This window comes from Mustela erminea, chromosome 11, assembly GCF_009829155.1.
Source record: "Mustela erminea isolate mMusErm1 chromosome 11, mMusErm1.Pri, whole genome shotgun sequence".
Lineage (NCBI taxonomy): Eukaryota > Metazoa > Chordata > Mammalia > Carnivora > Mustelidae > Mustela > Mustela erminea.
Genome location: NC_045624.1, coordinates 17,186,174 through 17,438,432, shown reverse-complemented (window position 1 = coordinate 17,438,432; position 252,259 = coordinate 17,186,174). Strand labels below are relative to the sequence as shown.

The following is a 252,259-nucleotide window of genomic DNA, read 5'->3' as shown; positions in this document are numbered from 1 at the left end:
CGTCTGGGACAAGTGAGCCCTAAGTCCTTTCTCGTGATTGCACATTTCGGAGCCACCACCCTGGAGCCCCTCCTCATCGTGAATCTCCAGTGAAGAAGTATCCCGCATTATCCTGTACAGATGCACGAAAGAACCAAAGACCCGTGCACTTAGAAAAACTGGTTTCTGACGGTACAAATTTGAGATTACGTGGACTTCGCTGCAGATTAGTTCGGTGTTGTACCTGTACAGCTCTGCGCATGCAGTTCACAAACCACCACACATCAGCACATCCTAAAGAAGGTAAGAAGGTACTCGCAATCTGTATGAGAGCCGAGGCATCCTCAATCACAAAAATCAAGTTCCTGGTGACTCCCGCTTGTCTCCTAGAACTCTGGTGAAAGAGGCGCTCGAAGCACTCAGTTTTGATTATTGCGTGTATTCTGCACCCATTCATACGGTAAATATTCACTGAGCTCCTCCTGTGTGCCTGTCATGTTCTATACACGGGAAGAGGGTGGTGAGTAAAACACAAAATTCCCTGTTTGTATTCTAAGAATGCCTGTATCTGTTCTACCTGTCTTAGGGTGAAGGAAAAGGGATAGGAGGCAATCAGTGTTTAAAATATATGATTAAAATGCGTAGTATATCATAACAGATGAAAATTTAAAACAGAGAATGGGAATAAGAGGAGAGGTTGCAATTTTAAAATCTGCGAGCCTAATCTCATAGTGAGAAGCCTTTGTTTCTTTTGTTTGTTTTTGTTTTTAATACATTGGTTCATTATGTTTCAGTTTCATCACTATCAAGCCTAGAGGCAACACTTACATGGTGAAAATTTAAAACGTAGGATAAACTCACAGCTATAAATTTGAAATTTTAGAATCACGAAATTATTATCTAGCAGGGAAACCTGAGAAATCATTTGGACTCACCTTTATGTAACCCTCTAAAAGCATTCAGTGTAGGGACGCCTGGATGACTCAGTTGGTTAAGTGTCTGACTTCCAGGGGCGCCTGGGTGGCTCAGTCTTTAAGCGTCTGCCTTTGGCTCAGGTCATGATCCCAGAGTCCTGGGATCCAGAACCACATTGGTCTCTCTGCTGTGCGGAATCCTGCTTCTCCCTCTCCCACACCCCCTGCTTGCATTCCCTCTCTCACTCTTTCTTTCTGTCAAAAAAATAAATAAAATCTTAAAAAAAAAAAAAGTATCTGACTTCTGACTCAGGTCATGATCACAGGGTCCTGGGATCAAGTCCCACATTGGGCTTCTTGATCTGCGGGGAGCCTGCTTCTCCCTCTGCCTACCACTCCCCCTGCTTGTGTGTGTGTGTGTGTGTGTACACGCGCGCCTGCATGCGTGCGCGCTCCCCCCCCTCTGATAAATAAAAGCTTTAAAAAATAAATAAATAAAAACATTCGTGTAGGAGACCTTTCTTAAGTGTGTGTTTATTTTTTATATTACTAGTTTTATAGTGGGACATAAGCGAAGTAATGAACAAAATAAAAGGAATCCTTTCCATTATTAAAGATGAGAACCCATTGCATTAAAAACTAAAAGGGATCTTAGTCCTCATCTATTTAATCCGATGTTTCACAACCTTGTTTTAACCCAACACACCTTTTTTAAATGACAAATACTTTCATAATGTCTCGTTTATTAGTCTAAAATGAAATTCATAGATAATATAACCTGCATATATGCATGGTTTTGGTTTAAATCAAATATAAAAATAAAAAGTACAAAGAAAGTAATTTATAATGCAGTGATTTCTGTTCCATTATAAATGCTCAGGCATAACCATTCTAGAAAACATAAGTCATAAATCAAGTGGCTACCCTTATGTGTAAAATCCCTATGAATGTGAAAGCTACAGCCGACACAGGTATGGTGTTTCAACCACCTCTGGTGGACAACACTAATCCTCAGTGTCCACTTTAGATAAATTTCTAAAATGTTCACTTTTAGAATTATGTAAAAATAAAAAACAGCTCTGTGTTCATATGTAAAAATAGGTCAGATTTTAGGTACAGATAGTTATACACAGGTTTTTCATCTACACTGGGGCCTTTCAAAGTCATGAGGGACACAAAATAATTTTTCATTGAGGAACGTTTTGCTAGAGTCTCTGTTCCCAGGCTCTGCTCTCTAAAGGCCAATAATACCTGCTAGAGTATCCAACACTAGGGGGCAATACCACACCTGCTGAGGGTCGTTCACTCCTGGAGACCTAACAGCGAAGGAATGCCATTTCCTAGGTCACTAACTATTTAGTACCCTCTAATGCCAGTGCTCCTTTTACTGCTTTGTATTACCAAGTTTTCATATATATGTATGTATACATGCATATCATTTCACTTAGATTCTCATACCATTTTAAAAGTTAATTTACATTAAATTCTATTACCTGACTTTCAGGGTGCCTGAGTGGCTCAGTCAGTTGAGTGTCTGCCTTTATCTTGGGTGATGATCCCAGGGTCCTGGGATGGAGCCCCACATCGGGCTCCTTGCTCAGTGGGGAGCCTGCTTCTCCCTCTCCCTCTGCCCTTCCCCATCCACTCATGCTCTGTCTCTCACTTTCCTTCTCTCTCAAATAAATAAATAAAATCTTTCAAAAAATAAAATAAAAAAGAGAAAAGGAAAGAACTCTATATTGGCCTGAAAGAATGTCCATGATATATTGTTTGGTAAAGAATGAGTAAGCTGTAATGAATACTGTTATGCTGAAAACAAATATATTAATTTAAAAAAAAAAAAAAGAATGAGTAAGCTGGGACACCTGGGTGGCTCAATCACTTAAGCCTCCAACTCGATCTCAGCTCAGGTCATGATCTCAGGGTCATGGAATCAAAGCCCTGTGTTCAGGGCTCTGGGCGGGCCTGGAGAGTGCCTAGGTTCTCTCTTTCCCTTTCCCTTTATCCCCCTCCCCTGCCACTGCTCGTGAGCATGCATGTACTCTGGCTCTCTCTCTCTAAAATAAATCTTTAAAAAAATAAGTAAATTACAATTTATATAATGTATATAATGTATATATATAATGTTATATAATGTAATTCATTTTTTAGAAATAAAAAAGTATCCAAAAATATGTGAATACATTTTCATCCAGCACAGAAAAAGAATGGGAAGATATGTACACATCAAATATTTGCTGTGTGGTTGGTTACATTGAGGAATTGCAACTGGAAAGAGGTGGGGGTAGAATACAACGTTTTCTTTATAAATTGCTATATTCCTTGATTGTTACACACACACACACGTATATGAATTATTTTTAAGCATTTTTTTAAAAATAGAAGAACACTCCACTATGTGGAGAATGGATAGGAGAAAAGCAGGAATGAAAATAGAGCAAGTAATTTAAAGAACATTTTCATTATCAAGGTGGTGGTTCTGGTTGGGGTGACAATGAAGTTAGCAAAACCTCCTTTGTGGGTGTTTGGGCGGTGCAGTTCGACTCTTGGTTTCAGCTCAGGCCTGATCTTGGGATTGTGTGATTGAGCCCCACTGGGCTCTGTGCTCTCACTCAGCTGACACCCCTCCCCGGCTTGTGCGCACGTGTGCGTGAGCTTGCACTCTCTCTTTCTCTCTCTCTCTCTTGCATAAATAAATAAATGCATCTTTGGAGGAGGGGAGATATCTTTGGCCTTGGTGATGAACTGGGTAAGGGAAGTGTGCTTATAAATGGCTCTTGGATTTTCTGATCTAAATGGCCTTGCAGATGGTGACTCCTTTGATAAGAACGGTGAATATCCAAACAGCATCTGGAGAGAATGAAAACAACTTAATTGGAGGAACTACAGGATTGCAGGAAGTAAGGATTGCATGTTTGAAATTAGAGAACTTGAAAATGATGGCAATTGTATTTTGTTCAGCTTAGTGATTTTTCTCTAACAGAGGTTATGTACTTGGGTTTTACCACAGCAGCCGTGGATAGATGGGCTTATCTAGGCTGAAGAGAATGCAAACAGGGAAGGGTTAATGGGCAACCAGCACTATGGGTTGTTTCCAATTTTGTCAACCTTCATAAATTATTAACATATGGATATTTTAAATAAATAAAATTTCCAAGTTACTCTTGGGGTATAGTTTCAAATGTAAACCTACTGGGCTAAAGGAAATGATCAGTTTTATGACCCTTGTCATGGCCAGGTTGCTTTAATATTAATGGATATCAATACCACTTTGTTTGGGGGGCCTTTTTTTTCCAAAAACCCATTTACTCTGAGTTTTATCTTTCCTCCTTCATTTTAATTATTTAGTGAATAGTGGAGTGCTAAATATTGAGTGTTGGTAGGGAGGAAAGCACTAAACACCTCAAAGATGTTGGGCTTAAAAAGGGAAGATAGAAAACAATAAATGAAGTTAATAGCAAAAAAAAAAAAAAAAAAAAAAAACTCTACTTCTGTGTTGGCAAAGTATTAGGAAAGACAAAGAACAGAGTAATGGAACTATCAGGAGGAGATTTACTTTAGATTGGAAAGCCTCTCTAAAGAGAGAACTTAATCTAAAATTAAAAGGTTTAGAAAGGATCACCCATTTAAAAAATGGCTTGTGCCAGGCCAGGAGGCAGGAATGAGTTAGCATGTTCCAGAAATGGAAAGTTAGCCTGTGAGGCTACGGCATTTCAGAGACAGAGTGGTAGAAGATGAGGTTAGGGAAGAAAGCAAAAATCCAGATTATCTGGGGTTCTACATGGAATTTGGACTCCATTCTAAGTAGAATAAGAGACATTTGAACAGTTTGGAGCAGAGGAGTAATGTAAATCAATTCAAAAGATCAGAGTGGCTACCCTGTAGAGAATGCATCGAAGATAAGTCGCAAATGTGTAAGTGGAGAGACCAGTTAGGATGTTAATACAGAAGTATAGCCTGGAGATGATAAATGACTTAGACTAGGGCAGGGCTGGGGCTAGGGTCAGGCGAGGGAAGTCTTCACCCTGGGCACAACATTCAAGCAAGCACCAAAACATGTAGGAACCAAGGTAAATAATATTTTGAGATAACATTTTTAAAAATCAAAATTAATGCAAAAAACTCCACGACAAGCAAAATGTTAAAATCAAAAGTAGAAGATCCAACCCTAAATTTAGAAAACGCTGCCTCACTTCTTTCCCCCTAACCCTAACCCTGGTTCCAATGAAATTTTATTTACCAAAATAGGTAGCTAGCCCACAGGCTATAGTTTGCTGGCTTAATTTTTTTTTTAATCATTCATTTAAGAGGAAGAACAAATGGCTCATTGATATATTACCCTACAACCAAACAGTTTCACTCCTGGGCAGGAGCGGTATATGTACAAATGAGTGTGTATAAATCTGACACCTGTATGCCAGGAGACTCAAAGGCAACATTAGTTTCAGTAGCAAAAGCCCTAGAAACAACCCAAACGTCAATCAAAGTGGAATGCATAAGAGTAGTTTAATATGGTGTAAATCTATACAGAAAAAAAAAAGGAAAAGAAAAAGAAATAAAAAGAACTATAGCTACACATTTCAATTTCAGAGAATGATATTCTCTCTTTTTTAAAAAAATATTTTATTAATTTATTGAACAGACAGAGATCACAAGTAGGAAGAGAGGAAGGCAGAGAAAGATGTGGAGGAGGGAAGCAGGCTCCTTGCTGAGCAGAGAGCCTGATGCGAGGCTCCATCCCAGAACCCTGGGATCATGACCTGAGCCAAAGGCAGAGGGTTTAACTCACTGAGCCACCCAGTACCCCTATCTCTCTCTCTCACTTTTTGAAATTTTATTGATTTATTTGACAGAGAATGAGAGAGAGAGAGCACAAGCAGGGGGAAGCAGCATAAGGAGAAGGAGAAGCAGGCTTCTCAATGAGCAGGGAGTCTGACTCAGGGCTCTATCCCAGGACCCTGGGATCTGCCCTGAGTGGAAGGCAGATGCCCAAACAACTGAACCATTAGGCACCCCTGATTTTCTTTTTAAATGGGCTCCATGCCTACTGTGGGGCTTGAACTCATAACCCTGAGATTAACAGTCACATACTTTCCTGACTGAGCCAGCCAGGTGCCCCTCAAAGAATGATTTTCAAAAGAAAATATAGGGCAAAGGAAGAAAGTCACAGAGGAATACATATAACGGTTAACAATGTGATACATTTTATACAGAGTTCAAAAATAGGCAGAACTAAATAATATTGCCCAGTGATACATAGAGTTAAAATTACAAAGAAAAACAAGGAAACGTTTTACACAGAATTCATCACTCAGTTATCTCTATGGGGACAAAAAGACCATGATCTGGGAAGGTTATGCAGAGAACTTGGTGTGGTGTGTTTCTTGATGGATCCTGTAGGCACACTGGTGTTCATTTAAGTATTATTTTTAAGAGATGCAAATACATTTTGTACTTCTTTGTGTGATATGTTTCACAATGAAAACAATTATATTATTCAAGGACATACTTATCAAAGAATTGAATTAGTAGTCAGGTTTCCCATCCTAAAAGACACTAATATTTTGTAGACATGAATACTTTGCATTCATTCAAGATATAGATAATATCTCTCCTATTCAACTTTCCTTATTCAACTTTTAAACTTATGGAGATAAATACAGTATAATTTACCAAATCCATGGATTAAAATAGAAAGTACATATGATCATTCTAATAGATGCAGAAAAAGCTTTCAGTAAAAGTCAATGCTCAATGATTAAAATTTACATTTTTGCAAACTAGGAATAAAAGGGAACTTCTTTAATCCACTAGAAACCTAGAGCAAAAATTACACTTAATGGGGGAATTTCAAAAGCATTTTCTTTAAAACATGACAAGAACGTTCACTATTACCATAGTAATGGAGGGTGTAGCCGATGTAAAAAGACATAAAAAGGAAACAAGAACAACAACTAGGAAGAAAGAAAAAAACTCTCATTATATATAGATAGTATGATTGTCAATGGAGCAATTCCAGAGAATATATGAACAAACAATGAAAACCAAAGAGATTTCAGCAAGGTTGTTGGTTTCATCATCACCCTACAAAAATCAATAGCAGTTATATACATATCAGCAATTATAATCAGAAACAATTTAAAAATGCACATGACAAAAAATAGTAAAATTTGTTAAGTTTGGGGAATGGGGTTTTAACCCTGTGGGATTTCTGGCTTTCCATAATAGCATGAAAGATGATTCTGACCAGCCTTTCCTTGCACACATACCACGTAGTGTTGGATAGTGTACATGCAAAATAAATTGGGTGGGGAGAACACACTAGAGATGCAACAAAGCATCATTCCTCATTATCCGACATAGACATATGCTGAATTTAAGCCTGGCATAGACTGGTATACCCTTACAAAAAAGGGAGGAGGGAAAGGGTGGCCCCAGGACCACACGCCTGTGATGTGGTAAGTATATACAGAGAATGGGATCAGGAGACATCTAGGCAATTATGTATAACAAGAACCTCTTGGTTGGGAAATGACTGTCAGCAAAGAAAAGCTTCTGGAGCTCAGGTTCTGATAATGGCTCTTTTTTGTGTTGCGATAATGCCGATCTGGTGAGCCAGCTTCTTGCTAGTCGACTTGCATGATCAGCTATTGCCACAAAAGTGCTGTGTAACAAATGACCCCAGAAATGCAGTGTCTTAAAAGAATTATCATTTGTTTTCTCTCAGGCAACTGCAGGTCAGCCTGAAGTTCAGCGTATCTAAACTGGGCTTATCGGAGTGGCTCTGCTTCAAGCTGCAGATCCAGCTGGGGTTGTCTCCTCCGCGGGTTCAGCTCAGGATTGCTTTCATTCGTGTTCATTCTGGGGCCCAGGCAGAAGGGCGGCAGCTTCCCGAGCAAAGTTCTTCTTAGGATACTGCAGAGATGCGGGGGGGCCGGCCCAAATACGCAAGCACGTGGAAAGGACCTCCTTTTACCACTTGGTCAGCATCTCAGTAGTCAAAGCAAATCACATGACCAAGTTCCAATCAAAAGAACCAGGAGGTAGATTCCACTCATGGAGGTTGAGTGGAGTGAATACTTGCTGAACCATCCTCCAATTTACTGTGATACTGAAAGAGGGACCATCTAGAATTCTCTCTCTTCACTCTACACTCTACTTTCTGGTTCTTGGGGGCTCTTTAATAGAAATCATTTTTTTCCTCTCACTAAAGACCATGAAAAAGAATCTTGATAGGGGCACCTGGGCGCCAAATGACAGGGCTCACTTGGTTGAGCATCTGCCTTCAGCTCAGGTCATGATCCCTGGGGATATCATGTCATGAACAAGTCCCACACTGATCTCATGCTCTCTCTCACAATTTCTCTCTCTCAAATAAATAAATAAAATCTTCATTTTATTTTAAAGATTTTTTTTTAATTTATTTGTCAGAGAGAGAGCAAACAGGAGTGACAGGCAGAGAGAGAGAAGCAGGCTCCCTGTTGATCAAGGAGCCTGATGCTGGCTTTGGTCCCTGGACTCCAGGATCATGACCTGAGTGGAAGGCAGATGTTTAACCAACAGAGCCACCCAAGCATCCCTAAATAAAAATCTTAAAAAAAAAAAAAAAAAAAAAAAAAGAGGGTGCCTGGGTGGCTTAGTGGGTTAAAGCCTCTGCTTTCGGCTCAGGTCATGATCCCGGGGTCCTGGGATCGAGCCCCACATCGGGCTCTCTGCTCAGCAGGGAGCCTGCTTCTCTCTCTCGCTCTCTCTCTCTCTGCCTGCCTCTCTGCTTACTTGCAGTCTCTGTCTGTCAAGTAAATAAATAAAATCTTAAAAAAAAAAAAAAGAATTTGGATAAATGCCAGAGTGTTTACTAAAAAGCACTGAAGTCCTGATAATATAGTGGGCTTTGACCTGGGAAGGAGTTGGAGCTTAAACTCCTTTGAGTTGAGACCATTTCTGTCCAAGGGGCCTTTGCTTATGCAAAAGAAAAAGAATTTAATTTATTTTTTAAAAGATTTTATGTATTTATTTGACAAAGATCACAAGTAGCCCAAGAGGCAGGCAGAGAGAGAGGAAAGGAAGCAGGCTCCCTGCTGGGCAGAGAATCCAATGTGGGGCAGGATCCCAGGACCCTGGGATCATGACCTGAGCTGAAGGCAGAGGCTTTAACCCACTGAGCCACCCAAGTGCCCCGAAAAAGAATTTAAGAGACAAGCCTGCCCTTGGTCAATGGTCAAAGGTAAGTCTTTTGGGTGCCAAAGATAAAGATCCCCTTCTTGTTAAATATGCTGAAGGAATATTGCTTTTACCCTAGGGCCATTAGTTTACTTAAGGGGAATGGCTGAAAAGTGGGGCAGCTTCATGGAACCTGGAGCTAGAGGAATAGGGGTTAGAATTTAACCTTCTGCACTTGACTGGGAACCTGGAATGCCGCAGTTCAGAAGGTAAGGGCAGATACTCTCCGGCAGGTCATGGAGGTCACTTGATCCTGCCCTTGACTGCTAGTCCCATCAAGTTCTTGGTAGAAGGAAACAAAAGTTCTCTGGAGAAACCCTACATTATCGTAACTTTTAAAATATTCTTATAAATAGTGTTTAAAATAAAATGTCGAAGAGGGGCACCTAGCTGGCCTGGTTGGTGGAGCATGTGACTCTTGAGTTGTGAGTTCGAGTCTCAGGTTGGGGGTGGAGACTACTTGAATTACAAATAAATAAATAAATTAATTAATTAATTAAAATGTCTAAGAAACAATAAGAAATTATGGAATACATTTCAGGACAAGATAATGCAGGATTGAGGGGCTCCTGGGTGGTTCAGTGGGTTAAAGCCTCTGCCTTCGGCTCAGGTCATGATCCCAGGGTCCTGGGATCAAGCCCCGCATCTGGCTCTCTGCTCAGCAGGGAGCCTGCTTTACTCCTCTCTGTATGTCTGCTTCTCTGCCTACTTGTGATCTCTCTGTCAAATAAATAAATAAAATCTTAAAAAAAAAAAAAAAAAGATAATGCAGGATTGAAACCCAGGTGCTCACCACAATGAGCTGATCATTAAAGAGCCCTTTTTCCTCTCTTCTACCTATGGGTCTCACTACCCATGCTCCCTCACATCCTATTACTTCTTTGAATCTCCCATGTAACTACTTTCACCCAAGTCGGCTTCTGAAGGATTGCAAACTAGTACAACAGAGGGGCCCCTGGGTGGCTCAGTAGGTTAAATGTCCAACTCTTAATTTTGGCTCAGGTCATGAACTCAGGATCGTGAGATTGAGCCCTGCGTCAGGCTTAAGATTCTCTCTTTCCTTCTTCTCCCCCATTTTGCATGCACATTCTCTCATTCTCTCTATAAAATAAGTAAACTTAAAAAACAAACAAACAAACAAAAAATATTGGGGCACCTAGGTGGCTCTGTCGGCTAAGCGTCTGCCTTCAGCTTGGGTCTTCATCCTGTGATCCTGGCGTCCAACGCTACATCGGGCTCCCTGTTTAAGGGGGAGCCTGCTTCTCCATCTAGCCACTCTTCTTGCTTTCTCTTTCTCTCTCTCACTGTTTATCTCTCTCTCTCAAATAAATAAATAAAATCTTAAAAAAAACCCCTAGTACAATTACACAATCACATAACCCCCACCACAATCAAGATAAAAAACTGCCCTCACCCTAATAAGTTTCTTTGTGCCTGTTTGCAGTCAATTCTCTCTCCCTACCCTCAACCTCATGCCGCCACTGACCTGCTTCTATTACTACCTATTTGCTTTTTACATATTTTCATATAAAATGGAAAATTTAATTGATTTTTTCCATCTTGTTGATTTTATTGCATGGAAGTTAAAGGAAATTTCTTTTATCTGCTTGAAACTGTTGACTTCATCCAAGAAGTATCCTAGAGAGACTCCCATTTGTGTCTGCCTCTGGGATTCAAGGAAGTCTGACACCTCTGGGAGACAGGGACGGCCACAAGAAGTCTATCTTAAGAAGATCTTAAGAAATTTCCTGAGAGGGGCGCCTGGGTGGCTCAGTGGATTAAGCCACTGCCTTCAGCTCAGGTCATGATCTCAGGGTCCTGGGATCGAGCCCCGCATCGGGCTCTTTGCTCAGCAGGGAGCCTGCTTCTCTCTCTCTCTGCCTGACTCTCTGCCTACTTGTGATCTCCCTCTCTGTCAAATAAATAAATAAAATCTTTAAAAAAAAAAAAAAAAGAAAGAAAGAAAAAAAAAAGAAATTGCCTGAGAAATGAGTCTTTGGGGAAGAACCTGGCATATAAGGTTGTAACAAAACCTTTGTCACTGGAGGGCCAGAGGATTTTACTGAGTCAGTCATGTTTGTTACTCAGATCTGTGTCCCAGTTCGGCCCTCTCTATAAACTCATATCTGAGTAATGTGGGAACCCAAGTGCAGGTGTGTGTGCTGGGAAGAAGAGGAAATGTGAACTATGAGTCAAATATAAAAGAGCAATTTCCCTAAAATCTCTGTGTGACATTGGTATACAAGCATCATGTTTACTACTCATTCATAAAGTGGAATATCCAAAGCACACTCACCCAGAATTCAGAGGACCTTTGGCAAATCCAGCAACCCTGCCACAGTGATCTTTATTGAGGAAGGAGGTGGAAACAAGAGCAAATGACAGCTTGGCAAGCACCAGCAGCGTGATGGGCACATGCACGTGGTTTGGCAGGAAGCCAAATCCTCAGCTCTTACTGCCACGGGGGGATGGGGGTGGTGTCTCAGAAGTAGACCAGATAGCCCAATGATTCAGAATTTGGACTTCTGGGCACAAGGGTGGCTCAGTTGGTTAAGTGTCTAACTCCTTATCTCAGCTCAGGTCCCTCACTGGGCACCTCGCTGGGAGTAGAGCCTACTTGATTTAAAAAAAAAAAAAAAAAAAAGCATTTGGACTTCAGAGGCTGGGTCCGTACTGAAAACCCCATGTCATTCTATGCTACCAACATGGGGTGCCCTGATATGCCAACTATTGGTAGATGTCTGAGCTTTAACAATTCTTTTATTCCCTCAAGAAATTCTTATTGAGGATCTGCCATGTATCAGGCATCCATGAGGATGTGGCTATGAGCAAAGCAAACCACTAATGGAGAGAAGTGCCAAGGCTCAAGTCATTCTGTGCTGGGAGCATGGAGACTCATTCAGCCTGCTCGTGGTGTCTTACTATTTCCAAGTTACAGACTCCTTGCCACCTGCCACCAAGCTCTCCCTTTGAACAATTGAGTTTGGAATCTGCAGCTCTGACCTGAACAGTTCCATAAGTTTCCTCTTGAGTCTCTACCCTTCCCATCTCCTGCTCCCCTTCTCTGAGAGAAGGGTGTTCAGACATTTATCCTCCTACAGCCCAGATAACTTCATCAGAAGGGATGGGAGAGAGAGAGAGAATCCCCAGGAGATCCGTGTAACCCTAAGTACCTTTGCTCTGCTTTTGTCTTTTCTGATCTTACAGGAAGAGACCAAGGCTGTAGTTCAGTGTTAGAGGTTATCCCATGTAGGACCCTGGTTCTGGGGCTCTCTGCCCTGTTCTTGTTTCTGTGAGAGACTGGCTCCAGCTCAGGTTGTTTTTGTCATTTGCACTGTATAGGGTTCCTGAGTGCCAAGAACACCCCTGGACCCTGGCTAACATAAGTGGGAAATAAATTTATTAGAAGGATATTGGATGACTCAGAACTGGCTGGGAAATGGAGAACCAGGCTTAGAAAACACACAGGAACCAGGGGGCAGGCAGCTGGAGCAGTCTGGTTAAAAGGACAAACATGGGGGCACCTGGGTGGCTTAGTGGGTTAAAGCCTCTGCCTTCGGCCCAGGTCATGATCCCAGGGTCCTGGGATCGAGCCCCTCATCGGGCTCTCTGCTCAGCGGGGAGCCTGCTTCCCTCTCTCTCTGCCTGCCTTTCTGCCTACTTGTGATCTCTGTCTGTCAAATAAATAAATATAATCTTTAAAAAAAAAAAAAAAGGACAAACATGGCAGGCATCATATCATCACCATTGTTCTGCATGGCTCCAATGGTACCATTGTATCTGTTGCATACTGCTGCAGGTAGAATCTGACTAATTTCTCCTCCTTGCATCATTCATTGAGTCCCAGAAAGAGCATCTCCTTGCAGGACCTAGGTCACATGCCTGAGCTTTAGCAGTCCAGAAACTCAGGCAAAACCGATGGCGTATTATTCATTGGTTGCCCTCAGCTTCCCCTGGCTGATGCTCCCCCAAGTGGGAGAAGAAGGACTGGTCATAGGTCAAGATGTAAAATCATATTTGGCAAGAGGCTTCCATGGGTTTTGTGCTGACCCTGTTTGAGCCCATCATTGTATAGCCATCCTTCAAATATCATTTCTTTTTAATTCGGTAACTGTTTTTAGTTCCATGTGGCTCCCTTGCCCTCGTTCCCACCTCTCACTTTGCCCCATCTCTCTGCAACCATATTTGAACCTATTTATTCTGCTCTTTTCATGACTAAGACCCTTCCCGTAGCCTTCATAATTTCAAATTTGTAGTCTTGTATTCTGTACTTTTTCTAGCTTTAAGGCCATTGTACACTGGAAAAATCTGTGCACTTGGAGCTCAGGTTATCTCTTTTCAACCATCCTGTTCTGCTATCTAAACACTTCGCTTAATTTGCAAACCATTCTACTGATAGAGTAACTCATTCCAAAAAATCCAGTTTTCCTTTGCATGTTACAAACCTCTAATTTCTGTTATAGTTCATTATTCTCAACTACTAGAAATTTATTTTTTCCCTTTTTAAAAAACTTTGGAAATAACTACTCTAAAAAAGGTTTCAAAGAATCTTCTTGGGGTACCTGGGTGGCTCAGTCAGTTAAGCATTTCCCTTCAGCTCAGATCATGATCTCAGGGTCCTGGGATCGAGACCCGCACAAGGTTCCCTGCTCGGCGGGAAGCGCGCTTCTCCCTCTCTCACTCCCCCTGCTTATGCTGTCTCTGTCTCTCTCAAATAAATAAGATCTTAAAAAAAAAAAAAAGAGCAGCTTTATTTCAAAAAAAAAAAAAAAAAAGAACCTTCGTTTTCAGTGTTTACCTAATGTTATTTTCCCTATAAAAAGAAACACCTGTGGTCTATATGTTTAAGTATATTCTTTTCAGTATTGTTTGTAACAGCAAATTATAAGTTCTAACTGTCCAAAGGTAGTGGACAGGCTAAAGGTATTATGACATATTAATATTGGAAGTCTACAGAGTCACATAAATGAATGCTTCAGATCTGTATATATAATGGTATGGAGCCCTGCCCATCATGTCGTGGTATAAAAAAAAAAAAGCAAGGAACAGAAGTTTATGTATGGTATGTTATAATTTGTGAAAAAAAATATGTATGCAAAGAATATCTCCAGATGGATATACAAGAAACTAGTAATAGTGATTCCCTCTGGAGAAGGAATCTGTTGGCTCAGGAGGTAAGATGAGAGGGAGAGATTCTTTGCACAGTACACTCAATGTGGTACCAAAATAAAATAAATTCCTTCTACTGGGAGAAAATCCAGACACAGAGACAAAGACTATAATAATTTATAATTCATCTGGAAGACTTTGAAAAACTACTCCATTTAAAGACTTTTGGTTTGTGGTTTAAATATTTTCTGATCTCTCCTTTGGGTTTGATTGCCACAAAAACTTTGGGAAAACGGGATTTTTGGTTTCACTTTATTTTTTTGGAGGAGGCTGATCTGCATTTTTGAAGAGCCATTCTAGAACAGAGGGGATGGATATTGGAACTGCATCTTCCCTTCTCTGTTACTCTCTCTTCAACAAGTATTTATGGAGCACTAGCAGGCCCATGAGGCCCAGTGGCACACATTCAAGTGGCCTGTATGTCTCATACCCGGATGAGAATAAAGTGGGAGAAAATATACACTTGATTGATCATGATTAATTCTCGTTCCATTGTTCAGGGTACATTTCTGGGTGATTTTTCTCATTCCAAGTCCTTGAAATACCAATAAAGAGATGTAAGAGTAAAACGAAAAATCCTTATATGTTCAGGCACATTTGCTTCCCAACTGTGCATTATATTTTTTCTCCTGGTATTCCAGTAGGCAGCAAACAGTATTTAAAAAATGAGGATCCTGGGGCGCTTGGGTGGCTCAGTGGGTTAAATCTCTGCCTTTGGCTCAAGTCATGATCCATGATCTAGATCAAGCCCCTCATCGGGCTCTCTGCTCAGCAGGGAGCCTGCTTCCCCCCCTCTCTCTGCCTGTCTCTCTGCCTACTTGTGTTCTCTGTCAAATAAATAAATAAATAAATAAATCTTTTTTAAAAAATGAGGATCCTATTTTCATGGCATAAGCTTTTATAGAACAAACCAAGTATATAATAAGCTATAATAATGTCATAGTAGAAGTTTCCATTTAAATATTTAAATACGTATGTTTAATTGTATTTCAATCGTTTTCACAATTTGCTTGGAATCTGAAGAGATCAGCAAAATAATGCTGCATGATTGGAAATAAAATAAATCTTTTAACCTTTTTTCCCCCCACATGGCATCTACTGACATCTTGCAATGCTGTGAAAATTCAGTTCTCTAATTCTTTTCCAAAGATTTAGACAGCTATTTCCACCTTGAGACATTTGTAGAGACTAAATAAAAAGCAGAGTATCTGAGACAGAAATATCTGATACTTCACACACCCGTGTTGCAATTGTAATGCAAAGGTTAATGAAAAGTAACAAATCCAAGCCATAAAGAATGCCATGAAGAAACCACTAGGAAAACTACTTGACCACAAAAGTCTAAGGAACAGCAATCCCAGATTCCATAGTACATTCAGATAGATAGTTCATGCATTCATTCATACATTAAAGAACATGGGCTCCAAAGTCAGACAGCCTCAGTTATAATCTTGACTTTGTCACTTATTGCTAATGTGACCTTGTTCAAATTACTCAACTTCTCTGTGTCTCAGTCTCCTTATGTGTAAAATCATGCATACCTCCTAGGACTTTTAAATATCGGCTCTTTGCACAGTACCTGGCACAAGGTCAACATGATAGAAGATCTTGTGAGATTAATAATTATTTGAACAAGTCTGCATTGAGCAACTACTATGGTCCAGGCCCATTTACAGTGATAAATGAGGGAGTCACAGCCTCTGCCTCCATACCTTTGAGGCTATGGAGAAAAACAACTAAATACGTGATTAGAGAAAATGTGAGGAGTGTTTGGACAAGAATGTATAAAGTGTTACACTTTACATCTCTAGCTTAGGTCAAAGCAGAGTCCGGCTGGAAGAGGCAGTACAATATAGGGGTTAAGTGGCTCTGGGAAGTCCAGCTCTCTGGCTTTGTATCATGGTTCCAGCACTTCCTGCTTGTGTGACTTTGAACAACTTACTTAACCTCTCTGTACCTCAGATTTCTCACCTATAAAATGGAAATCACAATTGTACCTACCTCTTAGAGGCAGGATTAAATGAGTTTTATTTAAAATACTTCAACAGTACCTAAAATATGGTAAGCACTCTAAGTGCTTATAGAAGTGTATTAATAGGGGCACCTGGTGGCTCAGTGGGTTAAAGCCTCTGCCTTCGGCTCAGGTCATGATCTCAGGGTCCTGGGATAGGGCCCCACATCGGGCTCTCTGCTCATCGGGGAGCCTGCTTCTCCCCCTGCCCCTGCCTACTTGTGATCTCTGTCAAATAAATAAATAAAATCTTTTTTTAAAAAGTGTATTAATAATAAATAGTACTTGAGTGTTAGGTATTATTACTTAATAATTATCACATCATGAAAATAGGATAATAATATGATACTCCTATAGTTCATCTTGTCTAGCTCTTTTCTTTAGTTTTACCTCCCTTTTTATGAGACATGCAAAGATTTTAGAGCATTATGTTTTACCTGCATCTTTTGCCTAAATCAATTGTATAACTAAAAGCGTCCTCCGTGCTTCCTCTCCTTTTAGGTCTGGCTTTGAGTACAGGTTGAAAGGGACATTTAAGCTGGAGAGGTGCTTGGCTGACTCGGTCAGTAGAACATGTGACTCTTGACCTTGGGGTCATGAGGCCCCACATTGGATGTAGAGTTTACTTAAAACTCTAGAATCTGAAACCATTGCATGTACAGATAATACCAGCATGCCTTATAATATAATTTGGGCATTCCTCTTCTGGAAAGAGCACTGAACTGGTAGTCAGAAGACTTGGGTTTTATGCCGAGCTGTGTCACTCTCTGGATGCTCTTGGGCAAGTCACTTAACTTGTCTGAGCTTCAGTTTTCTCATCTGATAAAATTGGAGAATAATAATTCCTCATTTACCTAGGTGGTATAAAGACACATGAGATAATGTATGAAGGAAGGAAGACTTCATAACCTGCAAAGGTCCGTGCAGTTAGATACACGGTTAATCTCATATGTGAAATGTCAAACAGTCAAACTCATAGAAGCAGAGAGTAGAAGTGGTTGCTGAAGGGTTGAGGTGTACAAAGTTTTAATTATGCAAGATAAATAAGTTCTGAAGATCTGCTCTACAGTATAGTGCCTCTAGCTAACAATTTGCTAAGAGGGTAGTTCTTAAGTGTTCTTAACACACAAGTAACAATATAATAATGATAATGGAGGAAGGAGGAAACTTTGGGAGGAGATGAATATATTTATGACCTTGATGGTTTCACAGATACATACCTATCCCCAACCTCATCAAGTCGTATACACTAAACATGTACAGCTTTTTGCATGTGAGTCATACCTCAATAAAGTGGTAAAAAAAAAAAATTAGAAATGCAGCACATGCATTTGCTTTTTATAATATCTGATCTAGTTTGTTGGGTTTTTTTTTTTTTTTAAGATTATTTATCTACTTATTTGAGAGAGAGAAATAAGGAAAGAGAGAGAGCAGGCAGTGGGGAGAGGGAGAAACAGGCTCCCCACTGAGCCAGGGACCCGATGCAGGGCTTAATCCTAGGACCCCGGGGATCATGACCAGAGCAGAAAGCAGAGGCTTAAACCACTGAGCTACCCCGGTGCCCCCTGATCTAGTTTTCAACACATCTGACCACTCTCATGGCCCACTTCCTGTTGCCCAATAAATCTGCAGACATCTGCCCCAAAACTTGGGCTGCTTACCTCAATTCCAGATCAATCTAGGAGCCCACCTAGGGCTTAAATTGCAAGAGGGATAGGTTTGTAGGTATGGGAAAGAAACTAAACTTGCTTTCTTCTTTTTTCTCCTCTATATCCTGAAAAATCCTTGATCTACCCATTCAACAAAAGGAGTGGAGGTAAGAGGAGTTTTTCTTCCTGTCCCTTCTCTGTATTTTTAGGGTCTTTTATATCCATCTGTATCACATGGAGGGTCACGGAGCATTACCGTTATGTGTTGATTTCCCTGTTATTCCTACAGACCTCTTTTTAAAAAATTATTTGTTTTTCATGGTGGGTTCTCCATAATTGTTTGTGGGATTGAATTTACCTGAATGGAATGTAACACAATCGAAGCTCTTCAGGGCTCAGAACATATTTCACACACACAGATCAAGTGATTAATTCAAAAAGAGTTTCAAGGGGGTTAAAAATAGAAAGCTGGATCCAGGCAGTTTTGTTCAGAGACTGTTGGAGGGGGTAAAACAGCTCTGGCTGCAGGCTAGGGTCTTTGTTATGAGAAAAATGCAAATACGAAGAATTGCAAAACACCGCTAGGGAAATGTCTGGGTATTTTTGAACCTTTGGCAAAGATGAATTTCTGTCTGGAATACACGTCCTTCCGGTCCCTCATCTCTCTAATCTTAGTCATGGCTTAACCCAGGAGCACATAATAAATCATCACAATTTACAGAAATCTTTTTCTAAGCCCTGTTTGTCTTGAAATGATGACCTAGCAGTTTCTTCCCTCACCAATAATTCTGAAATTGACATGGTATATCAACATGTAAGCAGCACGTCTTGGCTTTGCTACCGCAGTTTTGCTTTAAAATATTGCCTCTCACTATTAGACTTGAGTCATTTTGGTTCATATTCACGGAGGTCCTCTAATAAATAGTTTGTCCGTGTGAGAAAACTACTATATAACATTATTTTAAAGGCATAATGCTTTGTTTAATTTTATTTTTAAAATAGGATAGGGAGACTATTTGGATTCTTAAAGAAATTTTTTGGAACCATTTCCTGAACTTCCCCAGCAATAAAAAAAAGTAAGTAAAAATACGATACCATTTAAAAAGAAAATCTTCCTAATAATATATGTTTTAAAATAGTAATAGTTGGGTTGGAGAGTCAGGTACATTCTGTGGCAGAAATGTAAAGTCTTTAAAACAATTTTACTCTATCTATTGAGAGTATTTTAAAAATTCATGCAGGGTTGCCTGGGTGGCTCAGTCAGTTAAGCATCCATCTGCCTTCAGCTCAGGTCATGATCCCAGGATCCTGGGATCAAGCCCCGCAACAGTATATATTTCTTATATTTTTATATACATTTTGTATACTAAATATGTATTTGTATATTTAAATATGTTCATATATTTAAATATATTTATATACATATTTATGTTTTATATATTTAAATATATATTTTATGTTTTGTATTTTATATATATTTACATATAAATATATTTTATTATAGTATATAATATATTATATAAAATATATTTTAATATATGAATAATATATTTTTGCATATCTTAAATCTATATTAATATCTATGTGTACAAATTAAATTTGTCCAAATGAATTTGTCCAAATAAAATTTATCCAAATAAAATTAAATCAAGGTGTTGGCTCTAGGATTGTGGCAAATCTCAGTTTTTATTCTTTGCACCATTCTGTCTTTTCTAAATGCTCTTTTATGAGCATGGGTTATTGTTCTCATCAGAAAAAGATCATTGAAAATTATGGAGTCTCAGTGAACCTCAGCATAGGGATGAAATATTACACATGGTTAGATGGGGTGAGTGACAGAGTCAGAAGTTTGTCTAAGAAATTTTTGCTTGGAAAGAGCATCTCAGAGGATCCAGGGATCAGAGTTCACCTTTGCTAGTTGTAATCTAGAAAATATTTAAGTGCTATAAACCAAACTCATAGAAGAATCAGGTATGAGCATGTTTAAAAGAATTGGGAACTTGGCTACTAGCAGGAGAGATGGTCATAGAAGAGATCACTGAATATCGAAGGAGGGTGTTAAAAACAGCTATTGGCTCTGAAGCCGCACAGAGAGGCAGAACACCATCTTCTACAAAGATTGGCCAGGCACCCAGACAAGTCCTATACCTCTGTGCAGGAAGATAGAAATTAAGTAATTAATTATTCTTTTCTTTAATTAACATATGTATTATTTGCTTCAGGGGTACAGGTCTGCGAATCATCAGTCTTACACAATTCACAGCACTCAGCATAGCACTCACCTTAGCACATACCCTCTCCAATATCCATCACCCAGCCACCCCATCCCTCCTGCCCCCTCCCCTCCAGCAACCCTCAGTTTGTTTCCTGAGATTAAGAGACTCTTATGGTTTATCTAGTAATTAATTATTCTTATTCTCATTCATCTATTTGTTTATCCAAGATATTAAGCACTTCTCAAGTGGCGGGCACTGTGCAAGTCTCAGGGGATATACTGGTGAAGAGTATACCGAGAACCACACTGGAGGCTGAACAATTTGGATTTATTAATTCTTTGCTGTGCAGGAGAACACCATGGGGAGCCATGGGGCATTTCAGTAAGAGGGTATTAGAGGATTTGGGATTAGGTTAGGTAATTTTGGGAAAGGTCTCAGGAAACAGAGCTTTAGTCTGTATTGGTGCTTACAGGAAGTAGAGGTGATTCTATGACTGGCATATCAGTATATCTTATTTATAGGGAGGCTACAGCTGTAATTAGGAAAGAAGTAGCAGTCACTTATATTAGCTGAAGGGAAAATATTTGGTATTTTGTACCTTGGAGACTGTTAATATTTCCTCTGTTCAGATATGATTATGAGTGGTTTGTTTTTTTTTTTTTTAAAGATTTTATTTATTTGACAGAGAGAGATCACAAGTAGGCAGAGAGGCAGGCAGAGAGAGGAGGAAGCAGGCTCCCCGTTGAGCAGAGAGCCCGATGCGGGGCTCGATCCATGGCCCGAGCCAAAGGCAGAGGCTTTAACCCACTGAGCCACCCAGGCGCCCCATGAGTGGTTTGGTTTTGATCTTGATTCATCACAGTCACAAAGTGCCCTTGTCTCATGTTGATGTTGTGTGTTATTGTGCTATTGTTTATGCTCACTGGGAATATATCAAGACCTGGCTGCGAGGGCCCGGCCTGCTGCTCATAGCAACACCAAGTCCTAAGTGATAACATCAGGTCAGTTCCTGGATATCAGGGGACTGTTTTTCTCTTTCTCACAAATAAATAAATAAATAAATGTAGAACTTCAGATTATGCTTCGCACCATTAAAAAATGAATGGGATGCAATGGTAGAGAATCAAGGTTGAGATGGGACCCATCCACACAGGTTGGTTGAAGAAAACTTCTCTTAGGAAGTTATACATCAGTCAAGATCTGAAGCATGTTATGTTTGCTTGTGTATATGTAGACTCTGGATCACAGTGTAAAGTGTATTTCTTTTTTTTTTTTTTTTTTTTAAGTGGATACCACACCCAATGTGGAGCTCAACACGGGGCTTGAACTCATGATCCTGAGATCAAGACCTGAGCTGAAATCAAGAGTTGGATGCTTGGGACGCCTGGGTGACTCAGTTGGTTGGATGACTGCCTTTGGCTCAGGTCATGATCCTGGAGTCCTGGGATCGAGTCCCACATCGGGCTCCCAGCTCCACGAGGAGTCTGCTTCTCTCTCTGACCTTCTCCTCGCTCATGCTCTCTCTCACTAATAAATAAATAAATAAACAAATCTTTAAAAAAAAAAAAAAGAGTTGGATGCTTAACCGGCTGAACCATCCAGCCTCGCCTATAATATATTTCTTGTATTTTTTATTATGGATTGCCATTAAAAAAAAAAATGGAAGCCATTGCATGATGAAGGTAACATGGGTAAAAGAGGGAAGAGATTAGGTCCCGTTCATACACATCCTTATACACAAGGAGCTCCTGTTTTAGTATTAGGTTGATCAATGTAAAATCATTGATTTTCTTTTTTTTTTATTTTTTAAAGATTTATTTATTTATTTGACAGACAGAGATCACAAGTAGGCAGAGAGGCAGACAGAGAGAGAGGAGGAAGCAGGCTCCCCGCTGAGCAGAGAGCCCGATGTGGGGCTCGATCCCAGGACCCTGGGATCATGACCCGAGCCGAAAGCAGAGGCTTCAACCCACTGAGCCACCCAGGTGCCCCAAATCATTGATTTTCATTTTGACCAGTAATTTCACTTGGTTCAACTTAATACAGTGACGCACTTAATGTTAAAGGTTTTAGGCAGGGGAGTGCCAAGACCATTTATGCTATAAAAAGACCACCTCAGCTGCTGCATGGAGGGTAGCTGGGAGGCAGGTGAATACAGTAAGGAAAAGATCAGTAAAGATGTCATTGTTTTGAAACAATCCTGTTCTGATACTCAGTCTTCAGACTGGCTGGCTTGGAAATATGTTTTGTTAATTACCCATTAGAGTGTGGGCAGTAGGGAATTGACTGATGCTTAAAAATAATTCATAAAGGGGTGCCTGGGTGGCTCAGTCAGCATCTGAGTCTTGGTTTCAGCTCAGGTCATGATCTCAGGGTTGTGAGATCAAGCCCCATGGTGGGCTCTGCGCTTGGTCTGGAGTCAGCTTGAGATTCCCTCCCTTTGCCCCTCCCCAGCTTATATGCACCCCTTCCGTCTCTAATAAATAAATAAATAAAACTTAAAAAAAAAGAATTTATAAGAGATTGATAATAGTAAAATCAGAATGTTAATTTATTAATCCACGGTGAGAAATAAAACTATCAAAAACCTGAATACTTGGGAAGCCTGGGTGGCTCAGTTGGTTAAGCAGCTGCCTTCGGCTCAGGTCATGATCCCAGCGTCCTGGGATCGAGTCCCACATCGGGCTCCTTGCTCCGCAGGGAGCCTGCTTCTCCCTCTGCCTCTGCCTTCCACTCTGTCTGCCTGTGCTTGCTCTCACTCTCTCTCTCTCTGACAAATAAATAAATAAAATCTTTAAAAAAAAAAAAAACCTGAATACTTATAATCATTGATTAATGCCATCTCCTTTATGTGAGGAACTAAATTCAAATCAGTAGATTGTTTGATAAGATTGCAAGGAATCAGAGCAAGCGGAATCAGAGCCACTGGTAATGAACTTTGTTTACATGACCTCTAGTTGGAAATACATTTGCCTGAAGACCTAGTTTACACTACACAAAATAAGCTGAAACAAAATTTTTACAAATCAGAACAGACCCTTTTTACTTGTAAGACCCTGATATGTTCTGTTATATATATTTTTTTAAATTAAAAAAGTTGAGGTGTAGGCCCAATACATTTAATTTAGGATCTACTAATGGGTCACAAGTTGCAAGTTCAAAATCACTCTTTTTTTTTTTTAATATCTTATTTATTTATTACAGAGAGAGAGAAAACACAAGTGTGGGGAAGGACAGAGGGAGAGGGAGAGACAGGCTCCCCACGGAGCAGGCAACACACTTAGGGCTCCGTCCCAGGAACCTGAGATCATGACCTGAGCTGAAAGCGGATGCTTAACCAACTGAGTCACCCAGGAGCTCCTGAGTTGGCTCATCTTTTTTTTTTTTTTTTTAAGATTTTATTTATTTATTTGACAGAGATCACAAGCAGGCAGAGAGGTAGAGAGAGAGAGAGAGTGGGAGGCAGGCTCCCTGAAGATCAGCAAGCCCCATGTGGGGCTCTATTCCAAGGACACTGGGATCATGACCTGAACCGAAGACAGAGGCTTTAACCCACTGAGCCACCCAGGTGCCCTGAGTCGGTTCATCTTAATGCTAGCTGGCATCACACTGTGATCATCTAGGTTGGGATGGTGCCTTAACAGTTGTACCCCTAGACTCAGGGTGAACCTGTACGCTGCCCTCCACATCAATCTGGCTTTCATGACTCACAGCCTTAGGCCATCTCCCAAGGCTCTATTCCCTGTTGTCCTCTATCTCAGCCCCCTTGTCAGCTCAAAGTCGATTTCCAGGTCTCTGTCCAGCTCCTGGGTAATGAGCAGTATCTGCATGAAATGCCTCCATTCTTAACCTTGTCTTCTCTTTACCCTTCTGAGTCAAGCTGGAGGAAAGGGCATTGAGGAATTGGAATCTCCTGCAGGTTCCAGGAAGGTACAGCTTCAGTGGAAAGGAGTGGGCCTGGCCACGCATGCTTGTACCTCAGCAACTGGTACCTCGGACCAACCAGGCTACCTTTGGGACAGAACATGGCTGCTGTAAGATCAACGTCCCCGGCACAAAGCTGCCCAGCTGCGAGGGCTGCGTGTTCTCCCAGAGCGCTCCCTGTGCCTGGTGAGCCACGGTGTTCTAGAACTTCTCCATGGCATCCAAGATCACTTTGAATTGTGTTTGGTCCAATGCAGGAACTCATCCTGGAGCATGTAGGACGAAGACACCTATAGGGTGTTCTCCACCGCCAAGTCTTGCTATAGAGAGAGCCCTCCCGAGCTGGCTTTTCCCTGAATGATGGCAGGGGAGCCAGGTGCCACTGAAGAACCTGTGGCCTGAAGCCACACCCCAGCATTCTCCAGTTTGCTTGGAAGAAGACAGATACTGCGTTGAAGACTTGGCTTTGGCCAGTTCTTGTGTTGCATTCTTTGACCTCAGGCTCTGCTGGGATTTCCCAAGTACAATTGTTCTGTAAAGTGGCTTAGAAAGGTTCAAGAACAAGTTTAACAGGCGAGCTTGTGGTGTTGGCACTCCCGGGCGTCTCTATCATTGAGGATTCATCGAACCCAATAAGTAAAGTATTGACTGGATTTCGTTGGAGCAGTGTGAAAGTAATATTTTATATAGGAAGATGTCGTGCCTTGATAGTCAAATATATTCAAAGACACTGATCTTCCTAAAGCAGTTTGTCTCCCTAAATAAGCTTTCTCAGAGGGTGAAGTCTCTGGCAATTGTTTTTTAACATTTGATCAAAAACCTATTTAGTTCGCAATGGACATTTTGGATTCTGTGTGCATTTGCAATGCTAAATAGAACTTAATAAGTGAAAGAAATGTGCATGTCAGGATGTTTTACTATCTCATTCTTTTGGGGACTCAGTCTAGTGGATGAGTCTGTCTTATGTGGGTTGTCACTGGTATCAGACTTTCTTTGGAGCTTATTTGAACTCTTGAGCAATGTAACAGAGATTTAATGTGAAAACAGCTTATAAAAAAAGTTTTCCTTGCAAATTCACAATTCATTCATTCAGCTGTCCTTTGAACCAGATGGTTCAGGAAGTTGCTGAAAGTTAGCTGGAAAGGAAGTTGGTCTCTTCTCCCTTACTCCTTAACGAGTTTCATTAAACAGTTAATTTTCCAAATAATTAATCTGAGAGCAAAATTAATCATGATTATAAAACTAAAATAGTGATTGCATGGAATGGTCATTTGCAAGAAATCCTGTCTCAGTCCGTTCAGGTTGTTACAGCGAAATACACAATAGATTGAGTGATGCACAAACAGCCAAAATTTGTTTCTCAGTTCTGGAGGCTCGAAGTTCAAGGTCAGCATCCAGCATGGTCAGGTGAGGGTCCTCTTCCAAGTTGCACATTTTTCATTGCATCCTCATCTCCCGGAAAGGGTGAGCTAGCTCTCTGGAGCCTCTTTTATAAGGCTATTAATTCTGTTCACCTCCTAATACATTACATTGGGAATTAGGACTTAAATACATGAATTTGAGGGAAAACAAACATTAAGACCACAGGAAATCCTAAGACACAGAGAACAAATGTGTTCTAGAAATTGGAAGACCGAGTCTAATCCAGAGACAAGAGTCTGTCCCAATCTCATCAAGAGGTTGCTGCTTGAATTAATTCTGGGGGAAACAAATGAACAATAAAACAAAGCAAAAATTTGTTAACAGAAACAGAGTGATCTGTCTTCTTGGGAAAAGAAGAGCAAAAGACTTAGATTTGTGACTGTCAGTGTCCTGTGGAGAGAGCACCCGGTCTAGCTTATCCAAAGATTTGGCTCATTATTACAAGCTCGATTTCATTAACAGATACAAAGCTACGTGGGTTTTCTATTTTGGAAATTTGTCTGTTAGGGAAAACTGACTATTTCATTTATGCTGTCAGATGTATTGGCATGAAGTAATTCATAGCATTTCCTCACTGTCACTATCTTTTGTTTTTAAAATTTATATAATTAATTAATTTTTTCAGAGTGTGTGAGTATATGCACGAGCGCACAAGTAAAGGGGAAGGGACAGAGGGAGTGGGAGAGATTCTTTTTTTTTTTGTAATTTTATTTATTTATTTATTTTTTCAGTGTTCCAAGATTCATTGTTTATGCACCACACCCAGTGCTCCATGCAATACGGGGCCCTCCTTAATACCTACCATCAGGTTCACCCAACCCCCCACCGCCCTCCCTTCCAGAGCCCTCAGTTTGTTTCTCAGAGTCTACAGTCTCTCATGGTTCGTCTCCTCCTCTGATTTCTCCCAATTCACTTCTCTCCAACTCCCAGTGTCCTCTGTGTTATTCCTTATGCTCCACAAGTGAAACCATATGGAAAGAGAGAATCTTAAACAGGCTCCATGCCCAGCGCAGAGTCCAACCTGGGGCTTGGTCTCAGAACCCTGAGATCATAACCTAAACAAAATCAAGAATTGAATGTTTAACCGACTGAGCCACCCAGGCACCCCGACATTGCTATCGTTTAAATGCATGTGGCATCTGACGTGACACTTCCTCCTTCTTGATACTGTGTTTGATTTGTGTTTTTCTCCCTTTTTTCTTGATCAACCAAGTTAAAGATTTATCAGTTTTATTTTTTTTCTCCAAAATACAAATGGTTGATTTCATTGGCTTTCTCTTTCTTTTTCTATTTGATTGATTTCCACTTGTTTATTGTTTTCTCCTTCCCCATATGTTTAATTAGCTTTGCTTTTCCAAGAGACAAAATTTTTATTCAATTTGAAATACTTTTTATATTGTTTGTGATTTTTTTTTTCCTAGCTACTTCTCGATATTCTTTCTCTCTCAGTCTAACTCTGCCTTGTATGCTGACTTTTTTCTCCTATACAATGAGTCATTAAACAAATATTTGTTGATCACCTGCCATGGGGTATTACATATGGTTCTAGGTACTTAATGATATAGAACTGTCTACTTAAAAGGGTTAATTTTAAGTTATGTATATTTTATCACAATAAAAAATAATGAGGGACACCTGGGTGGCTCAGTCGGTTAGGTGTCTGCCTTTGGCTCCGGTTGTGATTCTGGGGTCCTGGGATCAAGTCCTGCATCAGGCTCCTTGGGAGCCTGCTTCTCCCTCTGCCTGCTGCTCCCCCTGTTTGTGTGCTCTCCTTCTCTCTAGCAAACAAATAAAAATCTTTAAAAAAAAAAAAAATGAGTACCCAGCCTCGTTCTAGGTACTATAAAGATGTAACTTTAGAGAAACCAAGATGCAAAAATATTTCAATGCTGGACAGTAACATTTTTTTCATAAATTACCTTTAAAAAAATGATTACTTTGCTTTGCAGTTGCCACACTTGTGGCTGGGAATTGAAATCTTAGAATTACAGTAAATTCAACTCTGATTTCCTGCAGCCACATCAATTTTCTATCTAATTTTGAAAGCGTTTAGCTTATTACTACTTATGTGCTTATTAAATGTGCAATTTAATATGTATAGAGTTGCGTAACATGGTTGAGTGAATACTACTGTGGGAGCCTCATTAATAGAATTCATTGATGCTTAACTACTATTAGTACGACATTCATACATCTTTATCAGACACTCTTATTCCGTGGTTCCTTTTTCTTTTCTTTAATCCCCATACCTTACCCTCATTACTCTGTAGTCTGATTGTCCTTATTCCAGCAGAATGTCTTTTAAGTGTTTTATGTTAAATATCCACGTTATTTCACTGAATCTTCACAGCTTTCATTTTTTTTATTTTTAAAGATTTTATTTATTTATTTGACAGAGCAAGAGAGAACACAAGCAGTCAGAGCGGCAGGCAGAGGCAGAAGGAAAAGGAGTAGGTTCTCCACCAAGCAGGGAGCCCGATGTAGGGCTTGATCCCAGGACCCTGGGACCAGGACCTGAGCCGAAGGCAGACGCCCAGCGACTGAGCCACCCAGGTGCCCCTCTTCACAGCATTCTAAGGAAAGTATTTCTATTTTATTAGATGAGGAATCTCAGACTGAAGGGGTTGAATAACTTGGTCACTCTCCTACAGGAAGTCACAGGCAGAGCTGAAATCCAGATTCCAGGCAAGCTGTCTTAAAAAAGTCTCTCCTCTACTCCGCCAACACACTGTACTTACATAGTGTTTCAGTCTCTTCATGCATCTCAAGGGTTCCTGGAAGTGGGAAGAAAGTCCCTAAGCCAAATGCAAGCAGAGAAATGACCCCAAATGACCCCACACGACAGCTTCATGTTCATCTGGAATTTTTCTTCAAGTCTCTTTTCTCTCATTTATCTAGTTTGCATTTGTCTGCACTAGGGAATGTTTCCTATTATCCTTTGTTTCTGAGTTTACATCATGTCTTGAACAGTGCAGTAATTTATTTCAATTAATAGTTTCTTGTTCCGTGTACAGTTTCTCTTGGAGCGTTCTTTTGATGGGATAAATGCTGTGTTCTGTCATTAGTCTCAGACTGAATTCTGCTTTCCTCAGTAACTCCCCACTATTCTTCACACACTCGTGCCCTACAAATTCTCAGAGTCCAACCCAGACTCCCGATCAGGTTAAAAACAAAAACAAAAACAAAACAAACAGACAGACAAACAAAAAACAAAACTTCGCCACCAGTGTTTATCCACTACTCTTCGTTTTCCTGTTCTGTGTCAGGCACCTTCTGTCATGACCAACTTCCCACACATACCGGTATACAAACCTCTCAAGGGGATTAGCTGGAGCTAATTAGTTTCTTAGCTGGAGCCCTGGCGTTCTTCACAAGAAGAAATGTGGAGTACCCCATCCCCTCAGGTCCTTGCTGGTAGTCCAGACATCCGAGAAAGATGGTCCTGGCTTTCTTATCCAGGAGTATTCAGGGGGTTGTGAGAGAGGTGGTGGTTTATGAATCCATCTTCAAGGAGTCCACAATACAGCCTGGCAGTGAGTAGAAGACAGTGGCGTGACCCTTCTTCACCCTTAGTCATTCAGCAAACATTTATTGTGTACCTATTGATACCACTACTCCTCTGTGTGAAACTTTTAGCGGAGGGGTAGACAGAAAGAGAGAAAGTGAGTGCACACAAGTAGGGGGAGGGGCGGAGGGAGAGGGAGGAGGAGAGAGACAAGCAGACTCCCTGCTGCTGGTCTTGATCCCAGGACCCCAAGATCACGACTTGAGCAGAAGTCATGTACGTCAGCTTAACCGACGGAGCCCCCCAAGTGCTCCTGCAGGAGGGTATTTAATCTAGCCTCAGGTAAGGGTGCTGTGGGGAAAGGTGACTTCCTGAGAGAACCAACCAGATGAAGGGGCTAAAGAAGAGAGTGCCAGCAAAGATTGGGGGGAAGGAAGATGTGGTCAAGTAGCTGGAGGGAATATCCTGTGAAGAAAGGGCCTGCACCGACGAAGGGTCTTGGGGAGCTGGAGGGGCTGAGAATGTGTGTCTTAGTACCTGCAGTAGTCGTGGAAGCCCAAGTGAGCAGATGTGAGATTCAACTGAAGAGGCCTAGAGGAGCCAGCTCCTGAACAGCCTTGTAGGCCACTCTAAGAAATGCATTTCGCCTCAGGCCGGTGACAAGAGTGTGAAGGGTGTTGTGGAGAGGACAAAGTGATCCCTCTGGTTATGGGGTGGAGTGGGAGTTGGAAAGAAGAGACCAGAAGCAGGAAGACCAGGTAAGAGGCTATTGGGATGAGGCAGCCTGTGAAGGGGAAGCTGTTCTACAGAACCCACTCGATACATTGTGGTTGTGGATCTCTAGGGTAAAATCTAGGGCCAATTAGTTTCCTGTTCCACCAGAGGCCACTTGTAATCCAAGGCCAGTGGTTCTGCAACTACAAACTTAACTGGCCACTGGCTGGAGTCAACACATACAGGTAGCGACGAATCTGTCATGTCTGGGGTCCTCCATTGGGTGGGATAGGGAAAATCATAGAACAGGAAACACCACACTTGAATTTCATTTCTTCTTTCTTTCTTTCTTCCTTTCCTTTCTTTTCATTTCCTTCCCTTCCCTTCCCTTTCTTTTCTTTTCTTTTTTAAGATTTTACTTATTTATTTGACAGAAAGAGAGAGAGCACAAGCAGGGGGAATGGCCGGCAGAGGTAGAGGGAGAAGCAGACTCCCCACCGAGCAGGGAGCCCAATGTGGGGCTCAATCCCAGGACCCTGGAATTCTGACGCAAGCCAAAGACAGACACTCAACCTACTGAGCCACCCAGGTGCCCTTACCTGAATTTCTAAGCCTTGTCCAGAGAAGGTGCTGCAGCTCTATAAATACTCAACCTTGGACTTTTCATCACTTCTTTTTCACTGGTCTATTCTCCCATTTCCTGTTCCCATCCACTTTCAAGACCCTGTAAAATCCCACCATCTGACCATCCAAGTGCTACCTCCATTGTGTACCTTTACCTAATTTTCATTTCCTAAACTCCAGATAAGAAATGACTGCCATTATTTTAAGATCTCAAAGCACTTTGTGTATACATTTAAAACTCACCTAATAGGGGCAGAGAGGGAAATTACAAATAATGAATCAGTTTGATTGGGGCAGAATCCTATCCCAATCCCAGAGAAACCACACATTGTTTAATTGCTGCATGCTTCCACATTTGCTGTACACTTTTTTAAAGAAGATTTTATTTATTTATTTATTTCAGAGACTTGGGAGGGGCAGATGGAGAGGGAGGAGCAGATTCGCTGCTGGGCAGGGAGCCTGAAATAGGGCTCAATCCCAGGACCTGGGGATCATGACCTGAGCTAAAGGCAGATGCTTAAGCAATTGAGCCATCCAGGTGCCCCTGCAGTACACTTTTCTTTTTTTTTAAGATTTTATTTTTTTAAGTAATCTCTACACCCAACATGAGGGTCAAACTCACAACCCCGAGATCAAGAGTTGCATGTTCTCCCAACCAAGCCAGCCAGGTACCCCTGCAGTGCACTTTTGGTTTTAAGTAATTTACTATTCTTCCACTTGACACTTATTTTGCCTTAGAAATAATTGATTTTTATTTAACGAACACTCATATGGCACATTCTAAACACTTTACAAAAGCTTCTTAAAAATTCTTCCACGAGGGTACTAATATTATCATCCCTATTTAGAGATGTGGAAATTGATTCGCCAAGGAATGTTTCATAGCTAAAAGAATTTGAGCCCAGGAAGCTGGGCTCTGGGTCTGAACTGTCAGTCATAATGACATGTTCCATCTCTCTTTCTTTCAGGTATCAAGCACCAAGTTCTGCAAATGGTTTTTTCTGAATTGTACCTGCAAGCCAGGGATGTGGCAGGAGCAGGAAACAGGCTCCATGCCCAGTGTGGAGCCCAACACGGGTTTTGATCTCACAACCTTGAGATCATGACCTGAGCCTCAATGAAGAAGAGTCAGACGCTTAACCGACTGAGCCACCCCGGTGCCCCAAAGCAGTTGTTTATTGAACATAACAGACCACAAAACTGTAGCTTAAAACAATAGCTGTTCACTTGATCACAATTTTGGAATCTGGGCTGGGCTCACATACCCCACTGCCGTCAACCCGTGGCTCAGCGAGGACTGGAGTATCCAAGATGGCCTTGTTCATATCTGACACCTCATCGAGGAGAGTAGGAACAGCTAGAGGCTGGCTAGGCTTCTCTCCGCATGGTGCTTCATCTTCAAGGAGGTAAGCTCAGATGTCCTCATGTGATGTTCAGGGCACCAAAAGAGGAAAAGTGGCAGCAGCAATGTCTCTTCAGTCCTTGGAATTTGCCCATCGTCATTTACACTGCATTTTTTTGGGCCAAGCAAGTCATAAGGCCCGCCCAGATTCAGCGTGGCAGACGATGACACACTAGAATTCAGGGGTGTGTGATTCTTTGGGGGCCTTTTAATAACAGTCTACCACAGGAAGCTAACAGTTTCGATGGAGAGATAGTCATCATAGCACATAGGGACGTAACGGAGTGGCTAATAGTACAATAGGGATGTGGGGAAAGTAACCCTTGAATTTGTGTCCCAAGTTGGAGTAATCATCAGGGAGGCAGCATTAACACAGGTCCTCAGACTTGGAAGATGGGTTATATTTGGGTGGTTAATTTAGTGGGGGGTCAACAGGATAGAGAAGGGATGGAAGGACATTCCAGGCGTATAGAACAACAGGTGCAAAGACATTCATTCATACACGGTACAAGAAAGCAAGTTGTAGTTGGGGAATAGAGACTAGTTGAGAAGGATCACCAAAAAGAGAACTTGAGAAGAGTGAGGGTGAGGAGGTTAAAGAAGGAGGCGGAACCAGATCAGGAAGTGGCATGATTTCCTTGCTAAGAAGTTTTCAGATATTATTTTGGGTAATAGTTCATTGATGAATTTTGATCAGGGCAAGTATAGGATCTGATTTGTGTATTTAAAAATCACTTTGGTGGGGGTAAGGGAGTGCCTAGGTGACTCAGTCTGGTAAGCCTCCTATTTTTGTGATTTTGGCTCCGTTCCTGATTTCATGGGATGGGACCCTGCATAGGGAGTCTGCTTGAGAGTCTCTCCCTCTGCTTCTCCCCCAACACCCGTGCTCTTTTGCTCTCTCTCAAATAAATAAATGAATCTTAAAAAAAAAGAAAAAAGAAAAAAGAAAAAAAAATCACTTTGGAGTCCGTGAGAGGAGGATAAAATGGAAATCAGGAAAACCTGTGAGAGGTTATTGCAAAATACAAGTTAAAAGAAGTTTGACCTGAAGAAAACAAGGGCATAGGGCACAGAACAAAGAAAAAGGGTTCCAGAAACATCTATGAGATAGACTGAGTAAGATTTGGCCATTGAAGGAAGCATGTAGAATGACTCCCAGATTTCTGACTTTGGCAACTGAGTGGATACAGGTCACAGAATTTTAGGAGGAAAATGCTAATTTAAGTTTAGATTTAATTGGTTAAGTGATTCTGAGATGACAATGTGTGACAATCAATAGATATGTGGATATGCAAACCTGAAGCGCAGGAGGAAGACTAGACTAGAGATTTATTTATTTATTTATTTATTTATTTATTTATTTAAAAGATTTTATTTATTTGACAGAGAGAAATCACAAGTAGACGGAAAGGCAGGCAGAGAGAGAGGGAAGCAGGCTCCCTGCTGAGCAGAGAACCCGATGCGGGACTCGATCCCAGGACCCTGAGATCATGACCTGAGCTGAAGGCAGCGGCTTAACCCACTGAGCCACCCAGGCGCCCCTAGACTAGAGATTTAAACACAGAATTCATCAGCAAACAGGGGGGTAGTACGAAGCAATAAGATTTCCTAGAGAAAGCATGTAGAATGAGGAAATAGACACCCAAAGGAAAGACCTACATTTAATGGGCAAGAGGAGGAAGAGAAGTCCATACAGGAAACTTCAGAACTAGAAAACTAACAGGGATGGTGTGTCACATGCCAAGGGGGAAATAATTTCTAAGAAATTCAGAAAAGTGGGGTGCCTGGGTAGCTCAATCATTAAGCATCTGCCTTCGGTTCAGGTCATGATCCCGGGGTCTTGGAATCGAGCCCTGCATCATGCTCCCTGCTCAGCAGGAAGCTTCCTTCTCCCTCTCCCACTCCCCCTGCTTCTGTTGCTCCTCTTACTATCTCTGTCAAATAAATAAAGATTAAAAAAAAAATTCAGAAACGTGCCAATGGGGTTGACCATTTGTCATTAGTGACCATACTGAAAGTTTTAGGGGAGTTATGATGGCAATATCTCAATTGCTATGGATTGAGGAACCTGTGAAAGAATCCTTGTAAATGTGATGGTGGGTAAGGAGGAGTGGCAGGAAGTTGAAGTGTTCCTTCACAGAAAGCAAAGTGATCTGTTGAGAGGGAAGTGTGTGGGCCTGTGGGGGTGGAGGGAAGGAGGGCTTGTAAGAATTGTTCTCAGAAAGAAAATCTTTAAATGCCCCCCTCTGCCAAGTTTCTGCTGAATATTTTTCTCCCTTTCATGCTAAACTTCAGGAAATATCGCTTTGCCTTTTCATTTTCTCTTCCCCTTCACTCCTTAAAACCACTTTCATGGTAGTCTGGCATTTGTGTCTGTATAGCAATGACTTTCAAAAAAAAAAATCGCCAGTGACTTTTGTGTTCCACTGAATGTACATTGTGTCACTCAATACTATTTGTTCAAAAGAATGAACATGCCTGCTCTGATTGTGTCTAAATTATTTAATTCTGATTTCCAACAATGAAGTAGAAATATAAACTCTTATCTCCTCCCAGCCTCAGTGGAATGTTGGAATTGATAAATTGAGATTGTAAGGCCCAGGTAACGTTTCTGAGATAAATAATTATAATTAACATCATTTTGCTAATAGAGTTGTTTTGGTGATTAAATGAGATAACATAATAATTATTACATTGTTCAATAATGTCAGATTTGTAATCAAAGTCTGGCATAGATAGTAAATGGTAATCTTTATATTTTAGTTTGAAAAATAGAAAACTAAAATTTAGTAACTAAAAGAAAAGGCCCAGCTATCTGGGGGCCCTGGGTGGCTCAGTCAGTTCAGCATGAGCCTTTAGCTCTGCTCATGATCTCCAGGTCTTGGGATCAAGTCCCATGTCAGTTCGCTGCTCAGCCAGAGTCTGCTTCCCTTTCTCCCTCTGCTCCCCTCCCCTGCTCCTGCTTTCTCTCTCTCTTTCAATGAAAAATCTTTTTTTAAAAGGTTTTATTTATTTAGGACAGAGATCACAAGTAAGCAGAGAGGGAAGCAGAGAGAGAGGGGGAAGCAGGCTCCCTGCGGAGCAGAGAGCCCCATGCGGTGCTTGATTCCAGGACTCTGAGATCATGACCTGAGCCAAAGCCAGAGGCTCAACCCTCTGAGCCAACCAGGAGCCTAATAAATGAAAAATCTTAAAAAAAAAAAAAAAAAAAAACAAAAACCCAGCTCTTTGGGGTGTTTAGGTAGGAAAAATATTTGGTATTTATGAGAGGATATGTCTGGAAATTTCTTCAAAATAATCTCCCCTGTTAGGGGTGGAGGCCATGTGATTGAAGCTGAGCATTCATTATTTTACTTTTGCATACGTTTGAAAATGTCACAATAAAAAGTTATGATTTGTTTCACTGTGATTTGTTTCAGTCTATGCAACTATGTTGACACAATACACTTGGTATATTGGAATGTAACAAAAACTTAGTTTATAACTGATAAATAAATGGTTTTTGAGATTTATACACCTTACACTCCACTCCTCAAAGAAAGAAACGCAAGGAAGTTTTGATTTGACATGGAGATAATGACCTAGGCTTACGGCTTTTAAAATATCATAAATAGTCTTAATTTCAATAATTAGTCTCGTTTTCTTATTGTTACACTTAAACTTCAATCATCATTAAAAAGAAACTACAAGGCCCAGAATGCACCGTACGACTAACGTCATATCGAAGACCTCGTATTTCCGAGCTGGTTGCCCTCGCCTAATTTGAATAAGAATATCGCGGCCAAAATTTACGTCTGCGACCTACAGCAGCTTTCCAAGTTGTTGTCCGCTCGAGTCCGTCGAGACTGCCATTCCGAGACAGGGTGATACCTTCCTGTTCAGGCATGATTTCGGGCAGCCTCGCCCTTTTCTGGGGCTTTCGTGCGGCAGGAGGGCTCCGTTAGTGCGCCTCCAAGATGGCGACGCTGTTGGCGGTAAATTCGGGTAAGGGCGGCCGGGGCAGAAAGGAATCAGTCGGGCCGGGCGACGGTTGGTTCTTTAGGGAAAGACCCGGACTCTGAGGTTCCTCGCAATCAGGCCTTCACTTGAGTATTGTGCTTGCTTTTCCCTAGCTCTGGGCCTAGAGTCCCACCCCTCCCCAGTTTGAATGGCGCGCGTCCGCGCTGCGGCTCCAGCCCTCGAGTTGGGGTTTAGTGTGCAGGCACCGAGGCTTGGTCCACTGGAACCCCGCGTGCAGTCTCTTGCAGCCCGGGGCTGAGTTTGGTCCCTTCAACTCCCCACCCCATTGTGTGTCTTTGGCTCGGATTTCGCCAAGATAGACAAGTCTCTGGCAGTGAGGCCAGAGGACCCGAGATGATTTTTAGCCACGAGCGCGGGCCGAAAGCTCCCACATCAGAGTAGCCAGCACAGCCCCTTATGAATGGATGTTGGGCGGTCTTGTAGGAAGCGAGGGTCTTTGATTATGAAGCCTGCAACCTGGAAGGTGGCTGGGGAGGGGGTGCCACTGCCTTAGCAGAGGATTCTGAGCTCTGCCTTTGTGGCGCGTCCCTCTTTGCTTATGGAGAGGTAGCAAGGTAGAACCAAGAAGGTAGTAGAAGGACACTGGAGGATTTGGGGTGGGTTCTCTTTTGCTGATGCTCATCCTTGGGCAGTACCGTTCCCAGAGGCTTTTGAAAGAGTGGGTGCATTTTGATTGTCACAATTCCTGGCGCCTAATGGGCGGGGCAAGGATGCCAAAAGTCTTGCTCAGGGTAGAATGGTCTTGAAAACGGAGAATTTCCTGCTCAGAATGAGGTGCAGTTAGCTTCTTAGATTCAATTATAAGAGCATGTCTGAGTGGTAAATGCTGGTAGAGAATCTCACTCAAGAGTAATATTTAAGGGGCGCTCCAACCCATACCCCTCCCACCCCATGTGATCTTTTTCTGGAGGGGTGAAAGTGCTGGTTCTACTTTGCACAGGACCGATATTCTTGTAAAGTTGTCTAAATCTGAATTTTGCAAATCAAGCCATTTCAGAAACACTGTAATAAATTATTTTATGACAATGAAGGATTATGTTATTGAGCATCTGGTATGTCCCAGGCATTGGACTAAGTGTCCTGTTTGCATCATCTCATTTAATCCCCTTTGTACACCGATGGAGTAGCTGTTGTTTAAATACCCCAGTCTACAGATGGGGAAGTAAAAGCTTAAGGTAGTTAAGTAACGTCCCCAGGGTTATTTATACACCTAATGACTGTAAACCAGTCTTAGGTGCTTAAACTACTTAAATGCATTTTATTACATCGAGTTTTCATATATATGAATGCTGGTCATGAAGTTAGGTTCTAAATATTTCTGTCCTTTCTCATACCCAGATGTAATCTTAAAAACAAGACTTCGATCTTATATGGGTCGCTATATACTGTTCTTTAGTGCACATTCCAAGGTATTATCATTAAACATAAATCACTGAAGGACAGAGAAAAGCGAGTTACCAACAACTGCAAGGAGTATACATTGTATAATAAGGCCTTGTGCCAGGAGTGTTTAATTGATAACATAGAAAGGAAACATTTTTTGCATCTGAGTCAGGAGAATATATTTGTATTTAGTTAAACATCCTAGGGTAGCAGCCTGAATGTGCATGGATGAGTGGCTAAGCAAAATGTAGTATATACATACAGTGGGATATTATTTGGCCTTCAAAGGGAAATCCTGTCATATACTACAACTTAGGTAAATCTTGAGGACATTGTGTTAAGTGAAGTAAGCCAGTCACAAAAAGATAAATACTGAATGATTCCACTCATTAAAAAAAATTTTTTTTAAAGATTTTATTTATTTATTTGACACACAGAGAGAGATCACAAATAGGCAGAGAGAGAGGGGGAAGCAGGCTCCCTGCTGAGCAGAGAGTCGATGTGGGGCTCCAACCCAGGACTCTGAGATCATGTCCTGAGCTGAAGGCAGAGCCTTAACCCACTGAGCCATCCAGGCACCCCATTCCACTTATTTTGATACCTAAAGTAGTCAAACTCATAGAAACAAAGAATGTTCGTTGCCTGAGGGAAGGGAGAAATGGGCAATGTTCCCTCTTACTATGGGAACCCACATGCTGTCCTCTCTTCCTAGATGTATGTTCTTTCTTCCTCCCTTCATTTAACTCTATTCTTGATCCTTCAGATTTCAACTAATGAGCACTTCCTCAAGGAATCCTTCCCTTTTCTGACCTCCTTGAGTTGATCATATTCCCTGATTCTGTAATCTCTTGCCCTGAGTATCTCTCCTTCATAGCATTTGTCAAACTAGATATTACCTTCACGTCTGGCTGTATGATTACAGCTTACCAGTAACTAGTATATGGTAAATGAGTGAATGAATGTGATTTGTTGGAGGTATTCCTAAACATTAAAGATTTATTTCTCAAATGAACTAATCACTTATGTTAAAAATACATCAATACATATTTAGTAATTTGGAAGAATTTATAGCTTCTTTACATTTGTAATCACAGAAAGGTGTTTATGAAAATTAGCCAGCCAAAGACAAGCCAATGAAAACTCTCTGTTGCAATTACCTTCTGTGATGTGTTGATGTTAATGATAGACTAAGGATGCCAGGATACATGGGGTTTTTGGTAGTTTTTGACCAGTTACTGGATGCCTCTTGGTTTCATAAAAGGGGGGAGGTTAGAATTTTTCTCTGTAACTCAGCTTATAATGCTAAGTATGTTTAATACAAAGAAATTTATTAGTTCTTCAGAGGTTCTGTTGTATATTGTTACTTTAATTTATTATTTTAATGATTTATTTATTTATTTTTAAATATTTATTTAATTTTATTAGAGAGAGAGAGAGAGCGCGCCTGTGTGCCCTGTGCGTGCCCTGGTTGGTGGGAGGTGGGTGGGAAGGGGCAGAGAGAGAAAGAGAAAGGCAGTCCCAAGCAGACTCCCTGGTGAGTGCGGAGCTGCACTCTGGGCTCAGTCTCTCCACTCTGGGCTCAGTCCCTCCACTCTGAGATCATGACCTGAGCTGAAATCAAGAGTCAGACAAATGAATAACCAACCGAGCCACCCAGGTGTCTCAATATATTGTTATTGTTAAAAAAGAGAATTTACTTTTATCAGCTCAGAATTTTTAAATACCTGTGATAAGACAAGTTTCAAATTTGCCCCAAAGTTTTTTTTTTTTTTTTAAAGATTTCATTTATTTATTTGACAGACAGAGATCACAAGTAGGCAGAGAGGCAGGCAGAGAGAGAGAGAAGAGGAAGCAGGCTCCCTGCAGAGCAGACAGCCTGATGTGGGGCTCGATCCCAGGAACCTGGGATCATGACCCGAGCCGAAGGCAGAGGCTTTAACCCACTGAGCCACCCAGGCGCCCCTAGAAGTTGTTTTTGATGCCTTTCTTTCTTTCTTTTTTAAGATTTTATTTTTAAATAATCTCTACACCCAGTATCTGGCTCGAACTGACAACCCTGAGATCAGGAGTCACATGCTTTACGAGCTAAGCCATCCAGACTCTCCTTAATACTTTGTTTTGTACCCTGTGCCGATCAGTTGCTAGTTCTGGCTCTTTTCTACTAACAGGCCTTTTCTTGTGCTTTTATTGCCCTCATCCTACTTTAGGTTCTGTCACCTTATTAGCAGCTTACTTACCTGTCATCCTTGGTTCCTGACACTTCTGTGATTCTATTTAGTCCAGAAACCACACCATTGCCCTATAGTACCCATTTCATTTTTTCATCTACTACTTGGAACTTTCCTATTTACTAATAGGAAAAATTGCCTCTTGGACTCAAACCTACTCTATTTTTGCCGTTAGAGAGGGCCAAGAAAATGACCTCTAGGGAAGTTAACTGGTTACCATCCAACTAGTTAGTATGTCACTGGATGTCAGTAGGATTCAGGGGTTAGGTTCTCATTTTGGCAGGCCTGAACTCTTAGTGTATCCAGAGTGCTGGATCCTAGCAATTGATTTTCTTTAGTAAGATTCAGAAAAGATAGATATGTAAAGTAGTATTTCAATTTATTGATCTTTAATGGGAAGTGTATCTGCACTGGTACTCTTGTTGGTTCGTTAGCACATTTTTTACTCTAGAAATTTATATGACAAGGTATATTTTTTTAATCAGAAGATTGGCAAAAATGGAAGCAAAGCAGGGAGTAGATTGCTGTTGATATGAAGTCTGGACCTGCTGATTCTCATCCCCCAGGTCCCCGAACCAATGACCTATGGCTTCCTGCCCTGATCTTCAGATTAGGTTTGGCTAGGTTCTCCCTTTTATACATTCTCCTAGCACTCTGTACTTCATCATCTTTTATTATACTGGTAATTGTTTTCTGAATTCTATGTTTAACGTCTTTCTCTGTGTCAATCTCAAAGTTCCATGAGGACTGGGATCCTGTTTGTCTTGCTTGGTTGATAGTCCCTGGCACACGGAAAGCCCTCAGTAAATACTTGTTGAGTGAATGAATGATCTGGTTTGACTAGTCTGTCCTCTCCCAGCACATTCCCCCTGAAAAAAAATTTTCCCCAACGCATTGCCTTTTTCTGATAACACTGTTCATAGGACAATGAACATTTAACATATTTAATTAGGTTACATTATTATGCCATCTTACTGCCCTGGTCGGTTTTTTAATTTATTCTTTTCTTTTCTCTTTCTTCCTTTCTTTTTTTTTTTGAGAGAGTGTGTGTGCACGTGAGGTGGGGGCAGTTGGGGGGAGGGCCAGGGAGAGGGAGAGAGAGAATCTCAAGTAGACTCTGTGCTCAGCAGAGTCTGCCCTACCTGCCCTGGTAGGTTTATTTGGATTTGTGTTTTTCTCAGACAGCAGTTAAGCATGTTTACAGACGACCCTTAATAGTTTAGGCTATAGATAAGTTCCACGTTTTTGGAGTGACTGATTGGTTTTGACTAGTTTCCCTTTCAGAGTCTTTATAAACACATATAGGTACCATATTTGATTGTTTGCAAACAGAAACTTGGGTCTTCAGGGAGTGTTATTCAAACAGTGGGTCTAAAATAAATATAGTGATTTTAGATTTTTTAAAAAATTTATTTATTTGACAGAGATCACAAGTAAGCAGAGAGGCAAGTAGAGAGAGAGGAAGCAAAGCAGGCTCCCTGCCAAGCAGAGAGCCTGACGTGGGTCTCCATCCCAGGACCCCAGGATCATGACCTGAGCTGAAGGCAGAGGCTTTAACCTACTGAGCCACCCAGGCGCCCCAAATATAGTGATTTTATATAGTGAATAAAATAGTGAACAGGATAAAAAATTTGGAATGCACTGATACAGTGAGTGAATATTAGTATTTTATATACAACTTTTCGTTTTGCCCATAAGTGTGTACTGGATTGAGATATAGAATATTTCTTACCATGGGTTATAGTGGAAATAGTTTGAAAGTCACCAGTCTGTAATGTCACTATGGCTCTGTGAATTCTCTTTTACACTTTCACATCTGTCTTTGAGCCTTAGCTCCTACTTTCCCTTGGCTACTCTTTGTCACCCAGATTTTCCCCAAATTGCTGCACAAGTGTAGCCATCCCTTAAAAACTTTTGACCATTGTTTTGATCTTTTGATCTTTTGTGGCAACAACCATATTCACTTTTTTGTATTGTTATTGAAATTTTTCACTTAAGTATGCTTTGTCTGTAAAACTTAATTGTGAGTTTTTAAAGATCAAATTGTTTCTCTTTTTCTCTGTAATATTTTATTATTTAAGGGCTTAGATAAGTGAATTTGGCTGAGTTTAGTTGAATTCACCTAGGTATGTCTAGATGTTGTGATCTTAATTTCTTCGCTTACTGGATGTTTCAGAAATACCTGTATTATCCCCAATCTTTTCATTTTCCAAGTGTTATGTATAGAGACAGTATAATTCAGCAGTTAAGGCACATTTTGACGATAAACTGCCTGGGTTCATGACCCACCTATCCAGTGTGGCCTTGGGTGAGTTTCTTGACCTCTCTGCCTCAATTTCTGTATCTATAAAGTGGAGGAAAACGTAGTGCTGTCCTCACAGTGTTCTGAAATAAAATAATATGTGTGACAAACTTAGAACCATGCTCGGTAGCACCTAGCAGAAGCTCAGTATTGCTTCCTATTATTACCTTTACAAATCAAAATGTGATCCTTTTTATATAAATTTATAGAAGTGTTTCATATTTCTATGTTGATTTTTTTTTTTTAAATTTTGTTTATTTATTTGACAGAAATCACAAGGAGGCAGAGAGGCAGGCAGAGAGAGAGGAAGAAGCAGGCTCCCTGCTAAGCAGAGAGCCCGATGCGGGGCTCGATCCCAGGACCCTGGGATCATGACCTGAGCTGAAGGCAGAGGCTTTACCCCACTGAGCCGCCCAAGTGCCCCTCTATGTTGATTTTTAATAGCTAGTATTCCTACCAAAATAAAGTGCTTTTTTTCAGCTGCTAAGTTTTACAAAATCTAATCTTTTTTGCCTCTACTCCTGCTTTTATTTGAATGATAGGGAGGCTAGAAACACTGTATTTATTGAGTGCCTACAGTATGCCAGGCACTGTGTTGTGTGTTTCATCTAGTTTATATCATTTGATCTGTTCAACCCTATGATGTAGGTAATAGCTGTATTATTTATGTACAGAAACTGAAGTTCAAAGAGATTGTTTCCTTGCTCCCTGTCACACAGCTGATAAAGTGGCAGAACCATAGCAGATACTCCAGTTTAAAGTCAGGATTTACTTTATGTTATATTAAGTTAAGTAGAATGATGTTTTTATTGTCGCTTGAGAAGGCTGATATGTATGCTTTTATATTCATGTTTGATTTGTATGTATAACTCTGTATATTTTAAAGTAGGTATGGTGACCAAATTGAAATGTATGGACAGTAACTTTGCTATTTTCCACATGTATGTTTTATTTGATGCTTGTTTCATTTATTTTTTCCTGAAGCTGCCAGTCTCTGGGGTCCTTACAAAGACATTTGGCAAACAGTGGGAAATGCTCTTTGGAGAAGACAACCTGAAGCCGTCCACCTTCTTGACATGATTTTGAAGAAACACAAACCTGACTTCATCTCACTGTTCAGAAACCCAGTAGGAAATTTTCTTTTTTACTTCTTGGATATGCTTTTTTTAAAAATGTGACAAGGAAGTAAATTCTTAATGCATGTGAATGAAATACATAACTTGTATAGTCCTTGGCTCAAGTTTTCTCTATGAATGTAATTTTTCCTAGAAGCAGCTGTTCTCTTCTTTTTGTTCTCCACAGATGTTATACTGTACTTATCTCTAGCGGGGAGATAGCTTAGCAATATTTGAATGCAATTTAGAAGGTTTAGTGTATTCCAGAAATATGAGCATCCTTGGAATTTCTGACCTATAGTTAATATACCTAAGCTCAGTAAGATTGATTATTTTGTTTGTTTCCAGGTACACTTTCAACATTTTAACTCTTCATAATGTTATGTAAGTTGTATTAGGGGAACTAATTAATTCTCGCGTGTCATTAATCACTGCATCTTGAAATCCTTTTCAACCAGGAATGGAGTACTTCAGTGGAGGGAATTTATATTTGGAAATTCTTTTCCTTACTGTTTGATAATTTTCTTTTATAGACTAACAAGACTATCTAAGAACTGTTTGTCTTACCAGAAATGGCCTTTTGCTTTTTAGCTTTTTTTTTTCCCCCTTTCTTGATGTCTTTAGTAGAAAGAGCTCTAGCCGGGGTCCATGTGAGCTGAGTTCTAGTCTTGGCTCTACTACTAGAGCTGTATGTGCACCAGATGTCACCTGACTTATCTTGGCATCAGCTTTTCCATCTGTCTGTTTTTTTTTTTTTTCTTTCAAGATTTATTTCATTTTTTAAGGAGAGAGAAAGAGAGAGAGAGAGCGCGCGCGCGAGTGAACATGAGCAGGAGGGGCAGAAGGAGGGGAGAGAGAATCTGAGGTAGACTCTGCACTGAGGGTACACGGAGGCTGGAGCACAGTATAGGGCTTGATCTCATGATCCTGAGATTGTGGCCTGAGCCAAAACTAAGGAGTTGGACGCTTAACTGACTGCATCACCCAGGTGCCCGCTTTTCCATCTGTTAGTAGAGGAGTTGGATTAAATGACTGATATGGCCTTTTATAAGATGTACATTTCTAAAATTTTATGATCCATCAAGTAATTCTATACCATATGTCATTTGTTAATTATTTGAACCTAGTAAGACCTTTGGGACTAAGATTACATTTTACGTAATATATTAATAAACTATCCTTAGCCTTCCTAATTGATTCAACAATTCATGTATCTATTTGTTATTTCTCACGTGAAGACCATATTGTTTTTATTTATGAAATATATAATCAGAAATGTTCTTTACAAATTTGAAAAATAGTGTATTATTTGGTTTGCTTTCTCAACATTTTGTATTTCAGAGTTTAGCAGAAGCAGTTTTTAAGAAGATAGTAACAGCATAAGTGTTGAAGGTAATAGGAAGTGTCACGTCTTAAAGGTCTAATGGTAGATTGTCTGATAAGCAGTACTTCTTCCATCATGTTACCTGTCACGAATTACCTTCTTTAGGTAATAATTTAAGACCTTGTCTCCAGTATACGATTTTCATTCCATGATTTTATTTATTTTTACCATTGTAGCCAAAAAATGTCCAACAACACGAAAAGGTTCAGAAGGCCAGTACAGAGGGAGTCGCCATCCAGGGTCAACAGGGAACCCGACTTCTTCCTGAACAGCTCATTAAAGAGGCCTTTATCCTTAGTGACCTTTTTGATATTGGAGAATTGGCAGCTGTTGAGCTTCTCCTTGCCGGTAGGTTGACATTTAACTGAATCTGTTGTAAGGTAGTACAAAATTATAAAATCATCCACTCAGGGTTTCAAGTGTTGTATCATTTAGATTCCAAAGTAGTTTAGTTGAAAAACCATATTCAAAATGTCTCCTTCTGTTTATCTTTGACTAATGGGAGGGCTTTAATGATTGGAATTGTTAAAGGTAATTTAACTGTTTTAAAATAGGCTTTTCCATGGTAATTTATTAGCAAAGTATTGTTGACTGCATCTCACAAATTTTATGGCACAAAGAATTTATTGTCCTGTAATGAGTAAGAAAGTAAGTTCACTGCTTTTTTGGAGTTCTTTTTGAGAAGGTGATTCAGATAATGAATAGGTTAGAAATAAGATAATTTTAGTAATACTGTGCGCTAGGAAGAAAATTTAAAAAGGTGGTGATATAGAGATATGGGAGCTTCTGGGGGGGCATCTCTAAATAGGATACTTAGAGAAGTCTTCTCTGGGACACTTAACCTGAGACCTGAATGATGACAAGGTACCAGAGTTGTTGGGGAAGGTGACCCAGGCAGAGCAAACAGCAGGTGCTTGAGGTTACACCAAAGGCACACTAAAGAATAAAGAGACCGTGGGTAAAAAGACGAAGGAGCCTCATAAAGACAGGGGAGAGCGAAGGAAGTTAAGGAAGAGAGCAGGAATCCGATTATATTCAGTCTTGTAGGCAAGGCGAATTACTAGGATTTTATTCTAATTGCAGTGGGAAGTTGCTGACAGGGACTTTAAGCAGAATAGTTACATGTAAAGAGGGAGTGTGTGTGCATGTCAGTGGGGGGAGGGGCAGAGGGAGAGAATCTCAAGCAGATTCTACACTGAGCATGGAGCCCCACGAGAGGCTCAGTCGCACAACCCATGAGATCATGACCTGAGCTGAAACCTGAGTTGGGCACTTAACCGACTGAGCCACACAGGTGCCCCAAGAAAGTCTCATGTTTAAAGTTATCATGTGACTTCCAAAATCCTTTTTGACCTAAGGCTGCATTAAAAGAAGTATGTTATTGAGAAGAAGGAAGGTAATTTACTGCTGCATTATAGAAATGTTAACTGGATAGGCTTCAGTTTTGAGTTTAACTCAGAACTTTCATTAACAAACATTTATTTTATGTTTATCATGGGCTTGGCACTGCATTAAGACTCCAGGGATAGAAACACAAATGGAACTTCAACTAGTGTAAAGGAGCTCATAGTCTAGTAATTGAGAAAAACATGGAGACGAGTAATTATACACTAAAGTGCCTTGATGCCAGTTTATGCAAGATTTAGTATCCAGAGGCATACTGTCCAGAGGCAGAGGGATTAAATTGACCTCAGGATGTACAGAGAAGTCTTCACAAAGTTCATGAGGACTGAACTAGATGTTGAAATCTGAGTAGACACATGTCACATGGAATATGTATGTGCTCAGGAGGACGAAAGGCATCCAGGCACAAAATGGCCTGTACAGAGGTGTGAGCCATGAGATGAATTTGGGGACAGGAGAAAGTGGAGTGATTGGGTTTTGGGGAGAAGACAACCAGGCTCAGGAAATGAAACCAAAACTAAAAAAGACAACAGTGGAACTTATTCAAAGGCGAACAGTTAAAAGGGTGAGTGAACTAGAAACGTAGGAATAGATTATTTACTTTTCAGAGAAAACTCAGGGGAAGAACCTTCCAAACATTTGAAAGATCTCGTGTGAAAGAGGGGAAATGGGCATTAAATATCATTAGATTCAGTGGACCAAGTGAGACCAGCATGTGGAAATCGTAGATGAAGGTGAAGCTGAGTTTGGGAAGCAGGGAGTTCCGTGTGAGTGCTGGTGTTCCAGCACAGATTGGACGGCTTCGTGAAGATGTGGGAGGTGTGGGAGGAGGAAGACAGTGTTTGAAGTAGAGGAGTCCTACCGTCCTCTAGAACCCTGCAATTCTGTGATTTCTCTGAACTGAACATGGGTATGGTAATTTTTGTCTCCTCTTAAACACATACTTACCAAATTATTTCTCAACTCCCTTTTCTAGGAGAGCACCAACAGCCACATTTTCCTGGTCTCACCAGAGGATTAGTAGCTGTTCTTTTATACTGGGATGGAAAACGGTGCATCGCAAACTCCCTGAAAGCCTTGGTACAGTCTAGACGAGGCAAAACATGGACCCTCGAACTCAGGTCTGTTCGTTTCTTAGGATTTCAGAGCTTTTTTGGAAATTACTTGACAGATTATTATTTTAATTATTAGAAATAACAAAAATTTCTCCTTTTAGTGTGTATAATTTAAATAAAATCAGTAATATAACTGAGTATTCCATAAAGATTGACAGATTAAAGCTGCTTTATTTTGTTTACAAATAAAAAATAATTTATGGTTAGAAGTTTATTGACACCTAATTATATAGCAAGGGTGGAAAGAGCTGAGTTATAATTCATTCTGTTTCTTTTCCAGTAATGAAACATTATTGTCAAGAACAACTGCTGTATCTGTATGATGAAGCATAGACGTGACTATTCCTTGTAACTTTCTCCATTGATTTCTTTTCATTACAGTCCAGAGCTGGTTTCCATGACAACACGCTTCACAGAGGAGCTGATGGAGCAAGGATTGACTTACAAAGTCCTTACTCTGGTGTCACAGATTGATGTGAACAATGAGTTTGAGAAACTACAGCGAGAGAGAGGTTTGGGCAGTGAAAAACACCGAAAAGAGGCAAGGGTTCAATATCATCAGTTCATGGTCATCTGTGTCGGATCTCAGGCAGAAATGTCATAGCATTTAGAACATTCTAACACAGGCATAGGAAAATTGCTAATGCCCATTGAAATGTGTGGGTATCTGTATCCAAAATTGACTTAGAACTGTTTCCACTTCTTTCTAGTCTCTTATGTGCTATTGTAGCTCTTTCTGGAATGAACTCTTGAAGGAACTGGTCATTGCATAAAAGAGGTTGGAATATAAAATAAGGGATTGATAATAGGGTTTGTTTAGAATTCTAGATGTGAGATTTTAGAGTTACTTGTGGATTCAGATAGATTTATTTAGTTAGCTTTGTAAAAGGTAGTTTACTTTTTTTTTTGGTAGTTTACTTTTTGAAATAAGACCAGGCTTCACTGTTATTTATGTATACTGATAATCGTACATTTTTATCTCTAGGTTTCTGATCTCATCAAGGAATGCAGGCAGTCTCTGGCAGAAAGCCTTTTTGCCTGGGCTTGTCAGTCACCTTTAGGCAAAGATGACACTCTACTTCTTATTGGACATTTGGAAAAAGTGACAGTTGAGGCTAATGGCTCGTTGGATGCAGTGAATCTGGCTCTTCTTATGGCGCTTCTGTACTGCTTTGATATCAGTTTTATAGAACAAAGCACAGAGGAACGAGACGGTATTGAATTCTGTACTACTATTGTCTTTGTTTTTTTAAAAAATCAGATTAAATTGTGGAGGTAACGTTTAAGTAGGGCATTATTTTAACTATTTTAACTACTAAAATAAAAAATTATGTATTTTATTCCTGTATTCCTGTGTGTGTAATTCATCGGTATTTGAATATTTAGATATAAGATCACATTTTATAAATATGCACCCTGTTAGATACCTCTATTGTCCTTTCAGTTTTGGAATAGGGGAGTGGTAAAAGTTAGGTAATATATGTCATGAGTTCTGCATTCCTAATTAATTGCTTGTTCCTTTCTATATTATTCACATTTCAAATCTTTCATGAAAACATTCTAACGGAGGATAATTATCATTTTTAGTAATATATCCTCTTTAATTTATATTGTCACTTGGTGACATTATAGTTACTGCTTAGAAATGAGGATCTTAAAAATGATTCTCCAAGATTATTGGAAGATTATTGCCTTTTAACATCATAGATACTCGTACTTATTTGAACAGTTATCCCCTGTCCACTTTTGATTGTATCATCAGCATGTTCTCTCAGTAGGTATATAAGGAGAATAGACATTTTCCACTCATATTTGGTGACCATCCTTAGGCATTGGGAAAGGCTTATGGAAAACATAAGTACCCCTTTCCTCCAGTCACACTGTCACACAATGCTTTGCCTATCACAGACTAGTGGTACCTTTGCTCATCTAGGAATGCTGCCAGTTATTGCATTTGTCAGATATCCTGTCTTGAATGAAATGAAGCACAGAATTAAGTAGGGGTAGACTGCGTTAATGGAAGCTGGTAACTGGGACTTTCAAAAGCAAAATGAAATGCCTAGAAGGTCTCATAGGCTAAAATGGAAGGTTTTGTATTAGGTTGCAATTTTAATCAATTTAGAATGCTAATATTATCTCATTTTAATTGTAATTTCTTGCTGTTTTTTTGTGTATATGTTTGATTAATAAATGGGAGAAGTGAATTATTAGTACATGTATAGTTGTAGATGAAGACTTAAAATACAGGAAATTAAATAATGAATGTGTTCTTGGTTAAAGGTTGGGAACCACTGACAACAGAAGGAAATACAAGAAAATAATGAAGTAAAATAAATGAATTCTTAGGTGTTAGTGGTGTTTCCCATTCTAGTATTTTTTCAGAATCCTGTGCTTGTTTGAAGTACCCTAGTATAATTGAACTGTAAATTGAAAATTATTATTATTTAGCATTTTCATTTGTTATAATCAGAATAGATACTTGTTTGCAATTTGGATCTTTGTTTTGGCCAGTTTTTGCTTGATATTTTAAATTGAGACATTTATTTATCTAGTAAAAAAATTTTTTTTTTTTTAAGATTTTATTTTTAAGTAACCCCTGTACCCAACATGGGGCTCAGGCTCACAACCCTGAGATCAAGAGTCATATACTCCAACTGAGCCAGCCAAGTGCCCCAAATTATATCTTTCTTAATCTTTAAATGACATTGATTTATATTTTATTATTTATTGATTTAAAGATTTTATGTTTTATTTTTTTAGAAAGAATGCATAAGCCGTGGTGGGGACAGAAGGAGAGGAAAAGAAGGGACTTTTTTTTTTTTAAGATTTTCTTTATTTATTTGACAAGAGAGGAAACACAAGCGGGGGGTGGGGGGTGGGAGAGGAAGAAGCAGGCTTCCACTAAGCAGGGAGCCCGATGTGGGGCTTGATCCCAGGACCCTGGGATCATGACCTGAGCTGAAGGCAGACCCTTAACAACTGAGCCACCCAGGTGCCCCAAGAGAAGGGACTCTTAAGCAGGCTCCATCTTCAGCACAGAGTGGCTTGATCTCATGACTCTGAGATTGTGACCTGAGCCAAAATGAAGAGCCGGGTGCTTAACACACTAAGCCACCCAGGTGGTTCTGGAGGCTGGAGAGTCAAAGATCAAGATGCCAAAGGTCAGGTCCTGATGAAGGCTGTCTTCCTGGCTTGCAGATGGCCATGCTGTATCCTCACATGGCAGAGAGAGAGAGAGAGAGAGCAAGCTAAAGCCTGTATTTATTTATTTTAAAAAATATTTTATTTATTTGACAGAACGAGAGATCACAAGTAGGCAGAGAGGCAGGCAGAGAGAGCTGGGAATCGGACCCTGAGATCATGACCTGAACCAAAGGCAGGGGCTTAACCTTCATAGCCACCCAGGCATCCCTAAAGTCTTATTTTTAAGTAATCTCTACACCAAATGTAGAGCTCGAACTTAGAATTCCAAGATCAAGAGACTGAGCCAGCCAGTTGCCCCAATATGTTTTAGAATTTAAATACAGAAGAAATGAGTGGCTCTTTAACTGTTTTTTAAAAGTTTTGTAGTATACTTATTAAAAAAAATGGAAAAAAAATAGAACTAAGATTTAGAAATATTGTCAATTGCCACTTTGAGTTTGCATATGATTTTTGCTGTGGAATTTTTTTTTTGGTTTGTCAAACATTAATGTTAATTAGTCACAGTTATTTGATAAGAGTACTCTGATTTTCTGATTTTTAGACATTATTCCTGTCTATCAAAAGTGAGAATTTCTCTGGCACCTGGGTGGCTCAGTGGGTTAAGCCACTGCCTTCGGCTCAGGTCATGATCTCAGGGTCCTGGGATTGAGTCCCGCATTGGGCTCTTTGCTCAGCAGGGAGCCTGCTTCCCTCTCTCTCTCTCTGCCTACCTCTCTGTCTATTTGTGATCTCTTTCTGTCAAATAAATAAATAAAATCTTTAAAAAAAAAGTGAGAATTTCTCCACTTTTCAGTATAGTGGTTGATTTTTGTGTTTTCAGATATGATTCATCAGCTTCCTTTGCTGACAGAAAGACAGTACATTGCAACAATTCACTCCCGCCTTCAGGACTCACAGCTTTGGAAACTGCCTGGGCTGCAAGCCACTGTTAGACTTGCCTGGGCACTGGCATTGAGAGGAATATCTCAGCTACCTGATGTGACAGGTAAATTGACTGTGGGTAATTTAGTTACGAGAAAGAACGTATCAACGTTAATGGTATTTTGAAAGAGGTATTATCTTTGATATATATAAGCATGAGCACAGGACGGTATCTAGAGTTGTGTTAAATGAAGCTTTGGAATGTGGTGAAATACACAGTTTTTCCCTGTCTCCCAGAAGAACTTTTATGAAATATTTCCCTTAGAGCCTGTGATTCTTTTGGCTTCTTTTTTTTTCCTTGAGTGTAAAGTTTGAAATAGTGGTATCTCAAAAAAATAATTTTGAAGATTTTATTTATTTATTTATTTGACACAGAAAGAGAAAGAGGGAACACAAGCAAGGGGAGGGGGAGAGGGAGAAGCAGGCTCTCTGCTGAACAAGGAGCAGGACTGGTGAGGGGTCCATCCCATGATACTGGGCATGAGCGGAAGGCAGATGCTTACCCCACAGCCACCCAGGCACCCCCAGACAAATTTTAATAAAATAGGAATTTTGAAGAATTAGTTACTACTGTCTTCATAGACTTCTGAAGAATTTAGCAAACGTTCACTAATTTATAGTGTTTGAAACTTTATTAAACTTCGACATTTCAAAAAACTTTTTAGGCATTAACACTTAATTTACATTAATATATTAATGCTGCTTTATTTAAATAGTCTTCAAGTAATAGACATTAGATAGAATTGATCTAGATTGAAATAAAATTGATCATCATGTGATTTCAATTCCAGTATTTCTGAGTTCAAGTGAAGGTTTGTAATGAGTCATTGTTACTAGTATTTAATTAGTAATTTTAATAATAAGTATTAGTCATAAAGAATTAAACTATTTCATTCTCAAGGGGTAGGTATGGTATCCATAGATAAGAAGCCTTTATTTCAAAATGCAAAATAAAACATAAAAACGCATCTGTTTTCCTCTGGTTGAAACTCTTGGCTTGTATCTTTTCCTGACCCTTTTCAAGGCAATGAAAGTGTACTTTGAGTAGCACACTCTGTATTTGGTCTTAATGACGCTCAAGTAGAAAGAACTACATAGTAATTCTTTTCCAAAGCCAGATTACCTCAAAGTAACTAGCAGTTTTATGTTTTAAAAGAAGCAAGCAACAATGTATTTCTTGATGGAAGGACACAGTAGCACCTGTGACATACTTTTACCAACAAAATTGAATGTAAGTCAAATCAAGTCTTTAAATCAAACTACCAATTTTTTAGTGTAACCAGACAGAGGAGTATGTTAACTATACCACTGGGATGGGTATCAAACCACACTGTGGAAACTATAGCATAAAAGTCCAGTGTCTATAGTGAATAAAGGGCAGTGTCAAAAAGATAAAGGAGGAGTCTAGAGGTTTATCACTCAAACATAATCTGTAGATCTTATTTGAATCCTGATTTAAGCAAATTGCTCAAAAAGGCAAAAAGCAAAAAACCAAACTGAAATCTTTTATAACGTTTATGGGATAGTTTTAAATTTGATTCCTGTGTGGGTATTTGATACTGAGAAATTGTTTTTTTAAGATATAATGGTATTAAGGTATAATGTTATTGGTATGTAATGGTTTCTTTTTCTTTTTCTTTTTTTAAAGATTTTATTTATTTATTAGAGAGAGCACAAACAGGGGAAGTGGCAGAGGGAAAGGGAGAAGCAGGCTTCCTGCTGAGCGGGGACCCTGATGCGGTGCTGGATCCCAGGACCCTGGGATCATGACCTGAGCTGAAGGCAGATGATTACCCCACTGAGCCACCCAGGCACCCAATTTTTCTTTTGTTTTTAAAGTATTCTTTTGAGTTGTATACTGAAGTACTTACAAATGAAGTGTTAAATTATCTGGCATTTGCTTAAATCTCCTTTGGGTACGCGTGGAGGTCTACATTACTTATGATCATAAATGCGTAACGTCGAAGTTAGCTAATGGGGTTTGTGGTGGTTCATTATATTGGTCTATATTCATATACCTGTTTGAATTTTTTTAAACTAAAAGCTAAAAGTTACAAGTAGACCAGTTTGTCTTTAGGTTAAGGTTTAGCTTTTCAATTTTTATTACTTTGTTATCAAATTAGATGAGTTACTTAATGTGGTTGTGTTCAGGTCTTGGTCTCACTTATGAGCTGTGATGACTTTTTCTGAGTGATCTAGTTCATCTCTCTGAGATTAAAGCCTTAACATCATTTTCATATGTTCATGTTTTGATAATAACTCCCTGACTATATCAGTGTTACATAATATATCTCTGAAGTAATTTTTTATTGCTCATGATGTTGCTGTGAAGAGCACTTTTTTTTTTTAAAGATCTTATTTATTTGAGACAGAGGGAGAATGTGCCTGTACACAAGATGTGGAGGGTGGTGGGGAACAGAGGGAGAAGGAGAAGCAGACTTCCTGCTGAGCAGAGAGCCTGTTTTGGGACTTGCTACCAGGACCTTGGGATTGTGACCTGAGCTGAAGGCAGATGCTTAACTGACTGAGCCACTCAGGTGCCCTGAGCATGTGGTTTTCTAATGTACTTTTTCAGTAGCTCTTTTGAATTTTTGAGGCAGTTACAATAATACAGTCTTATTTTATGCATAGCACATGCTTGAAGGTTGAGAAGATACCTGAGTTTTGAAACATCAACAGAGTATTCTGAGATAGTATAATTTAGTTTAATAACTTTTCCTCCATGCTGTTTTCCTAATGTATTTCCAGCCCTGGCTGAATTCACAGAAGCAGATGAAGCAATGGCAGAGCTCGCAATTGCTGACAATGTTTTCTTATTCCTCACTGAATCGGTAGTGGTATCAGAAAACTTCTATCAGGAGGAATTTTATATTCGTAGAATCCATAATCTCATCACAGATTTCCTTGCACTTATGCCAATGAAGGTAGGTTTAATAATGTAAGATAAGTAAAAAGTAGAAAAATTTTATGATATAATAAAACTGATAAATTAACTTTGTTTTGGAAACTAATAAAATTTTTTATTGTAGACTATGATTTGACAATAATTTTGTTACAGCTTTTGAATTAGTTATTCATGAAAATGAAGTAAGACCTGTTAATTGAGACTAAGCTAAAAGAACAAAATATTTGATACTGAGAATAGCTTATAAGGAAAGAGTAATAGTTAAATTTCTGTGGGTAGAGAATTATTAATGCCGTGATACCCCAAAATCAATGCTTAGATTGTCTTATATATTTATACATTATTTGGAAGAGGCATAGTGGAAAATCTCAGTTTTATAGATAATTGTATAGACTCTTTTTTTTTTTTTTTTTTTTTTAAGATTTTATTTATTTATTTGACAGAGAGAGAGAGATAGAGATCACAAGTAGGAAGAGAGGCAGGCAGAGAGAGAGGGGGAAGCAGGCTCCCCGCTGAGCAGAGAGCCCGAAGCGGGGCTTGATCCCAGGAACCTGAGATCATGACCTGAGCCGAAGGCAGAGGCTTAACCCACTGAGCCACCCAGGCGCCCCAATAATTGTATAGACTCTTAATTACAGTGTATAAGTGGACTTCTGCATTGGCTACAGGTAATGTAATGGATTTAAGAAACAAAGGAAAAGACTACTTTCGAATTAAGAGTTTGAGCTGTAACTTTGATCGAAAAAGAATTCTTAGAGCCATTTCAGACAGTTTCTTCAGAATATATGCTTTTTGTGCAGCTTTGTGCCAAGGAAGCCATGAAAATGGGGTCAGAAAATAAATGAGGGAGAAAAGCCCTATGAACTCACTTTTTATGTATGTATATTTTTAAAACGCCCCCCTAAAGAACCTATGCTTATAATAATGCTGTTGTACAGTTAAGCTCTCATACCCCCTCCCCTGAAGCACATAAGGTAAATGGAAAGATTACCTCAAGTGGCAACAAACAATCAAGGTGTGAAGTGCTTATTTATTTTTTAATAAATTAAATGTTTGTTGAGTTTCTCCCATGTGCCAGGTACTATACTAGGAGTTGTGAAGAAGACAAATAGGAGACTCATTTTTTACCAGTAAAGAATTTATAATCTAGGGGCACCTGGGTGGCTCAGTGGGTTTAAAGCCTCTGCCTTTGGCCCAGGTTGTGATCTCAGGGTCCTGGCATTGAGCCCCACATTGGGCTCTCTGCTCAGCAGGGAGCCTGCTTCTCTCTCTCTCTCTCTGCCTACTTGTGATCTCTGTCAAATAAATAAATAAAATCTTTAAAAAAAAAAGAATTTATAATCTAGTTGGGGAGATGAGGTAGTAACAGTAAGTAAATGAGAAGTATAGACGTAAACTTATGGATTTATATAGGCTAAGAATAGTTCTCTCTGGATTAGAATAGTCGAGGAATACTTTAACAGATAACTTGAACCCTTGGTAACCTAGAAGGACTTGGTAGAGTAACATCACAGAATTTTGGAATAGGTAGAAGTGTGTTAATCCTTTCATTTTACATTTGCAGAAACGAGGCTGTAGAAAGGTTAAGACTTAAGTGTTTCCTAATCAGTAGTCCAGATGGAACTTTGATTATGGAAAGATGATCATAAATGGCTTGAATCGTGTAAAGAGTGAATTCACACAATTGGGGATACTGGAATTTCTTTGATAGATATAGGAGCATTTAGGTTATCTGTCTCTTTTTTAAAAATTTATTTTATTTATTTATTTTTAAATACTTTAAATATTTTTATTTTTAAGATTTTATTTATTTATTTGACAGACAGAGATCACAAGTAGGCAGAGAGGCAGGCAGAGAGAGAGAGAGTGGGGGAAGCAGGCTCCCTGCTGAAGCAGAGAGAGCCACCCAGGCACCCCAATATTTTTATTTTTATTTTATTTATTTATTTTTTTAAACATTTTTTTTTCTTTTGTCAGAGAGAATGAGCACAGGCAGACAGAGTGGCAGGCAGAGGCAGAAGCAGGCTTCCTGCTGAGCAAGGAGCCCGACGCAGGACTTGATCCCAGGACGCTAGGATCATGACCCAAGTCGAAGGCAGCCGCTTAACCAACTGAGCCACCCAGGCATCCCCCCAATATTTTTATTTTTTAAAAAATTTATAATTTTTCATTTTTAATATATATATGTTAAAAATTTTTTAAAAAAGATTTATTTATTTATTTATTTGAGAGAGAGACAGTGAGAGAGAGCATGAGCGAGGAGAAGGTCAGAGAGCGAAGCAGACTCCCCATGGAGCTGGGAGCCTGATGTGGGACTCGATCCTGGGACTCCAGGATCATGACCTGAGCCGAAGGCAGTCGTCCAACCAACTGAGCCACCCAGGCGTCCCCAAAAAATTTTTTTTTTTTTTTTTTTTTTAAAGATTTTATTTATTTATTTGACAGATAGAGATCACAAGGCAGAGAGGCAGCCAGAGAGAGAGAGAGGAGGAAGCAGGCTCCCTGCTGAGCAGAGAGCCCGATGCGGGACTTGATCCCAGGACCCTGAGATCATGACCTGAGCCGAAGGCAGCGGCTTAACCCACTGAGCCACCCAGGCGCCCCCCAAAAAATTTTTTTAAAGATTTTATTTATTTGACAGAGAGAAAGTAGGCAGAGAGGCAGGCAGAGAGAGGAGGAAGCAGACTTCCTGCTGAGCAGAGAGCCCGATGTGGGTCTTGATGCCAGGATCCCGGGATCATGACCCAAGCCGAAGGCAGAGGCTTTAACCCACTGAGCCACCCAGGCGCCCCAATATATATAGTTTTTTAATTAAATTTTTAATTAAATTTAATGAAATTTAATTTTCTTAATTATATAATGTGTTATATGTTAATTATATAACATATATACTATATATTGATTATATAATGAATATATAAAATATAAAAATATAATAAAAACATATATAAATATATAATATACCTAATATAATTAAATATATAAGATATAGATTTATATATAAACCTAATAAAAATTTAATACTAAAATTAAATGTTTAATATTAATATTTTAATTTTAAAATTATAAGATTTTAAGCAATATTTATTTTTATTTTTTAAATTTTATTTAGGTTATCTGTCTCTTCTTGAATGAGCTTTGGTTTGTGTGTGTCAGTGTATTTGTCCTTTTTATTCAGATTGATTAACATAAAGTTATTGCTAATATTCCTTTATTATATTGTTTGTGCATGTAGGATCTGTAATGATGTTTCCTTTTTCATTCTTAATTTTGGAATTTGCATCTTCTTGCTCTTTCTCTCTCTCTCTCTCTTTATTTTTTTGCATCTTCTCTTTTTGTTTCTTAATTAACCTGGGTAGAAGTTTATCAATTTTATTGAACTTTCTAAACAACTAGATTTTGGCCTCATTGATTTTCTTATACTTTGTTTCACTGTTACTGATTCCTGCACTATATTATTTTCTTTCTTTTGCTTTGGGCTTCATTTGCATTTCTCATTTCAGTTTATTAAGGTAGAAGCTTAGATTATTGATTTGAAACTTTTTCAAATGCAAATATTTAATGTTACACACTTATCTTTATTGCTTTAGCTGTGTCACATAGATTTTGATACGTTGTGTTTTCTTTTTCGTTCAATTTAATGTTTTGTAATTTTCCTTGAGACTTCTCTGATCAGTGGGTTATTTAGAAGTATTGTTTAATTTCTAAATATTTGGGGTTTTCCAGGTATCTCAGTATAACTGATTTCTAGTTTATTTTTGTTATGGTCAGAGAACATACTTTATAAGATTTCAGTTTATTTTAAATTGGTTGAGGTTTGTTTTATGATTTAGAATATGACATATCTTGGAAAGGTTCTGTGCACACATGAAAGGAATCTATATTCTGCTGCTGTTCTGTGGAGTATTCTGTAAATGCCAGTAGGTAAATTTGGTTGATAGTGTTAAGTCTTCCATGTCCTTATAGATTTTGTATACTTGTTCTATTAAGTTTTGAGAGAGGAGTATTGAAATCTTTAATTGTGGGTTTGTCTAGCTCTTTTTGTTTTGGTTTTAAAAGGGAGTATTGGGCACCTTGGTGGCTCAGTTGGTTAAGCAACTGCCTTCCGCTCAGGTCATGATCCCGGAGTCCAGGGATCTAGTCCTGCATCCGGCTCCCAGCTCCATGGGGAGTCTGCTTCTCCCTCTGACCTTCTCCGCTCTCTTGCTCTCTTTCACTGTCTCTCTCTCAAATAAATAAATAAAATCTTAAAAAATAAATAAATAAAAGGGAGTATTTTCTTATATCAGTTGACATTTAGTTCACACAAATGTTACAGGGTAATGGTTCTTAGCCAGTGCAGTAATGTCCACCAGAAAATGTTTGGGAAATTAGTGGCACCACTTTTCCTTGTTATAATATCTTTGGTGGGGTTATTGGTAGCTAGTAGGTAGTCCAGAGATGCTAAACTGTCCTGCAGTATTCAGGATGATCCAAAGCAGGGAGGAAATGTCTTGCCCAAAATGTCAGTAATGTTCCTTTCAAGCAACACTATAGTTTTAAAACTCGACCTCTCTGTAATGGAAAATGCTTTGACGTTTTAAGATCTTATAAATTATGGATAGTGGTATCATACAATTCCTGGTATATTTCTTCATGTCATTAAAGTGGAGTAGATGTTTAAACAGTTTTTCTATTACGTAACCACTCTTAGTTGCTGGATTTCAGTATTATTGACCTGTATACTAAATTTCCATATGAAGCTGTCTGTAATGTATTTAATAGGTGAAACAGTTGAGGAATCGGGCAGATGAAGATGCTCGAATAATTCATATGAGTATGCAGATGGGTAATGAACCTCCCATTTCACTTAGAAGAGATCTGGAACACTTAATGCTCTTGGTAAGCCATTACTCTGGATGAACGGTCATCTCTCCCTCCTTCCATTACTTACTCCGTAATTGTGGAAAGTTTCAGTTTTAATGTCTTAAATATACAAAGAGTAAAAGTTTCGGTTTTAATGTCTTAAATATACAAGTGAATTCCATAAAAATGTAAATTTTTACTTAAAAGTAATTGTTGAATTAAAGGCATTTTCACTCAGTTTGCTTACATTTTGCAGATCGGTGAGCTATATAAAAAGAACCCTTTTAATTTGGAGCTTGCTCTCGAATATTGGTGTCCCTCAGAGCCTCTTCAGACTTCCACGATCATGGGTTCTTACCTTGGGGTAGCTCATCAGCGACCCCCTCAACGCCAGGTGAGCTCTTAGTTTTCTTGCTTTTCTGCCTTGGTATGATAATTGGGAGTGTTGAACCATGAACAAGTGTTATTTCCTGATGTTATTGCCATTAACACAAGTGACCACTTGTGTAACTTAAAAATGTACACTGTTTTCTTAAGGAAATTTGAAACTCTAAGTTCTGATCATTTATGTAGTTAGCCTTTTGTAACATACTAGGTATGTGTCCAGTTGTAGACAGGTGTCTATAGTCTTTCTATGTGTCACTTATTTGACTTCTCTTGGTATTAATATTAGTCTTTCCTCAGCAGGCATGACAATAACCAGTATACATCATTCCTTTTTTTATTTTTATTTTTTAAGATTTTATTTTTAAGTAAACTCTACACTCAGTGTGGGGCTCGAACTGACAACCCTGAGATCAAGAGTCTCATGCTCCACAGACTGAGCCAGCCGGGTGCCCTCAATACACCATTATTAACAAGTTAGGTAAGATAGGAGAGGTATAAGTAATAGAAGGAAAGGCTTAGAAGTTAGAATTGATGACAAAATGCCTATGATCAATATCATATTGATCCATCCATATCAATAGATGATATGGAAAAAATCCATTTTCTATTCTATGTTAAGTATGATAGGCAGTAGCAAATATGGGATTTGCTCTTCTAGAAGCTTTCATGTTGAATAATTTTCAGTTATGCTAGAGTCTGGGATCAGGTACCTTTTCTTTTTACTGCATTTCTTACATTTATTGTTTTTCTCCCCATTTATAAAAATGTTTTCGAGAAGGGCTTATTAAAATTTTTTGAAGATTAAAAAAATATATTATGAAATATTTCAAACATATGGAAGAGAGAATAATTATAATGAACACCCAGCATTTTAATAGCTATTAACATTTGCCCTGTTTGCTTCATCTACTACCGCTATTTTTACTACTTTGATTTTGCTGGAGTACATTAAACTTAACAGACAACATGGCATTTCCCATTTTCCTGGGTAAATAGTATCTCGTAAAAATAAGGGTATTTTTCTAACTAATTAGAAAATGACTTATACCTAATAGATTTTACAGTGATTTCTAGAGATCTGTAACATTTTCAGTTCTGAATTCCAGCCAATGAGCCTCAATGTCTGAATAGTATTTTTGTTTGTTATTAGATTTAAGGAGTAAGCAAGATAAAAGAAAAAACTAAGAGGTAGATTTACAGAACAGGAATGTAGGAATGTGGCATTGGCTGAACACAAAACAGTATGTTTAGGTTAGCATCCAAAATTCTTTCAGGTTCCTAGGTCTTCATACTAAATTTGACTGGGATTCAGGAATCTTGGTTTCCAAGTATATCTGACTTTGCTGGTTAATTTTAGAGGAGTCAGTTTCTTCCATTGCTTTACTGTTTAAAATGTAAGTAGTCTTGTCCACAGTAACCAAATATGGAAAGAACCTAAATGTCCATCAGCAGATGAATGTATAAAGCAGATGTGGTATATATACACACACAATGGAATATTATGCAGCCATCAGAAAAACAAATCTTGCCATTTGCAACAATGTGGATGGAACTAAAGGGTATTAGGCTAAGCGAAAAAGTCTATCAGAAAGACAATTACCACATTCTCACTGATAGGAGGAATTTGAGAAACAAGACAAGATCATAGGGGAAGGGAGGGAACAATGAAACAAGACGAAACCAGAGAGGGGGGCAAACCATAAGAGACTTGTAACCTCAGGAAACAAACACAGGGTTGCTGGAGGGGCAGGGGCTGGGATGAATGGCGTGTCTGGGTGATGGACATTGGGGAGGGTAGGTGCTAGTGAGTGTTGTGAATTGTATAAGACTGATGCATCACAGACCTGTACCCCTGGGACAAATAATACATTATATGTTGATTTAAAAAAAAAGAGAAAAGTGTAAGTAGTCATATTCTGTGACACTGAGATGATTTAAAAACATTGTACTTCATGTTCACAAAAGTATTCTATAATTGCATTAAATTGCTAATGATCTTGAAAAATAATGTTTCATAAGTAGAATACCAGATTATTAAATCAGAGCACTTAGTTTTAGTTCATATGTAGTCTTTATTAGCTAGTCCATGCTACCTTAAAATTAAGATAAGCTTTATGTAAACTATTGATTTTTCCCTATTTCAGGTTGTGTTGTCAAAGTTTGTTAGGCAAATGGGTGACCTATTGCCTCCAACGATTTACATTCCTTATTTGAAAATGCTCCAGGGATTGGCCAATGGGCCCCAGTGTGCCCACTACTGTTTCAGCCTGCTTAAAGTCAATGGTAGTAGTCATGGTGAGAAAAATCTGGATATTGTCTAAGTTTGTTGTGACATTCTTGAGTTCATTATCCCCCTGCCTATTAAAGAATATTGATTATATTCTTGGTTCTACCAAGTGTATAAATTATTTTTATAATAATGGGAAAGAAATGCGTTGGTAGCTTCATGCATTAGTGATGGTCTCACAGATTGGGCAGCTCTACTATTTGCTTTATAAAATAGAATTCAGGGGCGCCGGGGTGGCTCAGTCGTTAGGTGGCTGCCCTCAGCTTGTGTCATGATCCCAGCATCCAGGGATCAAATCCCATATTGGGCTCCCCACTCAACGGGGAGCCTGCTTCTCCCTTTCCAGCTCCCCCATGCTTGTGTTTCCTCTCTTGCTATCTCTTTCTGTCATAAATAAATAAAATTTTTTTTTTTTTCAAAGATTTTATTTATTTATGTGACAGAGACCACAAGTAGGCAGAGAGGCAGGCAGAGAGAGAGGGAGAAGCAGACTCCCTACTGAGCAGAGAGCCCCATGTACGGCTCGATCCCAGGACCCTGGGATCATGACCCAAACCGAAGGCAAGGCTTTAACCCACTGAGACACCCAGGTGCCCCAATAAATTTAAAAAAAAAAAAAAAAAAATATATATATATATATATATATATGTACAATAAAATTCGGTTTAAGAAATCAGAATTGATACATAAAAACTTTCAAGAACACATCTGGTACTCAAAACAAAATATATTCCCTTGCCACATGAGTTTGATTTTCTCAATTCATGTTTGTAAGTACTTGTTTTCTAAATTTCTGTACTTACAGTTTCTCCGTCAATCCTCCCAATTTCCGCATTTAATTTTCAGACTTGAGTCTGGTTACATTGCAACACTGCAAAAGAGAAGAGAAAGAAATAGTTATTAAGCACCTGTTTAGTTAGGTAGATATTATTACTTTCATTTTTACATTGGAGGAAACTGAGGTTTAGAGAAGTAACTTATCCAAGGTCACGAGGAGGAGCAGGATTGGAACTGAGATCTGCCCAGCTCCAAGGCCATTTTTCTGGCTACTCTGTCAAGGCCTGCTTGCCTTGCCCAGTGGTTAGTATATAACGGAGTATATAGTAGCCTTACCTAATTATAGCACAACACAGAGAACTCTTATGCATATAAAGTAGATAACTGAAATCAAAAGTAATTTACCTTTGCGCTTAGATGGGCACCCACCCATTCTTAGCTGAGGAAAAATTAATCCAGAGTTTTAGTTTATAGAGGAATTCTAACCCTTTTTCAACACACTACTTAATCTGGACAAGACAACACATTCTACTTAACTAGGACAAAGACAAAGTTTATTGCTTTAAATTTATTTTCTCCCTCCATTTCCAAGCAGATGCTTAGACATTTTTGAAACGAAATTCTGTGCTGTCTTTCTTTACAGTTGAAAATATTCAGGGAACAGGTGGCAGTCCTGTTTCCTGGGAACATTTCTTTCACTCCTTAATGCTTTACCATGAGCACCTCCGGAAGGATCTTCCGAGTGCAGATAGTGTCCAGTACCGTCACCTCCCTTCACGCGGCATCACCCAGAAGGAGCAGGATGGATTGATTGCTTTTTTACAGCTCACCTCCACCATCATTACTTGGGTAATTATTATCCACAGCATGTGAGTGTGTATTTTAATGCACGGGGCATTTTAAGGAACTTGCAAATTTTCACGAAATGCTTGAAGTTTATGAGTGATGAGTTTTGCACATATAGAATTCTGCATATATGGAATTCTGTTTTTAAGCTCTGTTTCTTTACCTTCAGAGGGTGTAGTAATGGTAGCCCAGCTTATTGCTGTCAGCTAGTGGGAAAGTAATAGCATATGCCTAGAAGAAAATAGAAGGGCAAATAAGAATCAGTTGTAGATGCACATCCTTTTAGAAAGTTCCTAGCATAGGTTTGGATGTGTGTGTGTTGGTGTTATGTATACATAAAGAATATATTTTTTTATTTGTTATTTTTAAAATTTATTTTAAAATTTATTTTTTTATTATAGAGCATGTGCAGGGGACGTAAGAGGGACAAACGGAGAGACTCAGGCAGGCTCCATGCCAAGTGCAGAGCCCAAAGTGGGGCTCAGTCTCTTGACTCTGAGATCAAGAGTTGGATTCTTAACCGACTGAGACATCCAGGAACCCCAAGAATATTTTTAGCTAAAAAGAAATATTTTTTACTAAGAAAGAAAGAAAAAAAGAAAGAAACCTAAGAGAAGTTATTTACTGAATCCTCTTTTAGTCTCTCCTTACACCAAACCATCTCACCCACCACTATCAAATTAGTCTTTATAAGAAAACACAAGCTTCAGGGGCGCCTGGGTGGCTCAGTGGGTTAAGCCTGTGCCTTCAGCTCAGGTCATGATCTCAGTCCTGGGATCGAGCCCCACATCAGGCTCTCTGCTCAGCAGGGAGCCTGCTTCCCCCTCTCTCTCTGTCTGCCTCTCTGCCTACTTGTGATCTCTGTGTGTCAAATAAATAAATAAAATCTTTAAAAAAAAAAAAAGAAAGGGACGCCTGGGTGACTCAGTTGGTTGGATGACTGCCTTCGGCTCAGGTCATGATCCTGGAGTCCGGGATCGAGTCCTGCATCGGACTCCCAGCTCCATGGGGAGTCTGCTTCTCTCCCTGACCTTCTCCTCGTTCATGCTCTCTCTCACTGTCTCTCTCTCAAGTAAATAAATAAAATCTTTAAAAAGAAAAAAAAAAGAAAACACAAGCTTCATTACATAATCTTTCTACTCAGAAACCTCTTCTACTTGTTCTGTTATTTCCTAGAACAAAATTGCTTAGTGAGACATTCTGTCTTGAGGACAGGAATAGTGACTTCTAACTTTTTGGCTTTTCTAGTAATGCTTGTTATTAAACATTAAAACATAAAGTTAGGGGGTGCTTAGGTGACTCAGTCGGTTAAACGTCTGCCTTCTGCACAGGTCATGATCCCATGGTCTTGGGATTGAGCCCCATATAGGGGTTCCTGGTCATCAGTGAGCCTGTTTCTCCCTTTGCTGCTCCCTCTACTTGTGCACGTTCCCTCTCTCTCTGTCAAATAAATAAAATATTAAGCAAAACAAAACAAAAAACCCCCATAAAGTTAGTAGTTATTACTTGTTGAATTAAAATGGAATGGTATTGGCATGCCTGGGTGGCTTAGTCAGCTAAGCATCCAACTTTTATCTCAGGGTTGTGAGTTCAGGCCCTGCATTGGGCTCTATGCTGTGTGTAGAGTCTACTGAAAAACGAAAGTGATATATTTTACCATATATATCTTCATTTTTTTTTTCTCAAAAAACTAAAAGGTATTCATTCGTATATTATAGTAAAAAACAGTCTACATTGTTTAAGAAAAGATTGAAAATGCTTAGGTAAGATTTATGTGACCCTCATATGGATTATTTTCCAAACTTAGAGCTCTGAAAGTAATTCTGAAATGCTGTTTCTCCTCCCTTCTTTACACTGACTGAGCTGTAATCTGATTTGATCCCTCAAGCATCAGCCATAGGCTTATCTTTGTTTTAATATGTATTAAGCCCTTGAATACTCAGTATAAGTGCTAGCAATTTAGATGATTCCTGGTCATTTTTCTTAGGTTTTGAAGATGGGAAAGTCTCTCTCATCTTTTGTGTTTGATCCCCAGAGTGAAAATGCTCGTCTGGCACTCTGTGAACATCCTCAGTGGACCCCGGTTGTGGTGATTCTGGGACTCCTGCAATGCAGTATTCCCCCTGTTCTCAAAGCAGAGCTGCTGAAGACCCTTGCAGCTTTTGGAAAATCCCCTGAAATTGCTGCTTCCCTCTGGCAGTCGTTGGAATACACTCAGGTAGTATTATCAGCTCTCTGATGTAATAGTTTGGAAAGTGAGGCTCGATAATATGGTAGAAGCAGGGGCATCCAATTTGCAGCTTCCCAGTTAGTTATGGTTTGAGTACCGAGCATAGCATCAGAAATTAACAGGCTTAGGTTTTTCTCTTAGATCAGCTGACAGCTTCAGTAGGTTACTGGAGATGGGTTCTTCTCCTAAGACTTTGTTTTTCAGTGTCTGTGTGATATTAATAAATGGACAGAATTCCTCAACTCTCTCTTTAAGACCAGGCTGATAAAAGTCTTCAGATATTATTTGTACTCATTAAATGTGGGGAATACCTGTTTTTCTTTTCTGTTGCTTCCTTCCCTGTCCTCCTATCCCATACCAGAAGAACGAAGTATCTCTGTTAACACTTATTTCTTTAGATATAAGGCCTATTGGAATTGTTTTGTGAAGATATAGTTATTCTATATATATACACACACACACTAAGATTAAAAAGGAGAGTAAGGATGTGCTTTACAGAAATACCTCTGTGAAAATAGTTAGGTGGAATATGTGTTTGTCTAAAAAACAATAAAGCATATAGGTGTCTGTGATTCTAACACTATTTTGAAGGAGTAAAATATTCTAGTTATTTTCTAACGTGTGTCCTGAAGATGTAATGCTACTTTATAAGAGCAAAATGAAGGGAGCTGGTGTGTGCTGAGAGGCTGAATCACTTTGGATTTAGTATTAATACTTCATTTTTTTTCATTTGTGAATATATCATACTTAGTGTTCTGAGTGCTTAGTGCTGCTTTATACCGAAAATGAAATATGATTAGGTTTAGACATTTTAGATACCCTTAGAGCAAGACTTGTTTTTAAAGGATCCTACCTGATAGTATATTTTCAGCTTGTAAGAGAGGTAAGTAACATAAAATTAAGTGAAATTAATTATACCATTTATTGCTTATGTCCCTAGCAAGGTCAGGTCAGAACATCTTAACTCAGAACTTTTGCCCACACAAGAAACCTTTTCAAACCTGTTCTTAACAAATTTAATTATTAGTTTTCTGGTTCTAATTGTAGGGCTGGTCTTGAGCATTGGTGAGATTTCGTCCCATAAATCCTCTTAAGATGATTCCTAGAATATCTCCGAGGAAATTCTGTCATACTTCTTATGTGCTCTTAGAAACTACCAGTTTTCTGAAGCCCAGATAATCAGAGGTTCTACCTGAATCCCACATGATTGCTAATGAAAGTGCCATCAGAAACTTTTCAATTGTGCTTTCTGATCAGCATAAGATATACGCATGTGGTGTGGGAGGAATAGGACTATTATATTGCAGAGCCACTATTTTTCATTGAGGAGTGGGGGGGAGTGTTCCTAACATCTGTTTCTTAATATTTTAAGATTCTGCAGACCGTGAGGGTTCCAAGCCAGAGGCAAGCTATTGGTATTGAGGTAAAGTTTTCCTTTTTGTTTAAATGTTCTCTATTCATACAGTCACATGATGAAAATTAACAAAATTGTTCCTACCCTGTTAGGTTCCTATAATTTTCAAACTTAATATATTTCATTTGAAATGTCCGGTCCATGTTGAAATAGAGATGAAATTTTTCGTGAGAGGAACCAAAATACTTCAGATTTCAGAGTTGGGAAAGGATGTTACATGGCAGCCATCCAAGCTGAAAGTTTGCTTTAAATTCAATTTAATTAGGTTACTTGAGTCAACCTGAAATGAGAATTTACTTGTTTTAGTTTTTTGTCTTCTCTCTGTCTACACTCGCCCTCTCTTTTTCATAAAGAAACATGTAAGATTTCTATTTTTAATTCGCAGTTGGGAACAGTATGTGGGAATTTAAAATTCTCCCATCTGATTGATCTAGATTTATATACTACTTTGTGTCTTTTCCTCTAAGTGAAAAATGGTGATATGCGTTAGGTTTCTTTTGCTGTGATGATGATAAGCTCAATATTAATGAGTCAATATCTGCAAATGTTTTGTACTTTATAGCTGATTGTTTTATATTACTAAATGTCTTTATTTTTCATTGGTAGGTTGAACTAAATGAAATAGAATCCCGGTGTGAAGAATACCCATTGACTCGGGCTTTTTGCCAGCTTATTAGTACCCTGGTGGAGAGCTCATTTCCTTCTAATTTGGGTGCTGGCCTGCGGCCCCCTGGCTTTGACCCTTATTTGCAGTTTCTTAGAGATTCTGTGTTTCTCCGATTCCGCACAAGAGCTTACCGGAGAGCTGCTGAAAAGGTAATGTTCAGAGAAAATGTTTTTTGTCCTTACTCATTTATTGCTGCTTTTTCTTTTATGAAAGGTATAAGGTGCTATAGATTCATATTAGCTTTTGCCAGTCAGTAAAATTCATAATCTTTAATACTGTGTCGTCCATGATCTGATTAGTTTATATGCATTTAAAAAAATCCCCCAAGGGACGCCTGGGTGGCTCAGTTGGTTGGACGACTGCCTTCGGCTCAGGTCATGATCCCGGAGTCTTGGGATCGAGTCCCACATCGGGCTCCCAGCTCCATGGGGAGTCTGCTTCTCCCTCTGACCTTCTCCTCGCTCATGCTCTCTCTCTGTCTCTCTCTCAAATAAATTAAAAAAAAAAAAAAATCTGGGCATTAAAACCAAAGCACTGACTTTAGTGATGAGTAGTTTAGTTGATATGAATTCGTAGTCATTCAGATCCTTCTCTGAACAAATTTGGGCCAAAATTGAACCAAAAATGTCATACCATTGTCCGTTGGAAACACATTGTCCTTTTTTGGGATGATTTTGTTTAGGAATTAAAATAAATTAACCCTAACTTGCACACCAATTTCTATAGATTTAGTAGTGCTTTTGGGTTGTGAAGTCTTGGCTTAGTGGGAAGGCGTATTATGGTCTGTCAGGTATGTTTGTGATGGAGGCTCAGGGAGCATTGACGTTAACATACATATTTGCTCTGGTTGCAGCACACTCAGAACTGAACGTATATATATTTCATCTTATGTAATTCTAATATTACCCTGAGGCAGGTACTATTAATATTCCCATTTTACAGATGGAGGCTTAGCAAGGTTAAGGAACTTGCCTAAGGTCTAGGACCAGGATTTGAACCTAGGACTATGATTCCAGATTCAAGCTTATAACCTCTAAGCTATATAAGAGACCCTTCCAGGTTCTGATGTAATTCACTTAGTCTATAAATACTGTTTATCACCTCACAGAATACACTTGAATATATCTTGTAGGGACATTTCTGCTTTATTTGTATAATTTTCTTGTTTTTTAACCTGTTGGGTTTATTTGTTATTGTATGAGGATTATAAAATTTTTATGCTAATTTGGGAAGTTAGGAAAATAGAGAACAATATAAGAAGTAATATTATCCGTAATCCTGTTGCCAAAGGAAGATAACTTTTTCCTATACATATATATTTTAATTGAAATAATTAGTTTAGTTTGCATCTCTTTTTGGCTACTAAATACGGTATCATGAGCACTTCTTCATGCCGTCAAAGATTCTTTGAAAATAGTCTAATGACTGCACGAGCCTTACATGTTTTTAGCATGATTCATGTATTCATTCCCCTTTCACTGGACAGTTTGTTTCTAGTATTTAGTCTCAAGTACCGGAAATTCATTTTTTGTCAGTTGCTTTATAATTTTTCCTTCTCACATAGTAAAAATAAACACTGAGAGGGGTTTACATTTAAGTCCTCAAATTATCTCAGCAACCAAATAATGGATGCTAAGAATGGCTGTCTCTTCGACAAGATGTTCTGATACATTTTTGCACTAGGCTTAGGTAGCTTATTTGCCTTTTCTTAAAAAGTCATTATGACCTTAAGTGTTTAGAGCTTCAGTCAGCCACGTTCTTTCCAGGTTACTGTTTTTCATTCACGCGTATGGACATTTCCAGTCCTACACTTTTCCCAAGCTACCATTGATTGTGTTTCTGGCCCAGCATACTTAACGCTCAGACTTTTGTTCCTCAACTTCGTGAATTTTTTGCATTTGAAAGTCTTCTTCAGGTTGAACTTCTTTTATTTTAGAACACTAGCTTCTCACAAAAACAGCTTTAGATCTCAATCTAAATAGCATAGATTATTGTATATTTCTCAATCCTAAAATCCATTATTATGTGGTGATAAGCCTTTTTTATTTAAATAAATGATCTTGAAATTTTTGGAAAATATAGCTAAGTGGATAATTTTTAAATAATAATTAAAAAAAAAATCACTGTATAGTCCCAATTCCCAAACTCCGTCTTGATAAAATTATATGCAGTGGAAATGGTTTTAAAATGATAATATGGTTTTAAAATGATAATATCAAAAAACACCCTATCTATATTTAGCAAACTCCGCTTTCATAAATTCTATATGATGGATTTTTTTAAAATAAAGTTTTAATTTTACTGTCTATACTGTTGTGTATATTTTTTCTTTGGCATAAATATTTTTCCTTGTTACACGGCTTTAAAAAACATTTTTTAACAGAAAGGTGTTAATGGGGTCATTAGGGGGCAAGCCCAGCAGTGACTGAGTCCTCTTCACTTTTTTGGCTAGGGCTGTAAGGTAGAATACTGGTCTGGGAATAGAAGTCCAGGCCTTGTATTTCCAGTACCTTTGCTACCAAGTTTTATGGTTTTGGGGAAGTTACTCATGCTCTGAGCTTCATTTGTTTCCTCTGTGAAATAAGGGTGATTAGATGATGTCTCAGAACCTTTACAGCTGGGATTTTTAGAGAAAATAGGAAGTATTTGACACGTCAGAGAAGGGGCTTCTTCATGTTCTGGAGAAAAGTGGGAGGAATGGAAAACCTAGCAAGGCTATCACCTTGGACTGTTTTATTGTTACTGTCACGTTTATTTCTTTCTGTAGTGGGAAGTTGCTGAGGTTGTTTTGGAGGTGTTTTATAAATTGCTCAGAGATTATGAGCCTCAATTGGAAGATTTTGTAGACCAGTTTGTGGAATTACAAGGTAATTTAATTCTGTCACTTTCCAATAAGCTGTCAGCTATTTGTAAAGCTATTTGTAATTTATAAATTATAAGATACAAATTATTTCTGAGTTTGTGAAGTAGGTTAGAATGTAATCTTTTTTGTTACATTACGTTAGTTATTTTCATTGTTCTGAGCAAGAGAAAATAAAGTAAAATTTTGCTGAATGAAAGACAACACTGCCTTACAGATTCTTGGATAGTTAACATGTTATAGGTAACTAACTGCTCTGAGCAAAATATCCCTTTTGGAAATTATAGCTGTATATAGTTTGTGTCCTTGTCTCTATATTGAACCTTGCCCGTTTAGATGCCATTTAATTTACAAGTTTCATACATTTCATATAAACCAAGGGTCTGACAAAAATACTAACTGTTCGTCTTTTGGATTGTGTTGCGTTCTATTTAGGAGAAGAAATCATAGCCTACAAGCCACCAGGATTTAGTCTCATGTATCATCTTCTGAATGAGTCACCAATGTTGGAGCTTGCCCTTAGTTTACTGGAAGAAGGTGTTAAGCAGCTGGATACCTATGCCCCTTTCCCTGGTATGTGCCTGAATGTCTTAATGTCATGAAAACAGTTCTCATATTTTTATTTTTTTGTAAGCGGAGGGTTTGAAAGAGATGATTTCTGAAGTTCCTTTTCACTGTGAGATTCTTCATAGGTGTTTCCAGTGAGTCATGCAATGAAAGCATATTAAAAGTGAAAGTACAGTAATACAGAGACTCTCACTATCACTGTGTCTCATTGCATGGTTTTTTTAATCAGTAGTTATAATCATGTTTCTTTCACTTTAATATCTGTAACATGCCTAAATATAAATCTAATGTACTTTTTGTTTTCTTGTCCATATAGTTTTTGTAAAGGTACTTAATTGGTGGTTCATAGTGTTCAGTAAGTTTTATTCAAAATCATTACTGCTGCTAATTATCATGATTTATTGAGTGCTTAATATTCATTTGGTGCTTTTAAAAGCACATTTAACACATTTAATCTGTACAAAAGCCCTCTTATTATTAGATACTGTTATTTCCGGTTTGCAAATAAGGAAATTGATGCAACAAAGTGGTTTTGTATCTTTCCACAGTAAGTTGTGGCTCTGATTTGAACCTAGGCAGTTTGGCTCCAGAGTCCATGTATTTTAAATTTGAATGGTGGGATTGCAGATGATCCTGTTCAAATTCTGTTTATTTATTTACACATTTTCTGCAGTGAGTATGTATTACTCTAATCAGTTTCTCAGTCTTGGTGCCATTGACATCTTGGGCCATGAAATTCTTTGTTGTGGGGACTGTCCTGTGCACTGTAGGCCTCTAACTACTAGATGCCTGTAGAGCTTTCCCAGTTGTGACAACGAAAAGTATCTCTAGGTCTTGCTGCGTGTCCCCTTGGGCCTAAATCACCCCCCAGTTTCAGAACCATTTCTCCAAATAATTAAGGAAGAGCTAAGGGAAAGTGACTGAGAAGCCACTGCATACGGGGATTCTTAAGTTAACCGTAATTACCGTGAATTGGCATGGGTGAGTAGTTTTATGAAGTTGCTGCTGCAAGTGAACATTTGAGGGCTTTTTAAGTCCAGAACTTGTCCCTTAGCTTGTTTTCCTAAGAACTGTGCATTTCTAAGGTTCATGTAGAACTTTCTAACTTCAGTTTGTGTTTTTTTGTAGGGAAGAAACACTTGGAGAAGGCAGTACAGCATTGCCTTGCACTTCTCAATCTGACTCTGCAAAAGGAAAATCTCTTTATGGATCTTCTAAGAGAGAGTCAGCTGGCTCTAATCGTCTCTCCTTTAGAACAGCTGTTACAGGGAATCAATCCCAGAACTAAGAAGGCCGATAATGTGGTGAATATTGCCAGGTAAGTTACAATTGTAGGTAGAAAAAAGATGAAATAAATCACGTGGGCATTCTGTCTTTGATTTCCAAAACTGGTAAGCTCCTTCATTCATTACTTGGTGGGTGGGGGGCTCATTTTGTTCTTGCTTTCTTTAGTCCTTCTTATTTTAATTACTCTGACCTTTATGGTTTCTTTTTTTCTTTCTAATGGGTTCCACATCCTAAGCATTTCTGAGTATAAAATGACATTATCTTAATATTGTTTGTCTCCTTGAGGGGAACCCTCTCACACTGTTGGTGGGAATACAAACTGATGCAGCCACTCTGGGAAACAGTATGGAGCTTCCTCAAAAAGTTAAAAAATAGAGCTACCCTATGACCCAGCAATTGAACTAGTAGGTATTTATTCAAAGGATACAAATACAATGACTCGAAGGGGCACATGCACCCCAATCTTTATAATTGCATTGTCCATAATAGCTGAACAGTAGAAGGGCTGAAACAAAACAGATAAGTGTAGGGGAAGGGAAGGAAAAATAAAACAAGATGAAAATGAAGAGGGAGGCAAACCACGAGAGATGCTCAACTCCAGGAAACAATATAATATTACATATTATGTTATATATACTATATATCACTATAAATATATAGTTTTTTTCCTTTAGGGAAGCTGGAAGTTTGGCGGTTAGGAGCTAGGAAGAAAACTTCTCACTTATACATCCTAGCTTCCAGTGGTTTTCTTGGCAGTGTTTGTTGTTCTGTGACTTGTAGAGGCATCACCCTGATTGCTGTCTTCAGCTTCACATGGTGTTCTCCCTGTGTGTGTGTCTGTTTTGAATCCCCCCCTAATTTTAATAAGCCATCATTGGACTAGGGCTGCATGTAGTCTGTAATGACTTCACCTTAACTTGATTGACTATGTCTGCAAAGACCCTGTTTCCAAATAAGGTCACTGTGGGTTTGGATATCGTGATTGAATTTTGGAGGAATGCCATTCAACCCACAACAGACTGCATCTAGTTAGAACGGAAACCTTTATCTCATTTACCCAGGAGTGCTCTATGCCCCGGTTCTACATGTTCCTTGTTGAGAGGTGAGAAAAGCCAAAAGTTTCGTCACGTTGTTCCTCAAATGTTTTTTTGCTTTAAAGATACCTGTATCATGGCAATACTAATCCGGAATTGGCTTTTGAAAGTGCCAAGATCCTCTGCTGTATCTCTTGCAACTCCAATATTCAGATAAAATTGGTTGGAGATTTCACACATGACCAGGTAACTGCTTTTGTTGTTGTTACTTCTTTTGGTACATTCTGAGTGCATATGGAAGTCACAGTGTCTGTGGAGGACTCTTACTCGTGTTTATGAAAAAATTCTTTGAGAGTAAGTGTATGTGTATATGATGGTGAAAACCTATCCGTGTCCTGGGCTGTGATTTGTGTTTGAAGAGTGTACCATCCACAGTGACGCTGCAGACGCTGTGGTGTGTGCCTGGCAGGCGGAGTGGGACTCTTGCTCCTCTGAGTACATTAAGGGGATAAGGTTTCTGGTGTAGCTTCTGCTTGTGTTTGCATCCATTGTTTCGCTCTGTCGGTCACTCTGACTGTAGTCTGAGCTTGTGCAGTTGTGAATGTGTCTCACTATTGAGTTGTCTACTGTTGTGGTTTTCTGGTAACTTCCATTTGTGTCACTTCATCTGATATTGCACTTTAGACAGTTTTCAGATGCTATTCTGTTAAACTGATTTATAATCTCTTTCTGTCCTGGATAACTCGTTTCTATGCTGAATAGCTACCTTTGGGGAATTTGCTGCTTTTTTCCCCTCTTTATAAGCATTTGTCCCCTTGTATCTTCACATTAGAAAGCACTACTTTAGCTAGTTGAATTTTGTTGTGTACTCCTTGGTAGCTGAATTTTGTTATGTACAGTTTTTTTTTTTTTTTAAAGATTTTATTTATTTATTTGACAGAACGAGATCACAAGTAGGCAGAGAGGCAGCAGAGAGAGAGAGGAGGAAGCAGGCTCCCCGCCAAATGGAGAGCCTGATGCGGGACTTGATCCCAGGACCCTGAGATCATGACCTGAGCCAAAGGCAGAGGCTTAACCCACGGAGCCACCCAGGCGCCCTGTACAGTGTTTTAAAAGAGGGACTCTTGGGGTGACAGAGTGGCTCAGTTGGTTGGGTGTCTGAGTGTTCGTTTCGGGTCATGATTTCACAGTCCTGAGATCAAGCCCCATGTCAGACTCTGTGCTCAGTGGGGAGATTCTCTTTCTCCTTCTCCCTCTGTCCCTCCGCTGCTCATGCACTCTCTCTTTTTCTCTCAAATAAATAAAATTGTTAAAAAACAAAACTGAGACTCCTCGGGCCTTTTGGATGGGACAGATATTCATTTTGTATCACTCTTCCTCATACTGCAAGACTCTTAGCATCCCTGGTCCCCTGCCACTGTCTGTCAGTAATAATCTCTAGTTGTGACAACTCAGAATGCCCCCATATATTTCGAAGTGCCATCTGGAGTGGCAGTGCCACCCAGGTTGAGAACCACTGTCTGATCTAGCTTTTGGATAAGGTTCTTGAAAACTACATGATAGGGAGGATTGTATTGTTGTCAGAATCCTCCTTTGTTGGGCTAATAATCAGTGTATAACCCACATACTGAACTAAAGTTCCATTAATCAATTGTAACAAACCCCACAAAAACTATATGAGAGGAGATGTGGAAAGTGAGGGTTCTTAGCTCATTCATATACATTTGAGTATGAATTATTATTACCAATTTTAATATCCTGCTCGAGTCCTCGAGGAGACTGGGTAATGTCTAATCTCTCAGCCCAGCCCAGAAACAAATTCTAAAGAGAGAAGGTGAGAATTTTATTTTGTATTTTAGTTAAGATCTCATAGTCTTGGGTATACAATGAGGAGGTCATCAGATGGCAATTTAATGTTATTTTTTTAAACTGGTTTGATATTTTGGGAAAGGAAATTAGGGAAGCGAGTTTTGAAACCAATAAAAAATATTTGTTTCTTTGTTTCTATAGAGAGCTAACTTATGGCAATTTAAGGAATTGCATTTCCTATTAAAAGTGAAATTGAAACCTAAATACTTTAGAGATTTGCCTTTTTTCTTTATAAACAAGTGTCTATAAAGAAATGTATCATAGTTTCTCTGATATTTAAGAAGTTTATAATTTGTCTTTTAAAAAATCTTTATATGACCCCAGGGTGTAAGTCAGAAGCTGATGGCTGGATTTGTGGAGTGTTTGGATAGCGAAGACACAGAAGAATTTGTACGTCTAGAAGAGGGTATGTCTTCTACTAACATGTATTGTTTTTTCACTCTGTATAAATAATATAAAGAAAACTGTTAACTGTCTGTTGGTGATAAAAGAGAAGTTTGAGAATTTGCTAGCACAAACATGTAAGGCTTTAAACAAATCTGCATTCTAATGGCTGATGAAGTGAACTTAAAGAGAACATGGAGGTTTGGAATACAAGCTTTATATATTTAAACTTATCTTGACCTTTTTATTGTTTTGTAACTTTGTGTCATGACTTTCCACATTAAGGATCAGAACTTGAAAAGAAATTAGCTGGAATCCGTCATGAAACAAGAATCCACATCTTGAATCTTCTCATCACCTCTCTGGAACGTAACCCCCCCAACCTTGCTCTCTACCTTCTGGGCTTTGAACTGAAGAAACCTGTCAGTACTACAAACCTGCAAGATCCAGGTATAGCCAGAGGACACGTAGACATTGATTTCTGTTCATCTTTATGTAGCTAAGTGGTCATTCGTTGAATTCTGGGCTCATGGGATAATTCACTGGCAGTGAGAGGTCAGATGGTAGATAAGTCTTTAGAACTTAGATCTAAGTCAACAAATTAAGCCATGGAGAATTTAATTTTCTACGGCATTATTTGAAAGTGTGTTTACAGTGGAGCATATATTTGTGGAGTTTATTATTTATAAAAGGATTTTTAGGCTTTTAATGCAAAAATCTGAAAAGCTGAGTTTCTTCTTGGTTTCTCGTAGGAGTGTTGGGTTGCCCTCGGACGTGCCTTCACGCCATTTTAAACATCTTGGAGAAGGGAACTGAAGGGAGAACAGGCCCAGTGGCAGTGAGAGAATCTCCTCAGCTCGCCGAACTGTGTTACCAGGTATACAGAAGGCTGTATTTAATAGCAATTAGTAGGAGAGATTTAAGAAATGCTTGAATATATCACAGATCTGGAAGTATAACAGTAAGACTTGAGTTGTGAGTTTGGCTTGTCTTTCATTTATAGATAAAATCCGTGGAGCACAAACCCCAAGAACCTATAGATGTATAGATCTTACGTGTTGCTCCCTTGAGAAATGAGGGAAATTAGATTTTCGAGATGGATTTTGACCCGGTAGTGTAGAAAGTATCCAGTGGTGCTGTTTCAAATTGTTTCTTTTTGGTGAAGACAGTAGTGGATTTGGGTCAGAAGACCTCTGATTCTCATCTCTGTCCCTTAACGAGCTACATCAGCTTGGGCGTGGCACGGAACTTGTCTGTGTGTGTCTGTGTGTGCGGTGGGCTACTGTGGGACTTAGCTGAGAATGTAGGACTGTGGGTGAAAGCGCTGTTTAAGAACCGCGTGATTCCAGCACTGGAACCAAACGTAAGGTGGTGGAAAGTCACATTAGTGCCAAGTTGAAACTGTCCTGAGAGCTTCTGTTTTGCCTTTGTTCACTTACGATTATTTCTCATCTTACTCATTTTGTGTTTGAAAAACTAGGCTCTTTAAGGTGTGACTCATTTCTTAATTTCAGTAGCACCCTTGATTCACGTTTTCAGAGTAAGAAAGGCATTGTTGGCTTCTAGTGACCTGGAGATTTTTCTTCATTATGCTCCCATTTTTCTTTTTGTAGTTCTTTACAATTTTCTTCTGTCCTCTAGCTGTCCAAACAGCCCTTCACTGTGAGTCCTGTGAGGAAGACCTGTAAGCTTGGTCTCCCTCAGAATCAAAATGGGGGAATGAACTTGATGTGCATTTTAGCAGTGCTCTAGAATTCGACATATATATGTAGAAGTAGTTGATAAGCTCGATCTAAAGGAGTTAGGCTAAAGGCTAAAGGAGGCTAGAGGAGTTAGGCAGGTGAAGTAAGTGAACAGAGCCAGATTTAAGACAGAGGTGGGGAGAGGGCAGTGGGGGAAAGTCTGACAGACCGGAAAGCAGAAGCGCTGCTACTCCGCTCCGCTGATTTTCACCACATCAGAGTGCGGGCCCTGGTTCGCCCAGATGCTCTGGTTTGTATCCACCGTCCTGACCAACGAAAACGTGTCTATCCCAGCGGTCTGCCAGCTTCTTACAGCTGCTCTGTGACTTCACTACTCAAACTGGGGTCCAGCCTCATCAGCCGGCCCCCCTCAGGAGCTTGTTAGTGCCGAAGCTCGGGTCCCGCTCCAGACTGCTGAGTCAGAATCTGCACTGAACCAAGGAGCACTGCTCCATTTTTAATGGAAGATGCTTCCTTCCCCCATAGGTTTATACTTTATCCTGCTTCCCTTGTAGCAAAGGGAAGAGTTTGGACCTTCCTGATATCTGCGTCATCTAGCAGTACAAGGCCTTCTGGATGAAGAAGTTGAGACTGGGCCTGTTCCTTTGTGCTCCCTCTGAGGATGGAGATTTTTCCTGCCTCGTCTTGGGAACTGGGGAGGTTATTGGGCACACACTTGTAGAATGGCTTGTAGTGTTTCGGGAACTCACTTGCCGTGTCCTTCCTCCGACAGTGTGACCTCTCCCACATCTTTGAGCATCTGTTCTTGTATCTTCTCAGTAGAGAAGATCTTGTATCTTCCCTGCTGAGCAGCGAGCCTGATGCAGGGTCTCAATCCCAGAACCCTGAGATCATCTTCTCAAGGGGCCACATAATATGGATAACTGATTTTGTTTTGTTTGGAGAAGTTCAGTATTAGCTTCTCAAATGCTTATTTGTTTATAGAGTACCAAAAATAACATCACAGCTATCTGGAAGACCAGTGTACATCTGCAACCGCACAATTTAAGTTTTACCTTGTGTTATTTTTAGTTTTTTTCCTTGTGTAGACATGGTTTGTGTAGTTCTTTCTGCTGACAGCTTCCTGCACTGCTGCAGTGTAAATTACCTGTAGATTTTTGCCAGGTTCTTTGCTCTAGCCAACACCTTCAGAACTTTTTGTATTTCTCTCTTTTTATTTTTAAGATTTTATTTATGTATTTGACAGAGAGACAGAGTGAGAGAGGGAACACAAGCAGGGGGAGTGAGAGAGGAAGAAGCAGGCTTCCTGCTGACCAGGGAGCCCAGTGTGGGCTCGATCCTAGGACCCTGGGATCAGGACCTGAACTGAAGGTAGATGCTTGACTGAGCCATGCAGGTGTCCCTGTTCTTCTGTATTTTTCTTTTTATTTATTTATTTATTTGTTTTTAGAATTATTTATTTATTTTTTTTAAAAAGATTTTATTTATTTATTTGACAGACAGAGATCACAAGTAGGCAGAGAGGCAGGCAGAGAGAGAGGAGGAAGCAGGCTGCCTGCTGAGCAGAGAGCCCGATGTGAGGCTCGATCCCAGGACCCTGAGATCATGACCTGAGCCGAAGGCAGAGGCTTAACCCACTGAGCCACCCAGGTGCCCCCTCTTCTGTATTTTTCTTAAGAATATAAGGACAGACATGGATTTATAGTTGATTGTCATTACTGGTTTTATAAATACACAATGAACACCGAATTGGCGAATATTGAGTCATTGCTCCTAGGGAAAACTTAGTGTTAAGCCTGTAAGCCTTGGATTCCGGCAACCGATAATTCAATAACCTGGTTATATGTGTTTCTGTTAAGAGACACTTTGCTTAATACATATCATTGATTCGTTAGCATTGAATTCAAGGCGAGTAGCACTACAGCTCATGCCTGAATGAAGCTTACCTAACACCTGTATTTTCTCTGTAAGGCACGTCCTAGCCTCCTTGTACTTAGGAACACTTACTTCAGCCCTATGCTTGGGGGCTATTTTATTTTATTTTTAATTTTTTTAAAGATTTTATTTATTTATTTGACAGAGAGAGATCACAAGTAGGCAGAGAGGCAGGCAGAGAGAGAGAGAGGAGGAAACAGGCTCCCTGCTGAGCAGAGAGCCCGATGCGGGACTCGATCCCAGGACCTGAGCTGAAGGCAGCGGCTTAACCCACTGAGCCACCCAGGTGCCGCTTGGTGGCTATTTTAAATAGCGAAATCACAAAATATGAAAAACAGGCACAAAATAGGAAAAGCAGATCACATACAATATATACAAAGAACAGCTGTTACAACATTAAAGCTGAAATCAGGACAAGAGCATTGCCTTCTTCAGCCTCAGCTGAGACGGTGCAAGGTGTTATTTAATCTGCATCTTCTTTCTATTTTTTTTTTTTTAAATTGCTTCAATTCTGGTAAATTTTTTATCTTCCCGAGAGTCAGATAAATTAAGTACAGTTATTAGAAGTTTCTTCGAGTATTTTGCTATTAATAATTGAAGGGGTGCCTGGGTGGCTCAGTGGTTTAAGCCTCTGCCTTTGGCTCAGGTCGTGGTCTCAGGGTCCTGGGATCAAGCCCCACATCGGGCCCTCTGCTCGGCGAGGAGCCTGCTTCCCCTTCTCTCTCTGCCTGCTGCTCTGCCTACTTGTGATCTCTCTCTCTCTTTCAAATAAATAAATAAAAATCTTTTAAAAATAATAACTAAAATACTAAACTTAACTCTGTGTATTAACAAACATACTTAGGCTGACTCCAAGATTAGCTCTGTAGTGATGTCATCAGCACTCTCAGTTATATTCCAGTACGTTGTCTTGCGTGAGCTTCCCTACAGCTGCTTGTACCTGAGCATGTTTTATGTGTATTTATCTATTTTGCTTGAGTTACCAATGGGTGTTAGTTTCTGGTTCACTTTTTACCTTAAAATTTTGAACACACAGAAAATGACCTGGGGCTTTGCGCATCTCTAACCCTTCAGGTGATCTATCAGTTGTGCGCCTGCTCGGACACTTCCGGTCCCACCATGAGGTACTTGAGAACCAGCCAGGACTTTTTATTTTCTCAGTTGCAACATTTACCTTTCTCTAACAAAGGTAGGACATTATTTTCCCATACCATTAATATCTATTTGTCAAGCCCGTGTTGCCTGGTTTTATTTGTACAGTGTTGGTGGTGGGGGGTAGCAGTTACAGTATTTGTGGAATTCAGCTTTCATTTTGTTACTTTGCTTCTTTGTTACTTTGGATTGCTTCTGTAATTGTTCTCGAGAAGCCTCATGTTCTAGCTGCTGGCATAAAATTATTTAAAAATAGCTTGCCAGGGATAGAATTTATCCTTGTTCTACCAAATAAAAATTTTTAATTTTGTTGAAGAGATAAGAAAGTACTTATATAAGATGATTCTGGAAATTCAGATTTTTCTGAGTGAAGGTGTTTAATTGCAATCTATTGTTTTACTTTTATTTCTTGTGTATATATTGAAACCAATTCAGGTCTTAACATGAGAAATGGAAAACTCAGTACGGTGGAAAACCATAGGGGAGTTTATTGATGGGGCCAACACAATCCCAGGCTACCTGTGTTTTATAGGATTCTACTTTATATAATTTTCTTTTTGATCATTTTGTAACAATTTTCTTAATTCATATTATATCTAGATAGTGTAGTATGTGGAGTTTTTTTTTTTAAGATTATTTAGTATCATCTTTATGTTTTGGGAAATACAAGCTCACAGATTGCATAATAAATTCTTATTACTAGGAATTATCAGCTACTAATCTACTTTTTAGAGTGATGGTTTGAGAGGCCCTGGGGAATTATCTAATAGCAAAATATTTTTCACTTCATTTTCTTATTAAGCATGTCTTATTTTTAGTCCTGAGATTTTGTTTATATAACAAGCTTTTTAAGAAGCCCTCTTTTCTATCTAATTAGGAAGAAAAGTTAATGTCTTATCTATTACTGTATCTGTCTTTTTAAAAGAGAATCTAGTTTTGCCTGTTGGCAGTAGAGCTGATGGCAGTAGTAGTATTTGGTGTATTTTAAAGATTTTATTTATTTATTTGAGGGAGAGAAAGAGAGATCACAAGTAGGCAGAGAGGCAGGCAGAGAGAGGGGGAAGCAGGCTCCCTGCTGAGCAGAGAGCCTGATGGCGAGGCTGGATCCCAGGACCTTAGATCATAACCTGAGCTGAAGGCAGAGGCTTAACCCACTGAGCCACCCAGGCGCCCCTGGTGTATTTTATATTTATACTTTTAGAAATTAAGACTTTAGATCAGGCATATTAAGAATATTGGATTCAAAAGGTTTAAGTGATTCCCAATCCTAATTATATAGTTTGATTTTTGTTCTTGTTTCTGGAAAGGTTTTAGTATGCCCAGAGTAGGGAGGGGCTTGGTCATTCTTGATAGCAGCTTTCCTCGTGGCTGGCAGGACATTGCGAAATTTTTCTCATCTTCTTGGTGTCAAGAAAAAGCCCCCCCCACCTTTTTCTTGATGAACTTGAGAGCCCCTTGCTCTTGGAGACCTTGAGTGGCTCCACAGCATATCTTGGATAGTGTCTGCATGAACTTGGTGTTCTTGATGAGGTGCCTGTCATGGCTGGGCCTCAGCTTTCTCATGTTCTTGGTCACCCTATGGCCCCTATTGAGGTCCACAGCCATAGGATGGCTCAGGGTCATGGCTGTAGCTCTTGAGTCACTGCTATGGTGTAAAGATGAATGCTAATTCTGTGTTAAATCACGTGGCCTTGATTATCTCAAGAGATATAAAATTATGAGTTATATATTTGTTTTAGAAAATAAAAGTCAGGGGCGCCTGGGTGGCTCAGTGGGTTAAAGCCTCTGCTTTCGGCTCAGGTCATGATCCCAGGGTCCTGGGATCGAGCCCCGCATCGGGCTCCCTGCTCCACAGAGGAGCCTGCTTTCCTTCCTCTCTCTCTGCCTGCCTCTCTGCCTACTTGTGATCTTTGTCTGTCAAATAAATTAAAAAAAAAAAAGAAAAAAAGAAAATAAAAGTCAAACTGTATGTTAGGGATTTTTTTTTTATAAGTTATATATTTGAGAATTAATTTTTTTCAAGTATGAAGTTCCATATTAATGTCCAAATAGGACAGACTTATAATTCTGTAGATCTCTGTAAAGTTCTGGTAATAGAAGCTTGATTATCTTGTATTCTTCATTTGCTTTGGCTTATCTTTTATAGACATATACTTGTTTATTTTTTCTCTCTTAGCATCTGTTTTTGCTTTTTTAATTTCCTTAGAGTGATAAATTATTATGATGGCAGGTTTCAGAAGTTACTGACTGTGTTACGTCGAAACATACCTGATGAGTTACAGAATTTAGGTCTGTTACGATCCTGTGTTACTACTCTGAAACCAAATCTCTATGTAACTTGCAGAGTATGAAATGTCTATGCTGAACCAGATGTCATGGCTAATGAAAACTGCCTCCATAGAACTAAGGGTAACTTCTCTGAATCGTCAACGGTCACATACCCAGAGGCTCCTGCACCTCTTACTGGATGACATGCCCGTGAAACCGTACTCAGGTCAGCGTGTATGCGTTGGCATTTGTTTTATTGTGCTGCTGACTGGTCTGTGTGAATGTGAGCACAACAGTCTTGTGCTTAGCATGTAATTGTAGACCAAATAAGTTCTTCTGTCTTTAGAATTTTCTTCCTTAAAACACAGAATTTTTAAGTCATCCCATAATTGTCATTTTATTATTGTTTGAAGCATCCACTTTCTGCTATATTTATATCCACAAATATTCAGTGGAGTGTGTCATACTGAGCCAGCATGACCCATGATATTTTAATGTGTCTTATGCATGCAAATTAAGCATAAGCTTTTCTAATCATCTCACTGGCATGATTGGGTCCTGCCTCTTTGGGAGTTCTGATTATCCTCTTTACAATTGTGAAGTGGATCTCCTAGGAACGGAAAGAATTAGATGAATGTTGTTGGTAAGTTCTCATCATCTCTGCATTTCAATTATCCCTTTGCAGAGGACTCTTTGACCTAGCAGCAGTGACCTAGAAAAGAAATACTTTGTTTGTTATTTCCAAATAAATGTTACAAGTGTGTTGTTCTTTTCCTAATCTGCTATTATTGATGCTCTAACAGATGGTGAAGGAGGAATAGAAGATGAAAATAGGTCTGTCTCTGGGTTCCTTCACTTTGACACTGCTACAAAAGGTAAAGCCCTTTGAATCTGTAACGACTTTATAGGTATATATTAAATTGCTTAAAAATTTAGAAGGTAATTATTACTCCTGTATCTGCAAATTCTGAACTGGTATAGAAGAGTGGATTATTTGCCACAGAAAAGTGGAAAGGATTATTTGCCATTCAGAAATAATTTTTTTAAAACTAGGATGAATGAATGGAAAAAATGTTCTTGTAAATGGGTATATTAGAAATAAAGTCAAATTTAGATTTCAACCCAGTCTTCTGTTGCTGGACTTGCTTGAACATAGCACAGCCTTTGTGCGTGAGCTGAGTACAATGGTTTGCTCTTCTCCTGATGGTCCCAAGTAAAACTGAACTACTTTTTATTTTTTTTCTAGTACGTCGAAAAATTTTAAGTATTCTTGACTCGATTGACTTCAGTCAGGAGATCCCTGAGCCTTTGCAGTTAGATTTCTTTGATCGGGCCCAGATCGAACAAGTTATTGCTAACTGTGAACACAAGAATTTACGGGGACAGACAGTCTGCAATGTCAAGGTGAGGATTAGTCTGAAGTGTGTGCAGTATCAAGTGCTTCTGACTTTGAGTCATCGGAGAAAAATAGAGCTATACAGTTGTTTTCTGATAAGGATTTTGGTTCATTGGGCTGTGGTTTTCATTTTTCAAATAGCTGGGAAATGAAACTGAATAAGCCACACTAACTTTACCTCTTTTTTTTCTTTTTTTTTAAAGATTTTATTTATTTATTTGACAGAGATCACAAGTAGACAGAGATGCAGGCAGAGGGAGAGGGAGGGGAGAAGCAGCTCCCCACTGAGCGGAGAGTCCAATGCGGGGCTTGATCCCAGGACCCTGAGATCACGACCTGAGCTGAAGGCAGAGGCTTAACCCACTGAGTCACCCAGGCGCCCCCTAACTTGACCTCTTCAAAAGGTTTCCCATCACCTTCCTGAGAGCAGTCACGCTGCCCAGCTATGGAATGGTTTTAGCTATTTAATTCTCTACCAGGTGAATGGTAATGGCCTCACTAGTAGGAAGAAGATATCCAAGGGCATTTGCACGAACTGATCTGCTACAGAGGCTCTTTGGTAGCACTTAGTAATGTAAGGGATATCTAAAGTTTGTAACTAGAAACTAGACAGTGCCACTTGAAGATGGTATCCCAAACTTTTCCCTCTAGGGCTGTTTATAGTAATTGCTAGAGGTATTGTTCTGTCAGTGTCTGCAGTGGTCTGATTTTTCTCTTTTCTCAATTCTATAGCTTCTCCATAGGGTTCTGGTAGCGGAAGTAAATGCCCTTCAGGGTATGGCAGCCATAGGCCAGCGACCTCTGCTAATGGAGGTAAGCCCTGTTGAGTATTTGTTAGTTTTAACCTTTTTTAACGACTTAATTGCCAGTTTGAAAACAAACCAGTAAATTGACTTGTAGTTGATTAATAAGTAAACTATTTAAAATTAAACATTCATGGAATCTTTCATTTTGACTTTAAAACTTTGATACTGTAAACCGAAGTTAACATCTGGATGCCAGAGGGAATAACATCTTTTTCTGCTATACTAGTAAAGGATTTGCAGCCTGTCCATATTGCATATTAGACTTCCCTTGCTCTCTGTCATTTAGGGAAGAGAAAGTCATTTGTCATCACAGGTGGGGAGGAATGGGTAAGAGGTCAGGTGGGAAGAATCATGTATATGGACACACTACTGGCTAGGCCAAAGCAAGAGGCAAAGAAATAAAAGATGTGTCAGGGAAACAAGCCCTTGACCTTGAGTTATAGGCAACTCTGGTGCTCCACAGTAAGTGTAAGTAGATAATACAAAGAGAAGATGGAGTTAAAAAGCTCATTTCTACCCATACTGCCTCAGCTTATTGACGTGCACATGGAAGGTTTCCAAAGTATACTTTAAGTGTATTCAGAGGAACAGACAGAGTTAAAAATAGGGCTCCACTGGGACTCAGCCTAGCTCAGCTGGAGGAGTGTGCAACTTGGTCTCAGGGTCATGAAGTTTGGGCCCCACGTTGGGTTTAGAGATTACTAAAAAAGATAAATGAACTGAGGGTTGCTGGAGGGTAGAGGGGAGGAGGGATGGGGTAACTGCGTGATGGACATTAAGGAGGATATGGGTTGTAATGAGCCCTGGGTATCACATAAGGCTGATGAATCACAGAACTGTACCTATGAAACCAGTAATACACTGTATGTGAATTAATTGAATTTAAATTATAAAAATATTTAAAATAAAATAATTTAAAAAAGATAAATAAATTTTATTTTTTTAAAAGACTTTATTTATTTGAGAAACATCCTCAAGCATGAGTGGGGGCGAGGCAGAGGGAAAGGAAGAAGGAGAAGCAGACTCCCCTCCGCGTGAGGACTTTGACGTGGGGCCTGATCCCAGGACCCCAAGATCATGACCTGAGCTGAAAGCCACCCAATAAGAAAAAAAAAAAAGAAAAGAAAGAAAAGAAAAAAGGACTCTGTTGGTTAAAATATCATTTGCCCATGCAGTAACCTTGTGATTCAATTTCTGTGGCTTTAGGAAATCAGCACTATACTTCAGTATGTGGTAGGAAGAAACAAATTGCTGCAGTGTCTTCATGCAAAGCGGCATGTATTAGAGTCATGGAGGCAGCTGGTAGAAATTATACTGACAGCTTGTCCCCAGGACCTCATTCAGGCAGAGGATCGACAACTGATTATTCGTGATATTTTACAAGACGTGCATGACAAGGTAACATACTTCCTAAATTGCTTCCTAAACTTTCTTACTTCATAATTACTTCCTATATTGCTGAACAAATATTTGTACACCATCTAAACACAGTTTGCCACCATCTTTTTCTGCCCCCTTTTCTATTAGGAATAAATAGAGTTGCACACTGCCATTGTTAAAACTTCCCTTGAAAAAAGCTTCTGTACAGTAGTGGCTCTCAACCCAAGTGTGTATCAGAATTATCTAGGGAGCTTTTTAAAGATACACAGGGATAGATCCCACCCCGGACATACTGGATGGGTCACTGGTTGTGAGGCCGTTTACATGAATGTGCATTAAAAAACCTAAGGAATGTTGATAGGAATCCCTTCTGGTTAGGAACACGTGTTTACCAGCTTCATGTTTCAATTTCTTTCTATATTTTAGTTTTTGTTTTCTTTGAACAGTGCCATTCCATTCTTACATTCTTACGGTAGTTGAAAAGCTAAATGCATGTAAAGCCTGCTAATGACTGTAGCTAAAAGCAGAGTCCTCACTCTGATTTGTCTTTCTTCTTTAAGATACTGGATGACGAAGCAGCCCAGGAGTTAATGCCCGTGGTGGCAGGTGCTGTGTTCACCCTGACTGCTCACCTAAGCCAAGCCGTTCGCACGGAACAGAAACAACCATTAGTCTTGGGATCCGGAGAGACTCATTGTGCTTTTATGCTTGATAGTTCTTTCGCCTCCCCTCCTCCAGCAGAGAACCCAGTGGTGGGTTTTGCTTCTATTGGAGATTCTTCGCTTCACATCATATTGAAGAAGCTCTTGGACTTCATTTTGAAGACAGGTTTTTTTCGTCTAAAGTTCTTATAAATTATATTTTTATGTTTGTTTTAACTTTAATCTGAAGAAAGGTTTTTACTATATATCTCCTTAGGTGGCGGATTCCAGCGAGTGAGGACACACCTCTATGGCTCTCTGTTGTATTACTTACAGATCGCCCAAAGACCAGATGAACCAGACACATTAGAAGCAGGTAGAACTGGATAGATTTCTCATCTTTTCTGTTTTAGTGATTGGTTACTTTAAATTAAAAAAAAAATCCCTTTTCCATCCCTTGGTGAAGCAAATCTTAATAAATGAGTCTTTATGGAATTATTAAATGTCTGCTCTAAAGTCAAGGAAGAATGTTTAATTTTCTAAAATTAAGAAGATAGTACATGAGTACTATCTTCTCATAATAGCCTGGGTGGCTCAGTGGGTTAAAGCCTCTGCTTTCAGCTCAGGTCGTGATCCCGGGGTCCTGGGATCAAGCCCTTCATCGTGCTATCTGCTCAGTGGGGAGCCTGCTTCCTCCTCTCTTTCTTTCTCTCTCTCTCTCTGCCTCCTTGTGATCTCTGTCTGTCAAATAAATTAAAAAAGAAATCTTTATAAAAAACAAACAAACTCTCAGATACCACTTTAGCTTATATATTTTTTTAACTCCCTCTATTGTCTCTGGTCGCATTGAACAATATGTGATACTTAGTGTATCCATGTCTTTCTTCCTTTTGCAGTACATCACAGTGCACATCTAGTCGAATATTTTCTTTCTTTTTTTGAAGATTATTTATTTGACAGAGAGAGCGCGCAAGTGCACAAGCAGGGGGAGTGGCAGGCAGAAGGAGAAGCAGACTCCCCGCTGAGCAGGGAGTCTGACAGGACCCCGGGATCATGACCTGAGCTGAAGGCAGCTGCTTAACTGACTGAGCCACCCAGGCACCCGTAGTTGAAGCCTTTTCAAATGACTATGTTGTTCCGTAATATGGAAACATTTATTTCCCTACTTGGATTATTCATAGGCACTTCTGTTGTTTTTGATTTTTTACTGTCACAAAAGTGCTACATCAGATATTCTTTTATATGCCTGTGTATTTTTCTAGAAGAATCCTTCATGGTAAAATTTCCATGTGAAAGAGTGTGCACATATTTATTTTAGTAGATTCTACCAAATGGCCTTTTCCTATATGAAGTCTCATCAGTAGTGCACATGTGTCTTTGTATTAATGTGACCATGTGACACATGGAGTGCATGTGTGTCTTTGTACTAATGTGACCAAGAAGTAGCATTTCTTGGTCAAATGTAATGCCTGTTTCAAATATTGATAAATTCCACTTTCTAAAATATTAGCGTTTTTAATTAAGAGTAATAACGTGGACCCTTCAGTCTCCGGATATGAAAAATTTTTTAACAGTTCAGCAGATGAGTATATAATACTCTATACCAGGGTTATCCTGCTATTTAAGAACTTGCCATAAGCACCTTTTGATAATGGACTCCTGGTTCCCTGCTAAGAACGGTTATAAGTATTTGCTATTTTGTACACAGATTTTTAAAAGCCACTTTGTGTGTAAGATCCAGATTATCTCATATTACTCTTTACTGGCTATATATTTTTACATATCTTTCTTAGAAAGATAGATAATAACCAAGTGATGTGTTTATGGAAATGCCTTACTCACTTAAAAAATGCACAAAAAATATATATATATTTTTTAAAGATTTTATTTATTTATTTGACAGAGGTCACAGGTAGGTAGAGAGGCAGGCAGAGAGAGAGAGAGAGAGGAGGAAGCAGGTTCCCTGCTGAGCAGAGAGTCTGATGTGGGGCTCGATCCCAGGACCCTGGGAACATGACCTGAGCTGAAGGCAGAGACTTTAACCCACTGAGCCACCCAGGCACCCCTTTAAAGTCATTAAATAATAGTTCAGAGAAGTTTTTTAAGCAAATAGGAACTTTTATAAAGAGAGACAGTAATGATGGAGCTTCCACTCCCTGCTCCTCTCCCCCAGCACGTCACGCCCATGTTTCTCTTGTCTAAAATTTTTTAATATTCTATTTAGTAGAACTATGGCGAAATCCCCACATAACCACTAGGTGGCACGCCACAACTTGCTTTTTATAAAAGGCATGATTATCAAGATGTTAAAAGTAGTGTGGCCACAAAAGAAAATTCTCCTTTGTTTTTAATTTTCAAATGATCTGTTTTTAATTTCATCCCTTAGTTTTTTTTTTACCACTTAATTGCTGCTAATTTTGACTTATTTTATTTTTATTTTTATTTCTTTATTTATATTTTATTTATTTATTTGTCACAGAGAGAGAGAGAGAAAGTGAGAGAGGGAATATAAGCAGAGCGAGTGGGAGAGGAGAAGCAGGCTTGCCGGTGAACAGGGAGCCCAATGTGGGGCTTTATCCTAGGACCCTGGGATCATGACCTGAGCTGAAGGCAGATGCTTAATGACTGAGCCACTGAGGCAGCCCTATTTTGACTTATTTTAAATAGCAGAATATTTTATTCTATAGATACTAGAGTTTTAAAATTTCAAATTAGGTATATTAAATTCAGGGGTGCCTGATTAGCTCAGTCGGTTGAGCATCCAACTCTTGATTTAGCTGAGGTCTTGATCTCAGGGTCTTCATTTTAAGCCCCACATTGGGCTCCATCCTGAGCATGGAGCCTGCTAAAAAAAGAAAAAGAAGAATTAAATTCAATAAATATTTATTGAGGACATGTGTGTATACGTATATTTTGACACTGTATCTATTTTCTATTTTGTTTTAAAACAAAAACTGATTTAAAAAAAAAAAGATTTTATTTATTTGTGAGAGAGAGAGAGAGAGAGAACACAAGCAGGGGGAGCAGCAGAGGGAGAGGGAGAAGCAGGCTCCCTGTTGAGTAGGGAGCCCAATGGGGGCTGGGATCACGACCTGAGTCAAAGGCAGATGCTTAACCAACTGAGCCACCCAGGCACCCCCCAGAAACTGATGTTTTAAAGTCTGTATACTTATTTTTCCATACCACTTTCACTTTACTTATTTATTGATTGATTGTTTAAAGAGTTTATTTATTTTAGAGAGAGATAGCACACGTGCAAGCAGAAGAAGGGGTGCAGGGAGAGGGAGAGAGAGAATCTCTAGCACACTCTACACTGAGCACCTAGCCCAGCATGGCGATTGTGACCTTAGCTGAAACCCGAGGGTTGGACAGTTAACCGAATGAGCACTCAGGTGCCCTTACTTTATTTTTAACATAGCTATATATACTGGATACCGGGCAGTTATTTTCCTTGTTTTGTGTAAAAGGAATCTTACTTACATAGACTAAATGACTTGCTTGTCTGTAATAGATCTGAGATTAGAATTCGGCTTTCTCAATCTGTTAAAGAATGTTCCTTCTCCCGACCAGAGCATCTCACATCTTCATCTTTTTTGTTGTTGTTGTCTTTTTGCAATTTGTAATTTTTTCCTTTTAATTTGATAGATAATATCTGCCAGCAATGTATTTGTAGCTCACTTTTTTTTTTTTTTTTTTAAAGATTTTATTTATTTGACAGAGATCACAAGTAGGCAGAAAGGCAGGCAGGCAGAGACAGAGGAGGAAGCAGGCTCCCCGCTGAGCAGAGAGCCTGATGTGGGACTCGATCCCAGGACCCTGGGATCATGACCTGAGCTGAAGGCAGAGGCTTTAACCCACTGAGCCACCCAGGTGCCCCTGTAGCTCACGTTTTAAGTGACTAATTTCTAGTGTGTAAAGAGCACCTATAAATCAATAACCCAGTAGAAAAATGGACAAGGGATATGAACATATAGTTTAGGGAAAAGGGAATTCAGATGGCTCTTAAGTGTATAGTTAGCTTTCTGAAAATCCCTACAGGTAGATTTCATCACCTCGAGCTGTCAGTGCAGATCTGGGGAGGAACAAAACCATACGTTCTCTGAGTGAATTCTTACATGTCTTCTTATATGGAAGATTCTTAGATGTTTTTCCAGTTAAGAACATGGTAGTGAAAATCTGACATTGCTTTTGCATGTGTAATCCCTAGGGGTTAGTTGACAAGAGTTGACATCGTGACTATCTCTCATTGTATTCTTTTCACCTTTTATGTTCTTTTTTACCAGTGACCAGTAGGAGAAAATATGGATAATTTGACCAGAGCCTAAATGTTTAATATGAGGCACCATTGTTATATTCCTAATTTCTTTTTTGGTTTGTTTCCTAAACTCTAGTATTATAAAAACACTTTCCATTTAAATACAGATTGATAATTATAAAGATAACACATTTTTAGCACTTTTAATCAGGTTAATGTTTTCAGTAGAAGTTTATTTATAAAATTATGCTAACACTTCAGAGTAGAGAGTGTAGTATATCTGCCTTAGTTTTATCTCCATGAGATTAGCCCTGTTTGAATGTTCTATTGTAATCTCAGTAAAATGGATTATATTGCTTTTAAAACAGGTTAATAACTTTTCATTTTCTAGGAGCTTATCATTCAACTTGATAAGGTGATTGGTACAGCTATATGGAAGATGTTGGTTCAGTTACTTAATTTTGAAAGTGTTTAAATTGTTGCAATCTTAAACTTTATTATAAGCTTTTCTCATGTGTTCTTTATTTTTTAAAGATTTATTTATTTGAGAAAGAGCACATGCGTGCATGCTCATGTGTGGGGGGGTGGTGGCAGAGAGAGAGAATCTTTAAGCAGACTCCCCACTGAGTGCAGAGCCCAACACAAGGCTTGATCTCATAAGCCATGAAATCATGACCTGAGCCGAAATCAAGAATTGGACACTCAACTGACTGAGCCCCCCAGGCACCCCATGTTCTCATAGTTTTAAATTGGCTTTTCTTTTCTCTTAATTTTGACAAGTTAATGATACTCAGTTTTATACTTTATTTATAAGTAAGCATTAGAAATTTTCATAAGAATAAGGAATTTTCTGTTCTGCTCATAATTCTTTGGGGGCTTTTGTAACTTTTGAGCAAGAATATTATTCTTTGTGAAACCATAATATCAATTCATCTTTTGTAAAAAAGGGTTTATAAAAGATAATCTATTGCCATTATTAAATTTTTTAGACTCCTTTGGTGAGATTCTCAGTTTTTATGATCTAGGCATTAGTGAGATCTGGTATTATAGTATAAATACATGTATAATTCATAAAGTAGTGGGACTAAAAGGATTTCATAGAGAATCGTGCCTGCTATTGACTCTGTTCTTTTGAGTCTGATTCCAATAAGAGACGTAAAAACACTAGCTATAGCTATATGTGTATGTATTGTAGTTACGTGTAGGCTCTTTGCTTGATGTGAATTTAGATGTCCATTTCTCATTTATTCGTTTAGAACCTGGGCTGCCTGGGTGGCTCCGTTTGTTAAGTGACTGACTCTTGATTTTGACTCAGGTCATGATCTCAGGGTTGTGAGATGGAGCCCTGTTTTGTGCTCTAAGCTGGGCATGGAGCCTTCTTAAGATTCTCTCCCTTTTCTTCTGCCCCCATAATCCACACACATGTGCATGCATTCTGTCTCTGTCTCTCAAAAAAAAAAAACAAAAAAATCAAACCTGAGAACCTGACTAAAAGTTAATAATCAGACATTTAGAAACCAATTTTAGCTTTTAGTTTTTATTTCAAAATATATACTGAATGTAGGAAGTTTAGAACATACTAATAAATAAGAGGAAGAAGAGGTCACACATTTTACCCTGCTAAGAACTACCACAAGATTTTGGTTAGAGTCAGCCATCATTTTGTTGTTTTTTTTTTTGTTTTTTTTTTTTTTTAAAGATTTTATTTATTTATTTGACACAGAGAGATTACAAGTAGGCAGAGAGGCAGGCAGAGAGAGAGAGGAGGAAGCAGGCTCCCTGCTGAGCAGAGAGCCCGATGCGGGACTCGATCCCAGGACCCTGAGATCATGACCTGAGCCGAAGGCAGCGGCTTAACCCACTGAGCCACCCAGGCGCCCCATTTTGTACTTATTTATAATTTCCCTTTTCTCTCCACTCAATATTTTATGAACTTTTTTCTTAAGTAATGTTTTTAATAGCTATGTACATTTTATCACTTAGAAAATACTGTAATTTATTTAGCTTACCCATTTTTGGACATTAGGATCATTTCCAGTTTTTCGTAATACAAATAAAAATCAGTAATAGTTTGGTGTGGTTGGTTATTTTTATTCTAAGAAGCAGAAAATACTAATTGGGTTCTTGTTTTCATAAGGATTATATTCTAGTAGAAATGACAATATATGTACTTATAAAAGCGGAAGTGTTAAATTGGATGATATGGTCCAGATGCCAGCAAACTTTTTCTGTAAAGGGCCAGATAGTAAGTATTTTAGGCTTGCAAGCCGTATGCTGTGTGTTGCAGCTACTCAACCCTGCCATTATAGTGTGATAGCAGCCAAAGACTGCAAATGAAGGACCGTGAGTTTGTTGCATTTTCATTACGCTTTTTAAAAACAGGTCAGATTTTGCCTGCAGCCCTTAGTTTTCAAACCCCAAGTATGAATTTATAAGAGGTAAGAGATAAAAAAAAAAAAAGATCAAGACTTTCACTGTTCTTTGCAGGTAAAGATGTATTTACACAGGAATAAATGGCGGAGGGCTTTTCAGGCAAGGCCCAGACTAGGAGGGAGTAAAGACTAAGGAGAGTGGCCTGTAAGTAGGGGAGAAGGTTGATGGCAAATAAAGTCAAGTAGAGAGGGTAGGACCGTATTATTAATGACCTTGAAAATGAAATTGCAGTGTTAGAGGTGGTTGGATTAAGCATTGATAGCTATTTCATTATTTATTTATTTATAAGATTATTTATTTATTTATAAGATTATTTATTTATTTGACAGAGAGAGAGACGGCCAGAGAGGGAACACAAGCAGGAGTGAGTGAGTGAGGGAGAAGCAGACTCCCTGCTGAGCAGGAAGTTCTATGTGGGGCTTGATCCCTGGGATCATGACTGAGCCGAAGGTAGACACTTAACAGCTGAGCCACCCAGGTGCCCCAAGTGGTTTTTTGTTTTTTAAAAGATTTTATTTATTTATTTGAGAGAGAGACAATGAACAGCGGCAGAGGCAGAGGGAGAAGCAGACTTCCCACTGAGCAGGGATCCTGATGGGGACTCAATTCTGGGACCCTGAGATCATGACCTGAGCCAAAGGCACCTGCTTAACTGACTGAGCCACCCAGGTGCCCCAGGCATTTTATATTATTTAGAAAAGTTATACGAAGTTGGTATTTAGAAAAGTTTGTATGGCAGTAATTTATAAGGTATGTTGGAAGAAGGGACAGTTTGGTGTATAAAAAACTAACTTGATAGTTTCTAATGAACGAATTTCTCAAAAAATGAAGATTTGAAAGAAAGTTTTAATCTTATTTCTAGGTGGTGGTGTTAATAGTATGTGGAACTTGGATACCTTATTCAAGTTTGAAAACGAAAATCAAGTTATTTCTTTGATACCTAGTCGGCTGTAAAGCACTGCTTTCAGTTTTCACCGTGAGGCCCTCAGGGTTCTTACAGGGGTCTCAGGTTATGTGGAAGAGTCTCCAGAGTCATGTTTCAGCAGCCCTCTACCCTTATTTCAGCCATGTTTGAAATATGCAGTTTGTAGCTAAAACAAACTTGAAAGTGGTGGCTTTCAGACTTTTACTCAAAACCTTTATTCAAACAGAAGTTTGTGTGAAATAGAAAAGGTACCGTAGCTCCTCAGACTGGGTTTTTTCCGCGCCCGTCCTTAGCGCAGCTGGTGGCATCCCTGGGGCAAGGTTCTGAACTTTCTTTATGCTGTTAGTCCATCAGTAATATTGGCGCTACCGTGCTAGCCACTGGGTTAAATACCGGGAGACTAGTGGTAGACAACACAGAATCCCACTGTAATATCACCCGAGGTCCTGGTAAGTGAGTACTAGACAGAAAATACAATAGAACTGTGATGTGTCTGTGTGTAGTAGTGTAGGGAGTGTTGGAGGTAGTTGAGAAGTGACATTAGAGGCTGGAATGATGAAGAGGAGGCAGCCATGCTGAGACCTGAGGAAAACCATGAGAAATCAAAGTGCACGAGATCCTGAGGCCAAAGTGGTAAATTTCAGAAACATAAAGGCTCGTGTGGTGGCAGCTAGTGGGAGAGGCAAAGAGTGGAAAGTGAGGCTGAGAAGTAGGTGGGACCGTATGACCTAAGGGAGTGACATTGAGAAACGTCAAAACATACCCTCCTTTGACACTATTTGAAGTTAAAAATAACTATAACAAATAAAATTCATAGTAGTGCTAAAAATATTTTAGGGAAAAAATATTAAAACTGAAAGTTTGCCTGCTGCAAACTTTATAATGGAATGTAGGCCCAATGTGGGTTAACTTTTTTATTTTTCATGATTAATCCTGCTTCATTTTTACTCTCCATTCTGATCAGTTAATCTCGAGAACTTTTCTTTAATTTTAAAACAGCTGCTGTGTAGTAGGTGGAAAAAAAATCACAAGATTGGTTTCAAATACAGGTCATGGCTTTATGTAATAGAGTTTTGAAACTTTTCTGGAAGGTTACGTGAATCTCATGTTTAAGATATATGATGTATGATCATATCTTTAAGATACAGGGTATACTCTTTCTTTTAATAAGTATTTCAATTACACAATATAAAAGAATAAAATTATCTTAATTTTTTGGGAAGCAGATACTGGTCTACGTTGTACCTGATTTTTTTAGCCACATTTCTCATAGATCTCAATAAAGGATGAAAATAGGTTGGTTAGCAGAATAAACACAGGGTATTGGTTCTCTTGTACTCTTATAATTCATCTTGATTTCTTTAAGAATGACTAGTCTATCCTCCTAATACCATTGTTATCTTAGTGTACATACATGGAATGTGTGCGTTGGGTCCTTGACATTCGCCTGCCTGGACCCTTTGGTTGGTGGGCCTGTGGGTACATGCGATAATGAAGGGATTTTTTTCTCGTCTGTATGAGGTGTACTCAGTTACCAAACTGTTTTTTATTGGAGTATTTTCAATATTTTCTTTTATAACCCTATTAGCCAAGAAAACCATGTGGGAAAGGCTGACAGCCCCTGAAGATGTATTTAGTAAATTACAGCGAGAAAACATAGCCATCATTGAGAGCTACGGTGCTGCGCTCATGGAAGTGGTCTGTCGAGATGCCTGTGATGGTCATGAGATTGGAAGGGTATAGTAACTCTCTATTAAGCAGAATGATTGAATAAGTGTTTTGACTTACTAAGGTATAAACTGAATCAACTTTTCAAATGCGTGTTGCGTATTGAGAATTGTTTTCTATAATATATTTTAGTGAATTTTCTTACTTGCTCTGATTTGGAATTTCTGTTGTTTATTCGTATGTTTTAATTCTGTTCAGAATCTCAGTTTTTTTTAGAATTTTCCCTCAGAATAATCTTTTTGCTGATTGTGAGATTGGCCCTACACTGTTAGAAATGCTGCTTAAGGAAGATTTTGGTTAAGAGAATGCTGGAGGCACAGCTTTTATACTGAATATGTCTTTCTTACATTTATATTTCTTTTAAAATATTGTGTCATACTAGTGATAATGCAATGAGAAAATGACTTCCTGCTAGTGGAGAATTTCATAGCCTCTGAATCATATACAAGTGATCCTTGAACAACAATAGATTTGAACTGCAGGGGTCCACTTATATACAGATTTGTTTGTTTGTTTGTTTTAAAGATTTTATTTATTTGAGAGAGACAGAGAGCATGCGAGAGGGGAGGTCAGAGGGAGAAGCAGACTCTCCACTGAGCAGGGAGTCCGATAGGGGACTCAATCCTGGGACTCCAGGATCATGACCTGAGCTGAAGGCAGTCGCTTAACCAACTGAGCCACCCGGCCATCCTTACACACAGATTTGTTTTGACAAATAGAGTACAGCACTGTAAATGTATTTTTTCTTCTTAAGATTTTTTAAAAAAAGATTTTATTTATTTATCTTAACAGAGAGAGTGAGAGACAGAGAGAGCACATGAGCAGGAACAAGGAGGCAGAGGGAGGGAGAAGCAGAGAGAGGGAGACGCAGACTCCCTGCTGAGCAGGGATCCTAATGCGGGGCTCGATCCCAGGACCCTGGGATCATGACCTGAGCTGAAGGCAGACGCTTAACTGACTGAGCCACCCAGGCTCCCCCTTCGTATGATTTCCTTAATAACATTTTCTCTTGTCTAGCTTTACTTTATTGGAATAATACAGTATATGGTACATAGAACATAGAAAACATATGTTAATCTACTCTTTTTTGTTTTTTGTTTTTTGTTTTAATCTACTGTTTATATTACCAGCAAGGCTTCTGGTCAACAGTAGGCTGTTAGTAAGTAAGGCAGTGGGGATTCTTAAGTTATACGTGGATTTTCCACTGTGCTCCTAACCCCTGTGTTGTTCAAGGGTCAACTGTGTTTGAAGACTGTGGGAAATGAGATTTTAAGAAATAGGATAAGATATAAACTATATAGTAAGTTCTCAATTATGTTGAAAAAGTGTAAGTGTTCTTATGCATTGAAAAAAGACTGGGGTGCCTGAGTGATACAGTTGGGTGGGTGTCTGCCTTCCACTTGCGTCATGATGCCAGGGTCCTGGGATCGAGCCCTGCATTGGGATACTTGCTCAGCGGGGAGCCTGCTTCTCTCTCTCCCCGTCCCTGCTCATGTTCTCTTTCTCGCTCGCTCTCTCTCTCTCAGATAAATAAAATCTTTAAAGAAAAAAAAAAAAAACAAGGAAAAGAAAAGAAAAAAGACTGGGAGGAGAGAGAGACCAAAAATGGATTAACAGACCATGTATTTCTATATTCTTTTCTATATTTTCTAGGTTTCCTGTAATGAGCAATTAAAACTTCACAGTTAGGAAAAAAAAAAAAGCTATTTTAAAAAGTCCCTTTCCTCCTTTTATTAATAAACTGAGATTCTGTATGCATAGCTTTCAGTTTCTCAAAAAAAAAAAACAAACCACAAAATAAGAAAATATTATTGTTAGCTACCATTCCCCTTGTAAGAAAAGTGCCAAGTATTTTCACATGAAGGCAGTTTCTGTTGATGATTCTGGTGGCCATCTCCGTGTTCCAGACTGTGATTTGTTCTTCCCTCAGATGCTGGCGCTGGCTCTTCTTGATCGGATTGTCTCCGTAGACAAGCAGCAGCAGTGGCTTTTGTATCTTTCTAACAGTGGCTATTTGAAGGTGCTTGTGGACAGCTTGGTAGAAGATGACCATACTTTGCAGAGCTTACTAACTCCACAACCTCCCCTTTTAAAAGCGCTTTATACTTATGAATCCAAAATGGTAAGGCTTTATGTTCATTTGAAGTTAGATCAACAGCTCACTGCCTCTTAGAGCTGTAAATAGATTAAAGAACATTAACGTGACCACCATTTCGAATATTTCTGTCATGTAAGCTGTAATCATTTTAAGGAGTTTGAAATTTGGAACCGTGTTAGCAATGCGTCTTCTAGGCTGCTGAAGTTGAGTTGAAGTGATCCTGAGGGGCTTGGTTGGGTCATGGAACCGCTACTCAGTCAGGTTGCTGATGATGGCAAATGATTGGACACTCAGTCCCCTGAGGAGAGCAATGAGCAAAATTTTCTCTTCACAATAAAATTCAGACCATTAGCTGCCTGGTGAACATTCTAGTATCGATGTGCTAGTTCTAGTTTAACACAGGATTTTCAGGACAGCATATAATCTATCATTTCCTTTCCTCCAAATTTTTTTTCTCTGTTCCCTCCTGGTTGAAAACACTACCGTGTCATAATAATAGGAGCACTGAAGTCTTAAATTCCTTATGAAGTTCTTTCCCTTCCTTTGGTTATTCAGTAAGTATTTATTAAATACCCATTACATGCCAGGTGTGGCACTAGGTACTAGAGATAGAGCTGTGGGCAAAACAGTCTTCCCTGCCCTCCCTCTGCCCACATGATGGTAAGAGAAACTCCTGTGGCGTTGAGTACTTATTTTCATGCAAGGCACTAGAGGCAGCACTTGAGATGTGTGGTGCCATTCAGTCCTCACAGAATCCTGAGAAATGTAGTCTAATGTGCCCCTGCATAGCTAGCTCAGAGTTTCTCTTCAGTGTGATCGAAGATCAGAAATGTGCTGGGAGAGAGTCTCATTTTTATCTGAGGCCCTTGGATATGATTTCTGTACTGATGTTTTTCCCTTTGTAACTTCTTAGGCATTTCTTACAAGAGTGGCTAAGATACAGCAGGGTGCTTTAGAGCTGCTGAGGTCTGGGGTGATAGTGAGACTGGCACAGTGCCAGGTCTATGACATGCGCCCAGAGATGGACCCACAGAGGTAAGTGTCCCTACATGTTGGTGCTGTTTCCTTACTAATTCTTCACTGTAAAGGATCAGTGAGGAAAAAAAATATTCCAAACATTATTTTGCCGTTGGTTTATCATTCTGTTTGAGCAGTATTCTTTCATCTTGATGACTCTTTTTGGGTCCTCTGTCCTGCCATTTACTAATAAATGGAAGTTGCTAGTGAGGATAAAAGTAGGAGGGACCTAATCCTTTCCATTTTAGAGCAGTAATGTTAAGAGGAAAATAGAGGATTTTATTAGTAAATGTTTTTCTTCCCAACTTTAGTGTTCTGTTCAATAGAACATGTATTTTTAGGGGTGCCTGGGTAGCCCAGGTGACTGAGTATCTGACTCTTGATTTTGGCTTGGGTCATGATCTCAGGGTCCTGAGATCAAGCCCTGCATTGGGCCCAGAGGTCAGTTCAATATCTCCTTGAGATTTTCTCTCTCTGTCTACCCCTCCCACTTGTGCTTGCTCTCCTTCTCTAAATAAAGTCTTCCCAAAAAAAACATTTATTTTTAGTTGTAGTATGATTCTTTAAAGTATTATAGTGAAATTATAATTTGTTGTAGATTTCCTATTCCTGATGATTTGAATAGTATTTTATATTTTTCTTGTATCATTTTGCACATTTGAAATCTTTTAGTCAAACTATTTTTAAGTTTCAAGCCTTTTAACAGATATCTCAGTTCAGTTTGAATATGGTTTTTTTTTTTTTTTCCCCCTCATTTTTGTCTACCTGGCTACAATATTGTTAGCATACCCTCTTAGCAGTAAATAACACTTAGGTCAGTTTTACTAATTTTTGTCAAAAGATCAATTGCCAAATTGAATATTTGAGTATTTCAGGATTAACTGTAGAACTATCTTACCTCCGGCAAAGAAATGTTTTTTTTTTTCTTTTTATATTGCTTTCTGAAATCTTAAACATGAGAATTATTATTTTCCCTTTATGTAAAGAGGATTGAGTTAATTACATTCTTTAGCTATTGGCATCTAATCACTTGTCTGTGCAAAGCCTTTGTCTTATTTCTGTATTTTGCTTCCATTCCCTTCTCTTCAACAGGCAACCATTTTCTTTTGTTTAAAAATTTAAATGTAAACATTTATAATAAATGATAGCTTATTAATACTTTATTTTATGACCTTATTTTATTTATTTGACAGAGAACACAAGTAGGCACAGAGGCAGGCAGAGAGAGAGAGGCTTTAACCCGTTGAGCCACCCAGGCGCCCCCTTAATACTTTATTTTATTTTATTTATTTATTTATTTTTATTATTATTTTTTTTTTTTTAAAGATTTTATTTATTTATTTGACAGAGAGAAATCACAAGTAGTCGGAGAGGCAGGCAGAGAGAGAGAGGGAAGCAGGCTCCCTGTTGAGCAGAGAGCCCGATGCGGGACTCGATCCCAGGACCCTGGATCATGACCTGAGCCGAAGGCAGCGGCTTAACCCACTGAGCCACTCAGGCGCCCAATACTTTATTTTAAAAGTGAAATTTTACAGCCTCATTTTAACAATTTTTTTAAAGTTTTTTTTTTTTTTTTTTTTTTTTTAAGATTTCATTTATTTATTTGAGAGAGAGAGAGAGTGAGACAGAGAGCATGAGAGGGGAGGAGGTCAGAGGGAGAAGCAGACTCCCTGTGGTGCTGGGAACCCGATGTGGGACTCGATCCCGGGACTCCAGGATCATGACCTGAGCCGAAGGCAGTTGCTTAACCAACTAAGCCACCAAGGTGCCCCTCATTTTAACTTTTTCGAATCTTGATTTATTAGTGTAATGGACAATGTGGACTCATTTCTGGCTCTGCGTACAGGAGAAGGAAATGTGGAGAAAATAAAGTTTTTTATGTTTCTTGTTTGTAGTTTTTGTGGCCCACAGAAGCATTTAGAGTAGAATAAATATATTGAAGTTCCAAGCATTGTCTTCAAATTATACAGATTTTCTTTACCACGATTTTTCAGAATTGAAATAACTCCGTTTTTACTGTTGATACGGGATGCAGAGTTCTCCTTAGTAGTCTCACACCTTAATCAGGCACCTGTGATTGCTTGCCATGGAGATGGGCAGGAAGTGTTAGCATCCCTTAACTCTTGGACTGTCGCTCTCTCCTTGTTGGGTGGAAATGAATGAAGCATGTTCGGCATGAGAGACCCACCAGTGTTCATCCCCGCCCCGGTGGACCGCTACCGGCAGATTCTGCTCCCGGCGCTCCGCTTGTGCCAGGTCATCCTCACGTCCAGCACGGCCCAGCACTTGCAGGCAGCGGGGCAGGTGAGAAGAGCCCTCAGTATAGACGGTGTCAGTCCTCATTTTACCACTGCACAAACCCGAGGCGTAGACCACGTCCGTGACTTACCATACTATCTGTGGCAGCCCTGGGCATCGAAAGCCAGCCCCTAGTACTTTGCTGTGAACTTCATTGACCCACTGTTATTTGAATGAAACCCCACAGTGAAGAATAGAATAGTGAGATGGAAAGCAAGATCTCTAAATTTGTTCTTCTGTAAAAGAAAGTGGTTATTGTGGTAGGAATAAACTGGCTTCTAAAATGTAATTTAACCAGAGATTTATTGAGAGGCCGTACACCATTTTAGGCCTTGCAGAAAATATGGAAGATAGATGATTATGGCCCATTGGGTTGTGATATTTAGAGAACGAATTGAGATAAGTGAATTTTCTAACTAATAAAAATCTTTTTTATTGAGCACCAGAAATCAGTTTTATTTTCATCCCTTTTCAATGAAATTTTCAAAAAAACCCACTTTGTTTCTTTAAACTAATAATCTGTGTATAGTTTAGCCATTCACTGATGAGACTTACCATTATGACTAGCAGATTTTGATTATACTGCTCTATTATTGTGACACCCCCAGGAACTGTGTCATACTTTATGGTAATTTTAGGTGTTCTCCCTGTCATCAGTCTTTTTTTTTTTTTTTTTTTTTAAAGATTTTATTTATTTATTTGATAGGCAGAGATCTCAAGTAGACAGAGAGAGAGGAGGAAGCAGGCTCCCTGCTGAGCAGAGAGCCCGATGTAGGGCTCGATCCGAGGACCCTGAGATCATGACCTGAGTCGAAGGCAGAGGCTTTAACCCACTGAGCCACCCAGGCGCCCCTCCCTGCCATCAGTCTTTAGGCTTATGTCACTGAGGTAGAATGCTGCTCTTTCTAGCATGGCCCCTTGTTTTATGCTGCTTTAGTACGTCCTGCCACTTCCGTATGTGGCCTTGGAGTCAGTTCTTTAAAACTCAAAAGACTTTCCTTGTCTTCTCCTTTATTGAGATTAAGATTTTTTTTTTTAATTAGAAGTGGGACATTCTGATGATACAAGATTCTCTAATAGCACTCTTGTACTGGCTGTGGCAGAATCCCCTGAGGAGCTTGTTTTAAAAATAGAAATTACTGAGGAGTGTCTGGGTGGCCCAGTCAGTTAAGTGTCCAACTTTTTTTTTTTTTTTAATTAACATATAATGTATTATTTGCTTCAGGGGTACAGGTCTGTGAATCATCAGGCTTACACACTTCACAGCACTTACTGTAGCATATACCCTCCCCAGTGTCCATAACCCAGCCACCCTATCCCTATCCCACCACCCCCTAGCAACCTTCAGTTGGTTTCATGAGATTAAGAGTCTCTTAATGGTTTGTCTTTCTCCCGATCTCATTTTGTTTTATTTTTTTCCCTCCCTTCCCCACATGACCCCCTGCCCTGCCTCTCAAATTCCTCCTATCAGAGAGATCATATGATAATTGTCTTTCTCTGATTGACTTACTTCACTTAGCATTAATACCCTCTAGTTCCATCCATGTTGTTGCAAATGGCAAGATTTCGGTTTTTTGATGGCTGCATAGTATGCCATTATATATATACACCACATCTTTATCCATTCATCTGTTGATGGACATCTAGGTTCCTTCCATAGTTTGGCTATTGTGGACACTGCTGCTATAAACATTCCGGTGCACGTGCCCCTTTGGATCAATACATTTGTGTCTTTGGGGTAAATACCCAGTAGTGAGATTGCTGGGTCCTAGGGTAGCTCTATTTTCGACTTTTTGAGGAACCTCTACACTGTTTTCCAGAGTGGCTGCACCAGCCTGCATTCCCACCAACAATGTAGGAGGGTTCCCCTTTCTCTAAGCATCCAACTCTTGATCTCAGCTCTGGTCTTGATCTCACTGTTGTGAGTTCAAGCCCCACATTGGGACCCAGCATGGAACCCTCATTAAAAAAAAAAAAAAAAAAAAAAAAAAGATTGCAGAGTTCTATATCCAGTAGTTACAGGCTAAGGCCAGGAATCTGAATAAAAAATATAAGGGGGCACAGTTCCCGAGTGATTCAGATGTTTGGCTTGTTTTAACATAGTTCAGCCTTCAAGGCATTTATGATCTAGTTGAGAAGACACTACATGTAAAAATAATTGGATTCCTCCATGAGAGTTCACTTGAAAATGCCACAGTGGAAGGGCAGAGTTTAGAGGTCAGGATTTTTATCGTATTTGTATTATATCAAAAGGAGAATTTAACAGAAGCTTTTATGTGATTGTTTCCATGTCAGGCTAGTCAGATTTTCATAGAGCAACTTAAATTCAGGGATTTTTATCCCCACTCATTCTAAATTCCTATTCTAGTTCCATTTAGATAAAAATAAACAAAATAAGGGTCAAGTAATAGTTTTCATGAAGTAGTTGTAAGTTATATTATACTTTTCTACCCTAGCCTCTGAGTACAGTAATTTCTAAAAGCTGAAATCATCTTTGGTTTTCTTTTGCATTTTAGGTAAATGTTTGCTTCTTGAGGAAATAAACAATAAATGCAGAAGACAGTCACTTATATTACGTTCACTGTGATTCATGACATCACATTTGGTGCTTTGGCTTTATTAAAAAGATGAATTACAGATGTAGAAAAAATGTGCTTGTCTTGACCTCCCTTTTTTCTGTTTCTCCTCCCTTGGCCCGGCTCAGGTGCTGCAGTTTCTCATTTCCCATTCGGATACCATCCAAGCGATCCTGCGCTGTCAGGACGTGAGCGCCGGCTCCTTGCAGGAACTGGCTCTGCTGACAGGAATTATAAGTAAAGCAGCCCTTCCTGGTGAGTTGAGTATGTTGAACGGACTTTGAATAATTCTCTACAGACTGATGTACACTTCATAGAATGAGGTTTTTATGGCTTTGCAGTACATAGGACTTATTGAAATTGGTACTAACGGAGTTAACTGCCTTTTTTTTTTTTTTTTTTAAAGATTTTATTTATTTATTTGAGGAAGAATGAGTGAGAGAGAGCATGAGAGAGAAGGTCGGAGGGAGAAGCAGACTCCCCAAGGAGGGTGGAGCCCGATGCAGGACTTGATCCTGGAAGTCTGGGATCATGACCTGAGCCGAAGGCAGTTGCTCAACCGAGTCACCCAGGCGCCCAGCCTCTTTTTCTTTTTTAATTAGTAAGTTTATATGTATAAGATGATATATGATCATACCAAAAAATTCAGAAAGTTAAAGAAAATAATTAATACTCAAAACCTCACTGCCTGGAAATTTGCAAGTGTTTTTTTTCAATCCTTGTGCTGCTGAAGCAAGCACAGAATCACCACATGTTAACATTTGGTGAGTGGCTTCTCAGACATTGTTTTTTGATTATGCACGTACAGGAGAGACAGGGACATCCTGAGGTGACTTATGAGAACAAGATTACCTCTTATGTGCAGTTTAAGAAAGCTATTTAGTTTTGGGGTGCCTGGGTGGCTCAGTCGTTAAGCATTTGCATTCAGCTTAGGTCGTGGTCCTGAGGTCCTGGGATTGAGCCCCAGGTCAGGCTCTCTCTCTCTTGCTGTCAGATAAATACATAAAATCTTTAAAAAACAAGAAACTATTTATTTTTACATGAACTTAACTGATTAAAGAATTAATTGAAGAGACTCTGAAAACATTGCTGAATTCCAGACAAGTGTTTCTTCACTCTGAGAGCATAAGAGCTATTAGCTCTTTTTTTGTTTTGTTTTGTTTTTTGTTAAAGATTTTATTTATTGGAGAAAGAATTAGAGCTAGGGAGAGGAAGGGAGTGCTTGTGAGCAGGGGGAGGGGCAAGGTGACTGCACTAAGCACGGAGCTGGTGCTGGAGCCCAGTGCCTGGGCTAGATCTCAGGACCCTGAGTCGAACGCTTAACCAGCTGAGCCACACAGGCGTCCCTATCTCTTGGTATTTTTAATTTGTACTGAGGTCCCTTTTCCCAAGGAAAAGTATATTATGCTCCCTAAATACTCTAATGTTGATGAATGTCTAAAAGTTGCCTTTATTCATGAATGATGGCATGGCTGATTATGATTTTATTTACCTCAGATCTTGTAGCTCTTATTTACTAAGCATAATGTGCCAAGTACTTATTTTAAACATTTAGTATATTTATTTATTCCTCACAACGGCCTGACGAGATTATTTTCTATGTTTTACAACTTAAGAGAACAAGAACTTATGAGAACGTGCCTTATTTTCTACATTTTACAACTAACAAGAACAAGATTACCTCTTACGTGCAGTTTAAGAAAGCTATTTAGTTTTGGGGTACCTGGCACAGAGAGGCACAGAGAGGTTGCCTTGTCCAAAGTTACATGGATAATACTGGTGGTGTGGTTTCCCAGCCAGTATGGCTTCTGAGCCCGTGCAGTGAACTCGTAGGCTACACTACCTCCATTTTTAACCTGCTGCCAAGTCCGAGGCCAGCCCGTGATTCTGCTCGCCACAACCCCAATATGTTTTTCTCTCCATGGGGTATCGGTGCTTGGGCCCTTTTGTACTGGGAGAGAAAGAGTGTTTGGCAGGGCGGAGTGCGGTGCCTGGGGAAGCACTAGGAGCCCCTGCTTATTCGGATGAGAGTGCAGCTTCGACTCCTCGCAGTCGTGGTGTATCTCAGTCCTATGTGTTTGTTAGGCTCATTTCCCCAGATCATCCCAGTGTCTTCAGATGAAACCAGTCAGGTCATCCTTCTTACCTTTACCTCTGCTGAGGTCCCACGGTGCTTTGTAATGGTTCTTCTCCTAACGGGTTTCCCTTGATTTCTCTAGGCCTTGCCTAATTACTCTAAAAGATTTCTCTGCAAACTGAAGAGTCTTCATAAGAATTTGCAAGAGTTTTTGGTTTATCTTCTTTCCTTCACTGCATCTGAGGAGTGGAATAAGGGTCATGAAGCTGAATAATGCTACTTACTTCACCAGAATTTTCTCTTATTTTTGTCCTTTGCCATCACCATTTTTTAGTGTTTACGGCATAAGTCCCCCCACCGCCACCCCCTTTTTGGCGAATTTCATTCATTTTGTAGGTTGATGACAGGGGAGACATTCTTTATTTTTTTTTTTTACATTTTATTTATTTGAGAGAGAGAGAGAGAGAGAGCAGGAGGGAGAGGTAGAGAGGGAGAAGCAGATTCCTCGCTGAGCAGGCAGCCTGATGCGGGACTTGATCCCAGGATCCTGGGATCATGACCTGAGCCAAAGGCAGACACTTAACTGACTGAGCCACCCAGGTGCCCCAACAGAAGGGACATTCTATGATGCTGCTTCATTCTATGATGCTACTTCATTCAGCACCAAAAGTGCTGAGATAGGATAGAGAGAATTTATCATATCCTCTGGTAAGATCGTTTTATTCATGAAGTCTCCTGTCATTAATTTTTTTAAATGCCTAAAATTTTTGTATTTTGCTTACTAGCATCATTTGACCCTGTTAGGGTATTAAGATTGTATTTGGAAAAGCAGGTTTTTTTTTTTTAACATGCTGATGATAAATTCAAACAAAATAAAAGTAGAGTGAAAGTACCATGACTGGCAGTTCCTGTTCTCTAAAAGGAATCAGTAATCAATTTATTTTTCTAGACATTTCTATGCATATGGTATAAAACTGTCACCTCCCTACACAAATGAAATCATACTATACACACTGCTGTGTAACTTTTTTCCAGATCTTTTCTCATCATCACATAGAGTTCCTACCTCATTTTTAAAAATTGGCTGCATGATTCTCCAGTTATGAGAGCTAATCAGATCTTTATTGTTTAAGCATATCCCTGTAACATGTTGACTGTTGCCAGTCTTTTTTTTAATTTCCAGAAGTGTGGCATTTAATAACTGTGTGTGTGTCTTTGTACACATATGTGTTTTTGTAGATTTGAGGTGGTAGGCTTGATAAATTTCGATAATGTTTGGTCTGAAAATATATATGCTTAAAACTTTTTTGAAGATAATGCCAAATACCCTCCCAAATTTTTTTCAACAAACTTTTAACAATTTTAACTCCTATCAACCCTATACTGCAGTTTAACCCTTGATGTATTATTTTGTATTCTCCCATAATTTTGCTATATATATTTTTTATCTTAAATGCTCCCATTAAATTATAAGCCCATTTATAACTGTCCCCTTATCCTGGGTGTGTCATACCTCCTCAAATACTTGTCAGCAGGTTAATTTTTTTCTATGACCCACAAATATTCTAGAAAGTGTTTTGGAGTAGAGACTGATACAAACGGCACATAGAGGACTCAACTGATGTTTAGTAGAAGGGTCTTATGGAAACTGAGAATTGGTAGTCTTTTTTTTTTTTTTAAGATTTTTATTTTATTTCATTTTTACTTATTTTTTTAAAAGACTTTATTTGAGAGCGAGAGCACCAGAGCGGGGAGGGTCAGAGGGAGAAGGAGGCTACCCACCAAGTGGGGAGCATGATGTGGGACTTGATCCTGGGACTCAGGGTCATGACCTGAATGGAAGGCAGACATTTAACCGACTGAGCCACCCAAGTGCCCTAAGATTTGATTTTTTTTTTTTTAAGAGTTTATTTATTCATTTGACAGCCGAGATGACAAGTAAGGCAGAGAGGCAGGCAGAAAGTGAGAGGAAGCAGGCTCCCCACTGAGCAGAGAGCCTGATGCGGGGCTTGATCCCAGGACCCTGAGATTATGGCCTGAGCCGAAGGCAGAGGCTTTAACCCACTGAGCCACCCAGGCAGGCGCCCCTAAGATTTGACTTTTAAGTAATCTCTATACCGAGTGTGGGGCTTGAACTCACAACCTCAAGATCAAGAGTTGCGTGCTCCACTGACTGAGCCAGCCAGGCGCCCTAAGTAGTCTTTTTAAACAGAGGCAGCAGGTGGAAAAAAAGAACTGGGGAATAGCAACACATGCTGCAGAGATCAGAAAGTTTGAGGACAAAGAGAAAAAAGCCTGCATTCCATGACAGGGTTAGATACACAATCCAGCTTTCAAGGGGTGGGATGGGAAGAGAAGGGCTTAAAGTTGTAAGCAGCAAATGTGGCAAAAATATTTCAAGAATTTTATATTAACGAGGATTTTGCTTGTCTTTGTTTTGTTTTGGAGTACAAAGGAGAGCTGGACATATTTTCAAATAGTGAGGAAAAATCCTCTGTGGCAGGCTAGATTTTGGTAAGCTGGGAAAGAAGGGGATTCTGGGAGCAGACTCGCGGAGGAGGTAGAGGCAGAAAGGGACAGAGAATGAGGCACAGGTGAGGTATTGCGAGCCGGCGTGTGTATTTTCTGTAGGTTTGGGTGAGGTCATGGGCTGAAAAATCTAGAAAGAGGAGGTCTTATCATCGTGAGTAGCAAAGGATAAGGTTCTGGGTTATATACTCTGGAGTGGATGCTTGGAAGTTAGGCCTGACTTAAAGAGATTGTGCAAACAGAAAGTTAGGGTGACTGAGACAGGTGCAGGTGATCCTCAGCAGAGAAGCAGAGATCCTCAACAAAGAAGAAGCCAGTGTGGGTTTGCTCGGAGGCCTCGATAGAAATAAAGGGATTTTTCCTGATAGCTTTTTTTTTTCCTCATAGTTTTTTTCCTATGAGAGGTTGATCACTCTGATTTAAGAATTTTGTAGTAAGTCTAAACAGAAGCTGAATGGGAACTTTTTTATGTATATGCAAACTGTACTTTCTTTAAGGGAAATGAAAAAAATTAAATGATACAGTACCTAGGAGAGTTAAATGAAAAAGGAAATGTATTTCATTATCAGCGTTTTATATCCTAAACTCTTTCATGACAAAGTAATTTACTGCTGAGTTTAGAAAATTTTAACTTTTGTGGTTATAAATAAAAAGTGAAATTTATGCCAAAACCTTTAAAAAGTACCTTTTAAAATTATGAATTCAATCTAGATTTAAGTTGCATATAAATGAACAAGTGGTGAACTTCCAGTCTTTGTGAAGTTGTATTTCCCAGAGCTCCTTCATGGCAGGTCTCTGTCTGTTCTTATACATAGGGAATATGAAATGCTAGAACCTCTCTTCCCGGTCTTTTAATGTTTTTATTTTGTTGCTTATAAAACTGTATTTTAAAGCATTCCAAATTTTATAGGTATATTAAATGAACTTGATGTTGATGTAAATGAAGGATCTCTAATGGAGCTACAGGGACATATTGGAAGATTCCAGGTAACTGATTCTGACTTCTTTAAAGAGTAATTCCTAAAAGACTTACAGTAAAATACAGCAGTCCTCTCATCCATCCTCCCTGTTCTGCTTCCTGGATTTGGGCAAACCCTCTTGATGGGTTTTAATTGATTTTGTGGTGTATCAAAATAATGTGTTTATTTTCCAATTTTAGGAATCATCTGTTGATTTTCCATTGAGGAGGATGAGACCTTAGATCCCTTTTGTCCTTTTCTTCCACTGTATAATATGGACGTTTCTCACAACACTGTCCCCCCACCCCCACTGAAACGCAACATAATTATATCATAATTTTAATTAGATCAGCACTTGTCATTTATGATTAAGAATGGGTGGTAAGTGGCGCCTGGGTGGCTCAGTGGGTTAAAGCCTCTCCCTTTAGCTTGGGTTATGATCCCAGGGTCCTGGAATCGAGCCCCGCATAGGCTCTCTGCTCGGCAGGGAGCCTGCTTCCTCCGCTCTCTCTGCCTGCCTCTCTGCCTACTTGCAATCTCTGTCAAATAAATAAATAAATAAATCTTAAAAAAAAAAAGAATGGGTTATCACCCATGTTTACTTTTTCTTTTTTTTTTTTTTTTTTTTTTTTTTTTTAATTAATTTGACAGAGAGAAATCACAAGTAGATGGAGAGGCAGCCAGAGAGAGAGAGAGAGATAGGGAAGCAGGCTCCCTGCTGAGCAGAGAGCCCGATGCGGGACTCGATCCCAGGACCCTGAGATCATGACCTGAGCCGAAGGCAGTGGCTTAACCCACTGAGCCACCCAGGCGCCCCACCCATGTTTACTTTTTAAGTGCAACATTATAATTTCCCTAGAGTGAGTAGTTGGGTTTTTTTGTTTGTTTGTTTTCTTGGCTTTTATTTTTTTAAAGATTTTATTTACTTATTTGACAGAGAGAGAAAGAGAGAGCATGCACGCACAAGCAGGGGGAACAGCAGAAGCAGACTCCCTACCGAGCAGGGAGCCTGATGATGCGGGCTCCATCCCAGGACCCTGGGATCATGACCTGAGCTGAAGGCAGATACTTAACTGATTGAGCCACTCCAGCGACCCTATTTGCTTGGTTTTTATATAGTTAGTTCTAATTTATTCACAGGCTGTCTTCCAGTTATGTAATCTCCCTTTAATATATTTGAACATATTGTCAACTAAATATGTATTGTCTTTGTGGGAGCCTCTTGGCCTGCTTTGATCTGAATAGCTTCACTTTTGATTGGCTTCAGAATAATTGTATTTATATATTAGAATTTATATTTCATTGTTTTTGATACGTTAATTTTCTTGACCAGTTCTCTTTTCGTGAACTGTTTTTTCAGGTTTCTAAAAGAAAACAGTTGCTGTCAGCATTTTTGTGTACAAATTTTTGAGCTATAGATTAGATAAACTTAACTGGTCTCGCTGGGTCCAAGGATACACATACAGGACATGTTGAGCCATTACCAAATTCTGAAAAGGGTTGCACTCTCACCAGCAAAACCCAAATACTCTGCTTTTTTTTCCTATCTTTTTTTTGTCTTCTAATTTTTTTTTTGTTTGTAGGGAGAAAAAGATATTTTTAAAGGATATTTTATAAGGTGACCTCTAGAAATGTGTTAGTGCATCTGTTTTGGCAAATATTTTGGCAAAATAAATTTATATTATCTTTTTAATATGTTTTGCCTTATCCAGTCTTACTATGTAACCTAACATAGTTTATGTAGGCTAGTATATATCTGTGTATGTCTGTGTAAATGGGTGTGTGTGTGAGATACCAGTTTTTTTTCAATTTTTTAAAAGATTTTATTTATTTATTTGACAGACAGAGATCACAAGTAGGCAGAGAGGCAGGCAGAGAGAGAGGAGGAAGCAGGCCCCCTGCTGAGCAGAGAGCCCCACTTGGGGCTCGATCCCAGGACCCTAGGATCACTGAGCTGAAGGCAGAGGCTTTAACCCACTGAGCCACCCAGGCGCCCCGAGATACCAGATTTTAAAGTACAAAACATGTTTTTGTTGTTCCCTTACTATGTGCAGAGCACTGTATACAAGTGTAAATACGATTCATTCATTGTCTCAGATAATCCTGACCACAATCTCTTAGAGTAGGAATCGCTGTTTGCGCCCTGGGAATGTGAGCATTGAGGTTTGTGGAGGTTGAGTAACCTGTTGGTTACCAATTGTGAAAAGCTTATACTTTCCTTCCAAGAACCTTAGGAAAAATTACGTTGTCAGGTGAAATGTACCAACATTTCAAGCAGATGACATTTTCATTTTATCTGCCAAGGCTCCCTGTGGCAGATTCCCACCGTCTTATGAAGTCCCCAGAAGTGGCCCTAGGAGAAGCAGCCTTTAAACTTGAGCCTTCTTGGGCGCCTGGGTGGCTCAGTGGGTTAGGCCGCTGCCTTTGGCTCAGGTCATGATCTCAGGGTCCTGGGATCGAGTCCCGCATCGGGCTCTCTCCTCAGCAGGGAGCCTGCTTCCGCCTCTCTCTCTCTCTGCCTGCCTCTCTGCCTACTTGTGATGTCTTTCTGTCAAATAAATAAAATAAAAAATCTTTAAAAAAACAAACAAACAAAAAAAAACTTGAGCCTTCTTAGACAAAAGGGTCATGGACGTGCTTGTGACAAAGTGTCGTCTATTTGCCATCTCATTTTCCTTCTCATTGTTTATCAACTTGTGTTCATTTAATGGGTATCTACGAAGGAATTACTTGTGTGATAACAGAATATTCTTTGGCTAATGCTTATGGTGTAATGGGGATTAACTGCTAAAAAAAAAAATGGTGTGAATAAGTTGACTGCCGAGCAAATGGCAGTTGCAAAAAGGCTAATTTTAATAGGGCTAACTTCAGTCGCCTCAGTTGGAAGTAAGAAATCAGACTCCTTAAAGAGCAATTTTTACTCCCTGATGAGTTTTTCTTTTTTATATCCCTCAAAGAGAGGTCACTAATTTTAGACATACCCCATTATATATGAATAAAATCTCTTTCTCTTTCTCAGCGCCAGTGTTTAGGACTTCTAAGCCGCTTTGGGGGATCTGACAGACTGCGTCAGTTTAAATTTCAAGATGATAATGTGGAGGGAGATCGAGTGAGCAAGAAAGATGAGCTCGAACTGGCCATGCAGCAGGTAAGAAAGTCGGGTGGGCATCGTGTATCTGTTCTTGAACATTTGTGTGTTTTCAGAAGCAAAATAACAGGTAGATGGGAGTAATTTTGCAAATTGATTTAGAACTTTGTTATAATTTTACAAAATGATCAGTAACTTTGTTCTCCTCCAAATCTGGAGTTCGATGATATTTGGGCATTTGGAGAACTAATATTTTTGTTACTGTTACTCTTCCTTCGTAGATCTGTGCCAATGTCATGGAATATTGCCAGTCACTCATGCTACAGATCTCCCCCACATTTCAACATGCTGTGTGTCTCTTCACCCCCAGCCTGTCAGAAACCATTAACAGAGATGGACCCCGGCAAGGTGAGCCTGTTTCTTTCTTTATGTATTTGAGGATTAAGTTTTCTTCTGTATTCTGTATTTTTTCTGTATTTCTGTATTCTGTAATTAAGACAAAATCTAGTTGGCTCCAGTGAGACACAGGTTTTTTTCTTTATATGTAATTAGTGGGAAAATTTGTAAATGACTTTAAGAAGGCTCAGTAAGGCGGTAGTGTTGTCAGTCCCATGCATAAGCTAGAGAGCCCGAGAGGACAGAAAGTCAAGATTTTCTGAGGATAAGTTTAGAAAAGCTTTGTGGGGAGAGTATGGTTTTGAATAGTATTTGAGACCCCAAAGAAAGGCTCTAAGATTGGTGAGTAAGCTAGCTGGGTGAGAAATGTACAAATGTAACAGACGGTTTATGTGTGAAATCATGTTGAGCTGAATGCAGTGTCTAAATTGGGTTCTGTAGTATAGCCCCAACTTTCTATACCAGAGCAAAGTAAAATGTAGGTGCTAAGTAGATGCTAAGTAAATGTAGATGACATAGTCTATGACTTCCTAAGGACATAATAGACGAGATCTGGAAAGTGACGGCTATGGGCTGATGAAAGCTGTTATCCCGTGGGAGACTCAGAAGACAAAGCCCATTCGGATCTTAGTGGTTCTTGGTAATGGAACGCACTGCTACTCATTTCCAGAAGCTTTTTGTGTGAGGTTTCTGAACATCATTTTGTCACATTTTCATCTTCTTTAAGATCTTATTTTCTCTGAAAATTACTTAATCACATAAAATATTTAACAGAATGATGTTATGAAAAACATATTAGCTTAACAGCTTATAACCACTGTCTCGTGTAAATGGTGCCGAAAACTGTTTGTGTGACTCCATTATAAAGTGTCGAAGGAGGCCCTTTTCTTCTCCCTTGAATCTTACAACATTTTAAAACAAATTTAACCTCTAACATTTTCAAATGAAATTGTAGTTTTGTTATCTATTCTTCAAAAACATTAATTATATGCTAATAATGTATCAGTAGTAATTATTAACAGTTCATTCGGTTTCTTCCCACTTTGAGCCAGTCTTTCACATACGAAGTCATTCTTAGATCTTTAATACTTGATGAACTTTATGAAGCCTTACATATTGGTCTTCATTTTTCCTCAGACTTTTTAAAGATTTAAAAAGCCTACTTACCTTTGCCAGTTGTAGACACAGGAGTGCATAGGTGTTTGGTAGGTTCAAGAACATTCAGTTGTAGAGGGCGGTCTAACCTAGCGGAGAAGAACATAGACTCATGACGAGCTGCCTAGATTCGAGTCCCCGTTCTGTGAGCGACTGTTGATAGGACTTTAGAAAAGCAACTTAGTCTCTTTGTGCCTCACCCTCCTCATCTGTAAAATGGGAGTAACAGCAGGCTCTTCAGTGAATTACTGGAAGGATTATCATGTTACTCAAATGTGAAGTGCTTTAGAGCAGTGTCTGGCCCTTAGCACTGCCTAAGTGTGACGTAGAATTATTTTCATTCCTGCGGGTCGTCACTGTTACTATTTAGCATATGTGCTATTACTTGTGGTTGAGGGCGCTCTCCTGTAGCACTTCTGCTGCCTGGACCTCACGCTCTTTCCTGCAGAATCTGTTTCTGTAGTCAGCTTTGTCGGGAGCCGTCCTCATCTGCTGTTTAAGTCTGCTGGCTTCTGCACACCTTAATATTTTCTAGCTATGAGCATGTCAGTATGTGAGAACTCCTGATAGGCTTTGAAGTACTCCTGTCAGCATTAGACCATTCTCTTTTTGGATGTTTTCCTACCAGAGTAGGTATCATTTAAATGTTGCCTGGGCACCAGGGTCCCTAGGAGAAGGCCCTATATTGTAGAGACTGTCACATCTTCACTGAAGATGGGAAAGGGAAACCCGGCAACTTAGATGAGTCTAGGGTGTCCTGGTTGGTGGCAGCATCCACTGACAAGAAACTGTTCTCTCTCTTCCTCTCCTCATGAAGACCTATGGAATGTGACTTTGAAGCCAAGGTAAGGGAGATAGTGGGGAAGGAAACAAAGGCACATCTCTCCTACAGTATTCTTGGCAGTTAGAGCCATTAAACAAAGATTATCTCCAAATTGTACTTGAAATTACTAAAGTATTTCCCAAGGGGTCACTCAGTTGTAAGAGGAAATTGCTGTGTTTGCACCAATCTGTCCATTTCTCCCCTTCATGAACTACTTTCCCAACTTCTCATGGTTCCTTTGCACCTTCATCAGAAGCTAGTTGAGTAAAAGGTAGCACATTTTGTTTTCCTACCCAAATGGACTCATGGTGGTAAGAGAGTTGTTGAAGTTTAAATTTAATTGTATTTTTTTCAATATCTCAGTGTTCTCCTTCTCTTGGGAGAATGACTGTGAGCTGGGAATTCAGCAACCAGAGAGGTGCAGACCAGAAGTGAATCGATATAACTAGGGCTGTAGGTGAGGCAGGATTTCTTCCCCTGGGCTCTGGAAACTCCAACTCGTATGTACGGCTTGCACGTGTGTGCGCGTATGTGTGTGTGTTTGGGATGTGGGTGGGGAGCTGGATGCAAAGGTGTGTGCCATATTTCTCAAAGAGGTCTTCCCCCCCATAAAGGGAGAGTTCTGTCAGAGTCCGCCAGCCAGATTGCTGTATTCTTTAGGCTCCAGCTTTGTGCATAGGAGCTCCTGATCATGGTAGCTCGCCGTTCTTCTGAACTGTAAGAAGTACGCACCAGTAGTCTTGGGTTGGTTTTAATAATAGCTTAAATGCCCTTCAATTACTGGCCATCCCTCATTTAAAACAGGTCTTATAGGTGGAACATTGTGGTTTTTTTTTTTTTCAACTCTGTTAGATACTCAAGCTCCAGTGATTCCGTACTGGCGCCTGCCTGGTTTGGGTATTATTGTCTACCTGCTGAAACAGAGCGCTAATGATTTCTTCAGCTATTATGACAGTCATCGACGGAGTGTCAACAAACTACAGAACGTAGAGCAACTTCCACCAGATGAGATCAAAGAGGTATGAATCTTATAACGAGCTGTGGAGAGTTTTGAGAAGCCATTGTTTTTCCTGATAGGGCCACAGTCCTGGTGTCTGACTTGTGCGTAAAGATGACGTGTGCAGTGAGATGAAAGGGTTTGAGATGATGGCTCTGTGTGGCCTGAAGAAGAGTCCCTCACAGGAGTACCACGCCTGGTAAGCAGGGGAACACTTGAATGGGAGACAGGCAAGTCACACCTGTTCAGGAACACCACCTGCCCTCCAGTAGGACGGCAGCTGGCTTGTGAAGAAGAGCTTTGGTAATTTATGCTCTTTTAAAATCTGTGCTGAGAAACTTGGGTTTCTGTCGCAAAGGCTTATTCAATAGAAGTGATCCCTTAAGTATGTCTCTGTGCCTTCAGCATCTTCGGTTTCAGGTGAATTTTTCAGACAAATGGGATGGCACCTCAGACCTGACTGCCTGCCCTCAGTGACCCAGAATCACTCACTGATATTTACTGTAGCTAACGATGCTGAGTTGCTAGGTCTGCTTCCTGAGCAGCTGCTGTCTTTCCCGTTTGGCACAGCTGAACCACGCCAGGTATCCCTTGGCACGTGCCGAAGCTTCCTGGTGGCCTGTGGTGGTCTGGAGGTGGAACCATGTTGCCATTCCTCGTTTGCACCAATTGTCCTGAAAAACTCCATGTCACTTTACAGAGCAGTCAGAGCTCCTCCCTCTTGCCACTCCTCCAGGATGACAGGGCACCTGTGGTGGGTGGTGACGATGTGCCGGGCCCCAGCTGCAAGTTCTATCTCAGTCCCTGAGGACTGAGGACTGTCACTACACCTGCTTTCTCGGATGAGGAAATGGTGGTCCTGGAGGGTTGAATGACTTACCCAGAGCCACACAGCTAGCGAGTCTCGAGGCAGGAGTAACTGTGACGATGTTCAGATAATCCCTGAAATTGGGTGGTTTACTTCTGGCAGCCCTTCCCCCTCACATGCAGCTTGTGGGCAATGCCGGTTCTTGTCAGAGGGACTGCAGCCTTCCCGTCAAGGACATGGTGCTCCCCCAGCCGCACTTCAGGGTGCCTTCTGTCAAAGCCACAGCTGAATTTTGAGGCAGCCCACGGTGCTTATGCCGAGCAGAGGTGTGATGAAGGGCGGTTCTGGGTTGATGAGCCTATTTTAGTTTATGCTGTAGAAATCTGCTTTACATTTTCTTCAGAAGACACATGACAGCTGTTACAGAAATTCTCCACGGCACTGTTAGACCTGCAGCTTGAAAAACCTACTGTTGTGTTTTGTTTTAGTTTGACAGGAAATTCAGGGTGGGTCGGCCCATCAGCAGATTGGAAATGTCAGTTTCAGAGATAAGACCTTTTCCAGAAAGCAGCAGATGAATCTGCATTTGTGAATTCCACTACTTTGGCTCTCAGTTTTTTTAAAGTTACCAGCTTCCTAACTAGATAATAACCCTTGTCTGCAAGGATGTTTAAACTTCTTTGAATGTTATTCGCCTTGTCTGTCATAGGGACCCAATCTATAGAGTTTCATGAAGTTTTTGTTACAGTTTATGTTCTCGCTAATGCTGCTTTTGCTTCTGGTCCTCAGTTGTGTCAGTCTGTGATGCCTGTTGGTGTTGAGAAGATCTCCACTGCCCAGAAATATGTTCTAGCAAGACGGCGCTTGGTGAAGTTGATCAACAATCGAGCCAAACTGCTTTCCCTTTGTTCTTGTATCCTTAATGGAAATCACAGTGGGAATTTGAATGGTGACCTTTAAGAGAATCTTTAAATATAGGAACTGTTTGCTGATTCTCAAATTATTTGGGCATCAAAACTGTATGAGAAGGGACATAATTTTTTTTCTCAGTAAATGCCTGACCTATTTCCAAACTGAAATTTTTTTTCTTATCTTTTAGAGTTAGCTAGTAATCCTGATAATGTATACAGTCATTCTGGACTGAAGGCAGGGACACTGGGGACTCTGTTGGTGCAGCAGCCCCTGGTCCCCACCTCCTTCCTCTCAACACACCTTGCTGCTTTCTGGGGGGGACACCTTCAGTGGAACGTTTCCCCTCTCTCTCAGACCGAGGCAGTGGGTCTTCACTCATGAAGTAGTGAGGTCTCGTTGTTTTCCTCCTCAGAAACTGGTTTGATGAGATTATCTTCCTTTAGTCTGAGCACTCTGTAGTCATCATAGAGACCTGCCTATTTATTCTTTGGCGCCATCTGGAGTACTACTTGTTACACTGCACGCCCACGGACTCTCAAGATTCCTTGTTTGCCTCCAGAACCTTATTTAAAAGCAGAAGACTACAAGGTAAACTTTATTCTGAAGATTAGTGAAGCATACATACCTATAGATTTCCGTGCTTTGAAAAACTAGTGACATTTTTATTTATTTTTTATGTTTCCGGGTTTCTAAGAGTGGATTGGGCCATCGAGAGCTACTTCGTTATTAGACTTAGCTGTTTCTTGTACCTTACTTCTGCTCATGGGAGATAGTGTGGAGCATAAGAACATCTTAGACGCCGGTCTTTAGCTTCTCGCAGTGAAGGGCTGGCCAGCTCCAGAGTCCCCTGGTCTTGAGGTTCTTCTGCCAAATGGTAGATACATACTTGTAAAGCTGGTTTGTTTGTGTCTTTCATTGCCAGATTCCTTCACTTCAGAAACCAACTTGGATTTTAGAGGTGGGCTGACTGGAGTGAGCCAACATGACATAGACCAGGTGAGGTTCTATCCACATACTCTTTCTGTTTTGAAAGGAAAAAGGAAAAGCCTAGTATGTTGGTAAGATAATGATTTTCAGGATTGTGTTCAAAGACCTGATTTTAATTCCGTCCTGGCTGCCTAACAATATGGGACTTCGAACAACTTAACTTTTGAGCCTCCATTTCCTCACTGAAGAAATGGGAATGATAGTTCGGCCTCAGAGAGTTTTGTCAGGATAAAATGAGGTTTCGTATGTGGGGCTCCTGGGGCAGTAGTGCCTGGAAGGAACATAGTGAGAATTCAGTCATTAATAGGCGTCGTGATCAGAAAACTCCCAATTTCTTTAGATTGACTTTGTGGACTTCTTAGGCACAAAGGCTAACTTAGCACTTAATTTTTCAGGAAATAATTTAATAGAGAGAGTATGAGCAGCCATTAAAAATTCCTTTGCAGGAGACTATATTATTATGGTATTATGTATTTAGTAATCTCTTGACCTGTAATATCGGAATGGATGAAGAGCATTCCAAAAACAGCTAATTTAAAAACCTCACATGAACCTAATAAGAGTCTTGGGAACAAAACAGTTAGCAGGGTATGTGATATTAGATAAACTGAATTACAACTAGATCTGCTGCTAGGCATCTGAGTGTCCCTAGCTCTGGTCTGATAAAGCCTCTAGCCTTCTGTAATCCTTCTTGGTCACTGCCTTTCTTGAAGCCAAAGACTGGGCTTTATCCAGGAAAGAGCATCCTTCCGACCATACTTAACCAGATGTCATACGTAGCATGCTCTCGTCCTCGTCCTGGCTGCATCTGCCCTTGGAGTGACTGCATAATAGTAATTCATGTTTTGCTTGGCTTGTTGAGGGAAGCCAGTGTTCAGTGAGGCCATGGGCAGAGTTAGCCAAAGAATAGTTCTTCCAGAAGATGTTTGGGAAATACGTGTTGAATTAATGACTGTTTGTTTCATTAGACTGCTCTGTTATAGTTAGAAGAAATGCAGGATTAATAAATGATCTTCTCACTCTGTGCTTTGTATATGTGCTGCCGAAGCGAGCACCTCACTCTGTGGTTTGATTTTACTGCAAATCTAAGGCAGATAGAGTCATTTAATTTTACACTTAATTTTAGTGTTTCAGTATAATACCAATAAAATCCATCCAAAACTATATATGCATTCTAAAATACATGAATTCTAAAGTGTATACCAGGTTCCTTTCCTCTATTTATATATTTTGAAAATAAACACATGTAAATTTTTTTTTTCTTAATTGAAAAATCAAATAAAAGTAAAAAGCTTCTTTCCAATTTATCCTTTGTTTCTTTCCTCAAAGGCATCCACTCTTAATAGCTTCTTGTATTGCCCTTGGGGAAAAGTTTTAGTGTATATGCCCATATATCAAAAGCAGCATCCATAGTTGTTGCTATTTAAGATTTTACACATTTTTACAAGATAAGAAAGAGGGAAAAACAATTCTATACCAGTAAATTCTAGCATGGAAGTGTGAATATTTAGTTAATTTGCTACATGAGAAAGGACCGCATTACAAAAATTCAAAGATACTATAAATTGAGAGATATAGAATTAAAGAAACATTTGAGACTGTAATTTTAATAATGATATGTCATCTGTGTTACCTCTAGCTTCAGGCTGATGCTATCAACGCTTTTGGAGAATCACTACAAAAGAAACTTCTGGACATTGAAGGATTATACTCAAAAGTTCGATCTCGCTATAGTTTCATACAAGCTCTTGTCAGACGTATCCGAGGCCTGCTAAGGATATCCAGGAACTGAGAACCTGCTTATACTCTTCTAGGGAAGAGAGGAATTGGGGAAAACTGTCCCCTTCTTATAGATTAGCTTGTTTCTAAATTATGACCAAAAAATATTTTACTATTTCTTTCTTTATATATGAACATCTTTTCTGTACATTTCTTTGCCTGTTTCCAATTGCACTGGTGAAAAAAATAAATACTTTTTAAAAAAAGGAAACAAAACAAATGTATGGTTAGTCTTTTGAAATTTTACCTAGAAAACGATCAACATTAATAGGAATCCAACAAGTAAAATTCCCACAGTGGTGGTTTTCTTCTAGGGATATAGTTCTGAATGTTATATTAAAGGCATAGTCTGAAAATTCTACTGTTTTATCCCTTTGTTGTCTACATTACACCTTTGTGATATTCAGGGTTACTCCGTGAGCTAGAGTGGACAAGAAACTGTAGCTATGCTCTTTGACAAAAGAGTGTGCTCAGTGTTGTGAATGTGTTATAGAAAAGTCCCAAGAAATGAAGCCCTCTCCTTCCTAAAATTGTTTTTTTTCTTTTCTGCATATAAATGACAGTGGAATGATTTGCATTTCTTCCTTAGAAATGATTAGAAATTTCACAAACTAATCACCTGCCCATATTTCTCATGTAATTAATATGATGGCTACGATTAGAGCAAAAGAACATATACAATCACCATTCTACTTCTTGCCCAGTTGTACTTATGTTTAAGTAACTGCATCATCTCAAAGTCAATTTTTCCCTTTCCAGCCACCAATTATTTCAGCCTAATATATGGGAGAGACTGGGCTCATGTAGTAGCAGTAAAGTTATACTTAGTTATAGTGTTGCTCTTTAAAAAAGTTTTTTTTCTGACATTTCCATAGCGTCTTTTTAAAAGGGCCTTGTCGTTGTTATATTTTGAAGTTAATTTACTGCCCACCACTTAGAAACATTAGTGTTTAGCTGGAAGGCATGCCGCTAACAAATAGAAGTCTTAGGGGAGTGTGAATGTGTGAGTAAGTGGGTCCACCATGGAGGAGCGACTGTAGCTGCCCCCGGTCAGGCCTCTGGCGACTGTACCATCTGAACACGGGCAGGAGCCCAGAAAAGATCAGAAGGGAGCCCGGGGCACAGAATCAAAGCATTTTGTAAACCTTGTGAGTGTGAAGCTGAATTGAAAATGATTTTTAGATTTACTAAACCTTGTTTTCTTGTTTTCCCATCATTTCTTCCAAAACCTCCAGCAGACTGGATCAGAATTTGGACACTGGGGAAGAATGTGTGCTGAGGGAGGGCGGGAAGGATCGTAGCTTTGTAGAATAAAGCCGGAGGGAGAAGCTCCCACAGGGGGCCACAGAGGACACACTGCCCGGCTCAGCATGGTTACCTGGGGTGTGGAGAGGGGCTTTTGGGTGTGTGGCTTGTGCTCTGCAGCAAAGCAAAGGGGATCAAAACATTGCAGAACTTGCATTTTAAAAAGGTGTAGCATTTAAAGGGAGGGTTCGTCTAGTCCTAAAAACTACTAAATAAGCTGAAGGTCTTAAAACATTGTTTTTACTGAGTTAATCTGTTTGGTGGGATTAGACAAAAGAGGTGAGTACTTTTTTTTTTTTTTTTTAAAGATTTTTATTTATTTATCAGAGAGAGAGAGGGGGAGAGAGTGAGCACAGGCAGACAGAATGGCAGGCAGAGGCAGAGGGAGAAGCAGGCTCCCTGCCGAGCAAGGAGCCGGATGTGGGACTCAATCCCAGGAGGCTGGGATCATGACCTGAGCCGAAGGCAGCTGCTCAACCAACTGAGCCACCCAGGCGTCCCGAGGTGAGTACCTTTATTATTATAGTTTTCATAAAATAGTGTTACATAAATATATGTCCATACTTTATTTGAGCTATAAAAGCTGTTTATACACAATTGAGTCTTTTCTAAATATTTGTCTATTTTCCCAGGTTATTTTGAGAAAATGTTAACTCTTCACAAGAGTTGAAAGAAAAGTACAGTGAACCTATATACAGCTTTAACCTAGCTTTGCCAACTGTTAACATTTGCACATTTGCTTTATCTTTTTATATGTGTATATATATACTGTTTTTTTCCCTTAACTGTTTGAAAGTAGGTTATTGACATTGTGACACTTTATCCATAATACTTCAGCAAGTATATCTTTCCAAATCATAATAGCATTATCACACTTAAGACATTCAGTTGCCCCCCAAAATGTACTTTTAGAAAAAAATTTTTTTTTAACCCAGAATTAAATCAAGAATCACACATTACATTTAGTTCTCTCATTTTCCCTTGATTCAGAAGTGGTTCCCTTCCCTTTTCAGGGGAGAAGGTGTTTAACCTGACACTTAAGCTATTTTGGAAAAGGTTCCCACAGTTTTGTTTTCTTTTTTAATTCAGGTTAAACATTTTTGGCAAGAATACTACAATTCTTTTTTATTTTTTAAAAGATTTTATTTCTTTTTTTGACAGAGATGACAAGTAGGCAGAGAGAGAGGAGAAGGGAAGCAGGCTCCCTGCTGAGCAGACAGCCCGATGTGGGGCTCGATTCCAGGATCCTGGGATCATGAGCAGAGCCGAAGGCAGAGGCCTAACCCACTGAGCCACCCAGGTGCCCCAAGAATACTACAATGCTATGGGTGATGTGCCTTCAGCATATCCTATCAGGAGATATATCAGTTTGTGCCATTATTTTAAGCTTGCTCACTTAATTAAGGTAGTGTTTGATACACCTCTCCATCGCAATGAATAATCTGTGGGTTGATGCTTCAAGAATTTATGTTTCCAAAAACCTTTTCAGCGATTGCTTTTGTCATGTATTCAAATTTTTAAAATTGTGTATGGCTTCAATCATACATATAATCAATATAATAAACATGCAGATGCCTTATCTCATATACTTAATTTGATCAAATCTTTAAATTAACCGTCTTTGCTCCAGAATTTTTTTTTTTAAGGAACTCTGCCCTGGTAGGTACAGTTGGGGCTGCTGGGAACTCCCTGATCCCATGCCCCCTACTTCCCTCCCAAAGATAACCTTTGTCAAGAATTCATTGTTGAATCTGCCGTTCATGTTTTATGCCTCCACTACATATGTGTGTATTCACAGGCATTAAAAAGGGTTGTTTTACAGTTTTTTTTTTTTTTGTTTTTTAAGTTTTTAATTCCTGTGGACAAAGCATATTAGTTTCAGGGGTACAATATAGTACAATATAGTGATGGAGCCCTTCCATACGTCATGTGACGCTCATCCCATGTGCACTCCTTAATCCCCATCATTCATTTCACCTATCCCTTGTTTTACAGGTTGTTAATCTTTATAGGTATGTTGTCATACTATGGAACAACGTGCGGTGTGCTTTTTTTGATTTAACATTGTGTTTTTAACAATTCCTCATACTCATTTATTATAAATACTGAATGGTAGTTACTGCATTTTACAAATACCCTATTTTATGCATTCTATTGTTGGTGGGCTGGTATACATTTAAATTTCCAGTATTTTGCTTTTACAAACAGTGCTGCAATGATTATCACACATGTCTTGTTGGTCGAGACGTGTGACCTATAAGGAGGCCTTTCTGGCTTACATAACTATAAATGGAAACCCTGAGATGGAGATTAAGAGTTTTAAGTTTCACCAGGCATTGCAATATTTTTCTCAGTGATTCCTCCAACTTACTCCTATCCGTGGGGTGAGAGCACCTGTTTGTTCATATCATTAATAACAGTTCCAACTGTCAATTCCCCCAATGGCTTAATATTTTTAGAGCAGTTTTAAGTTTACAACAAAATTGAGAGGCAGATTCAGAGATTTCCCATATACCTGTTGTTCCCACACACCCGCCCCCATTATCAGTACCACTCACCAGAATGGTATGTTTTTACCATAGATGATCCTACATTGACACATGATATAATCGCCTGAAGCCCTGGGGTTCACTCTTGGTGTGTATTCTTTGGGTTTGGACAAATCTATGACATATATCCATCACTGTAATATACAGAGTATTGTCACTGCCTAGAAATCTTACCTTCTGCACGCTGCCTGTTCATTTCTCCATTTCTGCTCACCCACTACCCTTATAACCAATTATCTTTTTATTGTCTCCATAGATTTGCCTTTTCCAGAATTTCATGGACTTGGAATCGTACAGTACGTGGGCTTTTCAGATAAACATCTTTCATTCAGTAATATGCATTTAAGTTTCCTCCAATCTTTTCATGGCTTGATAGCATTTTCTTTCTTTCTTTCTTTCTTTTTTTTAATTAAGCAATGATTTGTAGTCTGTTGTCTGGATGTACCACAGTTTGTTTTTTTAAAGATTTTATTTATTTATTTGAGACACTGAGAGCATGAGGGGAGAAGGTAAGAGGAAGAAGCAGACTCCACATAGAGCTGGGGCCCTGATGTGGGACTCCAACCGAGGACTCTGGAATCTTGACCTGAGCCAAAGGCAGTTGCCCAACCAGCTGAGCCACCTAGGCGCCCCTGTACCACAGTTTTTTAATCCGCTTACCTATTAGAGGGCATCTTGGTTGTTTGCATTGATTGAAGTTCAGATCTCTTGGGATTTAGACCAGTTGGAATGAAGCCAGAAGGGAGCTCACAGCTTATAAGAATATGGAACAGCTGAAAGACTGGAGATTTGGCTAAGGTCAAAAAATTGGTGGGGTGCCTGGGTGGCTCAGTGAGTTAAGCCTCTGCCTTCAGCTCAGGTCATGATCTCAGGCTCCTGGGATGGAGCCCTGCGTCGGGCTCTGCTCAGTGGGGAGCCTGCTTCCCCAACTCTCTCTCTGCCTGCCTCTCTGCCTACTTGTGATCTCTGTCAAATAAATAATAAAATCTTTTAAAAAATTGATAAAATAGGAAATAAGATTTGAGGATATAATACTTCAAAGGTGGAGCAGGTCGAGTAGATGACCAAGTGCAGGTTAAGAACATGGCGGTGGATTGCTGAAGTGGTGTGAGGTTGAAGGTCCCTGGAGGTAAGAATTCTGGAAAATACAAGTGTATGTGGCCTTGGAAGCTACCCGTGATTGTGATAGCTTGGCAAGCCTGAAACGAAGGCTGTTAGATGCCAAAGCCTTTGGTGAATGAGGGGGCCACCTGGGAAGTCAGTAGATGAAGGCAAAGTGAAGGGATAAAGGGAAGGCATTATCTTGGAAGTGTTTTCATCAGAGGACATTTAATAATCTCAAAGTAGCAAAAAGAATTCTTCCCTTTCCCCCCTCTCCTTGTGGTTATTTGGGGGTATAAGAGAGAGAACCTTTGAAAAGACCTTAGAGGAAATGTCTTCCCTTTCAGGATTCATCTGTGAGAAGGGGCTAAGGTTTTATGCAAGGAACCTCAATAAATCCTGTGTTCAGAGGCTGCGCCAAGCACTTGCTGGCAGTGAGGATAGAGTCATGAATGGAATGAAATTCTCATCTTTGTGTAGCTCACAGTATGGTGTCTTGCAAGTCAAAATGTTTCAGAGGCCACCGGTTGTAGCATCACTTGGGAGCTAGGTAGCAATGCGTGATGTCAGGCCCCCACTCAAGATTTCAAGGTGATTTGAATGCACATTAAAGTTTGAGGAGCACTGGTCAAGATTTGACTGAGTCTCATTTTAATCTAGGAATGTCAGAAAGTGAAGTGTGTTACAGCCGTCTACCAGCATCTCCTCCTCCTTGCCAGTCACTTTAGTTCCAAGAGAGCTCTCTTCTCTGGTTATAATTGATGAGAGAGCGCTTGACACTAACTTGCTCAATCAGCATTCCTTTCCCAGGTATTGAACATGGTAGGGAAAGTGATCCAGTTTTCCTATCATTAGATCATTTAATGAGTAAACTCTAGTGAGTGACAATGGTCATATTCTGGAAGGCAGAAAAAACAAAAGGCAAAATGAGAGAACAATGAAGCAGATATATGGAGAAAAGCAGAGATGGAGAGAAAATGCTGCTTAGTTCTGGATACCTTTCCTATTCCCCATCATTGTCCTCTGTATCTCCATAACATACTCCCATATAGTTTATACTTATATGATTTGGTTGTTACAGTTTGGGACCAGAGTTCCACTTAATATAACAGATAAGGGTGAACTCAGAAGGCTGAGAAGAAGGAAAAAGGTCTTGCTTTGGAAGTGTGTGTGTTAATGGAGGTCGTTGAATGATTTGAAGACCAGGAGCGGGAGGTGGCCCATAGTATGAGAGGGTAGCTCTGTGTGGAGACAGAATGAGGAAAGGTCTTCTAGAACTCACTGTCCACCCCAGACATGTGACGAGCATTTTTTGATTCCTCACGTTGTCTCATTTGATTCACACAGCAGGTCATCGGGGAGCTGGAATCAGCCCCATTTGCAGAGAAGGAATGCGAGCCTGAGAGAGGTTAAGCAGCCAGGAATGAATTGGACACGGCTGTGCCAGTTTCCAAAGCCGTCTAGCTTAACCACTTAAGCCCCTAACCTCTACTGAAAGTGCTCACTGCAGGTTACATGACACACCCGTGGCACTTTGGAAGCCCACAGCTCTCCCCGCCCACAGATTCTGCGTGGGGTCTGGGTAGATTATGTTGCAAAAGCGCCACGGAGGATTCCCCTTTGCACGTAGGCATGGGATCCGCTACTTCTGCAGTCCTTCTAGGTGACCGAGTCCTAAGCCTGGCTATGCATCAGAATCGTTGGGGTGCTGGGAGTAATCTAGATCCCGGGCCCGACCCAGGTTTACAGTAGCGGGACTTGGGAACTGGCACGTCCTAGAATCCGAACCATCAAACCTGTACGTCCAGGCCTGCCTGGGACTTGAGGTTTCTCCCAGCCCCGCGGGCCTTCTCTCCTAGTCGGCCAGCCCAGGAGGTAATTCCGGGGCTCTCCGCCAGGGGGCGCGAGGGCGCCGCGCGCGGCTTTGGGCGAGGCGAGGCGAGGCGAGGCGAGGCTAGGAGCGGCGGGAGGCGCGGGCGGGGTCGGGCGTGACCCGGAAGCCCACGGCGGGTTCCGCCCCCTCGCTCGGGGAGAGGCAGGCTCGGACCGGCCCACCGAGCTGCAGCCGCCCTTCGCGCCTCTCCTCGCCGACGCCATGCTGCAGTTCCTGGTCAGTGCAGTTGCCCTGGAGTGGCGGGGTCGGGGGGAGTAGTGGGAGTTGGTTCGGGGCCCGGCCGGCCTGGGTCCGGGTTTCGGGGGGTCTGGGCGTACGTCCGGGTCCGCGCGGCGCCCGCTCGTCGCCTGTCCGGGGTGGGGCGGCGCGGGGTTTTGTGTGTGCGGGGCCCAAGCCCCTTTGCCCGTCCTTGTGGAGTCGTCCGAGTCCCTCAGGCGTGGAGGTGTCGGCGGACATTTTCGCAGCCACTGCTGTGCCGTCCCGGCGGGTACTGTGGGACGCCCGAGTTAAAGCTGTGGGGGCCGCAGATGACTAGGAGGCGCCCCTCCCGTGCCCTCCCGCCCGCACACCCCATCCCGGCCTCGGAGGCCCGCCGGAAGGTTTTCTGGAAACGTGGGAGGGCCGGCCGCGGACTCTAAGTTGGCGAGCCACCTCCGCCCTGAGGCGGAAGCACAGGGTCCGAGCTGGGGCTTGCGGAGCGCTCGCCGGGCCTTGTCTAGCTTCCAGACTTTGAGGGTGGCGGGCGGCCGGCGCGAGTCGGACCCTGGTGCGCGCGGAAGTCCCGCAGGGGGCTCATTCTGGGGGGGAAAGTGTTACTGTGAGTAAAGAAACAAGATCGCACGGCTGTTTATTGCGGGTAAAAGCTGCCTTTCTGGCGCAGCGCGTTTCCGGCGGCCGGCCGAGCGTCGCCGGGCCAGAGTCGGCCTCGCCAGCGTTCGAGGCTTCCGAACTCGGTGCGTCCTCCCTCGCGTTCGGTGAGGGGCGCGCCACCGTGCCAGGTTACCTCCCCGGTTATCCTCCACACTGAGTGCTCTGGGGAGGAGACGCTTTCCCCCATGTTAACGTTCTTTATCGAAGAGAATTTTTTCTAAAGTGCCCCCCCCCCGTCTTCTTTGAGGTGGTCATTGATTTTTTTTAAATCCTCAGAGGGAAAGAGGTATCCTTGACTCACATCGCCCAAGTAGGACGGGGCTGTTCCTTTGCCTCGGGAAGTTTTCCCAGTGTCCTAACTAGGTGTTAGCTTAGGAGTCAGTAGGAATCATTACTGTCTTTTTGTTGGAGGAAACAGGTTAAAGACACTGTCAGCCTCAGAGAGTGAGATGATAGCGTTGAGCCTAGTATAGCTGTAGCGCATTGACAGACTGGGAGGGCATTGATTATTATTATTATTTGTTTTGTAAATTTTTTTTAAGATTTTATTTATTCGATAGAGAGTGGCAGAGGGACAGAGCATAAGCAGGGGGAGAGGGCGAAGCAGACTCCTCCGTGAGCAGGAAGCCCTTTGAGGGGCTGGTTCCCAGGACCCTCTCTGATCATGACCTGAGCGGTTGGCGGACACAGCCGTCTGAGCCACCCAGGCGCCCCTGATAATTACTTTGTAAGTGCTTTTGCGGAGTGAATTTACTTGGTTTTGGAATAAACTTTTGCTATGTGTAAATATGCGTGTACCTGATTTGAGAATTCAGAGTCCTCAGCATTGAAGGCGAAAGGCTGTAGCCATGCATTAAATTCCTAGCTCAGAAGTCGCTGGAACAGGGATGTTCTCGTGTCCTCTTGTTCCCCCATCTCCTCATCACATCTGTTGGAAGAAGCAGGAGAGTATGACTTCTCACCTTGGTTCCACCTCTGTCGAATGATTCACTAATTCTGTGAACTTGGGCATGTCTTTCTCTTGCTTTTAGCCATTTGATTTATAAAACAGCGAGTTGAAACAGGTGATTCCTGAGTTGTCCTCGAGCTTTTCGCCTGTGCCCAGCTGTCTTGTCCTAGTGCTTAAGAGGTCAGATGTCTGGGTTCCAAGCCCAGCTCCATCATTGGCAAGCTGTGGGAGCTCGGGGAGGTCCCTTGAATTCACTCTGCTTCAGTTTCCACAAATGAAAATGGGAACCTACCTCATGGTTTTGTTGTGAGGAGTAAAAATGAATTACTACATGAAGGTGCTTTAGAGAACTTAGTAAGGACTCAGGTAAAATTCAGTTTCTCTTTTACAAGATACCAGCTGAACTCTGATACCGTTTCTTCTCAAATTGGGGGTTCCTTTGCCCTCAGGAAAGTAGGCGATGGCGACGGGACAAGTTTTGAAAGGGATGAAATTATTACAATTTAAGCCACAGTCATCCCGCGTTTTGAAACTGTCCAGGTTGCTTCCTATATTTGTCACTTCCTGGAACTCTATTCCAAACTACCGCAGCCGAATGGGCTGCTTATCTTCTCCTTCATTGTTCATTCCTCCGTGGATTAAAATATTCGCCCATCGTTCCTGTCCCAGAAACCTGTTCTGTGGTCCTGCTGCCCTTCGCTTTTACTACAGTGGCTTCTTTAAAGTTTCACTCCAGGTTTTGTAAGGAAACTTGGGAAGCTTTTCAGGGCAGCCTGACAGGACAGGCACCGCTGGGAGCTCAGTGTCCGCTGTCTGTCGGACTGTTACTGGCATTGGCTGTTGCTGGTCACTTTCTGAGGTGGCAGCTCTTGGTGCCCTTTATCACGACCTCATTAATCCCTCCTCCCTTGGCTTTTGGATCCTTCATCTCCATATTTTCTGACATTCTTTAACATTACTACACATACGGATTTATCTTCACAGAAGAACCCACCCGTGAAGGTGACTGGCTCGGGTGCTGGTCCCTCCAAGGGCTGAGAGGATCAGTATCTTGGTGCAGCAGCTGGGAAGGGGCCCTATCTAATCTCGCCTGTTTGTGCTGGCTGCTTTTCCCTTTTTTTGGTTACTAGGTGTTCCTCAGGGCTCAGTCCTTCACTCTTCACTCTTTTCTTCAAACCCACCCTCAGGGAGTGTGTTTCTTGTCATGCTGCCACCTTCTCCTCTTTGCTGCTTCCAAAACTACCTTCCATCCCATTTCTCTGAGTTCCAGTTGGCGGTCATCAGCTGTCTGCTGAACATCTCTCGTCATCCCCTCTATCTCAGATCCAGCACCTCTGGACCCATTACCTCCTCGTTCCCCACCCTGCAATGCATGCCTCACACCTAACTTCTCTGTTCTCCCATCCTGGCTTTCTCAAATTTGAAATACTGACATAATCCTTGATTTATTTCTCTCCTTCATTCTCCATATCATTTAGCTGCTATGCCTAGCACATATATTTGCCTGTGTATTCTTTTTTTTTTTTTTTTAAAGATTTCATTCATTTATTTGACAGACAGAAATCACAAGTAGGCAGAGAAGCAGGCAGAGAGAGAGAGAGGAGGAAGCAGGCCCCCTGCTGAGCCGAGAGCCCGATGCGGGGCTCGATCCCAGGACCCTGGAATCATGACCTGAGCCGAAGGCTGAGGCCTTAACCCACTGTGTATAACCCACTGTGTATAACCCAGGCGCCCTCCCTGTGTATTCTTGAGCAAGTTACTTTTCTGCTCTCTGCCTCAGTTTCCCCAACATAAATTGGGCAATAATAGTATCTGCTTATAAAGCTATGAAATTCATTCATGAAAAAGAGAGTACTGCCTTGCACACAGCTCTCAGTAAATGTTAGCTATTGTTTTAAGCCATTGGGTCTTCTCTACTCACCTTATGAGAGTTCCATCTTTATGTTCCTGCTGCCTGGTTTGTAGAGTAGGTGTCTTTTACTCCACTGTGGCACTAACTACACCAGCCTTGCTGGGGTACGAATGTGGGTTTTGAGTTGGAAGAGTTGTTTTAGGTTCTCTACTTCTGCTAAGATGCTGACGTGTCAGTTTCTACTACTAAGGGGGCATCCGGTTTATGTTTCATCACCTCCCATTGAAATTGGTGCTCTAGTTCCTCAGATGATCTATATCATTTTTGGTCAGTGTCTCCATAACTAGTTCTTGGTATTAAAGAGTAGTTCTTTTTTTTTTTTAATAGTTTGCATTTTTTAAAGATTTTATTTATTTATTTGACAGAAATCACAAGTAGACGGAGAGGCAGGCAGAGAGAGCGAGAGGGAAGCAGGCTCCCTGCTGAGCAGAGAGCCCGATGTGGGACTCGATCCCAGGACCCTGAGATCATGACCTGAGCCGAAGGCAGTGGCTTAACTCACTGAACCACCCAGGCGCCCCTTAAAGAGCAGTTCTAATCCACATAACAACCCTGTACATATTTGAAGAGCATCTTGGTACCTCTCTCAACCCCCCTGACCCCCATTAGTCTATTCTTCAGATGAAACATTTCTGATTTTTCCATCTATTCTTTATGGTTTCAGGTTTATTCCAGTTAGCCTTCTTTCCCCCGAATATTATAGTTTTTCTGTTCTCCCCCACTGTTCTTATTGAAACATGGCACTCCTGTTCCAGTCTGATCAGCCATAGAAAAGTAAGGCTGTCTTCTCTAGTTCTGTGTTTCCCTTGATACTTTCGGTGTTCTGTTCAGTCTTGCAGCTGCCAGAGTAATCATCTAGTAGTAATTGTCTAATTCACATGCTCAGAAACTGTCAGTGGTCTTTATGTCCCTGCACATCAGGTAGTAACCACTTGCACTTGATTTTCAAGATTTGCTCATCTGACTCCATTTTCCCTTACTACTGCCCTTCAACATATCTCCTCTGTTTTAGACTGACCAGGCTATCTTACCAACCTGGACCACCAATGGACCTTCCTGCCTTCAGACCTTCCCATCTGGTTTTCCCTTTGTCCTCTGTTTTTTTTTTTTTCTTTGCCTCCCCAGCTACTCTCAACTCCCATGTTTTCTCAGGAGCTTTTCTTTTCATAAAGAAAGCTTGTGGATCACTTATGATCCACCTACCTGTTAATTTACGTCTTAAATGTCTTTCATCATTGTTTTATTGTCCTCTCAGTAATAGCCTTTTTTTTTTTTTTTTTAGTATTTCCAGGTGCTTTTTAGTTGTTGTGAGTGGCATCTTTTTTTTTTAAAGATTTTACTTATGTATTTGGCATGTAGAAATCAAAAGTAGGCAGAGAGGGAGGCAGTGAGAAAGGAGGAAGCAGGCTCTCTGCTGAGCAGAGAGCCCGATGTGGGGCTTGATCCCAGGACCCTGGGATCATGACCTGAGCCGGAGGCAGAGGCTTTAACCCACTGAGCCACCCAGGTGTCCCGTGAGTGGCATCCTTTTTAAAATTAGATTTTCAAATTTGTTGCTGATGTATGGAAATGCTCAGTTTGGTGTACTGATTTTTGTATCTAGCAATCTTACCTATCTTTTAGCTCTCATAGTTTGTAGATTGACTTGGAAGTGAATGACTGACAGGGTGCCTGGCTGGCTCAGTGGGTAGAACATGCAACTCTTGATCTCTGGGTTGTGAATTTGAGCCTTACGTTGGGCATAAGGCTTAGTTAAAATAGTTTTTTAATTAAAAAAAAAAAGTTGGGCACCTGGCTGGCTCAGTTAGAGGAGTGTGTGGCTGTTGATCTTGGGGGTCATGAGTTTGAGTTCCACATGGAGTATATAGATTAAATAAGTAAGACTTTTGGAGCACCTGGGTGGCTCAGGGGGTTAAAGCCTCTGCCTTCAGCTCAGGTCATGATCCTAAGGTCCTGGGATCGAGCCCCACATCGGGCTCTCTCTGCTCAGCAGGGAGCCTGCTTCCTCCTCTCTCTAACTGCCTCTCTGCCTACTTGTAATCTCTGTTTGTCAAATAAATAAATAAAATCTTTAAAAAAAAAGTCTTTTAAAAAAATAAGACTTTTATTTTATTTTTTAAAAAAGATTTTATTTATTTGACACACAGAGATCACAAGTAGGCAGAGGGGGATGCAGGCTCCCTGCTGAGCGGAGAGCCCGATGCAGGGTTCGATCCCAGGACCAGAGGTCATGAGCCGAAGGTAGTCAGTCGCTGAAGGCAGTTGCTTAACGACTGAGCCACCCAGGCGCCCCTAGATTAAATAAGTAAGACTTTTTAAAAAATTTTAAAAAAGGGAGTAAATCAATGAATGCAATACTGTGAAGGCAGTCATATTTCTGGTGAAGGCAAAAATGACAGTTTTGTGTTCTTTTCCAATTCTTGTCTTTCTCGAGTTAGGACTTCCAATAGGAGAGTGGATATCCTAGTTTTTTCTAGGAAATGCTTCTCAGGTTTTTGTATGATGTTTGTGTTTCTGGTATTTCCTAATATTAAGGGAATTCTCTTCTATTTCTTTCTTTTTTTTTTTTAAGATTTTATTTATTTATTGGTCTCACAGAGAGACAGATCGAGCACACAAGCAGGGGGAGCGGCAGGCTTCTGCTAAGCAAGGAGTCTGATCAATGTAGGACTCGATCCTAGGACCCTGGGATTATGAACTGAGCCAAAGGCAGTCGGTTAACATACTGAGCCACCCAGGCATCCCCTCTCTTCTGTTTCTAGTATAAGAGTTTTTGTTGTGATTGACTATTGAATTTTATCATGCTATTTCCCCCTCTGATGATAAATGATTTTTCTCCTTTAATATGTTCATACAGATTATGTTCAATTTTTAACATGATGCCCTTGAACTATGCGGCCCATTCAGACCATCATTTGGAGATGTGCTGCTGTGTTTTGTTCCCTGCGCCTCCACTTGTTTTAGTCTTACCTTTCTAGAATAGATCATAAATTCCAGGGGAAGAAGCAACATGGCTTATGCTTAGATTTCCTAAGCACATGGCACTTAGCTAATACTGTGTGATTGATTTAATTAGATATTCCTTCTTTACTTGATTACTACTCTTAGATATTCATAGGATACTTGAATATTTGAATCAGCTTCTTTGAGAACAGGCAGACCGGTTCTACCTGATTGACCTCTTTCCAAAGTGTTAGATCTATCTTTTTCATGAATGTCCCTATTTAATTTACTGGCTCAATTGAAGAATTAACAGCCTCCTCCTTTCACTATCTAAGGAAAATTATTGAATATAAAACTGGCCTTATATTTTAAAAATGCACATCTCTGTGGTGGTAGTAGAAGAGATACAGGTTATATCCTCAGCAGGTTTTTGTTTTTTTTTTTTTTTAAAGATTTTATTTATTTTTCAGAGACGGAGAGAGCGCGAGCGAGCACAGGCAGACAGAGAGGCAGGCAGAGGCAGAGGGAGAAGCAGGCTCCCTGCCGAGCAAGGAGCCCGATGTGGGACTCGATCCCAGGACCCTGGGATCATGACCTGAGCCGAAGGCAGCTGCTTAACCAACTGAGCCACCCAGGCGTCCCAGGTTTTTGTTTTAATGTATAGAATATGGGTTTTATTATTACTTGAAGCAGATGTTAAACACAGTTTCTTTGCAACAAGTCTGAAACGTTTAAAGACTAAAGATGAATTTTTTTCTTGCCTCCTTGGAATGAGCAGTCTTCAGATAGTTTCTGTAGGTCTCTCGATTTAAATGGAGAAATAAAACTATCAATTTAGGGGCGCCTGGGTGGCTCAGTGGGTTAAGCCGCTGCCTTCAGCTCAGGTCATGATCTCAGGGTCTTGGGCTCGAGTCCCGCATCGGGCTCTCTGCTCAGAGGGAGCCTGCTTCCTCCTCTCTCTCTGCCTGCCTCTCTGTCTACTTGTGATTTCTCTCTGTCAAATGGATAAATAAAATCTTAAAAAAAAAAAAAATTAAAAAAAAAACTATCAATTTATTTTTTTATTAATGTTAGATAATATATCTTTCTGGCTTTCTTGTCATTGTGTAGCTTTTCTCACCTGAGACCATACAACATTTTTAGGTATCCTGTTGAATGCTAGTTGTAGCTATATTTGCTAAATAAAATGAGATTACTTTTATTTTTTATTTTTAATGAGATTATTTTTAGATTTCTTAAGCCTTTGTCAGTGAATATGAGATGGTTCAGATTCTTTGTCATAACTTGGGTTTGGGTGTGTACTCATTGAAAATGTAATTTGATGAGTCTTTCAGAATTGTTAGGTAGTATTCAGTTGGGGTTATTGCCAGGATCCATCCCTGGGTAAAAATTATAGCTTTATTTACTAAATGACAGAAGTAACTTTTTGATTGGGGAAGAGATTAAGCAACGAATGATGAGAAGAGTCAGATTGCTCTGGAGTTAGCTTTCTTATTTTTAAGACTTGGTGCTTCTTTATGTTGATACAGTGTTGAGATTAACTTGCTTATGTGTCCTTACATAAAAAAGAGTTGATTTTTTGTGGTTTTCATATACAAAGCCAACTGTTTATCTCAGTGGTCCTCATTTTATTCAGTCCAACATTTTCATTCTTTTTAAACATTTGTCCAGTCTGGAAACCTTGAAGTTGTCTGTGATTTCCAGTTTTATCCCATATAGCTGATATTTTACCAAATATTAATGGTTTTTTAAAAAATATTTTTTAAAGATTTTATTCTTTTATTCACGAGAGACCTGGAGATAGGCAGAGGGAGAAGCAGGCTCCTCAAGGAGCAGGGAGCCTGATGCGGGACTTGATGCCAGGACTCTGCAATCAGGACCCAAGCTGAAGGCAGATGCTTAACCGACTGAGCCAAACAGGCGCCCCAAAATATTTTTAAGATACAATATTCGTCATACAACTCACCCATTTGTAGTGTAGAATTCCCTGGTTTCTTACATTTTCATAGAGTTGTGCAACCATCACCACTATAATTTTATATCCAATATTTCATTGGCCCCCAAAGAAACCCCATATCCATTAGCATTAGTTTTTCATTCTCCTCTTCCCCAGTTTTGGACAACCACTAATTTATTGTGTGTCTTTATGGATTTACCTATTCTGGACATTTCCTTTAAGTGGAGTCATGTAACATGTGGTCTCTTCCGACTGCTTTTCACTCAGAACAGTGTTACCAAAGTTCATCCATGTTATAGCACAAATTAGTACTTTCATGGCTGAATAATATTAAATTGTATGGATATACCACATTTTATTAATCCATTCACCAGCTTATAGGCATTTAGGTTGTTTCCACCTTTTGGCTATTATGGATAATCTTGTGAACGTTTGTGTACAAGTTTTTGTGTGGATGTATGTTTTAGTTCTCTTGAGTATACACCCTACAGTAAGATTGCTGCATCATATGGTAACTGTACGCTTAACTTTGAGAGATTGCCAGACCACTTTCCAGAGTGTCTCTATGATTTTATATTCCCATCAGCAGTGGATGAAGGTTCCATTTTCTCCACTTCCTTTTCAACACTTTTTGACTGAAGTCATCCATAGTGGGTATAATATGGCACCTCACTCTGGTTTTGATTTGCATTTCCTTAATAACTAGTGATATTGAGCATCTTTTCATGTGCCCATGGGCCATGTATATCTTATTTGGAGAACTGTCTGGGGCGCCTGGGTGGCTCAGATGGTTGGGCAACTGCCTTCAGCTAATGTCATGATCTTGGGGTCCTAGGATTGAGTCCCACTTTGGGCTCCTGCTTCTCCCTCTCTGGTTCCCTTGTTTGTGCGCTCTATCAAATAAATAAAAATAAAATCTTAAAAAAAAGAAATGTCTATCAGATCCTTTGCTCAGGGGTGCCTGGGTGGTTTAGTCAGTTGAGTGTCTGCCTTTGGCTTGTGTCATGATCTCAGGGTCCTGGGATCAAGCCCTGCATCTGGCTCTCTGCTCAGTGGTGAATCTGCTTCCCCGTCTCCCTCCCACTCTGTGATCTCTCTGGCTCTGTCTCTCTCTAAGATAAATAAATAAAATATTAAAAAAAAAATCCTTTGCTCAGTTTTTTTTTTTTTAAAGATTTTTTTATTTATTTGACAGAGATCACAAGTAGATGGAGAGGCAGGCAGAGAGAGAGAGAGAGGGAAGCAGGCTCCCTGCTGAGCAGAAAGCCCGATGCGGGACTCGATCCCAGGACCCTGAGATCATGACCTGAGCCGAAGGCAGCGGCTTAACCCACTGAGCCACCCAGGCGCCCCTACTTTTGCTCAGTTTTAAATTGGGTTGTCGTTTTATTGTTAGGTCATAAGGATTCTTATATTCTGGATACAAGTCCTTTATCAATACGTGATTTGAAAATATTTAATTCTATTCTATTGGGTTGTTTTTTCATTTTCTGGATGGTATTCTTTAAAACATAAATATTTTTAATTTTGATGAAGTCCAATGTGTCTTTTTTTGGTCACTTGTGCTTTTGATGCCATATTTAAGAAACTGTTGCCTAATGCAAAGTCATGAGATTTACTACTTTGTGCTCTTACAAGAGATTTATAGTTCTAGCTTTTACATTTAGGTTTTTTTTTTTTTTTAAGATTTTATTTATTTATTTGACAGAGATCATAAGTAGGCAGAGAGGCAGGCAGAGAGAGAGGAAGAAGCAGGCTCCCTGCTGAGTGGAGAGTCTGATGGTGCGGGGCTCAATCCCATGACCCTGGGATCATGACCTGAGCCAGAGGCAGAGGTTTTAACGCACTGAGCCACCCAGGAGCCTCTACATTTAGGTCTTGACCCATTTGGAGTTAGTTTTTGTTTATGATGTGAGATAGGGGTCCATATTCACTCTTTGGCTTGTGGATATCCAGTTGTCCTAGCATCATTTCTTGAAAAGACTATTTTTTTTTCCATTGAATGTATCAGCACCCTTGTTAAAATCACTTGACCAGGGGTACCTGGGTGGCTCAGTTGGCCTTTTGACCCACCCAGGTCATGATCTCCGGGTGATGAGATCGAGCCCCATGTCCACCTCTGAGTTTGGTGGGGAGTCTGCTTGGGATTCTCTCTCCCTTTGCCCTTCCCTTTTCTTCCCTTACATACTCTCTCTCAAATAAATAAATCTTTAAAAAAATAATTATTTGACCATGAATGTAAAGGTTGGTTCCTGGACTCTCCATTCTATATCATTGGTCATCATTGATTTTTATTTTAATTGTTATTTTATTTTTTAAATTTATTTTTATTCCAGTATAGTTGACACACAGTGTTATATTAGTTTCAGGTGTACAATATAGTGATTCAGCAATTCTGTATATTACTCCGTGCTCACCTATTTCACCCATTTCCCCACCCATCTCCTTTCTGGTACCCATCAGTTCTCTATAGTTAAGAGCCTGTTTTGGGGATTATCACTGACTTAAGAAGAAAAGCAATTTAGTGATGATGTTTGCTCTCTGTCCCCTATGCTACCACACTAATCTGGGCCTTCCCGATCTGTACTTACTAACTGTTCAGCCTTTTTTGAGTACAGTTGCTAGGTGAATACTTCCAAAGCAGTGCTTTTATCGTGTTGTTGCTGGTAAATAGTAGCCATTGGCTTGATATCAAGGTTACATGGGAACTAAACTACTTTGCCTGTTTTGAGGTCCCTGAGCCAGCCCTATCCAGGGCTCCATACTTGTTTCTCTGCATTTCTAAATTCAAGTCCTCTCCTAATCAGTCCTATTTCTTTTAGTCATCACCTCCACATTCATACCTTATGCCTTGATTCTCCACGTTCAGTTCCCTTCTCAGTTTAAATTTTTTTATACTTACTCAGCATAGTTAGAGGCTTTAATAAATTTGGGTACATTGATCTCTTTCAGATATGGTTTCTTAGAAGAATCACTTCTGTTTCATTCATGTGACTTCATGCATGACCCATTTCTGGTTCTTCCTGCATCTGTTATATTCAGGGTTCTGTACTGGCTGCTGCCTCATATAACTATTTTATGTATCTATAGCTTTTTTCCTATACATTCCTGTACACTGAAATATGTAGGTACTGTTTTAGAATCCCTTCACAGGGCTGAATATGAATTTATTTTTAGTATATAAGGGTCTTCAGTCTTCTAATCAAAACCTTTGGGGCCAGATGTATTTGAGAGATTTTTTAAAAGATTTTATAAAGGTTTACGCTGCATATACTTATTATTTAACCGATAGCACTCTGGGATACCACTCTTTTAATGACATACATTAAAATATTTACTGTTACACATATTCTCCAGTGGGATGTAGGGCAGGATCCTTTGTTTAAAGATTGCTTTTTCTGTAGCAAAAAGTGAATATTCACACTGAAATGTGATAGACTATAAATAGTATCATACAGGTTCTGGTCAGGTGTGATTTTGCTGCCAGTTGGATTACAGTGAAACAGTTTGAATAGAGTTTTGCCTTTCAGAAGTGTGGATAACGGATTGAAGAACCTCACCGATTTTACCTGTACGGTACCTGTATGGTGTAAATGTAGAGCTGGAAAATTCTGTCTCTTACGTGCGCTGCCCTGACCCAGTCTAGACTTGCCTCCTGTGTCTCTTAGCTGCAGCCTCTTCCCTCCATCCATTTGTTCTCAACCACTTTGCTCAGGTCACTCCTGTGTCCCTACACTTGTGATGTCTTACCATTTATTGTCCGCAGTGTGCGTGTGAGAAGTAGCCACATATTCCTAAAGTCTCAAAATGATTGCAGAAGGAATGCGATAGTCATTCGTTTAGTCAGTGACTGCTGGGGAAATCATTGCCTTTTCTCTACACTGCCTTCCCTGCAGGGCCTACTGTGGTGGGGGGGGGGGTCAGTGAGTTGGAGGGGGCACCGTGGAGGATTACAGCTATCTGGATGGACGTCTGATGCAGCGTCCAGGTCTTGGCCTGGAAGAAATTAAGCAATCTGGGCCTGCAGGGACGTTGCAAACTCATTCAAGGCCTTCTGTAATCTGGCTTCAGTCTAACTTGTCAGACTAATGAGTCACCATTCCTCAGATTTATGTTTTATGTTTTTTATTAGATTAAGATGTTTTCTCTGGTAAACTTGCCTGGTGAGCATCCCATGGATAACATATAAATGGTTTTCTGGCTTCATGCATTTCCCTCAACATTTCACTTAATACGTGACATTTCTCTTATGTTGTGTATTTAATTTTACAATATCCCAGTGGTAGATCTGGCAGTGTTCTGAAACTGGAATTGGATACCACTTGTCTAGAGGCCCGTAGTTTTTGTTTTGTTTGTGTTTTAAAATAACTTCTATTTTCTCATGTGCTAGTGAAATTGCCAAAGTGAAGCCACATTAGATACGCCATATTTTTATGTTGAGACACATGTGGTTAAGAACCAGAAATCCTAGAATGTTGGAGCTTGAAGGAACATTGTTTTTGTTGTTGTTGTTTGTTTGTTTTTAAAGATTTTACTTATTTATGAAAAGAGATCACAGGTAGGCAGAGAGGCAGGCGGGGGGCGGGGGTGGGGTGGGGAAGCCAGCTCCCTGCCTAGCAGAGAGCCCAGTGTGGGGCTTGATCCCAGGACCCTGAGATCATGACCTGAGCTGAAGGCAGAGGCTTAACCCACTGAGCCACCCAGGCGCCCCAAGAACACCATTAGTATAATGTTTTATAGAACAGGAAACTCAAATCAGCTACAGCTACCCAGCTAGGTAGTGAGTAGTAGAACCAGAACTCTGTTTTTCTTGAGAATTTACACCTTTCTGTTTTTTCTGCTTTGTGTTAGAGCTAAAATTCTCGGTTGATCACTGCCCCCCCCCCCCCCCCCCCGCAGTTCTTACAAGTAAATTTAATACTCTTTCGGATTTGGAAAACTGTCTACCTGGTTTTAACCCACAGGAGTAAAAAAATCATTTTGCTTCTTGGTGCCACCTTGGTAAAACTATTACTTGAGAGAATGTGCCTAATTAATCAAATTATTAGAAAATGGACTCTGATTAGAGAATGGATAGCTGCTTTTATGTTCCTAACATCAACTAACAACCAATTTAAATTGTGCTTTTGGTATTTAAAGCTCAGGAAGGCTTTCCCTATATGTTTCCCTATATGTATCTCTGACTTGAAGAGAAGGTTCGACCGCATTAGGTAGAACTGACAGTGTTAAGTGCCACGTTTTTCTGTTAAGCTCTGCTACTTACTGAATAGGAGAAATACTGATTAGAGAAAATGATAAAAAAAAAAGATGCCAGTTTGAATTTATGAAATTAGAAATTAGGCGTCCTGTTGGAGATTCTTAATTATTGGAGGAAAAAACCCCAGGGAGTTATGGAACATTAGAACTCAAAGTTTAATGAGCTTTGGTTTGTTTGTGGTAAATTGAGTGCTTTAAATTTTCATGAAACAGTTTTTAAAAGTTCAGGAAAATAGTCGCCCAATGGCATAAGCATTTATAGTTCTCTGAAAATCATGCCTTTCTCTCCTCACTGAGTAAGAGCTGGTTAGGGAATCTTTGTCCCCCACAGGTCTTAAGTGTTCTGCCCATCAGGTTACACCCACGGCAGAGTGCTAAGCCATATGCTGTCTCAGTTGTATGTCAGAGTTTCCCATGCTTTTCTGTCATGATACATTTTCATTTTTGAATGAGAATCTAATTTAGGTCTGTGTTCCTTTGTTATGAATGACCCTGAAAAAGTCACTTCACTACCCTAGGCCTCAGATATGAAGAGAGTAACTGTGAAAATGTCTCCATTGTCCAAGATAATAGAGCTTAGCTGAGTATTTTTTTTTAATCGGATATTTTTTATTTGATGTAGTAAGTAACAATACTTATAAGCAAAAAAGAAAGAGAAAACAAATTACTTTTAACAACAAAATCATCAGTGTGGCTTGGGTTTCTGGAGCTGACAGTTAAGTATTTATGGAGGTTGTGAGGGGACAGGGAGAATCTAGGGTAGATTTGTTTAGTGCTGCCATTTATTCTCACTTTTGTATGCTCTTTAACCTTTAGGGAGAGTATTCCTATATTTATTTTACAAAAGAATACTGAATCTCATACTGTCTAGCCCTAGACTGGAAACTGGTTGTTTTTTTTTTTTTTTTTAAGATTTTATCCATTTATTGGCAGAGAGACGCAGTGAGAGAGGGAACACAAGCAGGGACAGTGGGAGAGGGAGAAGCAGGCATCCCACTGAGCAGGGATGCGGAGCTTGATCCTTGGACCCTGCGAGCATGAGTTGAGCTGAAGGCAGATGCTAAACGACTGAGCCACCTAGGCGCCCCTGGAAACTGGGGTCTTGAACTGTCCGTAGCTACTTCAAGACTACTGTCTGTATAGTTTGGCTTGGTATCAGATGGCACAGAACTTGGGATCCAGTATAACTCTTCCTGTTCTATTCTTTCAGCTTGGATTTACTCTTGGCAACGTGGTTGGAATGTATCTGGCTCAGAACTATGACGTAAGTGACTGTATCCATGTCCTCCCTGATTCCATGTCACAAATTCATATTGACTTGTCTTTGTTAGGGTCAGATATACCCTCCATTGTAAATGAAGTCCATAGATTGAGGAAAATGTCCTGAACTTTGTAGAAAGATTTTCCGTTGTTAGAAAAATACACCTCACAGAAGCATCTCTCCTCCATATCACCACAAGAGGGCAAAATTCCATCAGTTTAAGATGTTCTTGTGATCCTGAGCTGTGTTTGTTAGCCCAGAGCAATTAATTACTAAGTTAGAGTCTTCTTACAGTTCTATGGAGAATTATGTGATAAATGGGAATTTAAAGACCAATTGGATAATCTTTTTAGCTCCTGCTACATGGTAATGTTGGTAATAATGACTGAGAATTTTAGTGGCAGATCTTTACAATGCAGCTCAGTTAAGGAGTTCAGAGTTTTGTGAAGTGGAGAGTTATATTAGCTTCATTTTATAGACAGGAAGTTGAAAAACAGGTGACAAAACTGCCCATGAATGGGGATTCTGGAAAGGTTGTTGTAAAGAGAGGGAAAGGAAGGAAGAGGCGGGAAGAGGGAAGGAAGGGAAACATGATAATAACTTTAGATTTTTTTGTTGTGAAGCTTTTAATGTGACAAAAGAAATTCTTTATCAACCTTCACTTGAGTTATATGGTTTTCTAGGAAGGAGCTTTATTTATATGTACGGCTTCTACTTGGTACTGGATTGAGGTGCTAAGTGAGTATATAAAGTAGAAGTAGAAGTAGAAAAGTAGAAGTCAGAATATCGCTTCCAGGGAGGGAGCATACATTACTTAACAACTCCTGAGATCCTCCTTATACAGTTAGGAGGCCAAGAAATTCTATTTAGCCGGTCACTTTCAGAAGAAAATAAAGACTTGTACAACAACCCTTTATTGTTGGACGAAGAAAAGTAAAAGACTATTGATTAGGTAGATGCAAAATTACAATAACCTTTTTTCTTTTTAAAGATACCAAACCTGGCTAAAAAACTAGAAGAAATAAAAAAGGACTTGGATGCCAAGAAGAAACCCCCTAGCTCATGAGGCGGACTCCAGCACTGCCTTCTGGATATACCGATTCTGCTGTTCTTGAGGGCCTCCTTACCATCTGAACCAAAAGTTTTTGTTTTAAATTCCAGCCTCAATAATTTTCCTGTTAGATCCTGCATTGCCTGAGAGCACAGATGGGGCCACAAGTTAAGAACCACCCTTTTCCAGCTTCCTCACCTGTCCCTTCCTCCTTCCAGCTACTTGAGACGGCCTAAGACTGGAATTATGGTGCTAGATTAGTAAATGTGACCTTTAATTACTAGTCTCTCCTTTATTCTTTGGAATTTCTACTCTTTTCTAAAGAAAAATTGATGAGTTTTGTATAGCTGGTCAGACATAAATAATGCTGATTTCACAGTTTAGCAATTATAATGGGTGTTTAAACATTTGGTACTAAATTATGTTGTTTTAAGGTCATTAAAATTAAAGCCAAGAAGCCAGTCACTCCTGAATTTTCCACTTATTTTATGCTGTTGTCAGGCAGCTCCATAATTGCTAATTTAATCAGTAAATCAATTTATTACTCACTAACTAAGAAACTATACTCTGAGAACTCTGTCGGGAACTAGGGAGTTTAAAAATATGTAAAATAATGACCTTTATCCTCCGTAGAATTCATAGTCTAGTATGCATGTTTTCCTTAATTGTGTCTTTGATTTGGCTCTTTTCCCTCAAAAGAATCCTACTTATCTTAGGGGTTTACAGGTGCATTTGACGTTACATGACAGATAAATCACAAGTTGTAAAGGAAATTTTATGCCTCTTCACATTAAAAATGTATTTACAATATATCTTTATAGTGATTCTCATAAGAAACTTTGAGAGTTTGTTTGTTTCCTGCGATCAGAAATCACCATTGTATGTTGACCCATAGCTAGGGACATCTCTTAAGTCCCTCATTCAGCAGGAAGAAGCTAGTGAAAATGAGACCTTCACCCAGTTGCCAAAGATTTGTTATTGTCAGTCTGTCAGGGTAGAACACAGAGGCCACTTTTAGGCCATGGGCTTGAGCAACAGAAACCTGAGCAAGGCAAAGGGGCCCACAGTGACCACTGAGCTGATGCAAACAGGCTCATTAAGTCATAGGCCTTACCTGACCAATGGGCTACTTAAACCAGTCACGGTCCCTACGATTGCCATAAAGGGAGAATTCCATAGTCCCTTACTTTGCCCCGTGACTAGCCCCTCACCACCACTTCTTGGTAGATAGTGTCTCCTTTGCTGTCCCGCCCGTTGCTCCCTTGCAATATATTCAGTAAACTTCTACTGCTTTGAAAAGAACGAACGAAAGAAAGAAAATCACCACTGTAATCTGTCAAATATATAATTAGTCCATTTTTAAAAATTAAATGTTTGTATACATCACTTTTCCCATGGGTCAGGATACAGAAGTGATTCAGAACAAAGGGCCTGTCATACTCCTGACCTTCAGTTCCTAGTTCTTCCTGGAGGCAAGCACTGTCAGTAGTTTCCTGTATACTTTGAGAAGGATTATGTGCCTAAACAAATACATGCATGTAAGGGGGTTTTTACACAAATCTGAAATTGCACTGAGTTCACCCTTTGCCCTTTTTTCCCTCCTCCTTAATGGAGATCATTCCATATCAGTATGTACGGGCCAAGAAACCTCTCTCCCTTTTTTGGCTACATGAGATTCTATTGAATGGATATACCATAACTTATTTAATCTGTTACTGATGAATGTTAGATTTCCTGTCTTCTGCTGTTACAGTGATAACGTTTAACCTAAAGTTAAACATATCTGTGCAGGGTATAGCTGTAAGCTAAACCCTAGAAGTGTAATCTGCACAAACTGTAGATAAAGTCCCATTTGATTGTGTGTTTTGTTTTAGGGACTTGTCGGGAAGCTCACTGATAATGCCATTTCTGAAGACATTTTAGCGGATATCAGTAAACTGGAAGAGTAATTTAGAGACACCTTATTTCAGACAGTGATGACATTAGTACTGTGTGATTCTAAAACAGAGGGGTTTTGCTGCTCTTTGGAAACAGGGTTCTCGTACATGGGTGTAGGTTTTATCTCTGGCAGCTTGTCCTGGTGTGTGATACAGATTAGCAGCATGTTATGGTTTGGCTTCACCCTAGAAGGGAGAGCATGGGCAAGGCGCTTGTTTTTCTGACACTGTTGTATTCTCTAATATGTGGACGCAATATCTACCTCCTATGGCTCACACCAGAAACAGGTGAGATAATGTATGTGATATGTTGCGCAGTGCTCTGCAAATTGCCCAATAAATAATAGATATTGGTCCAAACATGCTGCTTTTGGTCAGAATACTTTATTTTTCTGCAGTCACTTTTGGAACCAGTTTATGAACCATGCAAAATTTGTCATCCTGTGGTCACTCTCTTGGTTGCTGATGAAAATCTCGAGTGTCTACCTTGATCATACCTCCTGGCTCACAAGATTTTATCTTGGATGAGGAAGTTGTCAGCAGAATGAACGACAGCCTTGAAGGATAAAGTTTTACCACCTTTGAGTGTATTGAAAATGCTGCAAGTTTAGAAAGGTGCTTCCAAACAGATTCCTTGTCACAGTTACGGTAGCATGATTGCTCTTGTGTGTCTCCAGAGTGGCTTTTTTAGGGGTGAAGGTAACTTAGGTATTAGGAAATGAGGTGTCCCTATATTATATCTAATCTCATTTGGATGTAAGGCTTCCTCAAGAGTGATGGTCTCTTTCCCTGGCTACTAGGCTCCTTTCCACCAGTGGAGCCATCCAGCAGCTTCGTTCTTGCTCTCGCCTTCATGTGAACTGCGACACCGTGAATACAGGCTGCCTTAGTGGTCGCTCTTCAGGAAAATTCTGGTTTTAGGTTGCAGCAGCAAAAAGGGGCTCAGAGTTCTCAGACGAGATTATCCTCACTGAGACAGAGGAGGAGCTCAGAACCATCACGCATTGTAGGGTGTAGTTGAAACTCTGTAACACGGGGGCGGGTTGCAGTGATTGTGACTGTGTCACTAAGAGTTGTGTTCCCTGGGGGTTTTGTTGGGACTTTTGGCTCACAAATCACTGGAGGGATGGGAAGAATCACCTCAAGATATACTCTTCTTCTCCTTTTAAAATTATTTGAAAACTCCTGCTGATGTGATTTAAGAAAACTTTTGACCATACCTGATCATAAAAGGAAGTTTACCGACATGTACAAAATAAGACTTTAGGATTGATGTTGGGAACTTCATAAACACAGTGAACTTGAAAAGTTTATCCTTAAACCACCATCCTCCCAAAGAAAGGGAGAGAAAAACCCAAACAGCTGCATTTAAAATCACCAAAAGGGGCTATATTTTTAGGACTTGAAGTTACCAGTTGATGCCTTTAGACATTTCTTTTGATTTGGTGTTTTATGCAATTAAGCAGTGACCTGATTTAGAGGAACAATTCCTTTTTTTCTAACCCATTTACTCAATTTTCATTTGCAGGACTGTAAAAGTTATGATGTGTATTTTTTCTAGTTGTCTTGCGTACAGGTTCGTAGAGCATATGTACACGTATATATAGTTTTCATTTCCACTAAGCATTTCACTCCCTAGATGCTCTGCTGGTATTTGTTTTTCCACTGAGGTCTCTTGCCTTTTTAGTACTTCTTCTGTTACTCCCCCAGCAGGAACACCACAGACCTTACTGGAGCAAATGAGGCTTTTCTTAACTTCCCATCTTGGACTTTGCACACAGCATTTCCATTCCTTAATCATGAATGAGTCCTTTTTTCCCTAGTGACTGTTCGGGCCTTGTGGACAGCAACAGGGTGGTGAAAGGAACATAAGTGTCACAGTCTTAATAGGGGAGATTGTGACACTTAGATATTCATGTTTACTCTATACCTTTTCTAAATCTCCGTGCATCATAATTTAGTCAAGTCCATTTTTTTTTGCAAGGCACTGGGCAATGGCACAACAGTAGGGCTTCATGGAAAGTGAACAGGGGGGGCATTGCAAAACCTCAGTCGTGTGTCTGCTTGGATCACTGCCCGTGTGGCAAGGCCTTATGAAAGGGGCAGTGTGGTGGTGTCATTCCTGCATTTTTGGTTGTACCAGCATTGGGACAAGAAGGAGTCACCATGGAAATCCTGGGCAGTTGTGCTTTGAATTCATTTAGTGATGGCAGCCGCAGGATCGGTAATCTGTGTACTTGGGTTGTCTCGGGCCTTTGTGTGCCAATGGTTTGAACATTTTGCTATACAGTTACTCTGTTTAAATGTTCTTTTTTTTTTTTTTTTTTTTTAAAGATTTTTAGAGAACGGACAGAGTAAGCATGAGCAGGAGATAAGGGCAGAGGGAAAGGGAAGAGGCAGACTCCTTGCTGTAGGGAGTCTGACCTGGGGCTCGATCCCAGGATCCTGGGATCATGACATGAGCCAAAGGTAGATGCTTAACTAACTGAGCCACCCAAGCACCTCTAGATGTACTTTTTCAAACATGGTCCCTTAGTGTGAGGCCAGTGATGTTATTTGGTATTCAACTGGAAAAACAAAAACAAAAACAAAACAAAACAAAAAAACAGATTGATTCTGAGATTGCTGAGGGAAAACTAGCTAGCTTTTATTAACTAAAAGATGGTTCATGAGTCTTTGCCATGTAAATCCCATTATAAAAGATTGTACCATGTACTTCATGGGTGACTTTACAGGAATTTCAAAGGCAATAAGCAAGTTTGATATATAATTGACTTGACAGTAAGGTGCAACTATACTTAATGTCTTTGTTTCTCAGTCATCTATAAAATTGAGCTGGTATAAGATCATTACTGCTTTCCACTCATAGTGTGATATTAGAAGACAAAAATCAAATTAGAATATATTTGCAAGAGACATAAGTCTACTAATACTAAAGAGAACACTTAGTTTTTGTCCACCAGTGGAGTGGTTTTAGATGACAAGGAGTTGTTAGTCATCTCTGACGTCTCCTGTCACGGCACGGAGCAGGCTTGGCTACCCTGCGCTCTGGCTTTGGGCAGGACGAATGTTGCTCTTGAGAATAGTCAGTAGAGCCGACTGAAATAAATGCCATTTCTAAACCAAGGGCACTAGCTCCTTGGAGAATGTGGCCACAGCCGCCCAGGGAAGTTATGCTCCTTTCACTGTAGGACTGAGTGAGGTTTTCAAATGCTGAACAGTGGCCAGGAGTTCTAAGTCACCTCTTCTCTTTTTTAAAATTTATTCTCCCAGAATCTTATTATTTGTACCTTTGTCTTAATGTCACTAGAGGCTTGGTGTCTTAAGTTCTGCAGTGGATCAGACAGTTGAAAATTTGGCAGCCGTAACAATACGAGAACACCCTAACTCTCTGAACATTTTATAGCAAAATGCCTGCTGTAGAGATGCTGACTTTATCAAAGCAGCTATAGTGTACTTAACACCAGTATTTTATTTGGGCTCAGTAGGTCTTTTTAAGGAGTCAGATAATGTGGCTTCATCCAATGGGGTGAAGCAGTAATATTCTTGGTTACATCTGGCCAGTTGTGCTGTGGTGAGAGCATGTGAGTGTTGGCTGGCACGAAAATTTTAGAATTCATAGATAACTTGATAAACTAAGGAGGTGACTTTATTGATAAGTTACTGTATGGGAAAACTGCTATCAATAGTAACTTAAAATCAGTTAAAAGAATGGAGTAACGGTGGGGTTATTCCTTTTCCAAAAAGACTGATTTAGCAAGGAACTGGTGGTAGAAATCGGAAATATGTATTGCCTACAAGCCAGGGGGTGTTGGGAGCTGTATCCAGTCGTATAGCAAGGACATTTATAATGGAGAAAATGGCATGGTTTTTAGGAAGAAGCAGGAGGTCTTGATTTCCAGAGTGATTTCTCATGGGCAGCATTTATTGAGTAGTTAGTTCACTATATTGTATAAGTTGCTGGAGACTTTAAGGAACATAAGACATCTTCTCTCTCCTCAAGGGGCTCATTAACTTGTAGAAAGTGACAGATGGGTTTGGAACTTTCTGTACTTGTCTTCTCAGGAACAAACTCCTTATATCCAGAAGAAAGCTAGTCAGTCATTAATAGTACTGTGGTCTTAATGATAGTTTTGGCCTCATTAGTAAGACAGCTGTGAGTTTTTACTCCCTCCCAACTGACCCAATGCAGTGGTATTGAGGATTAGTGGTAAGTGATGAGAGAGACAAGTATCTCCTGCTATCCAGAAGTAGAGCATTCCTATGAAACCTTTTGTAAGCTGAAATGACATTGATCAAAGAAGCAGTTACCATTCATTTATGTAGAAAAATATTTGAGCATTCACAGACCCAAAAAAAAAACACCTCTCTTAGGTTCCTCTAATACCTTTGGACACTTTCTAGTGGCTGCACAAAATAAAGCACAGATATTCACAGCTTTGGCAGCTGAATGCTGAGATGCTGGGTGTAGGTTCCCAGGAGGGAGCACGGTGGCCCCACTCCAGCCGCTCAGGTTGTGCACTGCTCCTCTGAGGGCTCACTGCAAAACCAGTGCTGAACGCTACTTGGACATTTCTCATAAACCCAAAAATCCTCTTCAGATTTCTTCCAGTTAGTGAAAACAGGTACTAATGTAAGTCTTTTGTGAAAGTGAAGTGGTACAACTGGAACTTTTGAAAAGTGGGGGATAACTGTACTAATATCAGTGTGCCTTCTTCCCCTTTGACCAAGAGAACCCTGCTCACCCCTTTCTAAAGGAGGACACTATTTCTTTATGGGAATTTGGTGCCAAAGGTAGAGAGAAGCCATCGAAGGGAGATGCTTAAGTAATGTTAAAAGAGTACTGAATGCCACAAAGAGGACTTACCAAGATTGCCTTTTTGTGGTGAGAGCTTAGGATAGAAACACTGAAGGGAAAATTCTGGGGGGAGATTGTCCTCCAAAAGAGGAGATGTAACTGGTTTCATTATTAGTGCGTAGGGAGGATGATTTGGATTTCCCCTCAATTCCTAAAAAGGGATTAAGATATTAAGAATAAACCTAGTGAGGCTAGTTTGTGAGGCTTAGCCTCTGAGGGGTAACTAAGGTTTTCTTCTCTTCTGGTCTTTAGAAGGAATTGGAGAGCTCAAGATACAGGAAGTGAGCAAGACCACAGGTTTTCCTGAACTAGGGTGCTAAGGAAGGAGGGCAGAGCAGAAGGCACTAACATCCAGGCATGTGTTTCGGTTGTCGGAGGCTTGCTGCACTTCACTTGAGGTGGCAGATGGCAGAATCCTCTGGTGTCGTTTGTGTGCTCCTGGTGGCTTTCTTGGCCTCTTGGTCAGATTCTGGTAGGTGCTGGCAGCTCCTTCAGTTGGACCGTTTGCCCACCTGTGTTAGGCCTGATCAGTGATGTTACTGACCTTCGCCCAGGCAGGAAAAGTGTCCAAGTGGAAGAGGCTAACTCCCCATGTGTTGATGGCCACCATGACGATCACCAGGCCAATGACATTGACCCCCAGGCCAGCTTTCACCTGTAGGACACAAACCAGCCCACTGTAGTCACTGAGCAGGCAGTAGCCCAGACCCCCCAGTGCTCCTTAGCAGTGCCCCCCACCCAAGCCTTGGCCCTGATCTGTGCCCAGTCACTGCCAGGGATCTGTAGTGCTGCCTCCAGGAGTGGCTTGGGACTGTGGAAGGGTGGGAGAAGCCCTCAGGACCATCTCCGCTTGGGTTCTCACTCCCAAGTGGAAGCCTGGAAGGCATGTACTAGGAACACCAGGTCTTAGAATGTTAGGAGTTAACGCTACGCAAGGATCCTGTAGCTACATGATCGGGAACTACTTTAAGGCGGGAACTTCTTGGAGCCTTTAATGTGCTGACACATACGGGGACCTGTAGGAGAGGCCTGATTTTCCGAAGCCTCTGCTACTGTTAACTGTTTTTTCCTTCCAAAAGGAACAGCTTATGGAAGGTGGTGTATCTTGGGTTCACCTGGAGAACTAGGTCAGCTGCCTGTGCTCAGCCCTTCCATGGGAGGGTGACACAGACATGTTAGCTTTGCTTCTTTCTGCTGAGGGAATGTCACCTCCATGACCCTGAACCCTCCCATTTCTGCCATGGAACTGACACAGGCTGAGGGAGGTGTGAGGGCTAATGGATGGCAGAGCCAGGGCCAGATGGAAAAATGGACAGTAAGCATAGCTGGCAGCCTGTCAGGGAGGACCCAAACACACTGCTATAGCCACCACGGGTCTGCTGGCTGGCACAGAGTTGGGAAAGCTGTGAGGGAAAATGAATGCTAGGAAATTGTTCCAAGCAGGTGACTAGATGTATTGCTTCTCCATTTTCTGGCCAGAGCCCGAGACTTATAAATCATTTTTCCCCTGGTCTTTGGGTGTGGAAAACTGCCCAGGTCTGTAGCCAGAGAAGGCAGGTTCTAAAGGGGCTCAATTAAAGTCCTCCAGACCTGAAAGGAACCTCACAGAGCATATAACCTCCATCTTTCGCAGATGAGGAAATGGAGGCCTCAGGTCAGTGCCCGGGCTGGAAACAGAACAAACGACTGGCCTACTTCTTGTCATCTGGTGCCTTTGAAAGGCGCTGTCTCTGATTGCTTGATTCCAGAAAAGGTGGGGGGCAGCAGTGAATGGTGGGGTACCCAGAAGAGGAAGTGGTGGAACGGGAGAGTTAGGACTGAGCTTGGTCCCAACTCTCCTGAGCAGACACTGTTGGGCACTAAGAGATGGGGCGGGGGGGTCGTGGCTGTGAGCTCCCTTCCCTGAAGTGTCACAGATGACTTCCATGAGCGGTTTGATTGGTAGAAAGGATCTGAACATCTGCCACTAGCCTGAAGCTCTCCCTTTCCTCCGTTTGCTTTTTACAGGGCTGCTGGGAACAAGTTTGGACTTTAGTGAACAAGAGTGTGTGAGACCCTCAGCAAGGCAGACTGAGCCCTATTTCAGACAGCCTAGCCCCAGTAACTAGGAGTTGCTTTCCCCTTTCCTCCATCCCCCAGTGGCCTGGATATCCAGGAGCACAGCAGTGAGTATAGGTTGAGGGGTGGAGGGTAAACAGGCCCAACGCTGACTAGATGTCTCCTCAGCGCCATCTTGTGGGGGGGCCAGCTGAGAACTAGGAAATGAAGTGTGGGTGCCCCATTTTGCCATTGTTGCTTCAGGGGCTGGCGTTGGGGAGAGTTCAGTGGGAGCGCCCTGTCCCCTCAGACCTTTCACCTTAGGTTCCTATGGTTTCTCCTACTTCGCTTCTGTGAGTAAACCAGCAGCTTTTGCAATGAACGTCCCCACTGGCCCCGTGAGGAAACCGAGGCAGAGCCTTGCGCCTCCCCTGGGCCGCATCTCGCGTCTGTTCCAGCTGTCTCTATATCCCGGGTAAGGGTGGGACAGCACACTCCTGCTGTCCTCGGTGCTTGTGGACCGGCGGAAGGCCTTTTTGCCAGCACCGTTCTTCTGACCACACTAGACAGTGTTGACAGACCACAGACACTGCTCCTAAATGAGAAGCTTCAGGAGGCCGTGGAGCCACTGGCTCGTCCCTGTACTCCCTGCAGCAAGAGGGTGCCCATGACTTACCATATCTTTGATCTGGCAGTGCCCATAGCTGAAGACGATGGCATTGGGGGGATTGCCCACAGGCAGCATCACTGCAAAGGAGATGCACATGGTGACTGGGATCAGAGTGTAGAGTGGATTAATGTGCAGCGTTTCAGACTAGGAGAAGAGAGAATTCACAGAAACATCAGTGTTGAGATGCAGCTTGCATTTCTTGGGCTTAACATCACAAACATGCTTTAAATGCTGGCTTGGTGGTGGCTAACCGTGGCTGGATACTGCGTGTTGGGGGCCGTGAAATCACTACCGTCGAGGGCATACAGTGCTGGGCAGCCCAAGTGGGCTTAAGCTGCTCAGTCACTTCCCGTGGAAACATGGGCTCTGAGTTCCTTCCTAGAAGGGATGTTTCATTTCTTGGTGCTGGACTAATTTTATCCTTTTGCCAAGAGAGTTATTCTTCAAACTCAAATCCCATGAATAAGCTGCTTTGGTTGAGGTGGGGGTCCCTCATCCTTGGAGTGTAGAACTAAGGTGTTTTCTAGGTGATGCTTGCTTTGGATGGGGTTTGAAACCTGTGGTCTCGCCCTCCGTGTCGCTGAGTTTTCACTGCGTGCACTCCCGCGCTCACACAGATGAGAGGGCAGCGCAGTTGGAAGGAGACATCCGAGCAGACAGCAAAGACAGGGGCTGGGGTAGTTTGGGGTTAAAGAGCGTGGAAGGGTTTCATTTTGTTGGGGGTGGGGAGGAGCCTTCATTTGCTGGGTCCACCTCACTGGTGGGCCAGAGGCAGCACTGTGTCTGGTGCATTACTCGGGGGGCTGCTTAGCCAGGCTGAGATCTGGGAGATGCGCCCCTCCCCTCACTGATGAATAACAGATTGTTCTGAGACCATGTGGTAAGGCTGGCGCTGCCTCAATTCTCAGACCCTCCCGGACAGAGAAACGGGGAAGGCAGTGATGGAGCTGTGGTTTTGGTCCTTACAGCTGAGTGTACTTGTGGGAGCATTTTGGCCCCATTTTCTGTAGTTACTCCTCCCTCTGGCCCTACTCTTAGGTCTTAGGAGAGAAAGAAATGATGATTGTGAGGAACTGGAATCCTAGGGTTTTACGGATATTCTGTGCATTCTTGTTTCCATTCAAGACTGCCTCTAAACTAATCCTAGTCTTTCGGAAAAGGGTTTCTAGGACACTTGCTACAATTTATGTCTGTCTCTCTGTCTGTCTGTCTATCTGTCTATCTAATTTGAAATGCTTCATTTCCAAATTGTGGCTGGAGCACCCATCAGTGAAGTCTGTGGCAATGACCGGAGGAGAGAGTAGAGCTGGGAAGCTGTTCGCTGGGCCCGAGGAAGCCGTCCTGACATCTGGGAGCCCTGCCCTACTCACCAGGCTGCACAGGATGGGCAGGAAGATGGTGATGGTGGCTGGGTTGCTCACGAACTCTGTGACAATGGACACCAGGATGCATGCCAACAGGGTGACAGCCCACGGTGGGAGGCCACTCAGAGACAACATCTGGTGCCCAATCCACGTGGAGAGGCCAGAGCTCTGCAGGGAGATGGGTGATACAGTAAGGAGAGGAGGAAGAGCACATTCCCCCTGGAATTCTTAGACTCCAGAAGGTCAGGGATGTTGGGGGGCTGGAAGGAAGCACTAGGAGTCATCTAATCTGCCTTCCTACTTTCAGGCACACTGGATCCAGAGGCATTCCTGACTTGATGATGAGGTGGTTTTTACAGCCTAGAAAATTCCCTATGATCGTGTAACATTCCGTCTCGGGGTTTTCTAGACAATCATCACAGCGCATGGAGAGCTGCCCATCCTATTGGCTATGATTCTTGTCAGGATTATGCAGGGGCTGGAGATCTTCGGGGCCACAGGCCTCTCAGCTTCAATCTCCTCACTCTCTCCAGCCTCTGACATTCTCACTCTGTGCATCCAGTCAACGGTGATTCTGACACAGACTCCCCAGTATAATCCTTAAATCTGCTTTTGAAATCTAGCTCTCTTATCACTAGTAAAAGGGGGGAAATTATCAACATCCTTGGACAGTAACCTTTCCTGTGGTTTGTGGGGAGTCAGTGGGCAGGGCTGAACACCAGAAGCTTTGCATACACTGATTCCCAGTCTATCCGCTCTCAGTGGGAGAGTGCCACCTGGCTGGCATGCAAAGCTAGTCATGGTGGTCCGTCCTGTGTCAGGTTCAGTCTCATCACGGCTGACGACGGGATCTGCAATCCACCAGTGCTTTTTCACAACACAAGATAAGAAGGCATGTTGCCGCTCTTGAACCTTTTCCATTAGCAAAATTTATATAGATCTACTCCAATAAATGAGTTATTTCCCACTTGGACTAACTTTGGTTGGAGGCTGTTCCTTTGCCAGTGGTGAAGATTCCTTCCCTCCCTTAGAAAATAAAGGACACCGCTGACATTTTGTACTAAACACAGGTTGCCGTGTGCATTCTCCTGCCCTCCCTGCCTTCTCTCCCTTCTGTGGGTGATGTGCTCTGTTTCTGCTGACCCTAGAGACTGCAAATCCACTAAAGACATGGAGAGTAGGGCCCAAAGCAAGAATGGACATTTTATGATTCCTCAAGCCTTAAGTCCTACTCATATTTTACTGTTAAGGACAGCCTCACCACATTGCCGGCAGACTGCTTTTTCTCCCCTTTTCCGAATTCACCAAAGACTATTTGATGTTGACAGCACCCTGGCCACCATAAGGCAAGCCCGTAGTAGACAGCTGGTGCCCAGAAGCCTTCAGAATTCTCTCTGCTGTGGCCATTTTACCTGGGAGCACTTTCTTTCTTCTTTTTTTTTTTTTTTTTTTTAAAGATTGCATTTGTTTATTTGTTAGAACACAAACAGGGGGAGCAGGAGGGAGAGGGAGAAGCTGACTCCGCACTGAGCAGAAAGCCTGATGATGTGGGACTCATTCCCAGGACCCTGGGATCATGACTGGAGCCAAAGGCAGATGCCCAACTGACTGAGCCACCCAGGCACCCCCTTAGAGCACTTTTCTCTTTTTGTTCTACTGCCCGTGAGCTGCAACTCCAGCGTGTGAGGACTACAGCAATTCATGGTTGGTACAGAGCCTTGAGGCCGACAGGAACTCTGTGACTGTTACCTCTTAGAGCACATTAAACCTTACCCAGGGGACAAAGGGAGGAAGAGCAGTTAGCTGAGTGGAAACAGCACTTATAAAGAAATGGAGTTCCACTGAGCACATTATCCAGATAGTATTCAGAAGTAAAGTGGAAAAAATTTAATAGCAATTTTTTCCAGAAGCTATTTTATACTGTAATTTGAAATAAATTGATAAATTAGATTGCCAAGTTAGAAAAAAGCACAACAAAGGAAGTCTTATTTTTTTTAAACCTTGATACAAAAACATTTTACATGAGATTTTCCTCATATCAAGACTGAAATTATTTCAAACTTGGTAGGAATCACCTATAGCATACTTGAATTCTATTACTAAAATGAGTAGAGTCAGTAGATTTTATAGAAATACCAAGTATGCTATCTGTAATACATAAAAATTTTGGTTAAAAAATATTTTCCCAGGCTGGTCTCGGGCCAAAACTGACAACTGAAATTCAGTAAAGGTAAGTATGATATTTTGAACTTGGAATTAGAAATAACATATACAGGATTGGTTGCAAGATGGGACATTTAATAGTGGCTAACAATTAAAAGAATGAGGGTTTTAGTTGGCTGCAAATTCAATATAAATGTTGATCTGAGTGCCAGTGATGCCTTATAAAAGCTTCCATAAAAATACAGATTGGTGCTTGCATCAGAGGTGAGAGGTAATACGGCTTGGGTAATAGGACTCCTTTACTCTGCAGTAGACTGACTACCTCTGGACCACGTTTAAATAAGGCCAAGGGCAAACTGTATTGAGTCCTGAGGAGAGACCAGCATGGTAAGGCGTCACTACTTCTTGAAGAATGGTTGAAGGACCTAGGGAGTTTTAGTTTCTTGGGGGGAAAAAAGATGATCTAAGGGGATCTAGTAACTTTTTATGACTTTGATAATTATTACCTAGGCTGGGGTTTCAGAGGACAGAGCCAGAGCCAACAGTGGAAGGCACACAGAAGATCTGAGCGAAAAGAAAAGAACAATTCTTCATTTCCTGCCCAGGGAGTGCCCTGTCACTGGTGCTGTCCAAGCCCAGGGGTGTCACGCAGGGAACTCTCTCACCGGGTAGGAGACCGGACTCGGTGTCCAAGGTTCCTTCCTAGTGGAAAGTTCTGTGATCTTACTATTAGTGATGCAGATAGGCGTGGCCCTCAACGAGTAGGCAAAGAGTGAGCCACATTAATGAACAGCGAAAGCCGAGGGAGAAACTGTGAACCTGATTGATTTGGAGGATCATTTCCTATTTCAGGAAGGGCTAACACTTGAGGAAACCCAACTATTTCCCACCGGCCCCCTTTATAAGATCGCATCCCGGCTCCTCCCCATCAGGAAATCAGGGCACGTGCACAGCAGGTACATCAGCTTTAGCACACATTCTCCAACGGGGCTGAACGTAAGCAGATGGACTGACTGAGGGGCAGTTTGCTGTGTGTCCATGTGGGGTGTCCTGGACCCTTAGAGACACATGTCTTACCGCCACTGTCAAATGCCCAGGAGATGACTATACAAGCCGATAAATCTTTTGCCTGTGGCCCTGTGGGCCCGTGAGTGAGGCGGGAGGGACTCCCTAGCACAGCTGATCTGTACGTCTATTCTCAGCACGAGCTTAGAAGCTCAGGGCAGGACGGGGGATCCACATCTGGCTCCACTGTTCCCTGGGGTGAACCTTCACCTCTCCCTCAGCGCCTCTGAATCTTCCTCCCGGAATCAAAATGACTCATTAGGTAAAGTGGCTTAAAAAAATCTTTGGTCCAAGAGCAGAATTCAAGAGTTACCTTGCTGCCAGAAGCCAGAGCGTAGCCTCCTCCCACCAGAATGACAATCTCCCAGGGCATGGTCTTCTGGAAGTCCTTCCAGGTGATGATGGGCTCTGTCCCCAGTGAGGGCTCTTCGTTCTTTCCTGGACCACAGGTAGACAGGGGAAGAGCCCGATGAATCCTCATGGGTGGGCTTTGTGGAGATAGAGCCTAACTGATGAACCAATGACTCGTGGGGGGACTCAGAATGGCCTTGGTAAGGCTCTTCTGAAAATTCTAACTTGGGTCTGATTGACCAAAGCCAGCCCTGACCTCTTCCCTTGAACTTCTCTCACCGTCAGTCTTCTTTCCAAAGCAGGGCTTCTTTGCTGGGATCAGGAAGAGCAGGAAGCCGAGGAAAACAGAGACGGTGGCGTCGGTGCGGTAGCCCTTCCTAGCAAAGAGAAGAGCAGGGCTGGAGGCGGAGGGTCAGGACGGGGGTTGGGGGGGTGGGGAGCACAGTGTTTCAGGACTGTCTGGACACAGTGCCTCTTTTTAGAACCCAGTTAGGGGCTGGTCAGCCTGCCTTGCAGCAGCTGCTGCCATGCTAGCCAGCAGTGGGTTCAGCGGGCAAGGCTTAGAGTCTGGAGGCTGGGCCTGGCTAGGGTAGACGTCTGGTGTGGCTGTATGCGCCTGTTCGAAGGAGAGAGCGGGAGTTATTTCGGTCAAGGAGACTCGAAAAGGATGAGTTCTCTTTCCTGCAAGGGTTGCATCTCTGTGTGTGTCTTTGCTCAGCAGAGAAGCCAAGCGGAGAGAGCTGTGGGCCGGCCTTCCGGGGTCCTGCAGGGGTGGCCCCGGGGCCAAGGCCTTGGCCACTCCCTCCATCTCTTCCAGGGGCATTTGGTCTTTAAGCGTCAGAGCCACCTGCAAGACGACTGAGGTTTCCAGAGCTTAAGTAACAAGACAAGGTCACATGGCTGGTCCTTGGCATCTGGCAGCACCAGATGCCAACCCCGTACTCAGACGCAGCACACTGTGTTTTCTTCCTGACTCCACGCTGGCTTCCCTGAGAAGGGGGCACTTTCAGGGGGACGGAGTGCTTCCTGGGCTCACCGCTGCCCCTGCGAGTGCAGGAGGGACGCTGGTGGGAGCCACCTGAAGGGTCCAGTCGGGGTGATTCTTAAGGAGGGGACAGTACCACTTACTTTTCAAAGAAAGAATCCCAGCCAGGAACAAAGCCAGGCTCGCGGGTAAACCACAGCACGGTCATCAGGATGAAGAAAAATCCAGTTACCATTTCAGGGTAGCTGTAAGATACAATAGGGAAAGCCGCTCCAGGACCCGGGAGGTTTCTGTGCGCTTTTTCACTTTGCGTGGGGCGCGCCTGCATTCAGAACCCCCATCCTGGAGACAGAACAGTGGCTGCCCCACTGCTCCAAGTGGCTGAAGCGGAAGAAGGCTGAGAAGAGGCCAGAAACCGTGACGTCACCCACGTCACCCACGTCTCCTAGAGCAGCGGAGGCGGGAAGGGAGGAGGTGGCCTGGCAGCACACATTTCTACGACACAGAGTATGGCCTCCGGGAGAAGGCCCTGGAAAAGGCCTGCAGTGCTTGGCGGGTGGGATTGGAGCAGCTGCCACCTTTCAGAGGGAATCTGATGGTGTATTAGCTATTTAAAAATTAAACACTGAAAGTAGAAGCAATCTATGCATTCAGTGGTATCCCGTGGAGTCAGCTACTTTTTGGTCTAACTGTAGGTTCGGGTGAGATGGGCCCAGCCATCAGGCCCGCACTGCAGAGCTCACGGCCTGGGAATAGAAGGACAGTCTAATGCTAAGTGAAAAAAGACAAGCTATAAAACCGTGTTCAGTTTGGACTGCAGTTGAGCCAAAATACATAAAATTTTGTACAAAAAAAGCATGGAAGGAAGAGTACATTATGGTAACAGTTGTTAACAGTTAACACTGAATAAAGAGAAGTCATTTTTAGTTTTTTCTTTATATTTTCCTGTATTTTCTAAATGCTCTACAATGAACGGGTATTCCTTTTATAAATTAAAACATTTAAAAATACTGCTTATACCAGGATCCTTTTGCCCAAAGCTGTAGCTGCCTGTTGCCCTAAAAGGAGAGAGATGGCACCAAATAGGCTGTGGGGGTCACTGAGGGAAGCTGATAATGGCTGACGGGGTGGTGAATCCTCAGGCCCTCTGTCTTCAGGCCTGTATTTGATGGCGTCAAATGGTTGTGGCCCATGCAGAGCAGTGTGGGGTGCTGGCTGTATGGGGAATCGGACCTGCCCCAAGAGAGTGGCTGTGCTGTCTCACACTTCTTTCCCCAGCCACCCCGTGTGCGCCATCCCACCCCCACACCGCGGCTATACCTTGAACTTGGGAAATGGCAAAGGGGAAGGGCGGCCACCTGGAATCTGGCCCACTAGACTTGGGTGTTCAGTAGCGTCTCTAAATGCCTGGATTCACAGCTGTGGAAAATTCCCCAGCTCCAGCGGCCGCGGAGGACAAGGCTGCTTGTGTGCACTCTCCTGGAGAAGGAGAGAGGGCGAATGGCTGATTTTTACCTAATGGCTCCCAGCTTTTCATATTCCTCTTGGATTCTCTTCTCTGACACCTCTTCCCTTTTGGTCTTCTTCTTCTTGCTCAGAGAGCAGGTCTCTCTAAAACTGAGAAGGAAGAAAGAAAGAACAGAAGAATAAAGGAAATGTGTTTCTGAGGCCAGGAGAAATCAAGGATTAAGCAAATGCTGAACTCCTGGCTTGCTGTGGTCACTTGTCCCCTCTTCTCTCCTGTGACTTTCATCTGCCAGGTTACATGGCCTCCCACCAGCCCTCCCCTAGGCTTCCGGGTATATCCATTCAGGTACATCTCTGGTGTATCGATGTGAAGTATCATGTCATACAGACTTGGGTGAGTGTATTTATGTGCAGTAGTTTCTACATACCAGAGATACAGAATATACAGCTACCACTGTTTGACAGTAGCCTTTGAGTTATTAAAAAAAAAAAAAAAAAAAAAAGGCAGCTCAGAGAACATTCCCTGAACAATGGGGGTCATATATATCTTCCCTTTATGTGTTTGAGGCTGATTGAAATACGGTTATGAAGAAAGCTTGCTAGGCAGATTAATATCAGAAGTAACATTGCAAGGGGAGTATCTAACTTACGATTTTGAGAGGTACATGAATATTTCATGCAACTACTAAGTGTGAATCGCTCAGGTCTATAAAACTAAGCCTCAGGAAACTTCTACTTGGAGTCACATTTCTGTTGAAGTTAGTTCAAATTACTCTGTTTTGAGAGAAATGAAACTAAGTTAATCACCCTCCCATTCAGACTTTTTATAAGTCTGACGGTTCCTTTAACCAGTGAGTTGGAATTAAGAACATTCCATGGCAGAGCTCATAGTGAGGTGCCGAGGCCATGTACGTTTAGACTGTCTAGAAGGGGGTGCCCTGACACCTCCCCCAACCGTCTAGTCCGGTGTCTTCTCCTCACGCATCCTCTGTCGTCACTCAGCAGCTCCCCCTTGGGTGCTGCTCCCCAGGGCTCCTGCCATGACTGTGGACGGATAGCAGAGCCTCGGGGCCTCGCGGGCAGGGCCCTGGGACTCACTTGCAGCCGAGGAACAGCCAGTGCATCCAGAACCAGCTGACCACCAGCATGATGAGGGAGATGGGGAAGCTGAAGAGGAACCAGGTGCCGAAGTTGACCACCTCCGCAGCTGGGTACTGGCTGGAGGGAAAGAACCAGGTCAGTGATGAGAAAAGGCTGGATTCCCATGTGGTTTCTGGGGGCAATAAGCCAACGGCTCCCTAAGAAGACACACATCAGAGCTAATGGTAAGGACGTGGTGACACATTAGAACTCACGTATGTGACAGCTGGGAACTGTACAGGGCCCCGCCGAGCATTACGAAGTAAGCTAGAAACGGCACTAAGCAAACAGACTTGACACCACTGACACCCGTGTGCATTGCACTCAGGAAAACCATGCAGGAGCTGTTTTGCTCTTAATTTATGTAAAGATTCTTACAAGTTTACTCATCTGGTGTTCAGGACAACAGAGAATGCAAATGCTCTTAATTTATGTAAAGATTCTTACAAGTTTACTCACCTGGTGTTCAGGACAACAGAGAATACAACCTATATACTTGGTTTATAAAGTCCCTGAAGGAACGTGAGCTGCCCTGAGCTGCAGTTGGGGGCATGCATGGCACTGACTCGGGACAAGTCTGGACTCTAGAGCATCATGAAAGTTCCAGGTATGAATGGCGCCCCTAGGAGAACCGTGACTTAGAATCTCCAAATTGTTCATCAACGTCCACTGCTGTCCCAGGATCTCAGGGAGGTGACCTGGACGACTCGTCATTTATCAGGAAGAGCTGTGGCCGCCAGCCCAGGTGTTGTTTCCTGGGGAGCCTGGATGGGCTATATGTGAGCCATGACTTCAGCCTAGACAACGCCTGTGTTCCTTTCCTCTTGGGCTCTTCTCCCCCCTCTAAGGTGGGAGGAAAGTGCCCCTCTTTTCACACTAGGCGCTGCGTGGAAAAAGAAAGACCAAAAGCAGAACGCCTCCACCCCGAGAGAATGCACTGGAAGCACAGGAGGTAAAGAGGGTTTCATCGTCTGTCCTTGCAGGGACGTCTGCTTTTTTGCCCTGTGGCCTGATCGGGGACTTACCTTTACCATCCACACGCTTCTTGGGAAATTGTAACAGCTTGAGCCTACCCTAACGGCCAGTGAGTCACTGTTTGTGGGGGTGGGGGTGGAAAGAAAGGCTTTTGGAGCTAGAAGGATACCAGAGGGTAGCAGTCATTGACTCACTCTGGCCTGTACTGGGCTAACAGGCATCAGGTCTGTTGCATCATCTCTTCTCCATACACAGAAATCTAGGCCCTATTCCTGGACCCAGGAAAGGGAATGAGTTTTAGAATAGATTAAGTAGACTTTTGTGGACACATGTGTGAGTCTATTCCCATTTATAGCACTTTAGAAAGAGTAACAACTAATTTCTAAATTTTTGAAACACAGCCAGAATGAACTGTGGGGGCGGTCTGTTCACCAATGCCAAGAAAACCAGCATGGTGGCTATTCAGACCAGTGGAGATCCTTTCACAGGATCCCTGTTGTCCACATAAGCCACAGTTACGACTAAATGTACCACAACAAAACCCAGGAAGGAGACTAAGAGAATATGAATTTGCCCAACCACAGAGTGAATGAGAAACTAAAGAGCAGAAACTCAGAGTCTGGACAGAGTGATGAGGTGTGAGGAACGCTGAAGCTCAGATCTTGGAGACTTGGGTCTTAACCTTTCATTCCTTCCTCCTCCCCCCAGTCCTCCCTCCCTTCCTTCCTGGCTTCTTTCCTTCCTTCCTTTTCCTGCTAAAATGGAAGGTGTGTTTCTCCTCTTGTCTGTGATCCGTCTCCCTACTCTCTGCTCTCAAGGCCTTCTTGTGTTCTCAGTGACATCGCTCTATCAACCATCCCCCTTCTCAATCTTTAATTTTCCTCTCACTTGGACACCCCATCAACATTCCAGTGTGTCCCATCTTAAACCCTCCTTGGCCCCACTCGACTGGCCCTGTATCATCAGCCCATACCTCTCCTGCTTGTCACAGGCCACTCTGTCTACACACCTCCGGCTCACTCAACTCCCTGAGATCTGGCTTCACTTTCCAATCACTTGACCAATTGCTCTTGCCTAGGTCCCAGTAACCTCCACATCACCAACTCGAATTGACACATTTTGGTCCTTCTTTCGCTCAGTCATTCAGCCACTGTAAACAGTGTGGTCCACTCCTTCCTCCTTGAACACTTTCTTCCCTTGGGCAGAATGACACCGGATTTTCCTCTTCCCCGTGTGATACCTATTGTTCTCTCATTTATAGTCTACTTTAAATATTTCAGTTTGATATTTATGGCCTCTGCTCTTCTTACTTTATACAGTATCCCTGAGTGATCGACTCCTTCCCTCCCCTGGATTCAGTTTCCATATGCATCCCAGCAGGACCCACTACCATCTAATTTGTGGGCCCTGGTGCAAAATGCAAATATGGGGCCACTTGCTCAAAAATGATTAAGAATTTCCAGGTGAGAGGAGCCTGGGTGGCTCAGTGGGTTAAAGCCTCTGCCTTCAGCTCAGGTCATGATCCCGGGGTCCTGGGATCCAGCCCCGCATTGGGCTCTCTGCTCAGCAGGGAGCCTGCTTCCTCTCTCTCTGACTGCCTCTCTGCCTACTTGTGATTTCTGTCTGTCAAATAAATAAATAAAATCTTAAAAAAAAAAAAAGCAGGGCATGAAGCTAAGTGTGGGGCCCTTCCGAGCACGGTGGTCCGGTGTGACTATACAGGTTGGGTGCTCATGAAGACAGCTCTGAAGGCCACTGACTCCAAATCTATGACATAAGCCTAGAAACTTCTCTTAAGATTCAGTGCTGTGTATCCACCTGGCCATCTCAACCTCTCTGTCAATGTTTCCTTACTTTTTCTGCTCATTTAGATCAAGGGCAACTCTGTTCCCCCAGCTGTGGAGGCCTTGAGTCTGACAATCAGACTTGGCCTCTCCCTCTTTCTGGTTCTTTCTGGTCAAGCCTACCTCTGCCTATCTCTCAAATCTGACCGTCCCTCCTCACCACTGTTTCGGTCAGCAGGCCACCGCCAGCTCTCTCCGGGGCGTCTGCAGTGGTGTCCGAGTTGTCTTTCTGCTGAAAGGAGGCATGCTTTGTCTTCATTATTTTAGTCCAGAGCCTGCTTTCAAAACTATAAATCTTATCACCTCTCTCCCTGCCTAAAATTCTTCAAAGGCTTCCCATGGCCATTCAGATGAAATCTAAGGTCCTTCGTGGGCCTCAAGAAGTCCTTTGTGATCTGCATGTCCACCTCCCTGGCCTCCCTTTGCCCTCTCCCAGTCTCTCAAATCATTACATGTTCTGCTCTCTTGCCTCTGAGTCCTCCTACTCTCTGCTGTCTTGGTCCGGAACACCCCCCTTCACCCAGTGTGGCCCATGGTGCTTCCAGTCTTGCTTCCCTGGCTGCGTCCTTGGGGAGGCGTGTCCTCTCCGTGGACTGGGTGGCCCCCGTGGTCTCTCCCAGCAGAACCCCACTTGTCTCCAGTCACCCTGAACTGTCATGCTCCATTGTCTCTTTTCCCTCTCAGCATGGAAACGGCTCTAGTTCCTTTTCCAGCTCTATCCTCAGCCCCTGGTGCTGCTCCTGACACACAGTGGGCAGTTAGTACATCTTTGGTCGGCCAGGCGAGCTACCTACTTGTTGAAGTGTTCCAAGAAAATCAGGCTGGTGGACGTGCCGATGATGGTGGTCAGGCCCCCAATGGTAGCAGCGTAAGATATGCTCAGCGAGAGGCACTTGCAGATCATCTGGTCATGCTGGGACTTGTACCTTCTGTTGAGCTCCTGGTTCCTGGAGCCGGGGAGCAGGACGAGTGGCTTTTCCTATTAAAAAACAAAAACAAAAACAAAAACAAAAAAACACAGTGAATCTTCCTAACCCCACGTGGGCTGTCCAGCACATGAAGCATGAAGGCAAGGGTCCCAGAGTGCTGTGGAAAGGTTTTATGTTTGGGTGTCAGAAAGACAAATCCCAATCCTAGTGCACCAAACTGGGCGGCCCCTCTGAGCAGCAGATGCTGCTGCAAAAAGAAGAAAATTCTCTTTTCTCCACCAGCTCATTGGGAAGAGTCACTGAAGTAACATATGTAAAGTGCTTAGAACACGTCCTGCATGTAACGCATGGTAAGCTATTACTACTTGAGTTCTTAGTCTCCGCATGCTGTTTTCCCTTGAACTCCAGCAAAAGTGGTTGCTCTCCGCTTTGGGTGTGAATGACACATGGAAGACGGTGGTTCTGTCTGGAGCTGGGGGGAGGGTCCGGACTGGGAGGTGACCGAGAAAGAAGCCTTGGGTGGCAGAGGGAATCCAGTGTGTGATTCTCTCCTCACTCTTTTCTGCTTCTTGCCTCTTGGTTTTCCTCCCCACTTTCCCCGTCGCCTTGCATATAAGGCTAGCCTTCGGGGCTCCTCTCCGGCCCTGCTTGGCCCACATGGTGGCCTTTCAGGGTGCGAGGTTGCTGACCTCTGGCCTCTAGTGTAGATAAAGGAGCAAGTGGGCACCTGGGTGGCTCAGTCAGTGAAGTGTCTGACTCCCATGTCAGGCTCCCAGCTCGGCATGGAGCCTGCTTACGACTCTTTCTCCTTCTCCCTCTGCCCCTCCCCACTGCACAGCCCGCTGTCTCTCAAATAAATAAATAAATATTTAAAGAAGAAAAGGGAAGAAGAGAAAAGAAAAGAAGAAGCAAAAAACCTCTGCCCCACACCCCCACCCCCAAGCCTGGGCTCCCCACACCGAGTCTTTATGAAACCAGGAGCTGCCTGCGGCAAATGTCAGCAGGAGAGATCCTGGGAAAACCTGGGAAAACCTCCCTTCTCAAAGCCCTTAACCAGTGCCCCACCTCATAGGAGGGCCCAAGTCAGTCTGGACCCTTGAAGCCTTCCTGAGACATTCATTATCAGCGCTGTTAAGAGACCTCATAGATTCTCTGGGCCAGTGGTTTTCTATGATCCTTTCTTCTAATGAAAATCTTTATGGACATCTGACATATAAGACATAATGTAGCATTTAATCAGCATCCATCTGTTTTATAACTGAAAGCAGACACATGTGGTCAGGGAGACTTGGATTTGAATGGAGATGCTCCTCTCTCTACTGGCTCCGAGGCCTTGGGCATGTGACGTCATCTCTTTGCCTCATTTGCAGGAATGGAATTCAAGACTGCCACCTCCCTGAACCGAGACAGGGACAAAATGCTCAGCAAATTGTGCTTGGTACACAGTCAGAGTTTCAGAAATGATGTCGCTTACTTATACTGATGATGGATGTGAAGTATTTGAGATTATTTGGATGGACACAAAAATGTGCAATCAAGGATTATAAATCAAGGATTACAATTTTAGGCCAGCTTCAAGATCTATTTTGTTCCCGCATCTTGTTTCCGTGGTATAGCAAGTAACAGGAAGATACTCATTCGCACAAAAAAGCAGTTTCCTTACAATCTCAGGACACTCAAATATTTGAGTATTTGCATTGTCCCCGAAGCACCTTCGAGAAAATATTTGAACACCTCTGACCTAGTCCAACCCCCAGCTTTTAGAGTTGAAGAAACAAACGGGCTCAGATGGTGGCATGACTTGCTAAATTAGACCTTTTAACTCCATGCAACCCACAGGCCAGATTTTGTGGTTGGAGGGCCTGGTGACAGCACCAGACCGATGTCCTCATTACCTCAAGACCAGGGCCCCTTGGGAAGCTCCAAGTTCCATTACGTGGGACTGAGTTCCATTACCTGGGACCGGCGCTGCTTCTTGCCCTGGGGATTTGCTGTTTTGCCCGGGCTAGTGATCGTGGGCACACCATTCACGTTCTGTGGGGACAAAGACCAACCCATAGTCAGGAAGAGGACATGGTGGGCGTCAAGAGGGGCCGCGTCACCGCCCCACAGCATCCCACGCCTCAGCACTGTGGCCGTCGGAGACCAGAAACCAGGGAGAGCGTGCCGCGGGGAGCCAGTCCACCATGCCTCCAAGACACAGAGTCCCAACCAGCGGGTATGAAGCAGCCCATTTGCAGAGACTTTTGAAATCTGGCAGGATAGAGCTCTGTCCTTGTCAGACAGCTTCACTTTCTGGCACTTCATTAGCTAATGAAGAATCCTTCATTTTTCTTTAACACAAAGAAAACAAAACAAAACAAAATAATCTCACCACAACAGAGTCTATAGTTGGGTAATCAAAATTTGGGCTGATGTAAGTAAATGTGAAACCAGTTCTGGGGGAAGAGGTGAGGCCATAAACTCTGCTTTCCTTTATAAATGTGACCCTTTTGGGGCACCTGGATGGTGCAGTCGGTTAAGTGTCTGGCTCTTGGTTTCAGCTCAGGTCACGATCTCCTGGCCAGTGGGATCGATCCCTGTGGCGGGCTCTGCACTCAGCAGGGAGTCTGCTTGAAGATTCCCTCCCTCTGCTCCTCCCACCACTCACACACAGGCATGCTCTCTTTCTCTAAAATAGATAAGTAAATCTTTAAATGTGACCCTTTTTATATGGAGTCCCCACTGCGGGGAATCTTGAGGGTGAATCTGTGACTCTTGGAAATCTGGCTGGCTGAGTACTGGGTTTCCACGGAAAAGGCTAACCTGCCCTTTAGGAGGCTAAGCTGTCTCAGGGCCAAGGTTCAGAGGTCCGCAGGCCCTCGCCCAGAGCCAGTCCAGCCCTTCTCATGTTCGGGCTTGGGTGAGCATCTCTGTGTCCTTGCATCAGTGGCTGCCGCTGGGCTCCAGGATAAGCTGCCTGGCATCTCTGTCCCTGAGGTATCTTGAGGGACTTCCCAGGAATCTTAAAGCACAGAAAAACCCCAAAGCCTTACCTTGCTGTGCATCAGCGAGGTGATGTCTACAGTCGATGTGCTGGAACAAAGCAAAGGAAATGGGAAAACACTAGCGGACCAGACTTTGTGAGATGGGAATGCCGCCACCCCCACTGGTGTTTGGTGTAAGTGACCGCTCTAGAGTTGGGTAAGATTAGAAGACTAATCTCACCCGAGTCTTCCTGGCCTTCCAGAGATGCTGTCAGGATTTGTGGGGACACAGCATTGCCTTAGAAGCAGTGCTGACCCTCCTAGCAAGTAACAGGGAGGGCTTTCTAGGAGCCGAGCACTTAAATATGGACCTCAGTCCTCATGACACCGTTATCGTCACCACAGAGGGACGGCACGTATTACTACCATTACTACCTGCACGTACACAGTAGGCAGTGGGCCCAGAGAGGAGCCCCGGGGCTCCTGCAACCTCAGATGAGCATTTCACAAGTTTCTCCTTCTAGACAGTGACCTTCACCGAGTCAGCTGGTGAGAGCTGCAGGAGCAGGGGGGGCCTGGGCTGCACGTGGAGAAAGGCAGGTGAGAGCAAGAGGTTGGGGGTGAGAGAGGAAGGTGGGAGCTGGACCACAGCAGTACCGGCTGTGCTCAGGGCTAAACGTGTGCTTTGGTTTGTCGTAGTTCTGAGGACAGTGGATGCCGTGAGGTCCGTGTGAAGACAGTGGTTGGACACGTGTGCAGGACTGGAGTCCCGTGGCAGACAACCGTGTCCAGGCTACCCAAGGGGAGGGTAAGGAGTTGATGGGGCTCAGAGGGAAGCAATCTTCGGAGGGGGTTGCGAGCGTGGAAGGAGTGGAGCGGTCCGATGTTTCCCCCATTCCTTCCCAGGCTGGGTGAGGAGGGCGCGCCTGGAGCCCCTCAGACAGCATGGGAGGTGCCGGCTACCCCGGAAGATGGCCGTCCTCACCCTCACTCTGCTGAGGGAGTTCTAGGGCCAACTTGAGCTTTTGCTTCGGAGTTTGGGGGACATAGATTTAGGTCTAGAGAAGAACAAAAGCAGGTCATGATTCTGAGTCTCACAGTGGGTGGCGCACACAGAAGGTGGCAAGGCCAGAGCTGTCTCCAAGAGGCCCTACCCAAGAGGCCGAGGCCACCCCAAAAGGAAGAGGCTGTGGGGGACTGAGGCAGCAGAGCACAGAACAGAGGGCTGGGGATGCGTGGTCATCCAGGAGGGCCCCACCGCTGCCATCAGGCCTGGCGCTCTGCAGAGGGCACCCCAAGGGGACGCTCCAGAGGCACTGAATGTGGGCACTTGGCAAGGGAGGGAGCCAGGGAGTCTCAGAGGGGGAGGGCACCGGGAGGGGTCGGAGGCAACAGACGGAGCGGCAGGGGCCCAGAGGATGGGGGGAGGAAAGGTGAGAGTCTGTCCCCACGCACTCTGACCTCTGACCGCCTGGGTGACAGCAGGTAGGACGTGCTGTGGCTGAGAGACGGAAGCTTTGGGGAGTCTGGACCAGACTGCTGACTCTCTGCAAGGGAGGTCATTCTGCTCTAACACCTTAAAGAACCAGAGAGCAGTGAAGTTTGCCTGAGATCTCGTCCGGGCCGTGGAGGGGACTGGGCTGCTGTGACTGAAGGCCGCAGCGCCGGGGAGAGCAGAGCTGCCCCCACCCTGCCGCGTTCTGCCCTCACACACGCTGGTTGCGCTCAGGGCAGCTCTCATTGCCCAAGAAGACACGGAACTGCAAAACTCAGCTCTGCTGCCCACCCAGCCTTTAAAGGCAATATGCATCACAGTAACCCTTGAAGACCACATTTTGACATAGAATTTCTGGAAGAAATAAGCTCTTAATGGATCTGTCTCACATGAATGTTTTGGGGGGTGTATTTCTCCTTTTTTAGCTTCTCTCCACCCTCACACAGCTCTCTCATCAATTGTCCTCAGATCTGCCACCCGTCACCTCACCCTTCTTTGTCATATCTGACAAGGCTAAATCTAGTGAGACCACGTGTAGAATCTAGAAGATACTTCGTGATTCTCTCAGAATCTCCCGCGACATCTATTCTGTGAATGTTTTTCTATTAATTAGTTAAATGTACTATTCTTCTACTTCAGTTCTACTTGGTAGGCGTGTAGGCAATCAGATTGTCTTCCTGTCTCTTCCCTCATGGCTGCAACGCCCTGTGGTCGAGGGAGTTGTCCTCAGGCTCCTGGCAGGTGGTGCCCAGGTACAGAGAGGAACTCAGGGCAGAGGGGAGGGTGGTGTGGCATGACACGAGTCTGGCCCATACTTCTAGAAGAGCTGTTTAGGAGCTCAAGGACTGGCTTTCCTGACCTCCGGGATAGACCTGGCCAGGCTCTGTCTGGGAGGAGGGCAGTCATACTCACTCTTCATTGACAAAGATGAGTTCCAGAGAGGGCGGGCTGTTGTTTGCCTCAAGACCTACAGGAGCAAAGGAAAGCAGACGTGAGATGCGGAGGCTGGAGCCGACCATACTGGGCAGGGGCTCAGGGATGGGGCCGAACGGGGCAAACGAGGGCATATCCTGCTGGAGGCAGGCTTGACCACCACCCCTCCCTCCGCTCTGAAAGCATGGCAGGGCTTGCGGGCACGGACAGGCCTGGGGTGTTGTCAGAACCCTTGGGTGCTTCCTCCCCCCGAAGGAGCAGCGGTGGCTGCCGTGAGCAGGGGAGGAAGGAAGAGCCAGGAACGCAGGGTCAGGAGGGAGCTTCAGGTTCCAAGGGCTGGCCTGGGATGGGGGGGAGGGGCGGGGCACGGGTGAGGATCCTGGGGGCAGCACTGAGCCGGGCGGTGTCCCGGGGAGGGGGGCCCTGGGGCAAAGGGGAGGTGAACTCCAGCAAACTGTACTGATGGGCTCGGCCTCTTCGGTGCTGGAGCTGCCAGCCACGAGCTGCTCCTCCTCGGCACTGACCAGCTCCTGCAGCACGGCCTCCACGATGGGCATCACCATGGCGGTGGTAGACGTGTTGGAGAGCCACATGGACAGCAGCGTGGTGCAGCACATGAAGCAGAGCAGCAGCCTGCAAGGCGGGGCAGTCAGGGCGCCGGGTCACAGGGGGGCTGCCGACCCAGGGTGGCCCCCCGCTCCTCTCACGGGGCTCCTCTGGGGCCTCCTACAAACCCGATGGAGCTGGCCTCGAGAAGGGGCGGCGGGGTCAGGAGGTGCTGCCGTGGAGCCAGAAGATCAGGGTTTTAAGTCAAGCTTTCGGCTTTGTACTCCCAGGGCTTGGCACGGAGTAAACATTACCTTCGTGTTTGTTGAATGAATAAATCACACCTCTTGGGCTAATGGCCTCAGCCAGCAGGAAGCCCTTCCTTAAGCAAAGACTAGCTTTGGTTGTAGGGTCACCCAGTCTGGGACTTACTGATGGCTCAGCTCTGCAGATGTTGGCTTGGTAATGAGGTGTGCTTTGGGTGCATAAAGGAATTCTTTTTTTTTGCCCTCCAGTCAACAGTTCTTCAGGGCCCATGACAGTCCCTTCTCTGCAGCCTCATCACTCTAGTTACTAGTGACCAAACAGAGACTAACATATGGAGGTCACAGTTCTGTCCATCACTTGCCCGCTGCCCACTTGCTGAAAGGCTAGCGCCCCCCTCCGCCCCTGCCCTGCCCCAAGCCACACAAGGGTCCCATGTCACTGCGTGAATCTCTTCAGCCGGTATCTTGAAGAGTCAACCCTTGGAAAACATTAACAAAAAATAACCGTCAAGTTATTTCACTATGGCTTTGGAAACACAGTGTGTTGCTGATATAGATATGGTTCTGACTTCCATGAGACCAGCCTGCATAGAGACTCCCCATGTTTCTTACTTGACGTGGGATCCCTGGCATGGTGCAATGTGGGAGCACCTTTTGTGTGGATTACGTCAGGCAGGCCAAATGGTGCTGTTTCTGTTTAGGCTGAGCGCAACAGGAGTTTGCCTGCCCCATGGTGGGGGGGCAGGTGTGGAAACAGACATGGGGAGGAGTTTAGTGAAGAAGCATGGAAATGCAGTGGGATCAGCTTTCTTGAGTTTGAGTGTGAGTACACAGTGGTTTCAAAGAGCTGCGGAGTCCCCAGCACAACTGCAGATGCCCTTGTGTGTCTGGGAGGTTGAGTGTGGGGTCCAAGGTGATTACTAAGTGACAGGGCAAGTGACACCAAATTAAGCTGTGGTTAAGTGAGAAACAGGAACCTCCTTTGAGGCTTAACCTGTATTCATCCAGAGGACTCATGTTGGAAACTGGTACCATGTTGTTCATTTATACCCCATCAGACTCCCAAAGGAGTCAGGGCTGCTTACAGAAAATGTCCCAAGAAAGCTGTAAATAGGAGGTGGGACCCAGATGCCGAAGGAAAGAGAAGGGTAGGGTTGTTCTACGCAGCAGAGGTCAACACAGAACTGTCAATCCCGACTTTGCCACACATTCCCCAGGGTTGGGAGTGTTTCCCCCCGGTGTTGCCAACAGCAGACAGAAAGAGGACAGGGCTGGGGGCCTGCAGGGCATCTCAGATGCCTGGTCAGAGCCAACATGTCTGAGCTGTGGTCTGAGCCAGTGACAACAAAAACTAAGGATGGATGGGAGGAAACCTCCACCTCTCCTTAAATGACAGAGGAGAAGACACCCATTTCCTTGTCCAGCCCGTTCCCTGTTAACACCGGAAAAAAGGTTGAGAAACAACTTGCATTGGTCCATCTCCTTTTACCCGATGGGCCCCTTGGATTTTGTAACCTGCTGCCCGTGAAGTCTACGTGGCCCGGATAAATTATTGAGACTGTGGTAATAAATGACACCAACGTCACCCGCACATCTCTCTTCCATGATCGACGGCCCAGCAGCCCTGACGTCATTCCATCCCCATTAGTAGTAAAACACCCGGACCCGGAGTCACCCGGGGACCCAGGAGCCCTGTCCAGGTGGCCCCCTGGCAGCTGGGGGCCGCAGAGTGGTTGGGTACCCCAAAGGCTACTTACATGCCCGGCTTGGCTCCGGCCATCATGACCATGCGCAGAGCAATGCGCTTGTGCAGGTTCCACTTCTCCACGGCAGCCGCCACGCAGATGACGCCCACCAGCAGCAGCGTGGTGTTCTTGAAGTACTCCGCGGCCACCTGCAGGATGGCAGCGCGTCGGCCCCTCCCGCCCGGCCCAGCGCATGCGCCCGGCCCGGCGCATGCGCCCAGCGCGGCGCATGCGCCCAGCCCAACTCAGGATGCTCCCCTAGAGACCCCGCAAGCAGGAGGCACGGAGGTGAGGGCTGTTGGCGTCGCCGACCGCTTGACATTATATCTGTTTGACGTATATAATATAAACCCTATTTAAAGGGGGAAAACAAGGACATTTCTCATTGCAGGAGAAATGAAAATGGCGGGAAATGTAAATATAGTAAAATATGTGGTGTTGGAAATAAACAAAATCTATATAATCATACTGTTAAACTTTGATGACTGAATTAACCAAAACCGTGGGGGTACCTATACCGGGAAGCTGGAGGCAGAAGGAGAGGGTGCTAGGAGGATAAAATCCTCATCGGCTGTCGTTGGAAATCAACTGATAATGTCTACAAGTGATAACTCGAGAATTAACATAATATCAAATAAGAGGGGCGCCTGGGTGGCTCGGTTGGTTAAGCCACTGCCTTCGGCTCAGGTCATGAGTCCTTGGATCAAGACCCTCATCAGGCTCCCAGCTCTGCAAGGAGTCTGCTTCTCCCCTTTCATGCTCTCTCTCATCTCTCTCAAATAAATAAATAAAAAGAATATAAAATAAGAGGGGCGCCTGGATGGCTCACTAGGGATAGCATGCGACTCTTGATCTTGGGATTGTGAGTTCCGGCCCCACGTTGGGTATAAAGATTAAAAATAAACTCTTAAAAAAATAGAATATTAAATAAGAATACTATATGGTGCTTAATTCCAGAAGAATCTGTTAATAAAGATGGAAGTTGTTGACCCTGGATGGGGGTTGGGCAGAGGTGGGGGACTTGTTGGGGGTCACAGAGGGGGAAGGCAGCCCCCTGCTTCTGCTTAATCTAGTTCTTGTCCCCAAACCCAATCGCCAGTTGGCACTGTCACTAATGTTTCCCGAGGGGAGAGATGTCCTGCTGGGCTGGTGACTCTAGGGCAGAGTCCCCTCTGGGAGGGGCGGATAGGCCTCTGGGCTGCGTGGGCATGGGTGAAGATGCTGCCCCCTAGTGGGATGTGGAGGCACCGCGGGATGCCCGAGGCTTAGGCTGGGAACTGGGGAGGGGTGCAGGGGAGGAGTTGAGAGAGGGATGCAGGGGAGGGGGTGGGGAAGGGGTGGTATCTAGGACCTTTCTCACTGCACCCTAACTTTCCTAGAGGTCTAGGAGGCAGCTCTGGGGGCGGAATTGGTGTTCGCTTTTCCTCTGTCTCCCGAGGAGGGAAACCCACAGTCGCCCTGGCCCTGCGACTTGAGGCCCCTGCAAGGCCTTCCAAAAGGTCAGTGCTATTGTGGTTACTTTCCCAGGGTACTGGCGGGCAACATTTTCCTTTTCTGCCTCTTTGGCACATATCATAGTAGAATACCAGTTTGTGAGGGCCTTTTAGGAGCCCAGAGCCTACAGGACAGGCGAGGTCACTTTCTCAGGATTCCTTTCAGGGGGAAGGAGAAAGGAACCTCCCTGCTGAGAGGGCCCTCTCGTTGCCAGGAGATTTCCATTTCACATTCACTTTCTCATCAACAGTCTAGGAGGCAGGCGCTGTTAGTACCTCACTTGGCAAGTGACGAAGCGGACTCAGAGGGGTTAAGGAAATCTTCAAGATCAGAGCGCAAGGGGCAGGGCAGGGGTGGGATATCATCCAGGTGTGTCTGAATCCAAAGCTACTACACAACACATCAGGGTGGGCCAACCGGAAGCCGTGCGTCTAATTCAACTCTAGGGGAGTCTTCTTGGTCTCCGTGAGAGCATGCATAGGCACACATTGCTGTCTTCATTCATGATCACAGTCCTGACTCTGGCCCTAAATAGCTGGGAGACGGGCTCTGGGCTGTTTTCATACTTGGTGTTTGGTGGGCTTAGGTCTATTTGCGTGCCCTCCTGCCGCCTCGTGATGGGTGTCATGTGCTTGGGCCGCGCAGCCTGGCTGTAGTCTGTGCTTAACAGGCAGCACAGCCAAGTGGGCAAGAATGAGGGCTCTCGAGTCAGCCAGGACTCAGCTGTGTGACCCCAGGCAAGTTAGTCAACCTCTCTGGGCTTCATTTAGGCATCTAAGATCATGTGCGTCTCTACCTTTTGTAAAGCTGTTGTCAAGAGTAAATGACAGATGCAAATCAGCTAGCCTGTGGGGCGGGCGACCAGGATTTTTTGGCAGCTCTTTCCGTCCCCTGGTGTTCCACGCAAAGGCTGACCTGCTCTGTGGCCATTAGCACACAGAGTGGACCCAGCCACGAAGCTGCCTTTCCACCTTCATAAATCAAAATTCTATCCGATAGTGGTGTTTGTTAGTTGTGCAGCCCAGTGGGTTTTTTTGTTTGGTTGGTTTTACAATAAAACCTTGGTTATTCAGAACCCCTCAGGGAACACATGGGTTCCAGGATTCTTGAGGGTTATTTTCATCGTTTTCCAACCTGCGTTGCTTATTCCTGCTTGCTGTGGGCATTCCTTTCCCCACTACCTAATTTCCAAAACTGATATTCTCTGAGTTGGGAAACTAGATAACAAAGCTCGTTAGAATTGTGTGCCAAGAGGAACAGGATCTCCAAACGCGCACTCCTTTTGGGAGCAGAGTTCATGGTGTCTGTAATGTTTGCAGTAGTGGTTTTATTCTTGCCTTTTCTGCTTTTCTGCTCTGCGGTTTTTCTCTGTTTGCCCGAGCCCTGAGCTTGGAGAGTAGAGGTGTTCCTGGACAGTGTTTTAGAAGAGATGTGCTCAGGGAGGCTGCCTGGAAAGGCGGGGCAGAGAGGGGCAACACCGTGGGCTCTGGAGTTCTGATGAGCTGGGTTTGAAGGGTGGCTTCCCCGCAGAGGAGCTGGAGGCTCTTGGGCAACCCATGGAACCCCGTGGCCCCATCATTCCAATGTCTTCCGTGGCGAGAGTCAAGATACACAGTTCGTTTAATCCGTCACGGTGTGGCCTCAACTCAGATAACGCAGGCGGGGTCTTAGAATGGTGCCTGGCATACAGGAAGTGCTCAATAAATGTCCATGTTATTAAAGAAGTGGAAAAAGGATAAAAAGCTTCAAGATGAGATTGAGGGCGATACCAGGGAGGTCAGCACAACCGAAGGAGGGAAGAAGAGAAAGAAATGAAATAAGGAGCAAGGTGGGGCCTGAAAATCAAAAGATTCCCCCAAGTTTTCTCAGCGAAGTGGGAGCCGGGCTGGAGGCAGAGGCCCAAGGACAGAAGGGCCGGCTCATGGGGTCCTTCACTAACTAGCTCAAAGTGACTGAATCACAGGCGACATCCATTAGTGATGAGCTTTTAAAACACTATTTTCTTTGAAGGTGGAGTTATTGGTTGATCTCTAGACAGGTTAGGTTTTAAATGTTTAGAACAATTTTTGTAAAGGTTGTGGCTCTGTTCCTAGACTTTGGAGAAGGGCACTCCGGACAGCAGGCTTAGCTCAGGAGGAATGTGAGTTGGCCTCCCTGGGGCCACCCTGGTGGAGGAGGCCTGAGGGCCAGCCCATCCTCCCTCCTCGGGAAGGCGCTTGCGCACGGGGAGAACCCTTAGCTCCCTGAAAGGTGCCTGTTTTCTAGATCCTCCCTTTTCAGGCGAGTAAAGAGTAAAGGGCAGTTTGTACAGATTACAACTTGTTCAAGACTGGTTAGTGACAAAACTGGATTCAAACTCAGGTTTACCCTACTCCCAGCTTGGACCCCCAACCCTTTCCACACTGCCACTCTACTTGCTCCTGGTGGCAGCAGCCAGAGACCGCAGGAGGTGGGGTGGATCTCACCGTGCTCTGACGTGGCCATCTGGCAGCTCTTGGGGGAGGGACCCCAGAAATGCAGACACTCTGCAGGTCAGCTGTGGGCGCCTCTAGGAATGGTGGGAATATGGCAAGCCCTCAGGAGACCAGGGGTGGCCTCTGGCAACGGACTTACTTTGAGGCTCTTCTGGACATCCAAACAATTTTGCAGGAAAATCCTCTAGACCCCAGGAGTGGGTGATGGGGGTGGCTCCCCCTCAGCACGGAGCTAAGCCCCTAGCCCGAGCTGGAGCCCGGGGAACAGCATTCCAGCCAGTGCCGCGGCAAGGTGGCCAAATCCAGCGCACCTGACTCCGGACTTTCCCTGGGGAAAGGAATGCTGTTCCTGCTGGATAAGCCTCTGCGGGCTCCAACATGCTCCTGAGCACCTGATTGCACTCCCCAAGGCCAGAGGTTTGCCAACCACACTCACTGTGTCTGAAATGTCAGGAAGCCTGTGGGAAGGGCCTCTGCAGCCGGGGCTCTGGGCCTCTTTGCCCAGTTTGAGCAGGAGTTCCTCTTCCATCTGTTTTATGTATTGAATCTCCCAAGATGTGGTTTAAAGAGAAGGTTTTGTTGCTAAAAAAACATTCTTTGCAAACCTTGCCCTAGAGAAGCTTAAAGCAGGGAGACTCTGATGAGCACTGACCCGGGCCGGAAGTCTGTTTAGCTAACTCGTAAAGCACCCCCAGTTTCTTCTCTGGGACCTCATGGACCACCTCCAATGGAGGAAACTGAGGCAGGGGGCTGGGCTCTGAGTCCACTGGTAAAGGGGCTGGCTCCTATGTAGGGAGTAGCTCTTGCCCCAGAAGCATTAAGTTGGCCTGAGGAGGCCGCAGTGTCTGGAGATTCCCGGTCCCAGGCCCCACAGGAGCTCAGCTCTGGGCTGCATCTGGCTGGCTGGGTTTCAGGCAGGGGGCCGGGCCCCGAGGCTCAGCCTCCCTCCTCGTGGGCCTGTATGGAGGGGGTCAGCCCCCGTGGTGAGCAGAGACCAGAAAGGCAGAGCAGAGAGTGGTACGTGGAGTGTGCCCAGGTCTAAACAGACAGAGAAAGTCAGGGTCTGGGGGCTGGTCGGCAACCTGGCAGGTCAGAAGGATCAGGAACCGACAGGGAAGCAGATTTGTGACATTGAACTCCGGTGTCATGGGGCTGCTGAGGCTGTTCTGTTATCGCAGCTGGAGCCGCCCTGCTCCCTCTCCTCTCCTGGCAGGGGCTGGAATGCCACGGACACTTGCCAGGGGCCGGCAGCGCGGGGCCGTGGATACAGCAGAGGGGGTGTGTTTGTGTGTGCACGCGTGTGTGAGTGTCTGTTGGGCAGGGGAGAGATAGAAAACAGATGTCATCTCTACTGGAAGTCGTTCCTGCCCCTGGACACCCTGGAGACTCCTCCGGAGCCGCAGCATTCCAACCATGCCTCTTCCTGCCCCAGAGAGTGCTCTCGCTCCCCGCCTCCTAGAAACAGTAAATCTTAGCTAATTTGATTGTCCCCGGCTGTGGCAGCACCTTAGAAAGGCATAGATGATTCCTGAGGCAGATACAATGATAGTCGTGAGAGTCACAATGGAGGTAAAATAAAGAACAAACCTAAACTCCTGGCCTTAGCTCTGTACGCCCACAGGCGGAAATAGCGGCAGGATGCCAACCCGAAGATCATGGAATCCCAAAGTCAAAGAGCCCTTTGAGTCCATCCCCTCTCCCAAGGCACAAAATCTACCTCTAATGTCCCTGACTTGTTCACCTGGCTTGCCTTCCCAGGACCAGGAATACTCAGACCCTACCTGGCTGCCCAGTCCGGCATCTTCCCACACATGGAGCGGGTCTCTCTTACCGTGCGTGGACTCTGGTTCTGGTTTGAGCCTCTGAGCCTTGTGTGCTGAGATGCAGAAGCCAGAAATCACGTCCCTCTTGAGTCTTCTCATCTTTCCTCGGGTGACTCACATTCTAGATGGGGGACATCTCAGCGACCCACCACCGCACGACCTCCCGATCTAGAATCTGACGCTCTGGGCACAGACGTTTATTAACTCAGCAGACTTCAGTACCTATCGGCCAGTGGTTAAGAGCACACGTTCTGGGGGCACACACTCCTGGGTCCAATCGTGACTTCTCTGAACTTCCATTTCTGAACTTGTCCGTAAAGACAGAGCTGAGAACCTCGTTACAGGGGGTTAAGTGACACGGAGCATGTCAAGCACCTCTCAGAGTGCTTGGCATATGGTACGTGCTCCAGATTTTGGCAGCTACGCTGGGCTGATAGATGATTCATGCTGCCTCTGGACTCAGCTAAGAGCCAAGGTATTTTCCACACACACTGTGAACATTTATCCCTATGAAATGTCATTCTGTCACTCCCAGGCCATTGTCTCATCCTGTCAGCCTTGTTTCTGTCCTCATTAATCAGTTGGCCCATCCAGCTTCGGGTCATCTGCAGATCTGATAACGTACCTCTCGTATTTCCACCTGGGCTCTCCCTCTAGTCTACTGCCAATACGTTACTCGAGATTCTTAAGGTTCAGCTGGTCAGCCAGCACTCGAGTCACTCGACTGTGCCATCATCCAGTCCACACTGGCTCCTTAGATTGAGAAATTTTTTCCCCCAGAAATTGTGAAGTTTCCGGAGAAAAGTTAATTTGTTTTCAACAACTTCTGTTTAAAAGGCTGGGGAAATTATAAAGCCTCCTAGAAAGGCGTCGATCAAAAAGTGGTCAAAATAAAGTTTGGGCACCTGGTGGGGTGTATTTCATTTATCTAGAACATTCCCTCTTGGGGAATTGGGTGAATCCTCCACAGGGCCAGAAAACGAGGCATTACCGCATGGGTCTTCTGTGTTTTCCCATTTGGCTTGTGCCTTCTCTTTTTTAGAGGAGAAACTCTCAAGGTCAGGAGTCTATCATTTTGTATCACTTTTTAGCAAGGCAGAAAGAAGTAAGTCTAAGCTTTGCACACAATAAACTCTTAACCCCTGCTGACTATCAAGTCATCACCATAAAAATGAACCATTTGTATGCATACATCAGCTGTGAGACTCAAGAGGGCAGAAATTCCGTGTTTCATTTTTGTCACAGTCAGGGTCCTGTAACGTCCCAAATGGTGCCTGGTAGATACAGAACTCAGGAAATATTTTTCTGAATGTTGAATGAATAACATGAGGGACAAAAGCCACGGTTCTAGGGGCACCTGGGTGGCTCAGTGGGTTAAAGCCTCTGCCTTTGGCTCAGGTCATGATCCCAGGGTCCTGGGATTGAGCCCCGCATCGCATTGGGCTCTCTGCTCAGTGGGGAGTCCGCTTCCTCCTCTCTCTCTGCCTGCTTCTCTGCCTACTCATGATCTCTGTCTGTCAAATAAATTAAAAAAAAAAAAATCTTAAAAAAAAAAAAGCCATGGTTCTAGATTCACACTGATCCTACCCACAGGCCTTCCTTCAGGTGGAAAGCACACTATTGCACACCGTCTGGAAACCCTGCAACCAAAAACCCTTCACTGAAGGCCAGCACAAGGATCTAGTCCACAGATGCCACAAATCCCAGGGGCTGCAAATCTTTGTGGTGAGGTGACATGTCCGCAGAAAGTTGCTGTCATGTGTGTCTGATGTACCCCTTCAAGGCTAAAGACATCAGATTGGCTCCAAGGGAAGGGAGCCACACTTTTAGCTGAGGTCTTTGGAAAGGCTTCACTGTAGAGGGTAACTGGGCAGGATTTTAACAGTGGAGGAAAGTGGAGAGAACTTTGAGTCAAAGCAAGATGAGGCAAGCATAGCGTGGGTTTGGGGAGTGACAAGTAGATGATCTGACTGCCTTTTCCCGGGGAGCCCTGCACATGCTGATGTGGGGGTGTGGCTGCTGGTGGTGGACAAGGTCTCCATCTGCAAAGTTGAGTGGCTCACGAAGGGTCATAAGCCCTGTCCTCTACTTACTGGCATTTTCCTCTACTCTGAGTTTAAAAAGCTAACTAAACAGACTACCTTTGGCTGAATGTGCTTCCTATAGACCAACTGTTAATTATCATTGCCAGCCACCACTACTTTTTCAGATGGGGTAGGACTTTTCACCTCAAATGACAAGATTTGCCCTCTAGCTCCTCCAGAACTTTCCAGAACTTGCCTAGCCCTTTACCAGACAGTCTTCCTTTTCTCCTCACAAAGTCATGTTATGCCCACAAACCACTGACTCAATAGATGCCTTCTAGGTCAGGCCTTCCTGGCTGTGCAGAGGGGCGGGCCCTTGGATGAAACATTGCCTAGCAACATCTCTACCGTGCAGAGGCACTGAGTGGGCCACCCCTCTGGACGACTCCTGCTGCAGGCAGCCCTTGGAGAAAGAGGGACGTCATCTACTTCAAGGCTGTCATGCTGTTGGCTTTGGGGCTGCCCATTGTGAAATACAAGATAGAAATCTTTTAATTAGTAGTTAGCTCACGTTAAATGTTAGTTAAGATTCAATTGTTTCTATAATGTCATTTTTTTCTCTGCCCTCTGTTTTCACCCCCTGATTCATGAGCTTCTGGTGTCTCACTTTTAAAGAGAAATCTGTAGAATAAGTTTAAATGCTCTTCTTAAGAACAGTGGTGTTTAAGGTTGGTGGTTCTTTTAGGCAGGCCCACAGACCAAACTACCTATTCTTGTTTCCACAAAGGAAGGGGACACTTTGGAGCAACTGCCGGGTGATGCAGGTCACAGGCTAGGTTTTCTGTGGCCCTCCAGGATATTGGTGTTGTACCCATTTCCGGGAATAAAAGCACTGCTGATGGTTGGGGGGCTCCCATCCTTTTTGACTACTACAGCCACCCATCGCCACCAACTCTTCCACCCCAAACAAGAACAATACAGAAAAAAACGATAGCAACAAAAAACTCAGTGAAGACCAAAAACCCAAATACCCCAGACACAAACTAACAATCAGATTGGTCAGTTGAGTCTGTCTGTAGAACAGCAAGCAAGAATATACTTTGAAATCGAATGGATATGAGTTTGAATCCAGTTCTGCTACTTCCTACCTTGTGATTTTGAGTGTGATTCTTAACTCTCTGAGTCTCTTCACTCATCCGCAGAATGGAAGTACTAACACCCACCTTGCAGAGATCTCAGGGGTATTACATTAAGTAATATAGTACTTCCACTGTGGTGCCCGGTTGCTCGTAGGCCTGCAAACATTGGTTCCCTTTCATCCTTCTTCTTTGCCTCTGTCCTTTGTTGCTACCATTCAATCTTTATCAGAAGCCCTAAGCAGAGACCAGGTGCTGTGACAAGTCTAAACAGAACCAGGTAGTAATGGATGGGGACCATCTTTCATCTTGCTTCTGGGTTTTGGTTGTGTTTTTCTTCTTTCCCACTTGTGCTGGGTGTTAAGTGTATGCCCTGAAATCTGACCACAAGCTGGGCTCGATATTGACAATTTCTGGATGAGTTTTTAAGGATGCCGTAGAGAGAGAGAGTGGACAGAGAGGGCAGGTTCTAGGTAGACAGAGGTCAAGGAAAGAATATGCAGTAATCTTGAGTTGGGGAAGAAGGAATAGAAATTTTTTTTTCTTTTTTTAGGGGAAGTCGATGAAAACATTGTCAGGACTCAGGAAAACATCATGAGTCTCTCTGTCAACACACATTTATTGAGCACTTACTGTATAGGGGCTGAGGTTTATGAGATTCCAAAGACATGGGAAACCCGATTCCCACCTTTGATTCCTGCCTTATAGTGTAAGTGGATACAAAAGACTGAGAAAGGTCAACAGCAGGTTGCTTATAGGTGCTAACCCCCCAGTTCCTAGAGGGTTTCAGACTGAAGAAGCAGTTGGATGTGATCAGTCAAGTAAGGCTTCCTGAAAGAGGCAGTTTGAGGGAAATGAGGGTCATGGGGGAGGAACTCAGGGCCTGGAATAGCAGCTGCAAAGGCTTAGTGCTAAGAGGTTTTTCCAGAGGGTGAAGAAAGCCCTGTTCTCAAATGCTTTGGGACTCTCCCTTCACCTCGAGCCCTCTTTCAGTGGCCCAGGGGGGCCCTGAGCAGGGAGCTGGGCCATCAATATTCTAACCTCGCTGGACCGGAGGACTCCGAAGAACGGGTACAGGAAGGCAGGCACCAGCGCTGCAGCTCCGAGAGGCACGGCCTCAGACACCCAGTACACAGCGGTCACGATCAACACGTAAGCACACGAAGCCTCCTGGAAGGGAAAGAAAGTAGGCGGTTAGTCACAGGGAGAACCACTGCCATGGAGAATCCAAATGGGACCCCGGGGTGGAGGCAATAGGCATCCAGACTCGAACATGGGCCCCAGGACACAGCCCTGGGAGGTGCAAAGCTGGCCTTGGCAGGGCCATGTGGGGATCCGTGGAGGGGCCCACACTTGGGTGTGTGCTGTAATGGCTGCTCCCTGGGTGGACCGGCGCCTGGCATGTGATCTGTGGCAATGGAGCCACCAGACTTAGGGTATCACGGCTCTGCCGGTGCCTGAAACTGTGCAGGATGGGGACTGAAATGAACTGTGTCCAGACCCACGATCACAGGCTCTAAAGATGGAGTGCACAGCTCGGGCATGCGGCCGAATATTTTGGCATCGAGTTGATTGGATGCTAGGTGTTCTTGGGTGGTTGAAATTTGGGATCCATTTGTGTAACTGACTGACGTGTGAGCTCTGAGATTGGCCTTGTAGGGCTGGAAAAGTCTACGTCGTGGGGGGCTGTCCTGGGCGTGAAGAGGTTTAACAGCATCCCTGGCCTCTACCCACTAGATGTCAGTAGTACCTCCCGATTGTGACAACCACAGATGCCTTCAGACATTGCTAAATGTCCCTGGGGGGAATATTTGTGCCTGGTTGAGAACCCGTGTCCCTACCAGTGTCTGATTCTCACCGCTCTGGGACTTCATTCCCCCCTGCCTGATACACATGGAAACATCCCTCCAATAAAGGGAATCAAAAGTGCTATCTACCTGCAAGGGAAGGCCTGGAAATTTACCAGTTTTCCCCAACACCGCCACTTGGCTGGCTGTACAGCCTTGCGGTGCTTCAAATAAAAAAGCACAACAATGTTCTCGACAACCAGCCCTCCTTAACCTCAGCCTCTAGTAGTGCTGGCCACTCGGTATCGCACTGATTAACGGAGCTGAGAAAAGTCACTGGCTTACTCTCAGGGGTGGGGGCGGTGACTGTCCAAGGACCTTAACAGTGGTCTTGGAGGGCCATTGCACAGAGGGTCCAAGCAAACTCTGGGTTCCTCAATTTATACATCATCCTAAACCATCTGTGCTCCGATCTGACCTGCCCTGGGGCTGGCTGGCGATCAAGGAGCCTGACGAATCTTGTTCTGTTTATCTCTCCCTTGGGTTCAGAACAAGCGTCCTCAAACTCTTGCACAAAAGTTACAAAAGGTCGCCAGGATCCGTGAGGGGCGTCAGGAGTGATTAACCCAGCTTGGCTGGATGGGACCTTGCTCCCTCCTGATATGCATGGATTACCGCCTTGGGGTTTGAGAAATGGGAACAGGGCCCAATGATTGTTGACTGTGTAGCTCCCACTGAGATATCCTCTGGGGCCGAAAGATCAGAGAGAAGTTAAAACTTTTAGAAGGTGCTGATAAGAAAACAGAATCAGGAAGGGGGGGGGAATTATTCCATTGGAAAATAATGCAATTTAGAGAAATACTCCCTTTTGTTGCAGAAATAAAACTATATAAAGAATTTCAAAGCCTTTAGCCCCCTTGAGCCTACTTATTCCTATCTCTTCCCTGGGACACAGAATGGCAGGTCTCAACTCTAGCTGAAGATAAAAGGGACAGGCTATCTGTCCCTCCCTGAGAGCCCTTATTCCCTCCTAAGGACCTTTAGTCTTTCTTGTCCTTACAGGGCCACAGATTAAGGTTAAGGGAGAGGGGAAGGGAAGACAGATGGAGAGAAACAGAGAACCAACCTTCTCCTGGGTACCATCTTAGTTTGAATTAGGAGGATTTGGGTAAGCTAAGGTATACTTGTTGACTGTAATTACTGTTATAAATTAGAATAGGTTGGCTTGGAGGAAGTCAGCAAGCCCCCTTAAGAACAGGGTAAACCACCATCATCATTTTTATCTGGACTTTCCTTACAGCACGAGAATGGCCAAGAGTCTACCTCCAGGGGCCCTTTTCCGTATTTCTTCCCCGTTCACCCATGGAATTTACATAAACTTCCTTTTGCTCCTTCTGAACCTTCTCAAAATTCAGTGGGTAAGCTTGTATTTAGATACCCTCTCCAAAAGCTTTGTGAGGTTTGATTACAGGAATCCTGAGGCCCCACATCTGTCCAGTGTCTGGCAGGTGGCTCAATTAAAGTTGGTTGAACTGAACTGGGTTCCTCTGCTGGCTACCGGATTTCTCTTATCTATCTATTGGAGAGAATATTCTGGACACCCTCGGCCCCTTATCACTGCCACTAGTTAGCTGGTGTGCAGGGGCTGAGGAGTTATTCGGGCAGTGCCTTTAAAGCTTAGTATTATCAGTTCTTTTTAGCTTCTATTTACAAATAAAGGAGGGAGCTCAAAAGTGGCATTTCCCATATGGGATGTTTCCTGACTCTGGTACCAACTGATGTGTCCATCTGGTCTTTTCCCGGGCTGTCCGATCATCTCAGTGATGTTCCACTCAAACTTCACCAGAAGGGGCTTGAGGTCTGTTTATTTGCTGTCATACATGACCATGAGGCCTTTCTGAAATTTCATTTGGGACTTGGGTGTAGCCTTTATCCCACCAGGGACACTGAGGCAGGTCTTGGTTATGGACAAGCCCCTCCTATGCCCTTCTCTTTTGGAACACAGGAGACCAAGTCTGGGCCCCTGATGTTAGAGAGCTGGGCAGGAAAAAGGGGAGTGTCCTTCTAATGCTTCCTAGGATGTAGCTGGGGCTTATCTTTTGAAGAACCATTAGAAAGGCAGGCTGGGAACTTGGGCTGGGCCCCTTCCCTCAGCTCCAGCCTGGAGCAGCCAGGTCCCATTTAGAATCCTGAGGATTCAATACCAGAATCTAAAAGTTTGACACGTGGGAGTAAGAATGGGTAGGGAGACCTTCTCTGTGTTGGTTTGTGCTTACTGTGGGCATTGGTCACCTCAAGGTGATTTTATGTCCTGGTAGAAGAAGAGCAGAGCTCTCGCTGATACAGTGACACAAACGGAAATCACCTTTGGCGGGCACCCTGGGTAAGTGGCAAGTGAGCTGCCTCCAGCTCTGAGGTCACTGGCCATACCGGGCTCCATCTAGCTGTCCCCAGGGCTATGGGAGTCGCAGGATCCATCCTCGTGCACGGACCGGACCGGGAGGCCCTGAGGGAGTGTTAGGTTTACTTTCCTTAAAGGCACTTGTTCTTAAAGGGGGCGAATTTGCACCTCCCCGGCCCCCCTGCAGTCCAGGGGATATTGGGCGATATCTGGAAGCATTTTAGGTTGTCATAGTGGGAGGGGGGAAGAGACAGAGTTCCTTGGTCTCCGTAAGTCCAGCTGTAAAAATCTCTTCAAAGATTATGTACAAATCCAAACAGACCAGAGGTTCACCTGCTTTTCCTTTGCTCTCCTCTCGCCCCGCCAGGATTTTTCCCCTTCTTTTAAAAATAACACCTGTCTTCCATCAGATTTATTTTGCCTACTTCAATAATTGGTTATTTTATTTTGTTTCTTCTTGTAGATTCTTCTTACGAGTCATTGGTGACTGAGGTGCTCAAAGCCAGGTCCCCAGAATGAAAACCAGGCAACACCACACCCTAGAGTCATGGTCCTCCCAATTGGGGCTGACTTAGGGGGACACAGAGTGCCTGATACCACCACGGAGAGGAAGGCACTGTGTCTCTGGTGAACATTCCCTTAAGTGCATCAAATATTGAGTAAAAAAAACAACAAACTTTGAAAAAAGAAAGAAAGAAAGAACAATCAGCCCGTTTGGACAGAGCAGAGCATGGACTAGCAGGAGCCCAAAAAAACTGTCAGCAGCAATCACTGTCTCTGCTAATCCCAGGGCGGCTGTTACTCTGAGGCTCCCTGGCACTCTGGGGTATTTATTCTAGTAAAGATTTAGGCCCGTTTGTTTTTAAGACATTCTAATCCCCTCTATTTAACTTTCTAACTCAATGTTGGTTACCAAGTTACTCTGGGAGCTGCCTGGAAAAATCTCTTCCCCTCTCACAAACATGATTAACCTCTCTTAGCTTATTTTTCCTAAAGTCTTAAGGGTAGTGCCTGCAGGACAAGGGGCATAGCCCGGGAGAGGAGGAGGGGGAGGAGGAGGAGGGGGCAGAGGAAGAGGAGGGAGACAGGGAGGGAAGGAAGGCAGAAGACGGCAGACCCAAAGCTTTGGCACCACTGCTCATGCAAACTGCTCAAAAATTGGGTCATGGTCTAGAGTTGGGGGCTCTTATTTCTTTTTTTTATCGCGTCCTTGAATGTGCCTCCTTCAGGGGCATAGAGAAGGAAACACAGAGGATACACATGATCAAAGGGCCGTAGGCATGGGACTGGGGCAAGATGCCAAGCTCCGCTTCAATGTAAAGTTCAGAGGGACTTCGGAGACTGCATTTCAAAGTGTGGATAACAGAACAACAGCCCCTGGTGGGTGCAAAGGAGTTCCAGTGCCCCCCTCCCCCATGCCACCCCCCAGCTTCACCCACGACCCCCCAGTCCTGCAGGGTCATCCCCTCCCTCTGGCATCACTCCCCCTACCCGACTGTGTCCTTCCTGGGAGGCCTCCCTGCTCTCCAGCTCCCTCGCAGAGAGCCGGTCACATGGTGATCCTGTTGAGCCCAGGACAAATGCCGGCCCAGCAGCGTGTCCCTCTCCGCAGGGGCACAGCGCGTGGCCCCCGCTCCGGCGGCCCGAGGATGGGGTAGCACCCCTCAGCCGGTTCAGCAGCCCCCCGCCAACCTCAGCCCTGGCTGGGGGCCATGTGGTCGGGGCCCTGGGAAGGGTGCGGAGGGACAAAAGTGGCAGCCTGGGGGAAGAAAGCGTTCGAGCCTCCCCCAGAAAGACCTGTCCATGCCCGGATCCCGGGAGCAAAGCTCACGGAGGAGCTGCCTCGCACCCCATCCCTCGGCCCCCCTGCCCTCGCCCCACACGGCCGGCCCGCAGGGGCAGGAGGCGACGCGCGGTACTCACGCTGCTGGGGTGAAGCATGGGCAGGGGCAGCAGCAGGAGCGGCACGAAGATGACGAGCAGCAGCTTTCGCGCCCCGAGGAGGCCCTTGAGCAGGCCCATGGTGGCCCTGGGCGCCCCCTCCCGCCTCCCGCCGGCCGCCGGGGCCCTTCGCCTCTCACCACGCTGGGCTCAGTCCAGAAAGACTTCTGAAACCCTACTCGGCTTCCAAGAGTCCTCTCTTGTCTTGGGGGCAGAAAAGGAGGCCAGTGACGGCTCCTGTGTGCACAAAAAGGCTGGGCTCCTTGCCTCCTGCTTTAGGTGGGATTGGTGAGCATCGTTTCACGCCCAGCAGAAAGGGACCAGGAGAGGAGGCTGAACCGAGGCATAGTGGGGGCCCCCGTCCCTTGCTCAGTAGTAGAGAAACGTCATTCTAGGGCTCGCAGAAAGCCCCCTAGCCAATCAAAGGCACAGCTCTGCTGCGGCCGGTTAGCCTTGAAGAAATCATGTAAAGGCTTTAACCGATTAAAGATACCGAGCGCATGGACTGGTGCCCTCCATCAGTTGGCCTCTTTGGGGCAGTATCAGTTTCTCTTCCACCTGTGCTGGCCGAACCCCTCTTCCCTTAACCCAGGCCCCCAAGTTGGTCAGCGGCCGGTGCAGACTTCGGACAGGGCTGGTCTTCTCTCCCAGGACCTGCCACCTGAACTCGGTTCCAATTTCTCTCCTTCAAATTGGTTCCCCACTTATAATTTGCCTTGAACCTGGGCCTCCAAAGCAGGGAAAAAAAGAAAAAAAAAATTCTCCGAGACTTTCCTTGCTGTCACCGGACGAAAATCCTGCTGGAGGCTCACCTTAACTTTCCCTCACCTACGGGGAGCCGACCCAGGCAGTGGCCCCGCCCAGGCCTCAAAGCCAATCAGTACGTCGGAAAGATCGGCCGTATCTCTTGCAGAGGCGGTCGGTGATTGGTCCCAGCAGGGGCCTGCTGAGTCCGCAGAACCTAGGCAACTTGCAAAGCTTATTTTTGTTTCTCAAACATCCTAGGGGCTGCGGTGATGATCATCATGGTGAACATAATCCCACGCACGCAGACCTTTCCCTGGGAGAGCACTTACGAGCCTAGTCCTTAGGAAGATGCGTTTGCGGGCAGGGAGAAAATGAAATAATAATTCTGGAGAAATTCTTCCCCAGAGCGTACAATATTAAGCCCTTCGGACTTCCCTAATGACAAAGATCATTTACTTCGGAGTCTGAGTGAATAGGAAGCATCTGGGTCAGCAGAGGGTGTTAGCCTATAAGAAAGACCACAGACTCTGAGGGAGGTTGGGAAGTATAGCTACCTCTCTGGAAAAGTCTAGATGCCCGTCTCATTTCAAAAGGCTCTTTCTTGGAGCCCAGATGTCAGTGGTCTTACTTGACTGGAGTAGGTGCTCAAAGGCTCGTCTCTGAGGTTCTTTAGCAAAAAAGAAGCAGAAAGCTCCCTTTGGGGGGGATACTAGGAGGAAGGAGGTGGGAGGGCAGGGAAGAAGTTGACAAGTTCAGGGTCAGGGCCTTGGCAGCTGTTGCACTCTGCAGTTTCTGCTGGTTAGAGATTGGGAGAAGCTGTCAGCCTCCTTTCTCAGAAGGGACATGTGGATAAGGTTACCCATGTTTTTCTTGAATTCACAGAATGCAAGAATGGCATTCCAAGGTCTACAGTTGGAAATGATCCCCAGGCTAAATGCAGAGAGACTGGAGAAGTGGCTCCAGAAAACCAGTTCTTCTAGACTTCCAAGGCAGGGGCAATTATGGATAGTCGAGGTTCCCTTCGAGGTTATCTTGCCATTGTAGGATGGGCTGTGATGACCCATCTCTTTAAATGCATGTGAAAGTCTGGCTACCATATTTGTTACATTCACGCCTCATCTTGGGCTGATTTTGAGACTCAGAATGAACAAGACCACAGGTATGATGTTTGGGTGGCAAATATTAAAGAGTCTGGAAAATAATAAACAGCTGTGGAACTCAACATCCACCGTTCAACCCCTAGATCATTTCAAAGTCCTTGGTGAGATAATCTGACATAACAAAGATCCCACCGAGCCTAGTAAACTTGATCAGGACATGTTTATTACACCATAAGTGAATAATTGTTAAATAAAATTAGGTAAGGTGAGCGACACAGTTAAGACCAGTAGTTCTTCTTTGGGACTCTACTGTTTTTCAGATGAAGAAAACACTTTCCAGAACACTATGCTTGAGAGATAGAAGGCAGGTTCCACTCAGATGAGGTATCTAAAGTAGTCAAACTCTTAGTAACATCCAGTAGAAAGGCAGTTGCCAGCCATTGTGGGGTAGAGGGGGGAGGGGAGTTGTTCCAGAGGTATCATTTTTTTGTAAGACAAAAAGTTCTAGAGATCTGTCCTGTCATTTGGCTAACACTATTGTACTGCCCAGTTAGACATTCACATGGTAAATTTCATGTATTTTTTTACCACAATAAAAAATAACGTAAGATGTTAAAATGGGTTAGGAAACCAAGGGGGCGTCATGTAAAGACCTTTGACAAGCGTTCACCTGTGGAAATCTCTTCTGACTGATTTATCACTCAGTTGATTCTCTTTTAGATTCAAGGTAAAATGATGTTTTTTCACTGTCTCTTGAGTGACACCAGAGGTAGCCAGGAGGATGCCAACTCTAGAAGACGCTTCCAGAATTTTTAGATCCTAAAAGTCCCCAGCGGTATAGAGATGGCAGAATTAGTTACAGGCAAATTGCATAAGTTACAGGAAAGTTTCCAAAAGTTCCATAAGTTACAGACAAATTTCCATGGCAGCCACCATGCTCTAGATTACTGTCTATGCATACATATGGCAAAATGTGACCCGGTTGTGATTGTGGTGTTACGGTGTGGTATTAATGAGGCAAAATGGGACAGTCCGTTTCTGTCCAGTCTACTGCTTTACTGTTCATTGAGCAGAGGGTGGCATCTTGGGGTGGAGGTGGTGAGTGTTATATTTGATTTTGCATGTAGATGAAGTTCTTATTATAAACTGTTCCTGTGGGTAAACAGTCAATTTGTATTCAGCCTAAAATAGTTATTAATAGGGTCATCTAGTTAGTATGAAAATGGAATTTTCTTTTGTCTTTAAAAAGATCATGTCCTTCTTGTTTCTATTTCTTTTACAGTCATTGGCTGCCAGCTGCATAAATATGGGCCCCGATTTATAACTACATAAGGCCTTCAATTTTTTGCTGCAGGTTGAACGAACCACCATTTTAGCACTGGTCCTGGGAACCATCCTCCCATTCGTGGATCTCCTACCCCTCGGAGCAGCCATGTATATCATCACATGGAAGGCAGGGCTTACAGGCGGCCTTTCTACCCAGTGACAGGAAGAAAGCACTCAGATCCAACCTAAGGGGAATGTACCCCAGGATGGGATGCAAGACTCTGAGGTCAGGCTTTTGCACAACGTGGAAGGGTTGAGGCCTCTGCTCACCTCCTCCCTGTCCCACACCGAGGGAAAGGACAAATAGTGAAGGCAGACCATGAGACCAATCCTCCTTTTGGGAAATCCCAACCCTATACCTTGACCTTTGTTTGAGTCAGACAGTGATACCCAAGGGGGGTGGAAAGACAGTGAGGGTCAGAGTGCAGGCAGGCAGAGCTCAAGTGAGCAAAAGTCAGCCAAAAGAGACTGGGAGATGCCTCTAAGAAGTGGATACAAAGATAATCAGAATTGGGCCCAAAGATAGAGCAGAAGAGACACCAACTAAAATAAAGAGACCAGCTTAGTGACCATGTCAAAGAGAACACATTAGAAAAAGAAAAGCTGAACAAAAAGCAAATATCAGAGACTGCACTTGAGGGAGGTAAGAGAGAAGCACAACCAGGGAATGAGAACCAGAGAGGCTGACAGTTATTAATCTTCTGAACCCAAGAACATGAGGATGCCAAGCTGTATTCTTCTCTGACGATGAATACCTTCTTCCTCCATCCTACTATTTCTCCAAAGTGATTATGCAGCTCATGCTGCTCGGCGATCACTTCTTCAAAGTTTTTAAGAAGTCCAGCAGCTTTGGGCATCATCAGATGAAAACTGTTAAATACCCATTTCACAATCAAAGTTAGCCCGATGAGGTCTCACTCTTTCGAAGATTAGATCTCTTGCGACGTTGGCCTCCAAAACTCAGTGTCCACCTAGGAGAGCCAGAAAGATCTCTGAGCTGGTGGGGAGTCTACATTAGAGCCCAGTGCTTTCCTGCTAGCAGAGATCTTCATCCACTTTCTCATATTTAATGTAGAATTATAACAAGCCTAGCCATCTTGTGGGATAGCAGGTGCTAAGAAAAGAACATGCTGTGAAGGGTGGGTTCTGTTGGCAAGAAAGAAAAGTGCATCTTACAGCCTCACAGTGAGGAAGGTAGCAGAAGAGCTCACAGCACATGCAGAATTAGCAAAGCCTGGGGCCTTCCAGGATTGGGGCAAACAGCCCAGTGGACCCTTAGGTCCTGCTGTCCTCCCCGTAATAGCTCACTTAGCTCAGTGATTATGGACCTTTCAGAAGTAGAATGATCTTAGAATTTATTTTATCCAACTCCTTCATCAGAGTGTTTCAAAGATATTGAATAAAAGCCTAAGGTGTTTCATATGTAGAGCTTAAAAATATACCAAGTTAATGTTGCTCAAAGGAAAGTTTTGGCCTTTGAAAGGGGAAATCCTGTCGTCCAAAAAATTTGTTTTACTGGAAGCACCTCATTTTCTGATGACGCTAAATGATTTTAAGCATCTGGATAGACATGGCCTTTGATGCCACCACTGCATTAGGGTGACGAGGGTGACCCTCTCTGCATTAGCCTGCTCTCTCTGTTCAGAAGGCAAGGCATGACTGCTCACAGCCTTCCTGCGGGCCCCTTCTTGTTTCTCCTCTGTATTAGGTCAGCTTTCAGAGAAGAAGAATCAAGACCTATAGGTCCTAAAATTACTGATTCTCCAACTGACTCTTCTTTGTGACTTTTGGAAAAGGTGAGAAGTATATCTTTGACCAACAATGTATTTATTTGGCTATAGCTCTAGGTTGGGTTTTGTTGTTGTTGTTGCTGTTGTTTTTAATCTCTTACTATAGAACCTTTGGAAGGATGTTCAATCAACCTCGCAGCCTGATGTCTGTCCCTGGTCTTCCCGCCATGCCCAAACCTCGGTGCTGTCTCCTCTAACTCTGTGCTTGGCCTTGGGTGCTCATGGCGGTCACTCAGTGTTGGAGCATGGCTGAGACTTCTACATGTCACCAGGCAAATCACTGGGCCTTTGGAGGCATCTCAAATTCCCGGTCTAGCCCTTTCTTCCAGCACAGGTTGCACTGTGACACGAGTCAGACGTGCTGGTCAGGAATCTATAAGGGGCAAAGAACATGGCGGTGTTTATTTTAACCTTGGCTACTCTGAGGTGGTGGGATGGGCTTTGTTGCTGGGCTCTGTAAACGGAGTAGGAGTAAAGAGTATTTGGATTACTGTGTGCATGGGTCCCTGCTCTGTGGTCCTGGTGCAGGCCAGTCTCTCAGGGAGACACTCTGGGGCTCGAGGACCGCATCAGGTCGTGCCGCAGGGCCTGGAAGAGGCTACGGAGGGACTGGGCCCAGATGTCCTTCTGATGCCCTTGGGACAGGGCTGTGCGGTAGGCCGTGTAGGCCAGGGTCAGCGCTGTCCTTTCAAAGTCCTCTTTCTTGAGGATGCCGGGGTGGCTGGAGAGGCTGGCAGTCAGCCGGCGGATGTCCGGGATGCGCTTGGGGATCACGTCGTTGCAGATGGTGTGGAAGTCAGAAGCCTTCCTCAGGGAGGCGAGCTCCTCGTCCTTGATGGAGATCTGCAGGTCAGGGCTGATGTCAAGTTCAGCTAGCAGGAACTGGAGAGAGAGGAAGCATTCAAGCATCACTGAGGACATGATTGTATTTATTCATTATCACGTATGTTCTTGTGGGGAGGCAGCTAGCTGCGCCTCCAGTTCCGACTTTCCCACGAGCTGTGTAACCCTGGATGAGTTACTTAACTTCTCTGAGCCTCACTTTCCTCCTCTGCGAGATGATCAGTGACAGCAATACTGCACTGGGATATTGTAAGTAAGTGAGACTAATACAGACGGCGTCTAATACAGTGCCTGGTACAGAGCCACTATTTCAAGGACTGCTTATTATTCCTAGTGCCCCGGCCAGAGCACCAGTCCCTGCCTTCCTTTCTTCCTCCCACCCACCGAAGATCTCCTGGAGCACAAACTGACTATTTTGGGTAATTTAAAATCCGAAGCTGAATTCGAAGGATGCAGAGAATTGTGCTAGGAATTACGTAGGATACAGAGATCTGTCCTCATTTCTCAACTGTTCTTTAAGAGTAGCAAGGAGTTTTCTATGTGCCTCCCCGGCTCCGAGCCAGGCTCATTCCAGGAACCTCATAAATACCTCTTGTCTGAATTCTGACTTGTCTCCCTGTCTCTGAGTCCTCCTGGCTCTAACCCATTCTCCATGCTACTGTCTGCTGTCTTTCCTGAACAGATCTGTTCCTGTGGCTCCCAAGTTCCAGACTTGGCCAAGTTTGTCCCCCAGGGCAGGATTTGAAATCTCTTCGTCTTCTGCCAGCTCAGCTGCTCGGCCTCCGTAGGCTGTGTCTCAGCCAGACAGCGCTGGGACGTGGAGGACATGAGAGGATGTCAAGGCAGGAGGGGAATCTTGGAGATCTACTTGTAGTTCCTCATTTAACAGTGGAGGGGATTCAGGCCCAGAGTGGGCGACGCGATGTCACCCAGCTGATGGGGGCAGAACCAGAACGACAGCTCAGATCTTGAACCTGGAATTTGATCACTGAACCCATCCAAGCAGCCTTGGGGGATTCACCTGTGGCTTGGAGGAGGAGTGGGGTGTCAGGGGCCCGGGAGGGGGGCAGAGGAAGAGAGCCTCGGGGCGGCCCTTGCCTGTCAGAAACGGAGCTATCCCAGCTGTGAAGCTACTGGAGACATGGCTCTGCTTAGACACCAGGCGTGGCATTGCCCGAGCCCTCCAGACCAGTCCTGCCTCAAAGCCTCTGCTTGGGAATGTTGCCCAACTCTGCGGCTGGCGGTGGTGCCTGGGGACCAGACGGAAATCTCTTATTTTGCCTCAACTGAACCCCTGATGCCATCATTCCCTGTCACAACGTGTGGGAAAGGGGAGGAGAGGCGAGGAAGACCTGACTCTGGGATGGGCGGGAGGCCACGAATCCACAAAGTCGTCTAGACCAGTCCCTCCGGCGCTTAGGTCCCTTCTCCAAAATACACGCTTTTTGCGTGACTTGAGTTGACCACCTTCCCTTCTGCCTACCTCATAGAGCAGTTCGACCTCCTCCAGGGAGCTCTGCAGGACGGGGTTCAAGGGCATCGATGAGGATCTCTTTGGCCGATGGGCAGCAGGGAAGAGCACGGCTGCAAGAAACGAGAGTTAGCTCAAGGGGCTGCGGTGTGCATGCGTCCCGGAGGCCAGCCAGCCGGTCTGGAGGGTGACCGACGCCAGGTGGTGGTGGACCGGAAGTGGGGAGGGTGACAGATGACACTGGTGTGTCCCCAAGAGCTCCCAGGCATGTCAGATGTTACTGTTTCAGGCCAATGATTTCAAACCTGGCTGCTCACCAGAATCATCCCAGGAAGTTTTGAAAAAATACATATGTCTAAGGGTATGTATCCCCTAGGGAATGGATGTCAAAATATAAAACCGAAATGAGCAAACTGACACTCCCCCCCCAATTCAATAAATGAGTTCTCTAATAATACTGTTCCTTTATCAATAGGAGGGGCTGGTTTATATTTATTGACAACCTTTTTATTTTATTTTATTTTTAAAAAAGATTTTATTTATCTGACAGAAAGAGAGATCACAAGTAGGCAGAGGGACGGGCAGGGAGAGAGAGGAAGGGAAGCAGACTCCCTGCTGAGCAGGAAGCCAGTTGCAGGGCTCGGTCCCAGGACCCTGAGATCATGACCTGAGCCGAAGGCAGCGGCTTTAACCCCCTGAGCCACCCAGGCACCCCTTGATAACCCTTTTAATCAGAGGAGCAGACTTCTGGCTGGTCCCCGACCATCTGAGACATAGCTGCCAAGAATGTGAATACAGGTGACAAAGTACAGGAAGGGAGCTGCCACAAGACCCTCATGCTTGGCCGGAGGGGTGTGAGGAGCCAAGCTCAGCGCTTCCCCCAGGGGCTGGCTGACTTAGAGATATGTTTGGTGGAGTCAATGACTTGTCAGTGTTATGCCTTGGTGCTTGCATTTAGAAGTTGGAGGAAGATGGATAAGCTGCTAGAGGTAGAGGAGGGAACAGAATCGGGAACGGACAGAGAGGACAGGTGAAGAAGACCAGCTATTACAGAGTATGGGAATACTCAGGACAAACTGCCGTTCCCAGGATCATGCTGGGTGGGAGCAGACAGCCCCGTTCACCCCGCAGCCCCACCTTGTACCCAGGCACTGTGCAGGAGTGACTGGTTACCCTGCTGCCTGCTGACAAAAAAAAGGTGCACCTTCTTCAAGACATTGGTTCTTTTCTGCTGGAAGTTGGGGCAACCCATTGTAAAAACCCAAGCGATTTGGAGTAAGTAGCACCCCCTGAAGTTGTGTGAACCCGAGTTGCACAACCTTATGTCACAGCTCTCTTTCTTGATCATGGTGCCCTTGGAACCACAAGAGTCTAGGGACGTCTAGTATACTCTGGCTAAGGAAGGAAGGGCACTGCCGAAGCATTTTAGAAGGTTTTCTATTGGAAGTGATAAAAATGAAACATCTTCAGTGTAAAGGACATTTCCTGAAAAGCTCACTGATGGGCATCTCCTACTTTCTGGAAAAAGGTGGTTGGGTGTCGTATTGCTATAATACTGTTCACTCTGTAACTTATTTATTATTATTTTTGAATATATTTTTAAAGATTTTATTTATTTATTTAACTGAGAGAGAGCACAGAGGCAAGGGGAATAGCAGTGGGAGAGGGAGAAGCAGGCTCCCCCCTGAGCAGAAAGCCTGATGCGGGGCTCCATCCCGGGACCCTGGGATCATGACCAGAGCCGAAGTCAGATGCCTAACCGGCTGAACCCCCCAGGTGCTGCCTGTAACTCATTTATTATCTCTAGCACAGGTTCCTCCCGGGCTAGCATAAATATGGTTTCAGCACCCCCCACAGAGTCTGGCAGGCTGACACAATCCTTGCATCAAAGGAGGCCTTGACGGGCAGAGTGACCATATCTGCTTCCCCAGGGCGCTTCCCCAGGGCACTTCCCCAGAGCCTATGAATTGCCAAGCATTAGATCCTATGCTGGCAGTTTAGCAAAATTTGTTTTCTTTGCCAGCAAAGTGCCAACTTCCCACAGAATCATGGTTTTTAAGGCTTGAGAAGACCTTGGCCTCTGTTCACTCATTGCCTCTGCCTACAGTATCAGGTGGACGGAGGCATCTCCTGCTCCGCTGACTTGCAACCTTGACCGCACATTAGAATCACCCAAGGGGCGGATGCGTGGGTCCTGGCTGCAGAGGCTCTGATGTAATGGAACAGGGTGCACATGGGACAGGAAGATTTTTTTCTAAAGCTTCCAAGGCTTCTAATGGCAGCTCCTTATGGCAGCTGAAGTTGAGAATCAGAGGCTGGTTGGCCTGACATTGTAGAGAAGGAGCTGCCCCACCCCTTTGGCCACTCTTGGGTTAACCCAGTGGTTCTCACCCTTGACAGTATATCAGGATAACCTGGGAGCTTGGGAAATCCCGAATGCCCAAGGCCAGCTCCCAGGTCATTACAGTGGGCAGGCATTGGGTTATCCGGCCCCACAGCCAAGCAGAGGGTGCCCTGCTGCGAGGCACACCCCACTCTTATCTGATGGGGTCATCAGAAGAGACCAGGGCCATCTTGTCCTCGGAGACAAAGGAGCAGAGGCCCAAAGAGGGTGCGTACTATGACTTCACTTTCTACTCGGTGGGAGATGACACCGGGATCAGGTCCAGTCCTAGAATGAGATGTGACCTGCTTTTTTTCTGCGCGCCCTTCTTTTCTTCTTACCATGAAGAGTGGATGAAATCCCCTTCCCAGGATAGGATCCGAGAGCAATTTTATTTCTTTAATTCTTGTCCCCAGATTCCATTCTTATTGTGAAATTACAGGTATTGGTCCCTTAGGAAAAAAAAAAAAAATTCATACCCCAGCAGGTGAAGAGGGTAAGAGGGAATGAATGCCTTGGGCATGGAGGCCTTTCTGCTTCCCCTCATCTCCGACTTGGGGTTGGCTGCCTTCCAGGAAGTTCTTCACAGCTGAACTGTCTCCCTGTGAACACCAAGACCCCTTTAACCCACACACCCCAAGTGGACCCTGAGTTCTCAAAGAATGGGCAAGAAAATACTTCCGGATTCAGAGCTCAACTTAATAATGAAAACACTGTTGTTTCCAAGAGCCCTTATTCTGATTCTTTTAAAAATGGTAACACACTTTGGGGAAGACCGTTAGACATAGCTTCAGCTTCTAGACTGGGAGACTCATCATTGCCCCAGCAAGTGTGTGTGTGGGGTGCACAGAAATCTGAAAGATGGACCCCTCCGTCCTTGTTCTCCTGCTCTACATCATTCTACCACCTTCTGCGGGAGCTCTGCCCGTTGCCGAGGCTACATAGACGGTGTGTCTGGCAGGTGCTTTTCTACGGACCTGGGTGTGGAAGTGCGGGTCCAGACATCTGAGAGGCCCTGGGTCTGGCTCTCTGGAAACAAGGCGAGGCCTGGAGAGGATAGATTTGCCTCCATGGAGATGCTGGTGGTGGGGTGGGGGGTGGTGAGAAATAAGCTATGTCTGGTCTCTGGCAAGACAGTGGGTAAAAGATTAAATACACAGTCACTACCGATATTCTTGTCTACAACAGGGAAGGCTGGACTCTGCCAGAAATGCAAATGGCTCACGTGAGAGCTGACCAGCTCCCAGAGGCATGGATGTGCGAAGCTTTAAACTAGACTTGCTCCTGCGTGGTGAGACCCACAGTCCTGCTCCCCCAGAAATCTTTCTCTGCAACCTTGCTGTCCACTTGTGTCCTTTCTCTAGCTCCATATGCCCTCTGTGTCCTGTCTCCACATTTCACATCTTGCCGTTTGTCACCCTGAAGGTGTTCATCTGGGTGGCCGGCCAGCTCCTGGAAGCGAGGGAGGAAGTTTATGCTCCCCTTCCTTGACCTTGATGTCTGCATAACCCTGGGCTTCAAGGGAAGGCTCAGTATATATGTGGGGGTGATTTTAGAGATGAACCAGGGATTTGGGGGGCGCCTGGGTGGCTCAGGGGGTTAAGCCTCTGCCTTCAGCTCAGGTCATGATCTCAGGGTCCTGGGATCCAGCCCCGCATCGGGCTCTCTGCGCAGCGGGAAGCCCGCTTCTCCCTCTGCCTGCTGCTCCCCCTGCTTGTACTCTCTTTCTGCCAGATAAATAAATAAAATCTTTAAAAAAAAAAAAAAAAAAAAAAAAGGTCGAGCCAGGCATTTTTAAAAAGCCTCACAAAACCAAAACAGCCACAGGGACTCTTCAGGCTCTGCTGGGGTTTTCCTGTCCTGCCAGCAGCTAGCTCATCGCCTACCTTGATGGAGGTCATTGTTAAGTTCGCTGTGGGTGATTAGTAAACTGCCTAGGGCAGCCCAGCCTTCACCATACTGATGGGAGGGAGACCTGAGGATGGCCATTAGTGACAACACCTTCTCTGAGAGAGGGGACAGCGGGGAGCTGTGTGGGAGGCTCCAGACAGGCAGAAGGGCCCCATCTGAGCATGGAGCCTCAGGCAAGCAGGCTACTGGGACAGGTTTGTTGAAATCATTGACTTTTTGTGCCTTTTGCTTAATGTAAAACTGGGCCAATTTATTTTCCTCTTCTCCACTCAATACTCGGCAACCCGCCCACTCTCCAGCTGTTTCTTGAGGACGTGAATATGCGCACGAGGACCACTCAGGGTGACCAGGGGACATCAGAAGCTTCCACGTCTCCTAGCATGAAGGTCTGCTGCACACGGCTGGTCTCGGGGCAGGAGGACCGTGAGCGTCTCCCCTTCTCCCAGATACCCTGGACATAGGAGTCTTTGCTGGGGGGACATTGAGGGTCTAGGATACATTGGACAGACCAGCACAGAACAACGGATTTGCTTGCTACAAGTCATGCAGGTGCACTGAGCCATTGGGGATCTGGATCCAGAGATTCGAGAGTCCTGTGCTAGGGCATGTTCTGTCCCTGTCTTCTGCTCAAAGACGCGTTGGGACCGCAGACCCAGGTTGCTAGAACGTGAAGCTCAGATACCGTAACGGCACATGAGCCCACAGTGTGCTAGTCAGCGTGCCCTGGGCTTTCCGTCCGCACTTTGGGAGGTGAGTACTAACATGCCATTGCGTAGATGAAGAAACGTGCAGGTTAAGAAACTTGCCCTAGGCCACCCAATTTGTTTGCCGTAGGACTGAGATTAAATCCAGACCTCACGGGCTCCCAGACCCTGTCTCACTGATAGGGAGAACAATGCTATCTTTCTGTAGGTGTATCGGGCCTCAGCCTGGGCTCAGGAAAGATAGCGTAGTTAATTATGAATGAATGCAGTTGGTATGATACAGATTCTGAAATGAACCATACGTAATTTTTTTTTTTTTTTTTAAGAGAGAGAGAGTGCGGTGGAGTGGGGCAAGGCAGAGGGAGAGAGCATCTTAAGCAGGCTCCACACCCAGCACAGAGCCCAGTGGGGGCCCTGATCTCACGACTCTGGGATCATGATCTGTGCCGAAATCAAGAGTTGGTTGCTTAACTGACTGAGCCACCCAGGCGCCCCTTGCCACACACAATTTTAAAAATTTTCTAACTTTGATTTGTAATCCTGTGACACGCAAGGTCCCGTCACTACAGGCCTGTGATCACTCTCCTACATAGACCCCCCAACTCCTTTGCTCCCCCTTTGTGCCTCTGCAACCACTTGGCGAAGTCACAGCCCGTCTCGTCCCCTGCCCCTGCCGCGCCTGTGCCCCCGAACGTGGCCAGGGGAAACCACAGCCGTGTTACCTGTTCTCGTTCTGAGCTCACGACCGTTCCGCTGGCAGAGGCCTCTCCGTGCCCCCCGACTGCGCTCTGGCTCTCCTGGTTCCCCTCACTTGGCTGCCTGCGTCTTGTCCACTCACTTGGACTTGTCCTCAGCCCCTGTGCCTGTGCGCCCCCCGGGGCAGACGTCTCCCTGTGTGCGAGCGACCCGTCCGTGGAGGCGCTCTCAGCCTTGCACCTGTTCTCTCTCCTCTCCTGCGTCTGGCCTCTCCCCTTGCTGCTGGATCTTGCGCATCAGCACGAACACTCCGGGCTTAGAAAATTAAAGCCCGCAGTACCGGCTGCCCTGCTCACCTCCCTCTTCGCGGTGCGAGCCCTGCCTCATCCCTGCACTCAATCAACCCTCTTCCGGCCGCACGCACTGCGGGGCTGACCTCCAACCTCGCCCTCCTGGCCCGACCTCAGGCCGCCGAGCTGCCGGCGGGCGTGTTCTTGCCCCTTTGTAACAGCTGCCTCTCCTGACGCCAGACCCAGGCCAACCCCAACACACACACACACACACACACACTCACCCACACCACCCCCCACACCCTTACCACCCCACCCCCCCATGCCACACATGTACCATGTATGCACACACACACACACACACACACTACCCTCCACACTCCCCATGCCACACATGTACCACGTACGCACACGCCAGACGCATGCCACACCACAGACACATACGCCACACACCACACCACACACCATGCACTCCACACATGCCACATATGCACACAGCAGACACATATCATACACATACACACATACACCACCCCCACACCCTTACTACACCACACACACACACACACACACACCCCCCTGCACACCCCACGCTACATACATACCACGTACCCATACACCAGATGCATGCCACACCACACACACATACACCACACCACACACCACACACACTCCACATATGCATGCACCACACCCTCACACCCCTACACATACCTGACACATGCCACACACACAGGCACACACACCACACACATGCGTACACCCTACGCCCCCATCCCCCACACAAACACTCATACACACCACGCGTGTGTGAGCACTGCTCTCCCTGCACACCCATCCTGCTGTCTGTGGTCTTTCCCACCTCTCTCAGTTGCTCAGGCCAAAAACCTTGGGATCATCCTCTGTTTTTCTCTTTCACATCGCACATGCCGCCAGTCAGCGAATCTTCCCGGCTCTACCGGAATCTGTCTGCTACTTGCAACATCTCGGCTAGACTCTGGTTCAAGGCTTGGGCACCTCTCCTAAAGTTGTCTTAGCTTCCATCCTTGGCTCCCACTCTCGTTCTATTCTATTCTGTTTTTTTTTTTTTGATTTATTCATTTATTTGAGAGGGAGAGAGAGAGAGAGCATGTGTGAGCAGGGGGAGCGGCAGAGGGACAGAGAATGTCAAGCAGATTCCCTGCTGAGCCTGGAGCCCAATGTGTGTCTTGAACTCATAACCCTGAGATCATGACCCAAGCTGAAATCAAGAGTCGGATGCTTAACCGACTGAGCCACCCAGGAGCCCCATCATTCTGCTCTTAATGCATCTAAAGTGAGTCTGTGAAAACATAGGTCAGAGGCTGTCACTCCTTTGTCCAGAACTGTCAGGGCTTTTCATCTCACTCAGAGTAGAAGCCAAAGACCATCAAGTGATCTTGTAACTATGAGGTGCTACATGATTTGCCTTCTTCCTGCCTCTCTGAGCCTGTTATTTCCCCGTACCCCACCCCTGCTGCTGCCACCACAGCCACAGGCTTCTTCACTGCTCTGTGAGCATACCAGGCATCTTCTGCCACAGGGCTTTTGCACTTCTGTTTCCTCTGCCTGGGATACTTTCTCCAGGGATTGCATGGCTTACTACTCCGTTTCCTTCAGGCCTTTAGTCACCTCCTCAGGGACACCCTCCCTGATTTCTCTATTTAAAATTGTGATCCTTTATAGTCTGTCCCTAATTTATTCTCATCAAAAAAGCCAGATGTCTTATTTATAGACATGTTTCTATCTGTTTCCCTCACTTCCTGAGGGCCTGGGTTCTTGTCTGTTTTGTTCGGTGCTGTATTCCCAGTGCATAGCATCCTGCCCACAGCTATTGAAGGAGTACATGATCCCACAGAAACACATTAATTACCCTCATCACGAAACCCCATTCTTTCCAAACAGAGTGTTTACTAAATCCTTCTCTCCCCTCCCCCGCAAATTTTAAAATAGGCTCCATACCCAGTGTGGAGCCCAAGGCGGGGCTTGAACTCCAGACCCTGAGATCAAGACCAAGCCGAAATCAAGAGTCAGATGCTTAGCCGACTAACCACCCTGTGCCCCTAAGTTCTTTCTTTCTTTCTAACAGGATAATTCTAGAACTTATTTTTAGTTCCAAGTGCCGACTAATTATCAAAATGTAGATGTGGTCTCCTATCTCTACCACCTCTTCCCTTTATCTTCGAGGAGCCTGCATTCCTGCCTGGGAGAAGCTCCTTTTAATAATCTCAGTCAAGGCTGACACCTGTCTCCCCCACACCTCCGAGCTTTGTTGCCCAGACATACAGACAGAAGTCGCTTACATGGAAGAGCCCGTCTTTTCTCTGCAGCCTGACCTTCTCGTTGACTTCTTGTAATCCGGGGTAAAAATTTTCCTCCCCACAATCTTCCAAATATGTTTAATAGAACAGAACGGTATTAAGGCTAACCACAACTCCCACACAACTGTACACGCCATTTGTACCAAGGAGCTTGCTGGAAAGGATTCAGACTGCGCACGATATCAAGCCAAAATACGATGCTTTTAACGAAGCAGTCGAAGCAACTCCATGGAAATGGTGGGTGTGGATAGGAAAAACTCTCCTTTATGAAAGATCTTTTGTGAGATCTTACTGATGTCATTTACTTTTCTGCCCCTGGGCCAACCCTTCAGAAACGCAGTGACATTCTGAGGGATCCAGGATCTTGGCCCGGTGTGTTGGGGTCTTCTGGGAGTGGTCCTGAAGGGGCCAAATTGCCCCCCCGGCCCCCCCCTGCCCCCCTGGGTGGGGAGTTCTAGGGCTGCAGGGAGGACCTGAGACTCTGATGCCACAGACATGGGGTAGGCGACAATATCCAGCTCTAGCCTTCCAGCTGAGTGATCCGGGGCTCCTCGACTGCTGGCCGGTCCTCCAGTTTCCTTACCTGTGTGCGGATGGTCACTGGGGGTGACTGGGGCTGCGGGGTGGGGGGCGCTCAGTTACACGAGTCCTGTTAGTCAGTGCTTATTGGACACTCATCACAGGCCCTTCCCTCCATGCCTGAAAACACACCCAGCACTAAAAGGGACTCCTGAAAATGACATAAATTCCACCAGGTAACTGAAGGGCCAGCCTTCCCTATTAACCTACTTTTAAAAAGAATAATTTGCATGTATTTAATAAAAACAGTTAAAGTATGTAATACATACATTTTTTTTTCCCCTTTCTTCTTCTTCTTTTTTTTTTTTTTAAAGACCAGTTAGTTCCCCTCAGGCCCCCAAGTGGGGTTCTGGCAGGACCTGGGGGCTTGGACCAGGTGTGTCCGGCTTCCGGACGGGCCTCGCTAACCACAGGTGAGTCATCAGGTTTGGGTGATGTTGGTGGGGCTGGAGCAGCGGGCTGGCAGGGCTGGCATGGAAAGCCGCCTCCCAGGGCGGAATCCTAGAGAGCGCGTCTAGGGAGAGGCCCCGAGAATGGTAGGAAAATGTCCTGACAGCAGGGTGTGTTCTTTTTGGGTTTATTTCTACATTTCCACTTGGGGGCAGGGGATGGGGGAGGGGGGATAGAGGTGGAATGGAGGAGGGTTTTTGGGCAGAGGGGCAGGAGACGTGTGGGAAGACCCTCAGGCTGAGTCAGAATTCTTCTCTCTCTCTCTTTTAAAGATTATTTATTTGGGGCGCCTGGGTGGCTCAGTGGGTTAAAGCCTCTGCCTTTGGCTCAGGTCATGATCTCGGGGTCCTGGGATCGAGCCCCACATTGGGCTCTCTGCTCGGCGGGGAGCCTGCTTCCCTTCCCCTCTCTCTGCCTACTTGTGATCTCTCTCTCTCTGTGTCAAATAAATAAATAAAATCTTAAAAAAAAAGATTATTTATTTGACACAGACACAGCCAGAAAGGGAACACAAGCAGGGAGAGTGGGAGAGGGAGAAGCAGGCTTCAGGTTGAGCAGGGAGCCCGATGGGGCTCGATCCCAGCACCCTGGGCTGAAGGCAGATGCTTAAGCACTGAGCCATCCAGGGGCCCGGGCTGGGAATTCTTCTAAATTAGGCGTGGCGCTGGGGTGGGGTTTGGGGTAAGGATGAAGGCGAAAGGAAGAGTTAAATACATTAGGAAAAATTATTTTTATTTGGGTGTGACTCCCATTCCATTTTGAAAAAATGGCAATTGGATATTCCTTTTATAATTAGGAAAAAATGTTAAAAATGAAAAAAAAATAAACTATCTGGAAGACTTTTGATGATGGTTGGAAGGACGCTATCACTTGTTGACTTTGCCGGGAACCACTAATCTAGGATTTAACAAAGCTGCCTCATCAGTGCCTCTGTTCCAGCTGTGCTGGCTTCCTGTCTCTAGATAGATTTGTTATTATTATTTAGGGGCCGACCTTCCCCACGATGTTGCTATAGAACCATCTGTTAAGTGAGAACCTCAAATTTTCCTTAATGAATTTTTTTTCGTTGGTTTAAGTGATAGGTAATAATTCACAATTGATAAGCTTCTTCACCATTTACAAAACATTTTATTTACATTTTGAATATGGCCCTCACCACACACAGTGAAGATTAGCTCTGTTACGTGATTTGTTAGTGAACCGAAGCTCAGAGAGGTTAAGAGACTTGCCAGACATCACACAGCCAATGAGAGGCAGAGCTTAAATCCTTGAGTTTCTTGCAGGATTGCCCATGACGTGGCTGTGGTGTTTACAGCCTTGTTAGATATCCACTTATCTCATTTGGCTTTCTAACAGCCCGTGTATCAGGGGGTGGGTGGGTATTACCATCTTTTTCTAATAGGCAAATGGGGAAGGCTCCCGGTAGCACACAGGGGTAAGTGGCCGAATGTAACGCCGTGGTCTCTTTGCTCTCCTAAGTGTTGCCTCCAAAATTTGCGCACATCATGAACAGGGAGGGTGTGTGTGTGATGTTTCCAGAAAAAAAAGGAAAATGCTCCATTAATTATTTGCCTCTGGGTATAACAATCATTTCACAGCTCAGCTCAGAGAAAGCTCAGAGAATTGGCAAATCACTGATCTCAAGCTTGAAAGTGAGAGAATAAAACCCAAATAAGTGGATGGCTTTGGCTCCCACCTGTGTCAGTTCATTTGATCTGTGCATCTCCCATCTACACCGGCGGCTCCTTCTTTCCCCAGCACTTTCCTTGAGAACCTGGAGGCTCAGCCCTATCCCCACCCCTCCCGCCATGCCAGTCTGACGTCCTTTTTTGGATCTCTAGAAACACCTATGGGCCTGCCTTCTATTTACAGTGCTTCTGGGGAGAGAGACCTCAGCTGACTTTAGGCAGTGGAGAGGGTTGAGTTCTGCACAGAGGGGTCCACACTACTGCTCCCTTGGTCCCCAGCAGTGATCATGCTGCCAGGCTCTACCACCTGGAGCCAGTCCTGAGCATACAGAAAAGATGCCATGGGGTCCTGAGGGAAAGGGAGTTGGCCACGAGGGAACAGCCTTGCTGGGCTCCCTCCTTTTTGAGGTGGACCACTGGGCGGGTGGGAGCTCACTCACACCTGAGGGAACACTAAAGGGTCACTCTTCTCCTGCCACTGGGCCGGCTCTGCCCAGATGGAAAGATTGTCCACCCCTGCTCAGAAGCAGCATGGAGACCTCCATGTGGACAGCCAATGCCCTGGGCCTCTTGTCGGGATCCCCCATTTAGCAGGCCTTCTGCACCCCAGCACCCACCGTCCCACGACACTAGCATCAGTCTTGGTACCCGCTCTTCACATACCCTGCCTGGCTGTGGCAGCTGGGGGTGGGGGAGCTGCTCAAGAATGCTCACATTCTTAGAAGCAAAGATGACTTAGCTCTGGCATGTCAGAAAGGCATGCCCTCTGCGCTCTTCACCTTGACTGAGTTCCCTCAGCGGCTTTGGTATTTTTCAGTGTCCCATCCCTCATCAGCTTCTAGCACCTTCTAACATGTCCAGAAGCATCAAGCCATTGGCAGAGAGGAGATAAAGGGGGGGGGGGTGATGTAGGGCTTCTGATCTCCTTTTACCACCTTACTCTTTCTCTCCCCAATTCCTATTTGTATTTATAAAAGAGTAATGCACGTCAAGCAGACAAATAGAAAGCAACTTACCCCTGCTCCACCTATGGGACACAGTAGCCTGGGCATTGTAGCACAACAGCAGAAGCAGCAGCGTTTTCCAGCACATCTTCTCTTCCAGAAAGGTGAAAAGTTGTCCTCAAACCCAGTGGGACCTCAGGAGCTACAGGTATGCCCGTACCAGTCCGCCCAGAGCGAAGATATAGTTCGTACCCCCCTTCCCTTTACAGAAGTGCACAGATGCCCTCTCCTGCCCCAGAAGGGTGGAGGCAGAGGCAGCCTCTTGGGGGGGGGGGCGTGGGGGGGCAGGAATTGGGACTTCTGCTAATTCGACTCTCTCCGGGATTGGGGGACTGGGCTTCCACAGAGAGACTCTGTTTTTGAGCACATCTGGAGTGACTCACGGGGCATGTGATCTCCTTGGCAGTAGGGCGGATAAATATAATTTCTGTACTTGAGTTCCATGTGTTGGATGGACCCACTGGAATTTTTCTTTAACAAACAGACTCGTGGAACTTGTTAGAGAGCCCGGCAGAGAGCTGGCTGCTGTCCCCGTCCACACACACACACACACACACACACAGCAGGAGAGCCAGGGGCGAGGGCTGCAGGGAGAGCTGGGTGGCTTGGCTGGCAGACACAGGGGCTGACAGCCCAGAGTTGCCTTCAGGACAGCGGAGTCATTGTGGTGTCTGGGCTGAGTGTCACTTGCCGCCCTTCCCTGGAGCTGGACCTAGCCATCTTGGTGCCTGGCGTCAGCTCTGAGAGCCTTCCCCAGGCAGTACATGGACGGGGAGTCAGCAGTTGTGAGGAGCAGAGGTAGAGCACTGCTCTGGTCCATGGATATTGTATAAGCAGCTAATGATCTGGGGACACAGGGTGGCCCTCTCCTCCCATTCGCGTTTATGACACCCCGATTTCCGGACTGTATCTAGCTAGACCCGGGACCAAACCACTTTGATTCTCCCAGGCAAAACAGTAGTGTTTTTCCATGATCTTGTTTTGGGTAATTGATTAATTAACTTTTATCGAGATGTAATTGACATATGACATTGCGTAGGTTTAAGGTGTACATGGGTTGATTCGATTTGGCACACTTCCATATTGCAATATGGTGACCACTGGAGCGTTAGCTAACACGTTTATCATGTTATGTGATTATCATTCCTTTTTTCTGGCAAGAACATTTGAAGTCCATGGTCATTTTTCAAGTACTGCCATTGACAGGCAGACATCATGGTTTTTGTCTAATATCACTCCTTCACCTTCTCTGAAGGTTCTAGAGCTTTAAGGACATTTTAGGATGACTTGACCGTATGGGTTTCCCATCTATGGAGGTGGTGCCCAGGGTGAATTTGTCCCTGGGGAGAACTCAAGTTCTCTCTGCTTTGATCAGAAAACCATTTTTTTTCAGATTTTATTTATTTGAGAGATAGAGAAAGAGAACATGAGCTGTGTGTGTGTTGGTGGGTGGGGGGCAAGCAGACTCCCTGCTGGGCAAAGAGCCTGAGGACTCAATTCCAGGACCCTGGGATCATGACCTGAGCCGAAGGCAGACACTTAACTGACAGAGCCACCCAGGTGCCCCCAGAACTCCTTTCCTAAATTTGTTAGAAGAAGTGGCTTGAAAAACAAACGACTATAAAATTTGAAAACCACTAATCTTACTAATATTAACAATAATTCTTGTGCTTAATTTGTTTCAGGCTCTGCACTAGGCCCTCTCCTTGTCTTGGTTGATTTAATGCTGGCCCCAAGCTATGAGGTTAGTAGAGGACTGCCCTCCTGTCCTGCAGACGTACAAGGTGAGTCGCAAATGTAATTTAAAATTTGCTGGGAGTCCTGTTAAAAAAAGTGAAGAGAAACAGTGTTGCAGCGATCATAATAAGACATTTTATTCAACTAAATATATCTGAAATATAATTTCTATGGGCAATCAATATAAATAACATGATATTTTCGATTTATTTTTCAGGCCAAATCTTTGAAGTCCAGTGTGTATTTCCCACAGCACATCTCCGTTCGGACTAGCCACACTCTCAGATTCCACAGCTATATGTGACCAGTGACTACTGCGGTGGGCAGAGCAAGGCTAGAAGGTAAGAGGGTAGGTTCTATAGCCAGAGAAACACAGTAAGTGTGGTTAACATTTATTCGCTCCCATAAGATCTACTTTGTTAGCAACTGTCACGTGTATGGTGAATTACTATTAGATATAATAACTGTGATGTACATCATATACCACAGACATAGTTCTTTTATAATTGGAAGTTTGTACCTTTGACCCATCTTCACCCATTTCTTCTACCGCTGGCAACCACTAATCTGTTCTGTTTCTTAAAGGTTGGCTTTTTAAAAAAATTCCACATGTAAGTGAGATCATATAGAATTAGTCTTTATTTGACTTATTTCACTTAGTATAATGCCCTTAAGTTCTGCCCATGTTATAGCAAATGGTGTGATTTCCTCCTTTTCCTATGGCTGAAAATATTCCTCTGTGTGTGTGTGTATGTGTGTGTGTGTGTGTAATGTCTTCTTTAACCATTCATCTGTTAGTAGATGCTAGCTTGTTTCCATGTCTTGGCTATTTGTAAATAACGCTGCAATGACCATGGGGGTGTGGATGTCAGTTTGAGATAGGGATTTCGTTTCCTTTTGGATATATACCTGGAAGTGGCATCGTTGGATCATAAGATAATTCTATTATTAATTTTTTGAGGACCCTCTGTACTATTTTCCACAGTGGCCGCACCAATTTACACTTTCACTCACAGTGCTCAAGGGTTCTCTTTTTTCCACATTCTCATCACCACTTAGAATTGATTGTCTTTTAATGATAGACAGTCTAACAGGTATGAGGTGATATCTCATTGTGGTTTTGATTTACATTTCTCTGGTGATGAGTGATGTTGAGTGTCTTTTCATATACCTGTTGGTCATTTGTATGTATTCTTTGGAAAATTGCTCAGCTCTTCTGCCTGTTTTTTAATCAGATTGTCTTTTTGCTATTGAGTTGTATGAGTTCTTTTTTTTTGTTTGTTTGAGTTCTTTATATATCTTGGATATTAATCCCTTAGCAGATATATGATGGCAAATATTTTCTCTTGTTCTGTAGGTTGTGTTTTCATTTTGTTGATGGTTTTTGCTATCCAGTGTCCTTCCTTCTTAAATCTGTGAAGATTACTCAAAGGACCTAGCACAGGGCTAGACACTCTAGCTGTTCATTGAATATTTATTGGTAGCAGAGAAAGCCCCCTAGAGCTTTTTTACCAACACTCCCCTGAGTGAGGCAGTGCTGGGGAGGGAATATGGAAGTGACTGCCTGGCCGCAGGGAAATCAGGGCCAGAAATCACACTCTTGGCTTCCAGTCCTGGACTTGTTCATAGGTAGGCTCAAATCCCCAGACTGTCACCTCCTAATTCTTAAGCTGGATTGAGGATTGGCTTTTGGATTTGGGCTGGGAAGGAATGTGTTTGTAACAAATTTCATTTCGGAAGATGATGGACTAGGCCTTCTCTCCCACCACTACAACCTGGCAGCAGGAGGGAAATGCGTCACTCCTCCAGGAGCCTCACTGAAGTCTTGGGAAACCCTGGCCTAACTGCACTGATCTCCACCACCCCCTTCTTGCTTTTCTTGTTTGAGGCGCAATTCTACGCACACGGGTAAGACTGGCAAGCAGATGGAAGCAGATGGAAGCCTTTTGTGACGACACAATAAGCCCACAACAGTGGAACTTCCCTGATTTTGTAAAGAGCCCTTAGAGGGTGGGGGGAGGGGCTCCTTAAGGCAACAGTTTTCAAGGACATTTTTGCCTCCAACTCCACCCACCCCCCCCATTCCCCGCACTTTCCCGCATACTTCTTGTCAGCCCTGGTCACCTTACAGCTTGGTTACTCTGACCACTTACTGAGTTCTGACCACACACCTTATTTTATTTCATTCCGTTTTCAAAGCGGTTCTGTTCAGTGGATACGGTAAATGAGCCCGCTCTACCCAGGGCCAACCCAAGCTTAGAAAAGATCAAGGGCTGGGGTCGCACAACTGTTAAATGGCGAGCGCTCCCATGTCCTCCCTCGAAGGGGTGGAGAGGAACACTCGACACCAGGAAAAGCAGCTTCTCCATGTGAGAAGCATCATGGAGCCGAGGGACTGGTGGGCTGGGCCCAGGTGATAAGGAGTGACAGGTGGGGAGGATTCTGTCCATTCTGACGGCTCTGGCACAGATGCCACACGGTCCACAGCCATTTGTTGGTCATACACTCCTTCATTCATCTAGTCTTTGAGCATCAGCTCCGTGCCCGGCAGTAGGCATGTCAAACCAAATGACACATGGCCCCTGGCCTCAAGCGTCTTTATTCTTTTTTTTTTTTTTTAATTAATTAATTTATTTATTTGACAGGCAGAGATCACAAGTAGGCAGAGAGGCAGGCAGAGAGAGAGAGAGAGGAGGAAGCAGGCTCCCCGCTTAGCAGAGAGCCCGATGCGGGGCTCAATCCCAGGACCCTGGGATCATGACCTGAGCCGAAGGCAGTGGCTTTAACCCACTGAGCCACCCAGGCGCCCCAAGCGTCTTTATTCTAATCGGGGAGATAGACACCTTGATAGCTACTTAAAATACGTGATGTTTAAGGATGGAGGGCCTTGTGGTTGAAAAGGAGAGGGAAGGGTTATCTGGGAAGGCTTCTTGGAGGAGCTGACACCTGAATTAAGGTTTTAGGGATGAGCTGGATTTAATTAGGTTGTGTGGGAAGGGATGGTGGGGGCGGGGGGACAATCTGAAAAAATGGCGCAACGGGGAGAGAGACAACTTGATGTGTACATGGAGCTGAAAGTGGTGGCCTTGCTGGCAGGTCAAGGGTGAATCAGGGAGCAGTGGGAGGCAGGCTGGTAAGGAGGCAGGGCTCCGTCATGGAGAATCTTCTGTGCCAGACTTGGACCGTTCTCTGCCAGGAATAGAGAGTGCTGGAGGCTGCCCCTGAGTTTATGGTGGCTTTGCTACAGAGGCTGGATTTGATAGGGTAGAGGCCAGTCAAGGAAGGGAGCAGAGGCAAAGTTCTAGGGAACGATGATAAGGACCTGAATCAGGGCAGGAGCTAGTAGCAAAGGAGAGGAGGGCATGATTCGAGAATGACCGAAGAGGCCAAATCAGGGACACACAGTGATCCCTCAGAGTAAGAGCTGAGGGAGGGACAGAGGGGCAGACAGGAAGTTCTGGGGTGTCCCCAGCTGAGACTGGGAGCACAGAAGAGGAGGAGCTGGTTTCAGGGACGCTCTGATTCCAGTGTGGAAGTGTTGAGGTCGTGTGCTGGGCCTCGTGTTACTCGGTTTTGAGGCGCTCGCTCCCTGCCGTGCCCTCTGGACTGTGCTGAGCCCCGGGCGTGGCTTCTCACTCTCTGAGCATCCCCTTGACAGACAGATTCTCTGCTGTGCTCTGCAGCCATGAGGATGGGAGAGAGTGTCAAGTCTTCTCAGAGAGGACGGTCACTAGTGGGTGGGTTGGGATATGAATGCGAATAGATCCCCCAGTGGAAGGAATTAAGGAGACCATGACGTAACTCTTCAGGGGTCTTCTCCCTTAGCCAAGAAGGGGACCAAAGCTCCCCCCTTTATCTGGTTGACTTCACTCATCCTTTGCTTTCTGGCACAGGTGTCCTTCTCCCTGGGAAGCCCTTCCCGGACTCCCTGACTAGAGTGATTCCCCCAGTCAAGCATGTTCATAGCGCCGTGAACCTAACTTCTGTGTCTCAGCCCAGTTGCAGTTTTACTTTGTGATATTTTGATTAAGCCTCTTCAGCTGTGGACTGTGAGCCCCATGAATGCAGGGACTCAGCTAGTGTCTGCTCACCATTGTATCCTTAGAATCTTCTGACACTCTGTAGGTGCTCTACCATCCAGGCAGTCAGGCAGTAGGAGTTTCCATCAAGGTTCTGGCAAAAAACTGGCGGCACCTCTGAAAAAGGAATCGAAGAGTCCGATGAAGGCACTCTTTCTAAAGGAGTGAAAGGGTTAAGGGACCGATGTGGGGACTCATCCCAGTGGAGCACGTGTTGTGGATTGAAATATGTCCTTGCAGAAGATACCCCGAAGGCCTAGCCCCGAGTTTCTGGGAATGCAATCTTAGTTTGAAATAGGGTCTTTGCGGATGTCATCAAGTTAAAATGAGGTCACTAGGGTGGGCCTTCAGCCAATATGACTGGTATCCTCAGAAGAGGAGACACGGACAGAGACACATAAGGAGAAGACAGCCATGTGAGCAAGGGGGCGGAGACGGGAACCATGGCCGCGTAAGCCAAGGAAGGCGCACAATTGTTGGCAGTGATCAGAAGCTAGAAGAGGCAAGGAGTGATCCTCCCTGCATGCTTCTGAGGGAGCATGGCCCGGCCAAGGAGTGATCCTCCCCTGCACGTTTCTGAGGGAGCATGGCCCAGCCAACGCCTTGATTTCACACTTCTAGCCTCCAGACCCGGGAGACAATACCCTTCTGTTGTTTGCGACCCTTCGATTTAGTGGCACTTTGTGACAACAGCCCCGAGACACTCATATGCCCCTCCTAGGCCTCCAGGACAAGGGAAGGAAATCCACTGTTTGCAATGACCTGTAGCGGAGGGGCCCGCTGCCAGGAGCTGTGGCCCCAGGTGGAAGGATGCACCCACAGCAAACTCTAGCCTAGCGGGGAACGGGGGAGAATCCGGATGCCTTGCTCTCTCTCCTCTCCCACTTCCTAATTCCCATCTTCTGCTCTCATCAGCCTAACCCAGCGGGCAGCCAGAGGGCAAGGGAGTGGGGTCTGCGGAAGCCTCCGAGGTGCAAGCAGAGTGGCCAAGGGGGAGAGTGATGTGGAAGGCTCGGGGAGCAGATCCTTTCCAGTCAGTAGGTAAAATGAATGGGAGCATGGCAGGGACAGAACTCCAAGGTTATTCTCGCTTGTCTTTGGGAACAGACAATTTTACGGCACCGCTCTGTTTCCACCAGGAGACAAGAGAGGAGACACAGGTTTTAACAGTGAGGACTTTTGCGTCTGGCTTCGAGCCCTGCCCCCTGGCTCTGCACCCGGGTTCTGGGTCTTGTGAAGCCTCCCTCCGTGTTTGTGCAGTTAGCACCTTGAGGCTGGATGCTATTTTAAGGCTGGAAGTGAGGTAATTTGGTACGACAACAGAAACCCAGCTGTAATTATGAACGCCAGCCTCTCAAGCAGAGAAGTCACTGGCCTGGAAGAGTTGCCAGTGTCAGTGACTCAGTGGTACGTGCTCACTCGAGCCAGCCCGGGCCCGGCCACCCTCCTGCCACGCAGAGGTCCGCTGTGCACGGAGTAAAAGGAACATGAGGGTAATTCATCTCTCCTACCATGCAATGCCTCCGCCTCTAGTTGTTGCCAGTTCTGCGAGCCAGAGCGGTAATTTGGGGGAGAAAAGCTGAGGCCCGTGAATTGATGGGCCAGTTGAACAGAATGGGCCAGATCTCTCCACTGATGGAAATACTGTCAAGCTTGGCCGCCCGGGCAAAGCCTCTGGAGCTGGGTGTACACGGCCCTGCAACGTCTGCAGTGCGATCTGCTGGGCCGCCTGGCTGCTGTGTAGACTATGTGACCATCTCCGCGCAGGTGCAGGTGCCTTGTCTCTGGAGGCCAGAGAGAGAAGACTGTATTTTTGTTGGACTTTGTCCAGTCTGGGATCTTTGCATTTCTCAGATTAACCCATTACCCTCCTTGTTTCAAGGGCATGTGTATGTGTGTGTGAGGGGGGGAGGTGAGAGGGGGTAGCTAAAACAGGGACATAGCATATGTACAGATTTAGCTGGAACAAATTCTAGAGGTTCTCATTCATCCTTTAGATTTTTGAATGACAACAGTGATGCTACTAGTCCCTCTTAGAATTGTCCCAGTTGCCTTCAGATGGCGAACATTCACTGGCATCCACCGCTACAAGCCCCTGGGGGAAAACTAAGTGGTGGCCTTGTCCTTTGAGAGAGGACGATTTTTTTCTTCTTTAGGAAAAGGAACTGCCAAATGGGATCCCCCAAACAAAGTTACCAGAGAGACTGAGACAGACAGACAGACAGATTGATAGATCCACCTGACTGATGTGGGGTAAAAGGTAGGGGTTCTGGGTCTGTGAGGTGCTTGCTGGAACCTGTCCTGATCCAGTTCTCCTGGGGTGGCCTCAGCAGCTGAAGGAATCTCTCTCTTCCTCTCTTTTTCTGTTTTATGGATAAGTAATCGACTCACGTTGCCATATAATTTAAGATACACAGCATGACGGTCTGATTTATGTGTGTTGTGAGGTAATGACTGTGAAAGCTTTGGCTAACACCCACCTCCTCACGTAGATACAACAAAAGGAAAGAAATTCTCCTCATGCTGAGAACGCTCAGGATCTCCAGGATTCATCACAGCCGTGTTAGCTGTGGTCATCGCGTGGTGCGTCCTGTCCCTAGTCCTTGTTTATCTGATAACTGGAATTTTGTATCTCTGGACCACCTTCCTCCCATGCCCCTCCCCACTTGGCGTAGTTTTCTTGCCTGAGCACTGTCCAGGGAGATCACCGCTGTGGCTTCCAGAAGGCAACCTGCTTGTCGTGACTCCGTACCCGGGGAAGTGAAAGTCTTCTCTGGCCCTCAGCTCGGCACTGCGGTCGGCACAGCTAGGGAGGACTAAAGACCACTTGATCCCTCCGCAAGACTTCTCATTTCCTTTGCGTTTTCTCCTCCAATGCCCTGCCTACATACTAATGAGAACTTGGGTATTTCGGGATATGCCAAGGCGAAGACACTAGGGCCTTGGAAAACATAAACTGGGTTTCCAGCTGCTACTAGCCATGGGATGTGGTCGAGGTTGGTGGTTGCTATTTGTGCTGCAAACGAGAAAGTGGGGCATTTCAGTGACATAAAAATAGAGAAGTCATGCTCCCTCAAAGAACTGTGACCTAGAAGGCAAGACATTTAATTAGAAAAAAACTTTACCATCAAGGCACTCTCTGGTAAGAGCAACAGGCATTAAATGAGAGACACACCCCTTCCAGTGGTGTATCTGGGATGCTGGGAGTGTGTATTACAGGGATGAGGTCTATCCTGACCAAAATAACTGTGTGTGTGTGTGTGTGTTGGGGGAAGTGGGAGTAAGTGTCAGAGAGGTGGAGATGATGGCTGGGTGATTCCAGAAGGAATTTCTCAGAATGGCTAGTTCTCTGGGGAGGGCATTGGGGCTGCTCTTTGGCGAGGATTCTAAACAAGACATGGCCGAGACTCCATAAAGAAGGAAATATTGGCGTTTCTGCAAGTTGGGTTGTTTTTCTTTTTTTAAAGATTTTATTTATTTATTTGACAGAGAGAGATCACAAGTAGACAGAGAGGCAGGCAGAGAGAGAGGAAGAAGCAGGCTCCCCGCTGAGCAGAGAGCCCGATACAGGGCTTGATCCCAGGATCCTGGGATCATGACCTGAGCGGAAGGCAGAGGCTTTAACCCACTGAGCCACCCAGGTGCCCCCATTTCTGCAAGTTGAATCCCATCTTCTACCCTGAATTCTTCTTGCCCAGCAGGGATTGGATGAGCGGACGTGAAAATACGCTACAAAGCTGTCACTTACAGTAAATGGCGGGTCGCCTCCGCTCAGAGCCAGTGGGTGGCTGGGCTGGGACTGGGGAGAACGGGCCAGGGAGGGGCGTTGGAGGCTCCTGATCCCAGCAGGCTCCGGGAAGAGCGGCCAGTTATGCAGGGAATTTCCTGCCTCTGAACCCGGAATGCCAATAACCACAGTTGAGCAAATTTACCTCCAGGCCGCTTTTGGTAAATTTTCAAAAATGAGACCTCAGAAGCTCTTTCAGGTTCGTCCTTAAAATCCAAATCCAGTCCGGGGCTGGTTCAGTTCTGAATCAAATTTTGGTAAAGAGCTGACAACTAGGTTATTCTCATCAGCTGTCGATATGGAAGAAACCCTCCTCTCACTTTTCCTCTTAATGTAGAAATGCTGGGGGAAAGAATTTGCCCCCGAAAGAAGAGGTGGGGGGAGAGAGGGGGGAGGTGAGAAAAATACCTTGAATTTTGGTTTGCGTGTCAGGGCTAGAGTGCCCCAGGGGCTGGGCTGGGGCTGTCCGGAGCTGATTGTACATGGGGTTGGCATTTTAAGAAAAGGGTGAGAGCAGATTTGGGGAAGGAACAAGAGGGAGTCAAGGGACAGATAAGCAGCACCCGGCTTGCTGGGCAGATGAATCCGAGAGGTGAGCACAGGGACCTCCTCCTGCTTAAGCGGAGGCCATTCTGTTGTGCCATCCTTTTCCCTTTTCTTGTGACCCCGTTTGTAGAGATCGGTAGGGAGATGGAATTAATCAGTAGGAAAAGGGAGAGGAGAGAAGTTTGGAAAAGGTGAGAGCAAGGGCTGAGCTAGGAGGGATGAGAGGAGACTGGGAGGAAACGGGGTGATCTGTGTTGCACCCCTCCCTCCCCCACTGCTCTGCCCATTGTATATTCCCCCGGAGGAAGTTCAATGTGAGCAGGGAGGCCGTTGTTGGTTGAAACCCATGCACACGGGGAGACAACAGTAATAATTTGGACGATTAAGGGCTTCAGGTCTTTGTGGTTCAATAAATATCTGTTGAATGAATCCGAAGGCCAAGAGATGTCTTGTTTTTCTATGTGTCTCATCCCAGGGATTGTTCCCAGTCTTTTGTTTGCATGTCCAGGAGGAGGATCAGAGTCCCTCGCCATGATTAAATGGAGGCCTGACTTTATGATAGAGTTTGTGCCCTGCAGTTAGACTCTCAAGGTATCATATGGATTTGTTAGACAAAATAAGAATCAGAAAGAATAAGAATGAGCAGTAAGAATTCATTCAAGCGTCTGTAAACTCTGATGGAAGTGCTTTGGAGACCTGGTTAATGGTCCCGTGTTGGCTTTACTCTTTCGCGCATATCTCAAGGGAGAACGGTTGTTTCCCACGGAGGACAGAAACGTTGGCTGAACTAGATCCATTCGTTTATGTCCATCCTGTCTGCGGGCCTCCCACAAGTGGCTTCCAGTGGGGGAGAACAGGGGAGCATCTTTCCTTTGAGATAGCTCTCATCTGGTGAAGAGAAACAGGTGTGTTTCTTGTTCATCCTCTAGGCTCTGTTGGTGAACCGAGAGGTACAGGGTCGTATCCCCGTGTGTGAGGAAATGAGCGCTCTCTGCCCCGAGAGTGGTTCCTGCTGTTCCGAGAGGACATCGTCACAGCCCTGTGCAAGGAGGTGCTTGGCAGCCTCTCTGAGAGATGAGGTTGGGGGAGAGGGTCTCATGGCTGAAAGGACCTTAGCTCATCTAGTACCTCTTTCTTTCTCCTCGTCCTGTGACCTGTGGAGGGTGACCGTCATTACAGTTCATTGGAACAGAGAGTTGAAATATGCACGTAAGACTAATTACCAAAAATACAAACAAACAAACAAAAACAAAAAAACAAATGAACATTATAGCCCCAAACTAAAACCAGTGCAAATATCCATCAGTAAGAGAGTGGGTAACGTGATGTGGTATGTTCGTACAGTGGGATGTTATCCAGCGATGACCAAGAGCACATTTCTGACACCCCATGGAGGGAAGAGAATTGTGTGGAGCAAAAGCCCATGAGGAGGATGGGAGGCTGAAGAATAGGCAAAACTAGACTATGGCAATAGAAGTATTAAACAAAGGTGACTTCCTGGGGTGAGGGAGGCTAGAGAGAACTTTCTGGAATGATGGACATGTTTTATATTTTTATCCTCGTGAATGCTTTATGGATGTGTGTGTGTGAGTGAGTGAGTGTGTGTGTATGTGCGCACGTGTGTGTGTGATTGAGCTGTATTCTTAAGGTTTGCACATTTTCCTGAATGTAAATTGTACCATAAAAAAAAACAAGCAAACCCTCAAAACCAAAAGCCAAACAACGGACACGTAGAGAGTGGGAAATATGTGGTGAGGGGACTTAGGTACATTTCTGGTTGACCCGCTCAGGAAGCAAATCTAACAGTCAGCAACACTCAGAGAAGTCCCCTTGCCTAGCATTTTACGTAACTTGGGCATATTACTTGATGTCTCTGAGTTTTTAGTTTTTTCCCTACTAGAAGAAAAAAAAGGGGTTCATTCATTCCTTGCACACAGAATCTGCCACGTCGAATGGTCTAGCAGGAGAGAGGACACACAGACTCCAGTTACAGACCTCGGTGCTGTTCTGCCAGCACTGTGAGCCTAGTCACACAGAAATAGCCGTAGGGGCCAGTGCCTGCCCTGGCCCGGCTCCCTGCTGCTGCCTCTCTGTCTCCAGTCAGCACCACAGGAGTCCTAGAAAGGCCTTATGGTTGGGCCAGACGGGAGCTTCTCTCCCTCCTCCAGGGCCTGCTTCCCCTGTGCTCCAGTGCTGCTCTTGTCCTCCAGCCCCTTGGCCCTGAAAGGGTCTTTCTGTTTCGTGAAGGAGAGGGAAGCCAGAGAGAGGGAGAGAGAAGAAACAGAAAGAATGAGAGAGAGTGAGAGAATGAGTCCAAGGGCCCTGGACTCACCCCCAGCCCCAGGGCCTCAAACATGTGGCCAAGAATCCGAGTCTAACTTCCCTCAGGGAGGCAAATGACAGAGATCCTCCTTGAGGCACTTCCAAAGACCTATAAAGAGATACTAACTCCTCCCCAGCCCAGCCTACCTCCCTAGGCCAGAGAGCGGGTCCTGAGAGGAGTCTCTCATACCCTTCCATTGCCTCAGAGCCCGGGAGGGAGAGATGCGGACTGTAGCGTTTGGGCTTCATCCCTGGAGCAAGATCCGGGTAATTTTCCATCCTACCTCATTTACTCATTCCTTTCCTCCTGATACAGGGAGGTGGATGAATTAAGTGGTTCTTCTTTGCTGATGGGAAACAGCCTCTGAAGATGGAGGTTCCTAACTGGAGGTCCTTGGGCAGAGGTCACACTTCACCATCCCGGATTTAGCCTCAGGATCAACCCAGGAGACATGCTTATCTCCTCCAGCTGGGTGGAGTCAACAGTCCCTGGCGGAGGCGATCTCCGAACAGGAGCCCGGCTCAGAGCAGCCACTCTATTGGCCCAATAAAACCATAGATTCTTAGACAGGAAGGGACTGGAGATTAGAGACTCCAACCCAATTTTATAGACAAGAAAACTGAAGCCAGATGGGGACTAACTTGCTTAGGGGCAGGAGCCCATCAATGAGAGAGCCAGGGAAAGAGCGCGAGTGGCCGCCATGATAGGAATGATTCCTTCATATTCACTCAGTTATACTGGGCTCCTCAACCTCCATACGATCCCTGTTTGGGGCTGGGTAGTTCCTTGTTGTGGGGGACTGGCGTGTGCATTATAGGATGTTTAGGAATTTCCCTGGCTTCTGCCCACTAGACACCAGCAGTATCCCTTTACCCCAGTTGTTACAACCCAGAATGCCCCCAGACATTGCCCAAAGTTGCTGGGGGGACAAACTCATCCATGGTTGAGAACCCCTGCAACAGAGAGCCCGTTCTTACAGTTCAACACATAGAGATGCATTGTGACCTGTTTATTATTTGTAGATCTGTCTCGTGCATTAGGCCAAAAGTTCTCTGAGGTCACAGACTGGGTCCCATTCACCTTGATGTCTTCTGTGTGTGGCACAGTACTTGGCATGGGAGAGATAGGCCATAAATGGTTTTGAATGAATAAATGAACCAGCTCACTGAACATCAGCTTTCATTTGCCGGGTATCTAGTATCATATGAAACACCAGCCTGGAGGACAGGCAGAGGAAGGACCTTCAGAGGGAAGTGGGGACCTCCTCATCTGCTTTGTCATCTACTGTCATGGCGCCACCAAGGCGTCTTTTCCTGGAGCTCCTTTTCTCATGCTCCAGGCTTAATTATGTGGCTTCATTTCGTTCTTACAAAACAATAGAAATAGATACTATACCAAAGAGGTTTTTCTCACTGGGGATAAAGCCAGCATTCTGGAATGTGAAGCCTTGAGATTCTCAAGTTAAAAGGAAAAAGCCCCAAAATACTGCCCTTGGCAGCCATGAGAGCCTCAGGAGGATATTTGTTGTAGAGTCATAAATTTTGGCATCGGGAAAATCACAAGAAAATGTGAAAGGAAAAAGTCTGTACCACAAAATCCCATCTTTTTGTTTTTTTCTTAATCTTAGAAATTTTCACCAGTGTTGGCTTGGGGCAAGTGGTAAACTCTTCTCTGTCTGTTTTCCAAACAATAGCATGCTTGAGAGGGTAGAGGGTTTTTTTTTTTTTCCCTGTTTTCGTTTTTATTTTGTTTTGTAGGGGAAAAAAAGTGTTTTCGGAAGACCTTATATGAAAAACGTTATAAAATATAAGTCCCAGTGAATCTCGAAATTCTGGAACTTTTTATTTTATGGTTTGCTTTGGGCAGAAAGAAACCCGACAGAGGCTGAGAGAAAATACCAGTTGTTGGCTGGATAGGTCCTACAGGGGAATTCAGTTAAAAAGATGGACTGACTTTGCCAAGGACTTTATTAGTCAATGAATGCAAATGGACACATTGATTTCAGTGTGATTGGCGAAAGAGAACACAGTTAAAATAGAACAAAAGGACCAAGAAGGGAATGAAGACAGGGCAGCAAGAGGGATGGATGGGTGGTATTGGGTTAATATCATTTTAAAAGTGACTTTTCCCAGTGTAGTGCTTTTCCAGGGATAGTGCTTTCTGCTTACACGTGAGTAGATGTCTGTCTCTCAGGGATGATGACTGTTGCTTATTATTGACTGGTTGTTCTCAGGGGAGAGGGAGATAGGTCCAGCAGGACCAGTGAGAGAACCAGAGGCTTGGGGTGCTAATCAGATAAGGACCTCCGAACAGGACCCCCACGCAGGTTGGAGGGTGAAGTGTCAGATGTGTCAGGAGAGGTTGGGAGACAGTCTGCCGCTGGGGGTGCCGGTGGGAGAAGTCGTTGGGGCAGAAGCCAGGCTCCGGATGGCCTGGGACTAGAGCAAGTCTGAGCAGCGCCGGAGGGAGGAAGACTAGACTTCGCAGCCAGCCAGGGGCAGACAAACTCCCAGAATTTCAAGCAGGAAAGGATTTTTGGCGTCTCTCAGTTTTCAGATGGGGCGGAGGGAGATTGACATAAACAAGCCACAGGCCTCCCTCCAACTGTCTCCTCTAGAGAAGTGTTTTATGAGACCATAGAACACATTTATTGAGTGTTTTTTTTTTTTTTTTTTAGGTATTCAGCATGACCTCAGGCAAGTAAGTCTGAAGCAACCAGAGGTGAAACATCTCCCAGTGGGATTTTTTTTTTTTTGGAAGATTTTATTTATTTATTTGACAGAAAGACACAGCGAGAGAGGGAACACAAGGAGGGGGAGTGGGAGAGGGAGAAGCAGGCTTCCCGCAGAGCAGGGAGCCTGATGGTGGGGCTCGATCCCAGGACCCCAGGATCATGACCTGAGCTGAAGGCAGCCACTTAACCACTGAGCCACCCAGGCACCCCTCCCAGTGGGATTTATCTCTGACACTGTTCAATGCTCAGCACAGCTCGACATCATTCTAGATGCTTCTGGCATGGGCCCCCAGAAACCCTCATGGGCAGGAAAGGCATTCCATTGCACTTCTGGTTTTCAGGGTTGGACCATGTAGAGACCAGAGCCAGTGGGGGCAGAGGGTACCGGGGATGGGGGTGAGAAGGAAGAGATGATGTGGTTCGGGTGCCATGTTAAGCAGCATATCTGAAAAATGAATGCTTTTTTAGTTTAAGTATGTCCCAAATTTGCATGAGATAATACTTAAATACTAAACACTTATTCAGTGTTTATGTGAAATTCAGATCGAACTAGGTGTCCCGTGTTTTATCTGGCAGTCCTCTCGGGGCAGCCAAGGAGCCCACATCCTTGCTGGGGGTGGTGAGGTTGAGGGTGTGGTTCTGCCCCTCTTTCAGGGGGAAGACGGCCGCCTGCGGCCTCTTTTCTCATACCTTCTCTTATTGGCCTGGGTTTCGGGAAAAGGCGGAAGTCCTATGGCTTTGGAGACGTGCAGGCAGCAAAGGAAGGAGAGAGAAGCTTTCGTAGGTCATTGCTACAACAAATTTCTTTCTCCAGTTCCCTTTTGTCTTCTTCCAGAGAGAGGAACAACACACCCTTTAAGGATTTGAGGACAGAAGGAAATGTGGCTAGATAAAGCTAGCATACACTGTAGCATGTGTCCTGCGGAGATAATGGCTCTGAACCTGCTAAAATAAATGGTCTGCTTTGTTCTTGAATAATAATCAGCTGGCAGCTTTGTTCTCTCTTCTCAGCAGCTGGATGAGGAGATTCTGATTGCTGAGGAAAAGCAGTGACCGAGGACTGACCACAGTGGACGGAGTGGGCATGGAGGTGGGGGGGTGAGAATTTACCACACCAGACAGTCCTCTGTCCGGTGGGGGATACAACCCCTTGCTACTCTTATTTCCTCACTGCCTGTCGTAATGCCCCAAGGTCTACATTAAGTCTTAAGATAAATGACCTTCTCCTTTAAAAATCCACATACACCCGAGAAACAACCTATTAAACCATTATCCTTTTAGAATGATTTTATTCTTCAGAGTTTTCTAACCCCACATTTGGTTGAGAACAGGGTCTAGGGGTTGGTTCTTGGATCCTAGGATAGGAGTGGCAGAGGGGTTGACCCACAGAGACAGAATATGAAGAAAGCCCAGAAGTTAAAGGGTCTGGGCAGTTCAGGAGAACAGGGGAAGGGAGTGGGGGAGGGGGAGAGAGAAAGAGGGCGTGTGGGGTGACGCTGCCTGCTTTGCCGCCATCTCTGCTGGGGCTCCCATGAGTGGAAGTGTCCCCAGCTTTTCAGACAAATTGGGACTGGACGTTGCCAAGATCAGAGCCACCTGAATCCCTGTCCTGCTCTTCTGTGTCGTTCAGAGCAAGTCATTTCTGCTCAGTTCTTACCCCCTCCTCCCAGACACCAGGAGGACACACGAGAGCCAGGAGAGGAAGGCTCTGCTGGGTCGCAGCAGGGAAAGAACCCACATCCAGTGGCTTGAACCTCAAGGGGTCTTTTTGTCTCATGTGACAGCAGACACAAGGCAGTCAGGACAGGCTCACTTAGTGCTTGAGCACGCCACCTGGGATAGACTCTACCGACCACCCTAATCCCAGAAGAGGGCAATGGGTGAGGGCTGGGAATCGTCGTTAAGGAAGCTGCTGTGCCCCGGAAGAGAATTGCTAGAAGGTATTCAGTGTAGCCCTGGCTTTCTGGGCCTTTTTGCCCATTTGAAGGAAAGTCTACCATTCTGATGTTGGGGTTTCCAGTGCCATTGACTTTGATGGGTGGTTGAATGTTCTATTTCCTGTCAAATACTTGACCCTGTCTAGGTTCCCCATGTGGTTTCCCCTCTATGTGGGAGGGTACTGAGGGGTCCAGCTCGGTGCGTAGGTCTCCAGTGGATTCTCTGGGCACAGGATGATCTTGCCCAAGCCCTCCACCCAAAACCTTTACAGGAAATCAGCCATCAGTACCCTCACTCAGCTTACACTGAGAAGGCTGACCCTGCAGTCAGTGCGGTTTCGTTTCTTTCCTGAAGACTAAACCTTGAGAAGAGACATAGTGTGGGCTTGAAGGTCAGAAAGCTTGGATCAGTTGGAACAGTAGATGCAGTTCTCATCAAGAATGACTTGTGCTGTCCTCCCCCTAACCGGCCTATAAGGAAAGTCCCAGCGATTTCCCTCTACTCAGGCTGGTCCCGCGGACGGAATAGTTTAAATTCAGGTAACGGTAGAATTTGGAGCATGATAATGCCAGTGGCAAAATTCCCTCCTTGGATGGACAGATCATGACCTAAATGAAGATTAGGGCTTCTAGAGCCATAACCCATACCTGGGCACGAGCCAGTTCTCCTAGAAATGTGCTTTCTAGAACACATCCTAAAGACTTTCCAGTGTGCTCCCTCCACGTGACAAAACCCGTCTGATTTAGTGACAGAGCTCTGGAATCAGGAGGCCACAGTTGAGTGGGGCTGGACTTTATTGCATAAGCTCTTGGAGACTGTCTCCTCCTCTGGAGGATAAGCATCAAATCCCGATCGCCTCCGTCATAGGGAGGACACAGATACGCATGCGTATTTCCAATGCTGAGCGGTTAAACAGCTGTGGGCGAACATCGTTCACAGATCACGATCACAGCTGTGGATGGAGAGCGTGGATTTCATAATCAAGGGGCAACCCGTTTGGCAACTCTGCCCTCACCCTCCCAGGCTTTGACAGAGATTTCTTTTCTTTTCTTTCTTTTTTAAAAAGATTTTATTTATTTATTTGACAGAGAGAGATCACAAGTAGGCAGAGAGGCAGGCAGAGAGAGAGAGGAGGAAGCAGGCTCCCTGCTGAACAGAGAGCTCGATGTTGGGCTTGATCCCAGGACCCTGGGATCATGACCTGAGCCAAAGGCAGAGGCTTAACCCATGAGCCACCCTGGCGCCCTTGACAGTGATTTCTAAAGCAGGGCCCTTGAACATAGTAGCCGCTATTCAAAGTCAAAGTGATGTGAATGAGTCTAAATAAGGCAGTGGCCTTTGCCATCTCTTCTTCTGCTCATCCTGGGACTTGGTACACCAAGGCTGTTCAAAGGGATTTCCCACGGTGAGACATCACACAGTACTCAATGTGCCCATGAGTAGAGGTGGGGTCCCAGAAGGAAAAGTTCCACGAAATAAGGCCCTCTGCTCGAAAGGACATGGGAACCCACTTCCTGGCAGACACCCTTGCCGTAGCTCTGGTCTTCTCTGAGAACTCTTCTTTGCTACTAGAGAGTATCTTTTCATTTTCTGGTTTAAAAAGAAAAAGCTAGTGTAAAGTATTGTTAGTTCTCTCCAAAATGATCCCATAAAGGCAGTTGTCCTGGGCACCTGGGTGGCTCTGTTGGTTGAGCGTCTGTCTTCAGCTCAGGTCATGATCCTGGGGTCCTGGGATCGAGTCCCGCATCGGGCTCCCTGCTCCTCAGGGAACCTGCTTCTGCCTCTGCCTCTCTCTCTTGCTATCTCTCAGGAATAGATCAATAAAATCTTAAAAAAAAAAATCAGTTGTCTTCGTAAAACCTTGGTAGGATTCAGGCATCCCATGCATGGACATGGGGGATGCAAATGGACAGAAAAAACAATGGCAGATGTTTATTGAGTAGCTACTATGTGCAAGAGGCTGCACGAAGCGTTTACACATGTTGCTGCCTTTAATCTTTACAATGGCCCACTGGGGTGAGTAGTATTATTACACCCCCTTTACAGATGGGGAAACAGGTTCAGGGAGATCAAGGAATGAGCCTAACCAGCTGGGACATAGCAGGGCTGGGACTTAGACCCAGCACTGTCCAATTCCAAAGCTCAGGTTCTTAACCGCCATGCGATTATTTAACTGTTTGCCTTAGTTTTCTTTTCAGTTTGTAACTTCCCATCGATCCAAGTGAAAAGATACCCCTTTTGCCCTCCAGCTACCCATGTCTCCTTTCTTCAGTTGGGCAGCCCTGGGTTAAACTCCACGGAAAGTTCTGCCCCACTGAAGGGGAGTGGGATTTGGTCTTGGGCTCTGGCCCAGGCAGGCTTTGAAGCCATACGCTAGCTGACTCCCTCTCTGGCAACGATGACCACCCCCCCAACCCTGCCCTGGCACTAAGGGTGCTGCGGTGTCCCTGGCAGCCCTTGTGGGGGGCAGGGGTGCCGAGCTGAAAGGGTCAGGGACAGGGTGTTCTGCCCCCATGAGGCACTCTGTGAAGTTGGCAGGAGATCTGCCTCACCTTGCCAGCGCCACCCCGCCCCCCTTCTGTCCCCCACCCCAGCAGCAACCCCATAGGCCACCTAGAGCAGAGTTGAAGTCTTTCTTCTCGCTTTCTCCCTCTTTGAAATGGGCATAATGATGGAATGCCAAGGGACGAAAGAAGGAGAAAATGGACTCTGCCCATTCTTTTTTTTTTTTTTTTTAAAGATTTTATTTATTTATTCGGCACACAGAGATCACAAGTAGGAGAGAGGCAGGCAGAGAGAGAGGAGGAAGCAGGCTCCCTGCTGAGCAGAGAGCCTGATTTGGGGCTCTATCCCAGGAGCCTGAGATCATGACCTGAACTGAAGACAGACACTCAACCAACTGAGCCACCCAGGTGCCCCTCTGCCCATTCTTTTAAAGACGCTCAGCATTAACCCCATGCCTCCTCTTTTGCAAGCCTTGGAGAGGGGCTTCTGATTGTTCCTTCTCATCTTTCTTAAATCGATGTTGGAGTTCCATCTCCACCTCTTCCTTGAGGATCCAGACTAGATTAGGACCCCCCCGCCCATGCATTCTGCTGTAGAGTGCGTTCCTAGTGCATCTGTGCTATCAGTGGCTTTCCTACCCCTTTCCTCCTCTGTCTCCCCCTAGGCTGGGCACTCCCTGAGGGCAGGACTGCATTTCAGGGCTCAAAGCAGATGCTTAGGCATGTTTGTTGATCTGAACCATTAAACTGAACTGAAGGAAAGATCCGTATCCATTCCCGAGGTTTCTTGTATGTTTGTTTTGTGCGTGTTTGTCTTTCAGTGCCCGCCTCTTCCACCTCTTAGGCAGAACAGCTCCCCAGAATTTTTAGATATCTTTGGAAGTTTGCTTGCCTCCTTCAGCTCTCTAGGTCATAACTGAGTGTTCCAGGGAATTCCAAGGGAGAAAAATTATTTGCTTCTGCAAACCCTAATGTCCACTGTTCTGATAAAGGATCCCAGCTGTGACAAGGAGATTATTTACTTGAAACTAACGAGAAAGCTAATTATTGCAAGTAGATTGGGGCAGGGACAGAGTGTACCCGAGCAGGCTGCAAATGTTCCCAGCCCTGCGACTTGGCAACTGAGCCAGGGAGTCCACCAGACGTGCCGGTGCCTTTTGGTCTTCGAATCGCCTTTTCAATAGCAAACAGACTTTGGGACTGTGGTTTGGTACTCAATTGTCTGATAGGAGCCAAGAACGAATTTCTGTGGCTTGTTCTTTTTCTCCCTGGTTCCCATTTTTTGTAGAATATATAATAAGACAATTAAAGTCTGACTTTTTTGAGGAAGTGGGATCCACCCTGCGCTTCCAGAACTCCATTCCTCACAACTCCTGCATGAGTCCTTTCCTCTGCTTTTTGTCTGTTCTCTTCGCTGCCTGGGGTCTGAGCCACGTCCCTCCTAGAGCAGCTCGAGCTCACCTGCCAGGAAATCCGTGCCATGGACCCCAGCTGACGCCGCGCATGCCTCTAGTTGGCATTCTGAGCTACGCTCGTACCAGACGCCAAATCCCATTATAATGAACTATGTGGGATATCCAAATTCTTTTCTCTTGGTGGAATTTTGTTAAAATTAGACCCGAAAGAAGGTAATAGTGGTACGGTGTAAGAATTAAACATGTGGATTAAATTAAATCACACAAAGTGCCTGGTCTAGTGCTTGGCACAATTTATGTACACCTTTTTTTTTTTTTTAAGATTTTATTTATTTATTTGACAGAGATCATGAGTAGGCAGAGAGGCAGGCAGAGAGAGGAGGAAGCAGGCTCCCTGCTGAGCAAAGAGCCCAATGCGGGTCTCCATCCCAGGACCCTGGGATCATGACCTGAGCCGAAGGCAGGGGCTTTAACCCACTGAGCCACCCAGGTGCCCCTTATGTACACTTCTTAATTTAATTTCTTATGTCTTTAGATCATGTATTGGGAAGCCCAGTCCTGTTCTCTGAATCCAAAGAGGGAATAAACCCACACGTATAAATCAGGGTCTCTGCTCTCAAAGCGTTTGTGGTTTCACGGGGAATGATAAGATGTATGCGTGACCGTCTGGAAGCAGTCCTTATGTGATGGACGGGCGACAGGGAGAGAGAGAGATGGCCTGGGCAGCAGGCAGGGGAGCACTAGGATTTAAAATGAAGCAGGAACAGCCATGGGTGAGGCCAACTGGAAGAGGCTTAATGGGGAAGGACTGTCAGAATGTGGAGGTGTTCTTTGGCCAGAGACTATTGGAGAAGGCACCATGGGCATGAGGCGTTGGGGCCGAAACCCAGAGATGGTTTCCACGGCAACGAAGGATGCGTGGACTCTGAGAGGCAGGGTCTACAGGAGTCCAGGGCATGATGGCACCTGGGGCTGAGTCATTAGTGAAGCTGTCAGGGACCCAAGCAGTCATGGCTTCAGGAGAGAGGGGGGTAGATGATGGGCATTTCAAAATCTGCATAAGGAAAACATTGGCTTTCCTTGGAATTCTGGAATGAGAAGAATCCCTCAGCTTAAGTTAGAAGCAGGCAGGGGAAGAGAGAGTCTCCATGTTTGAGAGAAATGGGGTTGAGCTGCCCCCTGGAAAGCAGCAGTTTTGGCCAAGGTGCCAGTGGGGACAAGAGGTGAAAATGGCCTACCAGAAAGGTGATAGAGTAGTAGGAATGGACACTTCACGTTATGAATGAAAGCTTCCTGTGTCAGGAAGCTCTGGGGCAAAAAAGAGTGCCCCCCCCCGTCACTGAATAAGCAAATATGTTCCATGTTTGGTGCTTTGGCCCTGAGGACAAATAAGGACTTGTCATGGACCTAGTTCCTTGAATTAAAAAAAAAAAAAAAATTATGCTAGATTCTTATCTCATACAATTGGTCAAAATAAAGAAAAAAAAAGTTGTGGAATCAATATAAAAATAAGATCTATATATCTTAAGCATTTTATTGTAATTTGCAATGTAAAATGTACATTCATTCCCTCATAGTTTGATGTTGAGGCTAGGTTTTCTCTCTGACCACGGGTATGCTGATTGGAGTTTGCTCTTGTCTATCTTAGTTGGGCCACATTCATAAGGATCAGTAATGGCTTTGCTACTCCTTCCATTGAGAGGTGGAGTTCATTTTTCCTCTACTTGAATCTGAGCTTGTCTTAGTGATTTTCTTGACTGACAGAATGCAGCAGAAATGACACTCTGGGATTTCCGTGGCTAGGCTCAGAACTCCCTGCTGGGCTCCTTGGAACTTTCTTCTGGGAGCCCTGAGCTCCAGGAGGCTTATGGGAGCTGCCAGGTAAGAATTTACTACCTTGAGTTGTCCAGACTTGACAGGCCACAGGTGCGTGCTCCAGAGAACCTTCCGAGCTGGGCTCAGCCTTCCAGCCATCTCTGTGAGGGCGTAAGCCATCTCGGGTGCTCCCTCATTGATCCCCGGGGAGCCGAAACATGGAACATCTGAGCCCTGTCTGAATTCCTAATCCACAAAATGGTGAGATATTATAAAATGGTGGTTTCTTTTTTTTGCAAGATTTTATTTATTTATTTGACAGAGCGAGAGAGAGAGAGAGAGAGCGTAAGCAGAGGGAGTAGCAGGCAGAGGGAGAGGGAGGAGCAGGCTCCCCGCTGGGCAGAGAGCCTGATGTGGGACTTGATCCCAGGACCCTAGGATCATCACGTGAGCTGAAGGCAGATGCTTAACCAACTGAGTCACCCAGGTGCCCTGCAATGGTGGTTGTTTTAAGCCACCAAGTTTTAGGTGGCTTAACCACCTAACCAAGTTTTCAGGCCCTGGAAAGTCTCTGAGATCAGGTCCTATTTGTTTGACAGGAAATAGGGAGCAGCAGCCCAGTTTAGGGAGAGCTTGGAGCTTCCCACCTCAGGGCTCCTATAGATGATCCCAGGGCTGGGTCTGGCCCCATGGGCATGTGACTGGTGTGGCTGGCCAGAACTGCATGCATAGAGGAGCTCCATGCTTGGTTTGATGCTCTACTGTCGCCATCTTGAAATTCTTAATGCATTTTGAACGAGGGGCCCTGCGATCTCATTTTACACGGGGCCCTGGAAATTACGTGCTCAGTCCTGCCATGACTCACGCTGCGCATGGCCAAGACCTGGACCTGTGGCTGTTTTACTGGTATTGCCTGGAGCCTCTCACTGAAAACCGGTGGGAAGGTGGGGTCAGTGAAGAAGGAAAAGCACACGGACACATGAACGCTGTAATCTGGTCTCCCTTGCTAGGAGATAAATTGAGGCATCTTGAAAACTTTAAGAGTTTATTTGAACAAAAACCGATCTGAATCAGGCAGCATCAAATCAGAAGGGGTTAGGAGCGCCCTGCCCCCGAGAGCCGGGACAAAGACTTACATGGAGACAACGAGGAAGGAAAACAAGGAAATTATTGAATTAGCTGCCGCGTAAAGCCTAGCTGGCTTTCGTGGTTGGTTGGCTTGAGTGTTTTGACTTCATAGTCTTGAGCCATTACAAGCTTAGATCTTGGTTTGGTAGGCCGCTGTGGCAGTAGAACCATTCTGGTCTGATGGCCGCCTCGTCTTATGACTAACACCCTCCAGACGACAGATGCCCCCCCACAAGATGGATACAATGACCCACCTCTGTCAGGATGGACAGTTTGAGAGGGCTGCTTGGCCAGGGAGGCAGTGAGAGGTAGACAGTGCCCTCCAGCTCAGGCCTGAAACAATATCACCCAGAATGTGCTGACTCTGAGCCCTTCTCTCTAGAAACCAAGCTGAGGAAGCTCCCTCCTCCAACAGCAGGGTTTTCCAGCCTGGGGAAATATGGGGCAATGGGGAGCAAGAGTTGAGCAACTCCTGGGGGTCCGGACAGCCACAGCTTCTAAGAGAGGGAAGACATGCAGAGCGAGACCCTGCCTGGGGCTTCAGTAGAGACCCAGGAAGCTGGGGTAGGGGTGAAGGAGGCCCATCCCCACCTCTGCGGCAGATGTGAAGCCCCCTCTCTGGTTAAGTAACCCCTCATCCTAACAGATCATCTCTCACTTGGTAATCCTTTAAAAAAAAACAACCCTTCTGCTTGCTCTCAGTTTGCCCTTGCACAAACCTGTTCTGATCTCTGCAGCTCTCTCTCCCTTGTCTACTGGCTGCATCTCAAAATACCCACAGGCTAGGTCAGAGGTCACCAAGCCCATAATTCTTCGCCTTTTCTCTTTCTCTTTATTGTCCTAGAACAGTGATCCTCAAAGCGCCATCTCGGCTCCGGCTCCGGCTCCGGCAGGCAGCTGGCCTTGCCTTACCGAGTGAGTTATTAGAAACGCTAATATTTGGACTCCAGCCCAGCCGTACCCAATCAGAATCAGACACTCCCCGGGGTTGGTGGGGGCAAGGCTGGTAATCGGCCGTTTAACAAGCCCTCCAGGTGATTCTGATGATCCCTGAAGTTTGAGAACCCCCCCTCCTTGCGATAAGAGTCTGAACAAGGCTCCTCACCAGCACAACCAAAATTTTTGGAGTTGACTCCGGTGTGATGGGATGGCATGGCGTTTTTGCAAAGGAGGCAATAGTCATTCTTTTATGTACAATACCCTTCTTCCTTGGCCCCCACCCCACGAGCCCACAAAAATACACTAGAGGGGGAAAAGCTTTGCTTCTCATTCCTCCTCTATTTAACATCTGTTATCCACGCTCGAGTTGTTTGAACAAGAGAATCTGCGTTAGCATAAACTTGCTTGGAGGGTGTCAGGAAGGCAGGTGCAGTCTGCCATTTTTAGGGCAAGCTGAGAACAAACACAGCACACCGAGCCCAGATCAGCCTTCTGCTGCTGGAGACAGACGTGGAATTTCTGTTTTGCTGCGATGATGCCCCCTGAAGTGCTGCCTCACCTTGGGGCCTTAATTAGAAGCAGCGGTGGCCCGCGGGCCTGCTGAGTTTCCATTTGAAGTGATTGCCCAAAAGAGCTGAGATGGAAAAGCAGACCTTTTGTTATTTCACACATTCTGAGAAGCTTTCTCATAAAAGCCCCTTTCTGGGTTCTAATTTGGCGTCACACGTACCGGGGTCATTTTAAAAAGGTTTCTTATACAGGGTGAATGGTTGGTGAGATCTGGTTTTCCCTTGTTTGCCATAGATGATCAGACTCAATATATGTCATCTGGGCCCCAGCTCTGCTCTCTCACGGTGGGTGGGTGGGGGATGGGGGTGTTTCTGTCCCTTCCCGCCTCCTTCCTGTCCACGCACTATTGCCCTTCCTGCCCCAGCTCCCTGTGGGGCTCTCTCCTTTCTCTCCTGGTCTTCCTGGAGATGTCCTAGGGGCTGGTATTGGCTTGGAGTCTTGGACATTTGAAAAAATATATTCAATCTAAGCGAAACGACCCACTCGACAGGTGGGTATTTTAATTTCCTGATGCACCCTCAAATCGACCTGAGAAGCTCTGGAGATTTTCTTATGTTTTTCTTTATACCCCTATAGGCAATAGAGGATAGACTGCAGGGCTGAGAGACACCAGCCATAAGTCTGCCGAATGAATGATGGGAAGCTGGAAAGGGGAGAAGTGTGACTGTCTTCCTGGATCTGTTGTGGGAATGAGCTCATAGGCTTAACTCTGTGCAACTCTTGGCTCATGGTAAGTCCCAGCTGCCTGTCTTCCACGTGCCACTGAACTGCACAGTGGAGTCCTCTGATCTTGGGTTAACAGGAAGCACGCAAAAACTGATGTCTTCTGACACAGAGAGGAGGTCTTGCACCTGGACCTGTGGAGAAGCATCCATTGGACAGTCTTACATCCAATCAATGTGTCTGTCTTGATTCTCTGATTTTCAACTTGTGGGTTAGGTTTTTGTTTCGTTTTGTTTTGTTTTTTTAATGCACTGTTTAAGCACAAAGGGGGCATTTACTGGGGAATACTCGAGTATTGCACAGCACCCAAGGCTGAGAGCTGCAGCCTAAGCTTCATGAAGTCTTGGAATCAGGAATAGATGGGAAGTCATCAAGAACCTCATTGGTTCTTTTGTCTCGACTCTTCTCTCTCACTTGTGGTCTCTTTTGTCTCTTTCTCCATGTTTGATCTGTGCTCTTTTTCGTGTTCTTTTTTCTGGTCAAGCTTTTGCTTCTTTGGCATGAATATGGATAAACATGGCTGTCGCAAATTGGCAGACCACTCCCTAGCTCAAGGAGGAGCCTTGAGGTTGCCCCAATTCCCAATAGCTGGTAGAGAATCTGGGCAACCCAGGTTGCGTCAGTGGCAACCTAGTCTGTGGCCGGGGCAGAGTCGTGTGATACCAGCATTACTGCTGTGGTTCATTGCAATAGGTGGAGATTTGTTCTGTTAAGAAAAGTGATCTCAGTTTTGGAATTAAGGCAAAAGAAGGACAGCATGTTCTTTCGATGTTGTGTTGAAGCATTGTTTAACCACGTAAAGATTCTTTACATGGTTATATCTTTAGGATATAACCTTTAAGGAGATATATCTTTATTTGATTCACTTCCTGCTGCTGATAAAAGACCCAGATTCTATGAAGTTTATGTGATAATTTATAGATCTTTGTCCAGCGGATATTCAAATTATTTCTGTCTGGTAGAAAATATAACCAAAGCTTATGGTTTTATTGTCCAAAACACACTGAGTAGTTTTGTACCTAACCTAACCTTTTTTTTTTATTTTGACTTACAAAATTTAAATAATTATTTATAATTACTCTCGCTCTATACACATATGTAGTAGAGAATTTAAGTTTTACTATTTATAAATAGTTATTTCTGCTATAAGGAGCCATAGGCATTTTAAAATTAACATATAATGTATTATGTGCTTCAGGGGTACAGATCTGTGAATCATACACAATTCACAGCACTCACCATAGCACATACCTTCCCCAATGTCCATCACCCAGTCACCCTATCCCTCACCCACCCATGCCCCAGCAACCCTTAGTTTGTTTCCTGAGATTAAGAGTCTCTTATGGTTTGTCTCCCTCCCCAGTCTCATCTTATTTTGTTTTTCCCCTACCTACCCACCATGACCCCCCACCCTGCCTCTCAAATTCCTCATATCAGAGAGATCATATGATAATTGTCTTTCTCTGATTCACTTATTTCACTTAGCATAATACCCTCTAGTTCCATCCACCTCGTTGCAAATCTTTTTTTTCCTCGTTGCAAATCTAACCTATCAATCTTATTCCAACATTTTCTTTCTTTAAGGATGATATAATCCTTCACTCTCTGCTCCTCCTTTGAACCAACCCCCACCATCCTGCTGATTACCCCATACGTGAGTTGCACGGATCTTGACATATGTTTATTCGTATGAGAATCACGTTAACAGAAAATTGTATTTCTGTAGTTCCTGGAAAAAAGGAGAGGATTGGATTGACACCTCAATATTATATTTTCTTTTCTGGTTCCTGTGAATCTCTTGTTCCTTAATGACTGCCATAGTGTTTTACCAATGATCTGGTCTTTTGCTTTAGTGAGAGTCTAGTGTCAGTAAACGTTTTTCAGTCTTTGTTGGTATGAAAGATATTTATTTCATCCTTGCTCCTGAAAGAAACTATCATTGGATATCCATTCTAAGGTGACAGTCTGAGGTGACTGTCTGTTAGGCCTTTGAAAATATGATGCCTCTGTGTTCTGGCTTCATTTATTGCTGTTCAGAAGTCAGAAGTCAATTTAATCGTTACCCCGTTGTAGGTAATTTTTCTGTTCTCTCCAGTTGCTTTTAAGATCTTTTCTTTCTCTTTAGTATTTTGTGTTTGACTGTCAGAATCTTTTTTTAAATTTATTTTTAAAATTAAAAAGAGAGAGAGACACACAGAGTGAGGGACACAAGCAGGGGGAGTGGGAGAGGGAGAAGCAGGCTTCCAGCAGAGCAGGGAGCCCGATGCAGGGCTTGATCCCAGGATCCTGGGGATCATGACCTGAGCTGAAGGCAGATGTTTAACTGATTGAGCCTTCCAGGAGCCCCTAGAGTCTCTCTCTCTTTTTAAAGATTTTTTTTATTTGAGAGCAAGAGAGTGAAAAAGAGAGAGAGAGAGATCACAAGCAGTGGTGAGGGGCAGAGGGAGAAGTGATCTCCCTGCTGAGCAGGAACCACCCCTCACCCCGCCCACAATGTGGGACTCGATCCCAGGACGCTGGGATCAGGGCCTGAGCCAAAGGCAGATGCATAAGCGACTGAGTCACCCAGGTGCCCTGACTATCAGAATCTTAAAACAGATTTTTTTCTTATTTGTATTTTTTGGAATTCACTAGGATTCCTGACTCTGATGACTCTTGGAAACATTCAGTTAATATCTGCTCAAATATTACTTTCTTCCATTATTTATATTATCTTATTCCAGAATTCTAAGAAATGATACATTAAATATTCTTCCTCTGTCTTCCATTTCCTATAACTTCAATTTCATCCTCTTTCTTTCCCTCCATGCTGTATTCTGGGTGAGTCCTCTAAATCTATCTTCCAGCTTACAATTCCTTCTTTAGCAGTGACTAATATTCTCTTCTGCCAAATAAACCTATGAAGCATTATAATCACGAAAATGCAAGTAGAAATGATTAGCCTCTCATCAGAATGATAAAAACGGAAACCAAAGTCAATTTCAAGTGTTGATAAGATTGTGAGACCATACCCCCACCGTTGATGGAAGCGTAACTTGGTACGGCTCTCTTAGAGAATGATCGTCATATTACCAATGTTGAAGATTCTCATACCTGTGGAGCTAGTGCTTCTACTGATAGGTGTTTAATTAACATAAAATATGGACACCTATATGCTAAGAGACTTCTAAGCTTGCTCACAGCGATGTGACTCATAATAGCTCAAGTGTCCATTAAGAGTAGAATGATAATGAATTTGTGATCTATTCATACAACAAAAACTATAGCAATGTAGAGGAACAAACTCTACCTATAAACAATCATATGGAAACATTACACAAGCATCATGTTGAGTGAAAGAAACTGGATTTGAAAGAATATATTCTGATGAGCCCATTTATATAAAGAAATAGAAAAACCAAAACATTGTGAAACAAAACTGTTGTATTTAGGGGTGAACACTTAAGAGCATAAAACTATTAAAAAAGGGGCACCTGGGTGGCTCAGTGGGTTAAGCCTCTGCCTTCAGCTCAGGTCATGATCTCAGGGTCCTGGGATCGAGCCCCGCATCGGGCTCTCTGCTCAGCAGGGAGCCTGCTTCCCGCCCCCTCTGCCTGCCTCTCTGCCTACTTGTGATCTCTCTCTCTCTGTCAAATAAATAAATAAAATCTTAAAAAAAACTATTAAAAAAGGATAGGATAGCCATAAAAGTCAGGATAATGGTTAGCTTCAGAGAGGGTGGCCGAGTATGCTGACTGAGAAGGAATACTCCAGGGTTGGGGGGGGGTACAAGTAATATTCTATTTTTTAACCTGATTGTTGGTTAACCGAATGTTCATTTGGTAAGAAATCATGGAGCTCTATGCTGTTTGGTGAAAAAATAAAATGCTCTGATTTGAAAATAATGGAAGTGTAACATATCTAAATTTGTGAGATTTAGTTGTAAAGGATTTTATAGCCTTAAATACTTATATTATAAAGTAAAAATGGCTAAAAATCTAGGAATTAAATATTAGATTTAGGAAGTTAGAAGAAGAACATTAAAATAGCCCAAAGAAAGTAGAATCAAGAAAGCAATAGAGATTGGAGAAGAAACTAATGAAACGATAAACACATAGAGAATAAAATGTAGAATAAAAATGATGATCAATACAAAAAGTTCATTCTTTGATATTATGAACAAAGTTAACAGACTTCTAGCAAGATTGAAAAAGAGAGAAGACAGAAATGGCCAATATTAGGAAATGACAAGGGGACTATGTAACAGAGACAGCAGTAAGAAACTATTCAGAACAAATATATGCTAATAAAATAGAAACTTAGGTGAAATGGGCAAATTAATGGGGAAAATACAACTTATCAACACTGACTGAAAAGGAGAAGAAAAATGGAATACTTCCATAATTGTTGAATCAAATAAACTGAATTAGTACTAAAGACTCTTCCCACTGGGAACATGGAAGACCTAGAGAGTGTCAGAAGCAGGTTTCACAGACTTCAAAAAACAGATTATCAAAAATCACGGAAACTCTTACACAGAACAGAAAAAGAGGAAACACTCCCCATCTTGGTTATGAAGCTCATAAAAAAGATCTTCCTTCCGAAAGCAGATGAAGGCAATATGAGAAAGGAAGATTATAGACTGATTGCACTCATGAACACAGATACAAATAGCCTAAACAGAATTTTAGCAAACCGAATGAAACAAGATATAAAAAGACAGCATATCATGGTTAAATTGGAACGAGAGTATATCCCAGAAATGTAAGACTGGCTCCACATTGAAATCAACTAATATAGTTATCCCGTTCATGGACCAAATGAGAAAATTCATGTGGAATTCTCTCCCAATAAAAGCAGAAGAATTGTTTGATAAAATCCAGCATCAGCTTATGGTAGAGTCTTAGCAAACCAGGACTAGAAGAGAACTTTCTGAACCTGATCAGGGTCAACTACCTCTAAAAAAATAACTTAAACAAAGGCTAAACTAAATGACGAAGAAAAATGCGGTTCCTTTAGACATTAGGTACAAGACAAAGATTCTTGCTTTCACTAGTTTTTAACCAGTATAATAAGGCCAAAAAAAAAAAAAAAAGATTTGTAAGGTTTAAGGATTAGAAAGGAAGAAAAAACTTGTCATTTATACATGATATAATTGTTTGCAGAATTATAGGCAATTTGTTAGAATTTATAAGAGAGTTTAGCAAGGTTGCCAATTACAAACCCAATATAAACAAGTCAATTGTATTTTTATATACCAGTACCATTTGGGAAATTTAATTAGATAAAGCTGTCATTTACAATAACAATAAAAAATATAAGGAAATTATGTCCAGTTTTTCCAAATTTGAACTCGAGATCCAAAGCATTTCCCATAAAAATACCAGCCTGGTTTTCATTTAAGTTGGCAAGCTGATTCTAATATTTATATGGAAGAGTGAAAGTCCAAGAATAGCCACAGACTCTTAAGAAAAAAGGACAGAATGGAGGAATTTGCCCTACTAGCTATCAAGCCTGATCATAAAGCAGTAGTAACTAAGACAGTGAGATATCCATGCAGCTAATGACAAAAAGATGACAAGCAAAATGGAGAGCCTAGAGATGGACCTATGCATGTTAGGAAACTTGATAAATGACAGAAGTGACATTGCAGAAAAGTGGGGAAGTGCTGGACTATTCGGTAATCATCCATATGGAAAATAGATGGAATTGCAGCCTATATCTTTGCATGTGCAAAACCCAATTCTGTATTAAGACCTCAAAGGTATGGGTGCCTGGGCGGCTCAATTGGTTAAGCGTCTGCCTTCAGCTCAGGTCATGATCTCAGGGTCCTGGGATCAAGTCCCACATCGGGCTCCCTGCTCAGCATGGAGTCTGCTTCTCCTTCTCCCTCTGCCCCTCCCCCTGTTTGTGCTCTCTCGTGCTCTCTCTGTCAAATAAATTAAAAATCTTAAAAAAAAAAAAAAAAAAAGAAGACCTCAAAGGGAAGGGTAAAACTGAAGTCTTTAGAAAAAACACAGAACATCTTTAAGACCTAGGGTGGGGAAGGCTTTCTTAAGCATTACACAAAAGTACAATGCATCAAGAAGAAGACTGATAACCCTACTACCTGACTTAAAAATGATTGTAAGACTCTATAAAAAGAGGGAGAATAGAAGCTCTGAGCGGGAAGACATCTTTAACACATGGAAACAAGAAGAGATTGTTATCCAGAATGTATAAAAAAAAACTCCCAGAAATCGTTAAGAAACCAGTAAATCGCAATATGCAAATAAGGAAGACGTGAGAACAGTAAAAACAAAGAAAAAGATACACAGGTAAGAGCAGATGAGAAAAGGTTTGGCTCCATTATAAATCATGGAATGCAAATCAAGACAAGGAGGAGATACTGTCTTATGCCATCGGACTGGCAAAAATTAATAATTCAGACAATACATGGATATAGAGCAAATCACTCCTGGGGGGAGTATAAATCAGCACTCTGGGAGAATACTGGCATTATTTAGAAAAGCTAAAGATGCACAATACCTCAATGGCCCAGAAATTCCATTATATCCCCCCTGGAGACATTCTGTCACAATGAACATCCAGAGAGAGGTACACGAATTTTCATAGCAGAGCTGTGGCTCATAACAAAAACTGGAAAATCACCCAAATATCCACTCAGGAGAAAATGAATATATAAGCTGTACCACATAAGTGAAAAAATAAATGAATGACACGTCCTATGTTAACCCGAGGTGGGAAGACCATTCAGCCGCCGCGTTGAGCGAAAGGAGCCATTCGCAGATGAACGCATCTCCAGTGACTCCATTTAGTCAAGTTGACAAACATGGAAAAATCAAACAAGGTTTCATTCAGGGATACATAGATATGCTGAGATGTTTTTAAGGAGAGCCTTATAACAGACCCCTTTTATAGGCTAGGCTCCCAGCTGCCCCCCATTTCTGACAGGAGAACACTTACCTGTTTCTCTGAGGGAGGAGGGCGCTCTGAGTTGGGACGGCAGCCCTCCTCAGGCTGGCCCATGTTCCTTGCTCTGCTTACCTGGGTAGTTCTCCACAGTAACCCCATGGAGACCAGCCTGGCTGTCCGGACTCTCCCTCCCCAGAGAGGGGGCCATTTAGCTGTCTCTGTCTTCATGCTCTCTTTGCTGCTGGGCTCCGGGGAAGAGCCAGGCCTGATTTTCAGCCAGGAGAGAGATGGGCTCCTGAATCCCCAGTAAGATGTGTTGACTTGAATTTAGTCTTATTCAAGCCAATCACCCTGGTTCTAGGGTTCTTGGTTCTTTTATCTAGTATGTCAACCCTGCCAACTGATACTATTTTTCATCCCAAAGTTATTCATAGGACATAATCTAGGAGGCATACCCTGTGACAGTTTTGGGTACAACCAGAGTAGAAGTCATTGAACTTGGTCTTGTCTGTTTGTAGCCACTGAAAGACCCAGTTTCTGGTGATGTTGTGTTCATCTGGGAAAGGGTCCTGTGACTGACCGGTGGGCTCTAGCTGTCCCCACCTCCTCCCGCCCCTCTTTGCCAAGGCAGCCGCCTGGTGCAGTCTTAAAGGGGAGTAGGGCAGGTGACAAGGGAAGGCCAAGAAGGACAGGTAGTGGGGGTGGACAGGGAAGGCAACCCGGGCAGGCCTGGAAATGGAGCTTTCTGCTCTCTCTGAGCCAGGATTCCTTTTGAAATACACGGAGACCTTTTCCAGCAAGTGCCCGGACAGACCCTCCATTCATCTGGACAGCACATTTTTCTTTACAGAAAAGCACCATTCATCAGCCAGCAGCTCCTGGAATGTGGGCTGAGAAGCGCAGGCCGCTAATGGCCATTGGCAGGTGACATCACGGCCTAAAAAAAGCCTCCAGCTCACCCCCACCCATCCGGGGCCCTGCGCTTTCCAGGGACTCCCTCCCCCTGTGGACTGGGTTTGGGACAGGAAGGGTTTATCTGGAAGACCAATGTTCCTCTCCGGAGCTGCTTTTTCCTTTCAAGTAAGTCATTTACCTTCAACGAAACGTTCAGCCAGAGAAGACGCAGTTCCTATGAAGTTTGAACACTCAAGTCAAAGCCGAACTCAATGAGAGGCCAAGCTCCTATCAGTGGTGTGAAGTGAAATGTACAAACACATAATTAACGGGAGAGCCAGAAAGTAAAACCGTCCGGCCCACAGATAGGGGAGCAGAACCACCCGAGTGTGGCCCAATCAGAGCTTGTCACCTGAAGCCCGTCACACCCAGGGACGCTTTGAGTTGAAAAAGGGGGGCCCCGGAAGAACAGTAAATCGTTAAATCTCTTCTGAGTTTTCCGGCAGGGGACTTCAATATCACACAGCGTTAAAGTTGTCCTTGAGTTAAAATACGATAACACGTACCAAAGTCGCAGAGTGTAGAGCACAGAGACCATAAAGACAGGCTGCGTTTCTTCTTCTAAGGGCAGAACCACGCGGCGGTGGTGGTGGGGGGCTAGTCCAGATGATTCTGCCGTCACCTTGACTTACTCCTCCTACAACCTCACTAATCTCCTGTTAACCTTGTCAATCATCTGCCTACCGTGAATCCTGGTGGTGGGGTGTGTGTGGAGAGGGGCCGGCAGAAGGAAGGTGGTAGGGAAAGAGAGGGGCTCATTTCCACTTCCGTGGTTGGCTTGTCCTAGCCACCTGCCATTTGTCTCTGTCCTCTTCTCCGGACATCCAGGTCTTGAACATCCTTTCTTTTTCTTTCTTTTTTTAAAAATCATTTTTATTAACATATAATGTATTATTTGCCCCAGGGGTACAGGTCTGTGAATCATTAGGCTTATACATTTCACAGCACATACGCTCCCCAATGTCCATCACCCAGCCACCCCATCCCTACCCCCGCAGCAACCCTCAGTTTGTTTTGTGAGATTTAAGAATCTCTTATGGTTTGTCTCCTTCCCGATCCCATCTTGTTTCATTTTTCCCTTCTCTACCCACCACAACTCCCCGCCTTGTCTCTCAAATTCTTCATATAACAGAGATCATATGATGATTGTCTTTCTCTGATTGACTTACTTTGCTCAGCATAATACCCTCTAGTTCCATGTCGTTGCAAATGGCAAGATTTTGGTTTTCGGATGGCTGCATAGTATTCCATTGTGTGTATCTACCACATCTTCTTTATCCATTCATCTGTTGATGGACATCTAGGTTCTTTCCATAGTTTGGCTATTGTGGACATTGCTGCCATAAACTTTCGGGTGCACGTGCCCCTTTGGATCACTACATTTGTACCTTTAGGGTAAATACCCAGCAGTGTGACTGCTGGGTCATAGGGTAGCTCTATTTTCAACTTTTTGAGGAACCTCCATGCTGTTTTCTAGAGTGGCTGCACCAGCTTGCTTTCCCACCAACAGTGTAGGAGGGTTCCCCTTTCTCCGCATCCTTGCCAACATCTGTCGTTTCCTGACTTATTAATTTTAGCCATTCGGACTGATGTGAGGTGGCATCTCTTGAGGTTTTGATTTTTATTTCCCTGATGCCGAGGGATGTGGAGCACTTTTTCATGTCTGTTGGCCACCTGGATGTCTTCTTTGCAGAAATGTCTGTTCATGTCTTCTGCCCATTTCTTGATTGGATTATGTGTTCTCTGGGTGTTGAGTTTGATAAGTTATTTATAGATTTTGTATACTAAACCTTTATCTGATATGTCGTTTGCAAATATCTTCTCCCATTCTGTCATTTGTCTTTTGGTTTTGTTCATCCTTTCTTTGAGATCCAGCTTTCCCCTGGGGTCTTCACATTAGGAACACCTTACTCCCTGCCCTTCTGAGCTCCTTTCAGCCCCTGTGGGTTCAGTTTCTTTGACTCAGGGGCTTTATGGGGAAGTATGCTGGTACAGGTGTTGTCCTACTGGTCACGCCCAGCTGTTGACAGAAGCTAAAATGACCCACTTGAAGATTTGCAAATGGAGATGAAATTTCATGGACTGCTTAGGTCTCTGGGCATTCCCCAGGCTTCCTGAATAATCTTCCTGTGTTTGCTAACTGTAATAGAAGGGAAGAGCTTGAACTCTGCTCTTTCCTAACCATTGGTAGGTGATACTTCCTCTCCCTGAACTGTTCTTCGTTTATCAGATCTTTGGTGAGCACTTATGACGTGCCCAGGGATACTCTTGTCTGAGGATTCAGACAGATAAGGCACAGCTCCTGGCTTCAGAGAGCTTACAGTTTAGTAGAAAGTAGACATGTGATAAGACAGTTAGAGTGTGATATGACTGGTGCTTTGATAAAAGATGCCCACAGGACACTAAGGAAGAAATCATGATGGGCACTCAGTGCAGCAGGAGAGTCAGGGAGGGTTTCTTGGAGGAGGTAATATCTTACCGATGTCTTGAAGAATGAAAAGGGCTGAAGCAGCAAGGAAGGCCAAAGAGTTCGCTGGAGCGGGGTGGGCAGTGATGCCAGGCACCCACAAAAACACTGCTTTTCTCATGCCCTCCCCCCTTCTCTCCTTTATCCCTGCTACCTTGGGACACCTGGCTGAGACTAGAGCAGATATTGCAGTAGGAGCTTAACCACTCAGAAGAAGCAAAACTGGGCTTTCCAAACATGCTCTCTTGCTTCACGCACAGGTCTAGGGAGGAGAGAGATCAACAGTGGGAACCATGAAGGGCCCCCATTTTAACTCAGAGAGTGACAGCCCATGTCAAGATGCTCCAATGGCTTCAACCATTCTCGTGGAACAAAAGGAATCGATAGATTTGCCTATGACTGTGTTATCTAAGACATACAAGCCTGCACAACACATCCAATAGTCAGCTAGCAAGTGGCAGACGGCTCAGGAGGATGAAGTGTTGCTTGTGAGAGATCTGTGAACCGCCGCCATGTTTGAAAGTACACATTATGGACAACCAGTGGGAGATGTCAGCCGCATTCCATCTGTGTTCTTTTGTATCCTTGCTCCAAAAGGAATGTTTATCTTGCCGTATAATCACAGATTATTCAGTCACATTTTCATAATGAGTATTGAATTTACATAAACTCATTAAAATTTTACTCTGTGGTTTGGGAGATAAGCTTTAGTTTCCCAAAGAAAGGCTGTTTGGGTCAGGCTGTCTGTTTTGTATCTTTTTACTGACTCAGGAATGCTCTGGGTGGGACTCCAGACCAGGGACTAGGAGCTCACAGTTCACTGGCCCCTGTCCTGGGGACAGAGACTCGTGGGTTGAGGAGTGGAATGTGAGCACGGTGTCCCCTCTGCAGTCAGCAGACAGTGACCCCGCTTCTGTTTATGACGGGATATTCCGTCTGGACACCTTGAGCAACCGGCATTAAGCGAGGGAAGTATCATTGAAGCCCCTGGATTGGAGTAGTCTTTTACAAAATTACCATTTTCTTTTAAAAATAGGTAATACATCCCCATAGGTGATTTCCCCCCATACATTGTCATTGTTTAAAAATGAAAATTGTAAATAAATTGGATGTTGGGCGTATCTGCCTGAGTGCTCCCGAGTCCTCCCGGTTTCCGTTCCTCCAGCAGGTGTCCAAGATGATTTAGTTCCTTCGGGTGTTCTCTAAGAGGTATTACGGAAGGTGTAAACAGATGTGAATGTTGTCTTTCCTCTTCCAGCTTTTTTTTTTTTTTTTAAAGATTTTATTGGTTTATTTGAGAGGGAGGGAGAGAGAGAGAGCACGAACAGGGAGGGGAGGGAGAGGCAGGTTTGCTGTGAATAGGGAGCCCGGCATGGGGCTCCATCCCAGGACCCTGGGATCATGACCTGAGCCGAAGGCAGACGCTCAATCAACTGAGCCACTCAGGCACACCCTTTCCCCACTTTTAAAAAACAACTAACAGGAGTGCCTGGGTGGCTCAGTGGGTTAAGCCTCTGCCTTTGGCTCAGGTCATGATTTCAGGGTCCTGGGATCAAGCCCCACATCGGGCTCTCTGCTCAGTGGGGAGCCTGCTTCCCCTGCCCCCTCTCTGGCTGCCTCTCTGCCTACTTGTGATCTCGGTCAAATAAATAAATAAAATCTTAAAAACAAACAAACAAACCTAACAGAGTTCTTTGTATTCTGTACTTATATTTTTCTTCTTACCACCTAACATCTTCTCTATCAGTTCTTTCTGGGCATTCTCGTCCCCGCTTAGGGCTGTGTGCTATTGCACTGTGGGGCTGGACTGTCATTTCTTACTGATGTACATCTAATTTGATTCCAATCTTTTGCTCCCACATACAACACTTCCACTAAGAATTCTGTATGTTGGTCATTTGGCATGTGTAAAAAAAAATGACTGTGGGATAAATCCCTGGAAGTGGAATTGTTTGGCCAAAGAGAACATGCCTTTGTGATTTAGCAGACATTGCTGAATTGCTTCCAAACAGATTGTATCACTTTGCACTCCCACTAGCCATAAGGGAGAGGACCTGTTTCCTCTACTGGCTTCCGCCTTATTAAACATTTGGATTTTTGCCAATTTGTTAAGTAGGAAAATGAAATCTTGATGGCTTTAATTTGCATCCTTTATTGTGAATGAGGGAGCGCATTGCTATGTCCTTTAGTGGGCTGTCCTTTGCCCATTTCTCTTGGGCCATTGATCATTTTACTTGTTGATGTGTTAGAACTTTTTGTATGTATGGGGTGTGAGTTGCAAGTATTTTTCTATTTGTCATTTGTCTTTATAATAAGTCATTTGGCTGTTTGGTTTTCTTCATGCAGAAGTTTTAATTTTTTTTTTTAAGAGAGAGAGAGAGAGAGAGCAAGAGCAGGATGGGGAGGGGCAGAGAGAACGAGAGGGAGAGAGAGAGAGAATCTTAAGCATCATGCCCAGCACGGAGCCAACAAAGGACTCGATCTCACGACCCTGAGATCATGACCTGAGTGAAACCAAGAGCTGGACGCTTAATGGACTGAGCCCTGCAAGCACCCTTATTTTTCTCTGAGAAGTTTATTTTATTTTTATTTTTTTAAGAAGATAACATTTTTTTTTATTTAAAGATTTTATTTATTTGTCAGAGAGAGAGGGACAGCTCAAGCAGGGGGAGCAGCAGGCAGAGGGAAAAGCCGGTTCCCCACTGAGCAAGGAGCCCAATGTGGGACTCAATTCCAGGACTCTGAGATCATGACCTGAGTTGAAGGCAGATGCTAAGCAGACTGAGCCACCCAGGCACCCCATCTATGAGAACTTTGGAATCCTGTTGTCTAGTTCCAGAAAAAAAAAGTCTGCTGGCACTTACTATTGATATAATGTTAAATTATAAACTCATTTAGAGAATGTGGACATATCACAACATGGCATGTCTGTTTAAATCTTCTTTTGTTTCTTTCAGAATTTTTTTTTCTGCAGGACTTAAACTTTTTTGGTTGTTTATCTTTTTGTCTCTCTGTTTCCTATTGTAAAACGTCTCCCTCCCCTTCTGTCTTCTGGCTGGTTACTGTTTCCTTGTGAATTTTATAGCCTGCTACTTTACCAAATATTCTTATTGTTTGAGGAATTTTTTTGGTTAGTTTTCTTGGATTGTCTGGTGTGTCATCATAGAATCCATAAATAGTGACATTTCACTTCTTCTTTTCTAATTTTCATGTCTCTAACTGCTTTCTTTTATCTTGTTCTAGGAATATTATTGGTGAAATGGCTTTTTAGTAATTGACATGCAAAACAAGTTCAGTATAACAGAGAGAGTGTGGGCACATTGACAGATGGAGCACAGGAATCTCCAGGGAGGGAAGAGATGCAGTTAATCCCCTTTCTAGAAAATTCAGGTAGGAATGTAAATTTGGGCAGCCAGTGTGGAAAACAGTATGGCGGTTCCTTAAAAAAGTTAAAAATAGAACTACCACATGGCCCAGTCATTCCATTTCTGGGTATTTATCCTAAGGAGATGAAATTACTACTCTGGAAAACATGTCTGTGCCCCGATTGTAACATAGTTACATTACATGTAATTTTGTAACATTTTTCATTACAGCAAGCATTATTCACCATAACCACGCTATAGAAACAACCTCAGGGTCCAGTGATGGATGAATGAAGAAAATGTGATTCGCACACATACACACGTGCTCTGGAATGTTATTCAGCCATAAAAATGAAGGAAACCTTGTCATTTGTGACAGCATGGTTGGAAGTCAGACAGAGAAAGGCAAATACTATATGATCTCACTTATATGTAGAGTCTGAAAAAAACAAACTCATAGAAACACAGAGAAGATTTGTGGTTGCTGGAGGCAGAGGGTGAGGGATGGGGAAATGGGTGATGGTGGTCAAAAGGTTTAAATTTCTGTTTATAAGATAGATCAGTCTTGGGGCTGAAATGGGGAACGTCATGACTGGGGTTGACATTATTGCGTTGCGTATTTGAAGGTCGCTAAGTTAGGAGATCTTAAAAGTTTTCACCAGGAAAAAAGAAAAAGTAGAAGTAAGGTAATAAATACAGTCCCTTTGTGAAATGCTGGATGTTACCTAAGCTTGGCAGTGACCATTCTGCAATATATACATCTATCACATCAGTATGTCGTATCCCTTAAACTTTTATAATGTTGTATGTCCATTTTATCTCAATACCAACAGGAAAACATATGTGGTGCACTGAGTTGCCCAACAGAGGTCAGATGGCAGGAAAGGGTAAGAGGAGGGTCTAAGGGTATGTTGGCCACAGGGCAGGAGGGTTGGGCCCAGGACTCAGAGAAGGCTAATTTTGGCTGTGGCGTTTGGCTGATTCAGGAACTACTCTAGATCCATCTGTCTTGGTGCCATGAATATAGCTTTTGGGGGAGATGGCTGTGTGTGTGTGTGTGTGTGTGTGTGTCTTCCTGCATGCATGAATGGGGAGAGTAAGTTGTTGGACCTTGTACCATTTGAGTTTCAAGTTTCCACTCTCTTCCACGTGGGATACACGTGGCTAGAGACAAAGCTGAGAGATGAGGCGCCGGGTGTGCCCTGCAGCTGTAGAGAGCACTGCACCTGTTGTGGCCTCTCTGAGGTTTGGAGTCTCCGCTACATTGCCCTAGTCACTCCTGGCATCAGTGGGCATGTCCTGGGCTGCTGGGCCCCTGGTAATAGAAGTGACAACATGTCTTACGAGCAAAGGAATCAGGATGGAGAACAGGGGCTGTCGGGCAACTAAACAGAGCCCAGAAACCTTTCCATCTCCCAGCTTCGAACCCACAGAGCCCTGCTCTGGCGCCCCAGTGCACCAACTCTGCCTGCCCCCAGCAGGTGGCGGTAGTAGAGCTCCCGCAGGGCCCTTTCCTGGCAGCCATATTGTTCATTACTCTGCTCGGTGCTTGCGTATCCGTGGTGAATTATTACCAGAGAGTAGGGAGGTTAGAAGGACAAACAGTAGATCAGGCAACACAGGAGATGTTTGTCAAGTCATAAGAAGACAAGGAGAAGTGGCTGATGAAGTAAAAATTTGCAGCTATGATGAGAGGATTAGCACCATTGTTGGAAGCTTTGGCTTACTGTTGATTCAGGTGATGGGTGGGAGTTTGTTCAGGACTTTAAAGGCTAAAAATGGCAAAAATGTGGCTGCTGAACCATCACAAGCCATATGTGGCCCAGAAGTTCAAAGCCTGTGCTTGAGAAATAAAGTTTTTAAAAAACGGAAGACCTTAGTATTATATACTACCACATCGCCTCTGTTTCCTTGTTGCAACTGAGGATACAACTAGAGATGTCATGGAAGAAAGGGCAGGATGTAACTTCTCTTTCTCATATATTGTCTGCTCAGCATCAAAGGGTGAGTTTGAGGAGGTGATGGTAGATACAGTGGCCTGGAGGTCAAAGCTGCTAAAGAATTCCTTAAAAATACTTGCAGAGATCATCCAGGAAGGGGGTTCCCTGACTCAACAGGTGATCAGGGTAGGTGATAGTGACCTGTTCTGGCATTACAAATTAATTTATTATTTTCCCAGGTTTATTGAGATATAATTGACATATATAATTTTAAGGTGTGTGGGGTGTTGATTTGATACACTTTTCTATTGCAAAATCATTAGCACTGGAGTGTTAGGTAACATCTCTATGCCACATAATTACATTTAAGATTTGCTCTCCTTGTAACTTTCAAATATGTAATTTCTATATATATATAATTTCAAATATAAAAATATATTATTAGCTATAATCCCCATGTTGTTAGATCCCTAAACTTGTTCATCTTATAATTGAACATTTGTACCCTTTGGTCAACTGCTTCCCCCCCAGCCCTTGGTAACCATCATGCTTCTCTCTGTCTCTCTGAGTTTGGCTTTTTTAGATTCCACAAATAAGTGGTATAATATTTGTCTTTCTCTGTCCAACTTATTTCACTTAACATAATGTCCTCAAGATTCATTCACGTTGTAGCAAATGGGAGCATTTCACTGCTTTCATGTATATACTGCCTCTTTAGCAGTCATTCTTTCATGGACGGACCCTTAGGTTGTTGTCATTTCTTGGCTGTTGTGAGTAATGTTGTAATGAACAAGGGGGCGCAACTATCCCTTCAAGATCCTTTTTTAATTTCCTGTGGATATATACCCAGAAGTCAGAGGGATGGAGCATGTGGTTGTTCTGTTCTTAACTTTTTGAGGAACTTCTACGCTGTTTTTCATAGTGGCTGCACCAATTCACTTTCCCACCAACAGCACACAGGGCTGCCTTTCCTCTACACCTTTGCCAACACTTATCTCTTGTCTTTTTTTTTTTTTTTTAAAGATTTCATTTATTTATTTGACAGAGAGAGAGAGAGAGATCACAAGTAGGCGGAGAGGCAGGCAGAGAGATGGGAGGGGGAGAAGCAGGCTCCCTGCTGAGCAGAGAGCCCAGTGTGGGGCTCGATCCCAGGACTCTGGGATCATGACCTGAGTCGAAGGCAGAGGCTTATACTGCTGAGCCACCCAGGCGCCCCGTCTCTTGTCTTTTTGATGACAGCCACACTGGCCTCGCGTAGAGGAGACCGCCCCCAAACACATGTATCATCCACAAGTGGCTTTAAAGCTTCGCATGGTGGAATCACAATCCTATTGGTAGCTTTGAATCTAGAAATGGTCTGTGAACTTTAGATGGACGGCCCCTTGGAATCTGATCTGCTTTAAGCAGGAAAGCTTATGTGCCTCACTGCTGTGCGGGGAGGCTAGGCGGAAAGCCTTTTGGCAAGTAGTAGATCCTCAAAATATGCAGAGGTCTTCTGATTGTTTCCAAAGTTTATGTCTCAACTATGATTGCCAAACCACCAAAATTGGCTGGAAGCTGTGCCGGTAGCAGTCCTCTCAAACAGTAGACCTGCAGGCCCGAGTTCTTAGTCAGAATCTGGTGTCTGGGGTGTGAGTGTGAAAAGAACCAAAAGACCTTGTCAGGAGCTTCGATTCTGGCCTAGGTCGGGTTGCTAAGAGCTCCTGGAGCATTTACAAATCTCAATTGCTCAGGCCTCTCCCCTCAGAAATCCTGAGTCAGTGGGTCTGGGTTAGGGCCCAGTGAGTGACTCAGATGTCCAGTCAGGGTTAGAAACCACCCACCTAGGCTGGTCCGAGCATTGTCACCAGGGACCTGAGTGACCCTTGGCAAATCATTTTACTTCCTTGAATTGCGGTTTCTCATATCTAAAATAAGAACTTGGCGGATTGGAGGCAGCCAAACTCCTGCAAATCTGCAGCTCCCAGAGAGCTTTAGAAATACAGATTCTTTTTTTCTTTTCCTTTTCTTTGTTTAATTAAATTTTTTAAAAGAAATTACTTTCCCCTATTTTTTTAAAAAAATAATTAATTAATTAATTAATTTGACAGAGATCACAAGTAGGCAGAGAGGCAGAGAGAGAGAGAGGAGGAAGCAGGCTCCCCGCTGAGCAGAGAGCCCGATGCGGGGCTTGATCCCAGGACCCTGAGATCATGACCTGAGCCGAAGGCAGAGGCTTTAACCCACTGAGCCACCCAGGTGCCCTCTTTTTTTCTTTTTAAAAAATTTTTATTTAAATTCAACTAGTCAACATAAAAAAAAAAAAAAAAAAGATTTCTGAATCTCACTCCAGACTTACTGAGTCTGAATCTTTGGGGCCAGAGCCTAGGAACCTGTATTTAAAAAATTGTGGTAAAATGCCCATAATGTAAATTGGACCAGTTTCACTATTTTTAACTGTACATTTCAGCTGTGTTACATATATTCGCACTGTCGAGCAAAGGGTCTCCAGAACTTTTTTGTCTTGCTGAACTCCAACTTGGTACCCATTACACAACTCCCCGTTCTCTCCCTCCCCACCCTGGTCCCTGGCAACCACCATTTTACTTTCCATCTCTGTGAATCTGACGACTCTCTGTGCTTCGTAATAATTGGGACTGTAAAGTATTTGTTGTCTTCGTTGGGACTGGCTTCTTTCACTTAGCCTAACGTCCTCAAGGTTTGTTTGTGTTGTACTATATGACAGCATCTTTTTCCTATTTTAAGGCTGAATTATATTGTTTTTACATATTTTACTTGCCTGCGGATCCATCCACGGTCCCTTGGGGTGCTTTCACCATTTAGTGACGCGGCTACGAACAGGAGTGTACAAGCGTGTCTTGGAGTTAGGTGGACGGCCGGAAGTGGAATCCCTGGTCACAGGGGAACTTTT

General features: G+C 43.6%; 4 protein-coding genes and 2 long non-coding RNA genes across 8 annotated transcripts; 4 read left to right on the top strand and 2 right to left on the bottom strand.

The window, feature by feature from the left end:
- The first annotated feature begins 35,535 nt into the window (after positions 1-35,535).
- Positions 35,536-120,516, top strand: NUP205 (nucleoporin 205). 3 transcript variants are annotated; one of them, XM_032304199.1, is made up of 43 exons: positions 35,536-35,733; positions 42,667-42,809; positions 44,358-44,529; positions 46,562-46,706; positions 47,082-47,241; positions 47,686-47,914; positions 50,725-50,889; positions 53,574-53,749; positions 58,495-58,611; positions 58,832-58,969; positions 61,107-61,257; positions 62,670-62,875; positions 64,908-65,090; positions 66,475-66,525; positions 67,123-67,332; positions 69,951-70,050; positions 70,479-70,616; positions 71,739-71,928; positions 73,057-73,177; positions 75,125-75,206; positions 75,470-75,634; positions 75,937-76,061; positions 79,897-80,011; positions 82,319-82,468; positions 83,046-83,117; positions 83,489-83,646; positions 84,371-84,451; positions 85,651-85,842; positions 86,385-86,652; positions 86,743-86,841; positions 95,667-95,815; positions 97,737-97,928; positions 98,818-98,939; positions 101,087-101,225; positions 103,924-104,050; positions 109,312-109,388; positions 112,380-112,508; positions 112,730-112,856; positions 115,675-115,841; positions 117,417-117,540; positions 117,999-118,127; positions 118,462-118,535; positions 120,166-120,516. In XM_032304199.1, the coding sequence occupies exons 1-43, from the start codon at positions 35,706-35,708 to the stop codon at positions 120,316-120,318; spliced, it is 6,039 nt and encodes a 2,012-aa protein (XP_032160090.1). In that variant the 5' UTR covers positions 35,536-35,705; the 3' UTR covers positions 120,319-120,516. The 3 variants fall into 3 exon arrangements, with proteins under 3 accessions (XP_032160090.1, XP_032160092.1, XP_032160091.1); XM_032304201.1 differs by lacking the exons at positions 35,536-35,733; positions 42,667-42,809; positions 44,358-44,529 and adding an exon at positions 46,057-46,150; XM_032304200.1 differs by lacking the exons at positions 35,536-35,733; positions 42,667-42,809; positions 44,358-44,529 and adding an exon at positions 46,176-46,319.
- Positions 120,517-126,892: 6,376 nt separating this feature from the next.
- Positions 126,893-144,186, top strand: STMP1 (short transmembrane mitochondrial protein 1). Its single transcript, XM_032305877.1, has 4 exons — positions 126,893-127,001; positions 127,159-127,370; positions 142,252-142,305; positions 143,294-144,186. The coding sequence occupies exons 1-4, from the start codon at positions 126,893-126,895 to the stop codon at positions 143,366-143,368; spliced, it is 450 nt and encodes a 149-aa protein (XP_032161768.1). The 3' UTR covers positions 143,369-144,186.
- Positions 144,187-149,185: 4,999 nt separating this feature from the next.
- Positions 149,186-189,036, bottom strand: SLC13A4 (solute carrier family 13 member 4). The gene is made up of 16 exons (XM_032304765.1): positions 188,152-189,036; positions 183,082-183,210; positions 173,102-173,238; positions 170,993-171,165; positions 170,512-170,566; positions 168,174-168,213; positions 167,095-167,172; positions 165,004-165,188; positions 161,349-161,468; positions 160,299-160,400; positions 158,927-159,028; positions 158,078-158,175; positions 157,761-157,885; positions 154,226-154,387; positions 152,862-152,999; positions 149,186-150,803 (listed from the first exon to the last, which is right to left on the bottom strand). Exons 1-16 carry the CDS (start codon positions 188,248-188,250, stop codon positions 150,666-150,668), a joined length of 1,881 nt encoding a protein of 626 aa, XP_032160656.1. The 5' UTR covers positions 188,251-189,036; the 3' UTR covers positions 149,186-150,665.
- LOC116568930 lies at positions 154,322-154,874 on the top strand. Its single transcript, XR_004276786.1, has 2 exons — positions 154,322-154,409; positions 154,527-154,874. It is a non-coding gene; the product is annotated as an uncharacterized LOC116568930 (long non-coding RNA).
- Positions 189,037-190,212: 1,176 nt separating the features above from the next.
- Positions 190,213-207,859, bottom strand: FAM180A (family with sequence similarity 180 member A). Its single transcript, XM_032304766.1, has 3 exons — positions 207,503-207,859; positions 195,459-195,559; positions 190,213-194,014 (listed from the first exon to the last, which is right to left on the bottom strand). Exons 1-3 carry the CDS (start codon positions 207,576-207,578, stop codon positions 193,670-193,672), a joined length of 522 nt encoding a protein of 173 aa, XP_032160657.1. The 5' UTR covers positions 207,579-207,859; the 3' UTR covers positions 190,213-193,669.
- Positions 207,860-209,205: 1,346 nt separating this feature from the next.
- Positions 209,206-222,713, top strand: LOC116569473. Its single transcript, XR_004277050.1, has 3 exons — positions 209,206-209,274; positions 209,445-209,568; positions 222,640-222,713. It is a non-coding gene; the product is annotated as an uncharacterized LOC116569473 (long non-coding RNA).
- The last annotated feature ends 29,546 nt before the right edge of the window (positions 222,714-252,259 follow it).

Excerpts from the sequence above, each read along its gene's own strand:
- NUP205 (XM_032304199.1), top strand. The coding sequence starts at position 35,706 with ATGGCGACGCTGTTGGCGGTAAATTCGG. Across the intron at positions 47,242-47,685 it reads GTGAAAAACACCGAAAAGAG|GTTTCTGATCTCATCAAGGA; the intron begins GCAAGGGTTCAA and ends TTTTATCTCTAG. Across the intron at positions 47,915-50,724 it reads AAGCACAGAGGAACGAGACG|ATATGATTCATCAGCTTCCT; the intron begins GTATTGAATTCT and ends TTGTGTTTTCAG.
- STMP1 (XM_032305877.1), top strand. The coding sequence starts at position 126,893 with ATGGGATCCGCTACTTCTGCAGTCCTTCTAGGTGACCGAGTCCTAAGC. Across the intron at positions 127,002-127,158 it reads AGATCCCGGGCCCGACCCAG|GGGGCGCGAGGGCGCCGCGC; the intron begins GTTTACAGTAGC and ends GCTCTCCGCCAG. Across the intron at positions 142,306-143,293 it reads ATCTGGCTCAGAACTATGAC|ATACCAAACCTGGCTAAAAA; the intron begins GTAAGTGACTGT and ends TTCTTTTTAAAG.
- SLC13A4 (XM_032304765.1), bottom strand. The coding sequence starts at position 188,250 with ATGGGCCTGCTCAAGGGCCTCCTCGGGGCGCGAAAGCTGCTGCTCGTC. Across the intron at positions 171,166-173,101 it reads GCCGGAGCCAAGCCGGGCAT|GCTGCTGCTCTGCTTCATGT; the intron begins GTAAGTAGCCTT and ends CCCGCCTTGCAG. Across the intron at positions 167,173-168,173 it reads CCTCGCTGATGCACAGCAAG|AACGTGAATGGTGTGCCCAC; the intron begins GTAAGGCTTTGG and ends TTGTCCCCACAG.
- FAM180A (XM_032304766.1), bottom strand. The coding sequence starts at position 207,578 with ATGTGCTGGAAAACGCTGCTGCTTCTGCTGTTGTGCTACAATGCCCAG. Across the intron at positions 195,560-207,502 it reads GTCCCATAGGTGGAGCAGGG|CCGTGCTCTTCCCTGCTGCC; the intron begins GTAAGTTGCTTT and ends CGTTTCTTGCAG. Across the intron at positions 194,015-195,458 it reads AGGTCGAACTGCTCTATGAG|TTCCTGCTAGCTGAACTTGA; the intron begins GTAGGCAGAAGG and ends CTCTCTCTCCAG.